Below are 288,358 nucleotides of genomic sequence, written 5' to 3'. Positions count from 1 at the left end.
AGATTTAGGACTTTTATATATGCCTGGATTTTTTATGGGGTTCGTGGTGGGCTAAAACCAGCGGTGCGTGTTACAGTCTCGGTAAGCCCGAACTGCGTTATGGAGCAAAAATATAGGCGAAGCAGACTGTACGTCGTAAAAGGAAACTGCCCTACAGAGAAAAAAAGATCTGAAAATCTCCTGTTAAGTTACTCGGATCACGTCTGTCTGTTTTTCACCTCTCAGGTGCTTAACATCCTCATTGATGTAGGGTTTTTTTCCCTTTTTATTCTTTTTCCTTCGTGGAGTAACTCGATGTACCTGGCAGTGATCCAGGCCACGGATTTCCCCTGTGAGAAACATTTCCTTTGCTTATGTATCCGACTCGGGCGGCACTTGTCTGGCATTTAATCCGCTTTAGCTCCACGGTACCGCTAAAACAGGCGCTACGAGCAAATAGCCGCTGCATATCTCGCCTGAATAAATACAAGCTTTGCAGTGAGCAACTTAAAATTCGTTTGCATAAATGCTACAACAGATTTTCACCTGGACAGCAAACATGCATAAAACGAAGTCTGCAATGTTTAATCATACACTATTCCACATAATCTAAGTACCGAAGGCAGTATTTATGAAGCAGATTAATGCAGAACATCGGATAAGAGAAGATTAGGACCAATCACATCTATATTCTGACACTGAGAATGTATAGCACACTTTGGTAGTATATTTTGTCACATAACGCAACTCATATCGTGAGCTGAAATCAGTATGTACTTCCCATTTCCTAAGTATGACCTCAAAGACGTAGTTTCATCTTGTAGAACCTTTATGAACACCTCTTGCAAATGAAGTTACATATGATTGGTATGTGCCTGGAAAGCATTTGGTCGCGTTTTAAGACATAATGTGCCGTTTTCTGTATCCATATTTTATGCGTGTCGTAACAGAACTGTTTTTTTCCTGTTGTAAATATCATTTTAATAGCTCATGGTTGAAACATATCGACAAAAATTGTTTAAAGTCGAAAGGAAAGCATTGTGCAAACCGACCTTGGAGAAGATTAGCTTGGGTTCAAGACAAATGAAGGAAGACAAGAAGCAATAATAACCCTGTGATGTGTCTTACAAGTCAAAGCAAATAAAATTGAATCAATGCTTATAGCGCTTTTCTTGTTTACAGAAATCTGCTGACAACGTTGAGTGGAGTACTCTCTTTGAAACTCTGAAGGCAGTGTGGATATAACACAGGGTGCCCGAAGCTGCTCCAGACTTGTAAATCGAGATTGCCGTGAGAAAAACTACACACACCAAGGTCCACGATCGTAACACGCAGCATCTGGCCTTGTGCTTTATTTACGATCATACCATAACATAAGCTCACCAGGAACTCTACACCTCTGAAGTCAAATGGTAAACTGTTAAGAATAAGCAGGCTTTCGGGTAAAAGAAGTCTCTCTTCTGTGCCACTTCCCGTCAGAATTTCCGCTTATATCAGCTTACTTTAAAGAGAAGCAACTGTAAGGCTCTTCATGTGAATGAAGGGTTCTGACAAGCAAGATAAGGCTCGACGCTCTCGAGTTATGTCGCCTCTCGCCAGCTCCTTCCTAATCGGCCTACTGGGTTGCGATATAGCTGATCGGCATCGCGTACACGCAAATGAAATTCTGCAGTGAGTAACGCTATCGCTAACGAATGAAAATAACACCGGTTAGTTGGAGACCATTCTGAAGGAAGAATATTTACCAAACGTAATCTAAATAATGATGATCATTTTCAAAGGTGTGGAATATAGTGCAATAGCTCGTGAACGACTCAGTGAGGAAAATGGTAACACGTAGCATTTAATATAAAAATGCTAATAATATAAAGAAATACTGATTAGCCAAAAAAGGGGATAACTAAACTGCCGTCAGTCCACCAGAGCAATAAACCTCCAGAATCTGAAGAAGGGTAATGGCATATAAACTGGAGCAATAATGACTGGCATGGCAACACAATGTTGTTGAGCTTTTCCACAACACAACACTTTACGAGAAATAAATAGAATTACAAAGCACTGAATTTGCAGTTACTTACTCTGAAATACTAAATTTTGAAAGTACAGTTAATGAAGTTACGAGTTAAATAAATCACTGGCTTCACTTAAACATCGTTATATAAAAAATTACTTTCAATGACCTCAGTGTAATGCCAAATTTAGAAAAAGGTGAACATTTTACATTTGGTTATTGAAAGATTGAACTGATTTACTCCAAGCGAATGGGCAACTGACTTTACTTTTAACAAAACAACAATTGGATACATACCAAGGCATCAGAAATCACTCGCTAAGCTAAATACAGAATAAATGAAATTGCAAAATGAAATTTCCTGGCAGACTTAACTGAGCTACCCAATCACGACTCACGCCCCTTCCTCACAGCTTTACTTCTGCCAGCACCTTGTCTCCTACCTTCCAAACTTTACAAAAGCTCTCCTGCGGACCGTGTAGAAGTAGCACTCATGAAAGAAAGGATATTGCGGAGACATGGCTTAGCCACTGTGTGGGGGATGTTTCCAGAATGAGATTTTCACTCTGCAGTGGAGTATGCGATGATATGAAACTTCCTGGCAGATTAAAACAATGTGCTTGACCGAGACTCGAACTCGGGAACTTTGCCATTTGCGGGCAAGTGCTCTAACATCTGAGCTAGACAAGACGACTCACGACCCGTCCTCACAGCTTGACTTCCGCCAGTACCTCGTCTCCTACCTTCCAAACTTTACAGAAGTTCTCCTGGGAACTTGCAAAACTAGCAGCCATGAAAGAAAGGATATTGCGGAGTCATGGCTTAGCCACTGCGTGAGGGATGTTTCCAAAATGAGATTTTGACACTGCAGCAGAGTGTGCGATGATATGAAACTTCCTGGCACAATGAAACTGTGTTTCCGAGCAAGACTCGAAATCGGGAATCTTTGCTTTTTGCGGGCTAGTGCTGTACCATCTGAGCTACCCAAGCACAACACATGCACTGTCCTCACAGCTTTACTTCTGCCAGTATCTCATCTCCTACCTTCCAAACTTGAAAGAATTCTCCTGCGGACATTGCTGAACTAGCACTCCTGAAAGAAGGACATTGTGGAAAAATGGCTTAGCCAAAGCGTGGGGGAATTTTCCAGAATGAGCTTTTCAATTTGCAGCGGAGTGTGCGATGATATAAAACTTCCTGGCAGATTAAAACTGTGTGCCGGACCGAGACTCGAACTCGGGAACTTTGTCTTTCGTGGACGAGTGCTGTACCATCTCTTGTTTTCTTTTTTCTTTTGGTCTCCTTCCTCCCTTTCAACCCATCCTTACGCTCGCCAATTTCTGCCTTCTCGGCCTGGCTTCTATGCCGTTAAAAGAACGTTTAACACAAACGATGCTTCTTCTGCATCAAGAGAAGAAACAGTGTTGTCACTGCAGTGGAAATTTCAAGGTGCGTTGCTTTTACAGCAAAGGAAACGTTTCATTCCTGTCGATGACTCTTTGTTGTAAAACTTATATTTTCATTTTGTTTTGTTGTTGTTTTCTTTTTATGTTTTTTAACTTTTTTTAATATACAAAAAACGTTTTCTTGTTAATTGTTTTTTTCCCATTATTCTTTGCGTGATATATCTCGGCTTATTGACGGCACTCAACGCTCGTCTTCTCGAGGGTTGCCTATTATGGTATACCCCAAGCATATAACTTGGTCTCGTTTCATTTTCCCTATTTGTATGTTATCTCCTATGTCAGCAGTTGTCTTCTCTTAGCACTGAGTGCCCAATTGCCAGGAAGCCACACACTGGTTGTGATGTGGAGTATATGGACGTGAAAAAGAAATACATAACACACTGCCATCAACGTTATTAACAGACGGACGCAGTGCATACATCAACTTCATCGTTCCTTGTTCGTTTTTTTTTTTTTCATCGTCTTTGTCGTTCATAGTGTCGTTATTCTCAATGCTGGTATATAGTTCGCGAACTTCTGTCTGTATTTGTCATCCTTCGTCAGCAGTTGTGCTTGTATGGCTAGATATACTCTGTAGCCCCGGTAACATGGCGCATCTTCGGCTTGAATTAGGTAATGCAGAGTATGTTCTGTCAGCCACGTCCATATATTTTCCTTCGTGATGGGATAGTAAGTGCCATCAGATTGCAACACCGATGTGATGGAGATTGTCTGGCCAGCTGTCCTGCAGATAGAGGCAAGGTTCATTCTGCACCATTCCCAGACCAATTTATTTTCTCCGAAGACACATCTGTGTTGTAAATTGTCTATGAGGGCACACTCCCCACATCTGTCAGTTGCCGACAATCGTAGTCTGTGTAATTTCTCTTTCGTAGGTATGGTCTCATTAACTACTTTATACCACGTTGATCTGATATTTGTTGCGAGCACTTTGTTGTGGATGTTCTTCCAGATTTGAGCCCAATCCCGTGGGGGAGATTTCGTTTCCATGCGGTTTACTCTTTCACCAGTATTCATTATCCGGTGTAGTTGGGCGGTTTTAAGGTCCTGTAGTGGTGTGCTCTTTTTCTCTCGGAGGTAACTAACTTCGATCAGAAACATCCTGATGTGGTTGGCATTGTAGTGGGTTTCCCCGAGGTTTATCGGTATTGCCATATCAGTAGGTGTATACGTCCGTAGGGCCATTTGGAGCGCGCTGTCTGGGTAGTCATGACACAGCTGAATAGTTCTCCGTATAAGAAGAGCCTTGCAATTAATTTCAGCATCTATTAGCCCTAGGCCCCCTTTCTCTGGTGGGAGAGTAATAACATTAATTCCCACTTTGAATATTTCGCCCCTCCAAATATACTAACCGATTGCCGTCATTATTTGCTTGGAAATGCTGTTGACCACAGGTAGTGTCTGCCCTACATACCATATTTTCGAAAGTATCATTTTATTGATAAACCGTACTCTTTGTATGAGGTCCTGTTCCCTGCCTTTAGTTTGCTGGAGACATAGCCAGAAGCTCCTGCCAGTTGTCCGTAGTAGTTTTCTGAGGGCAGCGACTCATTCGTATTCCCAACAGCTTGATACTCTCGTGTAATACATATGGGCAGTTGTCATCGATTCTAAACCCTCTGCCGATCGGCATTAGTTTAGTCTCTCTATAGTTGAGCTTTGAGCATGAGGCTCATTCATACTCCCGTACACTATTAGTGACTTCTTGTAGGTCTCGCTCCGAACGTACGATGACACTTACGTCATCCGCGTATGCCACACATTTTACAGTCGTCGAATACAAGGTTAAGCCCTCAAGTGTACGGTTCAGGAAACGGGCAAGTGGCTCAATGGCAATGACAAAAAGAGGCATTAACGTGTGGCTCTCTTGTCGTAGAGATCGCTAAATAGTTATTTGCCGTGAGAGTTGCCAATTGATGACGATCCAAGAGCAAGCAGACGTGTACATATTTTTGACCACCGTAATGAAACCGTCACCAAAACCTAAATGTTTCGTAATTTGAAAAAGGTAGCTGTGCGAGATCCTGTCAAAGGCTTTGCATTGATCTAGAGCTAAAATTGCTGCCTACGGTTGGGTAATAGCACTAAAGGAGATGATCTCCCTATAATCTGCGAGACTTTTAAGATCGTTCGACCAGGGACGGCTGCTGTCTGGCTGTCATGTATGATTTTCTGTAAAACATGTTTAATTCTCGCTGCTAGAACGCGGTCGACAATTCTATAATCGGAGTTGAGGAGGGAAATGGGACGAAATTTATTGACATCATCTGGTGGGTGTTCTTTGAGGACGAGTACAATTAGACTATCACTGAATCCTGCTGGTAGTTGTCGACCTGCTTTAATTTCATAACATATGTTCAGAAAGCAATGTTCGAGTAAGCATCAGAATTGTTTGTAGAATTCAATGGGTAGTCCATCTTCCCCGGGCGACTTATTACCCTGAGCCTTCCTCAAATCCTCCCGAAGTTCTTCCTCAATGACATCACTCAGTAATAGTTGTCTGTCCGTGTCGTCGAGGGTCGCTGTAAGGTAGTTTTTCATGGTCGTAATTGCCTCGTCATTCGTGGGCTCTGACATGTACAGCCGTCGGTAATAGTCGGTTATTTATTCCTTGCCCGCATCTCGTGGTCGTGCGGTAGCGTTCTAGCTTCCCACGCCCGGGTTCCCGGGTTCGATTCCCGGCGGGGTCAGGGATTTTCTCTGCCTCGTGATGGCTGGGTGTTGTGTGCTGTCCTTAGGTTAGTTAGGTTTAAGTAGTTCTAAGTTCTAGGGGACTGATGACCATAGATGTTAAGTCCCATAGTACTCAGATCCATTTGAACCATTTGATCCATTTATTCCTTTGTGTCATTCTGGGTTGTGGCGACACTGCCATCTTCTGTTTTTAATCTGTGAATCAATTTCTGTCCTGCGTGGCGTTTCTCTTTCGCAAGATGATAGGAGGATGGGATTTCGTCATAGGCGCTGTTACCATCACTAGAACGTATTTTAATTGCTTCCCGTTGTCTTCGTTTCAATAGTGTTAGCATCGCCTTAATTCTTTTGCTCTGTACAAAGTTCTCCTGTGTGACATAAGTAGCAGAACACAGCTCACGGAGATATCGAAAATAAAATTCGAAAAGCTCTTTCTGCTGCCGGCTCCTTTCATAGCTGTAACCTTTCAGGCAATTAATAAGTTTGGGCTTTGCGCAGCGGCACCACCACAGCGTGACCGACGGGAAAGTTTGTTGACGCCGTGAGCAGAGATCCCATACTTCCTGCACCCGTTCTCTTAAACCTTGATCATTGAGTACTGAAACATTCAGCTTCCAACCTGCTCTGCCACGGTACGTTCCCTGCCGTACCATTCGGATTGTACAGTGATATGCCTCGTGGTCGGAGAAGTACAACGGCCACGTCTCCGTTGCAGAGATCTTGTCCCTCAAGCGTTTCCTACATAAATTCTGTCTATTCGGCTGGCAGTTTGAGCGGTAAAATACGTAAAACACTGTCGGTCCCCGTTCAGGATTTCCTAGGTGTCTTCTAATTCCATCAGTCGGACAGTTTGGGCAAGTGTCACACAACCGTTAAAATTCGGCCATTGGTCTTTAGGCTTTAAAACACAATTAAAATTCTCGCCGACAACCACGTCCTCCTGATTCCTCCGCAAAAATACAATAAGTCAGTAGCGTAAAAATGTGCTCTGGCAGCTCTATTTTAATTCCCCGAGGGAGCATAGATGTTTATCAATCGAACTCCATTAATAAGGCATGAGATTCCTTTGCCAGAATCTAGTCTTTCCACGTTCGATACAATAATACCCTCTTTGAATAACAGAGCTGTGCCTGAGGAGCTATCTGGGACGGTATTTGTCAGTACGTCATACCCAGGAAAGTCAGGTAGAAAATGGTGAGCCACCTCTTGCAGCATCGCAATGTCTGCATCACAGCTCTACAAATAATTGCGGAGACTGTGTATCTTCTATTCTGAAGTTAATTTGTTTATGTTTACAGTGACTATCTTGCAGTCCTGAAAAGGAGGCATGAATTCTCTATGTTAAAAGTCGCTGATCAGTCAGCACAAGCATGATGTCGGTGAGGAAATTAATACGTATCCGAATCATCATCTTTCCTCAGGTTCGTTGAAAACTGTCCTGTCGCAATTAATTCCGCTCTCCCGGCTGGCATAGCCTCCTTTGGTGGTTCAGACGTAGTCAGTCCTCAACCCACTGACATGTCCTCGATATCATCAGCCCAGCTACCTGCATTGGACATGCCCATCTTCTGATCTGAGCCCTTTCCCGTTGGACACTGTTCTTTTCGCCCCTCTCTCAGAAGCTGCTGAGACACCCGATCGTCATCTGCTGCAGCGTGATTTTCAACCCCGGAGTTCGGCGTGGTCACTGTTATCGCCTGGTCGTGGCCACTCGATTGCTTCGCATCTATCCTCCCAAGAGTTGCGTCACTTAATTCGCGGGCAATTTACGCACTTTTCTCGTGCAGCAGTGCAGCTGTTTTCTCAGCATCCTTGTGAGCGATCCGTCGCTTTTTGTGTTTATTAGGAGATACGTCCGCCCTTTCATTTGCCACAGTCACTGAGGAAGAGCTGGAGACTGGTAATCCGGTGTTGTCGTCGCTTCCCATTGATTTAGAATTCGCTCCTTTGTAGGTACGTGGATCATTCTCGACATCTTGGGGTTTCTTGCCAACCTGGGCGCTAACCAAACACGTAGCCTCCGGATCGTTCAGTTTCATCGTAACGTCGGGGGTGGTGTCAGCGTTGCCCTCTGGGGTGGCAGTCTCCATTGGTGTCTGGTCAACTTAGGTGGTGTTGACAGTCGTGTCCATGTGAGTGACCTCCGTCGCTGCCATGGTCGAACGGACTGCCGCCACATAAGTTTGAGGCATTGATGACATCTTGATACTGGGAACGCTTTCGTCTGGCGGCAACTGCGTCAGTCGTCTCTGTACGCATTGTGCGCGAACATGATCAGTTGCACCACACCCAGAGCAAGTGCGAGGCCGTCCATAGTATATAACAATGGCCCTGTATCCACAGATCGTAATATATGATGGAATGTGTTTCTCCAGTTCTATTTTTACCTGTCGAACACCGTTCAAGACAGAAATTTTGAAGGACATCCACTTTTCCGCAATATTGCTCATAACCGAGCCATAATTTTTCAACACTGCATTTATTTCGATGGCAGGTACTTCAAAAGGTAGTTCGAAAATTCTAACTGTGCGGACACTAAATCCTGCACGAGATACTTGAACTTCGCCAATATTACCATCGCTGTGAGTAAACTTAAGGCTACCACCACACGATTGAACAATTTGATCGCATATTTCAGCAGTACCGCTAACGATCGAAAGATGTACACCAATTATTTTATCAAAAGATCGTTTCAAAACATTCTCAATCCATGCTTTGAGTTCGTAAGCTTTAGGTCGTGCATATTGTGGATCGAAACGTAATTTCAAAGTATCTTTTCGAGCTAGTTCATTCATAGTCAATTCGTGACATTTTTCACACAATAACACTTAACTGTGTACGCTACAAGAGCGTCAAATACAAGAGCGTCAACTCACCGTAAACAGCGATCAGCCGGCAGCAGTGGAGACGTAAACACCAGCGCGGGTCCGCTCGCCACGGCCGCCGAAGGCCGACTGATAGCATCTGAGCTACTCAAGCACGACTCACGTCACTTCCGCAGAGCTTTACTTCACCCAGTACCTTGTTTCCTACCTTCCAAACTTTACAGAAGCTCTCGTACGAAACTTGCAAAATTAGAACTCCTGAAAGAAAGGATATCGCAGGCACATGGTTTAGCCACTGGTTGGGGAATGTTTCCAGAATGAGGTTATTACTCTGCAGCGGAGTGGGCGCTAATATGAACTTCCTCGCAGATTAAAACTGTGTGCTGGAAAGAGACTCGAAATCGTGAATTTTGCCTTTGCGGGCAAGAGTTCTACCATCTGAGCTATCCAAGCATGACTCACGTACCGTCCCCACAGCTTTACTTCTCCCAGCACCTATTCTCCCACATTCCAAACTTAACAGAAGCTCTCCTGCGCACCTTCCAAAATTTGAACTCCTGAAGGAAAGGATATTGCGGAGACAAGGCTTAGCCACTACATGGGGGATGTTCCGGAATGAGATTTTCACTCTGAAGCGGAGTGTGTGCTGATATGAAACTGCCTGGCAGATTAAAACTGTGTGCCGGACTGAGACTCAAACACGGGAACTTTTCATTTCATGAGTAAGTGCTCTACCATCTAAGTTACCCGAGCACACCACACTCCCCGTCCTCACAGCTTTAGTTTCGCGAGTACCTTATCTCCTACGTGCCAAACTTTACAGGAGCTCTAGTGCGGACCTTGCAAAATTTGAACTCCTGAAAGAGACGATATAGCGGAGACAAGCCCTAGCCACTGCGTAGGGGATGGTTCAAATGGCTCTGAGCACTATGGAACATAACTTCTGGGGTCATAAGTCCCCTAGAACTTAGAACTACGTAAGCCTAATTAAGATATGGACATCACACAAATCTATGCCCGAGGCAGGATTCGAACCTGCGACCGTAGCGATCTCTCAGTATCAGACTGCAGCGCCAAGAAGCACTCGGCCACACCGGCCGGCCGTGGGGGATGCCACCAGAACGAGATTTTTCACTCTACAGTGGAGTGTGCGCTGATATGAAACTTCCTGTCAGATTAAAACTGTGTTCCGGACCGAGACTAGAACTCGGGACCTTTGCCTTTCACGGGCAAATGCTCGACCATCTGAGCTGCACAAGCATGACTCACGCCCCGTCCTCACAGCTTTACTTTTCCCACTACCTCGTCTCCTACCTTCCAAACATTACAGAAGTTCTCATGCGGACTTTGCAAAACTAGCACTGATGAAAGAAAGGACATTGCTGAGACATCGCTTAGCCACCACGTGGGGGATGGTCCAAATGGCTCTGAGCACTATGGGACTTAACGTCTGAGGTCAGCAGTCCCCTAGAACATAGAACTACTTAAAGCTAACTTACCTATGGACATCACTCAGATCCATGCCCGAGGCAGGATTCGAACCTGCGAACGTAGCGTGTGCTCGGTTCCAGGCTGTAGCGCCTAGAACCGCTGGGCCACACCGGCGGGCCGTGGGGGATGTTTCCAGGATGTGATTTTCACTCAAAAGCGGAGTGTGCGCTAATATGGAACTTCCTGGCAGATTAAAACTGTGTGCCGGACCGAGACTCAAACTCGAGAGTTTTGCATTTCTCGAGCAAGACCTCTACCATCTGACCTACGCAAGCACAACTTTACTTCTGCCTGTACCTCTTCTTCAACCTTCCAAACTTTACAGAAGTTATCCTGTGGAGCTTGCAGAACTAGCACTCCTGAAAGAAAGGACACTGCTGAAACGTGGCTTAGCCACTGCGTGGGGGATGTTTCCAGAATGAGATTTTGACTCTGTAGCGGAGTGTGCGCTGATATGAAACTTCATGTCAGATTAAAACTGTGTGCTGGACCGAGACACGAACTCGTGACTTTTGCCTTTAGCGGGCAAGTGCTCAACTATCTGAGCTACCCAAGCACGACTCACGTCACTTCCGCAGAACTTTACTTGTCCCAGTACCTTGTTTCCTACCTTCCTAACTTTACAGAAGCTCTCGTGCGAACCTTGCAAAATTAGAACTCCCGAAAGAAAGGATATTGCGGACATATGGTTTATCCACTGGGTGGGAAATGTTTCCCGAATGGGATTTTCACTCTGCAGCGGAGTGTGCGCTAATATGAAACTTTCTCGCAGATTAAAACTGTGGTCCGTACCGAGACTCGAACTCGGGACCTTCACCTGTCGCGGGCAAGTGCCCTACCATGTGAGGTACCCAAGCAAAACACACACACACCGTCCTCACAGCTTTACTTCTGCCAGTACCTCGTCTCCTAACCTTCCAAATTTACAGAAGTTCTCCTGCGGACCTTTCAGAACTAGCACTCCTTAAAGAAAGGGCATTGCGGGACATGGCTTAGCTACTGAGTATGTGATGTTCCCGGAATGAGATTTTCACTCTGCAGCGGAGTGTGCACTGATTTGAAAGTTCCTGGTACGTTAAATTATGTGTCGGACCGAGACACAAACGCGGGAACTTTCCATTTCGTGGGCAAGTGCTCTAATATCTGAGCTACACAAGCGCAACACATGCCCGGTTCTCACAGCTCTACTTCTGCCAGTACTTCGTTTCCTACCTTCCAAACTTTACAGCAGTTGTCCTGCGGATTTTGCAGAAGCAGCACTTCTGAAAGAAAGAACATTGCGGAAACGTGGCTTAACCACAGCCTTGGGGATGTATCCAGAACGAGATTTTCACTCTGCAGCGGAAAATCTCATTCTGGAAACATACTCCACGCTTTGGCTACGCCATGTCGCCGCCATATCCTTCCTTTCAGGAGTGCTATTTCTGCAAGATTCGCAGGAGAACTCCTGTATAGTTTGGAAGGTAGGGATGAGGTACTGGCAGAAGTGGAGCTGTAGTGACTGGTCGTGAGTCGCGCTATGGTAGCTGAGATAGTAGAGTACTTCCCCGCGAAAATGAAAGATCCCAAGTTCGTGTCTCGGTCTGGTACACAGATTTAATCTGCCAGGAAGTTTCATATCAGTGCACACTCCGCTGCAGAGTGAAAATCTCATTCTGGAAACATCTCCCAGCTGTGGCTAAGCCATGTCTCCGCTATATCCTCTATTTTGGGAGTGCTAGTTCTGCAAGGTTCGAAGGGGAGCTTCTGTAAAGTTTGGAAAGTAGGAGACAAGGTACTGGCAGAAGTAAAGCTGTGGGGACCGGACGTGAGTCATCCTTGGGTAGCTCAGATGGTACAGCACTTGGCCGTGAAAGGCAAAGGTCCCGATTTCGAGTTTCCGCCCTTATACAGTTTTTATTTGCCAAGAAGTTTCATATCAGCCCACACTCCAATGCAGTGAGAAATTTCATTCTTAGTACATCCCCCTGCTATTGCTAAGCCATTTCTCCGCAATATCCTTTCTTTCAGGCGTGTTAGTTCTGCAAGGTCCTCAGGGGAGCTTCTGTAAAGTTTGGAAGGTAGGAGACGAGGTACTTTCAGAATTAACGCTGTTGGGAAGGGTGTGAGTCGTGCTTGGGTAGCTCAGATGGTAGAGCACCTGCACGCGAAAGGCAAAGGTCCCGAGTTCGAGTCTCGGTCCGGTACTCAGTTTTAACCTGCCAGGAAGTTTCATATCTGCGCACACTCCGCCGCAGAGTAAAATCTCATTCTGGAAAATGCGCACTATTAATTGGTGCTGCATCCGCCACCGTAGCTGGTAATTGGCGTGTTCGGTCAGAGAGCTGGTAGGCCTCTGTAGTAAAAAAAACTGAGTGAAAAGATCAACAACGAACTCCACCGTGTGTTATCTGGCGTCCGCTACGATCTAATACATGAATAATTACGAATTAAAAAAGATAAAAGTGGACAGCTCGCCGGCTTGTCATGCCGGGCGGCCCGGGTTTGATTCCCGGCTGTGTTGGAGGTTTTCTCCGCTCATCATCATTTCATCCTCATCGAGGCGCAAGTCACCAAAAAGGCGTCCCCTCAAAGGACTTACACAGATCTACCCGCCGGGGGCCCTTGCCACACATTTCATTTTTGCTTCATCTTTAGTTATTAGTTTTGCTGTGAAATTTTACATTACCTTAATTGAAAGAAGTTAATATTCACAATTGCAAATTAATTATGCTTGTGTTATGCAATACAAGAATTACCAGTTACTGAGGAAGAAAATTTATACTGAAACTGGTCATTAGCAAAGAAACAAAATTGGCAGTAAACAGTTAAGCAATTTCCATATTTTTACAACACTCGATGGTTAAATCTAAAAGAAAGGGGACCCTGATGACAATGAAAGCACAGGTGGCCTTAAGTTTTTGTTATGTTGGCAGAAGAGCCAACACCGTGTTACTAGTGGGGGCCGAAATGCACGCGTTTTAGCTCACGCAGGCTGGCGTGAGGAGGGAAGGTCTCTACTGACGTGAGGTCTGGAACATGACAAGGAATTAGAATTCAGAAAGTGGACGTAATTAGATTGATACTTAACTTTAATCCATTAATGATGAACGTCGCTCTTGACGGTACATGATTCACAATATTATCTGTTCAGAATAGTAACTGAATATGGCGCCTTGCTAGATCGTAGCAAATGACGTAGCTGAAGGCTATGCTAAACTGTCGTCTCGGCAAAGTCGGCTGTCCAACTGGGACGAGTACTAGGGAGTCTCTCCAGACTAGACCTGCCGTGTGGTGGCGCTCGGTCTGCAATCACTGATAGTGGCGACACGCGGGTCCGGCGTATACTAACGGACCGCGGCCGGTTTAAAGACTACCACCTTGCAAGTGTTGTGTCTGGCGGTGACACCACAGTTTTAACTACTGCAGGCTACACAGGTGGTCTACTTGTTTTAACTATTGCAGTTACTATTTAAGTTAATCATACTTTATGAAAGAAATCCGACTGGGTAATGCCTCTACAAGGTTATAATTTTTCACTTAACTGTTTTACGATATTGTAGCTGTACCGACGACGAAGAATGTAGCCAACGACAATGCTAAGCTGCGGCTGTTGCTGCTGCTTATGACTGAGAAACCTGAGTCATCTCCAGCGCCACGAATAATTATTGGACAGGCAATAGTTAGACCTACAGCTTCCTTCGCCTATCCACTCCTACGGCGCTCTCAATACTCTCGAGTTAACGAAGTAGGTGCCCCGAAACTGGCTGCGCAATCATAGCTGAACACTGCGTCTACAGGAGCGCCCAAACCTCCGCATTCTTTCATGACTCAAGCTGCACTGTTTCCTCTTTGCTCGTAGCGCGACAGAGGCTCTCCATACGCAAAGATAAAGAGCTGCACCCACTGCCATTTCGTCGCTGCTATCCATACGTTAAAAGTTAAGTTCCCTTGGCTACTACCACCATGAACCATGGACCTTGCCGTTGGTGGGGAGGCTTGCGTGCCTCAGTGACACAGATAGCCGTACCGTAGGTGCAACCACAACGGAGGGGTATCTGTTGAGAGGCCAGACAAATGTGAGGTTCCTGAAGAGGGGCAGCAGCCTTTTCAGTAGTTGTAGGGGCAACAATCTGGATGATTGACTGATCTGGTCTTGCAACACTAACCAAAATGGCCTTGCTGTGCTGGTACTGCGAACGGCTTAAAGCAAGGGGAAACTACAGCCGTAATTCTTCCCGAGGGCATGCAGCTTTACTGTATGGTTAAATGATGATGGCGTCCTCTTGGGTAAAATATTCCGGAGGTAAAATAGTCCCCCATTCGGATCTCCGGGCGGGGAATACTCAAGAGGACGTCGTTATCAGGAGAAAGAAAACTGGCGTTCTACAGATCGGAGCGTGGAATGTCAGATCCCTTAATCGAGCAGGTAGGTTAGAAAATTTAAAAAGGGAAATGGATAGGTTGAAGTTATATACAGTGGGAATTAGTGAAGTTCGGTAGCAGGAGGAACAAGACTTTTGGTCAGGTGAATACAGGGTTATAAATACAAAATCAAATAGTGGTAATGCAGGAGTAGGTTTAATAATGAATAAAAAAATTGGAGTGTGGGTAAGCTGCTACCAACAGCATAGTGAACGCATTATTATGGCCAAGATAGACACGAAGCCCATGCCTACTACAGTAGTACAAGTTTATATGCCAACTAGCTCTGCAGATGATGAAGAAATTGATGAAATGTGTGATGAGATAAAAGAAATTATTCAGGTAGTGCAGGGAGGCGAAAATTTAATAGTCATGGGTGACTGGAATTCGAGAGTAGGACAAGGGAGAGATGGAAACATAGTGGGTGAATGTGGATGGGAGGAGAGAAATGAAACAGGAAGCCGTCTTGTAGAATTTTGCACAGAGCATAACTTAATCATAGCTGACACTTGGTTCAAGAATCATAAAAGAAGGTTGTATACATGGTAGAATCCTGGAGATACTAGAAGGTATCAGATAGATTGTATAATGGTAAGACAGAGATTTAGGAAACAGGTTTTAAATTGTAAGACATTTCCAGGGGCAGATGTGGACTCTGACCACAATCTATTGGTTATGAACTGTAGATTAAAACTGAAGAAATTGCAAAAAGGTGGGAATTTAAGGAGATGTGACACTGGATAAACTGACTAAACCAGAGGTTGTACAGAGTTACAGGGAGAGCATAAGGGAACAATTGACGGTAATGGGGGAAAGAAATACAGTAGAAGAAGAATGGGTAGCTCTGAGGGATGAAGTAGTGAAGACAGCTGAGGATCGAATAGGTAAAAGGACAAGGGCTAGTAGAAATCCTTGGGTAACAGAAGAAATATTGATTTTAATTGATGAAAGGAGAAAATATAAAAACGCAGTAAATGAAGCAGGCAAAAGGGAATACAAACGTCTCAAAAATGAGATCGACAGGAAGTGCAAAATGGCTAAGCAGGGATGGCTAGAGGACAAATGTAAGGATGTAGAGGCTTATCTAACTAGGGGTAAGATACATACTGCCTGCAGGAAAATTAAAGAGACCTTTGGAGAAAAGAGATCCACTTGTATGAATATCAAGAGCTCAGATGCAAACCCAGTTCTAAGCAAAGAAGGGAAACCAGAAAGGAGGAAGGAGAATATAGAGGGTCTATACAAGGGCAATGTACTTGAGGACAATATTATGGAAATGGAAGAGGATGTAGATGAAGATGAAATGGGAGATACGATACTGCGTGAAGAGTTTGACAGAGCACTGAAAAACCTGAGTCGAAACAAGGCCCCGGGCTTAGACAACATTCCATTGGAACTACTGACGGCCTTGGGAGAGCCAGTTCTGACAAAACTCTACCGTCTGGTGAGCAAGATGTATGAGACTGGCGAAATACCCTCAGACTTCAAGAAGAATATAACAATTGCAATCCCAAAGAAAGCAGGTGTTGACAGATGTGAAAATTACCGAACTATCAGTTTAATAAATCACAGCTGCAAAATACTAACGCCAATTCTTTACATACGAATGGAAAAACTGGTAGAAGTCGACCTCGGCGAAGATCAGTTTGGATTCCGCAGAAATGTTGGAACACGTGAGGCAATACTGATCTTACGACTTTTCTTAGAAGCTAGATTAAGAAACGGCAAACCTACGTTTCTAGCATTTGTAGACTTAGAGAAAGCTTTTGACAATGTTGACTGGAATACTCTCTTTCAAATTCTGAAGGTGGCGGGGGTAAAATACAGGGAGCCAAAGGCTATTTACAATTTGTACAGAAACCAGATAGCAGTTATAAGAGTCGAGGGGCATCTGAGCGAAGCAGCGGTTGGGAAGGGAGTGCGACAGGGTTGTAGCCTCTCCCCGATGTTGTTCAATCTGTATATTGAGCAAGCAGTAAAGGAAACGAAAGAAGAATTCGGAGTAGGTATTAAAGTCCATGGAGAATAAATAAAAACGTTGAGGTTCGCTGATGACATTGTAATTCTGTCAGAGATAGCAAAGGACTTGGAAGAGCAGTTGAACGGAATGGACAGTGTCTTGAAAGGAGGATATAAGATGAACATCAACAAAAGCAAAACGAGGATTACGGAATGTAGTCGAATTACGTCGGTTGATGCTGAGGGAATTAGATTAGGAAATGAGACACTTAAAGTAGTAAAGGAGTTTTGCTATTTGTGGAGTAAAATAACTGATGATGGTCGAAGTAAAGGGTATAAAATGTAGACTGGCAATGGCAAGGAAATCGTTCCTGAAGAAGAGAAATTTGTTAACATCGAGTATATATTTTAGTGTCAGGAAGTTGTTTCTGAAAGTATTTGTATGGAGCGCAGCCATGTATGGAAGTGAGACATGGACGGTAAATAGTTTGGACAAGAATAGAAGCTTTCGAAATGTGGTCCTACAGAAGATTAGATGGGTAGATCACACAACTAATGAGGAGGTATTGAATTGAATTGGGGAGAAGAGGAGTTTGTGGCACAACTTGACAAGATGAAGGGACTGGTTGGTAGGACATGCTTTTAGGCATCAAGGGATCACAAATTTAGCATTGGAGGGCAGCGTGGAGGGTAAAAATCGTAGAGGGAGACCAAGAGATGAATACACTAAGCAGATTCAGAAGGATGTAGGTTGCAGTAAGTATTGGAAGAGAAAAAGCTTGCACAGGACAGAGAAGTATGGAGAGCTGCATCAAACCAGTCTCAGGACTGAAGACAACAACAACAACAACATCAACAACTACCCAGCAATTTACGATGTTTACAAAATAATAACAATCAGCTATATACATTCAGAAGAAATACACTATTACACCCACTGCATATTACATATAGTCTCTTTAATAAGGGTACAGAATCAGAATCAGAAGTACAGAACGGGTTATCAAAAGATTGAGCCGTGTGTGGCTCGCGCTCGTGCCATATCTTATTTTAGATCCTGTTTTTTTGCATGCTCCCACCTGTTTATGATAGTTTCAATTTGTGTTGTCACTGAGTTGCTGCCTTATCTGCTCGTGAACAGCAGCAGCAGCGCCTATCGATATAGCCCTCACGTGTTATCTTTGCTGCACTGCTGTTACTTATCGGTTGTCGTGTGTCGTGGGAGTCAGCTGGAACATGCCAGGAGGGCAGTTCGGACCTGCCAGTCATGGAGTTGGAATGCGGTACTAGTTAAGTTGTTGAGCCATTGCATTTAATTCATGGGTGATCAGCCATTTTAGAATTAAAGACGTTTTCTGTCGAGAGTCAAACCTAGAACTTGCGCTATAATGTTTGGACAACTAAATAAGGTGTTGTGTTCGGACTGTAACTGACAGCCGCTCATTCTGTCCCCCTTCCATAATTCCTACTACTTGTTCTATCCTGCGGGCTTAGCAGGGCGTTACACGGATATTAAACGGGGAAAAATTCTGGATGATGCAGAAGGTATTTTATATGTATTTTCGGTGCTACAGCCTCACTTTCGGAAGGAATATCCAAAGAGCGAGTTGATGTTCTCGGGCTGCAGCTAGTCTATCCTCAAAATCTTCATTGGATTCGCGAGACCACATAGTCTTCATGTTTTTAGCCGTCTGGTGTACTGAAAAAGGCTTGACCGTTTTCAAGGCATGTTTTATTCCTGAACAAGACGAACTCAAAATGTTATGATGAGGCATTCAAATCACAAAGCATACGTAATAAGTCCGTTTTTACAAGCAGGCAATATAAATAAAACGTACGTTAATAAGTAAATTAAGGTGCTTAAGTTTTTACTACACAAAGTGAATCCATATATCCTACCCAAATAAATTCACTGTTAATTTGAATGCATAAAAGTTTTTTCTCTTTATTGTTCTTTTAACACCTTACACAAAAAGAGGGCCGGCAGCGGCAATATTAGGCCACTCTTCGGCCACAGATTGAACAAATAGACACATGGAAGACACAGAAAAACAAAACATAGTGTTGGACAAAAAACAGTAGACACTTGAGTTAAAAAAACATGGAGCCGTTCACATGTGGAGCATAATAAAAATAACGTTCAGCACTTGTAAACGGACACTGATGACTGAAACGACACACGTGAGCGATGGAGTGTGGGCGGTGAAAAGACTAAAGCACTAACACGACGGCACACACAAAGAACCGATGGCGATGATCTCCGGCGCGCGAGTGTTCACTTGACGTGTGCGAGTCCGTGCATAAAGATAAGATTATGGTGCTTAAATACGTCACCGACGCAAGCTTCAGAACGTACATATGTTACTGGTAAATAAAATCTATCTAAAGAAGGATAGCTATGTCGTTAAGTTTTTAATACGCAAAGCGAAGTCACCTACATCTATTCATGCTAGGCTAGAAAATCCGCTATTCGTTTGTGACCGTAAAGATAAGATTGCGGATTTTAAATACTTCATTGACGCAAACGCCCGAAAATGCGTCTGTCACTGAGTTTACGAAACCAACAGGGCCATCTATTGGTTGGAAATGGGCAGTACTCTCTGTTAATTCTTTGGTGAACTACGCCGTGGTGATTAAACGTGCGACCTAGTAAGGAGGAGGAGGAGTTTAGTGTTAAACGTCCCGTCGACAACGAGGTCATTAGAGATGGAGCACAATGTCTAATTAGGAAATAACGGAGACGGAAAGTGAGCGTGCCCTTTCGAAGGAACCATCCTGACATTTGCCTTAAGTAATTTAGGAAAATCACAGGAAACCTAACTCAAGGTGGCCGGACTCGTGTTTGAACCGTCGTCCTCCCGAATGCGAGTGCGACATCCTGTTCTGAGCTGACAATTTTAGATAAAATTGTAAATTACTTTATCTTCGTCCAGTGTTCCAATGTTCATGAAATAAAGCCCACACATTTCCCAAAGCTCCGCTCAAGTCACCTCTGAAAACACAATGAAAATTCGTCAAGTCTTTTAGAAGATTAAAGTGTCCAGACAGTCACGATGGTTCAACAGTTTGATTATTATTTTGGAGAAGTGCGAGCTAAATATTTGAAAATGCTTTAAAATTCAAAATTTCGCTTGTGTAAACTATAATAAGGAATGCAGTAACTACCGAACATGTTGCCATGTAAAAAAGGCAAGAGGGGGTTTTTGAAAAAGATAAAATTCAACATCTGATATAAATTCATACGGTACGAAGTATTTCCTGAAGGAATTTGTGCGATATGAGGCCTTGAAAGGAAGTTAAACGTGGACGACACACAGTAGTCATAAGAGAAGAATATTTTCAACATTAGGTGCGACGTAAGAATTTTTAAGAAGAAATGAATCTTCAAATAATTAAGCAGTTGTTAATCAAACCGGGGAGAAAGGGGATCGATTGATAGGACACATCCAGAGGCATGGAAGTATAACTGCTCCAGCTGTTCGTAGAGATCACCATTTAACACAAAGAAACTTGGAGTAAGACGTGAATGAAACAGCTTGGTCATAAGACACGGGAAGATGAAAATTATATGTTCTCGAAAACCTTTGAGTGGCGTTACGGTAAATAAATAAACAACATCAAAGCTGACCTGGATGTTGTTTATGTTGTGGGTTGGCAGGAGAGCCAACACCGTTTTACTAGAGGAAGCCGAAAGGCACGCGTTTTAGCTCACGCAGGCTGGCGTGAGGTCTGGAACAGGACAAGGAAATTAGAATTTAGAAAAACGGACGTAGCTGGTGGAATAATTAACTTTAATCCATTAATGATGAGCGTCGCTCTTGACGGTACATGATTACAGTATCAATAGTCGCCATGCTAGGTCGTAGCAAATGACGTAGCTGAAGGCTACGCTAACTATCGTCTCGGCAAATGAGAGCGTATTTTGTCAGTAAACCATCGCTAGCAAAGTCGGTTGTACAACTGGGGCGAGTGCTAGGAAGTCTCTCTAGACCTGCCGTGTAGCGGCGCTCGGTCTGCAATTGCTGATAGTGGCGACACGCTGGTCCGACGTATACTAACGGACCGCGGCCGATTTAAAGGCTACCACCTAGCAAGTGTGGTGTCTGGCGGTGACACCACAGTTTACTTTAAATATATTCGCAAATCTGAATATGGACAACCATCAACTATACAATGCAATGCCGACAATGAAATTTGTACCGGAAAAGAACTCGAATCCGGATTTCCCGCTTCCCGTGTACAAGACACGGTCGTAAGCAAATTTCCGTATATCGTCAACCATGCATCTACAACGTCTGATCGTACATCGATTGACAGTATACTATCACGGTATCACATGAAAAACCGAGGAGCCACCAACATCAGCTATAGGGGGCCCAAATATTTGGAGGGTGGCTTTAACATAAGCAGAGAATAACAAAGCCACTGCAATATCCTAGCATGTTGTTTGGTCCAAGTTATAGTTCTTTCATCTTCTCAGTGAAATCTCCCGAGTTCATAAGTTAAGAAATGCTTCTAAACGTTCTTAATGGATCGGCTGTATGTGTGACCAAATATCGATAATATCTTCGAACAGCTGTAAAGGATCGCCGCGGATACTCCATCTAGTCAGATGATTGCCCGTTTTTTCATGGTGCATTTTGCTCGACAGACGCTGAACTTGGCACTTTGAAACCTAAGGTCTGGTACAGATGTACTCACGACACCTTCGACATATGGAGCCATGATGAAGAACATATTGGTGATTTCGTAAGACATCTGAACAGCCTCCCCACCAACATTAAACTTACTATGTGGGCGTAGGATCAGCAGTTACTCTTTTGCATTTTATTAGGAATGGCACGACTCTGAGCGACAGCATCAATCCAAAACAGACGTTCTCGTACAGAAACCTGCACAAAGATTCAAATCATCATCAGGGACAGAGAATAGGAATGGTTAATAAGCATGTAACGCGAGCAAGGCGAATATGTGAACCACAGCACTGCATTGCACTCTCAGAAGCTCCACCAGTTGCACAAGAAGTGTCAAGAAACCTAACAGTCGGCGAAGTGACACATCGGAAGACGAAAAGTGAGTTATGGCATTTCTTCCAAACGTCCCCAGGATTACATACATAATCGGTTGATTATTTTACGAACACAGTGTGAAGACTATTTGTAAACTTAGAAAAGTGCATTATTTCGGCCAAGATTCCGCTCTTGGATCTGAAGCCAGTTACCATAAGTAGCAGGGCAAAGAGAGCATCACCCTAATCTGCATGGTTGCCAAATTTATTCAAGATGGCGCATCCAAGATGGAGGCAATAGATATGGCAACATCACGATGTCATGGCGGGAAGTTTAAATTTTGGCAGGAAAAAAGGTCATCTCGGCTACCTCTACTAACCTAAGTCATCGGACTGCCACCACTTCCCTGGAATTGGCTGGAAAATGACTGAGACTGTGCTGGCCTGCTGGATAGAATGGATGTAGTCTTTATTTTGCGGGCAGTCTTCATTTAAACAATTTGAGGCAGTAGCTCTATCCAGAGTGTTTACCATTAGGTCCAGAGTCCAACTGACCTAGTAACAGTACTGCCACCAGAGGGCAATGTCATCCCATCTGTGACATAATCCAAGATGGCGGTCTGTGGGGAAAATAGCGCGAAAACGACTCAACCTGTTCTGGGCTGATGGGAAGAGGGAGGAGTGTGTCCTTTAGTTACTTTTGAACACGTTATTAGGGATGAATTTCATGTAGTTTATTTATTACAACAATACAAAACACTTGCTCTGTCATGTTTGGGGTCACATCACACAGCCTGTAAACTACTTGTAAATTATCGAAATAATACAGTACACTGATGTACAAGCAAATAAACAACTCGTAAATTACCGAAATAATGAAGTACACTGATGTACAAACAACTCGTAAATGCCGGCCACTGTGACCGAGCGGTTTTAGGGGCTTCAGTCTGGAACAGCGCTGCTGCTACCGTCGCAGGTTCGAATCCTGCCTCAATCGTGGATGTGTGTGATGTCGTTACGTTAGTTAGGTTTAAGTAATTCTAAGTCAAGGGAACTGATGCCCTCAGATGCTGAGTCCCTTAGTGCTTAGAGCCATTTGAACCATCTGACTCGTAAATTGTCAAAATAATATATGTACAAGGCTCTGAAAGCTCGCTCACAATGCTTAAACAGCACAAAATAATGCAGTGCACAAACACTCAGTGCACATAGAAAACGCTTTCGAAATATCATCGACCACAAAGTATCAGCGAGGTCTTCACATCTATTTTCAGGTGTGCAGTTAACACACTTCGATTGTTATACCGACATCACATGTCTATGTGAATAAGAGCCAAGTCGCCCTCTGGCCGCGTTCATGTATTCCATTTCTGGCGCGATGGTTTGCTACCTGTATCCAGCAAAGATCTAATTGCCAAGGGGCTCACCGTTGTAGACGCAAATAAATGGTTGTCAGTATTATGGTGACATCACAATTGTACTTAAATAAGAGCCAAGTCTCCCCTCTGAACACACAACAGAAATCTGTTGCAATGCTTCCCAGAATAGCACAGACTGCATTTTGCCTAGCAATACAAACAGGGCATGTAAGATGCTTCCAGCTGCGGACTTGTTTACCTAGCCACCATGCGTACCTGCCGGTCCAGTGCAGGCCTAATTGCCAACTGAGAGAGGTCTGTGTAGCGACTCACCCATGCAGGTGCAGCTAAGAGGCTATCAGTGTTGTACTGATATCTCATGTCTATGTAAATAACAGCCAAGTCCTCCCCCCCCCCCCTCTGGACGTGCTACACAAATCTTCTGCAAAGCTTTCAGAAACTGTTAACGAAAATAGTCCAGAATAACTCCGAATGCATTCATTCTGATGTTCCTAATGGCAGAGCCGATCCATCACATATCAGCCCCTCATGGAAATTGTGAAGTGCCACGGGAATAGTTAACGCTTGCTTTTGTAGGCACTTTCGTGATGTCTCAACTTGTCTGCATTGCAGTTCTTGTCCTAACAGGATCTGTTTACGAAAATAGCACAGATTAACCCCTAATGGATTCCTCCTGATGGTCCTAACTTAGCACCCTGTCCATCACCACCACCAAGTCACTCATACTGCCGGTGTGGAAGCACTGTCAACCTTTTCCTTTTTGCAGATGAGACATTCAGTGGCAAACTTATTTTGTACAGATCGCCATATTGCACTGACAGTTAAACCCTGCAAAAGTGGCATACAGAAAGCCTCTTGCTCAATTACACTGCACTGCCAATGAGGACAGAAGCTTGAATATTTAAGCATGAAACCGATCTCTCCATACCATCTCGATTTAGTAAACATGCAATTCGTGTCCTGCGCCATACCATATCGGCCCTTTTCTATCATGCATATAGCTATCGAGCGCCAGGCACTCGTACATACACCGCAAAGACAGATGGCATAAGCAGATGCACTGTATATACTCCTCCCAGCACTAGATATTTCCCATGAGTTTGCTGAATCCTCCATCATTGTAAACAAAGCCATTCACCCCCAACACATGACCAGAGCGGCCTAAGCAGACCGAAGTCACTCTCCAAACTCTTGTAGAAAGTTGGGTTCAGTTGCCCTCGGCACAAAGGTGTTACTGTTTCTGGCCCCAACTTGCTTCTTTGTTTGCTTCCTACATCCAACTCTAGACACTGGGATTACATGAACATTCGTAATTAAACGAGGTTTGCCAGAATATCACACCATATACGCGATACTTCTCGATATCAAGCACATAGCAATATAACATGCATAGTAGTATCGCTTGCACAGTATAATTCTGAAGATATGGACTGAAAATTATTTCCCTAGAAACCCAAAACTTTATCAAGGTGGAGCATGTGGTAGACCACTGAGTAAGCCGGCTGGAGTGGCTGAGCGGTTCTAGGCACTTCAGTCTGGAACCAAGTGACCGCTACGGTAGCAGGTTCGAATCCTGCTTCGGGTATGGATGTGTGTGATGTCCTTAGGTTAGGTTTAATTAGTTCTAAGTTCTAGGCGACTGATGACCTCAGAAGTTGAGTCACATAGTGCTCAGAGCCATTTGAACCATTTTGAACCACTGCGTATTTAGAAACTTATGCTGTCTGCGAAGACCTCTACGAGAAAACTCGAAAAAAATAGTGGAAACTTATTTTCCCTCACAAGTACTGATGTCGGTGAGGTAACAGATTCCAAATCATCCCTACAATTTACAGAGTCAACTAAGGAGTTTCTAATGTCTAGAGAACCAGCAAATGTGTCTTCCACCTGTCTTTCACCTGCTAGATGCAAGCACCACATTCGTTTTTCTCTCAACTAAATAAAGACATGCAATGTACAGAAGCAGTCAACTGGACAATTTACGTGGGAGGCCATAATGGTCCAGCACAGACGCACGTCCTTATTGAATCTTCTCAAATTTCCATGTGATCACGGAGGAAGTCGAACACAGACTAAGTATTAGTTCGCAATTTGGTCGTCTAAAGGACGACACTATTAAGTCAGTTACATTCCTACATCCCAAAAGGGTTTTCCATTCGGAGCCTCCTGCATTTAGTGGGAAACATGAATCATTCTGCCCACAGGCCACTGCCACCACCATGTGTCATGCACCCCTGCATAGAATCGTCCTGTATCACCAGCCACATACATATTTGATCACTATATTTACAGTTAAATACTATGATCGCGACCTCAATTGGACGTTATTTGACAATGAGAAAAGTATTGGAAATACACCCTGCTGCAGTCTGGAACCGCAAGACCGCTACGGTCGCAGGTTCGAATCCTGCCTCGGGCATGGATGTTTGTGATGTCCTTAGGTTAGTTAGGTTTAACTAGTTCTAAGTTCTAGGGGACTAATGACCTCAGCAGTTGAGTCCCATAGTGCTCAGAGCCATTTGAACCATTTTTTTTTACACCCTGCTGACGGCTATGGCCCATAAAATAGAAATATCTGTAGCATTCATATGACTTGACATACTTTATCTTTGCTATCACAGTATTTCACGTCAAATCCATACCTTCCTTACCACTGGACGTAGTCATTTCCGTTGAACATGTCGAAACACGCACACACATACTTTATAAGTCTGATGCTCAAGGCAAACCTATTACACATCCCCTACTTCGCCAATAACTGATTACTGGCGATACGACATAACACTGACTGAAGATCAGCAATGGGTGGACATGTCTCATAAGTTTTTCCTACGAGTGGATCACTGACATCAGTATTCACCAGTGAAAATATCAGTGTCCCCTCCTTTTGTCGAGTTTTCATGTAAAGGTCCCTGCAGACGGGATAAGTTTATATTTACTCAGTGGTTTGCAGCGTGCTCCACCTCAGTACAGATTTGCATTTCTATAGAATTAATTTCCAGTCTATATCTTCAGAATTATAGAGTTCCAGCGATACTGCTATGCAAGTTATATTGCTTTGTGCTAGATATCGAGAAGTATTGCGTAAATGGTATGGTATTCTGGCAAACCATGTGTAATTAATGAAGTACACCCCTTCATGTCTCCAGCAGCCGAGCACAGTCTGAGTCCTTTTCTCACTATTTTTCCCACAGACTGCCATCTTGAATTATGTCACACAAGGGACAACAGCACCCTCTGGTGGTGGTACTGTATATTAGGCCAGTTGGACTGTGGACCTCATGGTGAACACACTGGGTGGAGTTACTACCTCAAATTGTTTGCATGAAGACTGCCAATTCCAAGGAAGAGGTGGTGGTTGAATGACTTAGGTTAGTGGAGGTAGCCAAATTGACCTAATTTCCCACCAAAATTTGAACTTCCCACCATGACATCATTGCGACATTGCCGTACCTATCGACTCCATCTTGAATAAATTTGGCAACCATGCAGAGTGGGGTGACACTCTCTTTGCCCTACTACTAACACAAACGTCTGGACATCAGATTAATCACTCTGTTTCGTCATCACGACAATGACTGCACAGTTTTCTGCATCCATTCGACAGGATTTATCTAACCTCCACTGTTATTCTTGCCACTTTCCATCTGTGAGTGGTTATTGCACATTGATATCGAATGTAGGAGGTGGTCATACTAATTCTGGGCTATGTATGTGTGTGTCAAAGAAGCAGTGACAGACATAAACGAAAGATTCAAGAGAGAGATTTAAAAACAGGGTGAAGGGCTATCATTGATGAGATTCGCCAATGATGTTGTTATCCTCAGAAAAGGCGAAGAAGAATTACGGGATCTGTCAAACGAAATGAAGTCTAAAGAGTACAGAATATAGATTAGGAATAAACCAAAGAAAGATAGTAGTAATGATAAGTAAGAGAAATGAGAGTTTAAAAACATAACATTAATGTTGGTAATCAAAGCTCAGAAATTATGATACTTTGGAAACAAAATACCCCATGACAGACACAAAGGAGGGAGGATGTAGAAAGCAGACAAGCACAGGGTAGAGGGGCGTTTGTGGGCAATAGAAGGAAAGGGAAGAAATTTCTAAGAATGTACATTCAGAGCACAGCATTGTGTCATGGACTGTGGGAAAGACGGGATTGGGGAGATATGGTCCTATACAGGAATACTAACGCTCAGGAGGACTAATAAGACAAGGAGTGAAGAGGTTCTCAGCAGAATCGGCGATGATAGGAACTAAGGAAAAGACTAAGAAGAAGATAGGACAAGATGACAGGATATGTGTTAAGACATCATTGATTAATTTTCATGGTGCTAGAAGGAGCTATAGAGGGCAAAAACGTGGAGGAACATTAACAGCAAATAAATGAGGACATAGGATGCATGTTCTACTGTGAGAGGAATGTATTTGTGCAGGTGAGGACAGCATTAAACCAGTCAGAAAAACAGAAAGAAACTGACCCTTAATGAGTATCACACTTCAGAGAGAAATAGACAATGCTGGCTTGCACTGAATTTGTGGCTTTCACTGATTGGTTAACAGATGTTAACAGATGTGCTTCCTGCTTGACTGGATGAATGTAGACTGTGTATCTAAGAATTATGCTGCCCAACTTATTGGAAGATTTTAGGTTTGATTTTGATGACCATGGGTTGTTCCAGCGTGACTGATCTCATTCTCACTTTATATATATATTGCTTAAGAAAACCCTCATCAGGTGCTTCCTGTAACGTGGGAAAGAAGAAGAAATTCTGTTCCATTCTGGTTCCTTCACATGAACTGGCTTCGATTGATTGATACTTCTTAGTAAAACGGAAAAGTCTTCTATATAAGGCACCTTCCTATTTGCTGTCATGGCGTACGGACATGGAGACCATATCACCCAGTGGGAAACTACTGCAGTCAGCCACCCGAGTACTGGTGGGAAAACCATACTTTAGTGGGTTAGGAGGAAATGCCAACCCAAAACCCTTGACATCTAGGGTCGTGCATCTGCGGTTGACAACCGTAGTTGTAAATCGGAGATTGCTCCACCCAAGGTTAACTACCTTCGAAAGTCAAGCATGGAAAGGTCTTTTGGGAAAAATTTGCGCCATCATGTCCGAGAACGCAGGAGAAGGCTATTTCGGATTCGGTGGGTTGCCACCTAGAAGGCATCAATGAGTCGGAACGCTGGCAGTCACCCATTCTTATGCCAGTTCATACGAATACGATCAAACAAGATCAGATAAACTACATTGCCACTGATAATATTAATTCTCTACTTAAAGCAGGAAAACTAAAGAATTTGACACATCAATTAGACAAACAGAAAATTTTTGTAGCAGGACTCGAGCAAATGAGAAATACTACAGAAGGACCATTCGCATCACAAGGATACAGAATTTACAATGGGAAACCTGGAATAGGGGTTATGAAAGAATTTCCCCAATTTGGAACTGGGTTAGTAGTCAAAATGAAAATAATAGATTCGACTATCGATTTTCAAGCCATATTCCCTAGAATTGCAACTATGAGTCTAAAAGCACCCAACAAAATTTATACCATCATTAATGCCCACACCCCTACTACTGAAAAGAATTTTCTAACGATGACTAGGAAAGAGAATGAAAAGTTTTGGGATCTCCTTGACCAAACAATAAACTAAGTAAATATTAACAATGTTAAGATCCTGTTAGGAGACTTCAGTGGCCAACTCGGAAGAGAAAAGAAATACTGCAATATCATTGGGAAATGGGCTTCACACAAACAAACAAATAAGAATGGTCAAAGACTCTTTGAACTCTGTAGGGAACACAAACTGATCTCAAAGTCCACATACTTCAAAAGAAAGCCAAACAGACTTAAAACTTGGAAACATCCTGACTGCATAAAAGGATAATGGTAGCTGGTTCATGTATTTATGAACAAATTCTTCCATGGAGGAATCTACAATGTTAAAGTATTAAGTGGGGTAGATAGAGGATCAGATCATTACATTGTCAAAATCAAAATTAAGTTCACACCACTAAAAAAAGAAATCAAAATGCAATAAACGAAAGAGGAACTTCCATCCTCACAAATTAATCAGAAATGATAAATATAGAAAAGTCACACAAGACATAAAACTGACAGATAATTTAGAAGAACTGGTTCAAATTCTCAGGCAACTAGCACGAAATCTAGCCCCATGGACCTCACGTAAAAGACATGTCTGGTGGAACTCAGAATGTGACAAAATTCATGAAGAAAGACATCATGCACCGTTAAAATTTGAAACACACAAAACAGAAGAAAATGCATCCAACTTCAATAATACCCAGAAAGAGTTCACACAAATTATCAGGCAAACCAAGAGAGAAGCACACAAAGATGTAAACAACTCATTAGAAGAAAATTACCATAAAACCAATTCCAGAGACTTTTACAAAATGTTTGGAAGAAAATTACAAAAATTTGCCCCTCCCACGTTAATGCTGAAAAGGAAAAATGGCACATAATGACCTGGAAAATGCTCATAGCACAAGCATTTAGTAAACTTTTGAATTGTGAAGAACCCCAGGAACTTTTAGCAATTAATACAGACACACCCATCAAGATGTCCGCCCCCGGTGGCTAGGTGGTCAGCGCGACAGAATGTCAATCCTAAGGGCCTGGGTTCGAGTCCCGGCTGGGTCGGAGATTTTCTCCGCTCAGGGACTGGGTGCTGTGTTGTCCTAATCATCATCATTTCATCCCCATCGACGCGCAAGTCGCCGCAGTGGCGTCAAATCGAAAGACTTGCACCCGGCGAGCGGTCTACCCGACGGGAGGCCCTAGTCGCAAGACCGCTCTCAAGATCCACGTGATCGGAAATAGAACCGGCAATGAGTACAATTAGGATGAAACGCATTTCATTTTTCGGACATCTAATCAGAACACCAGAGAAGAGGATCATCAGGAGAATAATAGAAAAATTGTGGAATAGTAAGTATAACATTAAGTGGATTACAGAAATCAAGGAAGATATGAATGAGCTACAGATTACATTGGAAGACCTAAGAAACAAAACAGAAAATCAGGAAACTCCCAGACAAACAAACCAGGCTGCAAACGAGAATCAGCAAACAGACAATGGGAAGGGTGATTTCCGATGAAGAAAGAAGGATACGATCCGAGAGAATGAAAAAGTGTTTCGCTGACAGAAACTTAAAAATTCTTTGTATAACGTTAGCTAGAGTGGTCCAATGAAGGCCATAAAATGTAAATAATAATAATAACACACCTTCCGAAACTCAGGGCGAGACTTCTCGATTCCTGTCACACAGTAAGTGCTGTAGCAGGATTACTCGAATAAATAAGACAAAATCCGACGAACTCGTATGTATGTGAAGAGAAAGTTGATCTGGTAAATGTAAGTACTAAACACAAGTGATTAGTAGAATTTTTATGATCGTCACCAGATGAATGGTAAATTTGAGTTATCTACACTCATTGCTGTTAGTCAACGGCTTCGTGAGCAGAATAACCCCGATCGCGATCTCGATCGAACGAATGAGACTAATAGACATTTCAGCCTCACTAAAGGAATTGCTTGACAATATTTTCGTCATGTAGAGACAAAGCAATAGGGAAATCTTAGGGAAGCAATGAACTTTGAAAGCAGGAGTAGTTCTAGTCTCACATCATCTGAAACCACTGCTTTAGTTATCCATGCTTCCGTCAAACAGCCTATTTCTTTTCATAATTTCTCACTGCTCAAAAGTTTTTTGTTCAAGTACTCGCCGTCCCGGAGCCCTTGAGAACAGTGAGCCCTGCGCGTGTTACTAATAACGGTATGGGGTAAAATGCAGCTAAGAAGAGTTGATCCTTTACGACTAATGACTTTTATTCCCATTGGTGTAACCAGTGTTAAGGGGCAAAGGCGCACCTCTGAGTAACACTCAAATTCATCGTCAATTAACAGTAAGCGAATTCAATTGGAGGGTCCTCCTCTTCTACTGCCGTGAATGTGAGCAGCAAGAGTCCCAACATACTGCCACTGGAGAAACCGGAAGTTACTTCAATGTAAGTCGATGATTCTCTCTCCAAGATAAAGGTTGCGATATCTCTACTAATAATCCTCAGTCCAGTCAATAATATCGTTTGATATGGCATATGGTCGTACTTTCGCTAATACGTGTACTTGTGGTTCCAAGTCTAATACTTTCCGGAACTCATGAAATTCTGGATCTTCCTAAATATATTGATACATGGCTTTGACGACGTTATACGAGACAAGCGTGAATTCGATGTCACATGACCGATGTTTTCGGATCTCATGCTCGATGGCGTGGATGTAGTCATTCTGTTTCTGATAACTCGATTCTTGTCTCTCATACTAAAGTCAGCACAGATAAAACTGTAACGAAAAGTACGATCAGCTTAGATATTGTGCCACTTTGTAGGGAAATTAGTTTCACCCACCTCACTTCTGAGGGCGGAGTTACGAGGTAGGTGGCCTGTAATGCATGGGCAACGCAATCGAAAAGGGCATTCGCCTCAGGGTTCCAGGTCAAAGTGGCCCCTCGCCCATTTATCTCGAATAGTTTACCATCATGCCAGTTTTCAATCAGGTTACTCATTATCACAATCAAACAAGTACAGTGGCGACACTCACTGTTGTGAAAATTGGTATCGTCTGACAGTTGGAACGCCACTATCGCCCCTAGTGGAGAGAAATCGAGCTGTAAGATTAACGTTTGTTTTTAATTGTATTTGTAGTTGATTTAAGAAAACGTTATTATATTTTGGCGCTCCAAGCATTAGTTAATTATCAAAATACATGAATTCTTGTGAAATAAATGTAAGACCAACTGATTCTCACTGATTGAGCAACACAACTTACAACTCATTCAGGAAGGAATACTTTCGAATACGTGTATCATTGCATCTTATTTCGCTGAAAGCAAGATAATATCGACCAATTTTTCATGCATATAGTTCTGTTATTGTTATGATACGTAGTTTCCTTGACACCTAACAATTATGTACGGAGTCTGATGATTCGTGCATTCTTACACCTCAAACGACTTTGTCATAGACGAATATTTTTGTAAATGTAATAACTTTTGCTTCGAAAGCGCATGTGTTGAAGATTCTTGCCGTTTGTGCGTCGGATGTATCAACAATTGTGCAATTGGTTTCTTCTGTGTTGGGAAACCGTTTTGTTGTTTTTTACGATTTATTATCACGCTTGTGTTTTTTTCCCATCTATTACAGTTGTCGTGGCTTACGTGCTACGTTAAATAACGTTAGTGTTTCATTTCATACAAGTTTCCTACGTTCGACTTTCACTGATTTTACTGGAAATGTAGTACAGAAAACTTCACCTTTTTTGAGTAAATATGCGACGTATTTCTCCGAAATGTCAGGTCTTCTGCTGTTTACTAGCCATCCTTTGGTTCTTAAAGCAAATCGTAAGTGCCAGAATGAGATTTTCACTCTGCAGCGGAGTGTGCGCTGATATGAAACTTCCTGGCAGATTAAAACTGTGTGCCCGACCGAGACTCGAACTCGGGACCCGAGTTCGAGTCTCGGTCGGGCACACAGTTTTAATCTGCCAGGAAGTTTCATATCAGCGCACACTCCGCTGCAGAGTGAAAATCTCATTCTGGAAACATCACCCAGGCTGTGGCTAAGCCATGTCTCCGCAATATCCTTTCTTTCAGGAGTGCTAGTTCTGCAAGGTTCGCAGGAGAGCTTCTGTAAAGTTTGGAAGGTAGGAGACGAGGTACTGGCAGAAGTAAAGCTGTGAGTACCGAACGTGAGTCGTGCTTCGGTAGCTCAGTTGGTAGAGCACTTGCCCGCGAAAGGCAAAGGTCCCGAGTTCGAGTCTCGGTCGGGCACACAGTTTTAATCTGCCAGGAAGTTTCATATCAGCGCACACTCCGCTGCAGAGTGAAAATCTCATTCTGGAAACATCCCCCAGGCTGTGGCTAAGCCATGTCTCCGCAATATCCTTTCTTTCAGGAGTGCTAGTTCTGCAAGGTTCGCAGGAGAGCTTCTGTAAAGTTTGGAAGGTAGGAGACGAGGTACTGGCAGAAGTAAAGCTGTGAGTACCGGACGTGAGTCGTGCTTCGGTAGCTCAGTTGGTAGAGCACTTGCCCGCGAAAGGCAAAGGTCCCGAGTTCGAGTCTCGGTCGGGCACACAGTTTTAATCTGCCAGGAAGTTTCAAATCGTAAGTGTTCTGTCCTGTGCCGCAACGTTTCATATCTCCCAACGTTATCAGGGAAGCAAGAAAGAGAAATGTCTTGTCACTTTATAGTCATTGTCGATTTTTACTCCACTACATACGCTCCCTGTAGAAAAAAGGTTACAAATGAGTGTAAACGATACAATTTGCACTCATCCCATAAGCCTCGCGGAGTGGCCGCGCGGGTAGAGGCGCCATGTCACTGATTGCGCGCCCCCTCCCGCCGGAGTTTCGAGGCCTCCCTCGGGTATGGGTGTGTGTGTTGTTCTCAGCATAAGTTAGTTTAAGTTAGTTTATGTAATGTGTAACACCAGGGACCGATGACCTCAGCTCTTTGGTCCCTTAGGAATTCACACACATTTGAACATTTGAACTCATCCCATACATTGCACTATAGAGCGTAGCTTTATGTCTGACTGGGGCGCTGCTGTCGCAGTGTAGAGAAAAAAGTTAGGAAGTGTCGCTGCTTTATGTGTTAGCATGGGTCATTACCATTAACCCGATAATCTGAAGCAAATGGTCTCTAATGGGAGAGTAGTACATGGGCATCGATATGTCAAAGACGTGATATTAAAACAGAGTCCGTAAGCGTCAGCGTAATAAACTGTTTCATAGCCAACGCTTTCCTATATGTTGGATGTAATGTAAATGATCATGCCACTACAGATATTTCCACAAAGTTGCCTTGTTCTACGACGACTAGTTCCTCATGGGAGCCCTCTCAAGTAACAAAGTTAATTACAACCAACCTTTATTCTAATATGTGTCTTCAGCTACGTTTCTATCCTCTACAGTTCCCTATCGTACCATGGAGTGTACGCTCTGTTGCGGTAAGACATGTGCTCTCATCCTGTCCCGTATTCTTGACACTGTTTTCCACAAGATCCTTTCTTCTCCGATTCCGCGGAGAACCTCCTCATTCCTTATCAGTCCACCTAATATCCAACATTATTTTGTGGCACCATATCTCAAACGTTTCCATTCTTTTCTCTTGCGGTTTTCACAATGCCCAGGAGTCACTACCATACAATGCTCTGCTCAAAATTTACGTTCCCAGAAACTTCTTGCCCAAATTAAGTCCTGCGTTTGATACCAGTTGATGTTTCTTGACCAAGAACGTATTTTTTTACCTATGATAGTCTAGGTTTTATGTCCATCTTACTTCGTCCATCATGGATTAATTTGTTTTCGAGGTAGACTTCCTCAACTTCCTTTACTTCATAAGCACCTTCAGTTTCTCGTTATTCTCGTTTGTTCTACGTCACATGAGCTTCTTTCGCTTTACTCTCAGTCCATGTTATGTACTCATTATACTGATCATTCCATTCAACAGCTCATGTAATTCTTCTTCACTTGCTCTGAGGGCAGCAATGTCATCAGCGAATTTTATCATTGATATCCTTTCTCTCTGAATTTTAGTTCCACTCTTGAACCTATCTGTTATTTTCGAAATTGTCTCTTCTGTGAATAGACTGAACAGTGAAGGCGAAACACTACATCCTTATCTTACGCCCTTGTGAATCCGAGCACTTCGGTCTTGAGCCAAGGACCTTGTCACAGTGGTAACACCGGTTCCCGTCAGATCACCGAAGTTAAAGCTCTATGGGCTGGGCTAGCACTTGGATGGGTGACCATCCGGTCAGCCGAGTGCTGTTGGCAAGCGGGCTGCACTCAGCCCTTGTGAGGCAAACTAAGGAGCTACGTGACTGAGAAGTGGTATTTCCAGTCTCATAAACTGACATAAGGCTGGGAGAGCGGTGTGCTGACCACATGTCCCTCCAATCCGCATCCAGTCACGTCTGTGGGTTGAGGGCGACACTGCGCCCGGTCGATACCGTTGGGTCTTCCAAGGCCTCGTTATTGGTCTTCCAGTCTGAACTGTTCGGTCTTGGTTTTATACATATCAGAATTTTGAACATATTGCTCCATTTTACACTGTCGAAGGCTTTTCATAGGTCTGTGAATCCTAAGAGCTTACCTAGGTCTCTGTACCAGAGGTTCAAGGTAGACCAGAGCAAGTGGAAATTGGTCTATATTGCCACGCACAAAGTTCATTCTACACTTATTAATTATGGTAAAATATCTTTCAATAAATCGTTGTAAATTATCGCCAATCTGTGTTTCCATCTGTTTTTTGCCATAGCTGTTACCAGAGGTTGCCGCGCGGAGCAGCCGCACTGTCTGTAACGCCTGGCCACGGTTCGCGCCGCTGCCCCTGTCGGAAGTTCGAGTCCTCCCCAGGCATGGGTTAGTGTGTTGTCTTAGCGTAAGTCAGTGTAAGTTAGATTAAGTAGTGTGTTAGCCTAGGAACGGATGACCTTAGCAGTTTGCAAGCCACCTAATATCAGCAACTACTTCCAGTGGTTTGACGTCAAGTGCTATTGGTGAATACAACACTCTCTCACATTTTTATCTATGTTTCTTTGATATTTTGGTTTATTTTGTTTCTGAATTTTACAGACACCTCTTTGTAAACAGCGGTTTGACTTGTTCGATGATCAAGTAACTTTTTTCCCGTGGAAGCTGATAAAGAAACAAACCCAAATAAAGAATACAGGGCAGGAGAATAGGGAACACACAGGGCACTGACCTGTGACGGGCCGATTCATCTTTCACCGGTGATGACGCCTGCATGGAAAAGACGTTAAAGAGCGCGAGGATGCCCCAGTCTAATGGCGGGCAATTACGCTCTCGAGTCCGGAAGAAAAGATGTCGTCACAAAGGACGGGAGAACAATGTCACCCAAATTGGATGACGACTCCTCCGCCGCTTACACCCAAGGTGACACGTCTAATGAAGGCGGCAGCAGTGGAGAACGAGAGAGGGAGGAACTCGTGGGTTTCGGCAGCGCTGTTTCAAGCAAGTAGCGCCTCTCGGGCAGAACGGGCCTCAGCGCACATAATGCCTCGCTGTTGGTTCTTCTACATTACTTAGCAGCTCAGCGTGCGCGAAGTTTAATTACACGCCGCGGTGTTTCGGGAGGAAGAAGAAAAGAAGGTTCCAGGAACTGGCAACGGCGGTACATCGGCTTAAAGGAGACTTTAGGTTTACAGACGGCAACGACGTGGGAAGACAGCTTCAAAGAGCTCTCAACACAAGACGGCCTCCCACAGGCCGAATTATTAGTTCCTTCTGTGGTTAAATTATTCAGTACATTTGGGGAATTACGTCGAAATGAAGAACATCTCCTCTGAAGTTGCGGTAACGACCAGGAATGTGTTTTGACAACCTCAGTCTTCAGAAATTTCTCCAAGTTATTGTAGACTGTTGAGGTTTATTTCCGAGTGGCGGCGTCAACCTAAATAAAACCTACGGAGACAGCATTATTGTATTTGGTACTTCAGTGAATTTTGTTTTTCCTCTGAAGTTCCTTTCTCGTAATCCAGAAGAGGAAGTGACTGTTAGAAACTTGGAATGCGGACACAAATGCTGTTTGGAAGTGACAAAGCCAAATATCATTTTAAGGTAATTTTAGCAAGAAGGTAGTTAAGGGCAGTACGGCCTAGTCTTATTTGCTCCTCGCGATCTACGTAGCCAATAAATCGACGTCCAACACAAAGTTACGTCCAAAAAGTGCCATATTACATCATCGCTGCGGTATAGGGTGTTTTCTTACTAACAATAGATCTGTGTTTCATTTACACTCCTGGAAATTGAAATAAGAACACCGTGAATTCATTGTCCCAGGAAGGGGAAACTTTATTGACACATTCCTGGGGTCAGATACATCACATGATCACACTGACAGAACCACAGGCACATAGACACAGGCAACAGAGCATGCACAATGTCGGCACTAGTACAGTGTATATCCACCTTTCGCAGCAATGCAGGCTGCTATTCTCCCATGGAGACGATCGTAGAGATGCTGGATGTAGTCCTGTGGAACGGCATGCCATGCCATTTCCACCTGGCGACTCAGTTGGACCAGCGTTCGTGCTGGACGTGCAGACCGCGTGAGACGACGCTTCATCCAGTCCCAAACATGCTCATTGGGGGACAGATCCGGAGATCTTGCTGGCCAGGGTAGTTGACTTACACCTTCTAGAGCACGTTGGGTGGCACGGGATACATGCGGACGTGCATTGTCCTGTTGGAACAGCAAATTCCCTTGCCGGTCTAGGAATGGTATAACGATGGGTTCGATGACGGTTTGGATGTACCGTGCACTATTCAGTGTCCCCTCGACGATCACCAGTGGTGTACGGCCAGTGTAGGAGATCGCTCCCCACACCATGATACCGGGTGTTGGCCCTGTGTGCCTCGGTCGTATGCAGTCCTGATTGTGGCGCTCACCTGCACGGCGCCAAACACGCATACGACCATCATTGGCACCAAGGCAGAAGCGACTCTCATCGCTGAAGACGACAACACGTCTCCATTCGTCCCTCCATTCACGCCTGTCGCGACACCACTGCAGGCGGGCTGCACCATGTTGGGGCGTGAGCGGAAGACGGCCTAACGGTGTGCGGGACCGTAGCCCAGCTTCATGGAGACGGTTGCGAATGGTCCTCGCCGATACCCCAGGAGCAACAGTGTCCCTAATTTGCTGGGAAGTGGCGGTGCGGTCCCCTACGGCACTGCGTAGGATCCTACGGTCTTGGCGTGCATCCGTGCGTCGCTGCGGTCCGGTCCCAGGTCGACGGGCACGTGCACCTTCCGCCGACCACTGGCGACAACATCGATGTACTGTGGAGACCTCACGCCCCACGTGTTGAGCAATTCGGCGGTACGTCCACCCGGCCTCCCGCATGCCCACTATACGCCCTCGCTCAAAGTCCGTCAACTGCACATACGGTTCACGTCCACGCTGTCGCGGCATGCTACCAGTGTTAAAGACTGCGATGGAGCTCCGTATGCCACGGCAAACTGGCTGGCACTGACGGCGGCGGTGACAAATGCTGCGCAGCTAGCGCCATTCGACCGCCAACACCGCGGTTCCTGGTGTGTCCGCTGTGCCGTGCGTGTGATCATTGCTTGTACAGCCCTCTCGCAGTGTCCGGAGCAAGTATGGTGGGTCTGACACACCGGTATCAATGTGTTCTTTTTTCCATTTCCAGGAGTGTATTTTCGGACGCAAACGTCTGTGCGCAGCATCTGATTGAATTAATGATTATTCATCGGTCGTGTATCTGCTTTCTGGCACTGTGTTCGAGATCGCATAGACTTCTCTCTAATATACTACGTGGCCAGTTAGCACGGGACAGTGTCGAACTCTTGTGTTTGAGCTAATGAATAAGTCTCAAATAGCGCGCAAACTCAGTCATTGAGGAAGCTGCATTTAATCATTTATCACGAAACTTTGTTCCTCATTCCATTGCCTTTAATTAATCGATAATCAAAGAATAGTGATTATTCTGTTGAACCAAATCGGCTTTTCGCTACTGGAGGTCGGCTTCGCACCAGTAAAGAGCGAGTAATATTTACAACGTGAAACCACGGAAGGAAGTAACTAAGGCTCGAATTTGGAATATTTCACTACTAATAGGGCCAATTCTTAACAATAATTGGAACTACCGTTCATTTCCCAAGTGAGTGAAATTTGAATATGTACTGAAGAAGTAATATTAGCTTCGTGGTAAAGATCAGTTTGGATCACGTTGGAAACATTTTCTGAATTCTTACTTTACTGTAAACACCAGCTCACACTTTGCACTCAATGAACCAGTACTGAATACTGGTCTAATCTGGATATCACTGAGAGCGTTTCAGTATTCACAATAATTTTTTTTTTTTTTTTTTTTTTAAATGTAGAGGCCGTATAATCTATCACCACCAAAAAGTTTTGTTCTAGCTCTTAGATGAATAAAGTCTTATGTAGTTTTCGAGACATCTGATACCTTTACGTGGTCGGTAGTCGAATTCAAAAAGAGGGAAAATTTTGGTGTTTAATCAGTTGGATTTTAATTTCCTTTAGAGTGCTATGAGTCCAGTGTATGTACCACCGCTTCGGTCAGCCTATACGTTGAACAATAATCTTCAGTAATTTCGATTAATCGTCTTGGTCTCTTAACGTACTGACCATAAACCTTTTGTAATAATTTTCATGTAATGGTGAGTTTTCAGATAATAACAGGGTGCCTCCTACTGTAGGATACAAAGGATCCTTAGGTGTTCTGTACTTTTGCAACGTATCATCATGATTCTAACGTATACCGATATGATGATGATTTTGGAGATCACGACAGACGGAACACTTATTCGCAGGTTCGTCAAAGAAGTCGTGCACTTTTTCAGTTATGTAAGAGAGGACATAATAAACAGAGAAAGAGCGACTGCGTACGGGAAGCCAAGATTGCTCCATTGAAGGAAAGTTGTCTTTTGTGTTAAAGTTGTAGACTTTAACAAGTACCTTATGGGTGCACTGCATATCACTTTATGATTATCCAAGCGTTTCCTAAGCCTATACCACACTTCACAGCTTAAAGAATGCAATTCTAGTGTTTTCGGCCGGCCGCTGGTGGCCGGCTGGTTCTAGGCGCTTCAGTCTGGAAACCCGCGACCGCTGCGGTCGCAGGTTCGAATCCTGCCTCAGGCATGCATATGTGTGATGTCCTTAGTTAGGTTTAAGTAGTTCTAAGTTCTAGGGGACTGATGACCTGAGATGTTAAGTCCCATAGTGCTCAGAGCCATTTGAACCATTTTGAAGTGTTTTCCATACGTTAACGGTGTTGTGATGGGGCATGATGTTAGGGTAAATTTTGTCAGTGAGCATCGCATGTTTACGCAGATTGGTGGGCAAATTTTATTTCTTCCTGAGCCATTTGTGACTCTTCCTTGTGTTTAGCTTGCATGAGCACATCTACATTAATACGAGTACAATGCAGATTCCGTGTAACTCTTCCCCTAGACACATGTTAAGGTGAAAAATAACTTTCGTTACAGTAATGTTCTATTCAATCATCACATGCCTTCAGCAGAAAGTGTAATTTCTCTTTGCGTTTTGTGTTTATCAAGCGAAATTTTCCAATGACCTCTCTGTAGCGGGGTTCTGAAGTATTTCTAACAACATCAGACATTATTACAACATACAAGAATTTCATGTTGTGACAATAGGGCTACGGCAATCGTCCATAATAGTTCTTAGCCTCAAAATTATCTTAACTGTAGGAACATCGAAACAATTATCGCTGCTAAGTGGACATGCTTGCTGTTGGCGAGGGGTATGTATTTGTACTAAATGTTACAGATCAATTTTTATTGTAAAACCAGGCTGTAATGTGAGGAGATAGTAACAGAACTTACGGAAAGGTTCTAAGCGCATAGTCTGTAGATTTTGATTGAAGAATACATCCAACATATGTTGCAGAAGTTTGCATCTTGTAATTTACAGATTGGCGTTGTTGAAATGGTATTACTTGGCAGTGTTTGCTTGTTTGTTTAAATCTGATCTACTTATTCAGTTTCGGGTAAGGTTAATTAGTAGAGATGTATCGAATCTCCGCGAAAATTCTACTTTACTCCTGAGTGAACACTTACAGAATTTAGTTTAAAGTCCAGTTAGTTAGATCAATGGTTCCAACCTGGGACAAATGCGTCCTTGGCGTTGAAATAAAATTTTCTGAGGGGTCAAAATAATTTGTTAAACTGTGTTTCAGCCAACAAATTTAATTATTTGTAACAACTTATTACTTGTAAATAACATATAAAAATTGTGATTTTCTCAAATACTACCATCAACACGTGAGATAACATCGTGGGTGTTACAGCTTGTGAAACAATTGTATGAGTGTCTTCCTCACTTAATCATTCCATTACTAACATGTTTTGTACCACCAACTGATGATAGTAGAATTGAGACATATATGTAGAATATGTTTAAATATCTCATAAATGTACCTTCTACAGTTTGCAGACAGTTTACGAAATAGATCATAAATTGCCTCTTCATTGGCAGCAAAATACAAAAGTCATAATTTAACTCCAAATGAAATGCTGTAGGGACTACACAGTATTATTGGTATTCTTCTCCTTCTCCTCGGTATTATTATTACTAGGAGTGGTCAGACACAAATCACTGTCAGTTTAAAGTCTCTTTAATTTCAGGCAGTGAGGAAATGAAGAGTCTAGTAATCGCGTGATTTACGAACAATTGGCGTAGGTACAGAGCACAATCTGGGTGACTATTAAATGGGAGTTGCATGGTGTGCGTGAAGCAACAGCCCCTAGAGAAAGGAGTGGTGTAGAGAAAGCATGTTTTGTAACAAGTGTATAAACTCAAATTGGATAGTTAAAGTTCTTACCTGAGAAGTATGTGTTGCACTGAGAATTGATTCATCATTACATGGAAATGGTTGTTAGAAACAAGAAGTACAAATTGCCTCATTGACTTACCAGTTTTCTGTTTAACAAAATACCTACAAAATCTAAATATAATTCAGTTTTCGTCTTTGTAGAAAGAAAAAGGGCTCAGAGAAAATTCTTGTTTATCCTAAAATCTAGTTAGTAGCTAATGTTGATGATGCTGGGGATAGCGGAGAGGGGGGGGAGGTGTAGGGGGGAGTAGTAGCTAATATCTGATTGCACTCAGAGCTAATGGTCTCAGAAACGTGGGGAATCAGTGAGTTAGATGAACAATTTATCAGGGCCTTATTAACTTATTACTGTCTTTGCGAACTCTCAGGAGCATTTAGATACATTTAGTTAGCTCTGCAGTTGTTCTAGGTAACTTTACACACCAACACTTACACTGACAATAGCATCTTCATTCCCATAGTCAGCCATTGCACTGGCGACCCTGTCGGGATCGTACTGGCTATTCACTAAACTGAGAGACTGGACGAGGAAATAGACGGACAGCGGCTGCGTAGCGTATCCAATAGACTACGCGTACTACGGCGGACGCTAGTCTAATCAACTCGGCGCGAGGCGCAGTGTAGCTCAACTCTCGCCACGTCTGCCATAGCCTTGGGCGAGACTATCTTCTGATTTGGACGTCGGACATCGATGATGAGTGAAGCCATCACTGGCGTGTAGCAGATCGGTGATACTGATCGGCGGCGTCTCTCTCCCTATCACATCTGGCTGTTTCACATGGGTGCTGCAACAGCCGTCCACACATCGTGGATGCTTCGGCGGCACGCAAAAAGTCAGCAGCCAGTGTACACTTGCAGGCTGCACTGCTCGTCACTGAATAAGTTTTAAATAAAGTTTCTGGTTTTTTTTTATTTTTACTGGTATGGTAGGAGCTGTAGGAAGTGTTAATGTGTGGGCAACATTAATTCAGACATGTGCTTTAAAGAAATTTAGCGACAAGAAATTTCTACTCAACATTTACAAAAAAACACATATCATCCAATCCGTTTTCTTTAAAGGTAACTAACAATAACCTTGATTAAATATTAACCCTGATCTGTTACTTATGCCAAATATTGGTGATACAATAATGTCAAATTAAGCTCAAGCCAATTAGAACGACATCAGTTAAGGGTTTCAGCATAAACTATGTAACTACATTAAAACTTAAAGCCCAAAACCTATCCTAAGAGTGCATATAGTAATTCCTTAAACAAAATCTATAATGATAATTTGATATCAGATCAGATTTCAAAACAATCTTTTGACAAAATCAGTTTAAGAACAGAACTTAAACACACAGTAACAATGACAGGAGGACCCCTACTCACATGTTTTACGCACACCAATTTCACTCGTTGCACGCTTTAAGATTTAGTTAAGTACTGTACAGATGTAAAAGACAATTTCAAAACAAGCTTAGGTGCAGATTGCCTTCAGATGAAAGACAAATAAGGAAATGCGAATTGTTCAGTTATAAATGGTGATTACTTAACTCAAAGATTGATCTGCAGCATTAGCATTAATCCACTGCTACCTAAGTTGGTTTATAATGCGCGAGCTTGCAGTTATATTTTATTTCACACTTCAGTCTTGTGTAGACTTCTTTGCTATACATTGCTCACATCATTTAAACGACATGATAAAACCTGAAATATAAATCAGCTACCACCGGTCCCACAAATATACACAACACTAATGGCGCTTACAAGGACAGACTCAAGGACAATGTTTACGACACGAACAGGTAAAATAGTGAGGTCACCTGCTGCTGAACAATAGAACTACTCAGATTCACGTGGAGTGTACAAGTAATCGTCATAAATGAAACCAGGGTGCAGTGACGGTACAGTGAAGGCTGTAGAGACCTTCCAGCTTTGCCTGGACCGACAGTCTCTTCCGGACAACGGATACAGGATCCGAAAGCGTAGACACCGTTCGCTGTCAGCAAGGGAACACTAGTACAGTGACCAGCGAACACTTGAATATGTGACTGTTTTCCAACAAAGGGCACTCAACCCGCACGGGTCCGCGCTATCACTCCAGGTCCAGAAAAGAGGTTATTACGACACATACGCGGGTCAGTTCCTAGCATCGGCATGGCTCGCCACCTTCCTCTACCGATGGTAACTCAAAACCTTTTCTCTGACCCGCACACGCCACCTAACGGAGCACGGTCAAACGAAAAATTATTCTCTGCCATAAAGAATCTACACCACCACCGATTCTTCCAGAGGGGTCACAATCTCTGGAAAATACAAAATAACATTGGGAGGGTTCAAAAAATGGCTCTGAACAATATGGGACTTACCTTATGAGGTCATCAGTCCCCTAAAACTTAGAACTACTTAAACCTAACTAAACTAAGGACACCACACACATCCATGCCCGAGGCAGGATTCAAACCTGCGACCGTAGCGGTCGCACGGTTCCAGACTGTAGCGCCTAGAACCGCTCGGCCACTCCGGCCGGCTGGGAGGGTTCCGCGTACGGCATATTTACAGTAACATGAAGGCAAAAGGTATGGAACATCGAGTTTGATCGAAACTGTGCAGACGGCGTGTGGTGAAACTTCGTCAAAATTACCTCGTAAAGTAGACTTTATGAGGTTTAATAATAGAGTTTCTGTGTTAGGAATGAAGCTAGTTGTAATGAATTAAAATCGAACATTGGTAAAAGAAGTGAAAAAGCAGATACATTACATACTGAACTTAGGACTTAGTGGGAAACTGAAAATCAAGTGATCGAGGAATAAATAGATGCTAACAAACTGACTGAAAGAAATCAGGACCAAATTAGAAGGGAAAAGGGACGCTAGATATAGGGAATATAAGGAATGGTAGGGTAAACGTAAAGATTCGAATACTGATTTCCACTATGAAGTTAATGAGAATAAAGAAAAATGCGATTTTAACAATAACAGAGCTTTATGTGGTAGTGGTACATCACCGTTATCAGGGGCAAACGACCTGAGAGACATGTTTTCTGAGCATTTAAAGATTGACTTTGTAGAGATTGTAAGAACCTGAAGTTTGGGAGAATGGTTATGTAATGATGGTAAGTAGGAAAGATGCAATAAAATATATCTTATATTTGCAAACTACTGTGCTACAGGTAAGGGCCTCATGTACGTAGTGTACAAAAGAATTAGATTCCAATAAATTTTCTGGTGAATCATATTGCTCAGAGTAGCCAGATAATAATGATGACCGTGTACTACCAAAGCCAGCTGCAATATGCTGGGCACTGTAAACACAGTACCTTTTCTAAAGTCGTTTGAGGAAAGATTTCCCAAACGTTGGACCGATGTTAAGAGAATTAATATTATTGTTAACCTTTTTTACAGGGAGTAAGCAGAAGAATAGGGTCCTAAATACCAAAATACGCTAATACCTCACATAACTTAAAAGTAGCCTTTAAGAGATATTTATGTGTTTCAGTGATGGCATTAATGTGCAGGATAATAGGAAACATAGCTTTAAAACATATTTCATCAGTAATGAGAATGCTGATGAAGGTTTAAACTCTTAGCAAAGTATGTGTCTGTGGCGGAAATAACAAGGCATATTGTGATTTTACATGTACTTTGGGACGTCTTTGAACTGGATATGTAGCACTATTCTGTGAAAGTGTTTATCGTAATTTGTTAAATGATTTATGGTCTGTAGAAGGAGTAGTGTTGTATACTGCGGAATGTCAAGCGTGCTGCTGCATGTAGATAATCTATGCCGAATACTAAGAAGAGTACTGGTCAAAGAAACGGTCAGAATCTGTAAGGTTAGTCACAGGCAGACATAATAAAATGCAGCGAGGTAGCGAGTGCCACTTGTATTGTTTAAGCCTCACAGTAGTCGCTGGTGAGCTCGCTTTCCTGTAAGATGTTTGCACACCTGTACGCTCATTATGTGTACCTGTTGGTAGAGGCAACAATTTTAAAAATGTATTTGATCAAATGTTAGAATGTGAAAAGTGTAACCTAATGAGTGTTATATGCCAATAAATCAGCATTAACACATTTATAGCAATTGCTGAGGCCATCATTAACCATTACAATTATGGTGCGCTTCATTCTGCCAGTTACAGAATTAGAGCAAGGACTTCTATTTATTTTACAAGGTTCGTTAAGATTCTTTACTAAATTATTTACCTTTACTTACTTACATACTTAATGAAGGCAACATACTGTGGAGGAGAAAGATAGTGATAAGAGTCATTATGCCAGAAACACTGATTAGAATTCAGTTTCTGTATATGCTGTGGCAGAAAGCCTAAATGTTACGTATGATCGCTGGTTTTACTAGAGAGTATAAGTCTGTCATTTACTTGCCTTTTTGCTAGTGCTAAATCTTGTTGCATGTTAATTGCATAATTATTTTGTAGAGAGCTAATACTAGTAAGCACCATATATTGCGTGGATTTGCTACAATGTTAATTATATAAATGAAGGCATATTTTATGTTTAGCTAAAGACTGTAGGCGATGCATATGAAGTTGGCGTGGGAAATATTTTGATTACTTAAAGTATTTGAGTATTTGAGTACATAAAGGATTTTAGTATAATAATTGAATAATTGCATAAGATTAAGAGATGTTGTCGATGTCAACTTTAATTTCGTAATAATATCTCCGGTTGTGGGTTAACCAGTGTAAGTACAATCAATAATGTTCTCGCAAGTGGTTACAAATAATGGTGTAATGTAAGTTATTTATTTCGTTGTTGATAGATAATGGGAAAAACATGCATGCTGTAAGTCATTTACTTGGGTGCTAAATGGGTAGCCGACAGCAATTTAAGGGCAATAATTGAGCTAATTAAAAACAATACTAAAGGTAATTGCCAGGATGTGGAGCTGTCTAACTGTAACTTTTACATGTGATTCATTGGTGGAGATTGAGTGGAATGTTGTATTCTCTGTCGTTACATGGAGAGATAATTAAGGAGCCATGACAAGGAATATTATGCTCAAAACCGTTACCTGGAGGGATAATTAAGAAGCGATGATTAGTGTTGCACACATAATGTAATCTGTGTATACTGCTGTATCATGGGCAGTGGTTTACTTTCTATAATGGACCTATAAGCACATGAGGCAAAATACAATTATTAATTCAGTAAATCAATGTGAACATTACCAAATAAAAGTTGGATGAACTGTTGTCATAACACGAGAGGGCTAGTAATAAAATGAACTGTGTTGTATTTTGCACATTGTTTAATTGAAATGTAGCTAAATATTGTAATGCTTCAGGCTGTCCCGGCGATCTAATGACATCTTGGGTTGTTGGATGTTCTGCTGGATATCAGCGTCGTACTTGCACGATATTTCGGTAGCGTACCTCGTTACCGTCACCAGGTGCGACCTGAGACTACTCCTCGAGTGGACCTGGTCCAGTATTTATGCCTGTGGCCTTCCCCCTCCACCAGGAGTTCCCTCTGTGGTCTGCGCCCGCTCGCTGCGATCTTCTGGAGCATTGTCGTTCCCTTTTTCGTCCGCTGCAGTCCTCGGTGTTCTCTTTGCGGTCCATGCCCGCCAGACACGCTCCTGGGTGTTCCATCTTCAGTCTGGTGCGTTTGGAATCCCGTCTGTGGTACCAGGCATTCCACCTGTGGTCCTCTCCCGCTCACTGTGATCTGCTGGAGCGTTGCCGTTCCATTTTCAGTCCTCGGCGTTTCTAGATGTTCCCTCTGCGGTCCGCGCCCGTCAGTCTCGACCCTGGGTGTTCCATCTTCCGTCTGGTGAGCCTGGAACTCTGTATGGGGATCGTTCTCCATGTCCATTCCTTCAGTTCTTTTATTTGTGGAGTGCTGTAGCTGTCCCCATTGCTTCTTCAGCAATTTCAGAGCAGGATCCCAGGCTCTACTTAGTTGGTACCCCATGTCACGGTTCTTTAGATTATCGGCCACTTTTATCTCCATTGAATCCCTTATAACACTGTCCCAAAATCTGGGCGTCTGTACTAGAAAATTGGTTTCTTCATAATTCATGGTGTGACCTAGTTCTAGGCAGTGCTCAGCAATGGCTGATTTTGTTGCCTGTCTTAATCAGGTGTGCCTCTGATGTTCCTTGCACCTAATATCTACTGTTCTTGTCAGCTGGCCAATGTAGGACATGCCACATTGGCAAGGTATATTATAAATCCCTGGTTTCCGTAAACTCAGGTCGTCCTTGACATTTCCCACCAGTCCCCCTATATTGCTGGATGGAAAGAAAACACACTTGATATTGTGTTTACGGAGGATCCTACTAATTCTGGCAGAGATAGAGCCAATATAGGGCAAATACGCCACCTTCTTTGCTTCATCTGGCTCTACTTCTGGAACTTGTGGTGTAGTGGCTGGTTGGAGTTTCATCTCAATTTGCTTCGGTGTATGTCCATTTTTGCTAAAGACTGTTTTGAGATGTTCTATTTCTGATGGTAGACTTTCTTGGTCTGACAAGGCACGTGCTCTGTGGACCAATGTCTTAAGAACACCGTTCTTCTGTGCAGGGTGGTGACAGTTGCTGGCCTGCAGATATAAATCAGTGTGTGTGGGTTTCCGATACACACTGTGGCCAATTGAGCCATCTGCTTTCCTTTTTACTACTACATCCAGAAACAGCAGCTGACCATTCTTCTCCTGTTCTATGGTGTACTTGATATTTGGGTGGCATGAGTTAAGATTACCGGTACTGGACATACATGAGAAAGTAAGAGTTAAAATATTATATGAAGAGTAGTAATGAAGAAAAACAAGTAGCGGAATTGGTGTTTCTTTTTAAGTAATATATTTAAGTATTGTATTGGTGAATTTTGTAGAATAATGGCAACTAGTCTATTAACTTAGTTCTTGTAAAGGGAAGGAATATGAAGAGATTGTTAAATGTTAGCATTGTGATAAATGTGAAGTGCAAGAACAGAGTAATTACAAGAACAAACCACTGATTACAGAGCCGTTGTTCCAACATAGTGGTCAGAGAGACAGTTGGAACTTTATTATGAATAACAACATAAACAGCTAGTATCTACCTTTATCACATAGTGTACCACAGTGCGCTGACATGGATATCTTAATGCTAAAGTAAAATGTATAGTCTAGTGCTGTCCAAAGATCCAGAATGTAGTGAGGTCTATCTGATTCATCAGTTTAGGTGAGTAGCTCCGTCTAAGCACAAAATGTAATGGGACTAGCTTCCCATCCCTATCTGAAATTCCTCCCTCATATCAACATTCTCTGAAGAGGTCGTTTTATCTCAAAGATTGAAGCTTATGGACTTGATGCTGTTATGTCTATACCCCGTTTTAGTAGTAAACCACCCTTCTAAAAATTACTACAAATGAGTTTATTATCTCAGATTAAATTTCACATTAATATGCTACCCGATTTATATTACCAGCTACAGGGAGTAAGCCATTTGTTCAATCCAACTATTAAATTTTGTGATATGAACTGTGCAGTCATGTTGCACCACATATTCATGAAAATTTACCTCTCCCCTACTTCTGAAAAGCTACAGTATTTATTGCCTATGATCATTTGAAATGAAAGCTCTGTTTGAGGGGAAACTGATATTAATTGTGCTGTAAATTCATTGAAATTGTTTATGTAACTATGTAAACTTCCCCAAATTGAATATCAGGTCATGTAGGGCAATATATAGCCTATTTTTGATCCAAGTAACTGATATTATAACATGACATTTAATTGTTATTTATAAATCTTACATTCAACAACATGCTTGATTTCTTTTTTATGTAAAATAAGTGACGCATGAGTCACCAAGTCATGCTATTGTCTTTTGGAAGCTGTTTGTGTGATAGTCTTTCGGAGGCTGTCAGACAGCCAATGTATATTCCATCGATGTATTTGATAATCAGTCACAGTATATGACAAGAAAAGTATTATACTCTGTGTTTTATTTAAAAGTTAGTACAACAGCAACGCAGGATTCCAGGACTTACTGAATCAACAACTCGCGAGGACATCAAAGTTGAGTATCTCATCATACTGAGCAGCTAAGTTATTATGTGAACTTTAATTAACTGTGACTGAAGTTTTCTAATTTTCACTCGTCTTCGTACTAGAGAATGGTGAAGGCACAAACTATTAAGCTGCTCTGATGGTGTGATTGAGAATTCACTATTACCACTGTCCAGCTAGAGTCAGAACTAGAGAAACTGTATTTTTTTCCCCACTTATCTTCAGTAGTAATTAAAATGCTTCCCTCCTCTGTCATTTAAGGATGGCATTTTGGGAGACGTATAACGTATAGCGTATTTCTACTAAAGTTTCTGAAAACCATGTTGCAGAAATACTATTAAATCGCGCCACGCTGTAACATGAGGAGCTGGAGAAATTAAGAGTGTTAAGCCAAAGTTGAGACAGAAGCCACAGATCACTTACAATACGTCAGCTAACATGGAGTCTTGGGCACCAATGCAGCAATATGAAGCCCTTGAAGTGATGATTGTAGAACATTGATTCTGAGTTTTATTTTTTACTGAAAACATCAGTGCACCAGTCCAAGCTTATATCGAATGCTGATTTTAATATAACTTGTGCAAAGTTATTCATGGATCTTACGGCACATAGACTGTAGCTTTTTATTCAAGAATATATCCCACATACGTTACAGAAGTTCCCATCTTACGATTTATAGATGGTGCTTGATTAATTGTTATTATTTGATGATGGCTAATTATTTGAGTACAACTATGAACTGCTAATTCGGTTCTGAGTGAGATTAATTATATAACTTCTGCAGTGCAATAATTATTATAGGAATTGATACGGTCTCCGGCAATATTTAACTTCTTCCCATTGTGAGGAATTAGCACCCTTAATGAGCAAAATGAACTTATAAACTGAAATTCGTTGAAACTTTTAGTGACTATATTGTGGAGGAGTTAATGAGAAAAGATCCTGCACACAAAAATATTTTAATATAGCAGGTTTTTACTTCTTAGAGTTATACCCTTGATTTCCTCGCCACCCGAATCTACTGAATTTCTTTTCATAGGCTACAGTAGATTTTTATAGAATGGACGATATATTTTCAGATTCTTCCTTAAATTTCACGCACGAATTTTGCTTCTTGGATATGTGTGAACAAATGTAATTTTGCTCTGCTTAGTGGACATTATACAACAAAATTGTCATATTATAATGACAGATTTACTGTACACTTTTTTCCTCGTTTCGGTCCATACTAACTTCTCCCAAAATATGGAAACCAAAGAGATTGTTGTAAAGAAATGTGGTTCACAGTACTGAAGATGAACAAGTGTTCATAGCTCTTACGGTACACAATTTAGAGCCCATGTTTACTGGGTAACACTCATTTCACACTACTTCTTGCAATCGTGACGTCACACGCAATATCGACAATCGATGCGACAGGCACCATATTTATTTTGGCATATTTAGCTGTTTTGCATTATAACTTTCAGTATGGTATTTGAAGGCAATGGCATTTCCAGTTAGTATATTTCTGCCAATAACGATATGTGTGACCTGTTGCCGCGCGGGATTAGCCGAGCAGTCTAGACGCTGCAATCAGGGACCGGGCGGCTGGTCCCGACGGAGGTTCGAGTCCTCCCTCGGGCATGTGTGTGTTTGTCCTTAGGATAATTTAGGTTAAGTAGTGTGTAGGCTTAGGGAGTGATGACCTTAGCAGTTAGGTCCCATAGGTTTCACACACATTTTTGTGACCTGTTACTCGTGCGAAAGAGGCCCACATCGAACGATAACGAAAGTCAATTGCATTTACTGCGGTTGTCAATACTGCGTATGACGTCAATTTGAGATTACGTTTGTAGGAAGTGTTGTGATATAAGTGATACTCAAGTTTACTATACATTTTATTACTGTTTGATCTATACTACCACCGCTGACAGTGGCTTGCCCTACACTCGTACCAGCAACAATACCGGTAGATGTATTCCACTGTCAGAGGTGGTAGAAATTCCGACTCGGTCGTTTCTGGACTGGGCACACTTACTTCAAATTGATACATTTATCCTTCTCCATCATCCCTAAACGAGTTTGAGATCATCACGAGATCACTCTGTATACTACATCTTTATCATACACTTATCAACATACATCTTCATTAATCAGGAGAGACACAGACTGTTACCCTACTAGGTATCTAGAATGACTCTTTTGCTGAGAGTATATACGAACCTTCATGGACTTCACTCCATAGCTGTTGACCGCGAATGCATTTGTCCCACGAGCAAGGAACGGACTGGTTTACGAAAAAGCTTGACAGCTTTCAACACACAGATGCTTACAGAAGTTTTAAATAATTTCTTGGGCCCTGTCTCCACCTCTTCCGGTTTTACACCATACTACACTCCTTACGAGACAATACTAATCAAGGACGTAAAGTAGGTCAGAAGAACAACTATGTAATTCTACTGGGAATTGTTTGAACTTGCTGAAAACAGGGTTTGATCAATAAGAAAAAACTATAGATTCTGTACCAGAACGCATTCTGCATAATAGAAAGGCGTTTCCCAAAAGTAGTCATAACTGCATACATACTTGCGTGGTTCTAAACATAATGTAACAAGTCGTCTGCAAGAAAAGTTTTATTCATGAACTCAAGGACGTAAACAGAATGACTAGGGCAGTGGCACATATTACATTTCCACATTGTCGCCACAAATGTCCTAGCAACCGTTCCAATTGTAAACGAATGTGCCAAAATGAGCACAAATAAAACCATGGTCCAGGAAAAGGAGCCACTTAACAACGGCCTCCTGAATATTAGTGCCCTTTCATAAATGATGACAGGTAGAAGACATGAAAATCATTTGGTATGAGATCCATACTTGTTATTGTTTGTCTTCCTGTGCAGTTCATCGGATACACAGGACAAATTCATTTGCAACCGATGGTATAAATGGTCGAATTGTCTTCTGCAACCATTATAGCACATCACAATAAGTGGAAGCATTTAGTCACTACGTGGCCGAGGAAATGAACTTGCAAGGAATCCCAAGGATCTAACAGATCTGTGGCCATAACATTTTAGCAGATACCATCGCTCTGAACTCATAAGGGAGAGGTGTGGTGTGGCGTCTCCACGATATTCATGATTTCTTCTTCCCATTTGTCACACATGTGTCCACGTTTAGTAGTCTGTAACTATACGATGACGATGACAATCACTTTGACTTTAAGAAAGGCAAAGGCACCAGAGAGGCAATTCTGACGTTGCGGTTGATAGTGGAAGCAAGTTTGAAGAAAAATCAAAACCCATTCATAGGTTTGTTGACCTGGAGAAAGCGTTCGACAGTGTTAAATGGCGCAAGATATTCGAAATTCTGAGAAAATATGGGTAAGCTATATGGAGAGGCGAGTAATATACTACACGTACAAAGGACGAGAGGAAATAATAAGAGTGGACGACCAAGAACGAAATGCTGTGATTAAAATGTTTGTGAGACAGGGATGTAGTCTTTCACCCCTAGAATCTGTACATCGAAGAAGCAATGATGGAAACAAAAGAAAGTTTCAGGAGTGGAATTAAAATTAAAGGTGAAAGAATATGGATGATACGATTCGCCGGCCGCTGTGACCGAGCGGTTCTAGGCGCCTCACTCCGGAACCGCGCTGCTGCCACAGTCGCAGGTTCGAATCCTGCCTCGGGCATGGATGTGTGTCATGTCCTTAGGCTAGTTAGGTTGAAGTACTTCTAAGTATAGGGGACTAATGACCTCTGATGTTAAGTCCCGTAATGCTTAGAGCCATTCGAACCATTTTTTTATATGCTTCTCTGATGACATTGCTATCCTTAGTGAAAGAAAAGAAGAATTAAGTGATCTGGTGAATGGAATTAACAGCATAATGAGTACAGAGTATGGATTGGAAGTAAATCGGAGAAAGACGAAAGTAATTAGAAGTAGTAGAAATGAGAACTGTGATGAACTTAACATTAGGATTGATGGTCACGAAGTAGATGAAGTTAAGGAATTCCTCTACCTAGGTAGCCAAATGACGTATGACGGACGGAACAAGGTAGACATCAAAAGCAGACCAGCACTGGAAAAAAAAGGCATTAAATTTCCTTCACTTAATGTCTACGGTCACAAAGTGTTTGTCACCAGACTACCGGTTTCTGTCTATAATGACCATCTTCAGATTTATTTAGGATTTTTTTTAACAGTTTTCCTGTAGTCAGATATGTTGTGGACAAAATCCACTATGCTGCCAGCAGAGATGTTAAGACTGTGTCCAATCTGTTTCTCATGAATAGAACGAACGGCTTGAATTAACCCTTCTACACGGCATCATCTGTCATGTAAGTTAGTCATCCTTGATCGTTGCCCCCCTGACCTTTGCTCGTCTCATACATATTTGCCATCCTTATCAAATAATTGTCGTCAAAATCGCATTTTCTTTTGACATTAAGTTCGCTTTACTCTCGGTAAATGTAAAGTAGTAGGCGATGCTGTGTAGCTGGGTACATTTTTTTAATGATAAAACTTATTACACTTCGCTTCGTCATCGTTTCTATATTCAAACTATATTTCTAAGAGCAGTGGCACAGCAATCACCGTCTGAGGCCGCCATTTCAAAGTTCTCAACGTTTCATCTTGTAGACACAGAATTTAATTCGTAACAGATATTTATACCCAGTTTAGAGCACTTCTTACTTGCGTAAGTAACCACCCACATATATTTTGTCATTACATACTCAGAGGAATTAACGTACTTATTCTCACTCAGAGTGGAACAAGCTGTTGTTCTTGGTAAGTAGTAGCCACAAGTTAAATGACAAGGAAAGCTAACGACAGAATTTTATTGTCCAAGAAGTCGAGGTCATCGTAGCACAAATCCGCTTCAAGATAGACTGGAGGTAGCACCGGCCGGACCTTTGTGCCAAACTAACATTATTCCGAAATGATTTGGTTAACAACGAGAAACCTACACTAGTGACTCAAAACGCTAAGATGATCTGCTTAACACCGTGTTGGTCAACATTTGGCACGGAATACACTAGCGCTTCTGCATGACATGGATTAGACAAGTCATTGGTAGATTTTTATAGGTATATGGCATCAGCTGTCTAAGCACAGGTCCCGTAGTTACCGTAACTTACAGGCAGGTGGTTAGTGGTAGCAGAGCTGGTACCTGGTAGCGCCCCACGTGTGTTCCGCTGGTTCCTTAATTTGGTGGCCAAGACAATTCATCATCATGCTGCTCAGACCACAGAATCACGATTCTGCTATCCTGCTGGAAGAAGCCATCCCTGTCAGGAAACCATCAGGGGAATCAGGGGATACTTGTGGTCTGCCAGTAATATTCTCGTAAACTGCTACTCTTATGGAGCCAACATCTATCACTATAGAGTCCATGGAAACCCACGCGATTGTGCCTCGTAGCATAGTGCTGCCTCCACCAGCCTGCATCCATCTTGCGGTACATGATTAGAGCAATAGTTCGCGTGGATGACAGAGTATCCGGACACGACCTTCGGTAACAAGATACGTGATGCGTCCGACCAGGGGATCCCACTCGAATGACTCACGGTCTAACCTCGACGATCTCGTAGCCGATGCAGTCGTATTTCAAGATGTCGTTGGGTGGAAATGGGAACACATATGGGTCGTCGGCTGTGCAAGTTCATGATCATCAATGCACAATGATCAGTGTGTTGCAGAACACATGTGCTTCCACCGGAACTGCAGCCTGTTATCAATTCTGCCAAAGATGACCGACTAAGTTTTCGGAGGAGGCAAGCCTCCCTTCTCTACGTACATCTAACATCTTATCATACACTCATGGTTTCACCATCCATCAACAACTTTCCACATATGGCCATGAGAGTTTCACGTGAACTGCTGACCAACTTCGAAGATGTGCTCGTTCTCAAGTGTCCGGCCATAATAATTTGCCTTTTGTCAGAGTCGCTTATGTTAGTAGATTTTGCCATTTGCTGTCCTTATCGTCGCAAGAATGTTTCTGCATTCGTGTTTGCGCCGTTTAAATATTTTCCTAGCCGTCTCAAGTGCCCACAACATCACCCAATGGCATTATGTTTCGTAAAAGACAACATCGCAATGTTTTGGGTCATTAGTCAATATCAGGAGATCAGATGATGATCCCAAATGCTAAACGAGCACGACACTTACGCCAGCACCGCACGTCAACCAGGCACACGCAGATCCAAGTAGAGTCAACTTTACCCAGCAACCAACTGGACACTGATAGGAAAGTGCCGTTCATAGTTTACTAATGCCCTCCCTACAACCATTCAAGATGGCGGAAACAATGATCCCCAATCCATCGTCCCTACTAAAGTGCACTCGAACTCCACCTACATAACAGTGGAGGCTGTATTCGTAACATTTCTAAATATTGTGCTTATTGTTGGTTTGCTACAGATTAATAATGATACTATCATTTATTCGGTTAGTTACACCATTTACCTTTGTTTCTGTACAATATCAAAAGTGTTTCTAGCCTGGTATCATCAAAACACAGAGTAATGCAACAACCCTCATGTGCAAGGCCTTCTTTTGAGGAAGATATTTCTGAAAATGTACTTTGGGGTACATAATTCTATGGTAGTGAGACGTGGACTGTGGGAAAACCGGAAAAGAAGGGAATCGAAGCATCTGAGATGTGGTGCTATAGAAAAATGTTGAAAATTACGTGGACTGATAAGGTAAGGAATGAGGAGGTTTTTCGGAGAATTGTGTAAGGAAAGGAATACGTGGAAAAAAATGACAGAAAGAAGGGTGGGATGACAGGACATCTATTAAGACATCACGGAATAACTACCGTGCTACTAGAGGGAGCTTCAAAGGATAACATTGTAGAGTAAAATGAACACATGAGTGAACCGAGTAGAGCTGAATGCAAGTCAAAGGGCGAAGAATAAAGTAGGAGTTACTGCTATCAATAACAAACGACATGAGTGAATGGACCACGTTTGTGTCGGATAAGATACGATGCTCACACCGTCGTTATTTGCTACAGGTAACGCGTCAGTAAACTTTCGTGACCTTGCTACTACCTACTGCTGCTACAGAGGCGTCACTTACGCACACGAATCTAGCAAAGTTGCTCTTTAGCATTCATATTATTGATGTTTATTTTGAATGAAACTGTTACTGATTGAAGAAATACTTTAATGATTTTAATTTTAAAAAAAAGGGTTCAAATGGTTCTGAGCACTATGGGACTTAACATCCAAAGTCATCAGACCCCTAGAACTTAGAACTAGTTAAACCTAACTAACCTAAGGACATCACACACATCCATACCCGAAGCAGGATTCGAACCTGCGACCGTAGTGGTCACGCGGTTCCAGACTGAAGCGCCTAGAACCGCTCGGCCACAGCGGCCGGCTATTAATTTTAAAGGGGAGTTGTGTTCCAATACGTGTCCAAACTATTGCAAATGCAATCATTGATGTACTAAAAACCGCATTAAACATGAGCTATGGCAGAGTAACCATTCGAATAACTGCACAACATTTTTGTTTAAAAATTTAAACAACCACTTTTCCTGTTAACTGAAGGCATTATAAAATTTCGGCTACCGCGGGAGTAGGGAAAATTGTGCATCGTTTCCAAGTACTAGTACTGAATATGTACATAACACCTCTCTTATGTGGCGGAAATTGATATTTGAAATGATTTATAACTGTTGTAGGCATTAATTTTAATAAACGGAACGGTTTTATTTGACACGTGTAACATGTTCATGTTGTATCAAAATAAAAAACTAGTCTGCTTGAAAATTACATGTAACACCAAGAATTTTTATTTAATCGCCTTTTTTATATTGTAATCCTTTTCCATTCTCAAATATTTCACTGACGAGTGTAAATAGTTAACAGCAATTACATATGACTTTATTCACTGTAAACTTACGTCATCTTAGAATGCGTTTCGCATAGCCACATTGCAATGATAAACTTCAGGCCTTAAATGACAGCTATACCCTCTACATTTTCTAATATTCGGGGAGTAGACGAAAATGAGCACAGCGATGTCTGAATTACGAGCGCAAGCGTCTCTGAAATCTAACTCAATCGGCAGTCAGATACATAGGACACGCGAAATAATTACTCCACATAAGATGATATGTTAAAGCATTTAATTTACATTTGTGTTTCGTCATATTAGTATTGTTACACATATTTTACACTGCCCGTAATTACTCTTTGATTAACAACAATTCTTCGAAAATTGACATGAGTGATATAAAACGATAAACATCCATGTAACACTAACACACATTATTATAAAACGTAGAACTACATAGTTAACAAATAAACAACAAAAGTATTTCTGAAGACGATCGACTCTCCTGTTACAGTTATAATAATAACCGAAGAAACGTTTTTTCAGTTGGACTGCAGACGTGTGAGCAGTGAGCAGTTAATATTTTACAGTACCTTCTCGTCTCGCAATAAACATGTAGATGCTGCTCGGAATAACAGTTTTTAGCCACAATTCTTACTGGACTTGATGCTGCAAGGCCAGATCAGCCAGTAATCCAGACTTTTGCCGCTGCAGCTAATGTAAAGGATGTTGCCTCTCTTCAGGCCGTTCATCAGAAACCCCTGTCTTGCGGTCCACCTACGGCACACAAGCCAGACCGCCATTGGAATGTAAAGGGTTCATATGGGTGTTAGTAGGGAGTGGAGGAATTGTATAAATAGTATCAGTTAATACTTTGTTTCACGGTCAATATGTACAAAATACCACGATTTTACAGTGACCAAAGATAGGAGATTATAAACTTAAATGTAAGCTTCTTTTGTTACAGTCCCTTATATTCAGCACAAAAAAAAAAAAAAAAAGAAATCAGGAGACTTCCTCAGAAATTTTGTCGTTGGAGCTCAACCTGTTGTTTAGGTCGTGATAAGAAATGCAAACTGTGTAGTCCAGAATGGTGGCGACCATGCACGCGGAAAGCCGTTCAGGTAGGTAACGGGAATGCGAACTCTCGCTATGCTAGCGTGCCAACCCATCCCATCGCTTGTAGCTGCGGTCTCGCGTTATTATCCTTCGTTAGACGCAGGTCGGATCGGATTAGCATTATCGCTGCGAAGTTTAATCGAGTGCGTCACGCCGGAACTCGAACACGGAACCGGCGAGTGAAGGGGAAGTTGGGTGATTAGGCGCGCCGCGGAGGACCAGCCCTGCCGGCTTCCAGCAGCTCTTGCACGTCGAACGGAATCGCCAGCACACTATCGGCGTTCTAAGAATGTCGGCCCCTTACTTCTTCGAAACAATCACATCAACGCCTGTTATTATACATTGCCTGATAAAAGTTAGTACAGACTTTTAGAGATTTCCAATTCACTCAAGGTTTTTTGTTGCAACACTGTGTATGGCGTACGTGAAATGATTACATTTACAGATCAATAGCAAAAGTAGTACAAAGTATGGACCCATTCTGGAGCACCCACACACAACTGGCCATTAAAATTGCTACACCACGAAGATGACGTGCTACAGACGTGAAATTTAACCGACAGGAAGAAGAGGCTATGATATGCATATGATTAGCTTTTCAGAGCATTCACACAAGGTTGGCGCCGGTGGCGACACCTACAACGTGCTGACACGAGGAAAGCTTCCAACCGATTTCTCATACACAAACGGCAGTTGACCGGCGTTGCCTGGTGAAACGTTATTGTGATGCCTCGTGTGAGAAGGAGAAATGCGTACTATCACGTTTCCGACTTTGATAAAGGTCGGATTGTAGCCTATCGCGATTGCGGTTTATCGTATCGCGACATTGCTGCTCGCGTTGGTCGAGATCCAATGACTGTTAGCAGAATATGGAATCGGTGGGTTCAGGAGGGTAACATGGAACGCCGTGCTGGATCCCAGCGGCCTCGTATCACTAGCAGTCGAGATGACAAGCATCTTATCCGCATAGCTGTAACGGATCGTGCAGCCACGTCTCGATCCGTGAGTCAATAGATGCAGACGTTTGCAAGACAACAACCATCAGCACGAACAGTTCGACGACGTTTGCAGCAGCATGAACTGTCGGCTCGGAGACCATGGCTGCGGTTACTCTTGACGCTGCATCACAGACAGGAGCGCCTGCGATGGTGTACTCAACGACGAACCTGGGTGCACGAATGGCAAAATGTCATTTCTTCGAATAAATCCAGGTTCTGTTTACAGCATCATGATGGTCGCATCGGTGTTTGGTGACATCGCGGTGAACGCTGATTGGAAGCGTGTATTCGTAATCGCCATATTGGCGTATCAGCCGGCGTGATGGTATGAGGTGCCATTGGTTACACGTCTCGGTCGCCTCTTGTTCGCATTGACGGCACTTTGAACAGTGGACGTTACATTTCAGATTTGTTACGACCCGCGGCTCTACCCTTTATTCGATCCCTGCGAAACCCTACATTTCAGCAGGATAATGCACGATCGCATGTTGCAGGTCCTGTACGGGCCTTTCTGGATACAGAAAATGTTCGACTGCTACCCTGGCCAGCACATTCTCCAGACCTCTCGCCAATTGAAAACGTCATAACGGCCTGAGGTGGTTGTTCTGGATACTGATTTCTCGGGATCTATTCACCCAAATTGCGTGAAAATATAATCACATGTCAGTTCTAGGATAATATATTTGTCCAATGAATACCCGTTTATCATCTGCATTTCTTCTTGGTGTAGCAATTTTATTGGCCAGTAGTGTATTAGTATGTGGTGTAGCCTCCATGGACGGCCATGCAAAAGGTAATTATGAAATACAGTCGATCATACGGACAGAAAATACTGTCCTGGAATTCATTACACCACGCATGCTCAACCTTTTGCAGAGTACGTTTTCACGGGCAGTGCGTGGGTGAGCATTATCCTGTTGAGCAACACAACACCTTTATACTCTATGAATTGTAAATGAACGGGTCTAACAGCATTCTGCACGTACCAAGCGCTGTTTAGCGTCCCCTCCAGAAAAACCAAAGGTAAACAACAGTTGCGGATTGCCGCACCTCAGACCATAAGGCCTAGGGTGAGTGCAACGCGTTTTGGACGAATGCACTCCATCAGTCAGCGCTCGCCGGGTCCATGTCGTACGCACAAACGACCGCATTTATGTGTACGAAGAATCTGTTTTCATCCTCTGACGACACCAGTCGAGCCTTGGACGTCGTTTCTGTGTGCGTGCCAGTTTTCTAAATACTAGTAAACGGTTCGCAGCAGTTCGTGTTGACACGTCTCGACTCGCAAGCTCCCTTATCTGTACCATGTTAGCCGTACGATCAGCAACTGCTGCCCTTACAGTACGACGATCCCGGAGGGCGTCTGTGCTGCATATACGTCCAGAACCTCATCTCCGGGTGTGAGAATGTTCATGTGACCATTGGTACCCAGCATCGTTGCACAACTGACGCAGCATGTTCCACTTGTGATGCATATTTCCGAAAGGACCACCCCGCCACTGAGAAGGCCCCAATTAGACCCCTTTAAAACACGCTCTCTGGCTGTAGGAAGCAGGAGTGTGTCTCCATGGCATGGTTGCCTGCTTGCCACACACGTTACTGAGCCTTCTGGCTGTGAGTAATCTCTATGAAAGAGTAGACATAAATGGCGCTTTGGTAGCTACGCCACTACGCTATCTCTTGGCGGACTACGCTGATACCGTTATCAGGATTCTACTATCCCCCAGGTGGCGTACACCATCAGTGGATCAATAATGTCATCTTCCAAGTGTAGTAATTTTTATTTCTGGCAGTATATTTTATAACCTTTCCACAACTAGATTTAATACTTTGTGATAGCAGAAATTTTAATCATTCATTCGAAATATGGCAAACGTTCAGTAGAGTATTCCTGTACATGAAATCTCTTAATGGGGCAGTTTGTTGTCAGTTAAATACAGACAGCATTCCTAGTATTTGTTGTTGTATGCACTATTTTATTTACTTCATTTATTTATTAATTAAGTACAGAGCAAACCACCGCCTTCAAATGTAAAATAGGTGGGATGCTTCTGAATCTAACAGCAAAGACATCTCATTGTTACAATCATATTGGTATACAGGTATTAATGCTTATTTTTAATAATATAAAGAACATAGTATATAAATATTTCTCGAAGGTTACAGCGAACTGAATGTTTAAAAATTGTTAAAATGGTTCCATATAATTTGTTATTACCTAGTTCATGAGAATTAATTTATATAATGCAAATGGCAAAGAAAAAGAAAAAAAAAGAAAATACAATACAATGAGGGTGGTGAAAATAATTTTTAGTATGTAGAAGGAAGTGATATTCTGTATTTGGATGTGTAATACAGTCTAAGGTTGGTTAATAATGGACAATTTCTACCTATTTCGGTTGAGAAGGTCTCGGTACAACCTCGAGGTATTCTCATCTGAAATAGGTTCGTGCTAATGTATGTTTACACAGATTATACAGATTAAATGCCGATTGAGCATGGAATACATGAATTTTAGCTCTACGTGAGAAATACACTTATCTTTGTAAATTGTTAGTAGAAATACAATATAGTTCACTGCTGCTTGAATGCATTATTCCTTAAACAACTTAATACATTTCTGATATATAAAATTCGTTGATTGTAGCTTTGAATAGAGAAGAGAATATACTTCTGTTCGCACACAATAAAACGAGCAATACATACCGCTTGTGTGCATTATACTTCGAACACTATGCAGGATGTCATTGGGGAGGAGGAGCCTCGGAATAAAATTCCTCCTCCCAAGCGACATTACCTTAATGCTGCAGTCTTAATATGTGCGGCCGATGTATATTTGTTTAATGATTGTTGTGTTGTTTCGTACTGTGTTGTGGCATGCAGTGTCATGCATTGTTGGTTTTGGTCCCTCAAATGTTGATCCCTTCTGAGACATATTCACTTAGAGTTCCTTCCTCGGTTTCGAAATCTGTGGTCGTGTTTGTGTCCTCCCATGTAGTTTGTTGTGTTGTTTGTGCTTGTCTACGCCTCCTTCCATATGGGTTTTGGCGCTTTTATTCTTCAATACGCTATTTATTGTGATCCAGTCATCGGGATTACGTATTATTTTGGTGATGTCACTGTCGTTCTGTATAGGTCTCACTTGTACTGGCGTGTTGCACAGCAGTGCGACGTGTTCTGGTGTGCCAGTTTATCCGCATACGCATACTTCATCATTAGTTAGTGTCATACGGTTTAAATGTACCGGAGAGGCCCCGTGGCCTGTCAGAAAATGGACCATCCCCCGGCTTGGGTCGACATGTTTCAGTTGTAGTCTTTCGTGTACATCAGGAAAGAAATGCTGTACTCGGCAACCCATGTCGGATGCGTCCCACTCTCTCTGCCATGTTTGAATCCGCCATTGTTTCATTTGTGTTTTCTTAATAATGTTGGTTCCTGCAATTTCGGTGACTTTATCGAGCGTGTACCTCTTAAGCCACTAAAGTGCTGCTCTATAACGTACTGTTATGTCTATAGGGCAGGTCCCCATCACAAACCAAAGTGCCTCTAGTGACGTGGTGTTGAAGGCTCCACTCATTCTCAGGAGTACACTACGTTGACCTCGTCTTGCAATTGTCTTGTTGATGTAGGTAGATTCTTACAAAGAGGAGCCGGCCGTGGTGGCAAAGCGGTTCTAGGCGCTTCAGTCCGGAAACACGCGACTGCCACGGTCGCAGGTTCGAATCCTGCCTCGGGCATGGATGTGTGTGATGTCCTTAGGTTAGTTAGGTTTAAGTAGTTCTAAGTTCTCGGGGACTGATGACCTCAGATGTTAAGTCCCATAGTGCTCAGAGCCATTTGAACCATTTAAAAAGAGGAAGACAGCAACCATCAACCATAGTGGGCATTTGCTGTCTTCTTCTTTGTACGAATTAACCTATATTAATTGTACAGAGCCACGGTCTCACTGTGTCAGTTTTAGACAAAATAGAATTGTCTTGTTAGTCGGTATGTTCAGTCTGTGAGTATAGAAATCAACCATTAACGGTGATGTGCGCACCATATAAAATTTGTAGTCGAGTCGCTGCAGTCAGTTCCCAGTTAATTTAAAACGAATTGGAATTCGTCAGGCATAAAACAAATTTCATGCCGTTTATGAAAGGGCACATCAGTAGATGCCTGTCTCGTTCAAGGAACCACTAGTCATCTATAAGGTGTCCTCAAATGAAAAGTAGACTACAGAAGTAAGGCAAGGAGAGAACGGGGAGAGAATGTGCTGACTTCAAGATCAACCCTTTCTATAAGTGAAGTGACACATTACAGCTGACATAACTGCATATGCTGTATTTCGCTGACAGCCGCATCAGCACTTCCTTGTCTTCGAGGCCATATTGGGAACCATATACCATGGCCGAGGAGGGGAGCATGGGAAGAAGGAGGAGAAGGAGGAGGAGGGGAGGGGAGAGCCCGCGGCATCCGCTGCAGTTCGCATGCATGTTGTCAGCATAAAGCACCCGCCCATCCAAGCACACGCTGCTCTGCCGTCAATAACGTACATGAAGCACAGCACTGCATTCACGTATTCACCACATATGTAGCACTGTCCACCTAGATCACTATGTTCATTCTTTCTGTGCGTGCGAGAGTGTCCTGTAGTTAACACAAAGGTGCGAGGCACATATTCTTAATCTGATGCATCTGCATGTAAGCCATCAGATGCCTGTAATCCAATGCACTACATGTGCGCCTGCTGAGCGACTGAAACCTGAAGCACCCACGCCCCCATGCCCATGCTCCTGAGAGAATTTGGTAAAATCACGACATCATAACTAATATCTATGAAGAAATAAATCATTTTTCATATGTGATTGGGCCCACAAATGCATAGTGCTGCATGTGTTGAAAGTGTTTACTATAATTTTTAAAATGTCTGTCCAGTCACACATCACACAAGAAGTGTAAGCAATTACAGTAAGTAATCGTCCATCTATAACTGTTATTGTGTTTTCGTCTGACATTATACCTAGAGCTTTATTACATATATCGCCAGTGAAGGAGTTCACAGCAGCAATGGGTTGAAGGTTTCTAAAATATCCATGCATTTGCATCTTGACAATGACGACGATTATTGAAGATATAGGCTGTAAGTATTTGAATAGAAAGAACGCCATTCTCTCATCACGGTATTTACTGATTTTTTCCTCACAGCAAAATGTGATGGGAGTGTTGATAACAATGTGATTCAAGCACATTCCTATTGATTCCCGTTGCTGTTGTGGTTTAATATAAATTGTAATGAGGATATTGTTGGCAGTTATATAATAATAAATAATTATATCTTAAATAAGTGTGTAAAATTTCGTGGTAAGTACATGTGCTAATAGCAATCAGAAGGAATATTGGAAATAAATATGTCAGACATACTTTCAGTTTAAACTTTTTTGATGCACAGCACGTCACCTGTGACTCTGAGGGTCGTATCAGTCATGCTGTGTGATATTCAGCACGTCATCATTCCAGCCGTGATCTCAACACGCTACTTACAATACAATGTCTTGAGGGGGTTAGGACATCAAAAGAGCCAACTTGGAGCAGGAGAGGCACTACAGGATATTTTAATTTCCACTGCTTATACTTTTACAAATAAATTCATAAAGCTTTGTTAGCATGACCAGGAAGGATTGAGGATTCACACGCATAGCAGTGGAAATTCATAAACATAATAAATTTTTTTTACATGTGAAATTTCATCATTTTCTCACTTACTATTGACTGAATTTGTTGCTATAGGTACACTTTTCTTCATAAGTAAGAGATATATTTCGATTACTTTTGCACAGCTCACAAACCACACTTACAGGTGTATGAAACTCTATAATTTACTTAATATATGAAAAAATGAATGAGCTATTACATTTTAAACTTAATGTTTAAATAAACGCAAATTTTATAGTTAATTATCTCAATATTTTACAAAGTTTTTAATAGCATTAGAAACTTCTAGAGTTTCATACAGCTGTAAGTATGGTTTGTATGCTGTGCAAAATTCATCGAAGAATATCTCTAACTTGGAGAAAAGTTCACCTATAGCAACAAATGCAGCCAATAGTAAGTGAAAAGAATGATGAAATTTCATGTGTAATAAAAAATGTTTTCTTATGTTTTTGAACTTCCACTGCTATGAGTGTGAATCCTTGCTGGTCATGCTTGCAAAATTTTATGAATTTATTTGTAAAAGCATAGACAGTGAAGATTAAAATGTCCTGTGGTGCCTCTTCTGCACCAAGTCGGCCCCTTTCACGTCCTACCCCCTTAACCACATGGGCATAGGAATAGGTAACTGTACCAAAGATAATAATAATAATGGCAGAAGAGGTTGTAAACAAAATGAAATTTTCACTCTGCAGCGTAGTATGAGCTGATATGAAACTCCCTGCCAGGTTAATGCTGTGTGCCGGGCCGAGACTCGAACTCGGAACCTTTGCCTTTCGCGGGCGAGTGCTCTACCATCTGAATCACCCCAGCACAACTGACGCCCCGTCCTCACAGCTTAGCTGTAAATACCGATAATATAAATTTAATATGTCATTTAAACAAATTAAGCGACAGAGTTGATAGTTACAACCTTGGTCATTTTAATGATGCACTTCTATATGAAGTGTCGATCGTTAAGATCGACCAAAGCGTTCAGATTTTATATTTTAGCATTCACAGAAATTCTCCGGTGAACCTGGTAAAGCACTTGGCCATGAAAGGCATAGGTCCTGAGTTCGAGTCTCTGCCCGGCAGACACTTTTAATATGCCAGGAAGTTTCAGGTTGTAAACATATTTACAGCGATCGATAATGTTCACACACTTTTGAGAGAAACGTAACATCGTAACGGTGTGAGACTTATATCAAGACTGCTTGCAGTGAGGTAGTACTACAGTTATCGCTGATAGTGAAGAGGGAAAAAAGGCAAATAAGCTTAAGTAAAATTGCATGCTTTCCTTCCCAGCGTGAGAAAGTCCTTGCAGCAGACGGCACTTGACGTTACCATAACGCCGTTCTGTTGCTTTACACTGGATGTAAACGAGTCTGTTTCGGTATGGCACTGAACCGGGTGTTCTTCACAGCGGTGCTATTTTAAAACCCATGATTTAGTGACATCAAAGTAATACCTACCCGCAAAAGTCTTGTAGTAAGCGAATGGTTGTGCATTGATGATAATGGAAACTGGAAGAATAAGACAAATGAATTACTACCTCCCGATAACAAAGGTGCTTTGATTATTGGTCTTTCGTGGTTTGGGAAAACGATTTTTGCTCTAACACTGTTAACTCATCCTGAGGGGTCCATCTTCGGGCATGTACATATTTTTTCAAAGACCCTGTTTCCGCTAAAATATCAGGTATTGCATGGTATTTTGCACAGTAATTAGGGTGTAATATACCAGCCATTCGGTGAAAGCAGTCATATTCCACCGACTGAAGAAAATAAAGCTGAACAGTGTATTCAAATCTGACGAAGTGTCAGTGGAAAGTAAGGATGAAATCTGCTTTGGTCGCCATATACATTATTCTATCCAGACATATTCGAGGCTCCAGTAGCAGTTAGTCTGGGATAATGTAAACTTCATAAAGCTGAAGTATATTTACCAATGATAGGTAGCAAATAACATGTCGTTCAATTACTTCGTGAACATATGCGGGAATAACACGAAGTATGGCGTTATGGTTAAAGATGAAACTAGGAAATATAATGATGGCCGACATAGACGAAATGCGTGAGATTTAGAACAAAAGGCGGTATATTAAAACGTAACTGTATCAGTATATTGCAGACTATGGGTAGAGTTGCACTGCTTCATATGATGCAAAACAGAGGTGTCTGTACGTTGAAAGAAAAATCGAGCCATGCAGTGCCAAATTAATGGAACTGAAAAGTCTTATCGAGATGAGGGCTATAGATGACGAGGTGTTAAATTGTAGAATACAGCAATGTCAACGATATGTGAATGATAACATTGATGAAGTCAACACAAAATTGACTGATATGTGTAGATGTGTCAAAGCGATAGCTAAGGCACTTGACTCCCATCATCACTAGTAATCTCAAAGTATATACAAATTATATACTACCTCAAAAACGGCTTAGGACACTGCAGTATTTCGTCGACTAAGCCTAAGTCTATTCGATGGAAATTACGATTGTTTACGTTAGGGCAGCTGCAACGAGATCAGCGTCCCTTAGAAATGTTTAAACCAGTAACCGACAATCTGAAAAGAACGTCACGCACAATGGGTAGACGCCGAAAAAAAGAAGAAGAAAAATATGAGGGAATTTATGGTATTACTGACTTCATTATCTGTTATGGTAGTGCTGAGTTCGGCACGCCATACGGGGTCATCAGGACGAAACTATATATATTAGGTAAGTACCCAATACATGTAACTGAGAATGCAGTACGAGTTGGATCTGAGGAATTTGAAAAAAAAAAAGTTTTATTGGTGGTATTACACTAAAAATTTTCATCGTCAAAAAGGATGCCCCAAAAGAAATAAAAGTATATGGTCAAATATTACACATCACTAACGCACATAGGATGAATGAAAGCCTCAGAGAGTGACAAATACAAGAATACAGCGCAGGTAAAAGGACTGAAGTTCAGCATGACAGACTGAGTAAGCTACCACTAGGGGAGGATATATGTATTACACTGACCTGAGTGAAATCATAGACCAATTACAATTACCTAAAGTATCAGCTGCTGCATTGAATACAGGTCACACGAACGAATTCACATTAATCTTATCAGAGCTTCAAGACAGAAGCATCATTGAGTAATTATGTAGACGGTTGCTCATATGCTTCACAGGCCAGCATGCACAACATTCCCACAGAGACATGTGGTAACACGAGGATTGGATAATGTATGGGACGCTGATCTAAGTGATCTCATAGATATGTAATACTACTCAAAATCGATTAAAGTTTTCAAGTACACTCTAGTGGGCATACATACATATTCAAATTTCGCTTGTGCTCCACCTGTGAAGGTTAATATGTGGAAGGTGGTTTTAGAGATTATCGGACATTCCTGCAGACTAGTACAAACTGCTGTCCCAACAACCTTCAAACCGACTATAGAGGTGAATTTTGCAGTAGGAATTTGAAAGTGTTAATGAAAAAGACACAGGATAAACTTATATTCAGCGTCCTCGCATTTGAAAGCTACTGCTTTTGAATGGTAGAACAGGAGGATAAAAAACCGAATGTGGAAGCATCACACAATTAAGAAGAGACCTACTGATGTCCATGATAACAGGCGTCTGAATACAGTATACAATTGCATTAAATGGTGAATTTAATTTCAACGTAGGTGACTTGGTACATATTCAGTAAAACAGAACGCGTTGAAGAAGTTTAACTTGCCGAACTAGTCAAAGGAGATGTTTACAGTTTTCTAGTTGGAGCACACAAATCGGAGAATGTAGATCTCAATGAACAGTTACATTAAAGAAACTGCAGGTGGGTTCTGAGGAATTACGGAGAAGCATTGAACCGAACGTTTTTCTTGTAGAGCGTGTCAGAAGACTTCCGTCGTGGGAGGAAGGCATTAGTGAAATGGCTCGGCTTCTTATCAGACCACAACGGTCGGGTGTTTCTTGCAGTTAGGTATTCCTTGCTATATACACTCCTGGAAATGGAAAAAAGAACACATTGACACCGGTGTGTCAGACCCACCATACTTGCTCCGGACACTGCGAGAGGGCTGTACAAGCAATGATCACACGCACGGCACAGCGGACACACCAGGAACCGCGGTGTTGGCCGTCGAATGGCGCTAGCTGCGCAGCATTTGTGCACCGCCGCCGTCAGTGTCAGCCAGTTTGCCGTGGCATACGGAGCTCCATCGCAGTCTTTAACACTGGTAGCATGCCGCGACAGCGTGGACGTGAACCGTATGTGCAGTTGACGGACTTTGAGCGAGGGCGTATAGTGGGCATGCGGGAGGCCGGGTGGACGTACAGCCGAATTGCTCAACACGTGGGGCGTGAGGTCTCCACAGTACATCGATGTTGTCGCCAGTGGTCGGCGGAAGGTGCACGTGCCCGTCGACCTGGGACCGGACCGCAGCGACGCACGGATGCACGCCAAGACCGTAGGATCCTACGCAGTGCCGTAGGGGACCGCACCGCCACTTCCCAGCAAATTAGGGACACTGTTGCTCCTGGGGTATCGGCGAGGACCATTCGCAACCGTCTCCATGAAACTGGGCTACGGTCCCGCACACCGTTAGGCCGTCTTCCGCTCACGCCCCAACATCGTGCAGCCCGCCTCCAGTGGTGTCGTGACAGGCGTGAATGGAGGGACGAATGGAGACGTGTCGTCTTCAGCGATGAGAGTCGCTTCTGCCTTGGTGCCAATGATGGTCGTATGCGTGTTTGGCACCGTGCAGGTGAGCGCCACAATCAGGACTGCATACGACAGAGGCACACAGGGCCAACACCCGGCATCATGGTGTGGGGAGCGATCTCCTACACTGGCCGTACACCACTGGTGATCGTCGAGGGGATACTGAATAGTGCACGGTACATCCAAACCGTCATCGAACCCATCGTTCTGCCATTCCTAGACCGGCAAGGGAACTTGCTGTTCCAACAGGACAATGCACGTCCGCATGTATCCCGTGCCACCCAACGTGCTCTAGAAGGTGTAAGTCAACTACCCTGGCCAGCAAGATCTCCGGATCTGTCCCCCATTGAGCATGTTTGGGACTGGATGAAGCGTCGTCTCACGCGGTCTGCACGTCCAGCACGAACGCTGGTCCAACTGAGGCGCCAGGTGGAAATGGCATGGCAAGCCGTTCCACAGGACTACATCCAGCATCTCTACGATCGTCTCCATGGGAGAATAGCAGCCTGCATTGCTGCGAAAGGTGGATATACACTGTACTAGTGCCGACATTGTGCATGCTCTGTTGCCTGTGTCTATGTGCCTGTGGTTCTGTCAGTGTGATCATGTGATGTATCTGACCCCAGGAATGTGTCAATGAAGTTTCCCCTTCCTGGAACAATGTATTCACGGTGTTCTTATTTCAATTTCCAGGAGTGTAATAGGACACGCAAACCTTTGAGTAAGCAATAATATGACATGAGCGTTAGGAAACGTATCAACACAGGTGGGGGCGGTATTCTCGAGAATGAGTCGAGCTTCATATTCCTAGATAAAGTTTTTATGGACCTGGAACGAAGCTGTAAAAGGCGCTAAGGGGATTAATTTCCCAGACCATGCCTGTAAGGATCACGATTTATTGGTCACAGTGGTGACATTGATGGAGCGACTGCCTCAGTTTGCTCTTATGTCATACATGCATTGACTGAATCTTCAACCACTGAATTAGACTGTTATGAAAATTCACTCCTACCGAATTATTTTCAAATATAAAATATTCAATAGGATTCTCTTGTTCATCTTTAAGTATCAAACTGTGACTGCTCTGGTATTGTCTGTCATAATCACATCTATCTTACTTGAATCAATAATCTGAGACGGCCTCTTTTGAACATTTGATAACTCGTTAGAAGCAGCTTTCCCCTCTTCTCTAAAACATCATTTGGAGCAAGTATTTCTTGACTACTAACTATCAGTGACATTTTTGGCACACATACGCTGTACACAAATAGCTACTGAAACCACAACTACTCCACAACAGATCTGAGAATCAATAAAAGCTCAGAACATTACTAGCAGTTTGACTGCAAGAAAAATGCACATGTACTCTATGCACACCAAAAAGAGAAATACCATGCACTTCAATAAGTCACATGTAAGTGCATATTTAGTGTAAGCATTCACCATAAATCGCTAACTATACAATACCTCAAGTCAAGAACAGTATACCGTGGAAAAACAATCCTCTTCCAAAAGAAAAAATTGATAGTACAATGTAAAAATATTAACTTATGAGATTATTAGATACTATGAATTATCACATAACAAAATTAATACATTAGAAGTAGAAAAACGTTTATAAGACAGATCCCTATCCTACATACTACATGTCACCTTAGAAAATTATACATTAAAAGTGCTTCTATCATAATAAACTGCATTAAGCTATTTACAATGAGTACTAAACTACTTTCAAACGTTTTTGTCTATTTACTACTGTATTACTCTCCGTAAAGAGTGTCATACGTCCCAATTAAGAATGGAATATCACTGTACTGTCAACGTCACATAAAATAAATGTTCAGTGTAATGTTCTCCACAGAATACATAACCCATCAATAGTAAAAAGTTCCCACAAAATGTATTGTCATGTGCAGTTAAGCGGCAAGAAGTGGTAGTAATATTTATACTATGTTGCACATAAAATTATGTTTCTTGCTTACGATGCTACGCACGATGCAAACACAATTGTTATTAATAATACATGACATATACAGGCAAAGATGTGTAAATAGTCTTTCATTGTAGATACAATTAGAAGGCCAGCTGTCATCTGGCTGCTGAATTCAAAACTAGCAATAAAACCGTGTTACATGCAGTAAAAATTACACAAGTATAAGATTTTTACTTTAAATTTTCTATCTGTGTGAATGTCTATGTATAAACTTTCAAGAGTTTCATGGTATCATATCTAAGTGAGCCCTTTAGACATTAATCTGACAGTGTATATGATGTAGCGTTATGCTCAATATTACCTGTATCTAACCATTACTCTGTACTGATTATGAAGCTTCTGTACTGAAAGTACCTATGGGCATTATTACATACACTATATGCAGTCGTTATTAACAACACACATCTGACCTCCCAATTGTGATAACAATATTGCTGTGTGAACTTTGCACGTCATTCCACTATCTAAATTTTCAGTGCAAAGCACTTACACAGCCTCTAGCCCAAATAATATCAGAGAGTATGTCAATCCAGTTATTGTTTTACTGGATGTAATCACTTTGGGTAACTAGTACGACAACAGATAATGAACTATGCGTTGCAACTGCGTGTCACTGCTGCAGGCTGAAACAAAATATTTTAAATAACTCTTGCTATGTGCAATGCAACGATGTTCAGTGCCAGCCCAATGCACAGTTATCAGTTGGATTTTGGGAGCTGCAGTACGAGTCTGAATTATTCTGTTTTGAAATTTTTAGATTGCATGAACGATATGGACGCTAAATATCTTTGCCTCACGCAGGTCGCAGTAGGTACTATCGATAGTCGAGCGCCCGGTGCGCCAGAAGGTAGTCAGTGTTGAGACTCTGAGCAAGTAAGTAGTTGGCTGCTAAGAGAGCAGTGCGCATACAGTTGTTTAACGGCTGTGTGTGTCACCCAAAGCCGTGAGCTTCACCTCCACCTAATAAGGAAATGGCGTTAATTGAGTGATTTGTTGATGTGTTTAAGTGTTCATTTGTGCACTGTGATTACGGGACAACAGTGCTGGACACCCACGATTTGGAGTGAAGTGAGAATTGTGCATTCAGTGCCACATGAAGATTATTACCGTGTGAGGACATTAACATGCGACCTGTGATGAGTTAACCGTTATTACTTCGTCAGACGAAGGTAGTAACGGTCTCATTAGTGCTGTTTAGACGAAAGATATAGAACATTAACAAGTATGTGCCGATTATTGTTACCTGACGTGCTAATTAGCTTTGTTGAATTTGATACAAAACAACTCCCGTGCAGACGTTAACCAATCATCCTTTATCAGTTGCACACTATCAAACCGTTCTAAACTGTCAGGCTATAATCCACTAGTCAATAACGGTGGGTTTAAAGAGGAGTGTTTCAACCTCGTTATTAATAATATTTTGAAATCTGTAAATAAACAGTAAATATACAAAGTTAATCCTTAGGAATAACTTTCGACTCTTTAAACAAGATTTACATTAAGTATTTAAATATGAAACGCGGTAAAGAGTGCTACATTTCTTGTGCATTTAAGAGATGTTTAAGAAACACTACTCGATAGTAAAAGAAAGCGAGTTACGAAAATTTACGAAGCGAAGCTTGAAAGGTTCCCTAAATTTGACATCCCACTTTTCGCAAAGTTACCGAATGTAGCAAATTTCCTACTTTAACATACTCCAAGTTACAGCAACATCATTACGAAATTTGACCTCCACACCAATACGCACTTTTGCTTTCAACCACGTGTGACACCAGAATCCCTTTCTCACACAAAATGAAAACTCAACAAACAATTATCTCTGGAATACTGAGAACGTCCTTCATACATACACTCAGAAAGAGTGTTATTGCGACCAATGTCGCTGACAAAACTGACATTTCTCATAAAGTAACAACCCTTATCAGTATACAAGGACAATGCATGTTTTAAATCGTCTGTTTCAGCAGCATTGTGTCCTGCTAATCTGCGTGCAGAACGTGTCTCTGAACATGTTCCACTTGCAAACAAATTAAGCTTTTCCAGTACGGAAGGTCTGGAATATGTAAACATCTGAAAAAAAAAACACTGTAGATGACATGGGAGATAAGAATGAATTTCTGCTTCTACGACTACGTATCACAAAGCATCTACATCTACATCCATACTCCGCAAGCCACCTGACGGTGTGTGGAGGAGGGTACATTGAGTACTTCTATCGGTTCTCCCTTCTATTCCTGTCGTGCGATAATTCTGTGGAATGGTAGTCATTTCTATTGCGTGAAAACTTCTGAAATTTGCAAGTAGTAGTACTACTGCTGATCGAAGTATATGAAATCTGGCTACGTTATTTTTCATTCCAAAGAAAAGTTAGATGCATGTATGGATGACTGTGTGCGATTTAAACCACCCAACAGCCCATTCTCAAAGCAAATGGTCCTAATGGCTCTGAGCACTATGGGACTTAGCTTCTAAGGTCATTAATCCCCTAGAATTAGATCTACTTAAACCTAACTAACCTAAGGACATCACACACATCCATGCCCGAGGCAGGATTCGAACCTGCCACCATAGCGGTCGCGCAGTTCCAGACTGTAGCGCCTAGAACCGCTCGGCCACCCCGGCCGGCATTCTCAAAGCAGTTCATATAAATAGATTGATATAACGAACAAATGAAGTTACCATTTGTCATTTATGCAGACGTCGAACGCTTGTGGCCACCAGTTTCATCTGCATCTAGGTGCAGATTGCATGGAATGGTTTCCCGAACAGGTATATCTAAGTACTGGCAGATAAAAAATTATTTGTTGTGAAACAAGAAGATGTATATTGGTGTCGAATGGGATGAGGCATTTCAGACCGCACAAATTTGTCACATCTACAACGAACACTCCAAGAAAATGAATGTGAAACACAGAGATCATTGCTATTTTACATACAGATATCGTGTAGCTGCACATGACAGTTGTAATTTTGTGGTGCCGATTGTGTTTCACGGCTTGTCGAATGACGACCCACATTTTGTAATCATGAACATATGCGGAAATGAGCGTATGCCGTCATTCGCCGGGAGGCCACTTACGGGGCAGGTCCGGCCACCTTGGTGCTGGTATTGTTACAGTCGACACCACATTGGGTGACATGTGCTCCAGATGGGGATGAAATGATGATGAAGACAACACAACACGCAGTCCCTGAGCGGAAAAAATCCCCGACCCAGCCGAGAACCGAACCAAGGCCCCTTAGGACGGCAGTCCGTCACGCCGACCATTTAGCTATTGGGGCGGACATGAACATCTATGAACGAGATTTCCTGCGATTGCAGAAAAAGACTGGTGAGTAGTGACCCTTGTGGATGCAGGACTACAAAGTGTGTCGCACGATGGTGAGGGCCCGACACGACCCATGGGCACTAATAAGACAACGTTAGTGAACTATACAGTTATTAGCTTCAGTTTACAACTGAACTGTCTCCACAGGGCTAGCAATGAACTGGGCTGTGGATGAAGCACCAGAGTGGAAAGTACTGCCGTGTGTGCTCAGCAGGTTGTCGAAGTTGTTGGTGAGTAGGGGAGCTGGGTCGTATATGGTAGCCCGAACCCGCTGGCAGCAGGCATTGCTTATGTGCGGTGTCGACGCCCATCAACTCGACGACACTTGTGACCACACTCGAGGACCTCTTTGGGGGTGCCCCAGTTAGCTCCTAGCAGCTCTGCGTGGGATGGCGATGGTGGTGCAGAATTACAGAACGGTCTTGCCATCAGAGGAAGGCCATGGTCGCCAGTGTTAGCTCACAGGTGCGAGTAGGACGTAGTGGCAGCCAGCGGCCTCCCGAGTACAGTGATATTGTGATAGTGCGTCAAGCATCATCAGTTTTGCCCCAGTTAGCCGGTGGTAAGGGCTCCCATCGTCATAAAAGCGTGCAAGAGGTTGGAAACTCACAGCGACTATATCCAGCAGATCAGGCCGGATGCAATCTCGAAAGCAGAAGTCATCTGGCAAACAGTGGACAGCATATCGCAGGCCCTGACTCGATGCTGGCATACTGCAGCTGGAAAAGAGAGGGATTCGGAATTACTGTTTATGATCTTGGAATGGTCCATTTCCAAAATGAGCAGGCACGAAGTTAGGATCAGAGCTCGATACCCGACCATGCCACTGATGTGGGCAAACAATATCCCACTAACAGAGCACGAGGGGCTGTTACATTAATTCGAGACCCCATTAACGGCGTGGTTCTAAAATCCATAACCCATTTGGATACATTGATCTTCTAGTTGAGCTTTGGTCACTGCTTCAGATATCGAGTGAGGTTTTTATTATTATTACTATTATATTCGAAACGACGATCACAAACTTCGAATATTGTGTACAAGAATGAAGACGAGATAGATGCATGGAAGTGTTTCCCAGCTTCAGTGTTGCTATCTTCACACTATAAAAAACAGTATACTGCCATCTTGAACACTTTCGCACATGTGTCTCTTGCTAAAGCATATTTTAACTACACTCGACAATATGGTATCAAGGCTGCCACCAAAACTGCCCAAAAGTGACCACCTCGAACAATGGATATAGCTTTTATTCTACTGGCTTGTGTCGTCATTACCATAGTTTCAAACGAGGCCTATGAAAAAATTACGACCTGTCCTACGATTCAAATATATTTTTCTGCAGTTTTAAGCTATGCTGTTGGTCAGTTATATAGGCAATTTGGTCCTGCCAGGGAAACTGTAAGTGCTTCATAATACTTTTCTGTTCTGATCTCAGGCAAACCAACTTTATAACATGTGATTGAAAGGTGACGAAAGGGCTTAGGACGTAGACAATTAATATCACTAGGAAATCGGCAAATTAGGAGCAAGAATGTTAGAGTGATGGGTATCAAACGATTCTGTTTGATCAGAGGATTGCGAAACAGGAACTTTTGTAAAAGCTTTAAACGTATCTTTAACACTGTTTTAATTAGTCAGTAGTAATAAAAATATTGTCTTTTAAGTAAAATTAGATATCTGACTAGGGTTTCTTGAACTCTTGCTTTATTTCCAATTCATCAATTACTTCGAAAGGCTATTAAAAATGTGTCAAAATTAAGATGAATACTGTTCTCATACCAGGTTTTGTAGGATAAGTCGACCGAAGCTTATTCTATTAACCCGAACATGTATCATCTTCTGTGGACATCGATTTATTTCTGTTAAATATCATTCAAAGTTCATGGTCGGCTTTCCAGTTCAGAGTTAAAAACCGTACAAGATGCATTTTATTTATTTACTTTCGATTGTTCATCTGAAACAACGTTACCTTTGAAAGTGCATTTCTAGGTTCTGCTCAATCGTTTGCAGATGAACAGCAAAGCAGTTTCGTGTGTAGTGGTCTCGCATGTCCTATGATTTCCTACAGGTATGCAATTTTGGTGTATTTTATTTCTTTTCTCAGTTGGAATCATGTACTTCCTTCCACTCTCATCTCTTTTCACCCGATTATTTACGTAAACGCTTATGTCGCCATACTCGTACAGAGATGCTATGTTGTTGTAGACACTAACTTGTTCATCGTTTCTGACTTGATTAAATTCAGCTTTCCTTCCTCAGATCCAAACCTGAGATGATTCTCGTGAGTGTGGAACATGACAGAAAGCTTAAGATAAAACACGTAGAACATTTCAACGTAATACTCACTTCGCTGACCATTTGTCAGGAGACTGTAAAGATATGTCATTACATTACAGTAATACAAATATTTAAAGAATTAATACGCTGTCAGAAAGAATCACAAGTACGATTTTTCAATACACTTATCATACACAAAATATCTAATATTCACTGTTTTGGCCAACTGTTGTCAAAACTGAATTGTAACAGACACATTTACCTAAGATGGTCTGACAGTCCCTGATGAGATATTCATGTATAGAGTAGGAGTTGCTACCAAAAAGTCATTCAAACTATGTTTAAACTGTGCTTTTTCTTAAACCAAGTTTTTAATGGTTGCTGTAGTTTACTGAAAATGCGTGTTCTTGAATATTGGTTCCCTTTTTTGAACCGAGGTAAGTGATGTGAGGTCCTTGTTTAGATTGTTCTCATTCCTAGTGACGACACTATACAGGGTGAGTCACCTAACGTTACCGCTGGATATATTTCGTAAGCCACATCAAATACTGACGAACCGATTCCACAGACCGAACGTGAGGAGAGGGGCTAGTGTAATTGTTTAATACAAACCATACAAAAATGCACGGAAGTATGTTTTTTAACACAAACTTACCTTTTTTTAATGGAATCACGTTAGTTTTGTCAGCACATCTGAACATATAAACAAATACGTAGTCATTGCCGTTTGTTGCATTGTAAAATGTTAATTACATCCGGAGATATTGTAACCTAAAGTTGACGCTTGAAACCTCCGACGTTCAGTTGCGTGTTGCAACAAACACGGGCCACGGTCGGCGAGCAGCATCTGCAGGGACATGTTTACGATGACGACCGTGTTTACGAGTCTGGCTGTAATGCACTATGTGGTTTAGTCTAGCTGTCGCAGTGTCTGCATGTAGCGCTTGCTGCTATTGTTATTCTGCATTCGTCTCCAGACGCAGACCAACTGTAGTACACAGTGTTACCAGACCTCTGTGATAGTGTAGTGTTGTAGGAACTGTGACTATGTTGTATTCGAACTCTGAAAAGGCGTAGATGATACTCATCTATGGCGAGTGTCGACGAAATGCGGCTGTAGCCTGCAGGGTGTATGCAGAACAGTACCCGGACAGAGAGCATCCAACGTGCCGCACATTGCAAAACATCTACCGCCAACTGTATGCAACAGGTATGGTCGTAGCACGCAAACGGGTCCGTAACAGGCCCGTCACAGGAGAAGCGGGTGCAGTTGGTGTGTTAGCTGCTGTTGCCATGAACCCACACATGAGTACACGGGACATTGCGATAGCCGGTGGACTGAGTCAAAGTAGTGTCATGCGCATACTGCATCGTCACCGCTTTCACCCGTTTCATGTGCCGCTACATCAGCAATTACATGGTGATGACTTTAATCATCGAGTGCAATTCTGTCAATGGGCATTAACAGAGAATGCGTTGCGGTTCTACCTGTTTACCAATGAAGCGGGTTTCACAAACCACGGGGCAGTGAATCTACGGAACATGCATTACTGGTCCGTGGACAATCCTCGCTGGCTCAGACAGGTAGAGCGACAGAGACCGTGGACTGTAAATGTATGGTGCGGAATCATTGGCGACCACCTCATTGGTCCTCACTTCATTGCAGGGGCCCAAACAGCTGCAACATACATCGCGTTTCTACAGAATGATCTGCCAACGTTGCTCGAAAATGTCCCACTGGAAACGTGTCGACGTATGTGGTATCAGCATGATGGTGCACCTGCACATTCCGCAATTAACACTAGGCTGACCCTTGACAGGAAGTTCAACGGGCCTTTGATAGGACGTGGAGGACGCACAAATTGGCCAGCCCGTCCTCCTGATCTTACACCTCTGGACTTCTTTCTGTGGGGTACGTTAAAGGAGAATGTGTACCGTGATGTGCCTACAACCCCAGAGGATAAGAAACAACGTATTGTGGGAGCCTGCGGCGACATTGCACCAGATATACTGCGGCGTGTACGACATTCATTACGCCAGAGACTGCAATTGTGTGCAGCAAATGATGGCCACCACATTGAACATCTATTGGCCTGACATGTCGGATCACACTCTATTCCACTCCGTAATTGAAAACGGAAACCACGTGTGTACGTGTACCTCACCCCTCATGTTAATGTACATGTGCGTCAGTGAAAAAGACCAATAAAAAGGTGTTAGCATGTGGACGTAATGTGCTGTTCCAGTCTCTTCTGTACCTAAGGTCCATCACCGTTCCCTTTGGATCCCTACGTAATTCGGTGCTCTCCGATACACACGATCGAACAGCAGAGGAGTGGTACTCAAGCGTCAACTTTAGATTACAATATCTCCGGATGTAATTAACATTTTACAATGCAACAAACGGCACTGATTACGTATTTGTTTATATGTTCAGATGTGCTAACAAAACTAACGGGGTGCCATTTAAAAAAACCTAGGTTTATGTTAAAAAACGTACTTCCGTGCATTTTTTTATGGTTTGTATTAACCAATTACACTAGCCCCTCTCCTCACGTTCGGTCTGTGCAATCGATTCGTCAGTATTTGACGTGGTTTACGAAATATATCCAGCGGTAATGTTAGGTGACTCGCCCTGTATATTGAGCTATTGGTTGGAAATAGAGACATATTATTTGCAACAAATTTCATTAAGAAATAAATATACTGAGAAGCTTTGGCTATAATACCCGGTTCCTTGAAAGGGTTTCTACATGATATTCTTGAATTTACACCATAAGTGAGTTTTATTACACACTTTTGTTCTCTAAAAACTCTTGCTCGGTTTAACGAGCTACCTCAGAATACGATCCCACATGACACAACAGAATGAAAGTCTGCGAAGTATGCAAATGTTTTACATTTATATCTACTATAGCTGATATTCGCACAGCAAACACGGACTTGTGTAGGTGCTTCAGCAGTCCCGTGGTATTCCCTCCCCAACTGAATTTATTACCAAGCTGTAATCTCAGAAATTTTACGCTCTCAACCTCTTCTATCTGCATGTCTTCCTGTTATACATATGCTGGAAGGAAATCTCTTACAGGTTCTGGACTGCATAAAATGGGTCTTTTCAAAGTTTAATGAGAGTGAATTACTTTTAAACCATTTATTAATGTCAGTGAACGTTTAACTATCAGTCAATTATAAATCTGTACTTGATTTCCTATTTATTGCAGTGTTTGTATCATCTGCAAACAAAACAGACTTGGCATCTAGCAATGTAATAGACGAGAGGTCGTTAATTTACACTAGTTGTTTATGTTTAGAATGATCCAAACATTAAAGGTTTGTTTTTCTGGTGTGTCTGCTGGGGTAGAACGAGAAAGGAAAAACAATGTATTTTGCAGAAGGTGGAGTTTAAAAATCTAAATCAAAGTCTCAAACACGGGAGAGTACGTCAACGCATCATTCCAACCCCATTAAGATCCTAATCAGATGTAGGGAGTACAAGAAAAAAGTTTGGTGTGGAACGTAATGGATAATTTTTAGCAGATTTTTGTAGTGGCCGAAAGTGTATATTTCGATACGTAATGAGCAACTTTTATTGTATAGGATTTAGATTGTGACGAATAAAGCAGGTTTCAACTGTAGCAATTGATTTGGAATAGACTGACTGGTTCAAAGAGATCACTGATTTCAGTAAAGGGAGGCGAGTTGAATAGTACCGTACTGTCGGCTGCTGCGCCAAAGCCAGACAGGTGAACACGTCGACTGGATAGACGTCGGTTGTGGGTGAGTGGACGGGGGAAGGGGTGAGACGGGGAGAGAGCACTGCTAGCGTACCCGCCGGCGAGTCACGTGGTCAGCCGTAGCAGTAGCCAGAAGCAGTCCTGCGCTAATGGCGGCCGCCCACGCTACGGACCTTATCTGCGGCAGTTCCCTGTGCCGGCACACGGGCACTCGCCCTTATCAGCTGGCGGGCAGCGTCCTGGCCCCCACAGCCGTACACCTCCACTGCGCTGCTAATGAGGCCACACGCCGCACCTCCGTCCCGATAATGTCGGCGCAATTGCTGCCGAAACGCTCGGGGCCGTATATCGTGCGGAGAAGGTGACAGGCGACAGACACGCGCTCCGTAATCTCCTTTTCTTCTCGCAGAACTTTTTGGGAGGTTATATCACCCTAAGCTATGACGGCAGATAAAAGTATGTGAGGGCTTCGATAAGTAATGCAGCTTCAGTACCTATAGTTTCATGAATTTCAAATAGGTGGCAGCGCTATACATTACCTTCAAAATGACGTCTGCAGCCGAGGTGCGTTACAAGCTAAAAGCTGTAATTTTCTTTTAGCGGGGAGTAGGAGGGTTACGGACATTCACAGACGTTTTCAGAATGCCTACGAATATCTGGAAGTGAACAAAAGCATGGTGAGTCGTGCCCGCCCACCTAGCCGCGCGGTCTAACGCGCTGCTTCCCGAGAGGGTAGGCGTGCTGGTCCCCAGCACGAAACGAAATGTTCTAATGTGTGTGAAATCTGATGGGACTTAACTGCTAAGGTCATCAGTGCCTAAGCTTACACACTACTTAAGCTAAATTATCCTAAGGACAAACACACACACCCATGCCCGAGCGATGACTCGAACCTCCACCGGGACCAGCTTCACATTCCATGACTGCAGCGCCGTAGACAGCACGAAACCCCCCGGCGGATTAGTGTGCCGGCCAGCCTATGGATGGTTTTTAAGGCGGTTTTCCATCTCCCTAGGCGAATGCGGGCTGGTTCCCCTTATTCCGCCTCAGTTACACTATGTGGGCGATTGCTGCTGAAACATTGTCTTCACGTACGCGTACACCATCATTACTCTACCACACAAACATTTGGGGTTACACTCGTCTGGTGTGAGACGTTCCTGGGGTGGGATCTATTATCTGTTGGGGGCCGAACCGCACGATAACCCTGGATTCGGTGTTGTGCAGCGGTGGGGTGTGTGGACTGCTGTGACCTGTTGTGGGGTTGTGAACAACTGAGGGCTACGGCGAGACGAAGCCTCTCTGTCGTTTCTAGGTTCCCGGTTCAATACACAATATACACACACAATGGTGAGTGATAGGGCGAGGCGTCCATCACCACCTCAACAAGGTCGTGTAACCCTGTCTGATGCCTCTCGTGCCCGTCGGCCGCACACAACGGTGACTTCTGCAATGTTGGAATGTCCAGGCACTCCCATTCTAGGTGACTCACGGTTGACAATCAAACACCTCGCTGCACAACTGGACGTCTTTGTTCCTAGTGCAGATATGCTCGTAAATGTAAATCAAATAATCGTAAAATGGTAAAAAAGGGTTGTAATTGATTATAACGTATGTAGACTTTCCACTGAAACTGAAATAAGTTTCTAGATCTTATTTCAGTGTTACATTTTAAAAGATGACACAATTAGTTTCCCTTATTCTAGGTAATTGTAAAAGCTTTTAGTCAATGAAAAAGAACTGTGCCTGTTATATTGTTCTAGCTTCAATGAAACTTTGCTTACCTCTCAAACCGAGCGTAAGGAATGGGAGTTTTTAATCTTATAGATTAAATATCATTTGCCCGCTGGGTTGCCTCGAGGCCTAACAGAAAGCCATAAGTAGTAAGGGGGGCTCATCTGTACGAAATTGCTTGCGCGTTAGAAGGGAGGTTATCAATGCGGGATAAGTTGATTCTGAAATTGACGAGTGGAATGGTACCATGTCGTCAGACAACCCCTTCCAGTAAGGTTCCCCAAGACCTTCGCATTGAACGGAGATAATGTGGAAAAATAAGGTTTTTCTAGTCAAAAAAAGCGGGGTAAAATATGGTGTATTGGAATCCCGATAAAACCAACCTGCTTTCAAAAAAATATGTTACATTACATATTCAATGCCCCTAGTACATCGCAGTTTTATGAAGACGTAATGCTGCGAAATGTGGAGGTCTGTCTATTCTTTAGTCAGATCCCGAACGTTTTTACACACAAGTGATATACACTACTCTGACCGAAGTATACAGGCGCTTTATGTAATCTGGAATTGAGCACTAGATGTCACTAGAGGATGGCCTACGATTATAAAATGAGATGCTGACTGTTCTGTTGTCACTTTCCATCGGAATAAAGTGGGGCAGAAATACTGAAGATATTTAATTTTATATTGTCAGCGGAGAAGCAGTAACGGCACAATAGGTGGGTCAGCGGAGCTCAGTGACATCGAATGTACACAAGTCACTGCGCGTCACCTGAGTAAGGGATACACCAGGGTAATTCGAAACTTCTAAAACTTCCCAAATCGGCTGTTGGTGATGTTATTGTGAAGAGGAAACGCGAAACGACAACCGCAGCTAAACAAAGCCCAAGCAGACCTCAGGTACTGATGAAGAGGAACCGTTGACCTTTGTGGAGGACAGTTAGAAAAATTAAGTTCACATTTCAAATCAATACTGATGTATGCTAACTAGGATAATAATTGATACTGAAGTCAGTGGCAGTTCGGGAGCATATGTTCGGAATCACCGCACAGATTGTATGCGGGCCCATGGTTATTGGAACACTTTTACTGTATCCATTTACATGCGTTAGCTTTCACTTCTGTTTAAAATACTCCCTGTATTCAAATTTTGAATTTGGACGCCTCTGACAACCCTCTCAGCTTAGCACCCCATGTGGCCGAAAGTCTTATTTCAGCCTTACATCGGCCCTGACTATAGGTGTCACAAATATTTCAGGCACACTTCGTCTAGTTTGTTTAGAGTCATCAGTCTTGTGGCTGATTTAATACTGCCCGCCACTTGTTACTCGCCGGTCCCACCCTCTTCATCTTATAGTTGCACCTGCAATCTACGTCGTCAATTTTTACTGGATGTATTCCAGTCCATCTCTACCCATTCAGTTTTCCCCTCTAAAGTTCCCTTTAGTATCACGGAGATTATTCCCTAATGACGTAACACATGGTTTATCATCCTGTCTCTGCTTCTCGTCAGTGTTTTCCATACGTTCCTTTCTTTGCCGATACTGTAGGGAACCTCCTTATTCTTTATCAGTCCACCTATCTTCCAACTTTCTTCTGTAGCACGTCCAAAACGCTTCGATTCTTTTCTGTTCCAGTTTCCCAATTGCCCATATTTCACTACCATACAATACCATGCTACAGGCGTACCAGAAATTTAGTCATAAAAGCAAGGCTGATGTTTCAAATCAGTAGACCTCTCTCGGCCAGAAATATCCTCATTACCTTTGCTACTCTCTTTTCTATGTCTTCCTCGCTTCGTTCATCCTGGGCTATTTTGCTACTGAGATAGCAGAATTCATTATTTTCATCTACTTTGTGATCGTCAGTTTCGATGATACGTTTCTTGCTGTTTTAATTTCTGCTCCTTCCCATCAATTTCGTCTTTCTGCTATATTATCTCAGTGCTACTTCTCATCAGTTTCTGCTGCATAATCCCAATTCATATTTTATTGTCATTAGACAATTCATTCTACTCAATAGATACCGTAATACCTCCTCACCTTCAAGGAGAACAGTAATGTCATCAGTGAATTTTATCACTGATATTCTTTCGCCCTCAATTTTGAAATCACTTACTTCCTTTCTTCTCGTCATTGCTTCATCGATATGTAGATTACGCAGTAGTGGTGAACGACCGCATCCCTGTCTAACATCCATTTTAATCCGAACACTTCGCTCTTGGTCCTCCACTCCTATAGTTCCCTCTTGGTTCTTGTACATATTGCATACTACCCCTCCTTTCCTATAGTTCCATATAATTTTTCTCTGAATACCGAACATCTTGCATCATTTTACGTTCTCGATAACTTTTTCATAGTCGAAAAATTCTCTGAAATTGTCTTCATTCCATCATCAAGCTCAACGTCTGGACGGTCTTCCCTGCCTTTATGTTACCTCAAGCCATCTAACAGATGCTAAATTCTCTTATCCCTTCTTCTCTATAATATTCTTGCCACCAACGTCGATGCATGAGCTGTTATGCTGGTTGTGGAAACTTCTCTCATTTTTCGGACAGTGCTGTCCTCGAAATTGGTTGGACGATATTTCTCCGGCAGTCTGATGGTACGTTGCCAGTCTCAAAGATTCTTCACACCAGCTTGAGTAGTCTATATGTTGCCACTTTCCCCAAGGATTTTACAAATTTCAATGGAATGTTATATGTCAAAACTGCATTAATTGATCTTAAGTATTCCAAAGATCCATTCTGCTCCAACACAAGATCCAATGTCTCCTACATATCGACTCAAATTTCTCCTTCTACCACGTCATCAGTCTATTCTTTCCCCTTATACAGGCCTTTACCGCAGTCTTTCAGACTATCCACTCTCTCCACTGCGTTTCAAAGTGGAACTCTCATAGCAGTCTTAATATTGCCGCCCTTGTTTCAGTTCTACCGAAAGTTGTTTTGTCTTTTCTGTATGCTAAATCAGTCCTTCCGGCGATCATTCCTTTTCTATTTCTACAGTTTTTTCTTGAGTCCACATATACTTCGACTTGCACTTCTTACTTATTTCATTCCGAAGTGATTTACACTGTTATGTTCCTGCTTTTCCTTGAATATTTTTGTACTTAGTTACTTCATCTGTCTAATGAAGTATTACTTCTGTTACCCAATATTATTACGCAGTTACTTTCCTTGTATCTAGGTGTGTCCAGCATCTGTCGTTGCTCTTTCAAGTGATATCCACTCCTACTGAAAAGCCTATTGTAGGTATACTTATTGCAGTATCTACGTCTTTAGCGAACTATAATGGGGGGACACTAGTACTCATGGATGTACCTCTTTTTTAGGCTAATATCAGTCTCCAATGAGAAATTCAGGCAGGCAGGTGCTTAAGAGTTCCAAAACTCACAAAATTCTCACAACAGGAGAGTAAATAATAATGTTACCACATTTAACCAAAATATTGGTGGGTTAAAGAAAAAGTAGATTCTCAGAAAAGTAAAGTAAAAAATAATGTTACCATTTTTCACCAAAATATTCCGGGATTGAAGAAAAAAGTAGAAGAGCTCCTGGTTTGTTTAGATGACATTGAATCTAATAATGTAATAGATATACTATGCCTGTCTGAGCATCACACTGTGCCTGATATGGAAAAGGTAAATATCAGTGGTTATAAACTAGGTCCACATATGAGTAGAGAGAATAAGGTGGGAGGAGGAGTTGCCACATATGTCAAAAGTTATCACTGTGTAGAAAGCTTAGATACAAAAAAGTTTTGTCTAGAGCAACATATAGAAGCATGTGCCTCTCAACTTAAACTGAAGGAGGGCTCTTTTATAATTGTAACAGTGTATAGGTCCCCTTCAGGAAACTTTCATTTATTCCTGGAAAACTTGGATGCCTTGTTGTGCTATCTGTCAGATAGGGGAAAGCAAATTATTATTTGTGTGGACTTCAATGTGGATTCATTGAAAGAGTGTAATAAGAAGAATGACCTGGAAGTCTGGCTTGGTCCTTTCAATTTGACATCTGTCATTAATTTTCCTACTCGGGTAGTAAAGGACAGCAGCACATTGATAGATAACACTTTTATAGACCAAGATAGGTTTAAAAACATAAATTCTTGTCCTGTTGAGAATGGGCTTTCTGATCATGATGTTCAGCTAGTTACATTACATAACATAGCTCCATTCAGTAATTCAAAACTACCCTCCAAAGTTGTGAATTCAATTAATGACTCAACAGTTAGAAACTTCAGAGAAAATCTTCAGCAGTTAGACTGGGATGAGGTATACAAGGAACCCCATGCTAATTTAAAATATAACTTATTTCATGATACACTTGTGAGAGAATTTGAAAACTGTTTCCCCAAGAAAGTAGTTAAATGTAATTATAATAAACTATGCAAAAAAACTTTGGCTTACTAACGGAAGAAAAATATCTTGTAACCACAAAAGGGAACTGTATCTAACAACAAGAAAGAGTAATGACCCAGAAACAGCCAAATATTATAAAAACTACTGTGCGACATTAAGTAAGGTTATTAAAAAGTCCAGAAGCATGTGCATGATGTCTGAGATTAATACCTCTGATAACAAAATCAAAGCAATTTGGAATATTATTACAAGGGAGACAGGGCAACCAAGAGTACAGGATGACAGCATCACCATCAAAGCGAATGGAAACTTGATAAACATCAAGCTGGAAGTCGAGAACATTTTGAATAATCATTTTTTAAATGTTGTAGAGAAAATAGGATCTAAATGTTCATTAGAAGAAGCAAGGCAGTTAATGGAAGAGGTCTTACCCACACCATTTGATACAATTGAAATTACACCCACCTCTCCATCTGAAATTAAAAAGATAATAAACTCTCTCAAGAATAAAAGCTCACATGGGATTGATGGCATTTCCATCAGGATAATGAAAGCTTGTTCCCAAGAACTAAGTGGGATTATTAGCCACATATGTAAAGCTCTCTGAAGCAGGGTATTTTCCCAGATAGACTGAAGTATGCCATTGTTATACCACTGCATAAAAAGGGGATATGTCTGATGTCAACAACTACCGCCCAATCTCTCTTCTGACTGCCTTATCCAAAATTCTTGAAAAAGTAATGTATTGTAGAGTAGCTTCACACCTTTGTAAAAATTAAGTTTTAACAAAATGTCAGTTTGGTTTCCAGAAGGGTTTTTCAACGGAAAATGCTATATATACTTTCACTAATGAAATATTAAATGCTCTGGGTAACCAGAGGTCACCCATTGGGATTTTTTGTGATCTATAAAAAGCTTTTGATTGTGTAAGTTATGGTATATTTGTAGATAACCTCAAGTATTGTGGTATGAACGGGACAGTGCTCAATTGTTTTAAATCATACCTGAAAGTTGAAATAAACAGTTCACATAATATACAAAAATCTGGTGATTTCTCAAACTGGGGAACAATCAAGATTGTGGTGCCACAAGGTTCGGTCTTGGGTCCTCTGCTGTTCTTAATATATACTAATGACTTTCCATTCTATATTCACGAAGATACAAAGCTGGTACTTTTTGCCGATGATACAAGTATAGCTATCACATCCGACAGACAAGAATTAACTGGTGAAATTGTAAACAACGTTTTTCAGAAAATCGTTAAGTGGTTATCTGCAAATGGGCTCTCATTAAACTTTGACAAAACTCAGTATATACAGTTCCACACAGTAAATGGAATGACCACATTAATAAATATAGACTTCGATCAGAAATCGTTAGGTAAGGTAGAATATTCAAAATTTATAGTTGTATGCATTGATGAGGGGTTGAACTGGAAAAAACACACTGAGGATCTGCTGAAATGTTTGAGTTCAGCTACTTATGCTATTAGGGTCATTGCAAATTTTGGCGATGTACATCTGAGTAGATTGGCTTACCACTCCTATTTTCATTCTCTGCTTTCGTATGGCATCATATTCTGGGGTAACTCATCATTGAGTGAAGGAGTGTTCATTGCACAAAAGCGTGTAATCAGAATAATTGCTGATCATCCTGCAGACACTTATTTAAAGAGCTAGAAATCTTCACTGAAGCCTCACAGTATATATATTCACTTATGAAATTTGTTATTAACAATCCGACTGAATTCAAAAGTAATAGTAGTGTACATGGTTACAACACTAGGAGAAAGGATGACCTTCACTACTCAAGGTTAAATCTAACTTTGGCTCAGAAGGGGGTAAATTATGCTGCCACAAAAGTCTTTGGTCACTTACCTAATAGCACCAAAAGTCTGACAGATAGCCATATAGCGTTTAAAAGGAAATTAAAAGAATTTCTTAATGCCAACTCCTTCTACTCATTAGATGAATTTTTGGATATAGTAAGTGAGTAATTTCCCAACCTCCAATAAAAAAAGAAAATAAAAATGTTTTGAGTGTCATGTAATATTTTGTCTAATGTAATATCTTTTATAGACACCTTTTATTAACCAGGCACGTTCCACATCATTACGAAGTGTCGTATTCACGATTTATGGAACAAGTACTAATCTGATCTAATCTAATCTAATCTAATCTAATCTCATCGTTCTTCAGTACATCGGAATCCCACCCACTTTCACGCTGGTTTTTGTAGACCATTCTTACTCTTCACCATTCCTAGATTGAGATTTGAGTCTGCATCAGCTTATGGGTATATCTCGCAATCTGACCACGATGTAATCCAACTGGAATTTTCCTGTCTCTCTGACCCCCTCTTCTTTTGACTGTTGAACAAACTCCCCAGCTGAAATTTATTGCACAGTTCAATTACTATTCCCTCTGTCTCATCCCTATTACCAACTCTCATTCTCTGGTAACCCTTTCTTCATCTCCTTTCCCTACAACTGCATACCAACCCAAACGATTATTAGATTTTCATCTCCCTTTACTTACCGAGTTACCCGTTCAGTATCCTCAAATACTTTCTGTATCTCTTCGTCTTCTGCTTGCGACGTCGGCGTGTATACCCCAACTTCCGTTGAGGTCGTTGGTTTGCTGTCGAGTCTGATGACAACAACCCTACTACTGAACTGTTCAGTATCTCAGTCTCTGCTGTACTTCCTCATTCGTAAAGAATCACACTCCAATTATACGATTTTGCGGTTCAGTTGATATTAAACTATATCCGTCGGATCAGAAATCTTTGTCTTCTTTGTATTTCATTTCGCTGACCTTCACAGTATCTAGAATATGTCTTAGCATTTGCCTTTTCAGATTTTCTAGCTTCTCAGGCACGTTTAGACTTCAGACATTCCACGCTACGACTAGTATAGTGTTACCCTGTCATTCGTACATGAATGGAACCTCCCCAAAGATAGCAATAAGAGAAGAACAAGAAATGAGTAGCAATCAGATGTACCCCGGGCGACGTCAGAAGACGCGCGCTGACGGCAGATCCGTTTACAATCGGTCTCCATTCAAATGGACTGCATTCCGACCGGTCTTTCTCAAGACCATTTGTTTTTATGTCCACAAATATTGAGGGATTTTCCGAAGAGAAAGAAGTTTTAGTGGTAAATTTATGTCACAATTATACATGTGACATTCTGTTAGTCCAGGAAACACAAGGGGAAGTAGTAAAAAACGTCGAAGTATTGATAGAATTAATATCGGACAAGCCCCAAGGCAAATACGGCAGGGCCATCTTTGCCAGACATAACGTGAATATCACATCGGCCTCACTGACCGAAGACAACAACGTCGAGCTCCTCACAGTGTCAACTCCATTCTTTCGTATAACGTCAGCCTACAAAACCACCCGATGGCAATTTCAGCATTAAAACACCAACCAGCTTCAACGATCAGGACGGTAACTTTGTCATAGGCGATTTCAATTGCAGAAATGCATCGTGGGGATATCCAGATACCGACACAAACGGAACGAGTCTAGAAACGTGGGCTGAGGCTCATGACCAAATCTGGTCCATGATCCGAAGCTACCACCCTCTTTTAACAGTGGCAGGTGGAAAAGAGGGTACAACCCAGACAGCATCTTTGTTTCTTCAAAGGTAACTGTACAGTGTATGAAGACTGTTGGTGAATCCATCTCCGTACTCAACATAGACCTGTCACATGCACTGTGAATCCTGTAGTAGCGCCTGAAGAGGAGCCATTCAAGAGAAGTTTTAACATCAAGAAGGCTGACAGGCAGAAGTTCAGTGAAGAACTTGACTGAAAAGTGATAAACATTCCACCGCAAGCTGAAATATACGAAACATTCATCAAATGCGTCCAACAAGTTTCGAGGAATGCAGTTAAGAGAAGATGCAGAACTCAGTATGTTCCAGGCATGTTCAGTGACGACAAACTGTTATTAGGTAGATAACAAACACTCTATGAAGAGGATCCATTTTCAGAAGACACTATTCAAACTGGTGAAATATTGCTGCAAGCGACTTCAGCAATTTGCAAGGTCAAGTGGAGTAACCTGGTAGGAAAACTCGTGGTGAAATATTGCTGCAAGCGACTTCAGCAATTCGCAAGGTCAAGTGGAGTAACCTGGTAGGGAACCTCGACATAAAGCTGAACAGTAGACAGGCCTGGAAACTGCTTAAAAACTGAGTGGCGACCCCATAAAATCACAAGACAATTTTACGAGTGTGACTCCTGATAAAGTGGCAACCCAGCTCCTGGAGAAAGGCAATATAAAAGGAAGTGCGCCCAAAGAAGTTTTTCAGAGCGAGCCAGAAACAGAGCATTATTTTCCAAGGGATCGCTTTTTTATAGCTGAACCCGAAGCTGCCATCTCCAATTTGAAGATGCATAAGGCTGCAGGTGTCGATAACCTTAGAATCGAACAGATAAATAACTTCGGCTGTAAACCGATGGAGTGGCTACTAAGCCTAATGGACACATGTGTCGCCAAGCTACACATCCCCAAGGTGTGGCGGAAGTCTCGAGTCATTGCAATATTCAAGCCTGGGAAAGAACCCAACGACCCTAAAAATTTTCGACCAATCTCTCTTTTGTGCCACACCTTCGAGATATTAGAAATGCTGGGACTTAACCGAATCAGTGCTACCCTAGAAGTGAAGTTTATCCCAAAAAAATCAGGCTTCCCTGCTGGTAAATCATGCTGTAGTCAGATCTTGAATCTAACCAAGCACATCGAGGACGGTTTTGATCGTTGTGAAATCACTGGAGTCGCTTTTGTTGATCTGACAGCTGCATACGACACTGTGAATCATAGGAAACTGTGAAAGAAAGTGTATGAACTTACTAAGGACTACCAACTAACCCCACCGCCCCCATGAACCATAGACCTTGCCGTTGGTGGGGAGGCTTGGGTGCCTCAGCAACACAGATAGCCGTACCGTAGGTGCAACCACAACGGAGGGGTATCTGTCGAGAGGCCAGACGAACGTATGGTTCCTGAAGAGGGGCAGCAGCCTTTTCAGTAGTTGCAGGGGCAACAGTCTGGATGATTGACTGATCTGGCCTTGTAACACTAACCAAAACGGCCTTGCTGTGCTGGTACTGCGAACGCTGAAAGCAAGGGGAAACTACGACCGTAATTTTTTCCCGAGGGCATGCAGCTTTGCTGTATGGATAAATGATGATGGCGTCCTCTTGGGTAAAAAATTCAGGAGGTAAAATAGTCCCCCATTCGGATCTCCAGGCGGGGACTACTCAAGAGGACGCCGTTATCAGGAGAAAGAAAACTGGCGTTCTACGGATCGGAGCGTGGAATGTCAGATCCCTTAATCGGTCAGGTAGGTTAGAAAATTTGAGAAGGGAAATGGATAGGTTGAAGTTGGATATAGTGGGAATTAGTGAAGGTCGGTGGCAGGAGGAACAAGACTTTTGGTCAGGTGAATACAGGGTTATAAATTCAAAATCAAATAGGGGTAATGCAGGAGTAGGTTTAATAATGAATAAAGCAATAGGAATGCGGGTAAGCTACTACAAACAGCACAGTGAACGCATTGTTGTGGCCAAGATAGACACGAAGCCCACGCCTACGACAGTAGTACAAGCCTATATGCCTACTAGCTCTGCAGATGACGAACAAATTGAAGAAATGTATGATGACATAAAAGAAATTACTCAGATAGTGAAGGGAGACGAAAATTTAATAGTCATGGGTGACTGGAATTCGACAGTAGGAAAAGGAAGAGAAGGAAACGTAGTAGGTGAATACGGATTGGGGCTAAGAAATGAAAGAGGAAGCCGCCTGATAGAATTTTGCACAGAGCACAACTTAATCGTAGCTACTACTTGGTTCAAAAATCATGAAAGAAGGTAGTATACATGGAAGAACCTTGGAGATACTAAAAGATTTCAGATAGATTATATAATGGTAAGACAGAGATTTAGGAACCAGGTTTTAAATTGTAAGACATTTCCAGGGGCAGATGTGGACTCTGACCACAATCTATTGGTTATGAGCTGCAGATCAAAACTGAAGAAACTGCAAAGAGGTGGGAATTTAAGGAGATGGGACCTGGATAAGCTAAAAGTACTAGAGGTTGTACAGAGTTTCAGGGAGAGCATAAGGGAATAATTGACAAGAATGGGGGAAAGAAATAAAGTACAAGAAGAATGGGTAGCTATGAGGGATGAAGTAGTGAAGGCAGCAGAGGATCAAGTAGGTAAAAAGACGAGGGCTAGTAGAAATCCTTGGGTGACAGAAGAAATATTGAATTTAATTGACGAAAGGAGAAAATATAAAAATGCAGTAAATGAAGCAGGCAAAAAGGATTACAAACGTCTAAAAAATGAGATTGACAGGAAGTGCAAAATGGCTAAACAGGCATGGCTAGAGGACAAATGTAACGATGTAGAGGCTTATCTCACGAGGGGTAAGATAGATACTGCCTACAGGAAAATTAAAGAGACCTTTGGAGAAAGGAGAACCACTTGTATGAATATCAAGAGCTCAGATGGAAACCTAGTTCTAAGCAATGAAGGGAAAGCAGAAAGGTGGAAGGAGTATATAGAGGGTCTATACAAGGGCGATGTACTTGAGGGCAATGTTATAGAAAGGAAGAGGATGTAGATGAAGATGAAATACTGCGTGAAGAGTTTGATAGAGCACTGAAAGACCTAAGTCGAAACAAGGCCCCGGGAGTAGACAACATTCCATTGGAACTACTGACCGCCTTAGCAGAGCCAGTCCTGACAAAACTCTACCATCTGGTGAGCAAAATGTATGACACAGGCGAAATACCCTCAGACTTCAAGAGGAATATCATAATTTCAATTCCAAAGAAAGCAGGCGTTGACAGATGTGAAAATACCGAACTATCAGTTTAATAAGTCACGGCTGCAAAATACTAACGCGTATTCTTTACAGACGAATGGAAAATCTGGTAGAAGCCGACCTCGGGGAAGATCTGTCTGGATTCCGTAGAAATATAGGATCACGTGAGGCAATACCGACCCTACGACTTATTTTAGAAGCTAGATTAAGAAAAGGCAAACCTACGTTTCTAGCATTTGTAGACTTGGAGAAAGCTTTTGACAATGTTGACTGGAATACTCTCTTTCAAATTCGGAAGGTGGCAGGGGTAAAATACAGGGAGCGAAAGGCTATTTACAATTTGTACAGAAACCAGATGGCAGTTATAAGAGTCGAGGGGCATGAAAGGGAAGCAGTGGTTGGGAAGGTAGTGAGACAGGGTTGTAGCCTGTCCCCGATGTTATTCAATCTGTATATTGAGCAAGCAGTAAAGGAAACAAAAGAAAAATTCGGAGTGGGTATTAAAGCCCATGGAGAAGAAATAAAAACTTTGAGGTTCGCCGATGACATTGTTATTCTGTCAGACACACCAAAGGACTTGGAAGAGCAGTTGAACGGAATGGACAGTGTCTTGAAAAGAGGATATAAGATGAACATCAACAAAAGCAAAACGAGGATAATGGAATACAGCCGAATTAAGTCGGGTGATGCTGAGGGAATTAGATTAGGAAATGAGACGCTTAAAGTAGTAAAGGAGTTTTGCTATTTGGGAAGCAAAATAACTGATGATGGTCGAAGTAGAGAGGATATAAAATGTAGACTGGCAATGGCAAGGAAAGCGTTTCTGAAGAAGAGAAATTTGTTAACATCAAGTATAGATTTAAGTGTCAGGAAGCCGTTTCTGAAAGTATTTGTATGGAGTGTAGCCATTTATGGAAGTGAAACATGGACGATAAATAGTTTGGACAAGAAGAGAATAGAAGCTTTCGAAATGTGGTGCTACAGAAGAATGCTGAGGATTAGATGGATAGATCACGTAACTAATGAGGAGGTATTGAATAAAATTGGGGAGAAGAGGTGTTTGTGGTTCAACTTGACTAGAAGAAGGGATCGGTTGGTAGGACATGTTCTGAAGCATCAAGGGATCGACAATTTAGTATTGGAGGGCAGAGTGGAGGGTAAAAATCGTAGAGGGAGACCAAGAGATGAATACACTAAGCAGATTCAGAAGGATGTAGGCTGCAGTACGTACTGGGAGATGAAGCAGCTTGCACAGGATAGAGTAGCATGGAGAGCTGCATAAAACCAGTCTCAGGACTGAAGACCACAAGAACAACAACCAACTACCATCCCTTATTAACACCTTCCTTCAGAACAGAAGATTCCAAGTTTCATTACAGGGTAAGAGTAGTAGATGGCGAACACGGAAGAACGGTCTCCCCCAAGGCAGTGTGCTTGCTCCAGCTCTGTACAATATCTACACAAATGATCAACCAATACCAGCAAGTACTAGGCTCTTCACTATGCAGTAGCTGTTCAAGGGCCCGTCTATAAAGAAGTAGAAGGAGAACTGTCTCTTGCAATTGATGAACTTTCCAAGTCCTATGATGTCAACCACCAGAAGTCCAATTTCAGAATAGCTCAAACAGGGAAGTGCAGCAAAAGCTGGACATCACATGGCGAGGAGAGCAACCGAAATAGTACCCAACACCAGTCTACCTAGGTGTCACACTGGGCAGGGTTCTAACGTACAGGCTGCAATGTCTAAACGTGAAACAGAAAGTCATTGCTTCCTATTTAATACTTAATAAGCTGATAGGCAGTAGCTGGGGAGCCAATCCGCACTTCCTAAGGACTTCTGCACTTGCGCTTTGTGTATCAGCCGATGAGTATGCCTCTCCTTTGTGGAACGCTTCAGTTGATGCTGGTCCAGTAGTTATTGCGGTCAACGATGCTGAAAGGATCATCTAAGGATGCTTGAAGCCAACACCAGTGCAGAAATTGAATCCACCTGTTGGAACACCCAATATACCGCCGGCCACGGTGGCCGAGCGGCTCTAGGCGCTCAGTCCGGATCCGCGCGACTGCTGCGGTCGCAGGTTCGAATCCTGCTTCGGGCATGGATGTGTGTGATGTCCTTAGGTCTGTCTTTATGAGAACAATATTTGCTTTTGACCAACATTGTATCACTAATTGTGTGTATTTGATATATTTTTTATCGTTAATACAAAAAAATTGCAAATGCGTATTGACCACTGCTCAAAACAATTTATAAAATTTTTTGTGGGGAGCATGGGGGCTATGTAAGTAGGCTGCTTAGGTCTATATGTTGGTAACGCCACGTAGCGCTCTGCATGAGAATCACTTACTGTGCTGTGTGTAGTCTGTGGCTGGTTGGATTCATTGTTGGAATATTCGTTTGTGTAGTGTTGGGCAGTTGCATGTGAACAGCACGTTGCGTTGGGCAGTCGGAGCTGAGCCGCCAGCAGTGGTGGATGTGAAGAGAGAGATGCCAGAGGTTTTAGAGTTTACTATAACCGGACGATCTGGACGTGCGTACGCCAAAGAAAGGAAATTAGTAAAGATGGTTGTCATTAATTTATAGATATATATGATGCTATTTGAACTTTATTAAGGCAAACACATTGCTTGTTCTCTATCAAAATCGTTCATTTGCTAACTGCGCCTATCAGTAGTTAGTGCCCTCAGTAGTTAGAATATTTTATTTAACTGGCAGTATTGGCGCTCACTGTATTGCAGTAGTTCGAGTAACGAAGATTTTTGTGAGGTAAGTAATTTATGAAAAGTATAGGTTATTATTAGTCAGTGCCATTCTTTCGTAGGGATTATTGAAAGTCAGATTGCGTTGGGCTAAAAAATATTGTGTGTCAGTTTAGTGATAATCAGAATTTGTAAAAAGAGAAATGTGTGAGTACGTTCAGTTTTCCTCAGCTGTTTGAAAATCAAATAACATTGAAGTTTACCAGCACAGTCATCCATAATTATCCGAAGGGGACGTTTCAATACCAACTTCAACGGGTCCTGCGCATGACAGGTGTTTTCGTTTACGTATTCTGACACATACATCATCATTTATTGATCAATTTTCACACTATTTTTTATCTTCTGCCATACGTTTTCTCCCTTCTCCGATAATACTCCGTTGCAATTTGACGTCATTCTGACTAGTGGTGTTATTTATACAGAGTTTTGGAAGTTTAACTTTAATTTTAATCACCTTGTGTATCGATAAAACAAGTAATTTTAGACCGCTCTCGCGAATACTCACTTAAAGTTCCGTTTTAAAAACCATTTCATCGTAATGGGAAACTAACTGTGCCTTCCGTCGACTATGGGTGTTGCGTGAGCAGTACACTTAGTGATCAAAAATATCCGAACACCCCCTCCCTAAAACATACGTTTTTCATATTAGGTGCATTGTGCTGCCACCTACTGCCAGGTAGTCCATATCAGCGACCTCAATAGTCATTAAACATTAGTGAGAGCAGAATGGGGCGCTCCGTGGAACTCACGGACTTCGAAAAGGTCAGGTTATTCGGCGTCACTTTTGTCATACGTCTGTACGCGAAATTTCCACACTCCTAAACATCCGCAGGCCCACTTTCTCGGATGCGATAGTGAAGTGGAAGCGTGAAGAGCCAAGTACAACCCAAAAGTGTATGGGCCGACCTCGTCTGTTGACTGACAGAGAACGTCGACAGTTGAAGAGGGTCTTAATGTGTAATACGCAGACATCTATCCACACCATCACACAGGAATCCCAAACTGCATCAGGATCCAATGCTAGTACTACGACAGTTTGGCGGGAGGTGAGAAAATTTTGATTTCATGGTCGAGCGGCTAATCATAAGCCACTCATCACGCCGGTAAATGCCAAACGACGCCTTGCTTGATATAAGGAGCGTAAACATTGGACGACTGAACAGTGGAAAAACGTTGTGTGTAGTGTCGAATCACGGTACACAATGTGGCGATCCGATGGCAGGGCATGGGTATGGGTGAAATACCAGTTAACGTCATCTTCCAGCAATAAAATTCGGGGGAGGTGTTGTAATGGTGTGGTCGCGTTTTTCATGGAGGGGGCTTGCACCCCATGTATTGCGTGGCACAATCTCAGCACAGGCCTACATTGATATTTTAAGCACCTTCTTGCTTCTCACTGTTCAAGAGCAATTTGGCGATGGCGACTGCATCTTTCAACACGATCGAGCACCTGTTCATAATTCACGGCTTGTGGTGGTGTGGTTACACGACAATAACATCTCTGTAATGGACTTGCTTGCACAGAGTCCTGACCTGAATCCTATAGAACACCTTTGGGATGTTTTGGAACGCCGTCTTGGTGTCAGGCTTCACCGACCGACATCGATGCCTCTCCTCAGTGCTGCACTCTATGCAGAATGGGCTGCCATTCCCTAAGAAACCTTCCAGCAACTGATTGAATGTATGGCTGCGAGAGTGGAAGGTGTCATCAACGCTAAGGTTGAGCCAACAACATACATAAATTCCAGCATTACTGATAGTGGGCACCACGAACTTGTAAGTCATTTTCAGGAAGGTGTCCGGATACTTTTGGTCACGTAGTGTATTTGTTTGGTTTGATTCCAGCTACGCATTGCCAAAAAGAAATTTCCGTTCTACGACGGTTTCAGTCCAGATGTTTAAGTCATTCACTTCCGGTCGAGGAATTGGATTAGTGGTGATGCAGTTCTATTATTAGCTAAAATTTGGAAGGAAACGTATCGAAACATCCATTTATCACTTAAGCACATTTAGTTTTACTAACACTTAAACATTACGTGTTTACATTCTTCTAAAACAAAGAGATGGCTCTGAGCACTATGGGACTTAACATCTTAGGTCATCAGTACCCTAGAACTTAGAACTACTTAAATCTAACTAACCTAAGGACATTACACACATCCATGCCCGAGGCAGGATTCGAACCTACGACCGTAGCAGTCACGCGGTTCTGGACTGAAGCGCCTAGAACCGCTCGGCCACCGCGACCGGCTATTCTAAAACAAAAAAGAACCTAGCATGCTGCACGTACGAAACAGGACGGATGCATTACCACAACGGTTCGATGTGGTGACCACCAACGTTGTTACGGACATTGTACTTATGAAGCATGTTCTGATACACACTCTGCATCCCACCTGTTGTCTCTTAAATTTCTAGTGCAGCGGCAAGAACTCGTGCCTGCAATTCTGCATCTGTCTCTACAGGATACTCGTGAATTAAACTTCGTATACGGCCTCACATCAGCTAACCATGGTTCACGTCACTATCTTACTGCATACCAGAACAAGCAACTCTGAGATTTTTGTCTTTCCCTCAGCAGACGTGAATGCGTTACGCATCTGAACTGAAACTGTTGTAGAACGGTGCGTTTCCGGACATGGGTTCATATTCTAAATATTTATGTTCTCGCTCCTCTCTATAAATCAAAGAGGTCTGCAACAGGAATTTTCGAACAACCTCTATACAGGGTGATTCCGTGATGATGTTACAAACCTTCGGGGATGATGGAGAAGGGTAAATGTACCTATTTGAGTGAAGGTATCCTGATCCGTAAATGACCGATTTAAAAGTTATAAGCAAAAATCATTTTCATATCCCCGACATTGGATCTCTTGAACAGCACGCTCTTTGCTTTCCATATCTTGGGAGCAGATAGTAACAGAAAAAAAACGAACTTCTACTAACGCTGGCTCTAATGTGCGTACCATGTTCGGTGGTGGAAGAAATGTCTGTCTCAGTAGAAAAGTTGAAGAAGTGCTCATACATTTTAGAGCACGTGTTTACTAGACAATTTTCTTCTTGTTTTTGGTCCATATTACCTCCTTCCAAAACATGGAAAGCAAATGGTCCAATGTCAGATATGTCAGAATGATTATTGCTTATAACTTTCGACTAGGCTATATCTGTCCGCAGCTCGTGGTCGTGCGGTAGCGTTCTCGCTTCCCGGGCCCGGGTTCCCGGGTTCGATTCCCGGCGGGGTCAGAGATTTTCTCTGCCTCGTGATGACTGGGTGTTGTGTGATGTCCTTAGGTTAGTTAGGTTTAAGTAGTTCTAAGTTCTAGGGAACTGATGACCATAGATGTTAAGTCCCATAGTGCTCAGAGCCATTTTAGGCTATATCTGGACCGGTTCCCTTACTTAAAATTTATAGATTTACTGTCCTGCAACATCCTTGGAAGTTTTAACATCATCACGGAATTATTCAGCATACGTATGTGGAGAAGAAACGAAACTGTGATAACTCGTAAACCATAATTGATAGGGAGAGACTAAAGAATTTATTTAGCGCTGCGTTTACCTAGAGATATAAAGTAACTTTTCCTTTCTTGTAGGCGATCGTATCTGGTCAGCACAGAAGTAGAGCAGAGGAAAATCTTGGCGGGCTGCGCTGGCAGCGGCTGCCTTCTAGCCTCCAGACAGCAGGCGGTAGTTAGCAGCGATAATACCATCGCGGCGACTGTCACTGACGACCGCCTTATTGTGTTAGGCGCCAACTTGCCCGCCGGCGGAACACTTAACTGGATGCAGTTGTGGCCGCCTCGCAACTACGTAAATGAAACCCCCGGACTTAAGCGGCGGTCTTGCTCCAAATTACATCGTCCGCCGCTGCAGACTCTGGTCCGCGCTGCGCCGGATCCGCCTCCTTACGTCGACAGTTAACAGATGTCGCGGTGTTCCTCTGCGACACCAGTTATAGTCTGGGAAACAGAAGATTACAGACCGCTTTGTCTCCTTAACGTAATTGGCTGTCCCGCACAACGCTGCATCCCAAGTAGAGGATTTTGTCGTCTCGTTTTATCTCCAGCATTGTGTAGGGTTATTTGCTTCTCTTCCACCACTCGATTCGCAGCTGTGACTAGCAAGTGATATTCACAGTCCCAATACTTGTCCGTTATGTCTGCGCTATCTAAACACAAGGCTCACTACGTTACCGCGGTTTAACAAATTACTGCCACCGAAAGAATCGATATGAATATTACCTTTATGCGAGAATAATGTGGCGCCTGTTGTGTCTGAGAGCGATTTAGTGTTTAAAATCCTAATATGGTAATCTTTTCCATTATTACACGAGCAGAGAAGTACGCTCGGAGGCAGAAAAAGTGAAGCTCCCACATCACTCAATCGGATGTCAATGTAGCCTAGTAGCCATACATACCATCTCGTATTTGTATCTCCATTCCTCTAACAAAATGAAACACCTACAGCCGTCCTTATTGTGCTGGCGTAAGCTGTCGCCAGCACATCGGTCGGCAAACATGTTGCGAGAAGATCGACAGTAGGCGCTGGATCAAGCGCACCTATCAGGAGAGAGGCCAAAGACAGACTCGCAAGAAACAGACCACCAATGCTCTCCCGACAGCAAGTATTCAGATTGCCGCCGCTGACAGTAGGGCCTCAGTGTCAGTCATTCAGTCATTAGCTCAGTCAGTCTCATTGACTCATTGTAGTTTGACGTCATTCATTACAGAGTGGACTTATGCTACGACAGTACATAGCGGTATTTGTACTTCACCAGCTGTGAGTCTAACATGTACTAGTATTGAAGAGCTTGTACCACAACACATGGACTTTGTTAAAGCAGCAACTAAGTAGCCGACCGCTGAGGCCTAGCGGTTCTAGGCGCTTCAGTCCGGAACCGCTTTGCTACTATGGTCGCAGGTTCGAATCCTGCCTCAGGCATGGATGTGTGTGATGTCCTTAGGTTAGTTAGGTTTAAGTAGTTCTAAGTCTAGGGGACTGATGACCTCAGATGTTAAGTCCATAGTGCTTAGAGCCTTTTGAACCAAGCAACTGTCTGTTCACATAAATAAAGAACCTGTTAATCCGCATATGCTTTAGTGTTGTAGAAAGAGGATACCAGCCACCCATAACATCCTCTCAACTGATTCCTACAGTGCAAGACTCTACACTTATGATGACAGTTATTGCATGGCTACCAGTTTCGGTGCTGCAGTGCACCATCTTCAGGTCTTAGCTAAGGCTGAAGAGGTTAACACTATCATTATAAACGATGCACCATGGCCAACTTCTACATCTGGTTTACACAGACTACCTCTAACCACGAGGTCCGGCAAGGTGTAGTATGTCAGTGAACAACGCCAGATGTTGAGTAATCACCATCAATTGCACGAAAGTACCACATTCTCGTGTGAGAAAGCGTTACCAGTAGTTGAAAGACGTCCAAAGGGCCTCGTTGTGCCTCTCCATTTGGGCAGCTGATTGCATCGTGCATTATCCAAGTCTGTGGGGTATTCAGATGTGACAGTGGCCCCATGTTGGATTGCAAGGGAATGTGATGGGCGTCGCCTGCTTATCGTCAAGTTTCTAATCGACCAAGCATGATCGTCATTTTGTGCACCAAGCACGTCGTAACGTCTTCACTTCTGCACCAGCCAGCCGAGGACAAGTATCGCACTGCTTGCAACGTTCTGTATCATCCACCACCACTGGTCGGAGACCAGTAGAAGCATGACCATGGAATTACTGTTCCACGTGAAGGCTGCCATTAACACCACAACACAGACGACTTTGTCCACCGCGATAGCTGTGTGGTCAGCGTGACGGATTGCCGTCCTATGGGCTCAGGTTCGATTCCCGGCTGAGTCGGGGATTTTCTCCACTCAAGAACTGGACGTTGTGTTGTCTTCATCATCATTTCATCCCCATCCGGCGAAGAGGTCGCCCAATGTGGCGTCGAATTTAATAAGACCTGCACCAAGCGGGCCGCACATGCCCTGCAAGGCGCCTCCCAGCCAATGAAGCCAAACACAATTTTTTTATTTATTATTTTTTTAACAGACGGCTTTGTTTTGAGTGGTGCCGTGACCGAAAAGCATGGTCTGCTGACGAATGGCGTAGCATTGTGTCTAGCCTTGAAACGAGATTCTGCGCTACCCTGAAAGACCATCGTCAGCAAATGGCATTGATCTAGAGAGAGCGCCCGCTATTCCATGGGTTTGGAGACGTCATGAAGTTGACATGTCATGAGGTCACGGCTGGTAGTGACTGAAGGAACTCTGACGATACTATGGAACGTCACACACATCTGTCGTCCTCATGTGCTACGTCTCATGCGAGTGTATTGTGCTGTCATTTTTCATCAGTTCAACGCTGGTCCACACATTTTATGTGTCTCTGTGTATTTCCTGTGTGATGATAATGTACTCCTGTGGCCAGCACAATCATCAGATTGGTCTCCGACAGAACATATGTGGGACGAGCTCGGACGTCTGCAGGAGGTCCCAGTGCCAGTATCCAAGATATGTAGTACAAGTTATAACACTTGTGAGAAACTTTTGTCTGCGGAAGATACGTCGACTTTATGATACCCTTCCCAAGCGAATCCATTCAAGCAGCCGGACCAGAGAGCGTTGTTATGTCTGTAAGTAGGCTGTTTATGTTTTCTTATTGGCAACGTTACGTAGCGCTCTGTATGAAAATCACTGGCTGTGCTGTGTGCAGTCTGTGGCTAGTTTGCATTGTTGTCTGCCATTGTAGTGTTGGGCAGCTGGATGTTAACAGCGCGTAGCGTTGCGCAGTTGGAGGTGAGCCACCAGCAGTGGTGGATGTGGGGAGAGAAATGGCGGAGTTTTGAAATTTGTAAGACTGCATGTCATGAACTACTATATATATTATGAATTTTGATGACTATTAAGGTAAATACATTGTTTGTTCTCTATTAAAATCTTTCATTTGCTAACTATGCCTATCAGTAGTTAGTGCCTTCCGTAGTTTGAATCTTTTATTTAGCTGGCAGTAGTGGCGCTCGCTGTATTGCAGTAGTTCGAGTAACCAAGATTTTTGTGAGGTAAGTGATTGGTGAAACGTATAGGTTAATGTTAGTCAGGGCCATTCTTTTCTAGGGATTTTTGAAAGTCAGATTGCGTTGCGCTAAAAATATTGTGTGTCATCTTAAGCACAGTCATGTATAAATTTTTCCAAGGGGACGTTTCATGTTTTAATGATGAATGGGCTCATACTGCCAATTTCTTTGAAGTTTATATCGATTTCGTAGCCACTGAAATTTCTTCACATACCCGCTCCACACGTGAAGTTTCATCAACCCAAACGTTGCCTTCGACATAAACAACGTTGTAATATTGACATCACTGTGCTTTTGCGTACTTCGTATAATGGAAGCGATTTATTTTCGGACCTATGTTTATTGGGATAATTTCATTGTTTCTTTCACTGGCTCCTTTAGTTTGTATCTGTAATAGTCAATCACTCCCTAGCATAGGCGGAAACACCCATTGCTGTTCGGCTATACGAAATGCGAGCAATACATTTTGTCAAACTCCAACGGTGTGTGGTTTATTCATCTCCAATTTGTATTTCATAAAATAAAAATTAATGAAACTGATTCTGTCCATCTCAATAATTCTGTATTACGATGTTGCAGTGCCTGTGTTATTCCGAACACATGTCCAAAGAGGCATTGCATCGTATTTCGGAATAACACGGCCACTGCAATATCGTATGTATCCACCGACAGCGGGCAAGCGACTTTCAAGTGAAACGTCTGTTATGTACGGGAATATACATAATGGACGTACGATTATATGTTGATATCTTGTAGGCACAGGATTGACGACAAATGGAAGTTCGGGTTTGGCCATCAGTTACGCACGGATAGCTTAATGGTAAGGCGACCGCTTCCCATATGCGGGAAATCCGGGTTAGAATCCAGGTCGGGCACAAATTTTCTTTGTGGTCATTCCATTATACAACTGTGATTGTCCATATTCGTAATTTTGGATTCATTTCTTGTAGTTCTGTATTAGGTGGAGGATATTTTTACATTTATGAAGGAGGAACATATTACAGTACCTAGCCTCGGAATACCTAGTGAAGTACTTCGTAATTCTACATCTACATAAATATTCCACAAACCAACGTACGATGCATGACAGAGGGTGCCTTGTAACACTACTAGTCATTTTCTCTCTTGTTCCCCTTGTAAATCGAGCGACGGAAAAACGACTGTCTAAAAGGTTTCGTACGAACACTAAATACTCGCAACTTACGATCATGGTCCTTACTTGAAATATACATTAGCGGTTGCAGAATATTCTGCCTTCGGCCTCAAATGCCAGTTGCCAGTTGCCAAATTTTAGCAATTGTACCTTGCAGAAAGAGCATCGTCCTCCCTCCATGGATTCCCATTTACGTTCACGAAGCACCTAAGTGATACATGCGTGCTGATCGAACCTACCGGTAACAGAAGTGGCACCCCGCCTCTGAATTGCTTCGAAGTTTTCCTTTAGTTCGAGCTGGTGGGGATCCTAAATACTCGAACAGTACTCAAAAAGGGTCGCAATAGCGTTCGATACTCCGTCTCCTTACGGAGAAAGCTATACTTTCCCAGAATTCTCCAAATAAAACGAAGTCACCTTCGCTACTACCAGCCTGACGTGCTCATTCCATTGCATATCGCTCTGGAACGTTACGCCTATATATCTAAGCGAACTGACTGTCGTAAGCTGTAGTTAGTAACTTTGTTTTTGAAAATTACAAGAGCTTCTTTCCTACCAATCCACATTAACTTGCATTTTTCTGCTTTTTGTCTAAAGTGCCTTATGTCGTACCAACCGGAAATATTGCCTAAGTCATCATTTATTTTCGTGCAGTCACTCAACGATGACACTTTTCCGAACAGCATTGCGTCGTCAGCATTATGTGGTATCAAAAGAGAGTGACAGCACGTGGTGGCAAATTGTACAAATTGAGATTTGATTTCGTTATACAGCGACGGCAGCCACGGTGAAGGCTCCAGCTTCGCGGAGAAGCTGTTGGTAATCTGGAAAAGGCTATTGTACTGAAAACACCACAACAACCACCTTAAATGATTTAGGGGATCTGATATCGTCAAGATATCAATACAGACTGGCTTGTGCTGTACGGCAGATGGAACTAGACTTCAGTGAAGCGCAGCAGTAAATTCGCAGACTAAATTTTTCACCATGTGATAAACACGCAAATGTGGACAGGCATATATGAAGCTAAATTAATGTTGTTTCAAGCCAGGTCAACATGAAAGAAAATCGTAAAACGGGTATCAAATGATTCAAATGGCTCTGAGCACTATGGGACTTGACTTCTGAGGTCATCAGTCCCCTAGAACTTAGAACTACTTAAACCTAACCTAAGGATATCACACACATCCATGCCCGAGGCATGATTCGCACCTGCAGCCGTGGCAGTCGCGCGGTTCCAGGCTGTAGCGTCTACAACCGCTCGGCCTCTCCGGCCGGCAAAACGGGTATCGATACGGCACTTTGCTACAGGCTTCATTCACGAACAAGTGACTCATCTCTATCTGATCCCAATATTTACAGATATGTGACCTACCTCGGCTTCACACAAGTAGCGTTAAGTATCTAACAGGATGACTTGTTTCGTGTAACAGTAAAACATTACTTCCACAAACCGTCTTTCTAAATCAGTCTGTCTATTAGCGAAAACCATATAAATATCGCCTCATTAGTTAATTTTAACGATGTTGATTAAGCTTAACAACGCTGACTGTGTTAAGTTATCATTTGTATTTTTCTACCACTACTAATTTTTTTCTTTTTTATTTTCACTTTGATTTAACATGTTGAACCTCATTTGCAGCTTGTTTTGCTCATCGTAAAGCAATTATGTCTTAGGATAAATTAACATAGAATTTTATTGTTCTTTTGTTCTGCTGCTAGAGTGGCTGTTGCGGTATTGGTGGGAGGGGAGGGGCAGTCGTTGGTCGGAAACGGACGTCCAGTGTTGTCTTCTGCTGGTGTGCAGCTGCAGTTCGTTGTTGTGGTTCATATTACACCTTGTGCGGAATGCAGATAATTTTAAATCAGTTGTTATTGCATAATAACCGCGTGAACGCATTTTATACGTCGCTTGTTCACTTAGAGTTTTATATTCCAAACATTCACCCCAGCGTTGGTGCACTGGCGGATCAGTTTCTAAGCGTTACCCTATTGTACTGCTCATTTCAACACTGTTTTTTGCAAACATTCACCCGCAGCGTTGGTGCACTGGCGGATCAGTTGCTAAGCGTTACCCTATTGCACTACTCATTTCAACACTGCTTTTTGAACCGCTTTCACTGCACAAATTTTCTCCACAGGTGTAAAGAGTGTATCTTCAAACCAATATCGCGGCCTTGCAGCGTGTGGATTAGTATCCATTATCGTTTCTTTCAGCGATGTTCGCGATACTGGCACTCTGGTAAGCCATTGTCTCATATTTGTTTAAGGGTATTGAAAAATTCTGAAGTTTATCTTTTCAGTTATCTCATTAAGAATATTGTAAACATTTTTTGTATTACGAATGGAAATTTTTATTTTTTCTATGATGTCTACTCTTTTAGTTTCTTCGATTTTGTGCAAAATTTCCGAATTGTTTTCGATTTTCAAAGTATGACCTTTGTCATTAATTTGTGTTGCTACTGCTGATTTGTTACATTAATCTAGTCTGTATTAGTTGTTTCTGAATTCAGCCTTCACATACAGAGAGGAAAACGGAGCGGGGGACCTCAATTTAGTAACTTATAAACATACTTTTACCGTCTATCGGGACCATAAAACTGCTTCGGAACGCCGCATTCGTGCCTTTTCGCTCGCTAACTGTGCCTTACCACCGAAAGCCAACAACCGTTCTAGAGGCTCTGGAAGTGGCGGAGATCGAGTGTGATGACATACTGTACTGATAGGTCAGAAATACAGCTGCTACGTTCTATCGGAAATCCGATTGCTGGTTGGTCATTGACTACAAACACAGTTATAAATTTATTAAGAGTTCCAACAGCTACTGGCAACAGTATGATGGAACAGTGCGTGGCGGGATGTGGACCGCCCCCAACGGAGGATTTCGTTGGCCTGGTTGTTTGCAGGAGTGCAGCGTTAGCTTGTGGACACTGACGGCGGCGGTGTTGATCATGGCACTCGATGCATGTGGCAACCATGCAATGATTTCGTAGAGTATGATGTAGTAGGGGCTGTCGATAACGATGGTGTGGAACTGCAGTGTACACCGGTGTGCAAAAGTTAATGACGAAAGTAACTTTCTCATGATATGGCACTGCCAAGTGACACAGCTCGATGTGACTTTGATCAAACGTAGAGAAAACACCTACAGTATAGTTCTGAACTTGACAGAAAGAAGTGTATAATCTGACCAGCTGAAATGAGACATTTATTTAAAGGTAATAATTAACTGAAGTCGCCCCGTTTTATGATGGTCCCCTGGAGATTAAAAAAGGTTGTACATGGATCTTAATAGGTTGTGTGTTCAGCACCGGCGGCCATGCATGCTCTGCAACGTGCTTCATGCTGATCACAGGTATGGAGTTGTTGTGGTGGGGCGTTCTGTTCCTTCACAACGTAGTTGAAAACTGACAGATGGTCGTTGGCGCTGCAATACGGCTCCCAACGCATCTGGCAATGTCTCGATGGAATTAAAGTTTGGGGAACTGGCAGACCAATCCATTTACCGAATATTGTCTCGTTCCAAGAACCCCTCCACACCTGTGCAGTTCTAAGGGGCCTCGCATTGTCATCCGTAAAAATGAATTCAGAGCAGAAACACCGCAGAAAAGTCGCACAAACTGACAGAGTACGGTATGATAGTAACGTTGACCTGCGAGTGTGTGAGCGTAATTTCAAGGATTTCGAGATCAGTACGCCCATGAAACATTATGTCTCATCTCCCATAACAACTGGACCATCAAAGCGATCACATTACACTACGTTTCTGGATACATTACGTGTTGCCACCTCTCGCCATATGATGGTACGCCCAGCAGACTCGATTAACCTCCTACACTCACAAGTCAGCGTTACTGTACCACTGCACTTCTTTCCCAACTGATCTTTTCCGCTGGGCAACAGCAGCTGTTGAAAGGCATGACGTTGGGGAGAAGTCCGCTTACAGCTGGTACATTTGTTTATTAAAAAACGACCGGCTTCGAGGCTTTAAGCGCCGTCATCAGATGAACCTACAAGGTAAAAAGCAAGGTACAGTGCCATCACATTTTGTGAATATTAATATTGGTAAAGGAATGTCTAAAATATACTAACAACGTTAAATGATCATAAGCATACCCATCGCTGTTAGTCAAAATTTACTATTCAGAAAATATCGTCAATAATATGGCGAACGAAAGGTAAAGACGACGTGCCCCATTCTTTAAAGTTTGGCTGCATCTAAAAGGAAAAAAAAAATATTTTGTAGCTAGCGGCCTCTTTTTTTTTTTTTAAAAAAAAAAAAAAGGAGACCGGGTTGGTGATAAAGAATTGTTATTGCTAACATGACAGTCGCGGCATGCACAAATTAGTCTGTGAAAAGGATCAAGTGGCAGTGTCTTACCAGTAAGACAGCAGGGCAGCTCGGTACAGGGCAAGGCAAAAGCGGCCAGCACGAACAACAGAGAGAGACGCTGGGTAGCGGAACGGAAGCTATCTATGTGGACAGCGTGATTTCATATATTTGGAGTGCTGGGTCACTATTTTTACAAGCGAGAATAGTACAGAATTTTATTGCATACTAGCACCTATTCAAACAAACAATCGAAATTAGCCAGAATGCTACGCGGACTTAATTCCAATGGGTTATTCAACGCTAACTGCGCGTTTTCATCTTTATGTCTAAAACCTTCCACTTCCTCTTACGTATTCAAAATATGGCTTTTCTTTATTTTTTGTGAAGTATTTTTAAATTTTCGAACGGGCTTGTGACGCTGTGGTCTTAATCGCGCCAGTGCGCTGATAATGCAGATCACGGATTAAGTTAAGATGTCCCTGAAATCTTATTCCAAATGACCTACCGGTTTTTCCTATATATTTCTTATAGTAATCGTTGCATATAATGCACTATACATCCGCTTCTATATGTTTATTCACCACTGCTTTTTCCTTGTGCCTGAGTTTTCTGCCCAGATCTGAAAATGTGAAGTACGCTGCAATAATGTTTTTGATCTCATACATCTGCCAGATTTTTCGGAAATTGCACCCCGATGTGGTATTCTACAGAAAATAGAATTTCCCGGCTGGTGTAAACGTTATAAAATCTGACGCTAATCCACTACGGGATGGAAGATCTTTCTTTTTCAGTGCACTTGTATTAACTGCGTTAACAAATTTTGGATGTTTTGATGTGCTATATGCTGTATAACCTCATATTCAGTTACTTGAGCTACACCACTTGAGCTACACTGTTAAGGGGTACTTCATACATACCGTTTAACGTGGCATGGAATGTTGCGGATTTATTTTTCATTGCGCGACAAGGCTGTCTGTGTACAAAGGGATCTGTCGTGGTAGGCTTTCGGTAAATGTCGAAGCCTATACTTCCATTTTTTCCAGTCACTTGTTGGTCCAAAAACGGCAAAGTGTCATTCTCAGCGCACTGCCAGTGAACTGTGTCTTTTGATTCAAACTATTTGGAACCCGAGGAAACTGGTCACTTTCAACATTATTACCATCACATAATAAGAAAATGGTTCAGAAGGCTCTAAGCACTATGGGACTTAACATCTGAGGTCATCAGTCCCCTGGAACTTAGAACTACTTAAACTTAACTAACCGAAGGACATCACACACATCCATGCCCGAGGCAGGATTCGAACCTGCAACCGTAGCAGCAGCGCCGTTCTGGACTGAGGCGCCTAGAACCGCTCGGTCACAGCGGCCGGCTGTAATATGAAAACTTCGACAATGTATCTATTTTATAAAATTAATTTTCTAGCAGGCAGAGGGAATTTTGTCATAAATTATCGCCCAGAGTTGGTCATAAAAATATTTGCTATACAATACGCCGTTGGAGATCCTATGGCCAAGCCTCCTGGTTGTGAATATACGAGCCGGCCGCGGTGATTTCGCGGTTCTAGGCGCGCAGTCCGGAACCGTGCGACTGCTACGGTCGCAGGTTCGAATCCTGCCTCGGGCATGGATGTGTCTGATGTCCTTAGGTTAGTTAGGTTTAAGTAGTTCTAAGTTCTAGGGGACTGATGACCACAGCAGTTGCGTCCCATAGTGCTCAGAGCCATTTGAACCATATTTTTTGAATATACGAGGGTTGTTTTTTAAGTAAGGGCCGTTCACGCGTATAGTCCCGTAGTTCGCGCGGACGTCGCAACAAGCCACCGCGCCACTTGCCGGCATCCTTCCCATTCACACTGATGTAAGTTGCAGCTCTGTAGCTGACGTGTACGCAACGCTGTGCTACTTTATAACGGTTACGATTATTGAATCGCCCGCCGCGTGTGAGATACGGTCAGTGATACGTTTTTTGACCTCGAGAAGCCTATCAGCTGCAGAAATTCATCGACAGTTAACAGAAGTTTATGGCTTGAATGCAATGAGTGAAGGTAAAGTGAGTCAATGGGTTAGAGAGTTTAAAAATGGCCGTCAAAACGTCCATGACGAAGAACGCTCAGGCCGGCCCTCTGTGATCACTGATGATTTGGTGGCTGCAGTCGAAACAAAGATTCGTGAGGACAGAAGATTCACAATTTCCACTCTTTCTTTGGAATTTCCACAAGTTTCAAGATCGGTTTTGTACAAAATTGTGTCTGAAAACCTAAACTTTAAGAAACTGTGTTCTCGGTGGGTACCCAGACTCCTCACAGAGGACAACAAAGGGAAGAGATTTGCCACTTCATTGGACTTTTTGATTCGCTACGAGGAAGAAGGGGGTGACATGTTGAGTCAAATTGTCACTGGAGATGAAACATGGGTATCCCATATCACTCCCGAAAGCAAGCGACAATCGATGGAATGGCGACACACAACCTCACCCGTCAAGATCAAAGCCAAACAGACGCTGTCAAAGCGCAAGATTATGGCAACTGTTTTCTGGGACCGGCGCGGTGTTTTGCTAGTGGACTTTATGCCACGAGGAACGACAATCAACTCAGATGCCTACTGTGCAACTCTAAAGAAGCTCCGCAGAGCAATTCAAAACAAAAGCGCGGCATGTTGACAAAAGGAGTTTTGCTCCTGCACGATAACGCTAGGCCTCACACCTCTCAAAAGACTCGGGATTTGATTGATTCTTTTGGCTGAGAAGTTTTGGACCATGCACCATACAGCCCCGACCTTGCTCCTAGCGATTTTCACCATTTCCGGTACCTGAAACACCATCTTGGCGGGCAGCGCTTCAATGATGACGATGAAGTGAAAGCGGCCGTGAACTCTTAGCTGTCGGAGCAGGCGGCCGAATTCTTTGAAGAGGGAACTACAAACTTAGTTCTACGGTATGACAAGTGCTTAAATTAACATGGCAACTAGGTAGAAAAATAGGTAAAAGTGTGTAGAATCAGAAAATAAAAGTTTTTTTACTAAAGTATTTGTATCTTTTAAAAAAAATAAAAACGGCCGTTACTTAAAAAACAACCCTCGTAAATCATCCCTGTATTTAACTTAATTAAATATTAAACCATATTTCATAAAACCAGTATTTCCTCCGTCTACTTACACGCTCTCTCCGTGAAGGTACTCAGATTATCCGCAATAATACTCTGCTCCCGAAAAACAGGTATATTAGCATACATACTATCGACCTCACATATCATCATACATGTGGTTTGCGGCGTGATTGCAACCTGCAAATTGTTTATAAGCTGTTTCCTACTTTTTATACTGAAATTAGTAGGATGTCTGAAATGTTTCTTCAGATACTCTGCGAACAGCTTTCCTACTTCATAACCTGCGACTCCTCCAAGCATTCACAATCGGACGTAACGGTTTACCAGTTTTGTGAAGCTTTACAATACCACGTAATGTTGGTGCAGTTTGTTGCATTGGTAAAAGTCATTTCTTTTGAATTTTATTGGGAAACATTTCCCATTCACAAAAAGGCGTTTTTAGCTTCACTACAAGTTTTGCAGCTGCCCTGCTGTCAGGCTGGTAAGACACTGCCACTTGAGTCTTTCCACATACTAATTTGTCCGTGGTTATTACACACGCTTTTAAGAGCTGAGTCCCGCCTTTCATAATATCCAGGGACCATCATGAATTTATGTTATGTAACTATTGTTTCTTAATAATAGTGTCATTGTTGTTGTAATCATTGTGTACACCATTCAGTTAACATATTTAGTAAACTGTAGCAGTTTTTTACATCTATGGTCAAGTTTCAGCGACACGTCATGTGACACTTCCTTCCGACGTTTTCACGTCATTGTATATGTCTCTTTCGCTGTAGGCACTTACATAACTATCTTTGGATATAATTGCTCTTTTCTTAACTTTTCTTCCAATAATATCATCTACATAACTAACGGTAGACGTGAGCCCGGCGCCGTTTTCAAGGCAGTCGGCCGGTCGCACCAGTTCGACCGATCGACATACACTCCTGGAAATTGAAATAAGAACACCGTGAATTCATTGTCCCAGGAAGGGGAAACTTTATTGACACATTCCTGGGGTCAGATACATCACATGATCACACTGACAGAACCACAGGCACATAGACACAGGCAACAGAGCATGCACAATGTCGGCACTAGTACAGTGTATATCCACCTTTCGCAGCAATGCAGGCTGCTATTCTCCCATGGAGACGATCGTAGAGATGCTGGATGTAGTCCTGTGGAACGGCTTGCCATGCCATTTCCACCTGGCGCCTCAGTTGGACCAGCGTTCGTGCTGGACGTGCAGACTGCGTGAGACGACGCTTCATCCAGTCCCAAACATGCTCAATGGGGGACAGATCCGGAGATCTAGCTGGCCAGGGTAGTTGACTTACACCTTCTAGAGCACCTTGGGTGGCACGGGATACATGCGGACGTGCATTGTCCTGTTGGAACAGCAAGTTCCCTTGCCGGTCTAGGAATGGTAGAACGATGGGTTCGATGACGGTTTGGATGTACCGTGCACTATTCAGTGTCCCCTCGACGATCACCAGTGGTGTACGGCCAGTGTAGGAGATCGCTCCCCACACCATGATGCCGGGTGTTGGCCCTGTGTGCCTAGGTCGTATGCAGTGCTGATTGTGGCGCTCACCTGCACGGCGCCAAACACGCATACGACCATCATTGGCACCAAGGCAGAAGCGACTCTCATCGCTGAAGACGACACGTCTCCATTCGTCCCTCCATTCACGCCTGTCGCGAAACCACTGGAGGCGGGCTGCACGATGTTGGGGCGTGAGCGGAAGACGGCCTAACGGTGTGCGGGACCGTAGCCCAGCTTCATGGAGACGGTTGCGAATGGTCCTCGCCGATACCCCAGGAGCAACAGTGTCCCTAATTTGCTGGGAAGCGGCGGTGCGGTCCCCTACGGCACTGCGTAGGATCCTACGGTCTTGGCGTGCATCCGTGCGTCGCTGCGGTCCGGTCCCAGGTCGACGGGCACGTGCACCTTCCGCCGACCACTGGCGACAACATCGATGTACTGTGGAGACCTCACGCCCCACGTGTTGAGCAATTCGGCGGTACGTCCACCCGGCCTCCCGCATGCCCACTATGCGCCCTCGCTCAAAGTCCGTCAATTGCACATACGGTTCACGTCCTCGCTGTCGCGGCATGCTACCAGTGTTAAAGACTGCGATGGAGCTCCGTATGCCACGGCAAACTGGCTGACACTGACGGTGGCGGTGCACAAATGCTGCGCAGCTAGCGCCATTCGACGGCCAACACCGCGGTTCCTGGTGTGTCCGCTGTGCCGTGCGTGTGATCATTGCTTGTACAGCCCTCTCGCAGTGTCCGGAGCAAGTATGGTGGGTCTGACACACCGGTGTCAATGTGTTCTTTTTTCCATTTCCAGGAGTGTAGTTCTCAACAGTGTCCCTGTTCTCCAGCCAATAACCAGCTTTCCGGAAGGTTGAACAGGTCTGAATTATCAGGCAGTGCCTATATGTCACATTAACAAAACCTACTTTGGCCCTTTATACACTCGTGGGTCAACACAGCAGGTTACTGGCATGGCTGGGTTATGCATCGACGTCCGCCTTGTGTGGGTCGCTGCCGTGGGATTATCAGGACTCTTCTCAAGCGTCTACCATCAGCGCCACCATACTGCGAACAAACGACCAGTGCCGGTCGGTCTAGCCACCACATCGCCTTCAATCTGCCGCCATCTCCACGAGACCACCAACCATGGGTCCTGCTGCCGCTTCATGGTCCGAGGTACAAACTGAGGCCTGAAGCCACCAGCCACTGGTCCACAGCTAACTATCCAGACGACACTGCCACCTCCCGGCAGGCTGGCCACCCTATCCGGGATGCCCTTACGCCATCCTGACTCAGCAAAATCCGGCCATGTGTTATGTGCTGCTAACCAGGGCCGCACGCTAGCGGTCTGTACTTCGATAACTCCATTCAGTGGCGCATCGTCATCGTCGCACATGCAGGTTTAAACGACCATCGCCCGTCGGGCTTTTATAACATTTCCCTTCATCATCTATGCCTCCACCCGTCTCCAGCAGAGAACCAGTCGCCCATTCCATCACTCCAGAACTATTACAGTTATATAACGTATATAAATTTATGAATAAAATTCAGTAAATGTACTACCCGTGGTCTAGGGGTAGCGTCTTTTATTCATAACCAAAACGTCTTCTGTCCCGAGTTCGATCACCGCCACTGCCTAAATTTTGATAAATAATCAGCATTGGCGGCCGAAGACTTCCGGCATAAGAAGTCAGCCTCATTCTGCCAACGGCCTTGTCAAAGAGGGCGGAGGAGCGGATATAGGTTCAGGGCACTCTCTTGTCCTAGGGGTGGGAAATTGCCCCTAAAGGCGGAAGAATCAGCAATGATCAACGACATGAGGATGCAGAAGGCAATGGAAACCACTGCATTAAAGACATGTACCGTGTATCCACAGGACATGTGGAATGTAATTGAAGAAGTGTCATGAAGATCTATCCGTTGCCAAAAGATTCCGGAATAGTCCCCCATTCGGATCTCCGGGAGGGGACTGCCAAGGGGGAGATTACCATGAGAAAAAGATTGAATAATCAACGAAAGGATAACGTTCTACGAGTCGGGGCGTGGAATGTCAGAAGCTTGAACGTGGTAGGGAAACTAGAAAATCTGAAAAGGGAAATGCAAAGGCTCAATCTAGATATTGTAGGGGTCAGTGAAGTGAAGTGGAAGGAAGACAAGGATTTCTGGTCAGATGAGTATCGGGTAATATCAACGGCAGCAGAAAATTGTATAACAGGTGTAGGATTCGTTATGAATAGGAAGGTAGGGCAGAGGGTGTGTTACTGTGAACAGTTCAGTGACCGGGTTGTTCTAATCAGAATCGATAGCAGACCAACACCGACAACGATAGTTCAGGTATACATGCCGACGTCGCAAGCTGAAGATGAACAGATATAGAAAGTGTATGAGGATATTGAAAGGATAATGCAGTATGTAAAGGGGGACTAAAATCTAATAGTCATGGGCGACTGGAATGTAGTTGTAGGGGAAGGAGTAGAAGAAAAGATTACAGGAGAATATGGGCTTGGGACAAGGAATGAAAGAGGAAAAAGACTAATTGAGTTCTGTAACAAGTTTCAGCTAGTAATAGCGAATACCCTGTTCAAGAATCACAAGAGGACGAGGTATACTTGGAAAAGGCCGGGAGATACGGGAAGATTTCAATTAGATTACATCATGGTCAGACAGAGATTCCGAAATCAGATACTGGATTGTAAGGCGTACCCAGGAGCAGATATAGACTCAGATCACAATATAGTGGTGATGAAGAGTAGGCTGAAGTTCAAGACATTAGTCAGGAAGAATCAATACGCAAAGAAGTGGGATACGGAAGTACTAAGGAATGACGAGATACGTTTGAAGTTCTCTAACGCTATAGATACAGCAATAAGGAACAGCGCAATAGGCAGTACAGTTGAAGAGGAATGAACATCTCTAAAAAGGGCCATCACAGAAGTTGGGAAGGAGAACATTGGTACAAAGAAGGTAGCTGCGAAGAAACCATGGGTAATAGAAGAAATACTTCAGTTGATTGATGAAAGGAGGAAGTACAAACATGTTCCGGGAAAATCAGAAATACAGAAATACAAGTCGCTGAGGAATGAAATAAATAGGAAGTGCAGGGAAGCTAAGACGAAATGGCTGAAGGAAAAATGCGAAGACATCGAAAAAAGTATGATTGTCGGAAGGACAGACTCAGCATACAGGAAAGTCAAAACAACCTTTGGTGACATTAAAAGCAACGGTGGTAACATTAAGAGTGCAACGGAAGTTCCACTGTTAAATGCAGAGGAGAGAGCTTATGGGTGGAAAGAATACACTGAAAGCCTCTATGAGGGTGAAGATTTGTCTGATGTGATAGAAGAAGAAACAGGAGTCGATTTAGAAGAGATAGGGGATCCAGTATTAGAATCGGAATTTAAAAGAGCTTTGGAGGACTTACGGCCAAATAAGGCAGAAGAAAAAGATAACATTCCATCAGAATTTCTAAAATCATTGGGGGAAGTGGCAACAAAACGGCTATTCACGTTGGTGTGTAGAATATATGAGTCTGGCGAAATACCATCTGACTTTCGGAAAAGCATCATCCACACAATTCCGAAGACGGCAAGAGCTGACAAGTGCGAGAATTATCGCACGATCAGCTTAACAGCTCATGCATCGAAGCTGCTTACAAGAATAATATACAGAAGAATGGAAAAGAAAATTGAGAATGCACTAGATGACGATCAGTTTGGCTTTAGGAAAAGTAAAGGGACGAGAGAGGCAATTCTGACGTTACGGCTAATAATGGAAGCAAGGCTAAAGAAAAATCAAGACACTTTCATAGGATTTGTTGACCTGGAAAAAGCATTCGACAATATAAAATGGTGCAAGCTGTTCGAGATTCTGAAAAAAGTAGGGGTAAGCTATAGGGAGAGACGGGTCATATACAATATGTACAACAACCAAGAGGGAATAATAAGAGTGGACGATCATGAACGACGTGCTCGTATTAAGAAGACAAGGCTGTAGCCTTTCTCCCCTACTCTTCAATCTGTACATCGAGGAAGCAATGATGGAAATAAAAGAAAGTTTCAGGAGTGGAATTAAAATACAAGGTGAAAGGATATCAATGATACGATTCGCTGATGACATTGCTATCCTGAGTGAAAGTGAAGAAGAATTAAATGATCTGCTGAACGGAATGAACAGTCTAATGACTACACAGTATCGTTTGAGAGTAAATAGGAGAAAGACGAAGGTAATGAGAAGTAGTAGAAATGAGAACAACGAGAAACTTAACATCAGGATTGATGGTCACGAAGTCAATAAAGTTAAGGAAGACTGCTATCTATGCAGTAAAATAACCAATGACGGACGGAGCATGGAGGACATCAAAAGCAGACTCGCTGTGGCTAAAAAGGCATTTCTGGCCAAGAAAAGTCTACTAATATCAAATACCGGCCTTAATTTGAGGAAGAAATTTCTGAGGATGTACGTCTGGATGGTAGTGAAACATGTACTGTGCGAAAACCGGAACAGAAGAGAACCGAAGCATTTGTGATGTGGTGCTATAGACGAATGTTGAAAATTAGGTGGACTGATAAGGTAAAGAATGAGGAGGTTCTACGTAGAATCGGAGAGGAACGGAATATGAGGAAAACACTGATAAGGAGAAGGGACAGGATGATAGGACATCTGCTAAGACATGAGGGAATGACTCCAATGGTACTAGAGGGAGCTGTAGAGGGCAAAAACTGTAGAGGATGACAGAGATTGGAATACGTCAAGCAAATAATTGAGGACGTAGGTTGCAAGTGCTACTCTGAGATGAAGAGGTTAGCACAGGAAATGAATACGTGGCGGGCCGCATCAAACCAGTCAGCAGACTGATGACCAAAAAAAAAAAAGTACATTTTCTATTATACACATGATACATCTAAAGGAATTACTATGTATGTAAATTCGGAAGATTAGGGAGACACGACAGCTGAAAAACAATATGTTCGAGGAGGAGATATTATTGCTGGACTAGTTGACTGCACATTGAGCGGAATACAGCAGAAGTTAAAGTAGAGGACGTTAAGAGTTAATTGCCTGTATGAAAAGTTATGCAGAGGGTGAGTAGGTTCTTGAATTTCGGGTGGAAATGCTTAAAAAGAAGAGGAAGATGGAGTTCAGTTGATTTGTGCTACACAACGTGGGTAAGATGGACGGCACAGATTCAGAGAATGAACGATAGATGTGCGAGGTCTACATAAAATTCAAAGTAAGAAAGAATTTATAAGGTAATGCATTGCGAACACATAACAGATTTTATTTGTTTTAGATCATAATCAGTAGTCAATGGCGCATTTGTCCGTGTGGAAGTTGGATGTTCACTCACATATACTGAGACAGGTGCCTGGTTCAAAATGGCTGTGAGCAGTACGGGACTAATCTGCTGAGGTCATCAGTCCACTAGAACTTAGAACTACTTAAACCTAACTAACCTAAGGACATCATACACATCCATGCCCGAGGCAAGATTCGAACCTGCGACCGTAGCGGTCGTGCGGTTCCAGACTGAAGCGCCTAGAACCGATCGGCCACAGCGGCCGGCTGTCAGTGTGAAAAAAAGATAATGTGTCATGCATCTGTTCAGAGGATAGTGAGCTGATCTTTGCAGAAGTTTTGTGTTGGGACAAGTTACTTACTGAGAAACATTTTCCGAGGTGAAATTAAACGAACATTTTTCATACTTACCTTCGTAGTTATGGAGACTACGTGTTTAAAAGTCACAACAAAAGAAGTTGTAAGCGTCACGAAATTATAAGATCACCTTGCTAGAAATAATTTAATGATACATTCCCACTAATAAACAATAAGCTCACTAACCAGAGGATATAGCTATGACTTACGGCATTAATAACCTTACTCGCAGAGGACGTCTGTGAATATCCATTCCGTAAGCCTTATTACCAGACAGTAAAAATCATCTCAACATAATAGAATTTTAAGCTCTGTTCCTGTGCTCACAGAAAACAATAATGAATTATTGTCACGTTCCTGGAAGAACACAGAATGTATGTTTGTTTTAATTTCCAAACAGGTTTTGTCACAGTTGTGGAATCTTCATTGGGTTTCTCCTTTTATCGCTCCTGAAACGTATACATAAAAATTTACGTAGGTAAGGAATACGATCAGGTTTTGTTGTTGTTTGGATTAGATATATATCTTACCTCTTTTTACATTATTTGTGGCTTGTGACCGCCAACGAAAGGAAGCCACAAATGTGTATTAATACCGTACGTCACATGCAACACAGGAATGATAGAAGAACGTTTAAACTATGTACTGATCAACTAAAGAGCATATGTCACGGTTTTAACTGACTACATAACTTGACTACATTGTTGACAAAATATCATTTCAGAAACTGATTTCGCTTCCCTGTGTTGTCTATAAAATGCTGTATTAACACAGACTAGAGGCTGATTGCACTTGGCACCCACAGAGAACACATAAGGGAAAAAATGTAAAGCATATGTGTGATTTAAAGAACAACAATGTCTGATGTCAATATATTCCTAACCTACATAAAATCTTTATGTAAATATTTCAGAAACATAAAATAAAAAAACGCAATGAAGATGCGACAAATGTGGTGAAACGTGTTTGGCGATTAAACAAAACAGAAAATTGTGTTCTTATTAGGTGGCGGCTCCTCTGCAGTTCATTAGTATCTCAACAGTTCTACACACGTATTAAGATAATCCTACAACAGACCAACTGATTTGTTTCATGTTTCCTGTTATGTAAATTTAAATGACTCAGTGATACACGTTTGGCTGAGTGTATGTGGGCTGTAAGTTTAGTTCTGCTACCTACTGAAAAAATAGCAGTTGTAACAGCACTATCTCGCGTTGTGTTAATCCACCACACTTCTCCTGCATATGTCCACCGATAGGCTCTGCAAGGAATATGGTGAACTGAAACCATCTGTTGTTCATTGGCCACAGCGTGGAGTATCAAACATAAAAGCTACGCCCACGATATTCTCAAACGCTCTGCAAATACTTCACATGGAGTAACCTTCTAAATCAGTTCATTAAGTGAAGGGTCAGAGCCGCAGTCAGCGCCTATCGGGTGCTACACAGATGATGACGTCCTAAATCTATGACTCGGAATACTATGCGTTACAAGATTTGTGAGAAAGGTGACATTTCCAGGAAACTATAAGTATACATTCCATGTTGCGCTGTTTAAATTCGACCCTGGTGAACGCAAAGTTTGCTTGGCAGCTGCAGTGTTGTTTTAGATCAGGGCCAGCCACGGCGCGCTCAACTTCGTACGGGTCGGTTGTGCGAACTGCATGTGGACCGCGGCTCGTCCCTTCTCGGCTTTGCTCATTCCTTCACAGAAGTACTCGGTGCAGCGTCACATTTCATTTAGTACTGCAGTGTGGCATTTTTCCACCGGCACGACTCTCATCAGACTCGTCGTGTCAAAGCTGTTTACTCCTCATTACTTATTTGTGATACGAATGACGTTCAAACGTCAAGGGCCTGTTGGAACAGAACGAAGCAGTCTAGCGATTTACCGTCGCAAGCTTTTAAAAATGAATGGGAATGGCAGTAGTGAGGGATGAGAATATATGCCTTCTGCAGTCGCGTTAGTGACGAGGGCCACAATCAAACGACACAGCAATAACACGCATAAAAAATTTTAAAATTTTGTGGACAATCAAAGGACAAAAATTTCAGCGATTGCCAATCAAGATTCATTGATCTGTATATCAACTAGTACTTCGTGCTAAATTTGCAGGTTGCAAAAGTTTCGATAGAACTGAACGAAGAGCTTGGAGATTTTATATATTACTGCACAGTATATTGGTTAAGTCAAGGGGCAGGCCGAGAACGATTTTTCGAATTAAAACTCGCTGTTTTTGAAGTTGTGAAGTAATGAATTCGGCAACGATAATTAAAACGTCTGGAATGGATTGAAGGCCCGTTTTTTAAGTGGACTACCCACTACCCACTGTAATCCATTCCAAGGTGAGAAACCTTCCCGATTTCATGAGGATACATCTAAAAGGAAAATCGCGTTGTAGAAGGGGTACATTCTGACAAAAACAGTCCAATTTCCTGAGCTCACTGGTGTTACACAAAACGAGAAGATTAAAGAATTTCTTGTCGCCTTGAAAGAATTACAGGGCTCTTTTCCTAAACGTTTTCAGGTCACTGCCAATCTTACATATGTTCTCGAGTTGTTTGGAAGATCATTTACTGTTTCAATTGAAAGTGCCCATGTCAATGTGGAGATGTAGCTGATTGGCCTGCAAGGTTATTCCCGTTTTAAAGCAAAACACTTTTACGTTATAACTGTTCAGGACCCCTACATGGCTCTTCTCTGGTAGAGTTTCCAGTCTCCATAAGCAGCATACAAAAGTGCTACAATGCTTCAAAATGAGCACTATGGGAGGTCATCAGTCCCCTAAAACTTAAAACTACTTAAAACTAACTAACCTGAGGACATCACACACATCCATGCCCGAGGTAGGATTCGAACCTGCGACCGTAGCGGTCGTGCGGTTCCAGACTTTAGCGCCTAGAACCGCTCCGCCACTTCGGCCCGCTACGATGTTTCGACCCACATATTTGTGTGAGAGATATTTTTTCGTTTATGACCTAAATAAGTTGCAATTACGTGGTGACCTGAGTGTGTAAATCTGTCAAACTGCCTGTGTCCGTCCAGTTTCTACCAGACAATTATTGTATTATGTCTTGAGGACACCAAACCCAAATAATACTGAATACTTGTTTTGATGGTTATATATGTTGTTGAGAAATATGAAATGTAGGACCAAGTCTTATCGACTGCTGAGCCGTTGAAATGAAGCATGTACGTAGTTCCCTATCTCCCAGTCTTCCAACTCAGATAGCTTGACGCGGTAGAGGGGGAAGTGTGCAGAGAAACTGTGTGCTATGGCACCTGTACCAAGGCACGGCTCGAGTGCTAAATTCTTGGCTGGCCCTGATTTAAATAGTCACAGGTGGACTTACGCTCGCAGTTGAGAGGGTGAACGTGTTAGGTGGGGAGCAGCGTTTGGTGATAATGTGAACTACAACCAAGGAGTTCAGTATGCAAATACTATAAAACTCTGGGTCTGGGTGGCAAGTGGCAGTGTAGTGGTCAGGATAGGTAGGTAAGCAAACGTGTTTGCATTGATCCCCACGTTGTTATGTTGTTAAATGGTTCAAATGTTTCAAATGGCTCTGAGCACTATGGGACTTAACATCTGTGGTCATCAGTCCCCTAGAACTTAGAACTACTTAAACCTAACCAACCTAAAGACATCGCACACATCCATGCACGAGGCAGGATTCGAACCTGCGACCGTAGCGGTCCCGCGGTTCCGGACTGAGCGCCTAGAACCGCTAGACCACCGTGGCCGACAATGTTGTTAAATAAAGTAGAGCGCCAAAATTGGGCTGCAGTCGAGTCATGTCTTGGAAAGCCTCAAAGTAGGAGAGGAGGAGGTGCCACGGCATGCTTGGAGAGGGCCACTATTATGGCCAGGAACTGATTTTGTTAAAACTCGAAACTAAGAGTATTCTCTTGGAACACTTAGAGCATTTGCAGCTATGCTACGAGAAGTCTAAGGCAATACTGAACTCAAGACAGTGAGACAACCCACAATTTTTTTTCTATATGTATAAAGTCAACATTCACAATGTTACTAACACTTATTTGTTTATAACATCAATATCAAAAGCCACACACGCTGTATATGAATACGACACACAGATGCGTAGGACCTGAATCCAGCTACAGACTGCTCATGTTTATAATATTGTTGAAAAAACACAAAGAAATATTATCAATTTTATAAATTACGTAAGTTACTTTTTGGATATTTTGTACTGTACTGTCGAAGCGAGGGTTTCTCCACATCTACGCCAGAGATTATCGTCTGCATGAATGATTTATCTTAGTATTCCACTGCTCTAAAAAATTCTGGTGATATAATGCCTCTGCTACAGGGTCGTGGTGAATAAAGTAGTCAATTTGATTAGGCTACTGCAGTTCTGTCCTGTAGCATGCAACATTGAAATAAAAGCTATTAATTTGGTATGTCTAATAATAGTGCAAAATCAGAATGGATAAAGGCGACGAATGCATGTCACGAAAGCGTCGTGATATTGTTTAAAGTTGCTACAATGAGTTACGCGGTGGCTTGCATGACCAACTGTTTAAATGAGGGAGAGAGGAAGTTTTCAATCCTTTTGCCTTTATTGCTTGATTGGCAATGCTAGTTTCCGGTGAACTTGGGTGGCCAGAGTAGTGCGTGGGTTTCAGTATTACCCAGGTTCAGGACTTAGAAATATTTTTTGTTCATCAGTTCTGGACTTAGAAATGTTGTTCCACTTCGATCACTAGTGGGTATAGATTCTTAGCGGCATTATCAGCGGGTGAGAATTCGTGCCGTGATGAATTTGTTAATGTACAAAAAACTTGAACATGCTGACTGAGCCGCCGGCCTCGGTGGTCTAGCGGTTCTAGGCGCTCAGTCCGGAACCGCGCGACTGCTACGGTCGCAGGTTCGAATCCTGCCTCGGGCATGGATGTGTGTGATGTCCTTAGGTTAGTTAGGTTTAAGTAGTTCTAAGTTCTGGGGGACTGATGACCACAGATGTTAAGTCCCATAGTGCTCAGAGCCATTTGAACTATCTGAAACATGCTGACTGAACTTTAAGATTTTAGTTGAAATATAAATTATGTGATCGGTGGCTCCATATCTTAGTTTATAAATGTAACTGTTTAGGAAATCTCAGCTTGCTTGGTAAAATTAAATTCTATATGTTTTGCGTTCACTGTGCACCATTGTGAAACCATCACCATTTTTATGAATTTAATGGTCAATACTAATCCTTCGTTTATGATCCACATGACTATACTAAGCGATGGAAACCTGAATATTTTCTCTTTTATGATTCACAGTTATTTATTAATTTGTTAATATTTTTCACTAATGTGGCTATGCTAAATTGAAGTGCCTCATTATTGATGTATGTTTGTACACGACTGTGCCCCTCTTGTACAGATAAGCTATTTTCAGCTTTAAGCTCGTGCACTCGCCCACTGGTGGTCAGGCAGCAATGAATTAATGCTGACAGTGATAATTTCTCATGTTTATTGTTACATAGCCCTAGTGACGTTATAAAAGGTTCCAGGCAGTATTTGGTATGCTATCGTTTAATGTACAAAGTGTCGCGCGGCAGAATCCCTAGTGACGTTACAAACTGTTCCAGGCAGTATTTTAGTATGCTGTCGTTTAACGTATAAAGCGTCGCGTGGCAGAATATTTTGTGCAGGCGTCGTGTAACGTGTGTAATGGCCGTGTGGGTGATTTTTCTCCCGCTGGCGTCATGTGTTCCTAGAGACTATGTGCGGAAAAAGATCAGTTTGATTAAGTGCCTCTTGAGAAGGCTCCTCGCATTGGTAATGAATGTGGTATTTCTGTAGACCAGTTTAATTGGAAGATATGGGGTCTCAACAATATAGTATGTATTTACCAAATGAGTTTGGTTCTACTTTACTGGCCAACGAGCCGCTCACCTGAAAGTATACTCACACAGGCAACGAAACTTGTATCTTAGGAGGAAACCCACCAACAGGCCCCAAACGACGGGCAGGGATAACTATTAGAGGTAATTTGTTACCAAGCACTCTTTAAACCACTTTATTAACCAAAAATACAAGGATCAACAAGAAACTCATAAAAGATTAAGGAAAGGCATTAAATTAGGACTATCACAAACAAAAGAGTTTAGATATTCCTTGTAGTTTTTCTACAGAAATTGTAATCCATCAAAACACTAAATATTAATAATGAATATCAATAATTTACATTGGCGTCATGCCGAAGTACACCATAAACTGAAAATTAAAATAGAGTAATGGAGTGGCCACGCATCAGGTCAGAGAAAAATCCCTTGTATGACATACTCCCGACGTATAACTCGGGATCCAGGTCCATCTGGCGACAACAAGCCGAGAGAGAATGGGTAGTGCACAAAAACATATACAGCAAAAATCTTGTATGCAGTGAACAGCTTAAATAAAACCAAAGCCTTTGCCCCGGTTCTAAAAGATATCAAGTAACTAATATTAAGATTAAAGCGCCAATGAATGTTAACTCACCTCATGATGATAGTTAAGTTAGGTTCGAGCAAGATACACATTTAAAGCCGGAATTGAAACCGGCCAAATATGAAAATTACCATTATCTTAATTTTATAACCAACATCAACACAATCTCAATAAATGTAGAAGTAGCCTTCAAACCATTGTCTAATGTTAGGTTAATTATCAAACCAGAACTTCAGTTGTCTTCATGAAAATGTCTTTAGCACAGCCTACATGTAGTATAAAAGACGCAAGCATCATACAAGAAATTCCACTTATTTGTGGTATCTGATAGGAAAGAGAAAGCTTACTGGCTGAAAGAAACAAGTTAGCGCCACTAGAAAAAGAGGATCCCTTTTCTAAAGGCCAACATGATGACAAGATTTGACTTCAGGACAAGCTTCTAGGCCACCTAACTGAGTGACCAAACCATGAGTCAGCACTTTTCGTAATATTTGGCGCCCAAAAATTTTTAAAGACATTTACTCTATTTACAGGAGAGAGATAAGTAAATTCTACCAACCCTTTCAAAATTAAATGAAAATCTGGGAGTGCAGCACAACACAAAATTGAGAAACCAACCGCAAGGCCAGTGCCTGGCTGCTTCAAACACGACCAATAGCAGGCGGTGGAGACAAGTCGCTGGAGAACATACAAATGACGCTCACCATAAACTTACGGTAGTGGAACTGACTCTTTCCTCGACCAAGGTACCTGAAAAAGGCATTGAAGCGGTGCCCGGCAAAATCCTGTGTTGAAGGGCTTCCAGTCGTCTAGCGCAAGACCAGTAATGTCCCTGAAAGGGTGTCATTTCACTTGTATATGTGCCTGCACAAGGTTTTCAGGGCTGGATCCCCCACTTACGTTCACAGCTGAGCTGCTATTCCTGAACATGGAGAGCCTCACCAATTCTGCTCATGTGAAAGGGGAATTTAATGTAGACTGGATGACAGATAATTTATATCGAGGTGCAAGGAATGCCAGGTTAATCCGTGCAGTTGTGTGAACCGCTATGCCAAGGTGAATTAATGGCTATCACACGTGCCTAATAAACAGGAGACCTCGGTTAGATTCCCCACCTTGGTATAAATGTTCGCTTCCGGCTTCAGTCTACAGACATAAAATCATATCTTTATGAGGAGAGTAACGTCCTTGAAATTGCATCATTTTATTTACAGAACAGTTCATCAATTGGAAACTTTGAATAGGATACCAGATACAATGAAGGCCATCCATTAATTAATTTTTTTAGAAAATTATTTTTGTCCCCAACACATTCACATAGAAAAGAGTAGCCTACTTTTTTACTTACCGTCCACTTTTGTATATCTACTAGTAGCAAACTTTTCTAACAGTGAACCAGTTACTCATTGAATGTGCCATACAAAGTAGGTAAGCAACTTGACTTTACAAAATTTACGAAGTTACAACTTAAAGCAAATAATAATAATAAGAACTACACTTACAAAAAATAAAAGCAAATAATAATAATTACGTGCCATACAAATTGTGTCAAAATTTTATGAAAACCTAATAAAAATATTTTTCAAATCTCTACTTCCTACCACTCTCCATTAAAGCTAGAACGCCCATTAGTGTTCAGCAAGCATCAGGTTGACTACCACTGACCTAGAAGGAATGAAAAGGAAAATGAACCTGGTAAAGACTACAGGGAACTGGAAAGATGTTTGTTTTATTCTATCAAACCATAAAGAATAAGAACTCAAAGAGTGTGATGGTCCAAAACCACATCAGAATGAGAAACGGTCACACACTGATTAAATATACATTAAAAGTTCATACACAAAATATCATCAGCATGGAGACAGAAAAGCAGGTAGCGAAAGCTTACAAACGCCTATGGATTTATGCCAGAGAATATTTAACGCATTCAGCACCTTAGAAAATTATGCTGACAAACCAAAAAGGCAACTTATTGACAAATACACCTCTGTAAACAGTAAAACATATAGCAGTCATGAAATAGGTGAAAGAAATGAAGTTAAACATGGCAGCTATTAAGGACAAGGCTATAGCTTATGCCGAACTTTTACATGCTAGAAGATGATGTGCTGGTGCGAAATATTTCGAAATGTTTTTGTTAGAACATGCTACATAAATGTTCTAAAAGAAAAAATCGAAACACAATGAAGAAAACTAAACGGAAACACATATTAATGAAAGTCTCGTTCAGTCAGTTAAGATGGTAGATGTTATATTACCAAACGACAGGAAGAAACCATCTACAAACTAAGAAACCATCTACAAACTCTTTTAAATGTTTGTATTGCTTAGGCATTGACACAGGGGCGTAGTTAGTAAACAATGAAAGCAATGACATCGCTAAATTAATGCCCAGTATGGCATATTAAATCATGAAGGAAGCGAAGACACGCGTGGATGATTGATATGCAATAGATACTATATATCTGGCAACAAAGCAATATAAAACAATGTAAGGCGTATGAAAATTCCTGAAAAGGGAATTAACGCTGTAGTTGCACTATTTCACAAAGATGGGGACAAAAAAAACAAAAAAAAAAAACAAGACTGGAAACTTACTGCAGTGGAAAACGGGATTATGGCTATTTAGAATGAATTAGAGGTCAGAGGAAGATACAGAGAGGTGAATGGAAGTTAGAAGGACTCAGGAAGCTCATTGTTGTTATCCCAAGAGACAGTAACGGATTGCAGTGATGACCTAGTGGAAGGCGGGTAACTGTCTATCGAAAAGAGGCTCAGGTAACATAGATAAGAATGACCGAAGACAGCTACTCATAGAGAAGTCTGAAGAAAGCCTCTATCCACCTGTGATTGTCAGATAGTGATAATGGTGATGGTGCAGATTATTATGAAAGCTCAAACTAATAACAGCGAAAATAAACAATAAATCTGATAAGATGGCTGCTCGGCTGATAAAATTTATATACATTTCACTGCTTTATAAACATCACATTTATCATGCACATTTCAAACTAGCAGAATAAGAACGACAGTGATAAACACACAACCGTCGAAAGCGCGGATGTTTTCTTCGAAACAAGTTGGGGCAGTGGTAAGGCAATGGATCCGTACAGTCGGACCATCCAGATTTATGTTTCCCGTGATTTCAAGGAACGGTTGAGATGAATATCTGGAGACTATATCTGAAAGTTTCCTTCGCCATCCTTCCACAATTCGAACTTACGCTCCATCTCTAATGAAGTCGACGTCTACGGGACATTAAAAATGAATCCTCCTTGCTTTGACGTCAGTTTGTATCTGTTTAACAACAGTTAACTTTTCAGTCTAAACGTTTAATTTGTGACAGACGCTTCGTCCTTTGAATGTACTACTGGACTAATTCCGCGCCACTAGGAGTCCTCCTTCGAGATGAAATCTGTGGGAAACGATGAATGAATGAAAACAATGGTTGCGAGCACCATATTCGTTGCAATGTAGGATAGCGTATTTTATCAGTTAGATGATTGCACGTGATGAAAAACGTAAAGACCAGCAATGAGTGTGAACATTTATACTTGAATTGTATTCATATACCAAATGTCCATACACTGAGGTGAGAGAAACCATGCGGTACCTCTTAATATCGTGTCGGACCACCTTTTGTGCGGCGTATTGCAGCAGCTCGACGGAGCACGGACTCAACAAACCGTTGGAAGTCCCCTGAGGAAATACTGTGCCACGCTGCCTCTACAGCCACTCATAACTGCGGAAGTGTTGCCGGTACAGAATGTTGTGCACGAACTGCCCTTTCGATTATGTCCCATAAATGTTCCAGGGGGTTCATGTCGAGCAATCCGATGGCCAAATCATTCCCTCGATAGGTCCAAAATGTTCTTGGAACCAATCCCCAATAGTTGTGGCCCTGTAAGACGGCGCATTGTCAACCATGAAGTTTTCATCCTTGTTTGCAAACATGAAGTCCATGAATGACTGAAAGTGGCCTCCAAGTAGCCGAACATAGCAGAGTACCAGTACCCAGTCCATTCCATGCAAACATAGCCTGCACTATTATGGAGCCAGCACCAGCTTGTATAGTCCCTGGTTGACAAACTGGGTCCATGGCTTCGTGGGCTCTGCACCATACTCCAACCTCACCATCAGCTCTTGCGAACAGCACTCGGGACACATACGGCCAGGCTACGGTTTTCCAGTAGTCTAGGGTCCAACAGATACGGTCAAGAGCCCAGGAGAGGCGCTGCAGGCGATGTTGTGCTGTTGGCAAAGGTGCTGAAGTCGGTCGTCTAATGACGTAACCCATTAATGCCAAACCCATCGCAATATCTAACGGATACGTTCCTCGTAGTGCCACATTCATTTCTGCGGTTATTTCATAAAGTGTTGCTTGTCTGTTAGGACTGACAACTCAATGCAAACGTCGCTACTCGCGGTCGTTAAGTGTAGGCTGGTTCAAATGGCTCTGAGCACTATGGGACTTAACTTCTGAGGTCATCAGTCCCCTAGAACTGCTTAAACCTAACTAACCTAAGGACATCACACACATCCATACCCGAGGCAGGATTCGAACCTGCGACTGTAGCGGTCGCGTGGTTCCAAACTGTAGCACCTAGAACTACTCGGCCACTCCGGCCGGCTAAGTGTAGGCCGTCGGCCACTATGTTATCCGTGGTGGGAGGTAATGCCTGAAATTAGGTGTTCTCGGCATGCTGTTGACACAGTGGATCTCGCCATATTGAATTCCATAGTAACTTTCGAAATGGTGTGTATCACACGTCTAGCTCCAACTACCACTCCGCTTTCAAAATCTGTTAATTTCCGTCGTGCAGCCATAATCATGTCGCAAATCTTTTCACATGAAGCACCTGAGTACAAATGACGGCTCCATCAATACACTGTCCTTTTAATCCGGGTTTAAGCGATACTACGGCCATCTGTATATGAGCATGTCGGTATCGCATGACATCCGTCACCTCATTGTACAGTGTTCTACAAATCTGTTTTTTTTTTTATTTATCTGATTTATCCGTTCCTGTAGATGTAATATGGGATGTCTTCTTAAGAAAAATGTCAGCAATGGCACAAGGTCTGACCAAGAATAGCTATTGTATGTAGTACTTTCTTGGTACTACACTTCAGTTTCCTCATAGGCAAACAGCTAGATGTCTTTTAGTGTGCTCTTCACCGTAGAAATGAATCTTGCCTCGACAGGAGATCAGCTATTTGAGCTTCCGGATAACGGTGCGGGTCAGGAATTTCATTTCCTCACACCTTTAGCAAGTGTTTTATTTTGATATCAGATGCTGCTTTGGTATTTACTGTCCGTATAGGATGCACCAGCGGACACTCCAAATACTATTATTCGAGTTATAGTTCATATTTTACAAGAAATTTAGGCACGCAATATCATGTTACACCTGAATTTATTTATGTGGAGCGTCCTCTGTTTCATTGTTGATTGAAGAGTTCGCTGATCTGCTTCCTGTGTTCTGCTACCCAAGTTCGTTCACGCTCTTTCAGATCTGTCTTAGCTTTATAGCAGCGTAAAGATCTAGCGGCGTGGAAAGCAGCCCACGTCGAGACGCCGTCTGAACGCCGGAAACGGTTCCTGCTGATACTACAGTTCAGCAGACCCTAACATTTCCGTAAAGGTTACGCTTGCGTGCCAATGACATGGTGGAGGAATAGCATGGTAGTGGAGGCTTCGGCAGTTTCACTGACTACCGCATGTCAACAGCCAGAGATCGATCACCGGACTCTGTTCCAGAGCAAAGTTTTGAACACGGCTGCTTGGTTCAGTGACCGTTTATAAATCAAAATTGAAACAAATGAACCCTCGGTCAAAATTTTTTTGGGTTATTAACCAGGTTTCAACACTTCTAAGAGTGGTTCAAATGGCTCTGAGCACTATGGGACTCAACTGCTGAGGTCATTAGTCCCCTAGAACTTAGAACTAGTTAAACCTAACTAACCTAAGGACATCACAAACATCCATGCCCGAGGCAGGATTCGAACCTGCGACCGTAGTGGTCTTGCGGTTCCAGACTGCAGCGCCTTTAACCGCACGGCCACTTCGGCCGGCACTTCTAAGAGTGCCTTCATCAGGATTTAGACACTTAAAGTGGTCTATAACATAATTACAAACTTGTGGGAAGGAAAAAAAATTATATAAATAAGTGTAAATACTGATTGACAAAACAAGACAGAGACAGTACTTACAAGTCAAGTATGAAATAAATAACAGGCCAGAAGGGCTTTAGTCACAAAATATTTAAAAGGAACGTGTGAAGGCGAGCCTCTAAGGGCTGCTCATATCAGTACAGCCACAGGTTGCAACGGCCTGTTCCAGAGGTTTCCAGGCGACACAGAAACAATGCTCCTCCGCAAACTCCACCTGCTGCCGGTACGAACTGAGGATCGCCTCAGAACCCAAGCGACAGCCGTTGCTGGTGCCGCCAGGAGTCACAACTTGCAGACGACTCCACCCTGCTCATTCGATAGCTGCAGACAAAGCCTCCTCCACGTTTCGCATGAGGCAGACATACCGACTGCACATCGGCTTCCCATCTGGCCCTGAACGCTGTCTGCCAAAGGGGCTCGGGAACGCGCCTATCATTGGAGCTCCCGGTAACTAGTTGGCCCCTACCCCTGCATGGCTGCTTGAAACCTGCTGAAGGACAGCCACCTATCCACTAACTGAATGAATGGGTCTCCACATTAGCATTCCTCCTTGAGTTATGCAAATGCGTTACCACCCCCCACTCATTCTCCTGTTATGGCACATCCACTGCGTCGGGTGCATTAGGGAGACGCCCCGACAGCAGAGAATGCGGGGAGCGCCGAGCCAGGAATTACGAGTAATCATTATCTCCTTTCATTTTCAAAGTTTATTTCTCAGCACACAATCTATTTTTAATTCCTTCTACTATTCACTTCCCTTAAAGAGAACTGAGTAATGTTACTGCTACGCGTATCAATTCCTTCTTCTTTCATCCGTCCCATATAAAACTATGTTTAATCTCTCAGATTCTGAAAATACTTTTTCCATTGCCTCTCACCACGCGGCTGACGTGACCCAGTGTATTAAAATCGTTTAGAAGGCTACAGTTGCATTTTAATTCAGAAAGTGGACTTCGGATCAGTATTTTTATCTGAAATTAAATGACTAACAACAAGCTTTGTTTCAAGAATTCGCACTATGTTTCAGTTATTGTCAGTCTTATTCTTGGCAAAAGGATTTGCGTTGTGCTGGATTTTCAGTGCAGTTCAACACTGATGGTTCTCATAGGGCTGAGCTTCACCTGTACCTCCTGCGCATCCATGTGAGTACTCGATTTCAACCGACATCTTTCGTTTTTAAATGTCAATTTCCTCATTTGTACAATATTTTGTCGCTGTTGCGTAATGTTGCAAACGTATAGGTTTGGTGACGCAGCCGGGGTGAGTTACTAGAAGAATCAGAGGAAAGTCGCTCCAGTCATAGCCTAAATCTTGATCGTATTCATTTATTGATATTCTACAGCATGACGCAGCTCTATATATTTCTCTATAAAAATAATACTTTTTTCTGTTCTTTTATTGTGTGTGTTTCAGGTTTATCAAGTAGTTACCCATGTCCCCACGTCTTTGACTTTGCTTCGTTCCTCGTTAAAGAAATTCTGTAGTGATTAGTATATCGAATACAGTCTAGCTACCTTTAACGTTTATCGGTCGTTTGACATATCTGGGGGCGTCCCGGCAACAGTTCCACCCAGCAACACGGAAAACAATCCCGAAAAATGACTGAGTTAAAATGTCGGACATTTCAAAGAGGAACAGGCTTATCCAGTGATGAACGCTGATAACCCCTAAAACATCTGTACAGTAGGTCTGAACAGAGGGGCCGAGTTGCTAGATCCTACCCCATTTACCTTCATCCAAGGGTTAACTAGTTCTTAATAAATTTGCGGTAAACGCTGTACAGCCTGACCCAGGCCTCATCGTAGCCCCAGAGAGGCATTGTGTACTATATTGCTCCAGTTGATGGGCAGTTTTGAACCAATTGGGGTATTCATTACAGTATAGTGCTGTCCCCCATCTTTTCCTATCTTATGCTAGTCTGCTCATATCTAAGTGACTATTACACTCGACATTCCTTATAACCTGTTCTGCACATTCTGATCTTGGTCCGTTCTTACTGTTGTTCCCTCTACTGGTCCTTCCATAGTCAAGTGAACCGGTCTGTAACGCCACAGCAGATACTCCGTACATTTGTACCTTCTCGTAAGGCTCTTCCACAGACCTCCGTCCCCAGCTATTCTTTTCAGTACTTCAGTACTGCTTTCACTTCTATTCAGTGTTCTGCTGAAGACACGCACTTTCAGAAACTTTATCTTGTTTTCCATAACAATGTCAGATAAAGTATTAGCAGAGCTCTACTACTGACTGAAGCTTTCTTTGCCCCTGCTGATCTTATTCTGATATCTTCCTTGGTTTTGCGATCCTGCGTAAGCTTACGTCCAAAACAGGACGTACGTTACACTTCTTCTACTGCTTCCAATTTCTAATGTCGAGAAAATCGTTTGCCATGCTTCTATTACTCATCAACACCAACACTATTACATTTTAACCATTATACCATCTTCTTTTCGAAGCATGGTGTCTTTTACCATAGCAGATTTTTGTACATCAGGCCATAAGTGGTGCGTTGTGTGAAACCACTCCTTTAGTGCATCGTAGACGTTAAAATTAAACAACATTGGTTGCCACCATATCTTTCTCCGTTCTTAACAAGAACTTACCTTTCTCGATGTTCAACTGTTATTCACAGATGAAGAGTTCGTGAAGAGTACCACAGTGGGCGTTAGAAAGTACAGTTTGCTTAGAGATATGACAACGTGGAAACAATCAGCGCTGTAGATGTCAAACTGTAGCAGAATACCAGCTGAACTGTAGATGCCACAGAACTAAACGAACATTAGTGTGCAATATTAAGAAATTAAAATAAGCCCACTGTCGGTGATGAAACTTCACCAGAGCATGTATGACTGTTATAGAAGAAAATTGTATTTTGTCAAGTTAGAGCATTATTTCCATAATTATACCGGTGATTTTAGTTTTGAAAGTAGTATTGTGCGTCGTCGTCTTGTTAATATCATGCCATTGGCGTTCTTGATTGCGTTTACTGCAAGGTGATACTGGTACAATTTCTGCCCAAGTTTGATACAAGTCGAGAAATGTACATTCATGAAATTGTTTTCTTGTGTTTTATCTTAAGTGGTATAGGACACTGTCTTTTCTTATGTATCACCCTTCACTTTTACATCCCTAAGTAGTGTTATATACATGTTCCTCCTTTTTGCCTTAGACTTAAACAAGAAAGGAGCTAATAGGGCACATCAAGGCACCGTGGAATCGTCATTCGTATAATGGAGAGAAGTTTAAGCGGTAACATTTAGTACAGTGAAAAGAAAGTTTGACTACGGAGAACAGATTCAAGTGGATGGAGATTGTATTAGCTATGCAGACGTGAAAAGGCTTGCACAAGATACACTACTATGGAGACGAACACCAAACCCGGTTCCGACAAAAGCCCATAACAACTGCAGCTTTAGATAATTTCAATTTTCTGTTGTATTCTGCCAATTCCTAACAGCATATTGCAAATAGAAGCTGAAACAAAGGTAAGCATGTCCACACCCGTTTATATCGACACGGATTACAGTCACTTATTCAAAACTGGAAGTTAGTTGACTTTATCAATAGTCACTCAATCGTGGTTCGGTTTAGAATTCCGAAAATAGATTAAATATTTTTCATTACATACATTTATTTTTTTCATTGTTAAAATTATTCACACTGTAGTCGAGAACAGCTTCTGCCTTCTTCTCTCGACACAGCGCCATCGACCTAGTGTAGTATCACCTGTCAATGAAAAACACTTCGCTGCAGCACGGAAAACTCCTAGCGGTTCCTAGTCGTTTCCTGTGTCGCTCACGTAACAAAGAAACGTACATTAAATATTTTGTAGTCTTTTCAGTTTGAATTACTACTCCTATGATTTCATTATTAAACACAAAATGAGTGATAAACGTAACTTAACTTGTATGGTGGCGACTTCTCGACTACCAGTGGTACACCGATGTGATGTACCATTACAACAACGTGTAAAGCCTCCAGCAGAACTATACTCTTCAACGATTTGTGGGTATCAAATCAGTCTTCCGATAGATAAAAACTATACTTTGGGTAAAGGGTGCATCTCAAGAAGGTAAGCTGACCCACTGTGTACGTCGTAGCTAGTTATACGAAATCACTAGAGAAATAAATATTTAAGCAGAAACGCTTCGGGGCAACACAAGTGAAGCTAAATTAAAATCGCAAAGGAGTATCAAGTATGTCGCATCATATAAAACGAAACTTAACACTACTGTAACCAGTCATATTTACATTTATTGTATTTTCCAAAAAAACATTTCGAAGGACTACATCAAGTGGATTCATGCCAGTTTATGAGACACAGATGCAACATTTGGGCAGCCTGTGGCAGTGTCTGGCAGCAGAACAATAAAAAATGAGATTAAAAGCTCACATTTTCTTGTCATTAGCCTGTGGGTCCTGAACGACATTTTCAATTATAATAATATCCAACAATAAAATCAGTACATCGACATAACCTTGAGCTTAGTGACAGAATAATTATTTATGTATAGACTACCCAACACAAAGGATCAGTTTTTCGAAACGCCGTAATTGTCTCAAATTACGACGCGTAAGTTTGAAATTTAGCCCAAATACGCCTACGGCCCTCCTCTATTATAGTTCAAAAGCGCGGCACCATATGACGTCATACTCTGGCCCACCGAGGCTTAAAACAGTGAGGCGTCGACACTTGCTGAAAAAGGATCACACAACACAAGTTCATGTAGGGTGTAGTGTGGGTTCAGATGGTTCAAATTGCTCTGAGCACTATGGGACTTAACTACTTTGGTCATCAGTCCCCTAGAACTTAGAACTACTTAAACCTAACTGACCTAAGGACATCATACACATCCATGCCCGAGGCAGGATTCGAACCTGCGACCGTAGTGGTCGCGCGGTTCCAGACTGTATCGCCTAGAACCGCTCGGCCACTCCGGCCGGCGTAATGTGGGTTAATGATGCTGCATTGGCACCAAATTTCACCAGAGTTCTCTCCGATGCCAGTGTTGACGTGCGACACATTGGGAAGGTGGTCACACCCCCCCTCTTACCCACATTTGACCTCATCACTTGATGCCTCTAGGTGGAGGTCACAACCACGACATCCAGAATTGAAATCGCGTAGTTTTTTTCTGGGAGGACAAGGAAAACATTTCAGGCACACCGACTCTCAGAATAGATTCTAAATGCCTCCAGGGGTGGAATAAAGTGCGTCTGGAACCATCCCTTCGCGTGGGCGGTTGATTCCGAGATCTTTCTTGGTCGAAAACGACACTTTGCAGTGCGATGAACAGGACGGCGGTCTTCACCATTTTTGACACTACTGCAACCCCCAATTGGCTTATGTCGGAACCAGGATTGGTGCTCGTATCCACAGTAGTGTATCTTGTGCGTCTCAACCCTACTCTGAAGACACATGGGGCTGCAACATCATCAAACGCGATCTGATCCCTATGCAGCGAAGTGCGACCGCAACATTTGCTCTGTTGTACAGGGCGGAGCCACTTGGGACCGTCCAAAACCATTCGACGAAATCTGAGCGTAATCACACCCACGTGACCCACATTACATCTCACATGAACTTCTGAGCTGTGGCCTTTACTCTTGCACGTGGCCACACCTCGCTGCTCGGAGCGTCGCCCAGCCCGAGGGTGCCGTCGTGGGATGCCACGCTTTTGGACCGTTACACGGGAAGTTTGTGGACATCGTTGTGTCAAATTTGAATCTTAGGCGTCTACGTCGCAGTTGGATACAGTTACGGGGCTTAGAAAAAAATAATCCTTTACTTGGTTGCGCAGCGTTTGATGATGCTAGGCAATGCCACAAGTTACTCGAAAGTCATATATACAATATAAGGACGCTTTATTAACTGACATAAATCTAGCTGATGATGGAGGCAGAATCTTCCGAAACGCGCCGTTTATAGTAAGACATGTCGTGTCACCGCCAGACACCATACATGCTAGGTGGTAGCCTTTAAATCGGCCGCGGTCCGTTAGTATACGTCGGACCCGCGTGTCGCCACTATCAGTGATTGCAGACAGAGCGCCGCCACACGGCAGGTCTAGTCTAGAGAGACTCCCTAGCACTCGCCCCGGTTGTACAGGTAACTTTGCTAGCGATGGTTCACTGACTACAGACGCCCTCATCTGCAGAGACGGCAGTTTAGCATAGCCTTCAGCTACGTCATTTGCTACGACCTATCAAGGCGCCACATTCAGTTACTATGTCTTCTGAACAGATAATATTGTGACTCATGTACCGTCAAGAGCGACGTTCATCATTAATGGATTAAAGTTAAGTATCAAACTAGCTACGTCCGCTTTCTGAATTATAATTCCTTGTCTGGTTCCAGACCTCACGTCAGTATAGTCCTTCCCTCCTCACGCCAGCCTGCGTGAGTTAAAACGCGTGTATTTCGGCCTCCTCTAGTAACACGGTGTTGGCTCTTCTGCCAACTCAACTAGACAAATGTGACAATTTATAATAGTTTGTATCTTCAGTTGATATTTATAACGGTTATGGTCAATTCTAACCGAAAACGTTCGCACTTAAATGTGAAACCTATAAAATAAATAAATAAAAAGTAAACTAAAATATTAATAATTGTATAAGTATAATAGTGATTGGTTGTAATTAATATTTGCTTATCTAGAACGTGGACGTTTAATTATTTGGTATCAGACGCTTGACAATGGCTTTTTCGTAAATGCAATGTTATTCGTATTTGACCGTGAAATGTAACTCAAATAATCGGACTTCATATTTATATCGTTTCCAAAGACTGCTGCGGTAGGTGCGGACTCAAAATCTCAATATTAGAATAATTTGCCAGCCATGTCAATACGTCGTACAGAAGTGACTGTCTATTAAACATAAAAAAGTTTACACAGTTAGTTAAATCAGATATAGTCAACGAATAAGCCTACAGTTAAATAATTCAACTTACTTCCATAAATATAGAATCTTTACAGAGTCGAGTGCATAGTGGGGTTGCAACTCGCAGTGTTCTTATATAACATAAAATATGGTGGTGTGCCAGTTAATAAAATATAAGTGCTTCGCCGGCCGAAGTGGCCGTGCGGTTAAAGGCGCTGCAGTCTGGAACCGCAAGACCGCTACGGTCGCAGGTTCGAATCCTGCCTCGGGCATGGATGTTTGTGATGTCCGTAGGTTAGTTAGGTTTAACTAGTTCTAAGTTCTATGGGACTAATGACCTCAGCAGTTGAGTCCCATAGTGCTCAGAGCCATTTGAACCTTTTTATAAGTGCTTCCCGCACCAGCTATTCTACAAGACCTACTTCTTCTTAATGAAATATAAGAGTGTCGTGATTGTATTTTGTTTTATGAGCTACATAGCGTTGCAGTTCTGTGCCATAGGCTTTATTAATTTGTCAGAGACTAATTATTTAATTAAGAATTCACGTTTCCGTGGAAACTCACGCACGGCATGCAAATGTTCCTTAATAAACCATTACTGGTTTCATTTTGCAGAGTTAGCGCTGCTTGCATCAGCGAATGCAGTTATAAAAATATTTGCGTGCTACATTTTAGAACTATCTCGTAGAGGGCTTTCCTAGCGGAAAAAACTGAAATGCTACTATCCAGTGAAACAATGGTTGTGAGAGGAGAAGCGAGGGAGTGAACCACTTGTTCGTCGGCCGTCACTGCACGCTGCAGTCCCCGCGTGGAACTACTGGAAGATGCGGAGACGCAGCGAGTCCCGCAGAACGCGTACATCCACAAGTGGACTCAGCCCTTCTGCAGCGGTGCGCCCCTCCGTGTGTGACGTGTTATTGTTCCGTGTTGTTTCAGCGGACGGCGGATGTTATTTCTACCAAGAGCGCAAGAAGGCGAAACTACAGGCCCCGACAAGAACGAAAACGAAAACGCGGAATTTGTTTCCGCGCGTAAGGTCAGGACGTTTCTGTGAGAGTGAAGGATCACAAATGCGGTACAACAGCCGAGAGCACGGGATGAAATTGTATAGCGAATGAAGAGGAAATAACATGATTAAGAAACAAAAGTACTGCTACATAAGAGGGGGCGGATAAAAATGCGTGAACACCGTAGTCCTACAGCCTAATACGCTCTACGGTGGCGTTCAAACAAGATTCGAGTCGTCTTCGAATGTAGACCGAAGCGCCAAAGAAACTGGTATAGGCATGCGTATTCAAATACAGACATACGTAAGCGGGCAGAATACGCCGCTGCGGTCACCAACGCCGATATAAGACAACAAGTGTCTGGCGCTAGTGTTAGATCGTTTACTGCTGCTACAATGGCAGGTTATCAAGATTTAAGGGGGTCTGGGGGCGCACGAGCTATAGGACTCACCATCTCCGAGGTACCGATAAAGTGCGGATTTTCCCGTACGACCATTTCACCAATGTACCGAGAATATCAGGAATCCGGTAAAACATCAAATCTCCGACGTCGCTGTAACAGGAAAAAGATCCATCAAGAACGGGACCAACGACGACTGAAGAGAATCGTTCAGCGTCACAGAAATGCAACCCTTCCGCAAATTGCTGCAGACTTCAATGCTTGGCCATCAACATGTGTCAGCGTTCGAACCATTCAAAGAAACATCATCCATATGACACAAAGCTTTACGCCTCACCTGTGCCAGTCAACACACCATTGGACTGTTGATGATTGGAAACATGTTGCCTGGTCTGAAGAGTCTTGTTTCAAATTGTATCGAGTGGATGGACGTGTACGGGTGCGGCGACAACCTCATGAACCTGTGGAACCTGCATGTCAGCAGGGAACTGTTCAAGCTTGTGGAGGCTCTGTAACGGTGTGGAGTGTGTGCAGTTAGAGTGATGTGGGACACCTAATACATCTAGATACGACTCTGACATGTGACACGTACGTAAGAATCCTGTATGATCACCTGCATCCATTCATGTCCATTGTGCATTGCAACGGACTTGGGCAATTCCATCAGGGCAATGCGACACCCCAAACGTCCAGATTGCTACAGAGTGGCTCCAGGATGACTCTTCTGAGTTTGAACACTTCCACTGCCACCAAACGCCCTGACATGAACGTTACTGAGCATATCTGGGATGCTTTGCAAAGTACTGTTCAGAAGAGATCTCCATCACCTCGTACTCTTACGGATTTATGGTTAGCACTGCAGGATTCATCGTGTTAATTCCTTCCAGCCCCACTTAAGGTATTAGACGAGTCCATGCTACGTCGTTTTGTGGCACTTCTTCGTGGTTGTGGGGCCTCCACAATACTAGGCAGGTGTGCCACTTTCTTCAGCTCTATGGGAATCTCATTCCAGTCTTGCTTCAAAATAGTGGCAAAGTCACACAACGAATAAGAAAATGACAGCGATAACGCACCTTTCCCACCAAGTAGCAGATCCCCCATCGGAGGTTCGAGTCCTCCCTCGAGCATGGGTGTGTGTGTTGTCCTTGGTGTAAGTTAGTTTAAGTTAGATTAAGTAGTGCGTAGGCCTAGGGACCGATGACCTTAGCAGTTTGGTCCGACAGTCCTTACGACAAATTTTCAATTTTCACCAAGTAGACCACAAATAATTCTGTGATGTGTTGACTGTAGCGGCCAGGGGGGGGGGGGGGGGGGGATTTAGTCTTCGCGCTTACAAAATCACTCCTAGACGATGTGAGTTATGTGAACATGGGCCTTGATGCCTAGGAAAACATCATCATTGGGAAACAATCATTGTACCATGGGATGGACGTAATTGGACAGAAAGATGACATATTCCCTGGCTATAGACTATCTTGCAGAGTAACATGGGATAACACGATGTGGCCGTCGAAATCATCACCGAACCCTTGCCGTGTTTCACTTTCGGGATGTAAACTTGACCATAATTTAGAAAGCGTGTGAAACAAGACTCGTCCAACCAAATGACATTCTTTCATTGATCCATAGTCTCGATTTTATTGCTTCGGAACTACGGACTCCTGCTACGGGAATTTTCATCACTGCTGAATACTTTTGAAATTCTCTGCTTTTGGGGCTTCCTTCGTATTGTTTTGGTATTGTCAGACTTCGCGAGTGCGACTTTCAAATTGCAGAAACTTTCTGAGGTGTCTTCCTCTGGTTTTAGTCACAGTTCTATTCAATGACCGTCCGTCACGATCACTCAACACACACAGTCATCCGCGTTGTGACTTACAGAAGGATATTTTTCCGCATCTCCTGTAGGTGGTATAAATCTTCGATACGTTGCCTCCTGAAACACCAATCACTTCGGCTGCCTTAGTTACGGAAGCACTCATCAGTCGAGCGCAAACAATTTGTACACTCCTGGAAATTGAAATAAGAACACCGTGAATTCATTGTCCCAGGAAGGGGAAACTTTATTGACACATTCCTGGGGTCAGATACATCACATGATCACACTGACAGAACCACAGGCACATAGACACAGGCAACAGAGCATGCACAATGTCGGCACTAGTACAGTGTATATCCACCTTTCGCAGCAATGCAGGCTGCTATTCTCCCATGGAGACGATCGTAGAGATGCTGGATGTAGTCCTGTGGAACGGCTTGCCATGCCATTTCCACCTGGCGCCTCAGTTGGACCAGCGTTCGTGCTGGACGTGCAGACCGCGTAAGACGACGCTTCATCCAGTCCCAAACATGCTCAATGGGGGACAGATCCGGAGATCTAGCTGGCCAGGGTAGTTGACTTACACCTTCTAGAGCACGTTGGGTGGCACGGGATACATGCGGACGTGCATTGTCCTGTTGGAACAGCAAGTTCCCTTGCCGGTCTAGGAATGGTAGAACGATGGGTTCGATGACGGTTTGGATGTACCGTGCAATATTCAGTGTCCCCTCGACGATCACCAGTGGTGTACGGCCAGTGTAGGAGATCGCTCCCCACACCATGATGCCGGGTGTTGGCCCTGTGTGCCTAGGTCGTATGCAGTGCTGATTGTGGCGCTCACCTGCACGGCGCCAAACACGCATACGACCATCATTGGCACCAAGGCAGAAGCGACTCTCATCGCTGAAGACGACACGTCTCCATTCGTCCCTCCATTCACGCCTGTCGCGACACCACTGAAGGCGGGCTGCACGATGTTTGGGCGTGAGCGGAAGACGGCCTAACGGTGTGCGGGACCGTAGCCCAGCTTCATGGAGACGGTTGCGAATGGTCCTCGCCGATACCCCAGGAGCAACAGTGTCCCTAATTTGCTGGGAAGTGGCGGTGCGGTCCCCTACGGCACTGCGTAGGATCCTACGGTCTTGGCGTGCATCCGTGCGTCGCTGCGGTCCGGTCCCAGGTCGACGGGCACGTGCACCTTCCGCCGACCACTGGCGACAACATCGATGTACTGTGGAGACCTCACGCCCCACGTGTTGAGCAATTCGGCGGTACGTCCACCCGGCCTCCCGCATGCCCACTATACGCCCTCGCTCAAAGTCCGTCAACTGCACATACGGTTCACGTCCACGCTGTCGCGGCATGCTACCATTGTTAAAGACTGCGATGGAGCTCCGTATGCCACGGCAAACTGGCTGACACTGACGGCGGCGGTGCACAAATGCTGCGCAGCTAGCGCCATTCGACGGCCAACACCGCGGTTCCTGGTGTGTCCGCTGTGCCGTGCGTGTGATCATTGCTTGTACAGCCCTCTCGCAGTGTCCGGAGCAAGTATGGTGGGTCTGACACACCGGTGTCAATGTGTTCTTTTTTCGTTTCCAGGAGTGTAGATGATCGAATTCACTCACACCTACAAGGAACGCAGAACACTATTCTAACCACGGATGTAACTTGCAGAGAATTCCACAGGTGCTGTTCGTGGTCAGGCACAACAGCGAAACCTGCAGGCTTGGCTAACACTTTCATTTATTTTCAAACATGTGTTTCTTGTAGTGTTTCCATAGCTTTGTCATGTCCTTGTTGTGAAGAAAGATAAGATAGCTGGAAGTACAATTTACCGGATCATAAAGAATCTCACCGGGAGATGTATCAGTCTCCCCTAGAAAGTGCACAATGGTAACTTTCGAGCTTCGTGAGTGCTGCATTACTGGTTGGTGGTCATGTAACCCCTCGCAGCTTAAGTAAGTCTTGGCAGAGCTGCGTGTAGGCCAAACGAACCTACCAAAACCCTCAGTAGCTTGGTTTCGCAAAGAGAATTGACACCCATGTCCGAAAGCAGCTATCGTGTTTGCAGGTGTCCTTGATCACACCGATTTGTTGTTTTGTCAACGTAGACTGCAGGTGTACCACTCACAGCTCCGTGAAACAGCATAAGACGGTGGTCGTAAAAAGGTCGTAACTGACATCGACCAGAGACAAGTCTCACGCCTTGTCCCTGACGATCAGTAACAACCTGCCAGGAACTGCTTCCGTGTGTGAATTCAAGTCTATCCCAAACTATTTTCTGCCTAAAGCTGCGAAGGGAATACATGTCCTCTAATAAAATTAGGTGCCTGTCGAGTATTGTCCCAGTTGTGCGGCTCGATTCGAGATTTTCTGTCAGAAAGGTCACAGTTCGTAGCAGTTGTCAAACAGAAGAGATATCTGGCGTACCCCAAGGAAGTGTTGTATAAACGATTTAGGAGAAAACTTTAGCAGTTCTGTTAGAATGTTTGCAGACGATGCTATCATTTACTGTATCGTAAAATCATGTGAAGAACAAAATTATTTGCAAATGGTTTAGACAAGATATCTATCTGTACGGTGCGAAAAGTGACAATGGCCTCAACATAATGATTGTGAAGTCATCCCCGTGCATGCTAAAAGGAATGGAATAAATCACACAAATCTAAACGCTCTTGCCGTTAATCCACTGGGGGCATTCGATCCGGGGCAGGTGCACCTCCCAGTCCCAGAATGGGCACTTTAACTCACACGGCTAACTGGGTACGTCAGTTGAGCTAATTACTGAGGGATTACAATACCGAATAACTTATAGTGGAAAGACCTCACGGATAATGTTTCGGTGAAAGCGAACCAAAGACTGCGTTCTTGCGTTATTTTTTTTATTTTATTTTTATTTTTTTTTCTTACAGAACACGTGGAACAGTGGTTCAGAACCTGATGGTAATTATTTCCTGATGGGTAAAATAAAATTTTCTGAGGGACTCAGTTCTGTTTCAGTAACTAAACTAAAATATTTCGAAAAAATAATTGCTATTAGCATAATTATGTAACGCTCAAATATTAATTATGTAAGTTATCAATAATTACTTTTTATCAATTAGCAGCATTTATGTGGTGGAGGTTACAGGTTCCTCACATAGTTCACCCACTTACACACGCATCCTTTTCCTTGACCCTTACATTGCTGATGATAAAAGTGAGACATATACGTAACAAACGCTAAATATTTCAAGAAAGTGTCTTCAAATTGTAGATGGTACCTGCAATAGTCCAGAAATTGCTTCATTACTCGCTTCGAAACAGATAAATGGAGTAATTGAGAGCATGAAACGGCAGTAACTACATAAGGGCTGCTATAGTGCTGTAGACAGTATTATTATTATTATTATTATTATTACTATTAGTGGCTGTGGTCGGACACAAAGCATTAAAAGCCTGAAATCTCCAGTTTCAGTCAGTTAAGAAGTAAGGAGTGCAGCAATAGAGTGATTTATGAACAGTAAGCATGTTGTTGTTGTTGTGGTCTTCAGTCCTGAGACTGGTTTGATGCAGCTCTCCATGCTACTCTATCCTGTGCAAGCTTCTTCATCTCCCAGTACCTACTGCAACCTACATCCGTCTGAATCTGCTTAGTGTATTCATCTCTTGGTCTCCCTCTACGATTTTTACCCTTCACGCTGCCATCCAATGCTAAATTTGTGATCCCTTGATGCCTCAAAACATGTCCTACCAACCGATCCCTTCTTCTAGTCAAGTTGTGCCACAAACTTCTCTTCTCTCCAATCCTATTCAATACCACCTCATTAGTTACGTGATCTACCCACCTTATCTTCAGCATTCTTCTGTAGCACCACATTTCGAAAGCTTCTATTCTCTTCTTGTCCAAACTGGTTATCGTCCATGTTTCACTTCCATACATGGCTACACTCCATACAAATACTTTCAGAAACGACTTCCTGACACTTAAATCTATACTCGATGTTAACAAATTTCTCTTCTTCAGAAACGCTTTCCTTGCCATTGCCAGCCTACATTTTATATCCTCTCTACTTCGACCATCATCAGTTATTTTACTCCCTAAATAGCAAAACTCCTTTACTACTTTAAGTGTCTCATTTCCTAATCTAATCCCCTCAACATCACCCGATTTAATTTGACTACATTCCATTATCCTCGTTTTGCTTTTGTTGATGTTCATCTTATATCCTCCTTTCAAGACACTGTCCATTCCGTTCAACTGCTCTTCCAAGTCCTTTGGTGTGTCTGACAGAATTACAATGTCATCGGCGAACCTCAACGTTTTTATTTCTTCTCCATGGACTTTAATACCTACTCCGAATTTTTCTTTTGTTTCCTTTACTGCTTGGTCAATATACAGATTGAATAACATTGGGGAGAGGCTACAACAGTAAGCATAGTGGACACATTTTAACTTGGTTGATCTTAGATGTGGTAGCAGTGTGAAACTCAAGCAAGTGCTGCAGTGGAGAGGAGTAATGCAGCGGAAATATGTTTTGCAACAAGTGTGTACCTTCACTGTCAATAGTTAGCTTTCCTATGTGAGAAGGACTTTTTTAGCACTTGCGACGCACCTAGAATTCCTTCGTCATTCATTCTAGCACACACACACACACACACACACACACACACACACACACACAAACTAAATATTATTCATCTTTTGTCTTTTAAAAATAAAAGTCTTTCATTCTACAGTTTAATTAGTTGCTAAAGTTGGTGATAATGTGGTGGAGGGAGGGAGCAACAGATGGTGGAGGGTTGCGGTTCCGGAAGGGTGGGGGTACTAGCTAATGCCTGATTACACTCAGGTGGAATCGTGCAAGAAAGGCTGGAAACCACTGACCTAGAAGATCTTCACTTCTAGTAAAGAGACTACACTACAATCGTTCATTCTCTTCCGGAGTAGTGAAGCACAGTAAGGGATACGCATCAGACAGGATTGATAGTGTACATCGAATAAGTTCAAAGAAGGGCCACACGTTTTGTATTTTCGCGAAATAAGGGAAAGTCTGTTACGGATGTGATACGCGAGTTGGGATGGGAATCACGGAAACAGAGGTGATTTTCGTTGCGAGAGAATCCTTTCACGAACTTTCAGTATGCAGCTTTCTCATTTGAATGCAAAGGTATTTTATTGACGCCCACCTTCATAGAGGGAAACGGCCATTGTAATAATATAACAGAAATCAGAGCTCTTACAGTAGGATTTAAGTATTCATTCTTTCCACGGGCTGTTCGAAAGTGGAACGGTAGAAAAATAGTGTGAGAGTGGTTCGATGAAGTCTCTTACAGACACTTAATGTCATTTACATGTACATGCAGATGTAATGGACACGTTGTGGCGTCGTCCGAAGAGCGAAATGCCAAAGCAAACCGCATCGTGTATAAGGCAGAAGTTGTTGTTAAGTCTAAGGGCCTTATGTTTTGTCTGTATCAAGTTATACGCTAATGTCCAGAAACAATTGTAAATACTCGTGATATTCCCGTTAAAGCTGTTTTTAAAAGGTTGAATAACTCCACTTATGTATGATATAGCAAAGTGAACTACTATTTTATGTGTTTTGATATCCACTCAGTCTCCTCGCGGAGCGAAACAAATAGCCCCCACCATTGTACCGACGAATGTATTCTGGACCCGTAAAACGCATGTGAAGTCGAATACTTCCCCATTGCTCACAGCGGCTCATAAGGCAGCATGTCTTCTATGGACAAACAATACAGAAACTGGGCAATGGTTAGCATCTTAGCGGAAGCCTGTAGCGTGGTCCGAAGAGTTGCAGTTCTGCCGCGTTTCAGATGATGGAAGGCGTCGAGAGCTTAGGCTTGGGCGACTCAACCTAGTTAACGTGAACATAAACCACTTAGTTCACATTTCTGAGTGGCCAACTGTTATGTTTTCCTCTAAACCCGTCTTCCAAGATTTGTTTAGTCGTGGTCACACAGCTTGATGCGAAAGTTTCAGATTTCACAAACATTCAGGTACCGTATTACATCTACAGTGGGCCTTCAAAACGTTTGATCTCCGTCTCATAGAAAACGGCAGGGACTAATCACAAGAACGTTGCAGTAAACATTCCACTGCTTGATAGCTCTACGATATGTAATAATCAAAAAGTGGCTTCAGTTGCTTGTGGCATACATGAGGAAATTTGCGGATTCTGTTCCTCACCTAACAGTGACTATTCTCAAGGTCAGAGACTATGTTCCACGGAATCAGAGTCGTGTCTCCCGGGGAGAGGGAAATCACTCAAGCTTTTGACTAGTACTTTTGCTTTGCTGTCGTAGAAAGTTACAGGATCAACAGGGCATCGATAGTTCAACCATATTATGTGACATTCGGGAGAAAGTAATCGGTTCCGTAAAGTGTGGGTGTACTTATGGGACAAGCAGTTAATGGGTGAACGACGTGCAGATTTTTGTATCTCTGTTCTACGGTGACCGAGCAAAATGGGCCAGTAGTTAACATGCGGAACAAAATCAGATGAAGTCGAAATCTCCTTATGGCTGTTCAGATTTAAAACGCCAAACGAACATGGCAACAACATACTATTATTATTTATTTGCTTAATCGAAGCAGACCTGCTTCACACGGTACCAGTAAGTACCTACTGCCAGGCGATTTGCGTTCACGGGGCACTGCAAAACTTTACAATTGAAAACTACGTTACACAGCTGAACCTCATCACTCCCGTAAAAATTCAACGATTTAAGCAGCGAAAGGATTACGTTCTATGATACGGAACATGGAATTTTAGAAGTTTTAACGTTGAATGAAGCTAGAACATCTGAAAAGGGAAATGCTAAGGCTCAATCTAAACATAATGAGCGACAGTTAAGTGAAATGCAATCAGGTATTTCTGGTCAGATAAGCATAGCGTAATATCAACAGCAGCACAAAATGGCATAACTTGAGTAGGATTTATTATAAATAGAAATATAGGGCAGTGAGTGTGTTGCTGTAAACAGTTCAGTGACAGGATGGTTCTCATCAGAATCGACAGCAAACCAACAACATCAACGATAGTTCAGTTATACATGCTGACGTCGCAAGCTGAACATGAAAAGACAGAAAGAGTATATGAGGATACTGACCGGGTAATTCAGTACGTAGAGGGAGATGAAAATCTAATAGTAATGGGGGAATGGAATGCAGCAGTAGGGCAATGAGCAGAAAAAAGGGCTGCAGGAGAATGTGGGATTGGTAGTTGGAATGACAGAGGAGAACACTACCTGAGTTCTGCAATAAATTTCAGCTAGTAGTAGGGAATACTCTGATCAAAGTGGGGGAGGTATACTTGGAAAAGGCCGGAATATACGGGAAGATTTTAGATAGATAACATCGTGGGCAGACAGAGATTCCGAAATCAGGTACTGTTTTGTAAGGCGTACTTAGGAGCAGAAGAAATTCAGATAACTATTTCTTAGTAATGAAGAATAGGTTGAAGTTTAAGACAATAGTCCAAGAGTCAGTACGCAAAGAAGTGGGACACGGAAATACTAAGGAATGAAGGGATACGCTTGAAGTTCTCTAGGGATGTAGAAATTGCAATAAAGAATAGCTCAGTAGGCAGTACAGTTGAAAAGGAAAGGACATCTCTAAAAAGAATAGTCACAGAAATCGGATAGAGAAACACAAGCACAAAGAAGGTAACTGCGAAGAAACCATAGCTAACAGAAGAAATATTTTTTTGTTGATCGATGCAAGAAGAAAGTACAAAAATGTTCGAAAATACAGGAACACAGAAATACAAGTCGCTGAGGAATGAAATAAACAGGAAGTGTAGGGAAGCTAATTCGAAATGGCTGCATATAGAGAGATAGGGGAGCCTGTATTAGAATCAGAATTTAAAAGAGGATTGTAAGACTTAAGACCTAATAAGGCAGACCGGATCGTTAATATTCCATCACAATTTCTAAAATGACTAGGGGAAGTGGCGAAAAAACGACTATTCACGTTGGAGTGTTGAATGTATGAATCAGGCAAAAAAACATCTGACTTTCGGAAAAATATCACCCACCCAATTCCGACTACTGCAGGAGCTGACAAATGCGAGAATTATCCCACCATCACGTTAACAGTTCATCCATCCAATAATATACAGAAACTGGTAAAGAAAATTGAGTGTGAGTTAGATGACGATCAGTGTAGCTTTGGGAAAGGTAAAGGCACCAGAGAGGTAATTCTGACTTTGCGGTTGATAATGGAAGCAAGACTAAAGGGAACTCAAGACACTTTCGTAGGATCTCTCGACGTAGAAAAAAAGTTCAGCAATATAAAATGGTGCTAGACGTTTCATATTTGGAGAGAATAGGGATAAGCTATAGCGAGAGACGGGTAATGTAAAACACGAACAAAAGGCAAGAGTTAATAATAAGAGTAGAAAATCAAGAACGAAGTGCTCGGTTTCAAAAGGGTGTAAGACAGGAAAGTAGTCTTCTGTCCCTGCTGTTCAGTCTGTATGTCGAAGAAGCAACGACGAAAATGAAAGAATAGTTTCAAGAAAGGGATTAAAATTTAAGGTGAAAGAATATCAGTGCAAAGATTCGCTGATGACATTGCTATCCTGACTCAAAGTGAAGACGAATTACAAAATCTGTTGATTGGAATGAACGGTCTAATGAGTACAGAATGTGGAATGAGAGTAAATCGAAGAAAGACGAATGTAATGAGAAGTAGCAGAAACGAGAACAGCGAGAAACTTAACATCAGGACTTATGATCACGAAATAGATGAAATTAAGGAATTTTGCTACGTCGGCAGCAAAATAACCAACGATGGACGCAGCAAGGAGGACATCAAAAATGGACAGGCACAGGCGAAAATGGCATTCCTAGCCAATAGAAATATACTCGTATAAAATAGAGGCCTTAATCTGAGGAACAAATCTGCCTTTATTTGAGGAAGAAATTTCTGAGAATGTACGTTTGGAGCACAGCATTGTACTGGCTGAAAATGACTTACAAGTTCGTGGGAAAAGCGGAACATCAGAGAATCGAAGTATCTTTGATGTGGTGTTACCGACGAATATTGAATGTTAGGTGGACTGATAAGGTAATGAATAAAGAGGTTCTGCCCAGAATCGGAGAGGGAAGGAATATGTGGAAAACACTGACAAGAAGAAGGACCAGGATAAGAGGACATCAATGAAGACATGAGGGAAAAACTTCCGTGGTACTAGAGGGAGCTGTGGAGGGTAGAAATTGTAGAGGAAGGTAAAGAATGGAACATGTTTAGCATGTAAGTGACGAGATAGGTTGCAAGTGCTACTCTGAGATTAAGAGTTTGGCACACCAGAGGAGTTCGTGGCAGACGGTATCAGACTAATGAGATGACTGATGGATTAAAAATAAAAAAAATTGAAGAATCTAAGCGCACGGCACGCGTCCGACTGCCTTGAGTATCAAACTCCCTACTGCAGTCCCTGAGAGTAGTATCCACATACAGGCCTAAAGAACGCTGTGGGGTGGCTGTAATTCCTAGAGTTCAGCCAACTTGTATCAAATTTTTATACACACGGATCTTGCTCGTGAATCGATGTATCCATTATTGAAACATTACCAAAATCCCAACTGTAGCTCCTGACATGGGACTTCATATATACACAGAAAAAAGAACGGTCGACCTTAATTCATAACATGGATAGAATGAATATATATATATATATATATATATATATATATATATATATATATATATATATATATATATATGTGTGTGTGTGTGTGTGTGTAGATTTTGGTAATAATTTTATAGATGGTGGTAATAACAATTTCATGTTCTTCCCCAGTTTCCTCGTGCAAGTTTTTTAATTGAATTGCGTCTCCCTTGCCAGTGATCCAAACGGAAAATGGTGAACTACAGTTTAAGGTGGAATCCAGAACACGTTTAGTTTCTGACGAACCTCCATGTCATTGAGAGGTGATTCCTAGGATAAAAAAATATAAAAATCCATCTTCCGACCACACTCAGCTTCTCAACCTTTCGATTTCAAACCCAAATCCGATTCGGCTGTAGCAAAATGAAACCAACAGTTTAACAAAGTATCCGAACCACATTCCGTTTCTTCCAAATTTCCATATAATAGTGAGGTCAATGCAATGTTAAAACTGAAAAGTCTAAGGTCTCGTCGGAATCCGATCCCTATCTCTTTCGTTTTTCAGGAACGCACTAGGCAACAAGGCCCGACTGGGATTCTGCTTAAGCTTCTCCGCTGTTTGGAGTTGCGTCGGCTGGCCGCTAGATAGAAACGCTATCGTTTTCACCACAGCGCTATGGGACCTGAATTCGTCAATGTTCAGCCAATTTCCATCAAATCCTTACAAATCATATACGCGAACCTTTCTCGTGAATAAGTCTGTTAGTTGACACTGGGTGAACGGAGGTGAAACATGGATAGAAGGGGAGGAGGCAGCTTCAACACAGACAGACGCAGAGAGAGAGGTGGGAGAGAGAGAGTGTGTGTGTGAGCAAAAGAGAGAGTCACTATGGCGGTCGGTTTATCCAAAATAGTAGCGGCTTGAACGTCTCTATTCATATGCTGTAAGGCTCTTTCGCGGATTTATTTTTTATTTTGCCTCTCTCTCTCTCTCTCTCTGGCTCTCTGTCTCCCCCCCTCCCCCTTCTCTCTCTCTCTCACTCTCTCTTTCTCTCTCTCTCTCTCTCTCTCTCTCTCTCTCTCTCTCTCTCTCTCTCTTTGTTGAACTGGTAGTTATAGACCAACGAGTGGTAGTTGAGCAATGAAACTGTGTTTTAACATTCGTAAGGACATGCAGAAGAGAAATAACAAGTAAACTATTGAAGGAAATACATTTCAATTTGCACATGAGAGGACGACTTTAGTTAATTGTGTGATATTTTTATGTTCCACGTTACAAACGTTTCTCAGTGCAACGACCATCTGCATCCACGACAGCCTGGAACTGCATTAGAGGTTTTCTACTGCTGCCATAAATATCTGTGGACGATGGAATTTTCAGCTGTTGTGACACAGCTTTTGCACTGCTTGAAGATCGCACACTGCACTCAGAATTCTCGATCGTGGCAAGAGTAACTTCTTCAACCATCTGCTGTGCAATTAGTGGTTGGCCTCTCCGAGGAACAAGTCTCAAATTGCCAGTTAATTCGAACTTCCGAAACATGTGCTTCAACCCCTGTGTGAAAAGAGAATCTCTCTATATTTCTTTAATTTGTCGCTACTCGTAAAGGACAGCAGCACCACTGCTGTTCTTTCGATAAACCTGCTTTACGAGTAAAGCCCTGCTCACCGTGTCCAGACACACGTCGACTGCTTGCAACTGTAATGCACACTGAAGCTTGTGTTTCAAATCTACGTCGCCGTACCACTACCGGCGCGTAACGGCAAGTCATGACACTAACGCTACTAACAATCCAAATCCTCCAACGCAGAGTCTGAAAATCGTTCCTATAAAGTTGGGTAACCTTACGGTACAGTGGATCAAGTAGAGTCAAACGAATTCCAACCACGGGAAAGAGAGAGCGAGGGGAGGGATAGAATTAAAATTTGGTGTCGGTATTTGTTGTGTGTGTAGTACAACACAATGTTACAGTGGATTTTCTTTTGCTTAATCTGACATTAAAACAGAGAGAGCATGACAGGACATCAATAGAGACGTTCAAGCCACTGTAGATAAGCCCGTCACCATCCTGCCGTCCTTGTATCAAAAGATGTAGTTGAATATGGCAGGAAGGAGCAAGCTTCTGTTATGTAATGTTGATTATTGGTACAGGTGCATAAAAACTGACAACATATTTCACAGAATTCTGAAAAATATTTTGGTTCTCCAATGCTGGTTTGTCGCGTGTAGTCAGATCGCAAGTGAGACCGCCCCAATTGTGGAAAATTCTCAGTTTTCTGTCCACAGTGGACTGTACAGCTCAGTAGTAAAGTTTCATTGTCTCTATTGCTCATGATATATACATACGCTTCGGTCGTTTTTGCCTTCTCTACAATGTCAGGAAGCTCGTAACGAAAAACAAATATGATAATTAGTACAAAAGCACAATTCCTAACTTCACATTTTTGTTGTCCGCCCCCTGTAGCTGAGTGTTCAGTGCGACAGAATGGCAATTCTGAGGGCCCGGGTTCGATTCCCGGTTGAGTCGGAGATTTTCTCATTTCAGGGACTGGGTGTTGTGTTGTCCTAATCATCATCATTTCATCCCCATCGACGCGCAAGTCGCCGAAGTGGCGTCAAATCGAAGGACAAGCACCCGGCGAACGGTCTACCCGACGGGAGGCCCTAGTCACACGACATTTACATTTTTACATTTCTGTTGGAAATCTAATCTCACTACGCACTTGATTCCGTGACTATCGACTTAGTCGTTTAGAGATCAGGGTATATTATCTCAAACAGGTTCCTTTGCCCTTCTCGAGCTTCTGAAAGTTACAGTTATACAACCCTGTCTGATTTTTATTCACTGAGTTCTACTCTCAGGAGCCAAAGAAACTGGAACACCTGTCTAATATCCTGTAGGGCCTCCGCGAGCACGCAGAAGTACCGCAACACGACGTGGCATGGACTCGACTAATATCTGAAGTAGTGCTGGAGGGAACTGACACCTTGGATCCTGCAGGGCTGTCCATAAATCCTAAGAGTAAGAAGGTGTGAAGGTCTCTTTCTGAACAGCACGTTACAAGTCATCCCAGATATACTCAATAATGTTCATGCCAGGGGAGTTTGGTGGCCAGCGGAAGTGTTCAAACTCAGAAGAGAGTTCCTGGAGCCACTCTGTAGCAATTATGCACATGTTGGGTGTCGCATTGTCCTGACGGAATTGCCAAAATCCGTTGCAAAGCACAATGGACATGGACGGATGCAGGTGATCAGACCGGATGCTTACGTACGTGTCACCTGTCAGAGTCGTATCTACACGTATCAGGGGTCCCATATCACTCCAACTGCACACGCCCCATACCATTAAATGAGCCTCCACCAGCTTGAACAGTCCCCGGCTCACATGCAGGTTCCATGGATTCACGAGGTTGTCTCTACATCCGTAAACGTCCATCCGCTCGATACAATTTGAAACGAGACTCGTCCGACCAGATAACATGTTTTAAATCATCAACAGTCCAATGTTGGTGTTGACCGGCCCAGGCAAGGCGTAATGTTTTTGTCATTCAATGATCAAGGGTACACGGGTTGGCCTTCGGCTCTAAATGCCCACAGCGATGGTGTTTCCTTGAATTGTTCGCACGCTGGCACTTGTTGGTGGTAAAGAATAGAAATGTGCAACAATTTGAGGAAAGGTTGCATTTCTGTCACGTTGAATGGTTCTCTTCAGTCGTCGTTGCTCCCGTTCTTGCGGGATCTTTTTCCGGTCGCAGTGATGTCAGTGATTTGATGTTTCACAGGATACCTGATGTTCAAGGCGTGTTTGTGAAGTGGTCGTACGGGTAAATCTTCACTTCATCTCTACGTTGCTGCTGTGTCCCATCGCTTGCTCGCCGACTGTGACACCACGTTCAAACTCCCTTAAATCTCGAGAACGTGCGATTATAGCAGTAGTAACCGATCTAACAACTGCGCCAGACACTTGTTGTGTTATACAGGCATTGCCGACATCAACACCGTATTCTGCCTGTTTACATATCTCTGTATATAAACACGCATGCCTATACCAGTTTGTTCGGTGCTACAGTGGATATACGCCGGGTAACAGGGGAGCCGCGTACCAGTGATGACGATCACAGGTAAAAATCACACACCGTCAGGTAGATGCAGATTGATGCAGATGTAGTGGCTCACAGACTCATACTCACCGCATCACGGCAGGACTCACACGATGAGCTGTTCTCGCATGCAGAGCTGTGCGACTTTTGACTTGAATAGTGGATGGGTGCGTGGCGCGTAAACGGCGCAGCGGTGCTCCCAGAGGCGCCTCAGATTTTCTGCTGCATATTTCATGGGAAGAAGCACGGCGGTGTAAGAGCTGCGGGAAATAATGCAGGGCTGGCAGGGCCGCCAAGTATCCGCTGGTCTGACTGCGTGGCTGCTACTGCTACGGCGCCTGCTACACAGGCAGCCCGCATAACACGTCAGCTCCCACACGGCGAGACCAGCTGTAGCTACCGCCACCCGTGCCGCGTTTGAAAAGTCTCAGTATCATAAGCATAAAATATTTAAATTAGAAGTTCCTGATACTCCTTTTCTCATGTGGAGTCGTATGAGGAGTGATATACGTATTTTTTTTTGACATCATTTGAAAGCTAAACAATCTGTTGGCATTATTAATGAGTTGACAGTTTGTGATTCGGCTCAGTTTGAGAGACGTACGCTTTATAAACATCCTTATGTTGAAACAAGGAATTTAGCTGTAGTAGCAGTTGCACTGACAAATTTTGAATTTCAGGTCACTGTTACTAACTGCGTAGTTTATAAATCGTTAACTGGTCATATTACACAGACTTTATATCTCGCATTCTGAAAGAGAGTAGACGTATTTTCAGATGTAACACAATATCAGAGCATACGCAAAGACTGTAGCACTGAGACTGCTGTTTAATAAATTGCAGATTGAATATATGACTACTCGTTTCTTTTATCACAACTGAATTACTATATACGCCCTTCCTCTGCTCGCGTTGGACGCCCTCGATTCTGGACACATGTAACTTCGTTATAAAGTACTAACTGAAATATTCGTACAAGTGGCAACTTCAGCTTGAGTTACCATGATGACCTAAATCAAGTATATTTCGAGGAGGAAACCTCTCCAAAGTCGCAGGTAAAGGACGTAGAGAACAATCAACAAGGACAATTGCAACAGTAGGCAAGCTTCTCAAGGCACATAAATAAAGCAGCATCACTTCGACCACCATGAAACACACTTTGGCCATGAAGAATTTAAATAACTTTAGACGTCGTTCATGTTATAGTCAGTTTCTAAATCTAACATAGTCTTGTAAATGGCAGGACATCGTGTATGCAAACGCATGGCGGCATCTTGACAAGCGAATGATTGCACCTGAATATTTAACTTACGTCTGCTTCTCCTCTATATTTTCAGTGCCCAAACTGGAGCGGAATCACGTCACTCTTCGCACGTTTGGGAACAGTCATCTGCTAGGATGAATGCGCTCGCATGGTGACTCCAAATGAGAAAAGATAACAAAACGGGGTAGCCCATCATCCCACAGTACAATAAACACTATGGAACCGAGAATATTTTAGTTTATACCACGACTGTTCGGATTCTATTGACTCGTAACCCTGAGATATTTCCTAGCAAGTAGATTAAAAGGCGACTAGAATGTCCAGAGACGACCTGGCGACATAAGCAATGATAAGAAAAATCACAGAACTCGCGCAACATTGACTTTAAAACTAACTAAAATGGTACTATGGGCTCCTAGCGGCATGGATTTCGAGAAAGAAAATCTGCACGATGAGCCATCGGTTTCATAGCCATTTCGCAATGTAGTACAGATTCACACAACAACACCATAACACAGGTCCAAGTTTTAAGCGGAAGAAAATTAACTTTGACACAAAAAATGAAATAAGTAGTAGGAATTACTCCCTGCATCTAAGGGTGCTCATAGCAAGATGTGAACGCGGCCTAGCTTATAAAATCTCAACCCGACTTAACAGATAACACACACGTTTCATAACAAATCTGTGTAATCACTGCGTGCCCGTCTTCTAGTCCCTCAGAGCAACAGTTTCACCAAGCTCTACCCGAACATCGAGGTCCATGTCAGTCCTGTATTAAGAGGCGGTAAGTGGCCAATCCCTAGCGTCTGTTTAAAAGCGTGGACCGCATAGAAACCCAGCGCTGCCGAAAAAGTTCGGCGTTTCTCTTAGGTTCTCTGTGAACAATGAAAGTTTCCAGGAAGTTCTAGAAGGATTTTCGGAAATTCTACAGAACCAATTAAAGGGCTCGATTTTAAAAACGGCGACAAGAGAGGAAAAACGGAAAATCTAACATGTTGCCATGCCATCACGTTTACAACCTCATAGAGGTGACTTGATTGGTATTTGGAATACGAAGAGGACCGGGCCTGCTGATTCCCATAGCCGAAAAGAAAAGAAAATAGGATCAAATCACCAGCAGATTCAAACGTCGGCATTTAAAATGCTAGAAAACGTACCCGACGCAAGACGTTGCTCATCCGTAATAGTTTATTAAAAGATAAAAGTATGAAAGGGGATGCGAAATAAGAGGCCACATTTAATATAACTGAGTGTGCTTACATAGCAGCGCACCACACGATGACGCAACCCAAGGAGGTAATACGAACAGCACAGCCAGAGCGGTTTCCATAGCAGCGGATAAGTGAATCTGGAGCCACTTTGCCACTCTGTTATCGGCTTTACGACAGCTCGATGCGACAGCTTACGCAATCCATTCAGCACTTAGAGGGAGGCCGGGGAACAGGATAACGTGCTTAGGATCCGAAGTGTTTACAAAACAAAAGAAGACATCGCTTTTCGGATATTGACAAGAGGAATGTGTCGTTTTACTTATTAAATATTTAGTACATTAAATATTATTATACAGAGCCAATGCCACGGACCTCCAGATTCAACGCCACAGCTGAGTCACTTGTTGAATCTATTTGTTTTTTAAGTTACAAACCTAGTTCCATAGGACCAAATTGAGGAGCGAACCTCGATGGTCATGGAACTATTCAGTAAATGGAATTAACACAAAAAATAAATAAAAGATAAAATAAAATTTAGAATTATCCAGTGGACGAGACAAGTTGTTAAATATATACTAGCACAATCAAAAATGGCTCGGAGCACTATGGGACTTAACTTCTGAGGTCATCAGCCACCTAGAACTTAGAACTACTTAAACCTAACTAACCTAAGGACATCACAAACATCCATGCCTGAGGCAGGATTCGAACCTGCGACCGTAGCGGTCACGCAGTTCCAGACTGTACCGCCTAGAACCGCCCGGCCACACTGGCCGGCACTAGCATAATCAACCATGTAACACAGGGATAGACTTATTTTCTTCAGGAAATTCCCAACAGAACGGAAAAAGTAAGTAATCAGGAAATGCTTCGGTTTACACTTGAAAATGGGTGGAGTACTGCTGAGACTTTTTAAATAGTTGTGGCAGCTCATTGAAAATGGGTACTGCAGAATGCTGTACGGCTTTCTGCACACGAGTCAAGGAGATGCGATCCAAATACAGATTCGATTTCTTCCTAGTGTTAACTAAATGATAATTGCTTGATCTTGGCAATAAGATCAGATCTTTAACATCAAACGCCGTTAAAGGAAATCTGTATTGAGAGGCCAATGTCAGAGATCCCATCCTCCTGAACAGGGGTCAACAAGAAGTTCACAAATTCAAACCGCATGTTGCTCGAACTGCCCATATGTGAGGCAAAAGCACTCTTTGTGAATAGTAAAAGTTCTCTCAGAATATAATGCCGCATGCCACAAGCGAATGAAAATAAGCGAAGTATACCATTTTTTTCTACTGGGCTGTCACTTATTTACTTAAACATCCAGGGATTCGGATTGTTCAGATCCAGTAATATTATGTCATTCTAAGTAGTCAAAATGTCGGTTTTAGTGGAAATGTTCGTTAGAAACAATAAGATCTAAGTCTTATTGTAATTTAGCATTAATTTATTTTCCACAAGTCGCAACTTATGTCTTGGACTGCACTATTATGCAAATATCAGGCCACGGAAAAATTAGCTAGTGTCACTACATGTATCGATGTTCTGTTTTCGCCAAGCTATAGAGGATAATATGGCGAATTTTCTCATGTTCCCAAGAAACTTTTATTGTTTGCTGTTACCGAAATTTGTAATAGAAGCGTATACTGCTGTGGCATTTGAAACAAGCTTCTAAGAGAATCTCACACACATCAAATTGTATTGAGATAACAGAGCCACAAACCACCGTCCCGGCGTCAGGAGAAAAGGCTTCACAAATGTCTGCCCTGTCATACCAATTAAGAGGCCTATAAGCAAACACTAAACTCAGGTATACGTCCCGCGTTTAAAACCCAGCAGTGTGTGTTCTTCTGCTGCATCAATTAGATAACTTGCTCTCAAAGCTTCTTCTGAGACATTTACATTGAATACGACAGTCGAAAAAGTGAATGTCATTTATGGTGAATGTCGCCAAACCGTTAGAGCAGCAGTGCGGTTGTATGATCAAGAGCATCCAGATCGTGCCAAGACTGTCGATCATAGAATGTGGGGATTGGAGGCTTATCTGCTCTGTAAAACGTGTAAAATTTCAGCTTTCCGACCAGGTTGCACGTGACATCCGCAGCATTTCCAGCAACTTGCCACTACCATTTCTTAAGCTAGCCGGCTAGGCTTAACTCCAATAGATTTAACTATTCGTAGCTTCTCGAGGCCATTACCAGACAGCAGAGTCTCCCAAAAGCAACAACTTGCCAGTCATGTGCTCCTCAGGCAACCAGCTCTACCAGGCCTGCTAAACCAACAACACACGCCTCGACCAAAGACCCTAGCTAGCGACATACGACTAGATAGACATCGACAACCCTAGTAGTTAGTGACACCAGTGGAGTGCCATGTCATCAAAAAGCCGCCATGGCCCAACAATACTTTTTTTGGTAAAATACGATAAAATAATCACAGTTAATAATGTATTCTTAGCATTGTACCGAAAACTTCTTATGAACATGAAATTTTATTTCTTTCTTATTACCCTAGAACCAAAACAGATTTTCTCATGTCCCTATTTACCCAATGTACAAATGAAAAGAAAAAGAACAGGATTAATACTGCTGCCCCTCTTCACCCTCTCTGCTGGGTGACCTAGATTTCGTTATGTTTAAAGTCATAAGCTACCTTCCAAAATTAATTATATATTTTATGTTAGAATTTTATTTTTTCTCTTTAAAATTATTAATGTACACACATAAAAAAATTTTTGTATCACCTCGGTTCCCAGAACTCCTGAAGATAGACGTTGACTGTCGGTATTGTACCACAGACACAGTCCCTTTGACTGTTCAGAGATGTCACTAAACCCACCCAAAGATGTAAACACCATGCATGAGCAACGCCTATTAGACGGACGGGATCTGACAGCCGATCAGTACCAGTTGTTCCATCAGGAAGGAGGTACACGGTTCATGTTGTCTGTAGTTCAACCATGCCTAGACTGTCAATACCGCGGTTCTATTGCGTCGGCATTGTTACTTTGTGCCAGGAAAGTCTCTCAACAAAGGAAGTGTCCAGGCGTCTCGTAGTGAACCAAAGCGATATTGTTCGGACATGGAGGAGATACAAAGAGACAGGAATTTTCGATGAGATGCCTCGCTCAGGCCGCCCAAGGGCTACTACTGCAGCGAATGACTGCTACATTCGGATTATGGCTCAGAGTAACTCTGACAGCAACGCCACCGTGTTGAATAATGCTTTTCGTGCAGCCACAGGACGTCGTGTTACGACTTAAACTGTGCGCTATAGCCTGCAAGATGTGCACCTTCCCTCCCGACATCCACGGCGAGGTCCATCTTTGCAACCATGACACCATGCAGTGCGGCACAGATGGGCTCAACAACATGCCGAATGGACCGCTCAGGATTGGCACCACTTTCTCTTCACCGATGAGTCTCGCATATGCCTTTAACCAAACATTCGTCGGAGACGTGTTTGGAGGCAACCCGATTAGGCTGAACGGCCTAGACACACTGTCCAGCGAGAGCAGCAAGGTGAAGGTTCCCTGCTGTTTTGGGGTGGCATTATGTGGGGTCGACGTAGGCCGCTGGTGGTCATGGAAGGCGCCGTAAAGACTGTACGATACGTGAATGCCATCCTCCGACCGATAGTGCAACCATATCGACAGCATATTGGCGAGGAATTCGTCTTCGTGGACGACAATTCGCACCCCTATTGTGCACATCTTGTGAATGACTTCCTTCAGGATAATGACATCGCTCGACTAGAGCCAGCATGTTCTCCAGACATGAACCCTGTCGTACACGCCTGGGATGGATTGAAAAGGGTTGTTTATGGACGACGTGACGCAACAACCACTCTGAGGGATCTGCGCCGAATCGTCGTTGAGGAGTGGGACAATATGGACAAACATTGCCTTGATGAACTTGTGCATAGTATGCCACGACGAATACAATCATGCATCAATGCAGGAGGACGTGCTACTGGGTGTTAGAGGTACCGGTGAGTGCAGCAGTCTGGACCACCACCTCTGAAGGTGTCGCTGTATGTTGGTACAACGTGCAGTGTGTCGTTTTCATTAGCAATGAAAAGGGCGGAAATGATGTTTATGTTGATCTCTATTCCAATTTTCTGTACAGTTTCCGAACCTCTCTGAACCGAGGTAATGAAAATTTTTTTTATGTATGTATTGCTATTCACCATATTTTACAGTAATTATCTGTAAAGAAAGTACACATCTTAACCGAACTCCAGAGTTCAATAGGTCGGTCAGCTGTTCAGATCTGAAAGTAATTTTCTATGTCGCGATGGGGGGACCCCATATGAACGATACAATATGGATGCAGTTTCTGCTCAAAGAAGACATGTTAAATGAATTTCAAGATGATTGTTACTACACAAGAGTGATCCAGCCAGTTACTTCAGACGTACACTGACTGCACGTTTTTTTTCCGAAAACCAATTACAGGGAACTCAAAGTAATAAAAGTACATATGGAACTGTGATGACGATTAGATTTCTGAATAACATAAAAACTCGAAATATGGTAACCTAAATCGCTCTGACCTACCAATGAAACGAGAGAGTGAGTTGGGTTATTAAGTTTTCTCAATTTTATTGATTTAAATTCCCTACTATTTAAGACGGACCAAGAACTTCCCACAAAGGAGAATTGAGAAATTAAGCGTGTTGATTCATTGCATGAGCAAATACATCAGCACACCATAAAGAAGAGGCAAAAATATTTTTAAACAGCTTTAAGAAAACTGCTGCCTACTTGAGTCTAAGACGATCAGAAGAATTACGAGGCACCTGCAACTTACCATAATTTAATCTGAAGGCAGTGTTACATAATCTCCGATAACGACCAAACGAAGAAGAGGGAAAGACTTCCAGACCAGCCTCGTACACAATGCGTAGTGCCGAGGATCCTGCTCATATCTTGGTTCGCTGTACCATGGGAAAACGGCCTCTCGCAGCTCATTAGAAGATTTGAAAATTTACCGAGATAATATGTGCAACGATGCTACATCTAACGGCTGGTCCTGGCGGAGGTTCGAGTCCTCCCTCGGGCATGGGTATGTGTGTTTGTCCTTAGGATAATTTACGTTACGTAGTGCGTAAACTTAGGGACTGATGAACTTAGCAGTTAAGTCCCATAAGATTTCACACTCATTTGAACTTTTTTTTTTTTTTTTGCTTCATCTAACTCTTGCTACAGAGAAGTGCACATTTGTGAGGGCATCGGCAATAAACCGATGGTCAACATCTTCTATCGACATGTGGCTGAACTTAAGTAAATTGTGTGTTATATATGTAACAGAAGGTAAGCAGAACCAGGACCCACTCCTTTTAACGTCTTCTACCTGGGAGCAGGGGCGTTGCTAGATGTTTCCCCGCTCTAGACGAGAACTGAGAAATGACACCCCTTCTTTTTCCCTACCATTGCTTTCCCTGATATCCGCAGCTGACACCCCCGCTCCACCACCACAACCATCCAACAGCACAACAACGCAATTCTTCTGTTATACTTTTAACCATTAAACTAACCGTCCTTAATCATATCGCTTTGTCCTCATTTATTTTATAACTGACTGAGGACAACAAGTGTCAATCTCTAATTTTTTGCTCCCAGTTTTCGAATTTTTCCAAAACAACTGAGGTAGGAAGAATGTGCTAAGCAATTCAAATTAGAATTCAATTGAACATAGCATTGCAATCAAAACTGGCATCAATTACTTACTTAATTGCAAGAAAATGCAGGATACACTAATGAGTAAATTACACTGAGATAACAGCTTACAAGCACAGCCACACAATTTCTGTAATTATGTTCCGTTGATAAACAAAACATACAGTCTCTTTCTGGTTGTTATCCGCATGTACGTGAAATTTTAAGAAAATGACAGCGATCTTTCTTTGAGAAAAGTCAATGTAGTAGTTCTCGTGCTGCTAGTCTGAGACACTCAGAGACAGAGTGAAAGACATCAACTCGTGATTATAATAAACTGCACTTGCTTTTTAATCCTTTTTCTATATGTTGAAACAGAAGAAAAGACCTATTTTGTGAATTCGTGATCGATTACCCACATGAAATTAAAGTAGAACAGAAAACATCAACTGAACCACTCAATACAACTTACGCTTGACAAATGATATGCAGAGACAAAAACGGAAAGAAGGACTGAGGGACGTACTGCATGGAGTAGCAAAATGGTCGCTAGCCAGCGCACGTGCTCCGCTCCAGCGCTCGACAGAGATGAATCGACGTCAAGTTTGTTTTCGTTTCGTACTCAGTGACGGTTGCTTTTTAGTTTTGATTTATGTAGAGGCAATATGTTTACTATTCTCAAAGCAAGTAAATGTTTATTAAGTAACTTATCTGTACCCTTTCAAAACATTTCGGTGTTTAAATTTTTCCTCTTTTTCATTTTTGCTCCTCATTTGCTAAATTCTTTGCTGTTTTATTTGAAACTAGTCTTTCGCTCTTCACTGCTCCCAAAATTTTGCCGCCCTCAGCGGCTGCCTACTCTTGCCTGATGGTGGAAACGGCCCTGTCTCGGAGAGATGGTGAGGCTTTGCTGCCCAAGGAAGTACGTTGAAGTCACGCCGACAGTTCATAGAAAAACGTCCCACTAGTGGAAGGGCACAGTCTTGTTGAACAATTGTACCACGATACTGTCGTTTGAGAGGTAACGTATGGGGACGCAGGTCGTCTGTGACTTACCGTCGAGCCGTCAGAGTTCCCTCAGCCACTATTAGCCAAGACCTGAAGTCAAACCTGATGTTTTCCCACAACATGACGACAGCAGTGTTTTTCAGGAGTAATGCAGAGCTGGTATTCATTGGTGAACACAATGCTACGCCATTGATCAGCAATCTATGCATTCCGGTCAAGGAACCTTTCCGAATGTAACCGTTGATTTTGAGATGTTAGCAGCGCCCTAAGCGTGAGAATTTAATTCTCAACTCTGGCTACTGACACTCTCCGACCAACGGTGCGAGGTTACACGGAATTTGTCAAGGAATCCATTACTTCTTCTTGGATGACAGCAACAGAGATGAAGGGGTGCACAGTATGGCGGTCCTCCCTTCTTCTGTTCAACCGAGGTCGAATAAAACATTGGCAAGTATGGCTGCTTTCAAATTCGAATACTATTTTTAACACTTTCAAATGCTGATAATGCTGTCTCACAACAATATGTGGCACATCCGTGGTCACGCAATATGTGACTTTTTTCACGCCACTTCTATGCAACACGAGAAACACTATTTCACTTTGCTGGCCATTCCTCCTGTCACAGAGCATTTGAACTCATTTACATACCCGTCCACAGTGTATACACGTACGAAGCCGCATTAACACCCGACCATGTGTTCTAGGAACTTTATAGTTTTAGTCAAGCCGTGTATCTGGAATGGGTTTAATGTGGTCTCAGTTTCCTGCATCCAGTTTGTGCCTTTTTCATACATCATAATTACTCTTCTGCCTGATGCTCATAGTACCCTGCAGTCCCTCTACTCCATGTCTTTTGTCTTTATCTTTCCGAAGGAATAAAATTCCTTACTTTTATGAGACACCGTCGTTCCATACCACAGTAGCCTATGCTTTTCTATACTGTCTACAATACTATATGTTGTCTTCGCTGTCCAGTCTTTTTAAACTTCTTTCTTTTCTGTAGCTAACACCTTCCACTACTGAGTCAGTTTAATTGAACTTGTTTCCCCATTAAAAATATGGCTTCGAGCTAACTATTCGCATGATTTGACTTCAGTTTTAATCTTAATCTGCAAGAAAAATTATTAAATGTTTCTAAGCCACACACTGATTTCATCTTTTCGAAATTTTGTAAATGGCCATGTTGAAATCATTAAATCTTGTTTTTAAAACCGTTATCACCATCTTCTAAAACTATGAATTCACAAAAGAGGTGAGTAAAGATATTTACGCCTACATAATTCGTACTTTCTGTGAAATAGTGGGGTTTATTTGTGAATATTGCAAGCTGTTTTGTTCCCAGCGTTACATATGTTGGCACCACAGTGAACAGTAAAAGTACTGTAAGGATGTTGATAAGATGTCCATTTCTCTAAGCAGGATTGGGACGGCTCGCCCGCTTTATTTCTTCGTTTGTTGTCCTCGGTGTCGATGTACTGCGTTGTGACCCTGGCTGAAAAATGCGGTGTGGAAGTATAACACTGACTACTTTAGATAATGGAGTTGACAGGTGCGCAGTTGCGTTTCACAGTAGTTTACTTTCACTGTTCACACCCCTCCAATAATACACAGTTATATATTATCAGTGCACCATTGTTTTAACCTCTCAAAAGGCTCATTAATAGTTTGCAGGCCAACCTCCACATACTGCTGCAATAGTTTACTACTGAAATAAACAAGCAGTAAAACCCAACCATGAAATTCACAGTTCTTGAAGAATAGAAAGCTACTACGTATGGAGTAGACACTGTAATTGTTTTAACGCACGGCCTAATTGTGTAATAGCTATTTGAAAGTTAATTTGATGCACTGTTGTTGTTCTAACCAACACTGGTTCTTGTCTGAGACTTGGCTGTGAACTGACTCTCTCGGGACCAAAAATCTGGCCCTTATATGTTCTCACAATAATAGGTAATGAAACTACACATTGTTCGAAATTAAATTTATAGAAATTACGATTAAAACTTATTAAATTAACTTAAAACATCGGTAAATTGGTTCTTTTTAACAGTTTCTTCTACTACAACAGTTAAGGCGAATTATTGGTTTAAATCCTGAAGTTAACAAATATCGTTACGCAAACAATACTTTTGACAAAATTGTTATTACTATGGAATTAATTAGGAGCTGGCGTTGCTAACATGTTTTCGAATAGAACCAAATAGATACTTTAAGATTACTAGTATTTCGTCTTCCAAATGTTTATAATTAGTACAGAATTTATACTTGTTTATACATCAACAACAGAATTTAAGTTTCAAAACGATCACTGATTTCACCCTATAATGAAAGTATTAACAAGGAATAGTCGAAATAAAGTAGAAAATCAGTTACATACGTAAAACTAAGGAAAAAATAGATCTGATGTTATTTTCTTTATCACTGAGGGCCAAGTTTTCTCTTTTATGGAAATGCAGATTATACTCACGTATGTTGTAGGTAATTAATTCAAAAACTTAAAAATTAATTTTAAGAAGGCAGATGGCAAAACAAGAGGGGAAGTAAAAATATCCCAGCTTGCTTCATCCCTGGTTTTAATGACACAGTACGTTAACGCATTTCTCATAATCAGACTTTTCTTTCTTGTCACTGTCATGCATTAAACAGCTTATTATGAAGCATTTCAGTGTATGCACCAACGCTTTATGAAATTAACAACTGGTGCTACCCGTTGGTGATCTGTGAAATTATTTAAATACCTCAGCTGTAAAACATCTTAAGGCACATGTTGGGTGTTTTGAGAAATTCCACAATAAAGTTTCAATACAATTTCATAAATAAGATATTTCAAGTATATCTACTGTTCCTTTTCTTATTTAGACAAGTCACTATTTTCAAATATTTCTAGAGTAATGAAACATTTTTAAAATAATAAATTATATCTAAAATGTTGTTCTTAAAAATATCGTGTATGAGTACATAACATTCTGTACTTGGAAACTAATGCACTCACCAAGAGTTGGCATTGACTTACCATTATTTCCCTGCTGGGTGAGCTCACGAAGCATTACTGTGAAACCTCTCAAAACCACAAATTTGAAAGTTCTGAATTAATTCAGTTTATGAAAATCAGATTTGCAGTCCCAATATTTGCAACAATAAAGTAAAAAATTAGTTTATCTTCAGCACAATATAAAATTAATTTTATTGTTACCTTACCACATCAGGTGAACAATGTTAGGTGCAGTCCTTAACATTTTTGCAATCTCGCTGTTATTGAGATTTGCGTAAACTGTTGTAAGAGACACAACTGCAGATTATTTACTTGGTCGTATAGGTATTGGTCTTTACTTAATAAGCAAATATTATTGTAATTTCTGAAGTTCATTTTCGATCAGGAACATAACCAAGATCTTTTCTTCAGTCGTAGTTATCCACATCATCATCCTCAGATTCGTGCATAGAGCCCCTGAAAGGCTTTTGCCTGGCACGAACAACACACACGTTACTATTACTGGCAGCCATGTATTCGACACTGACCACTGTTTACATGGATACATCTTGTCAAATTTCCATTAATGAAAATCTGAAATTAAGATAGGCACTATAATTCTCGGCATATCGTGGGACTGTAATGACCCGTGGTCTAGGGGTAGCGTCTTTGATTCATAATCAAAACGTTTTCAGTCCCGGGTTCGATCCCCGCCACTGCCTAAATTTGGATAAATAATCAGCAGTGGCGGCCGAAGACTTCCGGCATAAGAAGTCAGCCTCATTCTGCCAACGGCCTTGTCAAAGAGGGCGGAGGAGCGGATAGAGGTTCAGGGCACTCTCTTGTCCTAGGGGTGGGAAATTGCCCCTGAAGGCGGAAGAATCAGCAATGATCAACGAGATGAGGATGCAGAAGGCAATGGAAACCACTGCATTAAAGTCACGTAACGTGTATCCACAGGACATGTGGCCTGTAATTGAAGAAGTGTCATGATATCTCTCCATTGGCAAAAGATTCCGGAATAGTCCCCCATTCGGATCTCCGTGAGGGGACTGACAAGGGGGAGGTTACCGTAAGAAAAAGATTGACTAATCAACGAAATGATAACGTTCTACGAGTCGGGGCGTGGAATGTCAGAAGCTTGAACGTGGTAGGGAAACTAGAAAATCTGAAAAGGGAAATGCTAAGGCTCAATCTACTCTTAGTTATAGTAGGGGTCAGTGAAGTGAAGTGGAAGGAAGACAAGGATTTCTGGTCAGATGAGTATCGGGTAATATCAACAGCAGCATAAAATGGTATAACAGGTGTAGGATTCGTTATGAATAGCAAGGTAGGGTAGAGGGTGTGTTACTGTGAACAGTTCAGTGACCGGGTTGTTCTAATCAGAATCGACAGCAGACCAACACCGACAACGATAGTTCAGGTATACATGCCGACGTCGCAAGCTGAAGATGAACAGATATAGAAAGTGTATGAGGATATTGAAAGGGTAATGTAGTATGTAAAGGGGGACGAAAATATAATAGTCATGGGCGACTGGAATGCAGTTGTAGGGGAAGGAGTAGAAGAAAAAGTTACAGGAGAATATGGGCTTGGGATAAGGAATGAAAGAGGAGAAAGACTAATTGAGTTCTGTAACAAGTTTCAACTAGTAATAGCGAATACCCTGTTCAAGAATCACAAGAGGAGGAGGTATACTTGGAAAAGGCCGGGAGATACGGGAAGATTTCAATTAGATTACATCATGGTCAGACAGAGATTCCGAAATCAGATACTGGATTGTAAGGCGTACCCAGGAGCAGATATAGACTCAGATCACAATATAGTAGTGATGAGAAGTAGGCTGAAGTTGAAGACATTAGTCACGAAGAATCAATACGCAAAGAAGTGGGATACGGAAGTACTAAGGAATGACGAGGTACGTTTGAAGTTCTCCAACGCTATAGATACAGCAATAAGGAATAGCGCAGTAGGCAGTACAGTTGAAGAGGAATGGACATCACTAAAAAGGGCCATCACAGAAGTTGGGAAGGAAAACATAGGTACAAAGAAGGTAGCTGCGAAGAAACCATGGGTAACGGAAGAAATACTTCAGTTGATTTATGAAAGGAGGAAGTACAAACATTTTCCGGGAAAATCAGTAATACAGAAATACAAGTCGCTGAGCAATGAAATAAATAGGAAGTGCAGGGAAGCTAAGACGAAATGGCTGCAGGAAAAATGTGAAGACATCGGAAAGGATATGATTGTCGGAAGGACAGACTCGGCATACAGGAAAGTCAAAACAACCTTTGGTGACATTAAAAGCAACGGTGGTAACATTAAGAGAGCAAAGGGAATTCCACTGTTAAATGCAGAGGAGCGAGCAGATAGGTGGAAAGAATATACTGAAAGCCTCTATGAGGGTGAAGATTTGTCTGATGTGATAGAAGAAGAAACAGGAGTCGATTTAGAAGAGATAGGGGATCCAGTATTAGAGTCGGAATTTAAAAGAGCTTTGGGGGACTTACGGTCAATTAAGGCTCAAGGGATAGATAACATTCCATCAGAATTTCTAAAATCATTGGGGGAAGTGGCAACAAAACGACTATTCACGCTGGTGTGTAGAATATATGAGTCTGGCGACATACCATCTGACTTTCGGAAAAGCATCATCCACACAATTCCGAAGACGGCAAGAGCTGACAAGTGCGAGAATTATCGCACAATCAGCTTAAAAGCTCATGCATCGAAGCTGCTTACAAGAATAATATACAGAAGAATGGAAAAGAAAATTGAGAATGCGCTAGGTGACGAGCAGTTTGGCTTTAGAAAAAGTAAAGGGACGAGAGAGGCAATTCTGACGTTACGGCTAATAATGGAAGAAAGGCTAAAGAAAAATCAGGACACTTTCATAGGAGTTGTCGATCTGGAAAATGCGTTCGACAATATAAAATGGTGCAAGCTGTTCGAGATTCTGAAAAAAGTAGGGATAAGCTATAGGGAGAGACGGGTCATATACAATATGTACAAAAACCAAGAGGGAATTATGAGAGTGGACGATCAAGAACGAAGTGCTCGTATTAAGAAGGGTGTAAGACAAGGCTGTAGCTTTTCGCCCCTACTCTTCGATCTGTACATCGAGGAAGCAACAATGGAAATAAAAGAAAGGTTCAGGAGTGGAATTAAAATACAAGGTGAAAGGATATCAATGATACGATTCGCTGATGACATTGCTATCCTGAGTGAAAGTGAAGAAGAATTAAATGATCTGCTGAACGGAATGAATAGTCTAATGAGTACAAAGTATGGTTTGAGAGTAAATCGGAGAAAGACGAAGGTAATGAGAAGTAGTAGAAATGAGAACAGCGAGAAACTTAACATCAGGATTGATGGTCACGAAGTGAATGAAGTTAAGGAATTCTGCTACCTAGGCAGTAAAATAACCAATGACGGACGGAGCAAGGAGTACATCAAAAGCAGACTCGCTATGGCAAAAAAAGGCATTTCTGGCCAAGAGAAGTCTACTAATATCAAATACCGGCCTTAATTTGAGGAAGAAATTTCTGAGGATGTACGTCTAGAGTACAGCATTGTATGGTAGTGAAACATGGACTGTGGGAAAACCGGAACGGAAGAGAATCGAAGCATTTGAGATGTGGTGCTATAGCACAGGAAAGGAATTCGTTTCGGGCCGCATCAAACCAGTCAGTAGACTGATGACCAAAAAAAAAAAAAAAAATCGTGGGACTATCAACTAATATCAACAGAACACATCATTTACCATGCTCTACATGCAATAAATCGGTTTCTCATCGACTGTCGCCCACCACTGTTTATAGCCAAGGTCTTCATTTCATCTACATCTACATCTACATCTACGTGATCACTCTGCTATTCATAATAAAGTGCCTGGCAGAGGGTTCAATGAACCGTCTTCATGCTGTCTTTCTACAGTTCCACTCTCGAACGGCACGCGGGAAAAATGAGCACTTAATTTTTTCTGTACAAGCCCTGATTTCTCTTATTTTAAAGTCATGATCATTTATCCTTATGTGGGTGGGTGCCAACAGAATGTTTTCGCAATCGGGGGAGAGAAGTGATGATTGAAATTTCGTGAGAAGATCCCGTCGCAACGAAAAACGCCGTTGTTTTAATGATTGCCACTCCAGTTCACGTGTCATGTCTGTGACATTATCTCCCCTATTTCACAATAATACAAAACGATCTGCTCTTCTTTGTACTTTTTGATGTCATCTGTCAGTCCCACCTGATATGGATCCCACATCGCACAGCAATACACCAGAATAGGGCGGACAAGCGTAGTGTAAGCAGTCTCTTTGGTAGACGTGTTGCATCTTCTAAGAGTTCTGCCAAAGAATGGCAGTCTTTGGATTGCTCTACCCACAATATTATCTATGTGATCGTTCCAATTTAGGTTATTTGTGATTGTAATCCCTAAGTATTTAGTTGAATTTACAGCCCTTAGATTTGTGTGACTTATCGCGTAATCGAAATTTATCTGCTTTCTTTTAGTACTCATGTGAATAACTTCACACTTTTCTTTGTTCAGGGTCAATTTCCACTTTTCGTGCTATACAGATATGTTATCTAAATCATTTTGCAAGTCGTTTTGATCATCTGATGACTTTGCAAGGCGGTAAATGACAGCATCATCTGCAAACAATCTAAGACGGCTACTCTGTCATCAATATAGCTCAGGAAGAATACAGGGCCTATAACACTTCCTTGGGTAACGCCGGATATTATTTCTGTTTTACTTGATGACTTTACATCTATTACTACTAACTGTGACCTTTCTGACAGGAAATCACGAATCCAGTCGCACAACTGAGGTGATAATCCGTAGGCACGCAGTTTGGGTAGAAGATGCTTGTGAGAAACGGTGTCGAAAGACTTCTGAAAATCTAAAAATATGGAATCAATTTGACATCCCTTGTCGATAGCACTTATTACTTCATGAGTATAAAGAGCTAGTTGTGGTTCACAAGAACGATATTTTCTGAATCCGTGCTGACTATATGTCGATAAATAGTTTTATTCGAGGTGCTTCATAATGTTCGAGCGCTGTATATATTCTAAAACCCTACTGAAAATCGACGTTAGTGATATAGGCCTGTAATTCAGCGCATTCCTCCTACTTCCCTTTTTGGGTATTGGTGCAACTCGAGCTATTTTCCAGTTTTTAGGTACGGATCTTTCTGTGAAATAGTTGTTGTATATAATTGCTAAATATGGAGCTATTTTATCAGCATACTCTGAGAGGAACATGAATGGTATACAATCTGGACCGGAGGCCTTGCTTTTATTAAGTGATTTAAGCTGCTTTGTTACACCGAGGATATCTACTTCTATGTTTCACATCTTGGCAGTTGTTCTTGATTGGAATTCAGGAATATTTAATTTGTCTTCTTTGGTGAAGGAGTTTCAGAAAACCGTGTTTAGTAACTCCACTTTAGTGGCACTGTCATCAGTGACTTCATTGAAAATTTTGTATTGCTTCTGCAAAACTATAAGTTTGTATTACTTTCCGATTTTACAGTTCATTGATACTATTAACGAAATAAGTAATATGAAAAGAAATGAAGAATCAGTGGAAAATATCATATTCATTTATAAACAATTTTTTTAATATTCTAGAGAGAAAGAGAAAGAAGAAATAGAGAGAGAGCTGTTTTTGCTGTTGAACAAAAAGATGAACTGGGAATAGTTGTGAGTCTGTGGACAGCAATGCTCTTGTAGGTATATCATAGTTTGTGAATGGCTATGTACCGCTGCTATCATTCATTTTCAAGGAGGAAGCACTTCATTACTGGGACAGCCAGTATTTACAGACTCATCGATAATGAAACAAGATAGTTCCTTATCTGACGCTAGCACAAGCTTCATGATTGGCATGGATGATACAATAAACTATTGTACAGTTAAATAGGTCTATATATAAAGTCAGTTCGATCTCGGAATCTGTGTTTTCTACAAATTAATAAATTTCAATTTATTTTCCGTAAGTGACATCCCACTTAGGCGCTGGTTGTTGTAAGAGCTATTCTTGACATTGCGGGTATAAACAACTGTGTTGAAGTGCATCTAAAACAATGTTCCAGATTCGGTAGCAACGATGTTCTTCCTACTGATCTTTTCTCTAAGACTTTTCCTTCCATTATGAGTATTAGAATATAGTATGTTTAGCCTATCATTATATGGCAGAAATATTCTAGTTCTTTAGTTCTGATTGCATTTTTCAACTCCTTGTCCCTACAGTCCTGAAATACGTTTTTAATAATTACTATTTCCTCATCTCACAGTCGTTCCTTAGAGCTTCACTGACTAAAAAAGTGTTGCATTTCATATTGTTAATGATTTTTTCCATTTCTAAATTTTTTGATCATGTCTTTCAATATCGGACCCTAACACTGCCATATTTTTATGTAACGTATTATGCAAATGAAGTGTTGTTAGGCCTCAGGGAGTGAATGATCTGGCTACCGTCAGTCTCTAATAAATCATATTCTATAGTTAAAAACATTTCTTTTAAACCACTCCTTAAAATATATTGCTCTCAATACTTAAAATCGTACTCACGTTACTTTTAACATAACGTTCGGTGTCCTATTGGCCTACCACCCACATTCCTCAGCAGGAAAGGTGATTCAAATAATGACAGACGATGACCAAGTTAGAATAGACACGAAACATTGTTCTTCACAACATTTTGAGACAAGTATTTTGTATCACTGTTTGGAGTCGACAAACAAAATTATTTAATATGACATTAATTGGTGGAAATACACAATTTAAAGCGACATAATGAAGCTTTCTTTGCCAGACTCAGCATACAAAAGTAGGGACAATATTAATCAACAAGAGTGTTTGGGAAAATTAATATGTGATTTCGCATTCAAATTGTGATCACAATGCACATTCAAGAATTTTGAACATTATTACTCGTATTTCGTTTCCTCTCTGCTATGCTGGCCCTGGTGACGGCAATCTGTCTTGTGCAGTTCTGGAAAAACTAGACTGTTTTCCTACAGTGGTAGAAATTTCAAAGAGAACCAATCAAAAACTTTTCTAGACATTTCATTTACTGCTCTTTCTTTTGTTTCACCTCTGTCTCCATAGGATTCGATTGTGATGAAATCAGTAGAAGTAATCGCTCGTTGATCGTACTTCTTCTACTTAATAACCATCAGATATCTTTATGTATGTTAAGAATTGAAGCAATCAAAATACTGAACCCTGCGAAACACGAATTTTGTTTCCAGTCACATGAACACTGACTTTACAAACCACAAGAGCTACCCAAAACGAAATTTGGCCTCCTATCAGCTATATTCGAAGAAAACAACTTTGTCACTATAGACTAAAAGCCATAAAATTATTCCCAAAGGAATGCAGTGACTTTAACAGTTAAATGAACACTGTACATTTTTCTTTAATTAAGTTGAATGATGATAGTAAATTGCAGTCAAATAATTATAATTGAACACTAAAAAGAATCACTAAATGAAATTCATAACCTGAAAAACAAAACATCCACCCTGTCCCATTTCTATAACTAAATGTTCAGAGGATGATGGACGAATACTCTAATGCCACTTGGTTACCTAATTTAATATAATGAATGCATTAAATTGAGAACGCTTGAGTATTGGTATAAACACCTGTCAAAGTAAAATGTGTTCAATAAACTCTCCAATGAAACCAAGAAATCAATGCTCGCTACTTTAATTAATGGGATGTAGCAGTCGTTTCTCCACGTAATGCTAACCCGTTTCTACCTCTTTTTCTACGATTGCTAAAAATGTAAGGAGACAAATACATTTAACCAATAGAAAGCTTTCACTTTTCAAGCTGATTGTGTGCGCCAAAGTTGGGCGAATTTCAATGAGTGTCACTCGGCGGGAAGCACGAGGCCTTTATTTTAGATTAACTCTTCAAGAAATACGCTCTCACTTTTTCCGATATTTAATATCATTCACTTTTCTCATTAGTCACTACTCATCACTTGGAAATGTTTATACACGAGAATTGTTAGTGTTCAGTATTTACATTTCGTAAAGTAACTTCGAAACAACATCCTTGCGGTTATGTTACAGTGCATGTTGTTATAGGGAATCTGTTTTCTGTACGTAATTCAAGATAACACTAATACATGCTCAGTCCACCTCAAGGTTCCTACCATTAGGTATCAAGCAAAACTGCTTTATTCCAATGGAAAAGCTATTACGTTCCGAGGATATACAGCACAGATATTTTGACTATTATCAATGCACTTCATTTTCTCTGGCTTTTTACCTACAACATCGTTTTTCCCAGATTTAATGTATTTTTGTTAGTATTGTACCACACATGTGTTCAGACAGATACTAGTACCTATTGTTAGAAATTTCTCCTGGGAGTGCTGTCTTTTCAGCGTAGTGTTGGAACTTCAAATTTTTAGAGCATATTTTTAAATGTACAGTTTCTTTTTCTGAAACACAGAAAAAGAGGCAATGCTGAATTTGCAGCGTACCATGAGTCTTCAACTTACGGATGTGTTGAAATGAAACACATCTTTGCTCCTCTCACAGTTACAATGGAATCTCTTTAGAACCTCAGTCAAGACACACAGGCCATTTCACTTCACTTGTAACCGAGGTTTGTAGCGTCAGTTCCATTGACCACTTCGCCGATACGGCTTATAAGTCAACACATGCTCTTCCTAGCAGACGCTGTGGAGGAACGAACCGTCTCAGGCACCTTAGAGGGGTCGCCTTTCAAACTGTGGAAGTGCTAACTCCAAATTTCATCATTGTTTTGCATTTTGCAAAAGACCCCGTGCCTACCTCTAGTTTACCAGGAGAATTTAAAAGTTGAGTTTTTATGTGATCTAAACTTGGAAGCACCAAAGATGCATTCTAGCCACTTCTCATCAAGCACATCGAGCTATATTGTGGAACTACTGTATGTTACATAGGTCCAGTATCACCTATAATTAATACTAGTCCTTGCAAGTTATTGATTAAGCCTAAAGCCACTATCAGGTCACTTTCTTGTTGTGGCACAATACTTAGTTTGCACCTAAATTTCGGTGCTTGAATACGTAACATGAGCAGCTGGCTTGTCATATTAATATATCCAGCATCACTCCTCTTCACTGATAAGATCTAATTATATTCTTCCTTTTGCTGATAACTTTTACAAATCTGACATTGGAAGGTTCAAATGGTAACAGTCAATGGTGAATTATTAACCCAATTACGTTAGCAGGTGCAAGTAACCAATAACAGTGACAGAGTCTAACCATCTTATCGCTACCATAGCGCCACATTAGGCACAGAGATGAAACAGCCAGCACAATTTAAGAAAGCACTGTTAGTGGGCAGAGATTACACAGAAATCGCTAAACCAGCAGTGATTGTGGTGGTAAAACAAATATTCCAGGTCAGTACTTAGGAATGGGCTTACAGAAACGGCCACCAAATGTAACAAATATATGAACATGGGAGGATATGGCATCCTCCCATATCCGTGGACTTCAGAACATAAATTTCAACTGGAAATTCATGACAATGTAAAGTTCCAATGTCAAATTACCTATAAAAGAAGATCTCAAGTAGATAGCTAAGGTGCCATACCTAAATACATACAATATGGAGCTAAATGAACATGTTCATAGACTACATACATTTAAAAATGTTAATAGATTAAAACGTAATTTCAAAATAACAAGTGAGAAACGGTACCAGTCAAAAATCTACGAAATACTGTGTTGAAGAAAATGTCAGTCGAAAAAAAGATAAAAATGTAATTGTTTACAGAGTTAGTCCACAATAAAGAACCATAGCAATTAATAACAAAGTCACAATCAATCAACACCACATTTTAGTGCAAAACTCTTTAACTGTCTCTTCATACAAACAAATACATGTACACAATCAAACTTTTAAGGAATGTTGTTATTCAGATTCTATACTTAACAAAATGGTTGAAGACACTATCTACTAATTACAATTTAGCATTCCATTCTCTTTGACCTAATTTGCTTTTTTGTTCCTTTCACAGAATAAATTAACGGGCTTTGTGTCACCAAGGCTTAAATTTCTTAGTAACCGAATTTCATTCTTAGTTTCTACATCTTGATGTAGCATAACTTGCAGATGTAGTTGATAATGGCCTAATATAAAGTTTGGTGTGTAGCAGAAGTAAGCGTGTCATACATAAAAACGTAAAACTAGATGCATTATGTTTCAAAGCTAATTGCATGAATGTCAATAACCGGTAATTTCAGAAACAAATAGGGAAAATAAGTAGTGTGGTTGGTTCAAATGGCTCTGAGTACTATGGGACTTAACTTCTAAGGCCATCAGTCCCCTAGAACATAGAACTACTTAAACCTAACTAACCTAAGGACATCACACACATCCATGCCCGATGCAGGATTCGAACCTGCGACCGTAGCGGTCGCGCGGTTCCAGACTGTAGCGCCTAGAACCGCTCGGCCGCTCCGGCCAGCTGATTGGAATTTCATGAGAAGATCTTGCCGCAGTGGAAACGTATCTGATTTAATGACTGCCACCGTAATTGGTGATCATATCCGTGCCACTCTCTCCCTTATTTCAGGATTGTACAAGACGAACTGCCCTTCTTTGACCTTTTCTGATATCCTCCGTCAGTCATATCTACACTCCTGGAAATGGAAAAAAGAACACATTGACACCGGTGTGTCAGACCCACCATACTTGCTCCGGACACTGCGAGAGGGCTGTACAAGCAATGATCAAACGCACGGCGCAGCGGACACACCAGGAACCGCGGTGTTGGCCGTCGAATGGCGCTAGCTGCGCAGCATTTGTGCACCGCCGCCGTCAGTGTCAGCCAGTTTGCCGTGGCATACGGAGCTCCATCGCAGTCTTTAACACTGGTAGCATGCCGCGACAGCGTGGACGTGAACCGTATGTGCAGTTGACGGACTTTGAGCGAGGGCGTATAGTGGGCATGCGGGAGGCCGAGTGGACGTACCGCCGAATTGCTCAACACGTGGGGCGTGAGGTCTCCACAGTACATCGATGTTGTCGCCAGTGGTCGGCGGAAGGTGCACGTGCCCGTCGACCTGGGACCGGACCGCAGCGACGCACGGATGCACGCCAAGACCGTAGGATCCTACGCAGTGCCGTAGGGGACCGCACCGCCACTTCCCAGCAAATTAGGGACACTGTTGCTCCTGGGGTATCGGCGAGGACCATTCGCAACCGTCTCCATGAAGCTGGGAGGGACGAATGGAGACGTGTCGTCTTCAGCGATGAGAGTCGCTTCTGCCTTGGTGCCAATGATGGTCGTATGCGTGTTTGGCGCCGTGCAGGTGAGCGCCACAATCAGGACTGCATACGACCGAGGCACACAGGGCCAACACCCGGCATCATGGTGTGGGGAGCGATCTCCTACACTGGCCGTACACCACTGGTGATCGTCGAGGGGACACTGAATATTGCACGGTACATCCAAACCGTCATCGAACCCATCGTTCTACCATTCCTAGACCGGCAAGGGAACTTGCTGTTCCAACAGGACAATGCACGTCCGCATGTATCCCGTGCCACCCAACGTGCTCTAGAAGGTGTAAGTCAACTACCCTGGCCAGCAAGATCTCCGAATCTGTCCCCCATTGAGCATGTTTGGGACTGGATGAAGCGTCGTCTCATGCGGTCTGCACGTCCAGCACGAACGCTGGTCCAACTGAGGCGCCAGGTGGAAATGGCATGGCAAGCCGTTCCACAGGACTACATCCAGCATCTCTACGATCGTCTCCATGGGAGAATGGCAGCCTGCATTGCTGCGAAAGGTGGATATACACTGTACTAGTGCCGACATTGTGCATGCTCTGTTGCCTGTGTCTATGTGCCTGTGGTTCTGTCAGTGTGATCATGTGATGTATCTGACCCCAGGAATGTGTCAATAAAGTTTCCCCTTCCTGGGACAATGAATTCACGGTGTTCTTATTTCAATTTCCAGGAGTGTAGTTCAGATCCCACACCACACAGCAATAGTCCACAACAGGGCAGGCAGGCGTAGTGTAAACAGTCTCTTTAGTACCTGTTGAACTTTCTAAATGTTCTGCCAATAATTGGCAGTCTTTGGTTTGCTTTACCCACAACATTATCCATGTGATCATCCCAATTTCAGTTATTCACGTTGTAATCCATAAGTATTTAGTTGAGATTACAGCTTTTAGGCGTGTGTGATTTATCATATAGCTCAAATTTAGCAGATTATTCCTAGCGCTCCTGGGAATGACTTCACACTTATCACGACTTAGAATCGATTGACACTTTGTGCACCACACAGATATCTTTTCTAAACGATGCTGCAGTTCATTTTGATCATCTGATGACTTTTACATTGTCATCTTTAGCCAATCTCAAAGAGCTGCTCAGATTATCACCTAGATCATTTATATAAATCAGGAACAACAGAGGGCCTATAACACTTCCTTGGGGGACGCCAGATAGTACTTCTGTCTTATTCGAAGACTTTTCATCAGTTACTACGAACTGTGACGTTTATGACAGTAAATCAGGAATCCAGTCACATAACTGAGACGACTCTCCATAGGTACGCAGTTAAATAAAAAGTCACTCGTGAGGAGCGGCGTCAAAAGCCTTCTGAAAATCTAAAAACATGGAATCAATTTCACGTCCCCTGTTGATATCATTCATGGTTTCGTGAAAATAAAGAGCTAGTTGTGTTATACTAGAACGATATTTTCTGAATCCGTGTTGGTTATCTGTCAACAAATCATTATCTTCGAGGTGAATCATAATGTCCGAGCACGGTATATGTTTCAAAATCCTACTTCAAATCAGCGTTAGTGATCTGGGTCTGTAATTCATCGGATTACTCCTATTTCCTTTTTTAGGTGTTGGTGTGACTTACGAAACTTTCCACTCTTTATTCAAGGATTTTCCTAGGAGCTAGCTTTTATAAATGGTTGCTAAGCTTGGAGCTATTGTATCAGCATACTCTGAAAGGAAGCTAATTGGACGGGAAGCCTTGCCTTTCTTACGTGTTTTAAGCTGCTCCGCTACCCTGATGATATCTGTTTCTAAGTTAGCCATGTTTGCCGTTTCTCTTGATGCGAATTCTGGAATATTTACTTCGTCACCTTTGTGGAGGAATTTCGAAAAACCGTGTTTAGTAACTCTGCTTTAGTGGGAACTTCTTCAACAACTTCACCATTCTTATTACGTAGTGAAGATATTGATTGTGTCTTGACACTGGTGTATTTATATACAACCAAAATCTGTTTAGGCTCTCTGCAAGATATCGAGAGAGAGTTTCGTGGTAGAAGCTAGGAAAAGCATCTGTTATTGAAGTTGGCGCTAAATTTCGAACTACTGTAAAATTTCGCCAAACTTTGGAATATTGCTTTCTATTAAATTTGGAGTATTTTTTTCGTTGCTGCTGTAATAGTGTTCTGACCTGTTTTGTGTACTATGGAAGATCAGCACCATCTCTTCTTCATTTATTTGGCATACAACTGTCAACTGCTGCCGATACTATTTCTTTAAATCCAAACGGCCTCTGGCCTACGCTTACATAATCAGACTGGAAGATGTGCAGACCGCCTCTTAGAGAAATGACAAGCGAATTTTTACCTGTATTTTTTTTAACATAGATGTATTTTCCTCTTATTTTTGATGGGTTTGCTACAATAACTTATTGGTCACTAATCCTTGTGTCTGTCATGATCCTCCCAATTTAATCGTTATTTTTGTTGCTAAGAGGTCAAGTATGTTTTCGCAATTATTTTCACTTTGAGTGGGCTCCTGAATTAGTTGCTGAAAATAATTTTCTTAGGAGCCATTCAGTACAATTTCGGGCTACCTTTCATAACTACCACCGGCTTGAAACGGAGATTTCCGTCGGCATGCAATGGGTAGGTTGAAGTGACCACCAACTGTAATTATATGAGTGGAGAACCTATTTGAAATGACAGTTTCTTTTTAACTATTCAGCAACTGCATAATCTGAGTCGAGGGATCGGTAGAAGGAGCCAATTAGTAATTTATTCCGGTTGTCAGTTGTAGCCTCTACCCATACTAACTGACAGGAATGGTCTACTTTAGTTTCACTACTTGTAACAGCAATATTACTTCACCACCAACTATTTCAATAAATCCTTCAGGAACACGGCTAGATCTCTGTAAAAATTTCGACTGAATTTACTTCCGGCTTTAGCCAACTTTCCGTACCTATAACAATTTGAGATTTAGTGCTATATTTCTTTGAAATAGTCTTCACAGACGTATTCAAGGGATGTTTCCATTTCCACCAAACGTTTTTGAGCTCCTTTCTGAGCCACTCATAGCTTTTCTCTTGTATGGGGAGCTGCCTTAGAAAATTATAACATAAGATAAAATGACAGTACTAAGAATTTGCAAATGTTGAGCTTTTATTTTATTACTTTCCAAAGCAATAAATTGTAAGAGAAGTTACGGCTATAGAATACAGCTGTTTCACAAGAACTTTTGTTTCATAACATAGTTCATCCAGTTCTAATTCCTGTGCTCTGCACCCAAGATTATGAGCTATCCCATTAGGCTGCTGTTTGTACATATGTTACAAACAATTTTTGTTATTCTATCTGTAATTCAAAGGTGAATACCCTGTCTTTCAACTAAATCAAGCGAGAATTTATTTGCGGAGTGTCACTCATAAATTGTTTGAGAAACATTATTAACATTCCGTTCTGTTACTGACGGTCTAACTCAGCTGATTATACCATACCCTCTGCAAAAAGTATCAACCTTGGTGTATTTTAAATTGGACGTCACGAGCGTAGATACAAGGAATACAAATGATAGTTCATTCATGATAGTCTTCTTCTTTGGACACCATTCGTTTCAGAGGCAGAAAATTTAATGTACACTAATTTTTCCGTACTTTGTATTTTGAACACATGTTGTCCATTCTCTGATCTTCTTTGCTGGTCAGTACTCCCTACCACGAAACCATGATGATAAATTCGCAGTTCATCGTTCTTCCTATTTAACTTCGTGTGAGTATGTCATTACCTAAATCTTTTACTTTACATGAAGTGACCAACAATAACACACTTTGTAATAACGTAAAGTACAGAGACGTAATGTATGTTCACTGTAGTCTCTACATTTTTCTTGTGACACTCGTTTCGCGCAACAGCCAACCTAAATTATATTACAAAAATTTTCTGCAAGGTTCTGTTGCGTTTTAACGCACACGTATGTACTACAGAACTTATATTTTTCACTTTTTATGTAATGATTGATCACAGGGAGAACGTGCGACGCCTCTGGAGACGGTCCGCGCTGTCAAATGTCTGGTGAACGTACCGAAATCCATCGTCCCTCAGACCAACGATCACATATTGAACCTGTGCTTCATTTTCCATGAGACTTTTATGTGTATTAGTAATTCTACGTTAGTGAAATTGGATAATTTTAATTAATTTACTATCGAGATGTTTTTGAGACTTTATCAGCTTAATTTCGAATAGAATAAAGGTTAAATCTGAGTGAGACTTGGTGACGTTTTTCGCATCAAGTCATATGTTAACAGGAAGTAATGTAGTAATTTACTAAGCTAACGAAGACTATTTTTACTAAGCCTTATATATTATTTTTACCAGTGGAGAAGGCAGAGGAAAGTGTTACAGAACGTTTTAAAAAGAAATAGATGATCTAGCTATATTTCGTGTGGTAGAAAAATTTGTTATTTTCGATTACAACTTGAATCGAAGTTTATCACAGCCGTCATTCATGCTCTGTGTATCCTACTAGTTTTTCCTTCTCTGTCTGTAGAAATCTGAACTTGCAATCTAAAATTCGAAATCAATATAACCAGTCAATGAAGAATTTTGGTAAACAACAGAGAACGTAGCTCCTTGAGTGAAATGTGTTGCTCTTGAATTTTTATGTTGTGTTCAGTAGACTTGGAGGTGACAATTGTATAATAAGTAAAAAACTAGTACAAATACTACCGACGTCTGCCACGATCGTTCTACTGTTCCTGGTGAAAAATACATACTGTCACATTCTTCCCACAGTTTTTATACACCAAATCAGAAGGCTGCTAGGCGGACATATTTCATCTGAAACGGAAGTTGGTCAAAACGAGCTTCAACAATAATACATTCCTATTGTGATTCAGCGTAACACACGATGATTTCCTGCATTTCTCGATATTCCGCGAACATGGTTATAGGCTGCATTATACGCGGAAAGCTTGTAGCAATTCCATCTACAACCTGTGTGCCAGGTCCCAGTTACGGAACGCTGAATACGGCTTACTACGATGGAACGTGTAATAGCAGTACCGTGTCTTGGCTTCTGGTGAGACCTGTATACGTAATGTGTAATCCGAGATTGCCTTTAAGCCTTATATATGGCAGTTGGTGATAACAGTAGTAATGCTACTTTGCACACGACCGAATAAAATATATACAAAATAATTTTTAACTTTTGCTGCTATTGTGTAAGGAAACTTTCCATGTATGCAGTGTGCTTGGTACTGTTTAGTTTCTTTGCTTCTTCCGTGGACCGTGTTTGTTATACTGTATCTGTGAAAATATTGATCCTTTCTGGCCATTGAAATAAATGTTTCAATAGTTTTAAATTCAATCCAAGAAAATCTTATGAACGTAGTGAACCTATCTACTTACACATTCACTTATAGACTAGAAAGTGTAGTCAACTAGAAATTTTTTCAATTTCTTTTAAATCTTTCATTATCTACCAGCACTTTTAATTCACAAGGAAGGTGGTCAAATATCTTTGTGGCTGCATTTCTTCCACCTCTATGTACAAGTCTAAGGCTAAGCTATGAATATTAGACGTTGTTTGTTGTCCTTAGTTTCTCATTTATTTTTTACGCCATACGTGAAACCACAAAACAAGATTCGCAAGAGAATAAATGTTATGTGAGGATGTCGTTAGTATGCAAATTTTTTTGAACGGATGCTCAGCTTATATTTAGTGATGGAACCCAAATGTTATGCTTACATCACATTTCTGTGCAATGAATATTTCGTATCTGTGTGAAGTTGCCCCAGAAAATGATTCAGTATGACAGCATGAAATATAAATATGTAAAGTGAGATGATTTTCAACGCTTTAGTCACCAATGTCAGAAATTACAAGTAGAGTAAATCCAAATGTTGCCGAACTTGAGTGTTTCAGAAGATCTGTAACACTTGATTTTGAATTCATGATCTGAACAAATTCCTGCAAAACCCAAACAGATCTTTTCGGAAAATGTCTTGCACCAATCTCTCCATTCTTCTACAAATAATTCGTATAACCACTCTCATTCCTGCCAGGACCGTCCTCCATTCGAATTGGAATTATTACATTCCTCGTGATGTCTGGAGAAACTTTGCCTGTTTCAAATATTTTGCATGTAGCAAGTTCATAAATGTGTGCCTAGTCAGGCATAAAGAATGCCAACACCTTTTTGGAGAAGACGGACATCAGTTCTCTAGTATCCGTCCTATTTGGTGAATTTTTGCTGTTAAATCGGCAATATACCACTTTGATTACTCCATAGTCAGTTTCTGTACATGGCCTATCGAGTGTGTCGCGCCTACAGCACGGATGGTTTGAAAATGGACACAGGTGCCCGAAACTAGTCACCATCAAGAAATAAAAAAGTAGATACATTTCAGTGCGAGTTATGGCTGAGCTACAACCATTAATTTCAACTATAAGACAAATTGCAGACCTATTTTTCACCTGCAGCATGCTGCAAGTTCGTGTGTATTGTTATGATTCCCGTAGGGCCTAGGGGCAAGTACGTTGCTCGTTGTTGACAAAATTAAACTAACGAACTGCTCTGACATAAATATGCATAAAATACAAAGATGTAATAGTGAATTAAAATCTTAAAATTGTCATTTTCATTTAAAAATTAAACACAGCTCGGTACCTCAGTGAAGAAAAATGCCAAATTATATTTACATTTGTAAAACCACAATATAGGTCTTTTTGTACTTACGAGTAATGTCTAACTCATAAAGACAGAAATATTACATGTCAATAAACTCCAGCTATTACTATTAAGATATAGTAACGTGAAATGAAGCTGCCAATCTGCTGACTAACAAATTTGCTACATGTGTACGCAGTCCCATTAAGAAGGATATCCATGATGACAGTCCATGAGGAGAGTCCCCTCTCAGAGATGTTGCCCACAGAGGAAAAGTTACCCTCCTAGTTTTCACGTCACGTCTTAGGCCTCAAATGGCTCTTACTGTTAAAAGAGAAAATACTGTTGCACAGCAAAACACAATTGACAAAAGGTTACTCCTTTGAAATTCGAATACATGGTTGACAACTGTCAAGCGGTAACGGATCGAATCTGCTTGTAGGATAAGGACGAGGTCCGAATGGTCGGCAAGTCTATATGTGGTTTTTAGGTGGTTTCCCACGTCCGACTAAGTAAATACCTAGCTGGAACCCACGTCCCACCTCATATGCTAACTTCACAAACATTTCTCATACTTGCACATACTAACGCTAGATACAGACTGAGGGCGTACACAAATTCCTTCTCGGGGTGGGGGGAAGGGGGGGGGGAAGTGGTGGCGTACGCAGGGCACCCGAACATACACTACCACTAACACTGCCATACGGAGAATGACACGCCGCCCCAGTGAAGATACAGGATAAAGAGTAGAGGGAAGAAAAAGAAGAAGAAAAGCCGCCACGCGTTGCTTTAGTATATTGTGGTATTTTTCTTTTTATTAACTGAAAGGAGGTTCATTTGCACAATGTGGCCACTGTTCTATGCTTTTCAACACGAGAAGGAATTCATCGTCATTGTAACTGCTACCACACCACGCGATCTAACGTGGGATGGCACTCATCGAGTAACTGTTTAACTGTTCTACAAGAGCATTCATTCAGTTAATTTCGTAGCCACTACTGCACATACCACATCTCTTAGCGTGAGATCTGTAGATATGAAAGAATGTATCTTGCCTGACTAACTCAGCTTTGCCTAGACAAAACCGCTAAGAACGGAAACCAGAAATTTGGAGCAGGTTTTGATATTTTACTGGAGACGTTGTTTAGTGAACGAATGTTCAAAATTCCACTCCTAAAGTTTGAAACAGGGGATGAGAAGCTCCTTGAAAATATGTCGATACCGGTATTAAGGCCATTACGAAGGTAGAAGCTCGAAAATGGATATTTGGTGTCTCAGTTACAAATAAAAAAATTCATTTTTCAACATTTTTGGAATTTCAATACTAAGGACGTAAAAAAGTAAGTGAATTTTTTAAAATGTTTTATTATAGAACTACTAATTCATTTTGAAGCCACATCTATGAAAACTGGTGTTGTCGTTGTAATAAAAAAAAAATATCCTATGTGATTCATTTTTTAAAAAATTCTAGTCACCTTTGGGAGTGAAATAGTAGATGAACATTTTTATGAAATTATTCCATTATTGAAGCATTTTCAAAGCTAAATCTATAAAAAATTGTTTGGATTCTGTTGTAGAAATAAAAAATTATTTGTTTCAACATTTTTGTAAATTCAACCGTTATGGAGGTGGAACAGGGAATGAAGGTTTTTATGGAAATATTTCATTACGAGACAATTTTTGATGCTAATCTACGAAAATTTGTGTTTGGGTTCTCCATAAAAAAAGAAAACCTGTTTCACCGTTTATGGAATTTCAATACCTAGTGGGGGTTAAAGTACGGATGACTTTCTTGAGAGAATATTTCCTTTTACTGAAAAATTTTTAAAGCTTAATCTATGTGAAAAGTCATTTTACTTCGCTGTTAGATATGAAGTAACATGTATTATAAGATGAAATTTTCTGTGGAAATACCACCACAAGAACTCAAAAGCCATATTGGTGGAAACCTTGGGCTCCTGCTACCAGAATCGCTGTTTGGTCAGAAGTACTTTGGTAAAGACCATGGGCGGCCACTGGGGCCGAGCGGTTCTAGGCGCTTCAGTCCGGAACCGCGCTGCTGCTACGGCCGCAGGTTCGAATCCTGCCTCGGGCATGGATGTGTGTGATGTCCTTAGGTTAGTTAGGTTTAAGTAGTTCTAAGCCTAGGGGACTGATGACCTAAGATATTAAGTCCCATAGTGCTTAGAGCCATTTGTACCATTTTTTTAAAGACCATGCTTCTATGGCCTTAATTAGGGTGAAAATTGTAGAACTTAGTGGAATTTTTGAACAACATAAAATTTCGATTAAAGGAAAGAAGAAAACTGTACCGTCCATACAGTCTACTGCAGCATAGCAATGGACACTAAGCTATTTGGCTACAATGCTCTTTCATGAAACTCAGTTGACTGATACGGCGTGGACCGTTGTCGGCAGCGAAAGAAGTTATCTCTAAATTTTTTCGTAGTGAACAATGAGTTGTAAGTGCACAGTGGTACTCTGAATTTTGTGCACTGTGAGATGTAAAGGTATATTGAACAGAGTGAAAAAATGACCGATATCCGAAACTCTTTTGTGCCTCGTAAACGTATCAAAGCCGAAAATTAAAGGTAGGAAAACGAAAAACAACAGGGTGAGTCAAAAAGAATTTCAGACGTGTCATTCAGCAGCAAACAGCCTCAAGTTTGATTCACGTAGTGCAATAGTACCCTATCCCTCCAACAGCAGTTCCAACGTAGTGCTCAGTTAAAATGGCTACTTTCACGATGCGGAACGTGCACGCTGTTTGTTTTGGGTTCAGGGAACCAAGCTAAGGAAGCAGGCCAACAAGCGAAAGACGCAGGCCTACAATTTACTCCTGGCACAAGAACTTGATGTGTTTTGTGCCCTTAGCAAATTGAGAATGTACTGTCCTTTCTTCTTCACAGAGTAAACTGCACTTTTGGTGTGTATCTGGCTATGTTTGAAAACTGTTTGATTCCACTGATCGACGAAGGTGACAGAGATGGGATGCTTTACTGCCAGCAAGGCGGCGCACCACCTGACGGAAGTACGAGGTTTCCTCGATAATCGATTCCCAGGTCAGTGGATTGGCCATTAAGGGCCAATCGCATTGCCACCATGCCCCCATGGCTTATCACCACAGAATGTCTTTCTCTGGGGTTTCGTTACAGATCATCTGCATCTTCCTCCCCTACCCACCATTTTAACCGTCTTAAAAAGTCGAATCTACGATGCCGTTGTACTAGTTACGCCCGGTTTTCTGCAACGAGCAAGGGAACAAGTTGATTACCGATGGGTTGTTTGCCTCTTCACTGATGCTGTCACATCGAACCAATATGACAATTGACATTTCTATGTGAAGCTTGGGTTATTCGCTACCAAATAACACATCTGTCGATTCTGTAAGTTGTCACTATAAATTTCTGTATCCTTCCACAGTTAAAGTCCTTTTGTTATTCACCTTTTATAATACCCGCGATAAAATGTAGTAAGAAAATAGTGGGTCAAAATCAAATATCATTGTCAAAAATCCCAGTAAATGTAGTCGTGGACAAAATGTGAAGCTAGCCAGTACCTCTGCCGGCTTCAAGAGCTTTAATGACAACAATAGTAGTCTGTTGCTTAGTATTTCCAATATCGGAAACTACGTTGAAGAAAGGAGTCTGGCGATTTGCTGAAGTATAAGATTTTACTCAATCCATGGCAACCTGATGGACATTATTATTTCAAGAATGACGGAGATGGAGTAAAGGATAGGACCGGTTTAAGGTATAAACGAACAAGCCGGCGCTTGGGGCTGCAAGATGACAGAGGGGCCAAACTGTGAGATTTTTGATGTGGACGTATCACAATTGCAAGCTGAGATTCCAAGATTTGTACCCAGTACGCATCACAATTAATAGCAAAAACTGGCAGGGGTGAAAATGGACTAGAAAAAAGTGCCAGGGAGAGTGCGCGGCAAATAATAAGTCGCTTTTGTGGGGAAATGTTCTCCATCCGGCGCTGATAAGGAGAACGTTTTGAGTGAACTGGCTGTCACTACATCCGTGGTTCGCTAATACAGTTAAAGATGCTCTTTCAAAGATGTATGTGCTTTTGGACACGTACAACACTTTGCAGTCGTGGCACATTCATAAGCCATCCATTCACCAGTTTCAAAAGAACAAAAAATTTCAAGAATCTGGAAGAATACTTATACGTAGGTTGGAACTTAAATAGTTGCAACACTGCTGTGGAGACACTATGCAATGAAATCTACTATTGTCACTGATAGCACACGTTGTTTACATAAATACTATATCTCCGAGCAAATGAGCTCGCACGTCCCACGTCAACGGCTTGCGCACAATCGAGGGAGCGAGCGGTCTAACGTAGCAGTGTCACTTCGTTTTCGAAACAGGAACAACGGAGTTGGATCAAGACTGAATGTGTATTAGGTCGTCTTTTTTGGAGCATCACCTGCGACCAGCTTTGCGAAAGAAGCGGCGACGCTTTCTGCGCAAACCCACCTATCGTTTTGCACGACAATGCGTTGGCGCATACAGCGCAAGCTGTGGCTGCTCTGTTCAGTCGATGGGACTGGGAAGAACTGTACCATCCACCATACCCCCCGGACTTAAGTCCTTGTGACTTTGATTTGATTCCGATGATGAAGGAACCACTTCGTGGCTTTCGCTTCAGAACTGTTCCAGAGATTCGACAGGCAGTACACCGCTCCATTCGCACCATCAACAGAACAGGCTCTGCTAACGGTACACTACGCCTCCACATCGCTGACAACGGGCTCTGCACAACGCTGGTGACTACTCTGAAGGACAGTAACGGGTGCAAACATGTAACTCTTTTGTATCCGTTGTGAATAAATAGTTGCCACTATTTGAGTTTCCACCCTCGTAATTTCCGAATGGCTTATCGACGCAATTGAAGAAAACAGTAATGTTGTTGATGTTACGACAAACAAAACTAGGATAGTGTCGAAGAACTCGTCTATGAAACTGTGGTGAAACGACTACAAACTAACGTCGACAGTTTGAATTAGTGCCGGCCGGAGTGGCCGTGCGGTTCTAGACGCTGCAGTCTGGAACCGAGCGACCGCTACGGTCGCAGGTTCGAATCCTGGCTCGGGCATGGATGTGTGTGATATCCTTAGGTTAGTTAGGTTTAATTAGTTCTAAGTTCTAGGCGACTGATGACCTCATAAGTTAAGTCGCATAGTGCTCAGAGCCATTTTAACCATTTTTTTTAATTAGTTACTTTTTGCGCGTTGTTTTGTGCCTTATGTGACGTGCATTTGAGAGGAAAAAAATTCAGATACATTTTCGACAGTGAAACTTTGCGGAAATATTCTGAAAGTGCCGCTAAAAGTACCACCTATATTTTTCATGGAACACAAAACGAATTAGATATTGAAAGAAACTGTAGTTTTATGTAATACAGGCTGTACGTGAATGGGACCATAATATAGTTCAACATAAATTTGCAAATCAATGTTGCAGCATGTGGTAGTGGTTCAAAGACGCAAACGGTGGGAATGTTATCCGTAACACTTTTTTAACTGCAGGTAAAAAATTAAATGAGAGATTAGGACTTACTACGGAACCAACAGAAATTAGCGTAATCGCGGAAGTCCTTCAAATTGGGAATAGAAAACAGATTTTACTGTAAGCATTGAGTTAGCTTCTTTATATCACTAACAGAGTACGTAATTGACTATAGAAATCAATACGACAAAATGATGAGCAGTCAACAATGCACTCAAATTTCTGAAGTAATATGTATAAGGGAAATGTTTTGCCCCTGTTGACGTAAAGGTCTACGGGCAGCCCTGACTCCAGGTCCTTTCTTTCCGCTTTTTTCGTTGGGCTGCACGCAATGGACTTCTCTGTCGAGATGAACTGTTAGTTTCGATCGCAATGTGTACAGTTGCAAAATATTCTTTCTTATATATTTTACAGGAACAAGATGATCGTCACAAAGTAATGGTATTTTCATCAATGGTATAGCCATGGCTGAGATGTCGAAAACTCATATACTCTGGATGTGTCGGTCCTATCAGCACTTAAGTGCTGCAGATATTCTAGGTTGGGGGGGGGGGGGGCGATTACAGTCCACGATTTTCTTCTACCAATAATTCCAGCCGAGTGAACTGAGCTGCCTACAACACATTCGTTTAATATGTCTCTCCACGTCGGCGGTACATGACTGCAGAGTATATCATGGTCTAAGATATTAACACATGTCACTTTATACGTAAAGCTCAGATCTATTTTTATTTTTGAAAGCACGGGCACGAGATGAAAGAGCGGTAAATCACAGTTAGACTGGAACATTGCTAATTGCTGCATCTTTCAATCCTCGTGTAATGAAAATTATCTGTTTATTCGGCATGTTGCTGCTTTAAGTATCTTTGCATGCTGAACTGAAGAGCAATAGACAGTCTCTGGTTTTACAGAGGTTGCATTAATGGGAAAGGTGCGGGCTAGCTAGTAGGTAACAGTCGAGTCGAATTTGCAGCGTTGCGCAGTAGCAGTTGTGGATTCATGGACAGGGGCTGTTGCGGAATGAGCAGCTTGCATAGCAGAGGTGCCGCTCAGAGATATGTATTTGAGACGTTCCGTGAGCTGTACCTTGAGGACTAAGGATGATTTTTAAAATGATTGTATACAGAGACAGCACTCATAAAAAGGTAGCACATTTTGAGTTTGTTAGCTGCAACCGCAAGTTCAGTAATTATAGCTGTGCATGGATTTCATTGTGTCCAACAATATCTATGTGCTAATAATCACGGAGAACTATCAGTCATGTGTTAAGTATTCCAACTAGCCCTCTCCCATTTAAATTAGTTAAATAATTCTGAATTAAGAAATCAAGAAAACTAATTTTTGTAATAAGCAGACACTATCAAGTATGACTATCTGGAGGGAGACAGTTTGGATTTTACTTTTGTGAGCATTTCCTTTTGCATTTATGGATATTTCACTAAGGAGTTCTCTAATGTTCAAAGAAACATGTTTGGTAAAATATGAATTGTCACGCCTTGCACTTTCGTATATACAGTAATCAATAATTTTGAAAAGGGAAACAAACTTATTTGCTAAGACACCAACTTCAATAATATACTACATTTGCAGAGCAGACAGAGCAGAGTCAAGTTATCTGTTGCAAAGGAAGAATTTGTTGTAGCGTCCAAATTAAAATTTTGACAGAATATTAGAAACAATTTCTAATGAGATGAATTTCATGTGGCATCAACAGAGTCGTTTTCATAATAGGGAACATGTGAATTGAATAACGGTTAGTCACTGTGAAAATTCTTGTTAATGATTATTTTATGCAATATAACTCACACGCAGAGTCATTTAAAATTAATTAAAATCATATTCCTAAAACAGTAATTCGCATAAATAAGTTCATGTCCAAAGGTACGGTAGGTACGTCGACCATAGATTTGAATGTATGCTGGAAAGTTTAGAAGTCAGAGAGTTTTCAAGTTTTATCGAGAAATTCTGTGACACACAATTTCAGGATATATCTCCTAATTATACGAGCAATTTTTTGTTGTTGGCCATTGTGCTCAGCATTCGTTCTTATTGTTAGTTTTTTTGTTTCGTTGTTGGATAAGACGCAGTTTTGCCCCTGCATTTACAGTTTGAATTAAATGATACGTTTTGACCTTTTTCTTGTATTTCCTGTGTTAGTAATAATGTTCCTGTGCGATGATAGCATTTTTTGAATCAACCGATTATCTGTGCACTGCAATTTTCCATTAACTGTGTTGGGATATTTTGAGATTTTTATTTATTTTGGCTCCAATTGTGTTAACATGTCGACAACCACCAGACCCTAATCAAGTGCTAGAGGTCAGGGGGAAGCTGCTTTTAATTAGTCATTAGATGCAAAAACAATGAGGCCAACACATGCCTGATCAGATTATCAGTGCAAATTAGGTAGGCTTGATAATGATAGCCAGACACGATGAAATTATTAATATACTATTAATTAGAGATGAACGTAAGAATGGGGTACGAAATTTTACACGTGAAAGTATGTTTTCTGGATCTCATAGGTCAAAATACAAAAGTTCAGTGGTCGAATACTCAGGTCTTGCCACTGTAACACAAATGCAAACTGATGCAGATTTACCACCTTACACTAGTCATACGGAACTTGGTAGGAAAGATCTCTTGCGGTTTACACGAACGAATGCAACTCCTTCCTCAGTAGATAGTAAGGGAAACGGAAATATTATGCAAAATATAACTGACAATCTTAAACAGATTACAGAAAATAGCAAAGTACAGGAAGAAAGTACTAAAGAGCTTCAGAAAGAAGTTACAGAGAACAGCAAAACCCTGGAAAAAATTTAGAAAGCATGATGGCAATTTGGAAACACAGGAGTTTTGGTAAGGGGTTAACAGAATATGTCACAAAACAAGCGGAGGACATTGATATGGTTCTAGGAAAGAATAACAAAAAGCGTAGAAATGTACTGGTAGGTAAATTTATTGAGCTATTAGGTAGGAAGTGAACGAAGTTGTCTAGTCAAAAAAAATACAGTCCAGACTTAAACAACTAGATGCTGTCGAAATTTTGCAGCTGAAAGAACATGGGAATCGGCATGAAACACGCATACAGCAATTAGAAACAGAGTCTAGTGATATTAATCAGCATTTGAATAACGTCACAGAACAACTTGAGATACTCACTAAACGTATGAGTATGCACATTTGTCGACAAATGCAGATATAGATTCTAATGATACTCAAACTGCTGCCTTTAAGAGTTCTCAAGAATTTCAACTTATGCAAGCAACTGTTAACCAGAAATACAGAAATGAGGCAGAGAAAATACTTGAATAGCTTCTTTATGTTGAAAATAAAACTGATCAGACAGAAAATGACAAGAATCGAGACCATTTTGCAAATTCTGACCCGTAGATTGTTTCATGGCACATGAGTGAGCTTACTCGTGAACATGACTCCTTCCGATGACAAGATAGTTACGAAACAACTTGTGGCACGCTAGAAAATTCATACTCACTCAATAACTACGGATTCGGCTATTAGCATTTCCTTACTGTTAGAAAGTTCAGTTTTTACAAATGTTGGTAACGAAATTCACACTCGGTTAAGGGTACAATTTGACTATTCTCTTCCACATGGATCATAAATTAAAATTTATGTTCAGTTTCCTAGAGGGTGAACCAGTCACAAGGCTGTGTCCACTATCATGTGAATTTAAAACTAGTTGTGATGTCTGTCACGCATTTTTATCTGCTTTTTCCTCAGAGACAACGCAGGACCATATTAAACTTAGCGTTATTATGCTCAGGAACTACGAGACATATGTTGTTTCACGTTTTTCTCGAGTCCATGGTGCGGAAAAATCAATTTTTGACAAATCAATAAAGTCCCACACAACTGATGACGAATCCCTCTAACGAAGTTACCGATTCGTATAATACACACGGGTTTGGCGGGTCGTTGTAAAGATGATATCGAAACGTTCAAGGGTTAGGTGCAGGGACTAGAATTTGACGATGAGGAACGGCCACCAGATAATGACCATTACAGCAATCACACGCAAAACTGCAGCCCGTGACATAATGGTGAACGAATTCCGGGTAATAACCGTTAATGTGATAATCACAGGCAAAATTACCGCCCACGGCTTGACCAGCGGCGACATTCGCATCCGGCAGAGACGTTTCGTGATAATCGAGGTGACAACAGACATTCAGCGAGACATCGGCCTTACAGGGAAAACAAATCGCATTCCATGGGTGTATTTCACAATCGTGGAGACCACAGACGTAGTGAACGTGCCTGTGGAACAGCAGTAATTACGGGAACGATAGCCACTTCTACCGCGACAACTATGATCAACTACAATATCAGGACAGGCGAGATCAAAGAAGCTTTAAGCCAGAGCAGAATGGGAAAGTCGTTGAAATTCGGTCACCAGACACACTTAACAAAACCAGACGAGACGGCAAGTCGCAGCAATGACTCGCCGCAGGGCTTCAAAACGAAATATTTGCAAGCAGAGTAAACTTCCCAACAAACAGAACAAACATAGTGTAGGAGAAAGACATCAGCGACACTCTGTTAAAGGAGAATGACGCTGCTTACAATGCATTAAATCACTCCATTGGTCGTCACAGGCTCTTCTCCAAATATCTCATTGTCCGCAGTTTTGGGATTGGGGAGTCCCGTTACTATTATTAGAAACACAGCATTTAATAAATGAACACAGCATTTAATAAATGAAACGATTTGTCCGACATTACCTCAAATAAACTACATTTAGGAAACTCCCGGAGACACTGTGCCACGCAAGAAGGAAAGAATAAAAATAGTACATTTAGAACAGACCAGTAACACTTTACCAGAAGAGAAAGAAAGTAGTCAAAATGTTTTTTCTGCTGTGGGTGAGACGACTGAGTCACAGATGGAAGGCATTCACTTTATACGTTAGTTTCAGACATGTACTTCTGGAACGTTGTTAATGACGGTTCAAGATAAGTGTCCAAGATAAGTACAAGCTGAAATAATGTTATAAGTAAAAGGAAACAGGTGAGGATTATCAAATGAGTTAATGAAAGGCATTGCAGGCTGGAGAAGTAGGAAAGTGATTTAAGTAAGGGTACCACTGGAGCAGCTTTATGAGACACAGAGATTAATGATCAAATGGAGTAGACCCGAGATAACTGAAGTAGGATGCTTAGTACAAAAAATGTGAGGGTAGTAACTGATAAAAGATGGGAAGGACAAAATAAAGGAAATCATGATGAGAGTAATAAAGAACAGGAAGTTGAATTCTTTTGACGGGATTGACTGAAGAGATAATGGAAACTGAAGATGAGACTAGTTAATGGGAAGACGAGAGTATTATTGTTTTTCATGGGTCTGAAGATTGTAATGAGGAGATAATTAGAAACTAAAGATAATTATTGGGAAGATGAGACGGGTCTGCTGTTAATGAGAACAAAGAAGGTATTGAAGTCACGAGGTAAATCTTCGATGAGGATGATAAAAGACGTGATGAATCATGGTACAAAAAGAGATGACAGAGAATATAAATGTACTAGAAGAAAAATGTAGGGGTTAATGCCATAGGAAGACAACAACTCTGTATTGTTTGTGTATCACAGAGGTTCATGGTACACTCCCAGACGAGGTGAACTTTAATTCTAATTTCAAGATAAAATCTTCTTCTTTTCTTCCTATTTGTAGATTAAAGTAGTAGTAGAAGTTACTTTATAAAAGTATTTGAAGGCTTTATAGAGCAATAGTAAATGAGTACGTAATAAGTAATACAAACAAGTTGACAAGAATATAGCATTTGTGAATATTTGCAAGAACTTTAGTACAATAAATAATAATGCTCTTCTTTTTATTGCGCGATAATTCTGGTATTTTCCAACACTTGCTATCTTCGGAATTGTGTAGATGACGTTTTCCCGAAAGTCTGATTATATATCGCCAGTCTCATACGTTCTAAACATCAATGTGAACAGTCGTTTGGTTGCCTCTTCCCCCACTCATATTAGAAATTCCGATGAAATGTTATCCATCCCTCGTGCGTTAGTTGATCTTAAGTCGTCCAAAGCTCTTTTAGTTTGTGATTATAATACTGGATCCCCTATCCCATTCGTTATGTTTCTTTTTCTATAACTTCATCACTTAAGTCCTTCCCCTCATACAGTCCGTCTATATACCCTTTCCACCATCTGGTCTCTTCTCCGAATTTAACCGCGGAATTCCTACTGCTTCCTTTTTTCACTGAAGTTTCCCCTGGCTTCGGTTTGACTTTATGCTGAATGACTCATTGCGACAGTAATAGTTTTTCCGATTTCTTCACATTTTTCATGTAGCCATTTAACGTTGGCTAGACCGCATTTCCTTATTATTTCACTGCTAAGTGATTTGTGTTTCTGTAGTCATAATTTCATTGAACACCTCTTTCCTTGGTGAACAACTGAAGTACTTCTTCTGTTAACCATCGGTTCTTTGCACTTACCTTCCATGTACCTGTGTTTTTCTTTCCAACTTCTGTGAATACCATTTTTAGAGACGTCCATTCCTCTTCCACTGAACTGGCTGCTGAAATACTATTTATTGCAGTACCTATGGCCTCAGAGAACTTCAAATGTATCTCTTCAGTAATCAGCACTTTCATATCCCACTTGTTTGCACATTGATCCTTCCTGATTACTCTCTCTTAAGCTTCGGCCTTCCCTTTATCATCACTAAACTGTAATCTGCGTCTAAATGTGCTCAAGTGTGAGCCTTACAGTCCAGTAGCCGATTTCGGAATCTCTGTCTGACCATGATGTAATCCAACTGGAATCCCACGTATCTCTCAGCCAAGTATACCTCCTCCTGTTCTGATTCTTGACTAGAGTATTCATTATTACTAGATGAAATTTACTGCAGTTAGCCTTTCTAACTTCTCATTCATAGTACCAAGCCCATATGTTCCTGTAACCCTTTTCTTTCCTCATTCCCCTGCAACTGCATTTTGATGCCCCTTGAATATTAGATTTCAATCTCCATTTATTTACTGAATTACGCATTCGATATCCATCGGTATGTGTATCTGAACTGTTGATATTGGTTTGCTATCGATTCTGATGAGAACAGCCATAACACTGAACTGATAACAATAGCTCACTCTCTTTCCTACCTCATCATTGTTACATCACAGAAGAGCAAGAACAGAAATTATTTATTTACACTCATATTTTTTTAATTTTTTTTATTTACTTATTCCCACTCATATGCAATGTCTAGTCGTGCCAGAGGCAATGTCAGAAGCAGGAAGTAAGCCAGTGTGTTGCAACAAGTGGCGACTGTCAGGTTGGCGGAAGCTATTAGTCGCCTTCTGTTGCCTGTTATTAGCTTTTGAATTTTGTGTTATTATTTGGTGATGTGCAACCAGCGGTAACTTACTGTCTAGTGGCCCCCAACGCCCCAGTTACCTGTGCTGGAGGTTATTGTTCTTTGCGGCAGCGTACTTTCCTCGTCTTGCCGATGTTGTCAGGCATTACGTGTAATTCGACAGCCTCCTTGATTGCGGTGTGAATTGTGGTATCTTTAGTCTACCTTGGTTGTAGTGGTTCCTTCCGCCTTTCGATATTTTAAACACCGGATTCTGAAGACGCAGTGCTGTCTGTCACTTCGACCTGGCTCGAATTATTCCATCGTTGTATTGGTTATCACACGTTAGGTGGATTTGGTAAGAGGATTCATCGGCGTTCAAACTGTCCCTAGTTTGAAGTAACATCCGGTTAGGTGAGCATAACTCTTGGTTGCCTGTCTCACAGATTAAGCGGCTGTGGGGACTTTCCTCGGGTAGATCCAGGGAGCATGGTCCGTGGATCACTCGGTCTTCTTGGTCAAGTAGTCATAAGTGATTAAAATTTACCCTAACATTGTAATGTGTAACTGCTTCCTCACTTGTAATTCAGGCCTTCAGCCGTTGTCTATTCCCAAATTGCTTGTGGCCTTCAGCCGTTAACTGTTTGTAACATTGCTTCTGGCTTTCAAGCGACAAATAATTTTCAGTTCAGTCTTGATAAGGCCTTCAGCCGTCACTATAACTTGTTACAGTTGTTAAGATTGTTAACAAGGGTTTCAGTATTTTTAAGGTGTAATTGTTCACCTTATTAGTAATTCAGGCCTTCAGCTTGTATCTGCTGAAATTGCTTGTGGCCTTCAGCCGACCAATAATTTTGAACCTTTCTTAATCAGGCATTCAGCCGTTGATTGTGTGTAACATTTCTTGTGGCCTTCAGCCGACGAATAAGTTGCACTTGTGTCTTAATAAGGGCTTCAACCGTCACTATATCTTGTTACAGTTATTAAAATTGTTAAAGAATGCTTTTAGTATTTTTAATGTGTAATTATCCACCTTATTGGTAATTTAGGCCTATAGCCGTTGTGTATTCTGAATTTGCTTGCGGCCTTCAGCCGCCTAATAACTTTGAACTTTTCTTAATCAGGCCTTCAGCCGTTCATTGTGTGTAACATTGCCTGTGGCCATCAGCCGACAAATAATTTGCAATTCTTTCGTAGTAAGACCTTCAGCCTTTAAAATGACTGTTGAGAGCTGTTTTTTTTTTTTTTTTTTTTTTTTTAATGAAGTGTGTGTGTTTTCTGTGCAACCAACGGAAACTGACTAGACCCCGTCTACACATTTCATGCTTTCCCTAAGTACGACGTCTCAAGCACATGAATAGCACTCGATTCCGTGATTACGATACTGTATTGCATTTATGTCCTAAAAGATCCAGCACTTTCTGTAAACTAGCCAACGATGTACTCAAGGTAATGCTCTTCACGCTGCTTTGCTGATGCAGAAACCGACATCTAACAACAACCCATTTCAGAGTGCTACCAGCACTGAACTTCAGTGTAGAAGCCAGCAACATGACCTCTTTGTTCTCACATTCCTGTTCAACACTCAGATACCTTAGGGTGATAAAACTTACCAGGCAGTAGGGAGGAGATCAATCGACTACAAATGCAGGTTCACTGTATATGGGTCATCAAGGGTCATCAAGGGCCCTGAGTAGGATCAACAACACAACGGTAGCCAGCACAAGGTCACCTCATATTGGTCAATGCCTTCTTCTCTTCCCTGACAACCCACTGCTGCACCAGCATCGCTAACATCTTCTCCTCTGCATGCAATCACTGAGCTGTCTCGACAGAGTCCTACATGCATCTGAATAAACTACAGGTGAGGCTGATGTGCAAGAGTGACGACTTGTAAATATTTTGAAGATATTATTCATTCTAATATTGTTTTACGATATTCGAAGACGTTTCACAGCTTCCCAACAGCTGTCCTGACTTCATGCAGACGTGATCCACTCAGCCCTTCTACAGTATTCATAATACATCTTAGTCCCATTACACAATTTTCTGATGCTCTTAATATTGTCCTATAGTTGTTCAGAAATCCTTGTCTCCTTTACATTTCACGTGAACGATATCCACTCTATTTATGTTTAGCCTTAGCATTTCCCTTTTCAGATCTTTTGGTTTTCCTACCACATTCAAACTCCTGGCATTCCACACACTAACTCGCAGAAAGTTGCGCTTCAACTGGATATTCAGTAATCTTTTCGTCATAGGCATCTCTCCTTTGGTACTCCCTTCCCAGAAATCCAACCGAGGGACCCGTCAACAATCTTTTACCAATAGAGATCATCATAATCCCGTTTCAATTACAGGCCACACGTCCAGTGGACACACATTATGTGTCTTTAATGCAGTTGTCTCCATTTCTTCCATATTTTAGTGGCAGTCCCCTACCCACCCACCCCCCCCCCCCCCCCCCCCGTAAGTGCAAGAGAGTGCCCCGAACCCCAGTGTGCCCCTTCGCCATTTCTAATGATTCTTTTGTTTTAATTATACAGTATAAATAATATGTCTGTACGTTGACATTTCTGGCAAACGAGATACATTTGTGGTAACACAGTGTTGGTTGTACTGAGTGTCCAGACCATCAGAATGCTCGATTTCTGTGGCCGCCTTCAAGACCTAACATATCAATGACTGATTTTCGTGTGTGGTTTTGAGACCAGTCACCATAACTCTCATGCTGGCCAGTACGCTGTTACTGGCGGAATGAAAATCAAATTCATTGGTATATGGTAAATTATCCATGATGTGATAGCGACAGGAGGACCTGCCATGGCTATTCACCAAAATTAAGCACTCTAACGGAGAGAGGCAAAAACTAAATGAGAAGGAACGAAGTGAAGCATCTCAGCAAACCAGAATAATTGCTATAAGGTAAAATGTCCATGAAGTGATAGGGCAGGAGCATCTGCCATGGATACTCGCCGAAATCAAGCACTTTAATGGTGAGAGGTCACAGGACTTACAGTGTTCAAGCAAGCGGTGGTGAGACGGAAGAGACCTCACGGAAATGAAGCACCCCTATGGTGAGACGCAATGTGACTCACTGATTTCAAGAAACTTGCTGGAATAGAAAACTGTTACATCCGTGTCAATGTTTCTGGATCATGCTAAACGTACAGGGTGTTTCAAAAATGACCGGTATATTTGAAACGGCAATACAAACTAAACGAGTAGCGATAGAAATACACCGTTTGTTGCAATATGCTTCGGACAACAGTACATTTTCAGGCAGACAAACTTTCGAAATTACAGTAGTTACAATAGTCAACAACAGATGGCGCTGCGGTCTGGGAAACTCTATAGTACGATATTTTCCACATATCCACCATGCGTAGCAATAATATGGCGTAGTCTCTGAATGAAATTACCCGAAACCTTTGACAACGTGTCTGGCGGAATGGCTTCACATGCAGATGAGATATACTGCTTCAGCTGTTCAATTGTTTCTGGATTCTGGCGGTACACCTGGTCTTTCACGTGTGTCCCCACAGAAAGAAGTCACAGGGGTTCATGTCTGGCGAATAGGGAGGCCAATCCACGCCGCCTCCTGTATGTTTCTGATAGCCCAAAGCAATCATACGATCATCGAAATATTCATTCAGGAAATTAAAGACGTCGGCCGTGCGATGTGGCCGGGCACATCTTGCATAAACCACGAGGTGTTCGCAGTGTCGTCTAAGGCAGTTTGTACCGCCACAAATTCACGAAGAATGTCCAGATAGCGAGATGCAGTAATCGTTTCGGATCTGAAAAATGGGCCAATGATTCCTTTGGAAGAAATGGCGGCCCAGATCAGTACTTTTTGAGGATGCAGGGACGATAGGACTGCAACATGGGGCTTTTCGGTTCCCCATATGCGCCAGTTCTGTTTATTGACGAAGCCGTCCAGGTAAAAATAAGCTTCGTCAGTAAACCAAATGCTGCCCACATGCATATCGCCATCATCAATCCTGTGCACTATATCGTTAGCGAATGTCTCTCGTGCAGCAATGGTAGTGGCGCTGAGGGGTTGCCGAGTTTGAATTTTGTATGGATAGATGTGTAAACTCTGGCGCATGAGACGATACGTGGACGTTGGCGTCATTTGGACCGCAGCTGCAACACGGCGAACGGAAACCAGAGGCCGCTGTTGGATCACCTGCTGCACTAGCTGCGCGTTGCCCTCTGTGGTTGCCGTACGCGGTCGCCCTACCTTTCCAGCACGTTCATCCGTCATGTTCCGAGTCCGTTGAAATTTTTCAAACAGATCCTTTATTGTATCGCTTTTCGGTCCTTTGGTTACATTAAACCTCCGTTGAAAACTTCGTCTTGTTGCAACAACACTGTGTTCTAGGCGGTGGAATTCCAACACCAGAAAAATCTTCTGTTCTAAGGGATAAACCATGTTGTCCACAGCACGCTTGCACGTTGTGAACAGCACACGCTTACAGCAGAAAGACGACGTACAGAATGGGGCACCCACAGACTGCGTTGTCTTCTATATCTTTCATCTGTTGTTGAAAATTGTAACTACTGTAATTTCGAAAGTTTTTCCGCCTGAAAATGTACTGTTGTCCCAAGCATATTGCAACAAACGGTGTATTTCTATCGCTGCTCGCTTAGTTTTTATTGCCGTTTCAAATATACCGGTCATTTTTGAAACACCCTGTAGTTTTCAACCAGAACTGGAAATGGTTGACAATATTGTACCGTAAAATCAAATTTTGGAACGATAAACTAATTTCAAAGAATAAATTCAACAATTAGAACACAAAACTTTGCATTTACACCGTGAATCCGTTCACTAAATATGAGCATAAGCTGACGCCCTACTCGACGCAGTGTGTCTGAAGTCTGAGTATCAAAAAATTGGATTCTGTCTACAGCAGCGGACAAAAGAGGCCAACAGGACACCCTACTAGCTAGATCAGTCATCGTTTACTTGATTCAGAGGTAACGAGTGTTAACAGATCAATGTATGCGAACTTTTAACTATAAGGAGCAGTCAGACGCAATCGACACATTTCAAAATAAAGTACGTAGGTTGATCAAACAGTTCATTATTTAAAAGTAGTAGCCTTAATCTTAATACATTAACCCCACTGTGAGACAAGCCATCAAAGATTTCATGGAACAAACTTTGCAGCTGCCTATGAAACCATGACTATATATGGGTATGTACTTCTTCATTCAAAGCCTATCGACCGTCGGTCAAATGTTTCCAAGGTAATCACAACTACATGGCAAAAGTTTCGTTTAGAAGCCCTTGCCCATCCTCGATACAGTCCTTATTTTTCCATCATTCCCCATGCGATTTCCACATTTTTGGATAAAGACATTAACTGGCCATCGATTTGCTTAGGGTGAAGAGGTGAACACTTGGATACAACTATGGTTCTCCAGGCAACTGCCACGGCCCGACCCCCCCACCCCCCACACTGCCCCCCCGTCGGAGGTTCGAGTCCTCCCTTGGGCATGGATGTGTTATTGTCTGTAGCGTAAGTTAGTTTAAGTTACACTAAGTAGTGTGTAAGACTAAGGAACCAATGAACTTGCCACAAAATTTCTCCATGAAGGCGTTGACCTCCTTGTCTCACAGTGGGATAAATACATTAACAGTTATGGCGGCTACTTTTGAAACAATAAACAGTTCACTTGCTTTTTCCCATCTGGATTGTTTTCATTTTGCCAACCTTATATAATGCTGCGCATCTTCTAATCATTCAAGATACATAATGTACAAATTAAACTGATTAATTATTATAAGTTCCCTTCACTTGTTTGCCTAAACTTGTTTGTCTAATTCTTTGTGGTCCAGTGAGGGGACTGTATAGTTCTTGCATGCATGCAAGCAACCTCAGTAAGAGCAAATTCTTTCGGTGACAGACGGTTCTCTTTCTGTTGTCTTTATAGTGGACGCAAAGCATATCTCGTAAATACATTACTGGAGAAGCTTTCTGAACAAATACAGTGGTTAGGATGCAATAATAATGCTTTTCAACTCTCACTCATTGCGGACTAACTGTCGAAGTTCAATGTGTGAAAAGACATGGCAGAAAAACAAATTTATGCACATTCAGATTGAAAACGGCCTGTACAATTAGAAAATTGTATGCTGCAACTGTATGTATCTGATTTTATCGCTAACAATCTGGAAACTCTGTGACTTCTAACATACCGATTACAGATTCAGATCTAGAATCAGAGCAGCTACCCTACTTTTAAACATGAAATTATTTATGCAAAATTAAGTTTTTTAGGATTTTAATTAACGTGAAATCCATCTGACTGTCTGGGTAAGTCAGACTGCATAAAAGAGTAATTCGCAAGAATAGAGAAAAATTTAAGTTACGTAATTTAAATTGAAAATTTAATTGAAAAAGTATTATGACATTCTACCCATTGGCAATAGATGCCGTACTCGTCCCTCATTCAGATCCCTGGTAGGGGACTGCCAAGGTGGAGGTGACCATGGCTAAACGACTATTGAACACCCACATCAGAAGTTTTAGTGTGGTACAATAGCTAGATAATCAGAAAAGGGAATTGCTAAGACTCAGTAGGGGTCAATGAAGTGAAACGGGAAGAAGGCAAGAATTACCAGTCAGGCGACTATAGGGTATTATCAACAGCAATAGGAAACCTTATAACGGGACCAGGATTTGTAATGAATAGTGCAGAGGGGTCGAGCGGAGACTCCATTTTGTGAAGTCATGTTAGCTGTTGGGAAGCAGTGAAACATCCTCGACGCTCATAATACATTATTAAAGTTCAGTCATAAGTTGTTATTCTTACATATTAACCTCAGACGTTGTTCATTCAGCTGCGTGTTGGATTCTAAACGACTTTTGGTCTGTCGGTTCAGCGATTGTACGTCCAGGAGAAGATATTAGCGACCCTGGGGCTGTAGTAGGTTGACGGCGAGCAGAAGTGGTCGTTGCCCAGTACAAAGACACCTGACACTGGCTACTGGCGTGTCCTTGGTCACACTCCGAGTTTTGTGATGACCCTTGATGATCCATCTGCAATGTACCTGTGTCGGCAGTCGTGTAGTAGGTTGATTTCCTCCTTAACACGTGGGAACTTTCAGCACCCGGAGGTACTTGAGTGTTTAACAGAAATGTGAGCCGCAACAGGCTCTGTGGCTAGCTTTTGCGTTTAAGTTTAGTGCTAGCAGCACCCTACAGTGTGGTGTTGTTGGAACTCAGCCAGTTTCTCTATCAGTAATGGGAAAATCCGAGCAGCATGAAGTTCCCCACATAAGGAACATCGTCTCCAGTACATCGAAGGCTAGTTCGTGGAAGTTGCTGGAGCATCTAGGACATAGATTCACTACAGTATCGTAATCATGCAATCGAGTGCTATACTATGAATGCCACGATCCCATCGATCAACTCATGATGAGAGATGGAACGCTGGAGCATTTATAAGAAGTTACCGTGAGCTCACGAAGCGAGGCTCGGATCGTAATGACTCCATGTGTCCTCCTTACTCAGCTATATTTATTTAACAGGCTGTTAACTGCAGTGTCAGCTCCTCGCTACATGCTCTCGTATGATAGATAGAATTCCTTCCAATATGTCTTACCTGCTAACGGACATGCTTGTCTCTCTCTTGGCTTCCAGTCTTTTGATCTGCCGAATGCCTCTTGTCACTCGGCAGACGACGTCGCAATGTGTCGACTCTCTGACGTGCTTGCAACATACCGGTTCGCGTTCCTGCTTCCGCCTCTACCTCTGGCGTAATTTGGTATTGCTTGTAGCAATGTGAACGAGTTTTCATAAAATTTTACAGTTTATACTCCTGGCTGTTCTGTGTCGTAACACATCCCGCCTCTTTAAAAAAATTCGTCCTAAATTTCACCTTTCCTTCACTTATTACTAATTAGTATACACGTGTCTCGTATCTGAAAAAGTTACTCTGTCTTTGTTGTCTATGTTGCTTCTGAATCTAAGTCTTGAATTTTAATTAGTTTAATTAAAATACTTCGTCGTTCTGTACTGGTTTGCATACACTATTTACACTTTACACTTATGTTAATTAATTGTAGTTCACATCCATACCACAGGTCCCTGATAGATAGTTGCATTTGTATGAGATACATATGCTTTATAGAAAAGGTACTTGCTTAAAAATATACCAGAACCAAGTTTATGCTTGTTGTTGATACACTGAAAGAAGCTATATTTTGCCTACGTTTCTCGTGGTTCTTGATATTGTTTCACATTTTTCAATATTCGATTGACTGATATTTGTCATTTTTCTGAGGTTATTATTTCTTCTAGAGATATAGCAAAGTGGAATCCAAGGTATCGTTGACAAAAGTTAAGTTTTGCTTAGGTAATATTGTAATGTGCGCGTGACACAGTACTCGTTAAAGCCTGTGCTAAGGTAAGTGAGCGGGGTTCACCTTATGAGAAAGGATTTTCGTATAGATATCGACCGCGTGTACCTGAATGATGGCAAATCTGACTTAAATCCACTCTGTAATAACAATGATGCGTCAAGCAAGTTCGAAATACAATTACACGTCAGGATGGACCAAAAGCAACTCTGAAGATGCTACCAATTTGTTAATAATATGGTCGCCAGACTAATTAGACATTAACTGAATTTCTTCCCTGCACAAGTTGGTATATATTCATGCAGAACACTGCACAATATAGTAAAATTTTTGAACCAGGAAATCTATCGAACTGATAGTTTCACGTTCTGTACTGATATGGAAAAAACCATGAATACATAACACTACACTATAATGTATACTACAAAACTTTATAGTGTCTCTCAATCTGATTAAAATCGGGCATAGCTTACCCTAGAAATATCACACACAAAATGTCAATTTTGATAAAAATAAAACACTGATAAATTTGGACTTTTATATTGACTTTAACTTTTGCTGGTCAGACCAATTTAGAACACTTCAGAATTCAAATGGATAATAGGGGAGGGGGGGCACACTGAAACTCTTATGATCACTGTATTAAAAAATGATTACTGAATTTATTATGCGTTCAAGATTTCCGGTATATAAGTTAATACTCTTATGTACCAGACACACAGTTACAATTTTAAACATCTTACAACAGTTTCAACATTTGTTACATTTCAATTCTATTACAATATCGCTTAACATTTGACATAAACACTCATATTCACACTGAAACTTGTTTACAGTTTTCTTAACATAATGACATGAAACAAAAAAGAAATGAAATCAGAACATCAATTACACAAGTTTATCGAAAAATCAGAAGAAAAAAAAATACTTATATGTATAATGGTACAGCGACATTGTTGTTACAATATGTCTGGTGATTTGTCCAGCCAATAAACATTGGTCAGGGCACATTATTCATTGTTTTGCCCATGATGTTAGCTGAAAGGTGAAATTGTCTTTCTGCTATTTGGCATCTAGGACCATTAACTGAGAGTCCATTGGCCTATAATTCTAGTTTCAGTACCTCGGTAGGCTTACTGTTTTTACAGTAAATGGTAATTACTGTTTGAGTGTAAAGATGGAGTAAATGCAGTGATCTTCTCTATTATGGACTTTTGGCAGAGGTAAGGCTTTCTTCTCGAAAACTACTGCTTTCATTTTTCCAGAGAACTACTGCATTTCGCATTCCCTGATACAGTCTTTTAAATCTGCTAGAAACAAAGTGACATAAGCCTCTCTTAGTCTAAAAACTAATAATGCTTCGTGACTTTGTATCCCTATCCATACCCCAACTGCATTTCGTTTAGTCGGATACGGATGCTCCATGTCACAACGACATTGCTCGTTTATTCCTGCTACTGGAAATTGTATTTTAATGCGCCATCTAGCTTGATCAGTATCCTCTTTTACATTAGATATTAGATAAAATAAAGCTATATTCTTACTGGTTTTAGCTGCGACAAAGGGTGTGTGATCACCACTGACTACAGTGCATGCTCTGACACGTGCTGTCATGCATGCTATAAGGCTGGAAAGGAGTTCCTCTGATAGGGCATTCCATTTCTTTACCAACAGTTGGTAAGTGCTGGATCGTCTCTGGTGCATGTGAACGTGTTGAAGAACGGCTTCCCACTGCATCCCGCAAGTACTTCATGGGATTTAAGTCGGGAAATCGGACAGGCCAGCCCATTCGTCGAATATCCTCTCATCCCAAAGGCTTCCACACCTCCACTGTACGAAGCGGCCGCTCATTTTCACCCATAAACATGAAGTCATGGCCGAATGCACCCCTGACAAGACGCTTCTGATTGAAGGAGTACAGTGTCACAGTAACTTTGATCGGTGAATCTATCGTGTTCAGGTATTCGGAGGTTAGTGCGCCCTTCCAGCATTTTACCTCAACACACTGTAACACTTGAACCACCAAAACGATCACGTTCGACAGAATTCCTGGGGAATTATGTGATCTCGCTTATCAGCACACGAGGGTCGCCAGAATCACAACTCCGCCTGACTCTGCTCTCACCAGAGAACAGCACCCGTCCGCATTCCTCGTTGACCTAGTCCCTATGCTCTTGGCACTATCGCAAACGGTTCCATCGTTCTGCCGATGTGTCCACGGAACATAATACACTGATCATCTGCCAAAGTGACCAGACCGATGCAGTGGCCTTGCCACTGTGGATCGTGAGATTATGTGCTGTGCAGTGCTCTTAAATATGATTGCAACTACACCAGCTGTTTGACGTGAGTACTTTCATGCCTGCTGCGCAATGTAGCGGTCTTCTGCTGCTGTACTCGACCGTAGTAGACATCTCTTCTCCTTCTAGCAGCTATGTCTGTGTTCGGAACACTCCCTATACACGTGATACAATACTGTGAACAATACCAGACTCCTGGGCTACACTCGTCACCTTCGTTCTTCTTCCAGTTTCAAGACGATTCTTCCCCTCTTGGACTCTTCCTAATGTGGTGACGAAGAACATTACCAAATGGCACTGTAACTGCTCGCTGATTGACAAATACTGTATTTCGGATTTCCTTCGACTGCCTCGTATTATGGGACCAGCCCCATTTGGCGTTATAGTCACGCCACGCTATCTCTGCATGACTGTGAGACTGATGCCAACAGGCTCCTGCTTTTTCATTAATTTCCACCAAATACCTAATACATTACTTTATCTATCTCGTCCCTGAGTTATGCAGAGCAGTATATTTGTGTGGTGTTAGGGGGAAGTATAACGTAGTCCGTGCTGTGTGCGTCCCCTACGGTGTCTGGCCACCTAAAAGCGATGCACCTCTCAAGAAGCTTGCATTACACTGTGGCGCCCTTTCTGTTTATGACTGTCCACCTCGTTCTTTGACGGAAACATTATCCAGAGATGGGAAACAAGGTGCTGTCAGTTTTAGCAGACTCATAGCCAAACAGTGGGGCCAACATCTACACAGCACCACGGTTTCATGATTTCTTGTGGATAAGCGTTGATTTGTAAAGTGGGCGGAACAGTAACAGGCAACTACGTCGAAATTATATGCATGCAGCCAGGACAGTTAATTGTAGATAAGTTTGTTACACGCGAAAACGCATTCTCATACGAAGAATCCAGGGTAATTATAACTAAAAACTATCTGTTGTTGCACGTTTGACAGAACTCTTTCAACAGTCTTGTTGTGGGGAAAAAAGACATCTGCACATGATGGACTGTTATTTCTACTTCGCTTCGATGTTTCCTACCAGGGCTCTGCTGACCTTTTCTATCTGCTGTGCCGCGAAATCACTAAAGTCCAGGATTAAGGACGCAGCGTGCCGAAGTTTTTCTCTTTTCTCTTTTTTAGTATCATTTGTCATGATATCGATTAATGTCGTTCCCGTAAACCCCGTGGTATCAAAATGTGGTTCGCATAATACACGACAAGCTCCTTTACGAGGAATTACGTACAGATTTTACTTGCTTTTTTATCTTTGGCTCGTTTCATCCTTCGCACTTACTTTCTACGCCGACACGACCAACACGCGAAAGGATTATAGGAGAACCTGTACTATGTTAACGTGGTGCAAGCACACAGGGTTGTTGCAGCATAAGCCTTCGGACTCAAAGTAGGACCTGTGACATTCAACCATCACCGTGTGAAACGGTGCAACGCTCTCAATAGCCACGGGGCAGGTAACGACTGCGCCCGGCTTTGGTGTGCAAATAAGCCTCCGAGACAGGCAGCAGCACAACGGAACCTCATCCATGCTCCACGCTCGAATGATGCAACTCTGCAAATTCTTTGTGTATCAGCGTCCATAATTATCTCATTTGAGCGGCCTCCACGGAACAAGGTTTAGCACAGTCCTGAACAACTTTACCTCGTAGCCGAAATGTTCGTAGCTTCCTAAAGTCTCTTATTTCGTAAGGAATCAGTCAAGAAGGCACATGTCTGGAGTTACCGATGGTATAGTACGTGTTGTAAATGTGTGGGCAAGGATCGTCACATCGTATATTTTATTGATAGGTCAATGCTTGCAGCAAGGACAGCAATAACGATTCTCTTATGTGCTGTGTGAGGCTTTCACGACTTAATAATTGCCTGAAACTTTTTCGGGTCCTGCGTCGGCTTGTGTAGTGGCAACTGCACAATATTTCTGCAGGACAGCTGCTCGTTTTCCCATAGGGAGCTGTAATGGATAGCCAATTTGTAAGTTGGTTAGCAAGAAAAGTCAAGGCGGCAGTACACACAACGACAACGTCATCGCAAGGTACCTGGACTAATAGGCCCCACGCTAAAGAAATGAGCCAAGGATTCTTCATGCGCAATGTGGGAAGCCCGCTCACAAGCAGCTGACACAGTGAATGCGTGCGGGAAATGTGGCGTTGCTTGTCACAATGTCAATTTCCAAAATCATACTGTCTTACATATATTTGAAGATTCCCGTACCTTGTGATCGGTTACTGAACGTATCACAGTCTTTGACTGGCTGAGAAGGCATGTCTGACAGGAGCTACTTTAACGAGCAGAAGTATAATCCAATAGCATGACAATATGATCACACGGTCTCGGCGTTGTGTCCCTTTGGAATCACACCTAACTCTCTAGTCTCTCCTCCCCTGTGTTTCCAGTTGGTCTTTTTCGAGTACCTGTGACTGTCGCTTCCCCTTTCTTACTACGGATCACTGATGTAGTAATTTGGTTTGAAGTTGAGTTCGGATTAAATTACATAAAGTTACGAAAGTATGGTGAGACTGGGGCTATCATTCTGACAGCTTGATGTCATACTTTTTTTACACCATTTTCTAGAGTTCAAAGTTAACGTTCAGTGTTCAGTGAGGAAGTTAGATTTCGATACACAAGGTACGGAACAGGATTTTCATAAATCCATCCAACAAACAGGCATGTTGAAGGCATCACAGTGTCTTTACTTACATGATTCTAAGATTTCATAATGTGTCTACAATTCCTTTGTGTCTAATTTCGTCTTATGGTGAAACTGTATGCCACTTGGAGCACGTATGAAGAATTGTACTCTTTGCTGTCACCATGGGTGGAGTTTGATTCATAGTAACTAGACTATGAATTGACGATTCTATGAACTATTTACATTCCAGTGCCACTGATGAATTCATGTTTGAATATACGACTGTTTGCATGGCACTTTCTCCACTTCGCATGCTCACACTTAAACTTCGTGTATGAACATTCACCTGCCTGCTGCCTTCATCAAGAATGTTAGTCAGTGTGAGCTACAACTGCAGTCAGTATAAACATGTTTAACAATTGCAATCCGCAGAAACCGTTTGCTACTCTCTGTGTTACTTGTTAGAAGGTAAGTGATGCTCTGGAGATTCCGAGACTGCTTCCTGGTGACCATATAATACTCGACTTGACTGGTTTAGATAGGTACATTTCAGGTTTTGTACAGTGAGGTGCTATGTTATCAGATGGAGCCAAGCATTTGTACGGCACAGGCTTCACCTATGAGTTTCATCATATACAGAGCGATTCAGATGCTGCTACTGACTTGTTCTATGCAACCTGCAATGTCTTCAAATATCATATGCAAAATTTTCACCTTCTTTTGCTCACAACTAAATCTTAGTCCTATAGAATATGAGGAGAACATCTGCTGGTTAAATTTATTCAGGGATATGCTTTCGCAAGGGGCCATAGTTTTCGAATTATTCAAGAAAAACGTATAAAAGTGACCTTCAGGCAGGTTACTCTTGGATAACCCATAAACTGAGGCCTACAGCAGAAACGTATCCCAGTACAAAATGCAATTAAATTCAATTTCCAACCGAAAACGTCCTGTTCATTTTTTCTGTAGGATTAATAGTTTGCATTTAGCGAGCAACAAGTGACTGAAAATTTCTCGTGTGGTTTTTGAAGGCATTGTGGGTTGCATGAAACCCCTCGTTAGGGGCAGCTGAATCACTTTGTGTAAGATCAAGGTCCTGAGAAAAAACAAACACCTTTTGTTAGAGGCAAATGTTTCGATGAGACTTTCTGGCGTTGCTAGGCGTAATTGCCCTGAGAGGTGGCAAGGCACAAGCACTTTCCGACGTTCGTATGCATCCATTCGTCTTCTCTATGTGAAAGGCAATACACCAAACAAAACCGTAGTTCCTGAGTCGCTTCAAAATACTTTTCTCCATTTGGAGACACTCGCTATTACGATTTTCCTGTTGAAAATCACTATATCGATTTACCAGGGGTGGTAGTATGGTGCACACATACTTAGTAGACCTCGCTAGTTCGGTGAAATCTGGTGATCCTAGAGCCAGTGCACACTAAAGCTATAAAGACTTTGATATGTCTTGTACATATGTTCTTCATATCACAGTATGAAATCGCTATAAGTAACTTTGAGCATCGTTTGACACATGTATTTCGATGTCTTCTTTAATTTTGCAACTGTAGTAGACTGAGGCGAGAGACAGTACTTAGGTCTCCATAGATCGTGTCTTGCAGCTTACACATTAGGGTTGCCTAGTATTTGGTTTTCAGAGTCCTGTTTTTGACTCAATCACTGCTTCACAGAAGCCAGAACAAAGTGGTGAATCTACGACGAAGCAGGTGCAGCAGAGAGCTGGATCCCCAGCTATCAACTCAGGCACCAAATGTCGCAGTTGCAGGTAGTCCACAACCAACTGTGACTCATATTTGTTCAACAGTTAGTTAATACACCGAACACGTTTGGCAATTGCGGCGGGACAGATACGGAGGAGCATCTGCAGGCAGGAAGATAAAGGCGCTCGCGCTATTGCCCATTGTGAACGCATCCGGCCTTAAATGGCGCCGCAGGAGTAAAGCTAAGTGCCTGGCGGCGGGGACACTCGGCGAGAAATTCAGGACGCCGTAAAGGCGCTGCCGAGTGTCCGCCAGCGACAAAAGGCGAGGCGGAGAGAGGATGACGTCACGGCGAGGCCGCACAATCCACTCGGCGCCGCCAGCTGACCCCCGGTCGGCGTGCCGCGCCTGCCGTAGTGGCTGCCCGGTGCACTCGACCGGAGTGCCCGATCAAGAATACAGCACCGGCGCCATCGCTCCTGCCTGCTCCCCAAATCGCAGGCCGCACTCCCGCACCAGCCTTGTGTTCCTCCCTCCCTCGCCGGTTACGTCAGCCGCCGGCACTACGTGGAGTGGCAAGGGCACTCCTCTCAGCCACAATCGGGGAGTGGCGACTCTGTGGAAACACCGACTTCACCACCGAGACCTGACGTTACTGCAGTCCCTCCCGATTTCCTCAACAGGAATTTCTGTCGAAAACGTTGAGGAACTTCTTATCTGAATCAGGGAGGAGGGTCTCCCAGAAGGAACTCTCTAGGATGCAGAAATAAGTCAACAGGCTTCCACAGCATATATATATTCGAAGAATATGGTTAATCTATGTGTTACTTGACGCTTTCCCGACGGTCTAGCTGTAGATTTGGTTCTCAGGTCAGGTGAGACCTCAGATGTCATTGAATTGCTCACTGAAAGTGTGGCAGTTGAACTTGAAGTCCCATAACACCAACCAATGGTGTAAGTTCAGCGCTGCTGGTAGGAGGTAACACAACTACATCGGTAGTTACAGTGCTGGTCATAACGTGTACTTAACATAATGAGTGGCCACATCAAAACTGACACAAGTTTAGTGGCCATATCAGGGCTATCGTTAGCCATGGTCCAAATCCTAGTCCTCAAGAATGGTAAGAGGTACAGGATGGCGGTGCCAGAACTAGAGAGTCATGGTTGCAATGTGTTATAATCCGTCTAATGTGTCGTGCAAAGCATTTTCTTTGTAATGGAGTCACCTTGTATTCTCTCAAATGGACGCTTTTAAAGTTACTGTGTTTGTCTCCTTGTGTAGGGTAACAGTCCTCGTGAGCAGAGGGGTGTACAGACTCCACCGAAGCACCTTATTCTGTAGGCACCAGAGGATCTGCATCCAGGAGGCATTAACTGTGACCCACATGCTGGAGCCATAGATGAGGGAAGGGTGGATAACTGTATAGTACAGTTGGAACTTGTTGTCTTCAGTTCCTTGCTGTTGAAGAGTGGTTACGAAGTTTTTATCACCTTTGTGCAACACCAGGTGACTGTTGGCCCAACTGCCTCTGGAGATGAGCAGTGAGTTGGTAGGCTTTGCGGCCAGTCACATAGAGTGCTGTATCATTAGCTTACTGCACGAGGTGGCAGAGTGGGATGTTTGGCATTTCATTAACATAAATGTTAAATAGGCTGGGAGACAACACAGAGCCTTGAAAGGTACCCATCGACATGTAACATATGCCTGAGCGCATTCCTTGCTGAGGAACCAAGAAGGTTCCATTGCGGAGGCAATCATCCATGATCTCGATAAAGATGTCCAGTATGGTCATCAGTGGCAGCATTTTGTACATGACGTTGTCCTGCCAAATCATATTGTAAGCATTTTTCGGATCCACAAAAACCACTGGTGTCGACATAAGGCTCTTGCTGACATGTTCTCTGATCCTAAGAACTTCTAGTTCACGTGACAGGTGGAAGCGAAACTGAACTGTTCTGGGTGGATTGTCCCGACCACCACCAGAGCTGGGACGTGTATCTGAGGATCAAAGGTTCTATGACCTTCATCATAGTAATCAGAAGGCTGATGATCCTGTTGTCAGTAAGGACTACAGGATCATTCGAGGGCTTGGGGATGGCGCCCAGCTTGGCCTGGTTATACTGTGGGTGGGAAAGTTCTGTTGTGAGACTGCTGTTCAGAATACAGGTGAATAAGACCAGTGGCTTGTGTGAGAACTGATGGAGGTGTGCGTTTAAGGTGCTGTCCAAACCTGGAGCTGACTGCCCATGCTTCCACCAAAGAGTCTGTTGGACTTCTGCTGGCAACATAAGGTTAAGGGCATAACAGGTGGCCTCTGTCTGGCAGCGGCAAGGGCCGCCTGAATATCATGTTCATCCTGAAGTTAATTAGGAGTAAGGTCCTCGATGGGCAGTTGAGTCTAGGTCTCAAATTCATTGGACAGAATTGTCACAACATGGAGGGCATTATAAGCTAAGCAGTGCACTGTCTAGATTCAGGGCTAAGATAAATCCATTCTCACTTACGCTGGAGGAGAAAGGTAGACATTTTGCGCTCCTAAGTTCCGTTTTCAATCGGCGAGGCAGTGGCAGCATTCACACTGGAGACACCTCATGTGATGCTTATCCCGAGGGTCACAAAACTGCTTCCACTGCCAGTAATAGCGTTTCTTCGGAATTTTCAGTTTGTGCAATAGGGGAGGCAACTCATCCACTGAGGCTTAAGCCCTAGGTACAATGGAAGTAGAGGACTTCTTTTCCTTCTGGGCTTTCGTGATTAGATAATCTAGAGTACTAACCAGATTGGCAGGTGCTGTCAGCTTGAGGACTTTGCAGGTGTTGTTGTTGAGGACCTTGGCAAATTTGTTCAAATCTCTGATGGTATAAGGACAGAGTGTCATCAGCAACGTGCAGGAGCACCAGGTCGTGGTCAGATGCCAGTTTGTGTAATGTTTCCAACGAAAAATGCATCGCAGTGTCCTAGAAAATGGCCACATCCAGAAGCTGGCAGTTGGTGTGGACTGGTATATGTGTTGGAGTGTGAGGGCCGAAGACAGATATTGCAAGGGTATCTCCAAGGAGGATTCTCCCCTTGGGATTAGCGATGCAAGAATGACAAGCAGGATGCTTAGCATTCAGATCAGCCTCACAATGAGTATGTCAAACGATGTCAAAGTGTGGAGGTCCGTTCCAAGAAGCAGTGGGCTAGGGTTCAAATACGCTGTGATAGCTCCAAGGCGGGTGAAGACATTGGCTATCATAGCCTCTATATCTTTCAATGGTTGGAGAACCTCGTGATTGTGAACAAGTGTCTTATCTTGCATCACTGCGAGAAATACATAGGTATGCCGTCTGTCAGATCGCTGTCTGTGTGAAGGCAAACCATGCTGTATCGACGAAAATCGTCCACCGATTTGAAGTGGGTCCTTGAAACAAATCAAATGTCCTCATGGTACTTGTAGAGGAAGGTATTTATTTCAGTCTGCTGAGGCTGCGACGGTAGTCTGCTATTTATGCGAGTATATGAAGAAACCGCGCAGGCGTGAACGAGCCAAATTCGATGACCAATAGCGTGGATATCCTGATCGCTAGGTAGAGAATCAGGTACGCCACCAGCCGGATAATAAACCAACAACAAATGCAACCCATACTGTCGGAGTAGGTAGATCACTAAATTAAGGATACAAATCTATGGGTAAGTAGTACTTATGACGATGCCTTAAAGTATGTTCCATTTTCTTGTCACAGAACCAGCACTCAGCAATATTCTTGCGATAGCTATTTAGCTTCTAGAAAATCATCTGAAGATGAGCTTAAATAGGTTCGAAAAGCAGTTTATAGAATGAATAAATAACATTTTCAATAAAGTTACTGGTTGCAGTTTCATGTATTTACACTGATCAAACAGCCACGGGCTCTAAAACATTCGTAATGGGTAAGCTTCATCTATAACTTGTGATTTTACAGTACAGATTACCTTCTCCAGTATGGCAGGAGGCGCACTGACTCACACACTCGAGTGAAACAAGGAATGCAGACGCAGCACGCTGGGGTTGTGCAAGTCAGGTGTCCTGATGAGTTTATACGAGCGGCCCACTGTGGCTCATCAACAAATCGTCCATCCTGCCTCAGCACTCTCGAAGACTGATATGCGCTTAGGCATGTGCTAACAGCATATCATGGACGCATTTTGTCTTCATGACACCCGTGTCATGAAGGTAGAAGCCAAGACCCGTATGTGCAACTCAGCGAACAGCCACGAAGGTGCCTCGCCCAACAGGTTGAAGGCAGTCCCTTGGTAAAGCCCTTCACCAGAAGAAGGACCAGACTTGTCTAAATTTTCACGGAGGTGATAAAAAAACCGTGGCAGCGTGCAGCGGCGAAGTCCCACTACAGCTAGGCGGCGGCGATCTCGGAGGCTGTGTATACACTCTAGCAGCAGGCAGCACATCACAATTCACCAACCAAGTTATCCTGTAACTAGCGAGACTGTCATTTTGTGCAAATCGGAGATGCAGACGGAATGACCAGACACTCACCCTGACGCTTCCAGAGTATATTTAACCTGAACATAGTGTCATCACGGCTGGTGATGTGGTCATTTCTCCTAATTATCTATGGTGTCTTCAATCTTGTCCTACTGTTATGTATGAGTTATTGTCAATTACTCTTGCCTTCGCATTTCTCGTCGATGCTAGGGCAACGTATAGTGGCTAAGTTTATCTTATGGTTCCATACAGCAAGGCGTGACACCAGATACTGATTTTGTCACATGGCATGTGCTGGACTTGATTCTCTGCAATTTGCACCAAATAACAATTTTAAAAATTTCTATTTGTACCTGGGAATTGGATCTGCTGTGCAACAGCTTAATCGCCGTCCGCTCGATAATTCTGTGAATGAAATATCAAATTTATTGGAGCTGTTAACTTATAAGGAGTTTCAGTTTCCATTGCACAATATATTTTAGAGTGGATTATCTCTTCTACATTTGCATATTCTGGGTACAAATCACAAAGAAAGAGTCTCATCCATACTGTAGTTGCTCTGCAGGCGGAATATTGGATTAATCGCTTCATGTCATTCATCCGGCCGTAGAAGTGTACGCAAGCTTCAAAAAATGGTTCAAATGGCTCTGAGCACTATGGGACCTAACTTATGAGGTCATCAGTCCCCTAGAAGTTAGAACTACTTAAGCCTAACTAACCTAAGGACACCACACACAGCCATGCCCGAGGTACGCAAGCTTCCTCTGTTTACACCTTCACTACCCTTATCTTCCTCTACATACACTTACATTGAACTTGTCTTAAATATGAATGGATCCAACTGATTATATACATTCCACACAGTTTTTCTGGGAATCGTGTCCTCGCAGAAGGAATGTGGTTGGCTTGCCCACCTAACGAGTTACAGGAGCGAGATATAACGAGAAATCCGTTTCTGAAACCCAAAAATGAGACCTCTTCCGGTGCATTATGGCCTGGGGGACATCGGCTGGTACGTATTTCTTGATTCAAAAAACGTTACCAAAGGCCGTATGTTTTGGTTTACTTTATTTCATATCTCAAATGCTACCAGTTTCGGCAAGTCATTGTTACCATCTTCAGGCCCCATACGCTATTATCGTATTAACAAATTTAAAGAATGGTGCCATAAAACTGGAATCGTAAATCCGATCGTTATGCAACAGATTCCTGTGAATGGGTGACACTGACTGAAGCACCAATAATGAGATAGTTAAAAAATTAAATGGCAGCAAATAACTATATTTCTGACTGGAAAAGAATGATGATTCTTTGCATTCGAAGCCCGTTTAATATTACATATTTTCCAAATCGATTTAGTGATATAGTTGATAACCGCGACATTGAGTGTCCCAATAGTAAAGCATCATCGTCGAAATATCAGCTGTAACTATCAGACTGTGTGACAGCCGTTTCTCAGTTTTTAAGTAAAAATCTCAGACGCAAGTACGACTCTGAACGTTCATTTATTTCTAATTTTCATGCTCCCTCTATCCCACATGTTTGTAGACTACAGACCTCCTGGTGAGGAGAATAATGATATCTAGCGGTTAAGGTGTACACCATTACGTTCACAGCAGTTGCGATTATTGAGATGACCAACAGACTTATGAAAAGTCTGATTGGGACTTTGCATGGACAGAGACGAAATCTCCCCGATTTTGACTTGCTTTCAGTTACAAGTGACTGTTTAACAATTTTGGTGCACATCATTTATTGGACCTAAATGAGTCATTTACTTGGTGACTACGGTAGCCAGATTAAGAATATTCGAAATTCATTTTTAATGACAAGGTTTACAAAAGGGATGCTTCACAAGACAGTACATTTATTTTCAGTATTGCTTATTTTTCCGCGTATTTCTTCAATTTCAGACACAGGTATTATTTTAATTGTTAAAAGAAAGTTAGGTTTCAAATTTGGAACAACAATGATAACTAAGAGCGGTGGTCTTTGGCAGCTGTAGAACGATGCTATTAGGATGCAAAATATACTACTCTCACATTTGACTAGTACACGTGCAATGTCTATCGAGAGAGCGTATTACGTAGTAGTATTTAAAAAAGTGTAGGAAAAGATGGTGTTTTACCTGTATGAAAGGGACACTTAAGTACTACTTATCACACGTATCAGCATAGTCACGTCATAAATTTAGGCATCTATTGCAGGCTTTGAAAATCTATGGTCACAAAATTATTCCACCTGACGCTTCGTCCAGTTAGTCACACCCTCCCATAGTTCCATATCGTCAAAGTAATGCGTCGCGAACCCTCGTCGCAAGTCAGGTCTTTATCGTTGGAAACAGCTGGTAGTCACTGGGAGCAAGATCGGATCAAGTAATGAGTTATTATGTTTTTCATAATAATGGCTCTGAGCACTATGGGACTTAACTTCTGAGGTCATCAGTCCCCTAGAACCTAACTAACCTAAGGACATCACACACATCCATGCCCGAGGCAGGATTAGAGCCTGCGACCGTAGCGGTCTCGCTGTTCCACACTGTTGCGCCTAGAACCGCTCGGCTACCCCTTTTCGTAATAATCCACAAATGTCAGTGATGTCTGATTCTCGTGAATTTCTGTCAAGATTTTTGGTACCCATCTTGCACAGAGTTTGTGATACCCTAGCTTCTATGAAATGATTTGTTACAAAAAATTTCGTGAAATTTGTGGTATCCTAGAGAGACAGGTTACTGTGAATCGGCTGTTGTCCTGAATCTTCTCGTCGAGTTTTTTCGACCAGTTCACAATTCACAACGCTTGGTCGTCGTTTTGTCATCTGAAAATAATTCTTTAACTTAAATTATTCTAATCACTAAAGAATGTATGCATGGGATAGATTTTTGGTGTTTAACAAAGACGTGTATGAAGTATTTGGAGGCTGTGGAATTGCAGAGATTATGTTCATATAAGAACCTTGGAGGCAGTATCGTATTTCAGGAAGATACTTCGCCTCGTCAAAATTGTGCTAATGTCCAAAAATGGCTTTCAAGTTCTTATAGTACTTCCGTGGTGATCAACCTTCTCAGTTACCCACTTACAATACCGATTGCCCGGTGCGACATATACCCCAACGGGTGGATAGAATCTCCGTCAGCAGCAATGTTTCAGAGACGCGGGGAAGCAGTTTTTCTCATGAAATTACTCAACAGAGTTTGTAAGGAGGTTCGCGTCGGTAGGTAGCGGCCCGTGAACTTGATTTATTGCTACGTTATGTCCCAAAGTTGAGAGAAACTGAAGTAAAATTGAAAACTCGAAACTTTTTAGCAACGAACTCGTTTCTTATGTAGCGACGTAACGGAAATCGATGTATCATAAAGCCTTTCTGCACAATAGGTTCCTGAATTATGAAATTGCCTCACGGCTTCTCAGTCTCGCGTAACCGACTACAGCCCATTAATCTCTTTATATCGTTTCTTTCTATTTCGTTCTCTTTTATTTTTACACTTAACAATCCATAGCGTATTGTGATAGACCTCATTCCCGTGTCAATTATGTCAGTCTCGTGTGACGTCTTTCTATAATACTCCAGGAAGTTACGGAGAAGAAATGCTTTTGCAACGGAATGCCACAGAATTTTTTGGATACGACACTTAAATACCACTTTCTATTTCTCCAACACATTGAAGATAGTGAAAGTGTGACCTTAGTGTTCTTGAATGGATCTGAAAGTATTTGGTTATGGCTGGTATTAACCGCTGCCTTTACTCTTGTGGATGTTTCAGTAAGATATGATGGGTGAACATCAATAAAACCGACGAACTGCAGGGGCAGATTCCTAGCTGGAAATGAAGGAAAAAAGGCACTACGAACTTATGTCTGGAAATGCGTCGTTGCCATAGTAGACGACGCTGAGGAATGAAAGTTCCTGTGACCTAGCTCCGTGTGCTCCTTGTGTGTTGCGGGTTGTATAACTAACGCAGCATACTGTAAGCTGCACAATGGTTTGCTAATCATGCGGGGAACAAGCCGAGATGATATTTGTGTACGGCCAAGCAGATGTAAACAGTGGAGACGCAGCACTGATATTCCAAAACAAGACAGTAAGCACATCCTACAACATTTCAAGCCCTTTTGTGTGATCAAGGGTCCTTTCAGACAGAAGAACGCGCATGGGGGCGGCAGACTGTGCATACACCAGATTTGGAGGACTGGGTTCTACAGAATATCGAGACGAACCCTATTACAAGTTCCAGGCAAGTGGCCCTCCAACATGGTGTAAGTCACACTACGATTGTGTGTATCCTGCGTGACAACCACTGTTATTCCTACTCATCTGCAACGAGTGTAAGAATTATTAGCATCAGATAGCCCTGTACGGAAGCGATTTTGTCGATGGCTTCTGCACCAGACTATCACAATTAATGGTGTTTCTGTCGTCAGTCCTCTTTACCGACGAATCGACTTTTACTAGAGCTGGCATCATAAATTTGCATAATCGTTATCCGTGGGCTAGAGAATATTCTCGGGGAATGTTTTCGGCTTCTCATTAGCATATGTCCAGCATCAATGTGTGGGCAGGGGTTCTTGGCGACCACATAGCTGCTGAGGTATGGACAGTTTTACTAATGACGACTAATATGTAGAACTCGATAGTGTTGACCGTCACAAGAGATGCCATAGTAAATTACCACAATACGCAAGTGTAGAGGGATGCAAACCATTGAATGCTGGAGGAGGGGCATCTGGATCATTTCTCTCTCCTTGTATGGGAATTATTAGTGACGACATAATCGAACTGAGCCACTTTTATTTGATAGAGTACGAGATTCACAGTGGCGAATGACTGAAATATGGTTAGTAACCGCATACAGAACTGTCTATTGTGTCTACATCTGAGTAACAGAGAGTTCGGATTGATACGACAGACAGGTCCAAATCTCAGATGGTATTCGTTTCTGGATATATAATTGTAGGAACTTTTTTCTAGATCCGACCAGTACTGTCTTTTGTTGAAACACGTGACGCATTCTTAACATAATCAGTAGCCCACGTGCTCTACATAGCATACGACACACGTTACGCTTCATTGTTGTGATATATTTACATGATCTTTTTACGATAAATTGCTTCCTTTCTCCAGTCATTTCTGATGTTTTACTGGAAGCTGCTGTTTTCGAAACAAAATGACAGTTTTGATTTTAAGATCTATTTGTTACTGTAAGTAAACACATAGAACTGAGTCAGATGTAACAAGATTTCTTCGATCAGCTAATGTTGTAGCCTAACACGACATACACAGGTCGCTGCCATGAACCACATATCGTGTGGAAACATAGATAGAGGAAAAGTCGGTTGTTGAAAACGAAGTAGAACATGAAAGCTTCAACTACAACTAACTTGTTTTCAAATCAGTACCGATGAACTAAATTCGAAATCACCTACACTGCCTCACAGTGTCGTCTAGGTTCAAACCACAGACCAGGCCCAGAAAGCTAAGTAGCAGCCACGTCCGAGAGTAAATGTAGCTACAGCTTCAACAACGATGTACGGAGTGATCGATCCCCCTTCTGTAGCATCAGTTCACGCTGCCTGACGAAACCAGTGAAGTGTGTCAGGTTATCATCACCATCATTTCCTTCCAAGGATTAGGTGTTGCAATCACCTGTTCCGGTCTCTGTCAACCATCCATACATTCATGTCTTACGACATCTACGTTGTTCCCTCTTTGCAGTCGGTCTACATTTCATCATTTTTTTTGGAACTCACTTTTTATGTTATTCTGTCAACATCGTCCTTCCATTTCAAAATGTTTTCTTCTATCTTGTCATTAACAGAAAAGATTTTTAAATCTTATCTTATCCATTTTGTTACAACCTCTTACATATCTCATGAACTTCATCTCTGCTTCTTGTATACGTAATTTTTCTTATTTTGTTAGCGTCCATGACTCGCAAGAATATACAAGAGTAAGTACAGACGTAACTTTACAGAATTTCGCTTGTGTTTATTGTCTTGTTTTTCTCCCCAAAGTTTTCAGATTTTTCTGGAGATAGCTTGCTATTTATTAACCTTTCTCAATATCTTGTCATTGTTAAAACTAATATCACATCGTAGATAACTGAAGTGGGGTTGTTGTGGACTGGCAAGACAGCCAATCCACAGTGACGGGTAACCGAAAGGCACGCGCTTAAACTCACGCAGGCTGGCGTGAGGTCTGAAACAAGATACGTAATGAATGCTATAAAGAAAAGTACGTAGCTGCTGGAATACTTAACTTTAATCCACAATTGGTGAACATTGTTCTTGTTGATACAGTATGTGCGTCATTAGATACATAGCAAAGGATAATTGGCACCTTTCTAGGTCGTAGCAATTGACTTAGCTGAAGGCTATGCTAACTATCGTCTCGGCAAATGAGAGCGTAATTCTCAGTTAACCTTTCCTAGCAACGTCGGCTGTACAACTGGGACGAGTGCTAGTAAGTCTCTCTAGACCTGCCGTGTGGCGGCGCTCGGTCTGCTATTACTGACAGTGGCGACACGTGGTTCCGACGTATACTAATGGACCGCGGCCGATTTAAAAGCTACCACCTAGCAAGTGTGGTGTCTGGCGGTGACACCACAGGGGTACTCGTTCAAAAATTCTCTCATGTGTTATTGCTTTCGAACTGTCTGGATTCTTTCCTTTGAAGCCATTATCTTCATATTGTTTGTAGATGTAGTTAAGATTTAGTGTATTGCATTTTGGCTCAATCTATTTACTGTTCGTAAATTATCTTCTGCTTCCTGTTTAATTATCTGGTCGTCAGCATTTAACGGTGCATTAAAACCTATTTTAAGTTTATTTAATCTTTGCAATTCATAACTAGGTTGTCAATACATAAGTCACGTAAAGAGGGTGATAGATTTCATCGCGTCGAACAACCTGGTTTATTGAAAATTTGTCTGAATTATAACTGTTTTCGTTTATATACGAGGCCTGTTCAGAAAGTAAGCTCCGATTGATTGCCAAATTGAAACCACAGTGAACATCAGAAATGTTTTACTTGTAACAAGTAGCTACACCTTTCAGCTACTTCTGTACGTAGTCGCCGTTCCGACTTAGACTTTTGTCATAGCGTTGTACCAACTTTTCAATAGCCTCATCATAGAAGGCAGCCGCCAGTGCTTTCCGCCAATTCTCCACGCTGGCCTACACCTCGTTGTCTGTGTCAAAATGTTGTCTTCAAAGACAGCGGTTCATGTGACCAGAGATGAAACTCAGGGGGAGACAATTGCGGACTGTATTGTGGGTAATCTCACATTTCCATTTGAAAACGATGCAGGAGCATCTTCATTGCCCCTGCAGAATGCGGCTGAGAATTGTCTTGAAGAAGAAACAGCACGACAGTTATGTAATGTTAGCTGCATAGCTTCAGGCGAAATTTCTCACCAGGCCCTCGTACTTGGCGGCAGACACTATTTTCTAGACATCTTCACGCACTCACTGCGAGCTCAGAAATGAGAAGAGCGACGTGATGCTAACTGGGGTTATACTAGAGACACTACCCAACACATCTGTGCAAAGCTTTATCGGATTTTCATAGTCGTTTCCATTTCGCGACCGATCGGAGCTTACTTTCTGAACGCCCCTCGTATATATATATATACATGCTCTTCACTGTATTAACGTGATATTTAGGAAAACTTTTTATTTCCAGTATTTTATACCTTACACAATTACATGTTTTACCTTACCAATAGCTTTCTCAAAATGAATAAATGCTAAATTCGTATCTATCCCAAATTCCCGACGTTTTTCAATAATTTTGTCTTATTACAGACGTATAGTCATTATACGAACGTCACTTTCAGAATCCTGATTGTTCTTCTGAGAGCACCGTGTTTCCGTTGCGACAGGGTAAGTCATGTACATTTGATAGGGCCAGCCAGTTTAACATTACAGTCAGCGAAACAATAAAGTCACTGGCAGTTAAGCGCTGCATTTCAAAATTATCACCAATTTCAGTTCAGTTCAAACTTCATTTCTTAGTCAGACAGTCTTATTCTTATAGTGCACTGTTGCACATTGACCTGTGCATCATTAAATGTTCGTGATTTTGTTCCGTTATCTTGCGTACATATAATTACAGGACATTCAAATGAAAGCGTTTTGTTGTTTGGATACCTTTTCTTTCAAAATTCGATTTATATTTCGTGTAAAATTTTTACTAACTTAGTTTTAAGTGGTGGAACACTAAGACAAGCACTATGACGTCACGTATTCTCACACTTTTCACTCCACTAAAAATACAAAATTTCACAGGATAGCTTATTTAGTATATATTTTTATGTTTTCTACTTATGTTTGTTGAAAGTTAATACAGTTATACAGATTCAGGTGGATTTTGCGACTCTTTTTAAGAGATAAAGTTTAAGTAAGCACACGACTTGCATTGTTCAGGTTCACCTTACAACACAGACACACCTGAAAGTTAAGATTAGGAAGATTAGGAAACCTGTCTGTGTGGACAACAACAACAAACAGCACAATAATAAAACAAAACAGTTACTAAGGCCCTAAAGGGGAGGAGGGAACGAAATGAAACTACACAGTTTCGGAGAGTATGTGACGTTGTTCCTGTGATTATAATATGTAGTCAAATGTATGAAGAACTTGATAGTGTAAGCCCGATTGTCACAACAAAGTTGCCACCGTCTGACCTGGATGCATGCACCGATTCCAGTGGGATGTCTGCCTTAAAGAAGTTATGTCATTTCCTGAGGCAAGATGTCCGACAACTGATCCATGATATCCTAGATACCAACAGTGGAACGAGGAGTGAGTTGGTGTTCTACAAGAGAGATATCTGAAGACCTTTTTGTGAAAGATAATATTTCAACATCAAGTAGAAATTTCAGACGGGCACGTCCTACAAGTACGCGAGCATTGTCGTGTTTAAAACTGGCACCATGATACGTGAGAACGTAGGATGCTTATCCGCGGTCGTGTACAGCCACGATTCTTCGCTGAACACGGTTCGAGGACATTCATCAGCTGTCCATCCCTTCTAGGCATAACACCGCTCCAAACTCGGCCCATTGTGTTGTAGTGTTAACAGCGAATTACGCATGGAACAGTAATTTCCTAGTCAGACATTTGCCGGTCCCCGACCAGTGGTGTGGGATGAAATAGAGTGGATTACTTATTCACGGATGGTAGGTGCAGAAGTGCCTGGTGCACAATAGGGCAATCCTCCTTTTGTGGTGGTCAGGCGTGGTCGATCGGAATCTTGACGACGGGGACTAGAACGCCCGCCCTCATGTTCTCATGCAGTCCTCTATTGGGTCAGTGTCACATCTGAATGGCTACAAACCCTGATTTTGCACTATTTGATGGGCTGCAAAAATGGAGACGACAATGAGGTCTCTTTCAAACTGTCGACAACGCAGTTTGACACGCATATGCGGCGTTTCCACGTCCTTCACAATAATCAGTCAAAATCTGACACTGTACAGTCCCCTCAGGTACCTTACCAGGCCTGGACACAACATGATGTACGAACTCCCACAATCTACATATAAATTTCGTTAGTTGTCTATAATGATTTTCACAACGGCCTGACTCTAAAAGTAACGTGTTGGAGTCTCTGTACGTCCATCTTTTCAGAGATGGTTGCCGGATTCGGCTGTTCGGTACAGAACGTCAAATCAAACACCTTTCAGCCGCCTGATTTCTGAACTTTTATCTCATTCGGCTACCAGTTTCGGCGATATACTACGCCACCTTCACGCCCCTTGACCGACGTTTAGAAAGAATCCAACCTCGGGTCTGGTCAAAATAGGGTCTAGCATTCAAACACTGGTATCTGTAGATTTGAGATGATGGTTGAAATGATCACTATATCAAACAGAAATCTACAGATACCAGTATTTGAATGTCGGTCCATAGTTCGACGGGAACGAGATTGGAATCTAGAATTAGATTTTCACTCTGCAGCGGAGTGTGTGCTGATGTGAAACTTCCTGGGACCTTCGCCTTTCGCGGGCAATTGCTCTACCATCTGACCTACCCAAGCACGACTTACGCACCGTCCTCACAGCTTTACTTCATGCTTGGGTAGCTCAGATGGTACAGCACTTGCCAACGAAAGGAAGAGGTCCCGAGTTCGAGTTTCGATCCGGCACACAGTTTTAATCTCCCAGGAAGTTTCACATCAGCGCACACTCCGCTGCAGAGTGAATATCTCATTCTGGAAAAATTCCCCTATCCCCCTGGCTGTGACTAAGCCATGTCTCCGCAATATCCTTTCTTTCAGGAGTGCTACTTCTGCAAGGTTCGATGGAGAGCTTCTGTAAAGTTTGGAAGGTAAGAGACGAGGTACTGGCAGAAGTAAAGCTGTGAGGATGAGGCGTGAGTCGTGCTTGGGTAGCTCAGATGGTAGAGCACTTTCCCGCGAAAGGCAAAGTTCCCGAGCTAGAGTCTTGGTGCGGCACACAGTTTTAATCTGAGATTTGAATCTTCCTACAGGTCGGTCAGGGACCTGAAGATGTCGTGGTATATCGCCGAAACTGGTAGCCAAATAAAAAAAACTTTGGATATTAGACAGCTGATAGCTGTTTGATTTGACATCCTGTAACGTTTTGGAGTCAATACTGTCATCATCGGCTTTCATATGATGCATGGTAAGTACATAGTGTTGATTAATTCATTTGCTACACTTGTTATTAATTTTATAAACTATTGTGATTCAAACAATTTGCATCTTTTAAAACGTAAGGTTTAGAATTATTCTAAAAATTTCAATGAGTTCACCCTATTGCTGCAGTTTCTCTGGCGTGTGCTCTGCCATATGGGAGGTATTTATTTGTGGGACTATGATATTCATACTCTTTTCAACCAACTGTGGACACCATCGCCCACTCTGTCCAGCTGGAGAGCAGTCTCACTCCCCTCTGCCTGGAATTTTCCAGCTAATCCGCTGCGGTCATCCGTGGCCGGCATGCTTGCTCCCCGCACTAACTTCTCCTCACTACCGTACTTTCATCGGCCGACCTGCCGCACCACCGGTTGTACGTCATGAGACAACCTCTGGCAACGTTACGGGAATACCTTTGGAGACAATGCAAGGTGTTTCAGAGCCTTTGCATCAAACGTCTTGGAGTAACTGATCACAGCACGGGGAGCAACTTTTGTTAGAAATGAACTGCTCGTGGTGGCGTTAGTTATCTTATTGGTTAACCCTCACAGGTGGTAGGACGTAGGTACTATGCGGTGAGTGTACGCGACTTGTGCTGCCAATAACACAGTCATCGGCTTCGTGTGGAAGGGGATAGACCACGCAAAATTAAAGCTCCTGATTTGCTTCTAGAATATCTTTTCCCAAACTGGATTGTTGTTGGTGGTGGTGCATCTTTAGAGCGCTCAACATCGCCGCCATCAGCAGATGTACGTTAACTGTAAGAGACTAGTGGGGCTATGGACCACCAAATGAAGATAGCCTAAAATACAACTTAAGACCACATACGCTCCCTTGTACACCTTTTTACATTAACACACACTACTGCTCTGAACGGTACATTGGAGCAAGCGAGTCAAGGCAGACTACTAGAAACAATGATATTAGATCTGGACAGCCACTAAGAGGCAGCACCGAGCGAGGTGGCACAGTAGTTAGCACACTGCACTCGCATTCGTGAGGACGACGGGTGAAATCAGGTTTTCCGCGATATCCCTTAATCGCTTCAGGCAAATGCCAGGATGATTCTTTTGAAAGGACACGGCCCATTCCTTCATCATGCTTCCGTAATCCGATGTGACCGATAACCTCGCTGTTTGGTCCTTCCCCCCCTCCCCCCCCCCCTCCCCTCGCCATCAAGCCAACACCAACTAAACAACGAACCTAGACGCAAGTCAAAACTGTTGATTGGCAGATCACGAAAATAATAACAGGTTGATTCAGTCTTCCTCTAATATACTAAAAGCTTCTTCCTAGCAGCTTAGGTAGAAGGGAAGACAAAACACAAAATCGTTCTTCTCATTATCACCTAAAATTGATGGGAGGTCTTTAAGTGAACCACCTTGTACTCCATCGTCACTATATAAAACACAACAGGGTACCCACGTGGCGTGATTCCCAGCAGAATGAGACCATTCGTTGTCATTGCAGGTACAGTATGGCGTCATGGATGTTCTGGAGAGTTCCATCTGCTGGGTGCAGTGTCTGGATGATCAATAAGGCTCCAAACGAATCATGGCAGATGAGGAATTTGTATCCACGTTCACATTTCATATGGTGGTGGTGGGTAGTGTTTAACGTCCCGTCGACAACGAGGTCATTAGAGACGGAGCGCAAGCTCGGGTTAGGGAAGGATTGGGAAGGAAATCGGCCGTGCCCTTTCAAAGGAACCATCCCGGCATTTGCCTGAAACGATTTAGGGAAATCACGGAAAACCTAAATCAGGATGGCCGGAGACGGGATTGAACCGTCGTCCTCCCGAATGCGCGTTTCATATGGTCCATAGCCATAACAATCACATAATGTTGGTCGTCGAGGATTGTAAACTCACTAGGCAGACGGAACCTGAAGACAGAGACCTGGAAAATGACACATCAACCGATAGCATTCCCCCTGTCCGCTTAGAGACACTCATTCTCTGGGTCTTCTTATTGAAAATCTATCAGTTTACTGTGGAGACAGTATGAAGAAGCAACAGACCTGGTTAGTAGAGACCGCTTGTTCGAACAAATTTCATAGACCCCAGGGCAGCCACCAGCATTCCTTTGCTGCAGAATGCTTAAAGAAGTAAACACATATAAAAATGAATACGAGTAACGCAAAGGAAACCTCTCACTTATTTATAGCATATTCAGTCCAGTTTACATTATATATTTAGTACACCTAACTCCTCTTACATTGAGAATCCCACACACGGACCTAATGCAGGCGGTGAAAGCTGCGACTTCCAATCTGACTGAAGGCCTTGTTGCGTCAATGCATTGACTCTCAAAGGTGCCAGGGGTGGTCTAAACGGCATTACATGCGGCCTGTATTCGGTCTATGAGAGTGTCATGATGTTCTATAGACATGCTACAGACGCTAGTTTTGATGTGACCCAACAGGAAGATATCGACTGGATTCAGCTCGAACAGCCGCGGAGGTGAAGGATACATTCTCACCTACATTCTATGGTAACCTTAGAATTGGTCTCTTAAGTATGTGACTGGAAAGACTAAAAATTTACGAAACGTTACCGTATCTATAAGTCGTCGCTTTGAGTAGAAGCACTTCAAAAGGGATTTAACTAAAATATAATGCAAACATATAAAAGTTACTTTGAAATGAAATCTATTAAAAAACGTTTCCAGCACATATCGTCATTCGAATCAGGCCAATCGGCAATGTTGGCTCCTTTCAACTTTAGTGGAATTTGAAGTCCATAAGTTACTGAAATTCTCATGTAACCAAAAGCTATCTGAAATGAAATCCGACCTCGTTTTGTATGGAAACAGGTTCTTTGTAAAAACTATGAAAATGTGGAAAGCTAGTGCGCGACAGATGCACGATTGTTGTAACCATTAAACAACCCAGTCCATACTTTTTGTAAGGTCGAAAATTTCAGATACAGGGAGGTGACAAAAGTCATGCGACACCTCCTAATATCGTATCGGACTTCCTTTTACCCGACTTAGGGCAGCCACTTGTCGTGGTATAGATTCAACAAGTCGTTGGAAGTCCCATGCAGATATGGTGGCTATACAGCAGTCCATAATTGCGGAAGTATTGTCGGTCCAGGTTTCTGTGCACTAACTCACCTTTTGATTATGTAATATATATGAATATATAAGAAACTATCAACGTCCATTGCGGTAATGAAACTAACCATTGCCTAGGTTTCAGCCCAAATAATTGAGCCTTCTTCAGAAGATATACCTGAATCTATAATTTATCTAAGAGGGCATGGTCTAGAATTAAATTAAAACAGCCTGAATAGGCGTAGTCACATTGCTGACTGTGCTGCAATTTTGACCAAAAAATTTTGATTATGTCTCATACATGGCAACGGCCTTGCCGCAGTGGTTACACCGGTTCCCGTGAGATCACCGAAGTTAAGCGCTGTCGGGCATGGTCGGCACTTCGACGGGTGATCATCCAGGCCGCCATACGCTGTTGCCATTTTTCGGGGTGCACTCAGCCTAGTGATGCCAATCGAGGAGCTACTGGACCGAATAGTAGCGGCTTCGGTCAAGAATACCATCATAACGACCGGGAGAGCGGTGTGCTGACCCCACGCCCCTCCTATCCGCATCCTCCTCTGAGGATGACACGGCGGTCGGATGGTCCCGGTAGGTCACTCGTGGCCTGAAGACGGAGTGCTTTTATGTCTTATTCAAGTTCGATCACATTCATGTCTAGCGATCTGGGTGGCCAAATTCGCTCAAACTGTCCAAAATGTTCTTCAAACCAATGGACAACAATTATGGCCCGGTGACAAGGCGCAATGTGATCTATAAAAATTCCAACGTTGTCTGGGAATGTGAAAACCATGAATGACTGAAAATTGTCTGCTGGTCCCCGAATCAGTCAATTATCCGTTTAGATGGACCGGAAGACTCAGTCGATTCCATGTAAACACAGCCCGCACCATTATGGAGCCACCACCAGTTTGCACAGTGCCTTATGAACAACGTGGGCCATAGATTCGTGGGGTTTGCGCCACACTTGAAATCTACCATCAGCTCTTATCAACTGAAATCGGAATTCATCTGACCAGGCGACGGCGTTCCTGTCGTCTCGGGTCCAAGCAGCATGGTCATGATCCACAGGAGGAGCTGCAGGAGACGTCGAGCTGTTAGCAAATGTATTCAATTCATTTGTTGCTGCCATACCCCACTAAAGCCAACTATCGACGCACTGACCAAACGGATAAGTTCATCGTATGTCCCACATTGTTTTCTGCAGTTATTTCACGCAGTGTGGCTTCTCTGTTGTCACTGACTACTCTACGCAGACGCCACTGTCCTCGGTCGTTAAGCAAAGGCCGGCGGCCACTGCGTTGTCCGTGATGAGAGGTAATGCCCGGAATATGATATTCTCGGCTAACTCTTAATACTGAGATGTTGATTTCTCTAATGATCTCTGGAATGGAATGTTCCATGCGTCTGGCACAACTATCACTCGGCTTTCAAAGTCTGTTAATTCCCATAGTGCGGTCCTAATCACGTCCGAAACTTTTTCACACGAATTACTTGGGTACAAAAGAGAGCTCCGCCAATGCATTGCTGTTTTATTCTTGGTGTACGCGGTGCTACAGCCATCCGTCTGTGCGTACCTCGTTGTCCCATGTCTTTGGTCTCCTCAGTGTACACTCAATAGCTATCTTTAATCTAGTGAAGGAAATGAGTTATTAAATAGACCTCTTAAACCGTATTTGGAGCAATATGATATTCCTTCCAAAATAATGTTCCTTACGCGACACATACATCCTAGCAATAGAGCGGCAACAGAGGCAGATGAAGTGTGCGGTCAAGAGAAGTCAAAGGATTGGAAAAGATACTACACATTAGTAGCTTCTTTAACTGTAAATTTTTAGCATTCAGTGTCTGCCACACAGTGGCTTGTCGGTACTAATTTTTCTTTTTATCCACTGCCTTTAATGTATTATTTGTGTTTATGGAGACAATCAAAAACAAATGAATAATTATAGTGGCCGCAGCCCAGGGCAACGTCTCCCAGTTCCATTCACTACAAATAACGTCAGAAAGCCGCTGGCGCGCTCGATGGGTGAAGTGCGGTAGTGCGTCAGTATGCTGAAACGCTCCTTTCACTCGTACGTCCAGTGGATCTAGCACCCCAGAATAGCTTGATACAGCTCGTCCTCTGTACGACGCAGAAGACTATCGGGTCCGGCAGCATGTTCGCCGATGATGCTAACCCCAAGTTTAACGGACACAATTGTTGGCGATGTGTGGCCACGATTGCACAAGGGTTTTCTTCTGGCTGTTATGGGTATTTACATAGCTGCCTCTCGTAAATCATGGTTCGACTGTAAACAACACACGTGATGCAAACTCTGGCTCTGCAATACATTGCTGCATAAGTGACTGTGAAAAGTCGATACGGTGTTCGAAACCAGATTGTCCAAGGAACTGTACCCCTTGCAAGTGGAATGGATGCAACCGATGCTGATACGACACTCTTCAAATGAACATGTGAGTGACGTCCAGATCTCTTCTCACAGCTCTTAAGCTTACGGAACGGTTCGCCTGAACTCCGTCAAGCATTTCCGCTTAAAACTGCAGCTTACGATCACTCCTGAGTTGACGTCTTGTGGAAGGTGCGTGATATGGCTGCTGTCACCTGTTGGGGAAGAGAACATGATGCAGACCTGCTTCTAAGAAGCCACAGCCTCAAGTTTCACAGTACTGCAAAATTAGCCAGTTCTGTCCATGAACTGTCAATCATGACACTTCTGGTGTACGATCGCCATCTACATGGACATTTCTCATTTGACAAGTAGTTTTGGCTTGCATCTGTGGCGCATTACACAACGTGGTTATACACAAATCATAAGTGGTGCATCTACTGCACAATACTTTGTGATTATAAAACAACAACATTCCAATAATATAACTCAGGCTTTTCGAAGGAGCCGTAATCCCAGTGACCTCATACTACCGTGGGGAATGAAGAGTCTCATGATGTGAACAGTCGCCTGAAGATGAACCTGTCGTTCGAAATCAGTTATGACTCTATTTATAAAAATAAACTGGTTGCTCTTTTCTTCATTGAAAGAATCAACCTTCAAAGAATGGGCTGTCAGCTTCAGTTGGAGCTGCCTTAAAATATCTCAGACCAGGTGTTCCAAGCAATCTTATTAATAAAAACCGAGAACCTCACTACACGATTACCATAAAATTTGTAAAATCAAAGAATTCTAGTACTTGAGATAAAATATCAACATAATTAAAAAGTTTAGTAAGATATTAAGTTACTTGTTTACCTGTTCATTAACCACTTGAACATTTAGGAATTGGCTGAAATATCCTGAGGTTAAGCTTCTGTATAGCTGGAATTCTCAGATTTTTAGAAAAGATAATTGTAAGACGTTTCTCAATGAACTAACAAATAAAACATTATCAAAGTAATAATTCGGATTTCCAAATGGTTTCGATATTGCGCAGGCTATTTATAAATTAGTCAGAATCCTCTTAATTCTGCAGATAATGCTAGTATATATTCTGTTAATGAATGTGTAAATCAGAATATTCTCTTAAATAAATTGGAATATTACAGTGAAATTGGAAATGGCACGAAACAGTTCAGGCCGTATCTAAACGGGAACTAATTATGTGTAATCTCCAGAACTTTCCATCTTTGGTATTCATTTTCGCTTGTGTATCTCAATAACCTACCAAGCGTTATCAGGTCCCAAATTAACTTTGTTTGGAGGTGATACAAATTTTTCAATAAACAGAAAGTCGAGTCTACTCGAAGAAATATCACGCAGGGAGAGTTATCAAGACAACGTTTAGTTGTTCATACCCAGATGCTTGTCACTAAAACTTGAAGAGACACATCACATGCAGTTCCCAATGTTTTACTCGTGTTAGCCCAGTACACAACGTCTAAATATGATGACAACCCAATAGAAGAAGCCGACAGTGTTACTTTCTTGGGACTACAATCTGATAATAAATTTCATTGGAAGGACCATATCATAAAACTGCTGAAGCTCTTAAATATATCTTTATTCGCAACACCATATTGTCAGATACAGGTGTTATAAAGATAGAAACTTCGCACGGTTCGCTTAATTTCATCCCTTTCTGTCATATGTAATAGGCTTTTTCGATAACTCATATAATTTACCGAGTTCAAATGACGCAAGGAACTTGAAGACACTGATTACTACTTGCCAATATATTTCTTCGTCAATGAAATTTGGAGCAAAATACATTTCTCGTTTTTTAAACCAACAGCTCAGTTCACGGAATCAGTTCTATACACAATAATACTATTCATATGGAATTCAAAGTAACTTACTGTATTGCAAAACGCTGTCCATTACTCAGGAAGTTACATTTTTAATAACTTCGAAGAAAGCCATAAAAAGTTTGAATACTAATAAAATTCTCTTCAAAAGGAGTCTAAAACAATTATTACTTATTGAAGACCAGGTCCTTCTATGTCACTGACGAATTCCTTAATTGTATGTTGCCTTCTGGTTAGATCCTTTTGAATTGCATCTGTCAGCCATACTCTAGGAATAGCGTCTTTGATTAGTGTATTTAAGGCCTGACACATCTCAGGTTTGGGAGGCATAGTGATTTACGCTATTTGTTATAAACTTTAATAGTCTTGCTCGTCTTGATCGAAATACAACGTAATAGCAACAAGATAAAACAGTTTTGGTCGATTAGCAACTGCCTTCAGATCTGCGGAAAGGAACACAAAAACTACTCAGTGGGAATTTTTCTGTCGCTTTCCGCAGAACCGAGCAAGGTTGCTAGTCAACTGAAATCAGTCATCATCTACTTGTTGCCATATTGTATTGTGATCAAGTCCATTAAGTTTTATAACACTGTCGTATACATGAAACAACGCGAGTCTTACATAAAATCTGATTTTTGCACATTTTCAGTTTTGTATACGATTTCCTTTTCCTGATGCATGACTAATGTAGTCTGAGAATTATGAAGTTCATTTCAATTTGTTGATCATATTCATGTCTTGGGATAAATTTATTATTATTTCTTAAACGAAAACATGTTTCACACCTTTCTTTGACTTAATATACATACATGAGGACCATTTATTTTAGGAACTGAGGAAAGAATCTTTTTTGTTTGAAAATGTGAACCATCTGCTCTTATTTAATGGCGTAGTCTCTGTCCTTGAGTCTCTCCTCAGTATCCATCTATAAAATGAAAAGAATGTCTAAACTAATTTCATGATGACCACTGTTTTCATTTACGGATATTTGGATTCGAAAATTTTCCAAGTAAATTAGCACGCACATAAATCCGGGCTTTTACTGTCTCTGAACATTGCCATCTTTTATTGTAGTCATTGTCCAGCATTGTATAAGCTGGAGTTTGTAGTTCTATGGAACTGAACTGCAACACAGCTTTCCAAGCCACGTGTAACGAACGCATTTCATGTGTACGCTGCTGAATATTAACATAAAAACACTGTTGTACCGAGTAGGGGGTGAAATTATCGCTACTGAGTGGTGGGTGTTGTCTTCTTGTTCGATAGCAGGCGTTAGATTCCCAACTGGGCGTCCTGTGTTCGTTTTCTGGCAAGGAAAAGCATGAGTATGTAGTGGTTGGCTGGAGGAAAATGGTCGTTAAACATTAAATAGTGTATTAAATTGATGGACGCCTGTGTAGCCTCTCTTGTATGTTGCCTTCTGGTTAGATCCTTTTGAATTGCATCTGTCAGCCATGCTCTAGGAATAGCGTCTTTGATTAGTAATCAAAATGCTCCTGGGTTCGAACCACGCCACTGATTACATTTTTGACAAAAAGTCATCAGCAATGGCGTCCGAAGACTTCCGGCCTAGGCAGTCATCCTCATTATGCCAACGACCTTGTCAAAGAGAGTGGAGCAACAGACAGGTATTCAGAGCACTCTATTGTCTTTGAGGTGGGAAACTGCCCCTAAAAGTCGGAAGAATCAGCAATGGTCAACGGTATGATGATGCACAAGGCAATGGAAACCACTGTATTTAAGGCACATAATGTGTCTCCACAGGGCATGTGCCCTATAACTGAAAAAGTGTCATCACTTCATGGAGGCTACTTCAGAATAGCCTCCATTCGGATCTCTGAGATGGATCTCACAGGGGGTAGGGGCTACTGGAAAAAGGTATTGGATTGCAAGACGTACCCAGGGTCAAATAAAGACTAAGATCACAATTTAGTAAAGATGAAGAATAGGGTGAAGTTCAAGAGACTGGTCAGGAAGAATGAATGGGTGAAGAGCATGGATACTGATGTGCTAAGGAATGAAGAGGTATGCTTAGACTTCTCTGAGGCTATAGATACTGCGATACTGAAAGCATCAGCACGCAGTTCAGAGGAATTAGAAAGAAAAACACAAGTACAACGAAGGTAATTGCTAGGAGTGCATGGAAAACAGGAGAAATAATTCCGGTGATGGCAGGAAGGAGGAAGAATAAAAGTACAAATATGTACAGGGAATTTCAGAAACACGGAAATAAAAATCACTTAGGAATGAAACAAATAGGAAGTGCAGAGAAGCTAATGCGAAATAACTACAAGAAAATGTCAGTATCTTCATTGCCTTCCAGATTGCGGCCGAGAATTGTCGTGTAGAACGAACCACATGACAGTTATGTTATGTGGATTGCATAGCTTCAAAGGAAATGTTTTGCCAGGCCCTCATACTTGGCGAGAGACGCTAATTTCTAGCCATCTTTACGTTCTCCCTGTGAGCATAGAACTGAAAGAAGCGACATGATGGGCGTACTAGACACAGTGGCCAGCGCATCAGTGCAGAGCTTTATCAGATTTTCACTGTATTTTCCATTTTCGGACCGATCGTTCCTTACTTTCCCAATAACCCTCGTATATACGGTCAGAGTAGACTTTTGAAAACACAAGCTCTGCCACATATTTCCAGTGTCGCTGAGTTCCCTTGCTAATGCTGAAGACAGATATTGCCGCATAATCCGTGGACGTTGAAACTTTATGAAGGCTGGTAACTGTCTGGAAAACTGCGACGCAGCCGGTACGAAAAAATGCAGTATCGCCTAGCTGTGCCTAACGCGCTTTATTCAGAGGGTACAGACCCCTTGCTTTGGCTCACAGCTTTACACTAGGAGGCCGACACGCAACAAATGTCAAACTGGCAAGAAGTTTAATTACCCCCTGTACAAAGAGCGCTCAATTTTCTTTTTCGACCAATTTCGGTTGAAGAAATGAGGAATCTGTTTCAGAACATCGTGGAATGGTCTTGATTCGGTCCATACAATTTCACGAACCTCCGATAGGTGGCGGCACTTTACGTAGCCTTCACAATGGAGTTTGTAGAGGAGGTATATTTCTAGCAGAGAGCCGGGAAACAAGAGCATCACAGATATTCATAGGCTCTTGCAAAACGTTTACGGTGACCTGGCAGTGGGCAAAAGCACGGTGAGTCCTCGGGTGAGGTATCTGTCACCATCGCAACAAGGTCGCACAAACCTGTCATCTCCCTCGCGAACCGGCTGCCCTCAAATATATGTAGCTCCTGCAGTATTGGAATATGCAGACACTCTCACTCAAGTGTTTCCATTTCCACCCACCTGACTGAAGTTTTAAGTAATTTCATCGATAGTTCAATTAAAAAGTAAATTGGAACACCTGCAGCAGTACTTTACATTTTTTTTTTTTTTTTTTTTGGTTACATATCTACCAGATTTGGTGATTCAGCAGACCATTTCCAAGCCTTAACTGACCCTGAGGGGATGAAAGATGGGAGTTCACCCACATAGCGTCAGTTAAGACCTGAAGAAGGTATACTGAATCACCTTAAGTGACTGAAGCGCCAAAGAAACTTGTGTAGGTATGCGTATTCAAATAGAGTTACGTAAACATTAGATCGGCTATTGCTGCAAAAATCGCAGGTTATCCAGATTTAAGTGAGTTTGAACTTGGTGTTATAGTCGGCGCACGGGCGATGGGACACGGCCTCTCTGAGGTAGCGATGAAGTGGGGATTCTCCCGTACGACCATTTCACGAGAGTACCGTGAATATCAGGAACCCGGTAAAACATGAAATCTCTGACAACGCTGCGGCCGGGAACAGGTCCTGCAAGAACGGGACCGACGACGACTGAAGAGAATCGTTTAACGTGACAGAAATGCAACCCTTCCGCAAATTGCTGCGGAATTCAATGCTGGGCATTCAAAACGTGTCAGCGTGCGAAGCATTCTGCGAAACATCATCGCTATGTGCTTTCGAAGCCAAAGGCCCACTCGTGCACCCTTGATGACTGCGCAACACAAAGCTTTGCGCTTCGTCTGGGCCCGAAAACACCAGCATTGAACTGTTTACGACTGTAAACTTGTTGCCTCGTCTCGTTTCAAATTGTATTTAGCGGATGGACGTATATGGGTATGGAGACAACTTCATGAATCCAAGGACCCTGCATCTCAGCAGGGAACTGTTGAACGTGGTGGAGGCTCTATAATGGTGTGGAGTGTGTGTAGTTGGAGGGATATGGGACCCCTGCTACGTCTGGATAGGACTGTGACGGGTGACACGTACGTAAGCATCCTATCTGATCGCCTGCTCCCATTCATGTCCATTGTGCATTGCTACGGACTTTGGCAATACCAGCAGGACAATGCGACTCTCTACACGTCCAGAATTGCCACAGAATGGCTCCGGGAACCGTCTTCTGAGTTTAAAAATGTCGACTGGCCACCAAAACTCCCCAGACATGAACATTATTGAACATATACAGGATGCCATACATTGCTGTTCACAAGGGATCTTCGCCCCCGCGTACTCTTACGGATTTATGGACACCCTGCAGGATTCAAGGTGTCAGTTCCCTCCAGCACTTCTACAGACATTTGTCGATTCCATGTCACGTCATGTTGCAGCACTTCTGCCTGCTGTCGGGGACCCTATACGATATTAGGCAGGTCTACCAGTTTCCTTATGTCTTAAGTGTAATAAATAACGTCGAAAGGACAGCTGCTGATTTTCCATTTCATTATATACTGTCATTTGAAGTGATCGATCTATCGTAATGAAACTCTTCCCTGCACAATTGTACGTCTCTGTCAGTAGCCTTCACACTAGTCTGCGGAAACGAATGGACCACACCAAATGTCATTGGACTGTTCTTCCGCATACACCCTACAGCCAAGACCTCGCACCTTCAGACTTCCATCTGTCTGGCACAACGAAGGATGCACTCCGCGGGAAGCAGTACGTGGATGATGGGGAGGCTAATGGTGCAGAAACATTTTTCCGACGTCGACCAGTAGAGTGGTGTCATGCGTGCGTGCAGGCCCTTCCATTGTGGAGACGTAAGGCCGTCGCATTGAACTGAGATTTTATTGAAAAATAGATTTTTGGAGCCAGGAGAGTGGGGAATAAAATATTGCACTGGAATCCTGAATAAAACCAAACTAATTTCAGAAAAAATGTGCATTACTTATCTAACGCCCTCGTATGTTGGAAGGAGAGATCTAAGCTTGTTAATACCAGTGCCTAACAATTTTAGTTGTATCTCACAGCACTGAGGATGGTCACTAAGTGACCGAAAATCGATTTTGCGAATAATAAAAGAAAAAAAAATACGACCAAGGCTGTTTCTCTTCCAATTGTATCCATTATCTGGTCGTGGTGCACAGAACACTCCATGGAGTCCCCTTCGTATGTGTAAATGATACTCATTTCAGAGTAATTTTAATGGCCAGCAGTGTATCTTGGACGATGCATGAAGTTCGAGCGTGTGTTACGGAGCGGCGCTAGTGCCCTGGGCCGGCTCGACTGTGGCACCTCGCCGACCTGTCCAGCCAGCCAGCGGCGCTGCCAGCATCCGGCCCGCTGCCTGCAGAACGTACGCTGCAGCGCGCAGCCCCGGACAGCTGCCGGGCCGTCCCGCTAAAAGCAAAGTTGCTGCTGGACGGACAAATTTAAATGCGGCCACACTCCCCTCTGCGCCGCTCTTCCATTTCCAGCAAACCGCAGCGAGGCGGGGCGCCGCCCTGCCGCCGCTGTACCTACAAGTTGCCCGCCTCGTACACAGCAAGCCGCTGCCCGTGTACTGCTGTCACGATGTTTTCCTGTTAAGGAGTAAAATTGTCTGTGTGGCTGGCGGACTCGTTACGCTAGTGTTAGAGGAAGTGGTCTAAAGTGGGGTACGGTTATTTTTTAATACGTAATATACGCTCTGTTTCAAATACACCGAGAAAAAAGTCGTGGAATAGCACCGTGCACATATATAGATTTCGGCAGTGTCGTGATCACAAATATAAAGTGACAGCGCATTGGAGGAGACGTTATGTGTGCTCAAGTGATTCATCCGGTTGTGTACATAGTCCCGCGTAGTCAGCGCGTACACAACTTTCCCACTAGAGCGCGCCCGGCTAAGCACAACAGCGCAGGCGCAGCGCTCGTCCGTCTCCGCACTACGAGATGGCGCTGTCTTAGAGACGGACCAAATTCTGCTTCCGCCGATCCGCGTATTAATATGTAACGTAGCCAATGAGATAGCTGCTAACGTAGAACCTTTTCCCCTCGCGGATCACACTCGCTCAGAGATACCTGAACATTCGAGGTATTATAACGAGTGTACAGACCTCTGATGAGTCAGTCTGCGTTAGTCTGTACTAGTCTATAGTCAAGTTTCAGTCTGCGCCTAATAAGATTATCATATTCCTGTACATAGCCATGAAGATAGATGTATAGACACTTCGTCAAGTATCAGAGATATGTGTGAATAAGATTAACGTACCAATACCAAAGGAACTTCGGATTGTCAATTGTAAATAGCATCCAGAATCAAGGTAAGTAATATTATGTTGCTATTATTTTAATAAATGTGTGTGAAAATTAATCATGTTATGTTTAAAGTTGGTCACCGTCAATCTGCTACTCTGAGCGTGCAAGTGGCATTTATATCGTGTGACCTGACGGCAGAAGATAAACACGCCACTATAAGACCACGAGACATATTGCTGACACTCGCCTACTTCGTTAGAGCGACAAGTCAAATAATCTGATGGTGCGTGTACCGAAGGTCTTACAGTACGCACACCACACATCCGAATTGTTTTACGACGTAATTACGGCAGCAGGTCGGAATTAATAGACTCTGAACGCGGAATGGTAGCTGGAACTAGACGCATAGGACATTCCGTTTCGGAAATCGCAATTTCCGCTCCCTTCAGTCAATGACCGACAGCAGTGGCTCTCCGGTAGAGTTGTCACTGCCAACAGACAAGCAATATTGCGTGAAATAACCAAACAAATCAATGTTAGGACGTACGGCGATCGCATCCATTTGGAAAAGCTTGTGGAATTTAGCGTCTCCCTTATTTCTCGATAGCAAAAAACGTGCTGCCCTTCTTTGAAGTTTTTCGATGTACTCCGTCAGGCCTGTCTGGTAAGGATCCGAACCGTGCAGCAGTATTCTAAAATAGGACGGAGAAGCGCTGTGTTGGCCGTCTCTGGATAATTTGAGGGAATGGTTTGCCGTGCAGATAGCCCGACATGAACCACATCTAAGAATTATCGGACGTAATCGAGAAGTCGTTCGTCAGCAAAACCCCGATTCGGTAACACTTTTGCAATTATGGGTGGCTATAAAGACGGCGTGGCTCAGTATTTCTGCAGGTGGCATCCATCGACTTCTGGAGTCCATGACACGGTTGCTACGCTACTCCCCGCAAGAGGAAGTCCGACACGATATAGTCAGGCATCCTATGACTTCTGTCACTTCAGTGCGTAAGTTTCGTCAGTTTGCTAATGTTCATTTAAATCGTAAATGAGAAAATAGTCGTGAGTTGCCGAACATAACCATTTCCGGTCAAAGAACGACTCAGCTGGAGCAGAGGACCCAGTCGATTCCAGTAAACGCAGCCCACACAATCATGGAGCCACCTCCAGCTTACACAGTGTCTGTAAGCACTGACAACTCCACGCAAACTCCGCTGCTCTCAGCCGTTAAGTGAAAGCTGTCAGCCACTGCCTTGTTCATGGGGACAGTTAATACCTGAAATATGGTATTTTTGGCACACGCTTGTCACAGTGGATCTCAGAATACGGAATTCCCTAACGATTTCCGTAATGCAATGGCCCATGGGTCTAACTCCAATTACTACTGGACGTTCATAGTCTGTTAACTCTCGTCGTGTGGCCATTATCTCCTTGCATATTTTTTCACATTAATTACCTGAGTGCAAATGATAGTCTCGCCAATGCACTGCCCTTTTAAATTTCGTGTACGCGATACTATCGCCATGCCGGCAGAGGTGGCAGAGCGGTTCTAGGCGCTACACTCTGGAACCGCGCGACCGCTACGGTCGCAGGTTCGAATCCTGCCTCGGACATGGATGTGTGTGATGTCCTTAGGTTATTTAGGTTTAAGTAGTTCTAAGTTCTAGGGGACTGATGAACTCAGAAGTTAAGTCCCGTAGTGCTCAGAGCCATTTGGACCATTACGATCGTCCTCTGTGCATGTTCATATTGCTAACGCATGAATTTTGTCACCTCCGTATCGCCGTGGTCTAGATTTGGGCTAGTCCTATGAATATTGACATATCAATGAAAAGCTAGATAACATGAATGAAAAAATATTTATTTATAGAATATAATATTACAAACATTCTGTACAGTGGTTGAAAAGTATTACGATGTATTTTTATTCTTAAACCGCAATGGTTTGTCAAAGAACGTGCTCACGTATCGTAAAATGTTCTGTTCTCTTAACAAAAGTCGCAAATATAAATGTTTTTACAGGTCCCTGAACAGTCGTTATGTTCCCACGCATGACACACAATACACGTATGATATAAAATGCAACTGTCCGCCCACGTCATCAGAAAATTTCCTTCACAAAAAATGCATCCAACATCAGTGTCTGATCTAATTATTTGGCGGAGGAGTCTACATCACTCAAGTCGTCGTCAACGACTGGAATGGCATATTCATCTACCCGTGACACAGTCTTCTTTTTTTTTTTGGCCGTTTGTATTTATCTTTTTTCTTTTCATTTTATTCTGATCAGCCTTTAGTTCTTACCGTAGGAAGAGAAACAACGTTGTATCTCGACTAGCACCCTATGAGGTAACCTGGATGGGTGAGATGAATGAACTGGCACGTCGCATGTTTCTAGCATAGGACTCTGGGAAGTGAATGGGAGCTCCTGAGAAGCTTCACCCCATAGTTTCATCTCTGACTGCATGAATCACCTTCGCCATATACGTAACAAAATGGAACACCTACAGTCGTCCTTACGATCTCATTATTATGGGTTTGGCTCAATTTCTTCCTTTTTCCTTGAGGGATGTATTCTAGATTCGATCTCGGTATTCTAGAAAGAAAACGCCAGGGAATAGTTATACAGGCGAAATGGTCCAAAATCTCACCAAAGTCCAAATGTGAGCCATACTCGTATCTAAGAACCTGAATTTAGACTACTGCTACTACATAATTGTTACGTTAATTACAAAAAAAGTGAAAAATAGTAGCTATTAAAACTGTGTGTGTTGTGCTCTTCAGTCCAGGCTGGTTCGATGCTACTCCATCCAGTGCAAGCTTCGTCTCCAAATAACTACTGCAACTTACATCCCTCTGAATCTGCTTAGCATATTCATCTCTTGGTCTCCACCTACGATTTTTACCCTCCACAGTTACATCCACTACTAAATTTGTGACCTTGATGCCTCCGAACGCGTCCTACCAACCGATCTCTTCTTCTAGTCAAGTTCTGCCACAAATTACTCTTCTCCCCAATTTTGTTCAACACCTCCTCATTAATTACGTCATCTACCCATCTAATCTTCAGCATTCATCTGTAGCACCACAATTCGAAAGCTTCTATTCTCTTCTTGTTTTACTTACATACGTGGTACACTCCATACAAATGCTTTCAGAAAAGACGTCCTGACACTTATATCTACACTCGAGGTTAGCAAATTTTCATCGTCAGAAACGCTTTCCTTGCCACGGTCAATCTAAATATTATATCCTCTCTACTACGACCACCATCAGTTATTTTGTTCCTCAAATAAAAAAACTTCCTAATATAAACATTTCCTAATATGATACCCTCAGCATCACCTGATTTAATTCGACTACATTCCATTATTTTCATTTTGGTTTTGCTGTTGTTTATCTTATATCCTCCTTTCAAGACACTCTCCAGTCCGTTCAACTGCCCTTATAGAATGACGATGTGGACTGAAAACCTCATAATTTTTATTTCTTCTTCATGGATTTTAATTCCTTCTTCAAATTTTAATTTTGTTTCCTTTACTGCTTCCTCAATATACAGATTGAATAATATCGAGGATAGGCTACAACACCGTCTCACTCCCTTCTCAACAACTGCTTCCCTTTCATGCCCCTCGACAATTATGACTGCCATCTGGTGCCTCTACAAATTTTAAATTGGCTGTATTTTACCCCTGCCACCTTCCGAATCTGAAAGACAGTATTCCAGTCAACACTGTCAAAAGCTTGTTCAGAGACTAAAAATGCTATAAAAGTAGGTTTGCTTTTCCTTAACCTATCTTCTAAGATTAGTCGTACGGTCAGTACTGCCTGACGTGTTCCAACATTTCTACGGAATCAAAAATGATTTTCCCGAAGGTCGGCTTCTATAAGTTTTTCCATTCGTCTGTAAGGAATTCGTGTTAGTATTTTGCAACTGTGACTTATTAAAGTGATAGTTTGGTAATTTTCATACTTGTCTACACCTGCTTTCTTTGGGATTGGAATTATTATATTCTTCTTGAAGTCTGAGCGACTTTCTCCTGTCTCATACATCTTGCTCACCAGATGGAAGAGTTTTGTCATGACTGGCTCTCCCAAGGCTATCAGTAGTTCTACTGGAATGTTGTCTACATCCGGACCCTTGTTTCGATTTAGGTCATTCAGTGCTGTGTCAAATTCTTCAAGCAGTATCATATCTTTAATTTCATCTTCATCTACGTCCTCCTTCATTTCCATAATATTTTCCTCAAGTTCAACGCCCTTGTAGAGACCCTCTATATACTCCTTCCGCTTTTCTACTTTCCCTTCTTTCCTCAGGACGTGTTTCCCTCTGAGCTCTTGGTATTCATACAAGTGGTTCTCTATTTTTCAAAGGTCTCTTTAATTTTCCTGTAGGCAGTATCTATCTAACCCCTAGTGATATATGCGCCTACATCCTTACATTTGTACTCGAGCCATCCCTGCTTCGCCATTTTCCACTTCCAGTCGATCTTATTTTTGAGACGTTTGTATTCCTTTCTGTCTGATTCATTTACGGCACTTTTACATTTTCTCCTTTCATTAAGTAAATTCATTATCTCTTCTGTTACCCAAGGATTTCTACTAGCGTTCTTCTTTTTACCTACTTGATCCTTTGCTACCTTCACTATTTCATCTATCAAAGCTACCCATTCTTCTTTTACTCTATTTCTTTCCCAGTTCTTGTTAATCGTTCCCTAATAGTCTCTATGGAACTCTCTATAACCACTGGTTCTTTCAGTTTATCCAGGTCTCATCTCCTTAAATCCCAACCTTTTAGCAGCTTCTTCAGTTTCGATGTATTGTTCGTAACCAATAAACTGTAGTCAGCGTCCACATCTGCCTCTGGAAATATCTTACAATTTAAAACCTGGTTCTTAACTCTCTGTCTTACCATTATATAATCTATCTGAAAACTTCCAGTGTCTCCAGGCCTCTTCCATATATATACTTTCATGATTCTTAAACCAAGTGTTAGCCATGATTAATTTATGCTCTTTGCAATATGCTACCAGGCGGCTTCCCCTTTCGTTCCTTACTCCTAGTCGATATTCACCTACTACTTTTCCTTCTCTTACTTTTCCTACCATCCAATTCCAGTCCCCTATGACTACTAAATTTTCGTCTCCCTTAACTATCTGAACAATTTCGTTTATGGCATTATACATTTCATCAATCTCTTCATCATCTGTGGAGCTAGTTGGATATATACTTTTTCTGTTGTGGTTGGCGTGGGCTTCGTGTCTATCTCGGCTGCAATAATGTGTTGACTATGTTGTTCGTAGTAGTTTATCCGCGTTCCTATTTTTTATTCATTATTAAAACCATTCTTGCATTACCGCTATTTGATTTTGTATTTATAACCCTGTATTCACCTGACCAGAAGTCGTCCTCCTCCTGCCACTGAACGTCACTAGTTCCCACTATATCTAACTTTAACCTATCCATTTCCCTTTTTAAACTTTCTAACGTATATGCCCAATTAAAGCATGTGACGATCCACGCTCCGTTCCGCAGAACGCCAGTTATGTTTCTCCTGATGACGTTGTCCTCCTGAGTAGTTCCCGCTGAGAGATCCGAATGGGGGACTATTTTACCTCCGCAATAGTTTACCCAAAAGGATGTCATCATTATTTTACCATACAGTAAAGCTGCATACCCTCGGGAAAAGTTACGGCTGTAGTTTCCCCTTGCTTTCAGCCGTTCGTAGTACCAGCACAGCAAGGCCGTTTTGGTTGACGTTACAAGGCCACTTCAGTCAATCATCCAGACTTCTGTATCTGCAACTACTGAAAAGGCTGCTGGCCCTCTTCAGGAACCACAGGTTTGTCAGGTCTCTCAACAGATACCCCTCCGTTGTGGATCCACCTACGGTACGACTATCTGCATCGCTGAGGCACGTAAGCCTCCCAGCCAACGCCAAGGTCCATTGCTCATGGATGTACTAAAAGCAAACACTACCCCTAACACACCATACTAGATGGAATACTACTCATAAACACAGAAACTGTATGGAAAAATAATTAATGCATGTTTGCAAAGGGTCAAGTGTACGTTATGGTGACTACAGTCGCATATGGCAGCGAACTGTGGTGGTTTTACAGAACAGCTGACGTTGCCAGAAGCGCTGTTTTATGTTTTTTCTCTATAGGTTGCAGCACCTCCCAGTACCAAACATCTTGTTAGACAAAACTTAGACCTAGCCGACATTTGAACCACTACCTCTACTAACAGTCTTCGATTACGTGGCGTTCAAATCTTACAAAATTCTTCAGGGAGCTGTTATTAATAACGGAAAAAGCCAGTAATATATTTCGTTTGAAGAACGGTTTTACTAAATCAGTGGAACACTCGCAGAGTTTATTTACCCTGGGGATACACAGGTTGTTATCTACAAACGACTCTACCATGTACTGTAGGCGTACGGAGCCCCGCTTCGAACTGAGCTCCGATGGCCAGCAAAGATGTGTCTGGAAACGCCCCGGACGCCGGTGGGACACCATCCCGTCACCCGCCATGCGGTGCGGCAACCGGGAGTAATAGTCTGGGGTGATATTTGTTTTTATAGCAGGTCCCCTTCGTTGTCGTCCGTGGCACCCTTACGGCACAGCAGTACGTCGACGATATGCTACGCCAAGTTTTGTTGTCCCCCATGGCCAGTCATCCTGGACTTACATTTTAGCAAAGTAATGCCTGATATTCTTCACGGGTTTGCAGCCGGATCATGTCGTCGTCCAGACACAATATTTCGGCGGACCACCTGGCGCCATCTTCAGGTAAGATAATACTAGTGCACTGCCTCGCCGGAACTGAAATCCAGCCACAGCGACGGAAACCTTTATACACCACGAAAAGAGCACCGCGCGTGGGTGAGATGATGGGCAGCGCCTCCTGGCGGCAAGTAGACACGCAGCGCGCCGGTGGGAGAAGACGGCAGAAACGATAAATCTCAACAGCACTAGTTGGAAGAATCCAATGATCGATGTTGTTTAATGTCGGACAAAATCGGATTCCATATCTTACTTAGAGGAAAACCTTTATCCCTGTTAGTAATATTACTGGATAATCTAATTTCAATGGATTCTTTAAGAACACATTACCAATTTCCTCAGGCCAAATGTGGGGAAAATGTGAACTCCACATATCAGATTCGTCCGACTTTATTCGACGATTAAAATGTTTGTACTGTGGCCCTTCTAACTTGCCCGTTAGCTTTGATGTTATTTCTCTCTTTACTCAGGTTCCTCTTGAAGAGACCCTGTTACCTATCGGTGAGAAATTAGATGAAGAAACTACCAAGTTATGTCGTCGTGTGTTGACTTCAACGTATTTTCTTTTTAATGATGTATGCTTTGAGCAAACTGATTGGGATGGCTATGGGGAGTCCACTCTCCCCCATAGTCGCCAACCTTTTTATGGAAGACTTTGAGTACATGGCACTCAAAACTTCGTTTCTTAAACCAAAATGTTTTTTGAGGTACGTCGATAACATTTTTATGGTTTGTCAACATGGAATTGATGTTTTGAATCGCTTCTTAGATCATTTTAATTGTCTGCATCCAAGTATTAAATTTACTATGGAAACTGAAAGTTATGGTAAACTTCCAATTCTTGATGTTTTAGTGCAAAGAAAGGACGATGGGACTTTTGGACATAATGTGTATCGCAAACCCACTCATACTGACCGCTGTCTTCATGCGACCAGCTGTCATCCACCACACCAACGTAGTGGAGTTTTGCGGACTCTGGTCAAAAGAGCTTATGCCATTTCTGACGACGAACATCTGAAAGAAGAACTTCATCATTTGAAGATTGTTTTTAAACAGAATGGATATACGGAACAACAAATATGCCGTGCTCTTCAGTTTGCTCCGTTACGCGAGCCAATAGATGTTACTTTTGAAGCTGTTGCTTATTTACCCTTCGCGGGAAGTATATCATCCAAAATTTCAAGAATTGTAAGAAAATATAATATTAAAAGTGTTTTTACGCCGGTGGCCACGACTAGAGCCCTTCTTGGCTTAGTTAAAGATAATTTGGGCTTGAGGAGGCCCGAGGTTCATGAAATTCCGTGTCACTGTGGAAAGAAGTATATTGGTCAAACTATTCGAACTATTCAGGACCGGTGCGTAGAACATCATCGCCACACTCGGTTGTTCCAGCCTGAGAAGTTGGAAGTGGCGGAACATTGCCTTAACGAAGGACACACAATGATGTATGACAAGACACAATTGATCTCTCCTGCTTCTCGCTATTGGGAATGTGTTCTTAAAGAATCCATTGAAATTAGATTATCGAGTAATATTGTTAACAGGGAGAAAGGTTTTCCTCTAAGTAAGATATGGAATCCGATTTTTCCGACATCAAACAACAACGGTCTCCTTTTCGATAATTGGATTCTTCCAATTAGTGCTGTTGCGATTTATCGTTTCTGCCGTCTTCTCCCTCCGGCGCGCTGCGTGTCTACTTCCGCCAGGAGGCGCCGCCCACCAACTCGCTCACGCGCGGTGCTCTGTCCGAGGTGCATAAAGGTTTCCGTCGTTGTGGCTGGAATTCAGTTCCGGCGAGGCAGTGCACTAGCATTAACTCACCTGAGGATGGCGGCAAGCTGGTCCGCCGAAATATTGTGTCTGGACGACGAAATGACCCGGCTGCAAACCCGTGAAGAATATCAGAAATTATTACGCCGGGAAAGTTTACGAAATCACAGGGTAATGCCTGTCTGTACACAGCGAGAGTTTCTACTTCTTGTTTTCGTGCTTGCGAATCCCTACCTTGTGGAGAAAGGTCCCCAGATCTCTCCCCAATTGAGAACTTTTAGAGCATATTGGATAGAATACTCCAACCACCTCGGCTTTTTGACGATCTAACAAGTCAATTTGACAGAATTTTGTAGGACATCCCTCAAAAAGATATCGAACAACTGCATCAGTCGATGCCAAGCCGAATAACTGTTTGCATAAGGGCCACAGGTGAACCATTGCGTTATTTACTTGCTTAATTTGTGAAGCTCACCCAGTTTTCCTGAAAATGTTATTATTCGCTTGGCTGTAAATGTACATCATGAATGTCAGAACATTCAAAGATTAGAAATGCTTATACCTGAACTTATGTAGTTCAGTGTACCATCATGTATGTATCTTTGCTGCAAGACCGTCTCTTTCGACAATCTAAACAGTCGAGCTGTAGTGTCGGTGACAAAAGAGAATACTTGTTGACTTGACGGCATGACTTGTGGATTAGTTTTCATATGTGACGACACGGACAGAACATTTAAATAAATATGTGCACTGTTTGTATCAATGTGAACTGCAGAAACACAGTAATTAGTATTGTGTAATCTGGGAACTGTGTACTGTGCTTTTATTCTTGGATAAACCAGTGCAATATCCGCGTATGTAATGGCCACATGTCGGAGGGTCGGTGGTGATACAACGCGTGTGTACGATATCGGATTCGAACATTACGAGGACTGCCTTGACGTAAACAAGCTTTGAACTGTGTTGTGTGACTCAGTGGACTGAAACTGTTTCGTGAGTGCTATGGAGCATGACATCATATCGGCAAATACCCTATGTAAATACGTCACTGCCGCGTGTTCAAACCTGTGTACCTTGCAGTCCGAGGACATCAAGTTCACAGCAACAGCACTGCGCGACATCCGCACCACAATATCTCTGTATTCTGCAACGAGGCGATGTGCAACCAGCGCTGATATTTTTGAAAAAGACTGTTAAATTCCATCCGGCTCTCGACTTCAAAACTTGGGCATTGTTTTATGTTTAAAATGAAATTTTGTTTGACTTGTAATTTTACCTCACATGGAAACCACTGTCATTGTAACACTAATAATATATAAATGTAGTGTTTGTTCCTCATCACTCCTTAAATTTTCTCTTTTAATTTATAAAGCAACTTTCGAATAATGTGTTACTGCCAAAAAACTTAGCTCAGTGAAACATAGAAAGAACTGGTACAGTACAGCCTGAAGGAAACCGAAAAAAAAGCAGTGAGACGAGAAGAAATGACCTATTGAGGTATAATAATCACACGAAGTCACCATGACATATGGTGGCCCCACGCACATTAAAAAAGGCGGGAGGAGATTTTGATGTCATCCATTTCAACGCTGACTGCCAAAGATGTCATACACTTTTATATTGTCAACTGTTGATATATCTAAATTGCCAGATGTCATGTTGTATTCAATTTAAAAAATGAAAACATATAACGTAGTGACAAAAGTATGTAGTTAATGACGGTGCACCCAAATTGTCATATTCCTTCACTTTAAATGCTTTATGAGTGACCAAAAAAGTAGTTTAAAGAGTAATGTATATTTCACTTTGTTTCTACCTAACTAACATTACACAGATTTAAAGAGAGCTCACTCATGTCCATAAAATCTATACAGATTTCTGAGTAAATTAATATAGAAAAATGAAATTTTAAATATTACGTAGGGACATAATACTCATAGCAACTGGAAAGTACATTACAGTCTGCCCAAAGAATGCAGTTCTGTGTCATCTAACACTTGTGTTTCCGAGACGAACACATTTTGCCAAAGTATGGCAGTGCCTGAGATGGTTACTTGCTATGAAAGCATTATAGGTCTTTTGTTGAGACCCATATTCCGTAAACATGATACAAAATATTTACCTCACATAATCTGACATTTACGATGGTTGCCCAGAAAATAAGCCACCGCATTTTTTTCCTTCAACAATTCTGTATTGAACATAATGAGACTTACACACACCAAAGAATGGTCTTTCAGCTGCACACCCCATTTTTCCACTTAATCTCCATCTCGTTCTGTGGCCTTCCTCCAGTGCGAAATAGGGCGTTTATGCCTTGTCGGTACAAGCCCTTGTCCTGGTGGTGGACCCAGTGCTTCAGTGTGTGAGCATCCTGCGCTGATTGGCAGATAAAGCGCCAAATGCCGAGTCGTAATACGTCTGTCCTTGCGAACGGCAACACCAGCTCGCTTCTACATGTCAGGTGTGGCAGCCGCGGATGGTCTCCTCGACAGCTGCATCGTGGAGCTCCGCCGAACCGCCTCCTGATGACCTCACCCTCCGTGCCCAGTGACTAACTGTTCTTATGTCGACAGCAGATGCCCCATAGACTTTGCACAAGCGTTTGTGAATATCCCCAACAGTTTCTTTCTCTGCAATGAGAAATTCAATGACGGCCCGTTGCTTGTAATGTACATCATCTACAGACGCCGTTCTGAAACTGACCTGCAGCTACGCTATCTGTCGGAGATGGCGGAAACTTGGCACGCTCATTCATGAGACTTCAAGTAACACATACGTAAGGTTTCGCATGTGTAGCATTGTATTCGGCCGAGAAAAAAATGCAGTGCATTACTTTCTAGGGAACCCTCGTATATGGGTTGGACCTTTAGATATAATTCGCTTAGCTGAGCGATTTGTTTCGGTGACAACCACTTGAAGTAACGCTGCAGTGAAAAATAAATTGAAATATTCAGTTGCAGAAGATCCCACACTGGCGGCGTATGCTCTTGAAATGGGTGTGGTAGCGACTGTAGTGTTTCAAGTGTAATCACTTCAGAATACTTGCACCTTTCGTTTCGTCTTCAGTTTCCTTCAATAAATCAGTATGAACATCACTGTTACTTCCTGAGCCGCTGCTACTTTCCCTCTGTGTCACTAGTATTTTCCGATAATTCACGAATTTCATTGTCAGTAACGTGGTGTCGTCCGAAGAGCGAGGTGCCCAGGCAGGGTGCCGACGGAATCACAGAAAGGCAAAGTACTTTGCCATGATAGGTCAAGAACCACAGCATGAGATGCACACAAATGTACAAGCCGGTGTTCACACGTTTGAATCTGGTTTGTTTCATAATATCGTCGGTGGTGTATGGACCTCAGTCAGTTTTCAGGATGTCCATCTCTTACCGCGGTATCGCGTGTGCAGGATGATGGATCGCTTAAGATCAGTAACTCAGCAGTCAGTAAGTAAATGACTTCTTTATTTAGAAAAATAATCGTACAGTAGTTGAAGGTGGCGTATTGATGGCGAGCGTTGACACCAGGGCAGCAGCGGCTAGCTCAGATCGCTCAAGGCGGCGTGTTTAGACGCGGTAGCACGTGGCTGTGGAGAAGCGGAACTGTCTGGCACAGTGGCACCGTCAGCTTGCGGTCTTGCAGACTAGACGTTCACCAGCCTGCAGGAGCACATGTGCTGAACATTCGGCTGCTCTGGCAGTCAGCCAAGTGCGTGGCGCGCTGGTGCAGAAGCCCCAATCACAAGACCCCTAGCACATGCCCAGAGGCCGGATGAAATCACCATTGGGATGGACTCCTCTTGGTGGCTCTGGCTCGAGCCTCGAGACATGAAATCATCAGGACTAGCATTTTCATGTAGACTGGGCCCACGGAGACCGTCGCGTGGTGTGAAATATGTCTCGGCGTCGGCAGCAGTCAAACGCGAGATACTACTAGATCTGAGCGGCAAGTATTTATAGTGGTTGATTGACGACTCCATGGAGTGCTGTGTGCACAACGACCATATATGTTAAATTAAAAGGAAAGTCAGCGTTGTCCGTAATATTGATGGTTTATTGATAGCAAAATCACATAGTGATCATCTTCAGTGCTGTGGTGTACAAATTAAACTCATAGACACTGGTATCAAGTTATCAGTAACCAAAACTAAGAAGCGATCACAATAACTGTTATTGTGATCGCGTCTCAGTTTTAGTTACTGATAACTTGATATCAGTGTCTATGAGTTTTATTTGTACACCACAGCACTGAATTTGATTACTGTGTGACTGAAAAACGATTTTGCTATCAATAAACTATCAATATTACGGGCAACGCTGACTTTCCTTTTTATTTATAGTGGCTCTGCCCAACATTGTTTTGACAAGGTCCGCTTCCACCACGCAGGAGGGCAAGGCAGCACAGCATCACAAAATGTAGGTCGCCACTGCGGCATACTTAGTTACTGCACCAAGCAGAGCAAGCAATATTTCAGCCACAGCAGCCTTATTTCACAGACAGCTAGGTTACCCATCTCATCTCTGGTTGTGAAGACTGCACGGAGTAGTGTTACTGCAACAGTTTACAATTTTTGGCGACTTGCATTGGTTTGAGCGTGACGGTATATTAAGAGTGACAGAGTGCATATCTAGGTGCTAGAATACTTATTATTCAACAACATTGGTACTTACACTTGTAGGAACTGTAATTAACGTCTAAGAATAAAATAAACGAAATATCTTCACATAATATGTACGACGGAGAGTGTAATACAAATCAGAATCCAGCAGTATTTCAAGTTGTTAAGGTGATACTCTAAATATCCTGATTTGAATAAGGCATTTTCCAATACTTTGGTAAGCTTTGGTGAAGAGAATTGATTATGTACTGAAGACTGCAAATTGATGATATCGGTTCTCAAGTGGAGACTGACATTATACTCTTTCAACAGAACGAAATTAAAAAATTTCTTTCAAAGTTCTTCCAACATCGAAAGATGTATACATCTCATAACTGTACCTGTGCCGTCGAACCCTTTGTAATTACTTCATGAACAGGTTCCTTATCCTTGGGTACAATGCTCGATACGGTATTTTCACACTGATAGTCCCAAGAATCTAGCAATATTACAGATTTTTCTCCCTCACACATTTTCAGATACTTTTGGCTTGGTCAGGCGTGTGTCCACCAGATTTCAATGCTATCACAATATCTGAGGTCCAAACGCACCACTAGTCGCTTTGGAAACTATGAAAAATTGGCTGGTCGGTGTGAAAATACTTTTTTTGCCATCATACCAGAGGGCAAGGTATTTTTTTCCTCAGGTGTTCCCAAATGGCTCGACTATACAGCTAGAGTCGTGAGATATCGGGTTCCCTGTCGTATATGTTGTGCGGGAAAATTTCGTTCATTGTATGTGCATGGTGTAACAAAACTTTATATTTTAAGCATTTATATACCGATTATCATTATTTCTGGCAGGTGTGGCCGACCGGTTCTAGGCGCTTCAATCTGGAACCGTACGACCGCTACGGTCGCAGGTTCGAATCCTGCCTCGAGCATGGATGTGTGTGATGTTCTTAGGTTAGTTAGGTTTAAGTAGTTCTAAGTTGTAGGGGACTTATGGCCTCAGATGTTAAGTCCCATAGTCCTCAGAGCCATTACAATCATTTATCATTATTATAGTGATTTTGTATCATAATAATGAGTTAATTATTACTTTCAATTAACAAAATACACGTATGTGAAATGGTAAACTAAAAAATAAAAAGAGCTGTGAATACAAAACGTAAAACAGCAATTTAAAACATAAAATAAATATAAATAAAATAAATTATTAGAATAGTAATCAGTGTGTAGCTATTTTAATTAGGCATGTTGAAAATACTCTAACAGCTCATTGTGTGCAGCTCATTTTCCGAAAACGGTATCTCAGAAACCATCTTCATTACACATAGTATTATGTAACCTGAAAGTCTCTTTAATTTATGTTGCAACAGAACTTTTCATTTTTCAAAATTAATTAATGGTGGCGGGGTATTATCCAAACTTTCAAATTATTATAAGATACACAGTTTTGAAGAACGTAAATTAAAGGTAAATATCGTCGTTTGGAGGATATTGCCTCCAAACATAACACACCAGATTTTTGAGGTGTGTTTCATCCCTTAAGAGTGAAACATGGCACAAACAAAAAATGCATATTGCACCATTTTGGCCCCTCTACACATATGCCAAATTTTATCAGGATAGTTTTTCGACACTTGGGGAAGTTCCATCGCTAGTTACAATGTGATTTGCCGATATTTCCGTCTTGCATGGCTGGCACATTACATATTGAGGAAGCTACATACGGCGTCAGAGCTGACGTGTTACAACTGTAGCTAAGCGAAAAGATTCTGAGATAGCCGCATAACAGCTATAACTGGTAAACACCTGTATTAAATCGAGACTGTGACTGAAATGAATAATCAGCTATAACTTTCTGCCAGTTGCAGTCTCTCTCAGCTGACACTGTCTCTGGATCGCTAAACAGTATGCGTGCCTTGTAAAAAAATTTCTGTATGTTAGTAGGTTTAACTGCGAAAACATTGACTAGTCAACCAACAAATATTACCCCATTAAGTTATACGCAAACCTATCTGAAAGCATTTCTTCAAAACCACCGCAATTAGTACGTTTTAAATTAAAGATTTTTCTTATCCCAAGCTTCCTCACCTGCCACGAGGAAGCATTTTAAAACCAATCAAGATTCATTTTCAGCGCAAAGGTTAATGAACGTGAAGCATGAGACCGCAGCTCTAGAAAATTAATCCAGGTAAAGTGAGTTCAGACTAATTAGAGAAAATTGCGAGAAACGGATAAATCCATTGCACATAATTGTTCAGTGTGAACATATCCCGGTAATGAAATTAACCCCTCATAATATGTGCGCAGCGTAACATAAATTAATTTGTCCTTTATAGAAATAACGTGTTCGATTCAAGTAACTGTGAGTTGACATTTCATATCTACATAGTTATTGTACAAATTACCAGCAATTTGTAGCTTTATTCAACACCTTCACTTAATGAAAGTATGTATCTCATGGTATTTCTCTTCGACTAACTCTCTTACACACGTTTAGATGAGATGAATTAGATTTCCAGAAACATTCAACTTCCATCATTTTACCACTGTAGTGTGTTGTAGTGGTAACATAGATGAGAGCTGTATGACCTTGCTTCTATTCTCTTATTTCTAATGCAGCAGTTACGTCCCTGCTGTCATCGGCAGAAGAAACTGCATATTCCTCTGCAGCCTTCATTGAGTCTTTGGCTATCTACTCTGAAATTATTTTCATTGTGCATAAACAGAAACTGACTTGTATACTGTGTAATGGTAGACCTATTACGCTACGAAATATCTCTGCTGGTTTTCTGCATTTACTATTGAAATCACCGTGAATTTTACGGATTTCACATTTTATAAACTATAGATACATTGGAATGAAATCCTATCCTGCTAAAGTGATTCTTTCATTTTTATGAGACATATTTCAGAAAGCCTTGCACATCATGCTATGCTGCACCATTTTGGGCAGTAGTACTAAATAATGATAAATCTGTTACAGGTCGTCTAGCAATCAACACTGATATTACGAGTATTATCGCCTTCTCCTTGTACATGTGTTATTTTTTTTCGCATAAACTGAGAGCTTGCTGCTACTTTATCGGTTAAGATGCTTGCAAATGTGCCACGTCTGCCAACCTTTAATACATACAGGTTTTCTTCATTCTACCCGTACTAGTGGAAGAATGTAAACTACTGCAAAATAAGGAAGAAAAGCTGGTATGTAATTTAAAATGATCTCGGGTAACGATAAAAACCCAAACAAAAACAAACATATTACACCGTTACCTGTTGATCGTATTAGTATTCTTACTCTAGTCATATTGACAACATAGGTGTGAATAACAAGAAGAAAGATTCCTTGTCCCAGGACAAACGAATAACAGAAATGGGTTACTTTTAGTATCAAACAAGCACAGCCATTTCAAGGGGATGAGCCCGAGTTACCGCCATTTCCAGATTGCTGTTTCATGATCCCCAAAAAATGAAAAACAAAATGTGATATATCAGTGGATGCCAAAAAATCAATAATATTTAAACACAAACTAAAAAAAATGTGTGTTTGGCACATTGCTACGACCATGTATCCCTCAAAATATGAGTGAACATGTAAAATTCGCCTAGAAATTTGGACACACATAAAGTTTAGAGGTACTTAAAGAAATGACAAAGATAAAATAGTCAAATCTTTAAAATCATGTTGAATCTAAATTTTATCATGAACTGATTGTTGTGAATACATATCAATTTTTTCTTCTGCAGCTACAGAAGGCGTTATGTAGATGGCAGCTTGTAGTGTGGCCATGAATCTCTGATTACACAGTGTATCTTACTAGTTTTCACCAGAGTCATTGCAATTCTTACAAAATAACACGTGTTTCATGTCTCCAAATTTATTCCACGATTAGAAGACTCAGATTCCCAAGGTAATTTTTTATAATTTTCGAAACTACACAGACACTATACTCCAGACTGAAGCATTAGTGGTAATTATACCATGTGGGTCATCGTTACTTGGAGACTCAAAAAAGTATTGATGATCTTTACATTTATTTCTATTAGTGAAACATTATATCCAGTACTCGTTTTATCTTTGTTCATACAAAATAATTAAATAACTGATATGCTTAAATTATTTATGTTCACTTTATGCTCCACTAGTGGGACACTCGATTTCTTCACACGAACAATGACAAACTAAGCTCGTTGCAATACCATTCCACAGATAATGCGAGGACCAAATTTTATACACAGTGTAACTGAATTCATTGAACTGTCTCTGTAGAAAAAAGTAAAACTTTAGATATAAAGTTATTTAGATCAGAACCACAAAAGAATATATCAACAGCAATGGTGTAAGGTTATAAGCACTATTTCTACCAACTTTCGTATAGCCTTATAGAATTAGTATTCAGCAGTGAGTTCTTACAATAAAACCGGTACAAGGACATTGAATGCCAGAACTAAGACATAAAAAAATGAACTGCTGAGTTACATTGCCATTGACAACAATATATTACGTTATAGCGTTTATATAAACAGTGGAACAAATCAGATTTTTTAATCTGGTGCCAATGTTAAGACAAAATTTTTAATATACTTCAAGAGTTTATGAAAATTGGGCAAACCCATTAGTTGTAGTTTTTGACTATCGAAAGGTAAAGTAACCGAATGTCTTATATCCCATAATGTTTTCATATATGTGTAAGTTCGTTTCTCTCACACGATTTCGCAATTACATACATGTGTCCTTTTCCTTCTCTTCTGTCTGTCTGTTCCTAAGGTAGTGCCGATTAAGTCTATTGAGTCAAGTTCCAGGCGAGCCAGAAGTGAGACAGAGGAAGTCCTGACTGTGAATTTTGGGATATATGTAACGATGTTTCCAGTTTATTCACCTGACAGACAAAGAAAAATACCCAAAAACCTTGGATCGGAATTGGAAGATTATAGCTACTTTAATTCATTTACAGGACGACATCCAGACAACATGAATGTAAACTGGTCACATGTATAATTTTAGTTTATATATGGTGTGATGTTGCCAATTGTCCAAGCCAAAAATCGAAATCTCTCTCTCTCTCTCTCTCTCTCTCTCTCTCTCTCTCTCTCTCTCCCTCTCTCTCTCTCTCTCTCTCTGTGTGTGTGTGTGTGTGTGTGTGTGTGTGTGTGTGTGTGTGTGTGTGTGTGTGTGTGTATGTGTGCATGTTGCACTCTGGTCCTAGTGAAAGACAACATTCATGGCCATGTTCTGTAGCGTGTATTTCATACATGTGGCCAAAACTCGAGCAGTTACTTGTACTTTCACAATTTAGTGTTTCTTTGAACAAAAGGCATGAAGGGAGTGTAAAAACTCTACTTGTGTCAACGAACATATAGGTATCATAGGAAATATGGCCTGCATGTTAACAAATTTTTATTTAAAATATTTGGATAAGACTCATAAGTCAAGATCGCGAAAAATTTATTTAGTGATTGTAAGTTCCAGCTCATTACGAGCCATCTTCAGATTTAAAATATAGAAAACTGCTTTATGAGGGGTGAACAATAGCATAATACATCTAAAGTTTAAAGTTCTGTTACATGATACCAACCAATAAAAATTATTACTTTATACAGTGTACCAGCCTTGAGGCAGTCCACATCGTCATAATCTGTTGAGCTGAATCGCTCTTGTTGTCATGTACATACTAAAAAATATAATGCATCGTTACAAAAGTAACAACATACAAAAGTACATATATTTGGTAAGCTGTATAAAGGTATAATCTTACCTAAAGTAAAAGGTCGTAGTGGTTTCATAATTCATAGCGTTAACTATATACAGCCAATTTCCATAATGGTACAGTTGTGTTTTAGTACAAGGTGATTGACAGTCGTAAGTTACATAGTTTACGTGTGGATGCAATGAATAGTGTTACTCGCAGGGCTACTTACAGGAAGTACCTGTATCATGTGTGTCAGGGAACTAGCCGCCATGTAACCTCATAGCTGCATAACCACCATGCATTTAAACAATAGTATGTCAATATGAGCATTGTATATACTTATATGATACGTGGCTAGCGTTATAAAGTATGTAACCATGACGATCTTCTACTTTATGTAAGCCTAGATTTATTTACGTACAGATTTTACTTTTGTAAATTTTTATTTTTTGCAAAGATTTATTATATTTTCCGGTATGTAAAGGACAACAAGAACGATTCAGCTAAACATATTATAACGATGTGTAATGGCTAATGCCTGACGCACTGTATAAAGTACTAATTTTTATTGATACATAACACAAATGAAAGTACAAATATTAAATATACTTTCCTGTTGTTCATTTCTTACACCCACTTTTAGTTCAGAAGATGGTTCTTCATTGAGCTGAAATTTGTAATCAATAGAGGAATTTTTCGCCTTACTTATTAGAATATTTATCCATGCATTTGAATATAACAGATCCCAGTCTCCCTATTCGGGAATGTCAAACGACAAAGTAATTGCTCACTATCTGTTATATGTTTGTAGTGTTCAGGATATGACATGTGCTATGATGAATAGAAATAAGCAACATTTTCTTTTTTAAACACTCAGGAAACAGTAACTGCCCTATCACACATCTTTCTGGTTTTCCAAACTATACTCTCCCCTGCGAAGATTTCTCTAAAGAAGAACGACGAACTAAGACTTCAATCAAATGATACACTTGTTCCAATATTCCCTACGCAGTCACATTCTTCACTAAGAGATTGTGCTGATTTGTATATAAGATCTTATCAATGTCAAGAATAACTCAATAATGTGGGCTTAATTGTCTACGACTACCTGAATCTAATAAACGAATACTACGAACTCAGTCTCATTCTATATGTGCTTACAAAAGGCTTATTGACAAATACATGGTGACTGCTCTCAATAAAATCATTATCCTCCACGTAAAAAGAAATATTGTAATTCTAAAAATAGTTGATGTCAGTGAAACTGATACAAAGTTCATCAGATTCCACTAAAAGAGTGTAATGATCCATACATTCGAAAATAATGTACTCAAATAATGATACATACTTCCTACAGCATCTATTATTTGTTGCTAGGAAAGGGAACAACGTCTCCACACAATTAATGCATACCTTAGCTGATTTTCCTTGACATTCATGGGTCATAACGCTATCAAATGATTATGGTAATTTTTCCCTTGTATCCTCATTTACGTCGACGAATATTTACGTCCATAAGAAGACCTGAAGAGGTAATTGTGTTGACATGCACTGTCAAGAGAAAGAGCTTCGTGTTTCGCCTTCGTTCTATCACCTACTTCTAGTAGCTGTTGTGCAACATTATAGCAAAAACATCACGTCTACATTTTAAGGTCACGTGTTCTTTCACTTGAAATCATAGGGTAGGAAAACAGTTAAATAAGAAAAACTGTTCAGGATTTAGTATTTTGTACAGAAACCATTTGCTTTTAAATGGACGCACTTCTTAGTCAGTAAAATACATAAACTATAGGTCAGTGGCATCTCTTTCCATGACGGATCTTTCGAGAAAAGAAGCAATCGTGTGTACAGAAGAAATGGATTCTCCAATATGACGTGTAACGTCGCTGTATATAAGAGGGCGTACACAAAAGAACTATGTGAAATACAGGCAGAGCTACTCCAAGTAATACCGCTAAAAGTTTCGCAAGCTTAATATTCTCCCCATATAACCTATTACTATTTATGATACATACCAAATTCAAAAACAACGTTGACGATCACATGGTTTGCTGACAGGAAAAGAGATTATTTGTCATTAAATCTACATTGTTTCAGAATTACTCTGTGTAAAATCATTGTGTAAACCAATGTTCTGACAAATGTAGCGGCTTACAACTGGCAAAGTAAGAACATTTCTAATATCTTAGAGATTGAATGATCACTCTCGACCAAGCATAAACTCTGCTCTTGCTTCAATTTAATCGGCGACTGTAGCGCCATGGGCGTTGACGCGTATTGTGACGTCCTGCATCTGGTTCAATTCAGCCAGGGGCAACACGCATAGCTATTACAGCGACGGCGACTATTGATCACCCACACTGCTGATATATGCTGCACCAGCTGTACCCATCCCGAACTCAGGTCAAGTGTGTGGTCTACAACTGTAAGGTCAAGTGTGCAATTGAACACGACCATAATTCAACGTTCAATAACACAGCTTCCCTTTGTAGAGGTGCCTTTCATTAAAGTAACCACAGAATTCGACTATTCCCGCCATTTAAACTGAGAAATGGTTATAGACGTTTACATAATTTGCAAAGATACTTGTCACATTATGGTATGTGACAATATACACGATGAACATATTGTTTCGGAGATAAACACAACCTTAATAGATTACAGTTGAGTTTTCCATTCTACGTATCGTTCAGTTTCCCATTTAGCGTTTATTATTACTATTACAATTATTACTAGCGGAATAAATACTTGTCATTCATAATATCACATTATTAGATTAAAATAAAAGCTTTTACTGTCTGTCAGATACAAGAGTCGCCAATAAAGTTGCAAGTGGCTAGTGTTGAAACGCGATATAGCTTATCCCACATTACGCAGTTTTCGTGTAAATTATTAATTTCTTCTGTTTATTTGGTTCCGAATTGCATCAACAATACCTCCTTGTATAGCGCTCATAAAATCTATGATTAAGGCAAGACACATTTCCCCGCAGACAATAATGCAAAATACTCTAATCTTTCGCAACCTTGTAGCTGTGAGAGCACCATAGCTACTAATTTTCTTTTGTAACTAGGCATACTGACATTGAGGATCGTAGTGTTGACATTGAGATCTTACTTATATTGAGTGCGCGTGCGTGTTTGTCTCATCGAGTTCTTAGAGTCGAGTGAATATAGACAGAACTTTGGGAAATAGCATCACAAACAAGAATAATGAGAATCAAACTGGACACTAACGAAGACGATGAGTAAAGAAGGGAGAATGTGATAAGAAGGACGTCAGTTACTAATACGGTGGAAAATTTTGTGATAAAGACTTATTAAAGAAGTAGTATTTTGATGAAGACTGCTGTAAGTGTTACAGTTAGCAATCGCGTTTGATTATTGAGAAACTATAGTTGTCACACACGACGTTGTCAAGTAGTTTGATGGAAAACAGGAAACTACGATCGGTGCTATATGACAATTCAATGCTAATGACAAGGTCCACAGCCGACTCGTAGTAAATGGACGTGTCGCCTTGCTGCAAGCGTACAAATAGCCGAGTCTTTTTTTCCAATCACGAATATCTACATAAGTAATGGGGACCACATATAGACGAAGTGAATGAAATTTCTTAGCTTAAAAGCAAGAGGCTTATCTCGCTAGAGGTAAGATAGATACTGCCTACAGGGAAATTGAAGAGACCATTGGAGAAGAGAGAACCACTTGTATGAATATCAAGACCTCACATGGAAACCCAATTCTAAGCAAAGAAGGGAAAGCAGATAGGTGGAAGGAGTATATAGAGGGTCTATACAAGGGCGATGTACTTGAGGACAATATTAAGAAAATGGAAGAGAATGTAGATAAAGATGAAATGGGAGATACGATACTGCGTGAAGAGTTTGACAGAGCACTGAAAGACCTGAATCGAAACAAGGCCCCTGGAGCAGACAACATTCCATTAGAACTACTGACAGCCTTGGGAGAGCCATTCCTGACAAAACTCTACCATCTGGTGAGCAAAATGTATGAGACAGGCGAAATACCCTCAGACGATGTGAAACTTACCAAACTATCAGTTTAATAAGTCACATCTGCAAAATACTAACACGAATTCTTTACAGACGAATGGAAAAACTGGCAGAAGCCGACCTCGGGGGAGATCAGTTTGGATTCCGTACAAATATTGGATCACGTGAGGCAATACTGACCCTACGATGTATCTTAGAAGCTAGATTAAGGAAAGGCAAACCTACGTTTCTAGCATTTGTAGACTTAGAGAAAGCTTTTGACAATGTTAACTGGAATACTATCTTTCAAATTCTAAAGGTGGCAGGGGTAAAATACAGCGAGCGAAAGGCTTTTTACAATTTGTACAGAAGCCAGATGGCAGTTATAAGAGTCGAGAGGTGTGAAAGGGAAGCAATGGTTGGGAAGGGAGTGAGACAGGGTTGTAGCCTATCCCCGATGTTATTCAATCTGTATATTGAGCAAGCAGTAAAGGAAACAAAAGAAAAATTCGGAGTAGGTATTAAAATCCATGGAGAAGAAATAAAAGCTTTGAGGTTCGCCGATGACATTGTAATTCTGTCAGAGACGGCAAAGGACTTGGAAGAGCAGTTGAACGGAATGGACAATGTCTTGAAAGGAGGATATAAGATGAACATCAACAAAAGCAAAACGAGGATAATGGAATGTAGTCGAATTAAGTCGGGTAATGCTGAGGGAATTAGATTAGGAAATGAGACACTTAAAGTAGTAAAGCTGGGGAGCAAAATAACTGATGATGGTAGAAATAGAGAACATATAAAATGTAGACTGTCAATGGCAAGGATAGCGTTTCTGAAGAAGAGAAATTTGTTAACGTCGAGGATAGATTTAAGTGTCATGTAGTCGTTACTGAAAGTATTTGTATGCAGTGTAGCCATGTATGGAACTGAAACGTGGACGATAAATAGTTTGGAAAAGAAGAGAATAGAAGCTTTCGAAATGTGGTGCTACAGAAGAATGCTGAAGATTAGATGGGTAGATCACATAACTAATGAGGAGGTATTGAATAGAACTGGGGAGAAGAGGAGTTTGTGGCACAACTTGACAGGAAAAAGGACTGGTTGGTAGGACATGTTCTTAGGCATCAAGGGATCATAAATTTAGCATTGGAGGGCAACGTGGAGGGTAAAAATCGTAGAGGGAGACCAAGATATGTATACACTAAGCAGATTCAGAAGGATGTAGGTTGCAGTAGGTACTGGGAGATGAAGAAGCTTGCACATGGTAGGGTAGCATGGATAGCTGCATCAAACCAGTCTCAGGACAGAAGACCACAACAGAAACAACAAAAGCAAAATAACGCAAGGAGGACAAAACAGACATGATACGAGAAGCATTTTAGCACAGGCAGGAAAAAGCACTTCTTAGCTGGAAGAAATATACTAGCATCAAACGCAGGGTATGATTTGAGTTTGAATTTTCTGAGAAACTCCTCCAAGAAAACAGCTTCTGATGGAAGTGAAACATGACTGCGGAAAAGAGATACAAAGAGTTTGAGACGTGATATTCGAGAAGTATGCTGATAGTAGAGTCCATATATTCGACAACAATGAGGTCTTCGGCATCTACATCTACATGGATACTCTGTAAATCACACCGCGCGGCAGTATTCTGAAAGAGGACAGACAAGCGTAGTGTAGGCAGTCTCCTTAGTAGATCTCATACATTTTCTAAGTGTCCCGCCAATAAAACTCAGCCTTTGGTTAGCCTTCCCCACAACATTTTCTATGTGTTCCTTCCATTTTAAGTTGTCCGTAATTGTAATTCCTAGGCGTTTAGTTGAATTTAAGGCTTTTAGATTAGACTGATTTATCGTGTAACCGAAGTTTAACGAAAATTTAGGGTCAACTGCCAATTATCGCACCATACAGATATCTTTCCTAAATCGTTTTGTAATTTGTTTTGATCTTCTGAGAACTTTACCAGTCGATAAACGACAGCGTCATCTGCCAACAGTCTAAGACGGCTGCTCGGATTGCCCCCCAAATCGTTTACATAGATAAGGAACAACAAAGAACCTTGGCGAACTCCTGAAGTCACTTCTGTTTTACTCGATGACTTTCCGTCAATTACTACGAACTGTGATCTCTCTGACAGGAAATCACAAATCCAGTCACATACCTGAGACGATATTCCATAAGCACGCAATTACACTACAAGCCGCTTGTGTGGTACGGTGTTAAAAGCCTTCCGGAAATCCAGAAATACGGAATTAGTCTGAAATTCCTTCTCAGTAGCAGTCAACACTTCATGCAGTTAAAGAGCTGGTTGTTCGATGAATCCTCTTTCAGGCACTTAAGTTTAATTTGCACAATATCCATGCAGATGTGTTTCACAAGAACGATGTTTTCTAAATCCATCTTGAGTGTGTATCAATAGATCATTTTCTTTGAGGTAATGCATAACGTTTGGACAAAATATAGGTTCCAAAATCCTGCTGTCAATCACGTTAATGAAACGGGCCTGGAATTTAGTTGATTACTCCTACTGCCTTTCTTGAATATTGGTGTGACCTGTGTAACTTTCCAGTCTTGGCGTATAGAAAGGTACGTACATTTCAGTGTGTATATTGATTTGCATCTTTATATCCTTTCATTATGCATTTTTATTTGGCGCACAGAGCACAGTGACCAAAATGTAACCTCTAATACATCTTTTACGGTGTTCTGTACGACAGACAATTGAATTACGAACAAAAATGTAAGTAAATGTACTAATGAAATGGTATAAACATGCAGATCAACATACGCATTAAAATATATGTATCTTTCTGTATAAGATTGTCTTTCGATGCATAATCTCACTGGCATACACACCAAATGAACCTAATGTAATCTGCACGCAACTGGAACACTGCTGATGAAGGCAGCATGCTGAAACGCATCGTGCTAATTAAATATTAGAGACGAGTGAGTGAAGCAGTAAGATCTATTTCATAAATACTCTAAGTTTACTAACTGACGAGGTATCTGTGAGAATATTTACCGCTTTGTTGCCCTACTAATGGTATTCTTACAATGCAGAAAGAAGATGAGGTAATCCTTGAAAGTTAAACCGTGGGGCCGTTACATAAAATTATTGAGAATGTATGCAAAATCTAGTTTACTGACAACATTCATTTTACAAAAACAACGACAGACATAGATTATACAAAACAAGTTATGATTGAATACCGTAAACAACTAAAACTTGGTTTAAAACTGCAGTGGACAAGGATCCTGGGTTGCAGAAGTGAGTCAAGTACTCTGGCCCTAAAATTGTGGATACCGCAGTCTGAATTGATCTGACACTGAGCAGACTTTTATTGATAAATCTACAGAATTTTCTCTATATAGGTGCAGCTGAGAAAAAGTGGCGATTGAGATTCGTGCGCTCTGACAAGGCCAGAGCAGCGGTACATTACCCTGTTTGCTTCGTGCAGCGATGTAACTTGCAGCCGGAGAGATGTGTGAGGAGAGACATGAGGCGGCACCTGCCAATCGATCGTGGCCACGAAAGAAATGCAAAATCTCATAGTCTAGCGATCAGGGAGAATGATCGCAGTGTAATCTCTACCAGAGCACTGAAATCAGATTTCAGTGTGTCACACACCCGTTCGCTGGTCGTACCAAGGACCAATTTGGCTCACTTACACGACACAGCACACAAGGATACCAAACGTCATGACTGGTAAACCAAAAACGATTAATTGTGCTCTCGACAAACGAGTAGTCCGAGATGTTTGAAGTCACACAGTCGGTACTGTAAGAACTTCACCACAGGCTCCCCAGTCTAAACTTCTCGCAAGTGAAGTCAGTCTCAGGACATATTCCAAGCACCAACCACACCTCCCAGAGCATCGTCCAGAAGTCCCCTTATCAGACCAAAGTCCAGCACTGAGTACTTTGCATCTCATCAGAAAAAAAAATCCGTTTTCCCACAAAGTGCACGCCTTCGCGCCGTCTTGAGCCAATCACTGGGCTGTAGAGGCGCTAGATCTCCCTTCCCACATGACAGCACAATCTCCTGTGGAACCAGGGCAAGAGTTAAGAAACCTGCATCTCTGGAATAAGAAAAAACCGCCAATTGCTGGCTTTTTTAAGTTTTCGTGGAGGGGGAAGATGTTTTTCTGCGAAAATGCATCACTTCCCACGGCAAGAAGCGAACAGATACAATCTTATAGATCTTTATCCAAATCGCCTCTGCCCTGGAGCTTGTTAGTCCCAGCTATGAGGTGTAATAGTAATTCTATCTCTGAACGTTTCTCAGACGCCGGAATTTCTTATACAACCGAGATGGCCAATGGAAGTGGGTCACAGGCCAATTTGCAGTATTGACGAACACGAAAACTTGTGAATTTTTATTACGTGTGACTCTGCACACAATGCCTGGTTCACGACTCCACTGTGTAGACATGTCCCTTCAATCTGTCGCCCCCAGCTCAGCCTTCGGCTGGTGCCAATGCAGGTATGGTGGCATTGTTCTGCTGGAGACCTGTCTCGACTAGGGGCTGCTCTGTCTGCCCTGTACGGCAGTGGGCCTATCCAGCAAGATTTACTGAGGAATGGGCTCACCACCAATTACTTTCAACCTCCAACAAGCCTTTTCTATAAACTACTACCCATAAAAATAGTTCATGCTTTTAGCACCCTACCAGGCTTCATCAACACCTGCTCAAGACGATAACTTTCTGGAGTCTCGCTCAAGGTGCATCAGGTTGTAATAACATCTTTAAAAATTATCCATATACGATGAATAGGTCAGAGAGTAACTTGTCCTCTCTCATTCTTTTATGAATGAATTATTCACAACACTGGTGTAACATTCTACAATAATTTTTATTTGTTATATGAACTGGTTTTCGGCCATTTTATCATCATCAGGTACAAGTATAAAGGAGACTCTACTTTTACAGACGACCAGCTTCAAGAGGGAAATAGTTACAAGTTGAAATATGAAGTATTACATCACAACCACAAAGGAAGGAAGACTAACTATCTGCAAATAAATGAAATTAATAAATACATAGTCATGAACCGAAGCTCAGTACTGAATGAGCAGACACAGTTCCTTTACTCAGCATTTCTAACTGTAGATACTACTCACAATCCCATGCAGACCATGTTGTAAATTACTGCTCGTACCCACAATGCCCCAGTTCCTTTATTTCAGTTATTATAATTTTTCTCGTTGTGTTACAAAAATACTTTGTAGGATCACAGTTGCTTCCATCATCTGCCTAATATCACTATTATAACTTATCTGTGGTTAATTTAGGATCTATTAAGGACAACATTATTTTGTTCAGCCACATCTTTGGAATTTGCCACAAAGACTTACTGTTCAGTTATTTTCGTCTATATAGAGCTATTCTAATTTATCTGCAATGCATTAGTTGGTGTGTCACATATTTTATTTTAGTTAAATAATCTTATATCGCATTTACTCTGAAATAATTCTATTTGTTTTCTTCCTAATTCTAACATTAACGTTTTTCATCTCTCGAAACGGAGATGCCCTGTACATGCACTAGTATAAAAGCTACGATTCAACCAAATTTCACGGCACGACATACGTATCTTTGTACCTGATGATAGTGTAACAGCCGAAAACCAGTTTGTGTAACAAATAATAAACATTGTAGATCGTTACCCAAGTTTTGCGTGCGTTTCATTTACAATGTATAAAATATTGTACCACGACCTGACGGAACAATTAATCAATGCTTAATTCTTTTGCTACCGTAAAACGGCACACAAAAAATATTGAAGACTCATGTAGTGCTGCATTAATTTTCGTGTTGTTAGTTCACGGTGACACGTTTTAAGTGTTGTCAGAAAGATCCTAAAGTTAGAAACATGTGATCTGTGTAACCAACCACTAAAAGTTAGTTGACAATAAACTGAAATACAGTGCTCAAACATTTGTACACTGCGAAAATCTGAACCAGTTTGCTGCCACAAACAGCCACTCATATTCCATAAATAACTACGGAACGAACTACCTACTATGTATCTCCCTCATAGTAGACACACCATCTGTTTCACTGAAGATCCCTTCTGAGCAACGTAATATATCGGAGTCAGGATCTACCTCCTTCGTCGTCTTTTTCATAGAGTCCTCCAACATTTTCGTGCATGTGTTACACTTCTTAGCAGTCTGCGTTTTTTAACTTCCAGATTAACTTATTCCATTCTAGTTACGATATGTAAGCAAGAACGTATGTCAGGCACGTCGGTTGCTAATGAAATATCACAGACTACTCCTTAATGATTTAAGGAAACCTTGGGTTGTCGGATAGAGACTTGATGCACCACGTTTCAAAACTGAGTCCAGCGTGCTAACGATTACCCTACCTCTCCCAGTCTAAGATCTACTTAGGAGTGGACTACGTCTCAGAAAATTAAGAATTAATTAAAAGGCAGTGGTCTTAGCACGAACTAGACAACACAGGCATTTCCATTTTCAAAATACATCACTCCATGGCATGGTGGGGGCGGCCACCAACAGAGCACAGATTTTCGGCTCGATTCTCAGAAGCTATTCTGCCAGAGAGACAGGCAAACAAACAGACAGATATACACACATCCACACAAACACTGTAATAACTGAACTGTCTGAATGACAGAACCATTTTAAAAATCAGATTAGATGTACGAGGGCCGTTCAGAAAGTAACCTCCGGTTGATTTAAAAAAATACACCAAGTTAAATAAAAATATTTTAATATATACATCTTACAACTACATCTTTGCACTATTTTTCTACATAGTCTCCATAGCGATTGAGGCACTTATCGTATCTCTTCACAAGCTTTGAAAATCCTTCTGCATAAAAATCACCCGCTTGTGCCTGGAGCCAGCCTGTGACCGCATCTTTGAGCTCTTCGTCGTCATCAAACCGCTGTGACCCGAGCCATTTCTTCAAATGCATGAAGAGGTGATAATCACTTGGCGCCAGGTCTGGGCTGTAAGGTGGATGGTTGATAACGTCCCACTTGAAGGACTCAAGAAGGGCCGTTGTTCTGCGAGCAGAGTGAGGACGGGCGTTATCGTGCAAAAAAACGATACCGGAAGTCAGCATACCACGGCGTTTGTTCTGTATAGCCCGTCGTAACTTTTTTATTGTTTCACAGTACACGTCTTGATTAATGGTCGTACCACGTTCCATGAATTCAACCAACAACACCCCTTTGGCATCCCAAAACACCGTTGCCATCAGTTTTCTGGCAGAAAAATCTTGCGAGGCTTTTCTTGGTTTGGTGGGCGAATTTGAATGTGCCCACATCTTTGATTGTTCTTTTGTCTCAGGGTTCACGTACTTAATCCAGGTTTCGTCACCGGTCACGATTCTGTTTAACAATGGTTCTCCTTCGTCCTCATAACGTGACAGAAAGTCTAATGCAGAGGCCATTCTTTGAGTTTTGTGGTGGTCGGTAAGAATTTTGGGCACCCATCGTGCACAGAACTTACGGTAACCCAATCTTGCTGTCACTATCTCGTACAAGAGAGTCTTAGAAATCTGTGGAAAACCAGTAGAGAACTCCGACATTGAGAAACGTCGATTTTCACGAACTTTTGCATCAACTGTTTGAACGAGTTCGTCAGTCACCAATGATGGTCTACCACTCCTCTCTTCATCATGAACGTTTTCTCGTCCACTTTTAAATAAACGTACCCATTCACGGACAACTCCTTCACTCATAACTCTTGGTCCGTACACGGCACAAAGCTCACGATGAATAGCTGTTGCAGAATATCCTTTGGCTGTAAAAAACCTTATGACAGCTCGCACTTCACATTTGGCGGGGTTTTCTATTGCAGCACACATTTAAAACTGCCACAAAAACTAAACTAGCGCAGGTACGACGTTCACTCGACCACGGCTTGATGCCAACTGACCTGTTGAGTGCGTGAACGCACAGATGGCGTCGCTACTCCCCCCACAACCCGCACTGTGACCAATCGGAGGTTACTTTCTGAACCGCCCTCGTATATTACCATTTTAACAGCATTGGAAATAATTTTAACATTTCGTAAATCAGTTTGATATGGGATTATAATCAGGTAAGAAGAACGTGTTACTATTGCGGAGAGAGATGGTAACGTTGTGCTTCTTTATGGTTGGTGTAATGACAAGGGACTCATATGAAAGGGAAGCAGTGATCGGGAAGGGAGTGAGACAGGGTTGTAGCCTATACCCGATGTCATTCAATCTATATATTGAGCAAGCACTAAAGGAAACAAAAGAAAAATTTGGAGTAGGAATTAAAATCCATGGAGAAGAAATAAAAACTTTGCTGTTCGCCGATGACATTGTAATTCTGTCAGAGACAGCAAAGGACCTGGAAGAACAGCTGAACGGAATGGACAGTGTCTTGAAAGAGGATATACGATGAACATCAACAAAAGCAAAACGAGGATAATGAAATGTAGTCGAATAAAATCGGGTGATGGTGCGGGAACTAGATTAGGAAATGAGACGCTTAAAGTAGTAAATGAGTTGTGCTATTTGGGGAGCAAAACAACTGAAGATGGTCGAAGCAGAGAGGATATAAAATGTAGACTGGCAATGACAAGGAAAACGTTTCTGAAGAAGAGAAATTTGTTAACATCGAGTATAGATTTAAGTGTCATCAAGTTGTTTCTGAAAGTATTTGTATATAGTGTAGCCATGTATGGAAGTGGAACATGGACGATAAATAGTTTAGACAAGAAGAGAATAAAAGCCTTCGAAATGTCGGGTTACAGAAGAATGCTGAGGATTAGATGGGTAGATCACATAACTAATGAGGAGGTATTGAACAGAATTGGGGAAAAGAGAAATTTGTGCCACAACTTGACTAGAAGAAGAGATCGGTTGATGAGACATATTCTGAGGCATCAAGGGATCTTCAATTTAGTACTGGAGGGAAGCGTGAAGGCAAAAATCGTAGAGGGAGACCAAGAGATAAAGACGCTAGACAGATTCAGAAGGATGTAGGTTGCAGTAGCTACTGGGAGATGAAGAAGCTTATACAGGATAAAGTAACTTGGAGAGCTGCATCAAACCAGTCTCTGGACTGAAGACCACAACAAAAATTAAGAATGTTTTACTACTGCGGCGAGAGACTGTAATGTTGTGCCTCTTTATGGTTTGTCTAATGACAGCGAACGTAGAGACTATTTTCAGCAATGGCATGTAAAACAGAAGACATTTGAAATAAAAAGAGGTTTAGTAATACAACTTAACATCATTGCAGCCATAAGAAATGTATAGTTATGTAACGGTTGTATGTAATCTGAATGTCCAATTTGTAAGGTTGTTAATTAGAAATATCGACATGTATGCAAGACTGCGATCACTTGAGTACTCTAACGATAACTTTTTCTCTGCAAAATGACAAGTCCTCTTTCAATAATGCTTGCTTCCCACTATCTGCTACAGTTATGTTTATGTAGGTGTACCTAAACGTACACGCTATGCTACTAAACTAATATGCAAGGACTGGTAAGTTAAGTAAGGTTTTTTTCTGTATGACGTGTTGTGAAAGTTGTTCTTGTAAGCTGATTGGTAAGTGCAAGACTGTATTTGCAAAATTCGATATATGTCTTTACATCCGAAGTTTGGAACCCCTTATACCCGACTTTCAGGGTTGAAATTCGATAGGGAAAATTTTCCAGCTGAAGCTGTCCACGTCTTCACTTCGAGCCCTCACTGCCCATTATCGTCATCGTCTTCACTGTCAGGCGTTTCCATTACTACCAGTCCTCGCTGCATATCATCACCACTGCTGTCAACGCTCGCTGCCAGTCCTCGCTGCCAGTCAACAAATCTGCCACCAGTCCTCGCCCTCAGCCCTGGGCATCGCCAGTGATCACCAGCCAACATCTTCACTGCCAGTCTTCGCCTCCATCAGCTAATCACCACCATTACTACCCTCATTCAGCGACACATAAACCCACAACTACGACATCCACAACCATCTACTCGCACCTATACTTCACCCCCACCTCGATTTACTCGTCTACCCCCGACTCACTATCCCTTCTTGCTCTTCCCTCCTTTCTCTCCCCATGCGCCTGCTTACTCTCACACGCTGCATCCTCTGATTTAGTTAACTTGCCATTTGCCGATGTCACCACTCCAGCATATACTGCAGCTCCAGTGCCACTGCTACTACCGCCACCACCGCCACTCCAGTCAGCATCGTTTGAACTGCACCAGCCACCTGATATATCAGCCCCTACTGCTGCTCCATTGCCACCAACATCCCCATTACATTTAGATCCAGAAGCAGAAGCACCAGCCACACCTGTTCCTGCAACAACCAGACCATCACCAAAAACATATGCGGCAGCTGTGTCCACATCAACATCTGCATCAGCTTCAGACCCACCAGCTCTAGGGAAGAGGTCTAATAAAAATCATACAGAATCCAATCCCATTCCACAGTCAAAATCCTCTGACACCACGTACTCAACCTATCACTGCAGCCCATGTGGTACAGATACCCCACCAACCTCTGATATCTAACTGCTGCTGCACCAACTACACACACCAGAAGCTAAGAAGTCTGCTCCCATCTCAACCCACACATCTTCTTCGTCCTGTCACAACTGTAATCATCAAAATCCCTTATCCTTTTTTCCAGAGCCACCGACTGCAACGAGATCTTTCATCACCATTGGTCAACATCCCTCCTCCTCCCACTCAGCCCACCACTACCCAGATAACTCCAAACCCCACCACCCACCAACTCTATCTACTGTGATCAAATCGGTGGACCCTAAGATCAAAAAGAGGCAATTTTATTAGGAACTAAATCCCACTCCTGACACAAACGCGAAACGGACATGGAATTCATCACCATTCTGGTCTTACATTCCTCCTTCACATCTTTTCCAAATATCAGTGCAACTCGGACTACCTCCTTTAGAATACAGCCTTCGTCTATCGCCGCAAACACAAAGCTGAGTCTTCACAATCCCAAGCCTATGGCTACCAAAGCGACAAAGACATCTTCTACAATGGTCATTTAACTTCTAACTAAGAAAATCCTCCTACCAGTCCCACTGAAAAGCCAACCACCAATCCAGTCCTGTTCCAGCCGCCAGTCCCCACCCAACTGCAACACTTGAAAATCATTCCCATGTCACTTATTGCTACAAGTGCACACCAAGCCTCAATTGACAGTCCCAATCTGCCCTATTGACACACCACTCCATCGATATAACTCATTACGTCCCTCTCCTACTGCTGAAGACATCATCCGCTTCATCACCACTGTACTTAAAAACATCCACCCATTTGAGAGAGATCTGGTCACCCTGGGAGCCCATTCCATATTTCATTTAACTGCCACATCCCTGTATTCCCAAAACAACACACACTTTATAAAATAAATAAAATAAAATAAAATAAAATAAAATATTAATTATTTTTATCTGTATGATTGGCTCTCCTATGAGTCGTCAGGTTTTGATTATTCGGTATCAGACGCTTGACAATGGCTTTTTCGTAAAGGCAATGTTACTCGTAGTTGACCGTGAAATAAAACTGAAATAATCGGACTTCGTAATTAAATCGTTTCCAAAGACTGCTGCGGTAGGTGCGGACTCATAAACTAAATCTCAATATTACAATAATTTGCCAGCCATGCCAAAACGTCGTACAGAGGTGATTGTCTACTAAACAAAAAATTACACAGTTAGTTAAATCAGATATATTCAATGAATAAGCCTACAGTTCATAATCCTACTTACTTTTATAAATATAAATTCTTTACAGAATCGAGTGCCTAGTATGGTTGCAACTCGCAGTAATTTTCTATATCATGAAATATGGCGGTGTGCCAGACAATAAACTAAAATACGTGCTTCTCGCACCACTTCAACCAGGGCTCTCCCTTTTTTTTAATCAAACATACGAGTAACGTAAATGTACTTTTGTTTTATCAGCGACACAGCGCTGCAGTTGTGTGCCATAGGCTTTATTTATTTGTCACTGATTATTTATTTAATTAATATCTCGCGTTTCCGAGGAAACTCACGCTCGGCATGCAAATGTGCCTTTATATTGCCCCCTGAATTGCGAGGCGAAAGGACACACCTGCAGCCGAGCAATTCACCTAAAGGCACAAGAAAATCTAAGTTATCTACAACTATTTACATGACTTACATTATACTGTATATTATATACAAAATTTGAATGACGCGCGTGCGCCGAAAAAGTTCTTATGTTGGCAAAACAGAGTGCGCGCATGCGCAGAAGCGTCTGTGTAACTACGGCACTGCCGTTATTTCGTAAATTTAGATCACGCGGCACAGTATTGCAGTTCATATTGTTCGTGTGCGCGCGCATTTCTTAGTCTTTGCACAAAGAAAATATTACACCAAGATTACATATGAAGACTACATTCTATGACAGGTAACTTAGTTTTAAAATTACAATATTTGTTATAATACAATACAACTTTAGATTGTTGAATGTTCTTAGTTACATAGCATTGCAATGAAATGCTTCAACGAAAAATGTTCTGTTGTTTCAGGTGCGTTGACCTATACACATGGTGTCGTTATCACAGTTCATATTCATCTGCTGCACAATAATTTTTTACAGGTTAGTATCGTCGTGGTAAAGTTTTTTGATCACAGTAACATCGTTGTATAACAACGTGATTAATACATAAGCGTGTCCATTTCCTATTTCCATTATAGTCGTTGTGATGCAGTTCGTTGTGACAAAAAGCATTGTTTATTACAGATCAGACGTGACCCGTCGAGTAATTGGTCCACGTGCAGTTCGTTTTTTTTTACATTCCGTGGAAGCTTGGTTGCAGAACCTCGGACGGGACATAGCTGGCATCGATCCTTGGACAGTCCAGGTAAGCGTGTCCGTCACATTTCGAGAACATTTCATTCCCTGAAGTTCCAACCAAAACTCTTCCACCCGTCGTGTTGTTTTCTGGACAGGCACTTTGTGTCCATTTAATCCAGTTAACATCTTGAAGTTGGGTACTGTAGTAATGTCACTAGACGATGCACGAATTATTCACTTCACATTTTCAGTTTTTTTGCTGAATATAGCTCACCTAAATGTTCGTTAATGTCCGTGAACAGAGGTTCACTATGCAATGTCTTTTTGGCACTCGTTTTGTTCAAATTTTTACATGATACATCAGTTAAAAAAATAAGTAATTATACATACACACGTCACATATTTTCTTAGCATAAACATAATACAGTTGCACATAAACATGTTTACATCATCATTACATAGCTATAGGTTATTACATTGTGTCACATTTGATTACATGAATTGCATCCTCTTTAGCGGTTTTGCTGGGATATTATCGATGTTTTTTGTGATGTCATCTGAAATTAAGATAGGTTAGACACAACATTCATTACATCAGTAGGCAAGACCAGGCGTTTTCGCTACTCAATAAATATTCAAAATAGTAAGAGAGAGAAAATGTTCGATTCCTCGCGTTTTGTGCGTGTGTGTAGAGTGTCTGTGTGGCCTTGACTACTGATAGATGCTTTTCGTGTTGAGAGATGTGCGTCTAATCTATTTCTCAAAGTAAAAGATCGCTTCACAGATGACGTCTGTCAGTTCGTCAGGTGTCATACCAGGTCAGTGGTACCTACAGTCACAAATGTTCCGTGAAAAATTTATATATCATTCACTGCTACGTAATCATAAATTTTACTTTAATATTCAGTCTTCTCGGTGGAGCCGCGGCGTTGAAAGAAAAGTTCTTCTGTCTTCAACTGCGTCACTGGAACCGCTGAAATGAAAATTTCTATACTGCTTATTATCTGTGTTGTAGCAAACAGAGTTTTGCGAGTTGCTTAGCAATGTTTTCATGGGTATGACTTTGACATTATTTGGCATGAAATGCTCTAAGATCTCGGTGTGCGTATAACCCAATAATTTTGTCACTTCTAGGATGTTGTAACAGATACGCACCAGGATGCGGTATGTTAACAATTATATAAGGTCCTTCATATAGCAGACGCCACTTAGCGTTGCGTCGTTTGAGTGCAACAGATTTATGATGAGTACGAAGTAGTACAAGCATTCCTACCTCGAATTTTTGTTTTCTTTTTATTATGTTTCTGTGATGTTTGTTTCGTATCTGTGCGTGATGTGTCAGCGTAGTCAATACTTCTTTTATTTTCTGTTCAGGTGTGATTTCCTTGTCTGGCAACTTAGGTAATGGTTCTATCCACTGATCGTTCTGTTTGCAATTGAACATGATCTCGTTAGGTGTGTAATTCGTATCGTAAATATTTAAGTTATTGTGTACGTCTTCGAAAAGACTTAGGTAGGACACCCAATTAGTATGTTTTGATGAAATATAGGTCCTCATGAATCGATTTAATTCTCGGAAAAGTCTCTCAGTCGCGTTACATTGTGGACTAAACCTCGAAATAAATATACTTTTAATGTTATTGTCCTTCAAGAAATTTCTCCATTTGTACCCAGAATAGTATGCTGCATTATCTGATAGAATTGCTTTAGGTTTTCCCACGTGCGTCAGGTAATCACTTGAGAATCTTCGTATTATAGCACTTGCAGTGGCGGATTTCAAAGCATAAAGTTTTACATGTTTAGAAAATATATCGTAAAAAGCTAAGATATATTTGACGCCTCCAGAGCTTGCTGGATGCGGTCCACTAATGTCAGTACACAGAATTTCCAGGGGTTTACTAGGTAAAATAGAATGTAAATCTGTTTTTGTGGATAAATTCTGAGGTTTTGATTTTTGACATATGACACATGTTTTTAGTTCCCTGTAAATTTTTCTTCTCATATTGCTAAAATAACAGTATGTACTGAGCTTTGCCAAACACTTTTTCGTCCCATAATGACCCCAAACTAAGTGTGTGTGCCAAATTAGATTACGTTCAGACTCTTTGGGAATGCATACACACCAGTTAGTAGCATTTGGATGTCGGCGGTAAAATAACACATCATTGTGTAACTTGTAATACTTAGTCAAAGGATGATTGTGTTTTTCTACCAGTAATGTTATTATCTTATACCAGTGAGGATCAGATTTTTGTAATTCAGCCATGTTTCTGCACATATCAATATAATATTGGTGATACTGCTTGTCTTGCATTAAGAGAATCCTGTAGTCATTTATATTTTCTAAGTCACTGTTGGTATCATTCATACCTTGTGGAAGTCTAGACAAAGTGTCTGCAATGGTGTTGTCCTTACCTCTTATGTACTTAATTTCAAAAGAGTAGTTCTGAAGTGTAACTGCCCATCGTGATAGTCTAGGATGTACAAGTTTACAAGTTAACAAAAATGTCAGGGCCTGGTGATCGGTGTAAATTACCGTATGTTTTCCAAATAAATAATAATTGAATTTCTTGAATGCCCATACTATGGAAAGTGTTTCTAACTCAGTAGTAGAGTATGTACGCTCACATTCAGTTAGAGTGCGACTCGCAAACCCAATAATTCTTATCTGTTCCTCCTCTTTATTCTTTACAACTTGAAATAAGCAACAGCCCAAGCCAGTACGTGAAGCGTCACAAGTCATACAAAAATCTAAATTGAAATCTGGATGGCTCAATATGTTAGCATTCACTAAAGCATGTTTAATTGTATTAAAGTCATTCTGGCACTGTTCCGACCAGATCCAAACTTGATTCCTTCTGAGTAGATTTAGCAGATGTTTACTGTTCAAAAGTGGTTGTGGCAAAAAACGTCTGAAAAATGAACATAGCCCAAGGAATGATTTTAACTGCTTCTTAGTTCGAGGGCTAGGAAAGTTTCTGATAGCATCTAATTTACTGGGATCCGGACGTATGCCCTGTGAATTAATGATATGTCCTAAATACTTTATCTCACTGCAACCAAACTTTGATTTTCTAAGATTGGCTGTGACTCCAGCTTGTGCAAATTTTTCTAAAATTCTTTGAAGTGTGTCAACGTGTTCATTCCAGGATTGTGTAGCTATCAGTATATCATCTACATAGTGTGTGACTGTCTCAACTAAATCGTCGCCAAGCACGGTATCCAGGGCTGTAATGAATACCCCAGAGCTGACATTCAGTCCGAAGGGTAGAACACAAAACTGATAGGTTCGCCCCCCGAACATAAATGCAGTATATTTCCGAGAATCAGGAGTGATACCCACCTGCCAAAACGAATTAGCGAGATCTATTGTGGAAAAATATTTTGCATCTAGAAATTTCTGTAATTGCTCTTCTAAATTTTCAGGTTTTGTGTGAACCGGTAAAATTATTTCATTAATAGCTCGTGCGTCTAACACTAACCTAATGCCTCCATTTGATTTTTTGACAACAAGTAGAGGACTACAATAAGGTGAGGTGGATGGTTCAATGACCTTCCAGTCTAACATTTGTTTTAATTCTTGCCACACAGCAGGTCGTTGAGATAACGGTACGTTATATGTCTTATGGTAGAAGATCTTGTGAGGCTTAACTTCAATCTTGTACACATACGTGTTGATAACACCTAATCGTTTGGTAAAAACTTGTAAATATTTGGATAACACTTCCTGTAGTTTTATACGTTCATGTACACTGAGAGCTGTAGCTTCACTTATCTTATGATCAAGCAATGTTTTCAAGTCCATTAGCTCTGCGTCAGATGAGTGTGTTTGCATGTGTTGAATGGCTTTGTTAAGTACTAACTGAACCTTGTACCCAGTACAGTGTTTGTCATGCTTTAGAGTTCTCCTGTCCAAATCAATAATAATTACCCTGCTTTTATCATTTAAAATACATTTACCTTTGGAGAAGTCTATAATGCAGTCCTTCTCGCTCATAATATCTATTCCTAATATGCAATTAGTCACAAGGTTTTGTACAACCAGGAATGGCCATTGTACGGTTCCATTACCTATTTTAACGTTTACAAAAACTTGCTTCGTAACCCTACATGACTTATTACCTAGTGCAGTAGTTATTTTACAGTTTTGGGCAGGAAACTCAGGCACAGGTTCCAATTCACACATCTTTTTATAAAAATTAAAAGATAAAACGCTCACAGCTGCACCTGTATCTAGGATAATAGTAGTTGGAATCCCACCTACTACACCAGTAGTGGATGCTAAAACAATTTCATTTGTGTTTAAACGACATTGTGTACTGTCTTGTAAAAGTTCATCTGATATATTGTTATTGTGGTTGTATCTTATAAATAAAACAGGTAGTTTTTGTTTAGAATTACTCGGCATATCATTATTCTGTTGTTCAAGTGTGGTGTCAAATAACTGATTAACATTGAAGCCGCCCCCCAAGGATTCTTCAGCCACGACCTGGGGCAAAGTAGTGACTGTTTCTAGTTTGTTGGATTAGCATTTGTACTAGGTACTGACACAGATTGAGGTTGTGCATCAGGTGTCATTTCTATTATATTCACATTCGGATATTGCCTATTATGATCTCCAAACTTTTGCGGTTGTTGTTGCTGTTGCGCATTATAACTTACCTGTCGGTCGTAAGGTATGCTCCAATTTTGACCTGGTGGCTGCTGTGGTAAAGCAGAGTTTGAATGAAAGTACTGATCGTTACGAGTCCAACCTTGATGCTGTCTTGGCTCGTAGTTATTATTATTTCTATTTCTGTTTGTGTTTTTGTTATTACCTTTGTATCTGTTGTTACCGTTGTAGTTATTACCGCGGTGCCTTTTGTATGGATTGCCGCATGAAATGTTATTACTGTTGTAACTATTGTTCGTATTGGAATACGCGTGTTGATTTTGATTTCCGTACTGAGACGGCATGTGAGTTTGCTGTTTTTGTTGTACCGCGTATCCAACTGTGGGCGCGCCAGAATTGTGTTGGCAAGCCTGCATGTTTTGCATACCACTAGTGTAAACATTGTGGCTGCTGTTTTGCCGCGCGAAGCGCTGATCTTCAAGTAACATGTCAACCGAATCTAAAGCTGTTAAAAAATAATCTGAATCGTCATCCGGGATATGTAGAAGTTTTTCCTTAATGTTGAAAGGCAATTTGGCCTTCAACGCTCGGAGTATATCACGTGTTGCGACTGGTTCGTCTAAAAAATGTCCCATGTTCAAGTATTTTTCAAAATATCTACGTAAGTTACCATTTTTACTGTTAAAAGTTTCAGGTTCTAAAATTTGTCTTCTGAGTCGCTCCTGGACGGATTGCGACCAGAATTTGTTCAGAAAAGCACGCTCAAACTCACTGTACGTGGTACATACGTCAGCTTGACTGTATGCCCAGACAGCTGCATCGCCTTGGATGTAACCGACAATATATGAAATCTTTTTCCGGTCACTCCAAGTGCGTGGAAATGCGTTACTAAGAGATTTGAGAAAAATCACCGGATGAATGGTTCGTTTTTCTGGGATAAAAATCTGAAATTGCCTGTGTTTCATTAAGCTTTCTTCTTCCTTTGCATTATGATATGGATTTGTACCACTGTAATTACTGCAATGCTCAGCTGGCGAGTAATTACGATAATGTTGCTGTGGTTTACCATGATAATAGCTTGTGTTTGTGTTTGCACGTTGTGGTATGTGTTGTTGTCGTGGTGTGTTTTGTTCTTGTGTGTATGTTGTGTGCGGTATGTGTGCGCCATACTCGAATGTATATTGATTTCTGAACTGTACATTTTGACTGATATTTTCGTTACATTCAGACTGTGGTTGATCGGTGAATTGTCTCATGGGTGCAGTGACGGATTGTACTGCGTCACTGATCAGCTGTTTGTTATTAGTAATGTATTGCGCTACGGAGTCGTGCACCATTGTTGGTAAATTTTCACGTATGCATCTATCAAAATGTTTGTCTTTGTTCTCTACCCAATCATGAAATTCTTTATTAATATTTTGAAAATGAGCTGTGGCATCAGATTGTAAGATGTCAGTCAGGTGTTGTTCAACATCGTCAAATTTATTCTGCACGTCAGTAATTCGTTTTTCAAGGTTGTCGTGTACTGAAGGATATGTTTGAATTTGTTCAGTAAGAGCTTCACACGTGACATTAAGGTTTTTTAATTGCGTCTGTAAAAGTGCTACGTCATTTGTAGTCTTTTCTTGTCTCGTATTAAGCTTGGAAAATTTCGTACTGAGTTCAGTCATCTGTTTGGTCAGTGTGGCGTCTATAAGTTCCACACGCTTACATAAAGTGTCATTAGCTGTCTTGAGTGCTATGAGAACAGATTTGATTCCGTCATTTTGTGTCTTTAACTGTTCATTTTGCATCTGTAAGGTTGCCATGTTTTCGGCGTTTTGCTTCATTAGCATTTGTAACATGTCGGCAATGTTTACCGTTTGCAAGGTCTCTGCCCCCGCCGCGTCATTAGACGTGACGTCATGCATTAACATGGGCTCTGATTGAGACTTTGAAATTTTTGTGGTGGAAGGCCTATTGTCAAAATTTTCGTCAACACTCGCGTCAATGTTTGATGAATCGTCACTACCGGTTGCTGTCGTAAAGTCATTTTCTAACATTTGTCTCTCGTCCGAGTCGGATTGCGTCTGAATAGTACGTCTTTGCTGTTCCATTTTTGCGTATTGTTTTCTAGTTATTACCATACCACACGTGATATATGTTTCAAGAAAATATTTGACACTGATTTTAAAATAAAATACAGTTGAGTATGAATCGGTCGTAGCAACAATGGCTGTCTGTTGTGAAACTTCCTGGCAGATTAAAACTGTGTGCCCGACCGAGACTCGAACTCGGGACCTTTGCCTTTCGCGGGCAAGTGCTCTACCAACTGAGCTACCGAAGCACGACTCACGCCCGGTACCCACAGCTTTACTTCTGCCAGTACCTCGTCTCCTACCTTCCAAACTTTACAGAAGCTCTCCTGCGAACCATGCAGAACTAGCACTCCTGTCTGTTAATTTAAAAATATAAACTGAATTTGAGATTATTGGTAATGGCTGCTGGCCATGTTACATGATATCGTACAGAAGTCGTCCATATTGTACACTCGTGTATTGGTATTGTTGCATACGTTATTGTTTAAGGAAAAATACATAGAATGGAATTTATCACTGAAACTGTTATGCGGAAAAGAAACACTACAGAATTTTACTGAAAAGCTAATACACTGAATTATACGTCTGGTCAAGCCTGCTAATGCAAAGATGCTGCGTCTTACCTTATTTTGCTGGAAGCTTCTTTGCGTCTTCCCGCAAAATTTTATAATTGGCAATTATCTTCTGATTTTTTTATTTCTCATATAGTCAAGTCCAGGACCAGAAGGTTGATTTTTCACATGAAACAAAGAGAACAATGTAACAAATGACAAAATAACAAGTCCGACACGCAGTCGCCAATATAAAATAAATAAAATAAAATAAAATAAAATAAAATATTAATTATTTTTATCTGTATGATTGGCTCTCCTATGAGTCGTCAGGTTTTGATTATTCGGTATCAGACGCTTGACAATGGCTTTTTCGTAAAGGCAATGTTACTCGTAGTTGACCGTGAAATAAAACTGAAATAATCGGACTTCGTAATTAAATCGTTTCCAAAGACTGCTGCGGTAGGTGCGGACTCATAAACTAAATCTCAATATTACAATAATTTGCCAGCCATGCCAAAACGTCGTACAGAGGTGATTGTCTACTAAACAAAAAATTACACAGTTAGTTAAATCAGATATATTCAATGAATAAGCCTACAGTTCATAATCCTACTTACTTTTATAAATATAAATTCTTTACAGAATCGAGTGCCTAGTATGGTTGCAACTCGCAGTAATTTTCTATATCATGAAATATGGCGGTGTGCCAGACAATAAACTAAAATACGTGCTTCTCGCACCACTTCAACCAGGGCTCTCCCTTTTTTTTAATCAAACATACGAGTAACGTAAATGTACTTTTGTTTTATCAGCGACACAGCGCTGCAGTTGTGTGCCATAGGCTTTATTTATTTGTCACTGATTATTTATTTAATTAATATCTCGCGTTTCCGAGGAAACTCACGCTCGGCATGCAAATGTGCCTTTATAACTTCCTTCTTTCCCGAGCAGACTTTTTCATTTAATGGACTCCATCCCATCCCTGAGGAGCCCTTCCAACCCCACAGTAGCCTAGATACCTTCGTTTTCCACCCGTTTCACAACCACTCCGACAACCTTTCTCCTTCTCCACAACTTGAATGCCAGCTGTCTATTCTCATATTTTGCTTCACTCTCCGACGTGCTACCACAGTCTCTTCTGTCTAGCCCTTACCTGGAGCTGGTCATCAATCAAATGTTACATCAGCATCATTTCCTGAAACTCGTCACCTCCGAGCATCTCGCCGAGGAACGCCAACTCCACCGTATCAGTGCCATCCAGAACATTTCAGTATTTACATTTGGTCCACGTTTCTATAGTTTAAAACGTTACTTTATTATGTTCTAAACTGAGGGGTGAAGAACGGCTACATTGCTTCTGCCAACCCGCCTCCACATGGGGGAATGAAATGACAATAAAGAAAAAATGTACGTATCTATGGAAATAAGTACATGTCCCTACATAAGAAGAAAGGAATTTTTTAAATGTAACGAAAGCATCACCAACACCATGTAAGTAAATCATGCGAAAATGAAATTTGCAATCATAATGTTGTTCATTAAAGTATCTTACCTATTCACTGTACTTTTGGACTTCTGGTATTATATTCCACACATCTGAAAATAACCTAAGGTAACCAGTAACGTCATCCATACGAAAGTTGCAGTAAAAGTGACAGATGATGGTTAAAATGGTTCCATCATTTACACGATACACTGAGGCTGTAAACACGAACATTAAAGTAAATAATGTTTCATTACTTAATGGAACTAGTATTCGCATGATGTTAATTGAAAAACCAAAGAAAGGATAACGTTCTACTTGTCGGGGCGCGAAATGTCAGAAGCTTGAACGTAGTAGGAAAGGTAGAAAATCTGGAAAGGGAAATGCTAAGGCTCAGTCCAGGTGTATTAGGGGTCAGTGAAGTGAAATGGAAAGAAGACAAGGACTTCTGGTGAGGTGGGTATAGTGTAAAATCAACAGGAGCAGAAAATGTTATAATGGAAGTAGGATTCTTTGTGGATACGAGTAGGAGGGTAGGGAAGAGTGTTACTGTGAACAGTTCAGTGATAGGGCTGTTCTTACCAGAATCGACAGCAAACCAACACCGACAACGGGAGTTCAGGTGCACACGCCGAGTTGCAAGCTGAAGATGAAGAGATAGAGAAAGTATACGAAGATACTGAAACGGTAATACAGTAAGTAAATGGAGATGAAAATCTGATGGTCATGGTGGACTGGAATGCCGTTGTAGGGGA

This window comes from Schistocerca serialis, chromosome 8, assembly GCF_023864345.2.
Source record: "Schistocerca serialis cubense isolate TAMUIC-IGC-003099 chromosome 8, iqSchSeri2.2, whole genome shotgun sequence".
Lineage (NCBI taxonomy): Eukaryota > Metazoa > Arthropoda > Insecta > Orthoptera > Acrididae > Schistocerca > Schistocerca serialis.
Note: the sequence above shows the minus strand (reverse complement) of the source record.